We start from the raw sequence: 206,400 nt of genomic DNA, 5'->3' as shown, positions 1-206,400 counted from the left end.
AAAAATACTGCAAACAAAATATCCCATCTGAGTCGACCCTAAGAAAAAATTACTTAGACAGAATATACAATGAAACTTTAGCTTCCATTCGGGAGGATATAGGTGATTCTTACATATGGGTCTCTGTGGATGAAACCTCAGATCCTATGAATAGGTATATAGCAAATATGGTAGTAGGAAAACTTAGTCCTGATGGACCTTCGATTCCACACCTCGTATGTGTTAAGGAACTTTCGAAAGTGAATAGCCAAGCCATTGCTTATTTTGTAAATAAAGGCCTACAGTCTTTATACTCAGGTAATATAGACGATTCTAAAGTTCTGTTGTTTTGTACTGATGCTGCCTCATACATGGTTGCTGCAGCTCCACTTCTTAAAACATTTTATCCTAACCTCACGCATGTAACCTGTCTAGCACATGGCCTTCACAGGGTTTCTGAAACAATCGGGAATGAATTTCCTCTTGTCAATTCGTTTATTTCTAACACAAAAAAAAAATGTTTTTGTAAAGCCCCATCCAGGATTTCAATATTCAGAGAGAACTTTCCAGATATCCCACTCCCACCTCAGCCGGTTGTTACACGATGGGGAACCTGGATTCAGTCAGTGGTGTATTATTCTAAGTATTTTAAGGAAGTGGTCACAGTTATTGATAAATTACCTGAAACTGATAGTGCAGCGTGTGTGAAAGCAGTGAAAGATTGTCTGAATGACTCACGAGTGAAAAACGATATTGCCTACATAACATCAAACTTTTCTTTCATACCTGCAAGCATTGAACAATTAGAACGTGAAAAACAATCTCTTTGTAGCCAAATAGCAATAGTAAAGGGAGCTCAAGTGAACATACATTCTGCTTTGGGCGAAACTGGGAAAAAAGTTAAAAATAAGTGGGACAACGTATTAAATAAGAATGTAGGATTTTCATTGTTGGAAAAAGTATCAAGAGTGATATCGGGGGAAAGTGTAAATGTTCCAATAAGTATTGATGTTTCTATTGTACCTAATTTAAAATTTGCGCCTCTCACATCAGTTTCGGTTGAAAGAAGTTTTTCTGCTTTCAAAATGATTCTCAGTGACAAAAGGAGAATTTAGAAAAAATTCTGGTGGTGTACTGTGCAGATAATTATAATAAAGTCTGAGCATGGAACTGAATTTCAATAACTTAAAATGAGTAATCTTGATATCAATAATCATTATTTCATTAGTTTCAATATGTTAAATTTGTGCAGCTCTGTTTATAAATATAATATAGTATTCTTTTTTAATGTTTAAACATACTTTTTTGTGCGTATTTTAGTGTATAACTAAAAATGTCAGTGAAAGAAATAAGTATGATACCTTGATGTGCCTAAAATGCCTATTTTCATTAAAATAGAGCCTAATTTTACAAATTTTGAGCTTATTTTAGGCGCCTAAAACTGCAATTTTTAGTGCCTAAAAATCCGATGTCTACTGATCGCTAACCTACATCATACCTGGACAGACGTTTGAACCTCAGCTATGAACACAAGGTCGGGCTGTTTGAAGTTTTTTATGACCTGGAAGATATTGAAAAGCGAGGGAGTTGCTTGATGGGGCTGATGCAAGTATCACATGTTAAAAGAAGACGTCATGGTACCTACGATGACCCTTCACAGAGCAGGAGACAAGCAACTATTCATTATTCTTTTCCAGATGGGCAAGGTGATTTAGTGCAAGTTTGCAGAGGAACATTTTCTGAAATATTTTCGTTAACTTAGAAGAAAATCCAGGTATTAACCGAAAAGAAGAACAATTTGACTGAAATGATACAATACCTGACAAAAATGATGACCACAAACAGTTTTCCAGAAGCATTACAGAATAAACGTTTACTTTATGAAAAAAAACATTTTTGTTTCATTCGTTTGTCCTCTTCACTATCTTTTTGCTGATTCTGAACTATGGAACTTAGAGCCTTTCATTAAATTTCCACTTTCAGTACGTTTTTCATACTATTGCAATATTACGTTTGTAGGGGAGAGTCGGGTAGTATCGGACATCGGGTAATATCGGACAGTGAGTTTCTTTCATCTACCACACGATGATAGTACCTGATTGACATGGTTACGTTTCTGTGATGTCGCATAGAGAAACGTAACCATGTCATTCAGGTACTACCATATGGTGGTAGATGAAAGAAACGCACTGTCCGATATTACCCGATGTCCGATACTACCAGACTCTCCCCTAAGTTCCTTTGGACACTAGCTCCATACTATGCTTATCTTTCAATTATAACACATTAATATTGAAATTATGTCCAATAATTACCTAGTACACTTAAAACTCATTTTCCTGAAATTCATGATTATGGCCTTTTTTTTCAAGTCTTCAATTGTGCAACCTTGAAATATCCAGTAAAATCAATACCTTGCTCTAATTGGCTGGACTTAAATTCGAATTCAAACTGTTTAATGTTCAGGACAAAATTCAAAATGCAACGTGTACGAACGTTGAGACAGACGGGAGGTTTATCTACTACTGTTTAATATTGTTATTAATGTTCTCCAAGGCAGGAGCAACTCCCACCCTGAAAGGGAACCGTCTGACCTCAAAACATGGAGACCTATCAAAACTTTTATTTCTATATTCTGAAATGGAAAGAGAAACAAGGATTTAATACCGATGTTACATTTGTTTATGGCTATAATTTCCATGTACAACCTTGTACTGACATTGTTTTCTTATTATATCTTTTAGTGCATAAATATTCTATTACTGTTTGGAATGTTGGAGTGTAACAATAACTTGCAATGGGAACTTACTATAGAAGGATTGTATCAAATCAATTGTGTAGTTCGACAAAACTTGTAACATTCTAAGTACCGGTACGGTTTACTTACATTTAAAAATAATTACGTTGTTAGATAGAAAAGAGCATTATATCTGTGTCCTGGATTGAATCCTATATAAAATTAGAATAATTGAATCGTGTTCCAATATCAAATACTCAACCATGTAGAGTTCACTTAATTCTTTCCCACTATATCATTTAAACTCATCTTATCTCCACCATAATTTTTATTTTGATTAGGACTTACATCATATTATGGTATTGAGAATGCATTGTTTATTGTTACAGTTTTACATTTATGTTTTGACTGTTATGATGTTAATTTCAGTGGTAAAAAGGAATATTAAAATTTAAGTACTTTATTGTAATATCGATATATTTTATGCAATATATATCGATTATCGAAATTAGGTTTGCAATATATTGCAATATCAATATATCGGTATTTAAATTATTTCCTCCATCAATAATGTGTACGCTTGCATTTTAGCACAAAGCCATTCTTACGCTACAGCTGACATATAAGGAAAAATACACAGATTATGCACTAATCATTAACAAAGCGCGTCTCTCGCGAGACTTCTAATTGGTGATAATTTTGAATTCTGATTTTCTATTGGTTTAATAAAAAAAACAGAGGTTCAATCGTGAGAGTTCCTTAAATCTGTATTGTTCCAAGTGACAACAGGAAATTCCGATCCGAAATAATGGTTAAGAATCGGAAGCGTTGTATTCAGTGAGTGCAATGCCGTCTTTTAGAAGATTCGCGGGCAAAATAGCGTCACTCTGTTACGTCACAAAGGGCGTGGTTCGAGAACTTATAAAATGGATATGAAACGTCCAAATCGCGTTCATTAGTCATTGGTTCATTAGTCTTTGGTCAAGACAGCGGTCATGCGGTAGCGGACGTAACTCCCCGACGTCCAGAAAGAAGGCAGAAAATGGCATCATCTAAGAATAGCACCAGGGTACGCCCTACAGTCAACTGTAAGTAAAATTACCTATTCAATTCTCATACTTTACAATTAACAGCCATTATGATACTTCAGGAGTAATCCTTCAATATCAATGAAGTTACAGGAGAATGGAGAAAGTTACACAACGCAGAGCTGCACGCATTGTATTCTTCACCTGACATAATTAGGAACATTAAATCCAGACGTTTGAGATGGGCAGGACATGTAGCACGTATGGGCGAATCCAGAAATGCATATAGAGTGTTAATTGGGAGACCAGAGGGAAAAACACCTTTGGAGAGGCCGAGACGTAAATGGGAGGATACCATTAAAATGGATTTGAGGGAGGTGGGATATGATGATAGAGAGTGGATTAATCTTGCACAGGATACGGACCTATGGCGGTCTTATGTGAGGGCGTCAATGAACCTGCGGGTTCCTTAAAAGCCATTTGTAAGTAAGGAACATATTTTATAAAATGGGTCCCCAGATTCCCCCGAGAATAACATTTTAAACTTGTTAAACTGGCCATAGAAGTAGGCGTAGCTCAGTCGACTAAGACCTGCCGATCTAGAGTTGCGCTCGGGCGCGGGTTCGATTCCCGCTTGGGCTGATTACCTGGTTGGAATTTTTTCCGATATCCCCAACCGCAAGGCAAATGTTAGGTAATTATGGTGAATCCTTGGCCTCATCTCGCGAAATACCATCTCGCTACCATCAATATCATCAATTCTAAATAATCTAGTAGTTGATACAGCGTCGTTAAATAATCAAATAAAAGGAAGTACTACATAAAAAGCAGATGTCACCACACAGCTTAAATTTACTGGTACAACACGACTTTACATAAAATAAGTTGTAAGACAACATTTCACGAAGTCAATAATAATAATAATAATAATAATAATAATAATAATAATAATAATAATGAATCAATAGGCAAGATGTTCTGTAAACTAGGCCTGAGTTCTATATGACTAATTCATGCATGTGACGTTTATTTTATACTACAGCTGTGATAGTAAGCTACTGCATTAGGTACGGTAAGTGCTTTTATTTTACAGGTGTCTATTATGTGAAATGGAAGCAGATAAATAATAATTGTTCGTTTAATAATAATAATAATAATAATAATAATAATAATAATAATAATAATAATAATAATTTATTTAATCTGACAGGATTAAGGCCATAAGGCCTTCTCTTCCATCCTACCAGATAGCACATATAAATACAAAAAAGAAATACAAACACTGATGAAAATAATACAAATTAAGTTAAAGCCCTATAGAGGGTCAACAGAGTCAAAAGTACATTTTAGAGCTCTCATCGAGCTAATACAACAAAAAGAAAGAAAACAGAGATAACAATGATATTGATAACTGACAATAATAATAATAATAATAATAATAATAATAATAATAATAATAATAATAATAAATACATTACATATTAATTGTCAATTTTACAACAGCATAGTTACAATATTTACTATATGTCATGGGTTAAGGTGAAGTTGCGCAACCTAACATGTGTTCAACAAACAATTCCACGAACTAGAATGTGATTTTTTAATTTAAATTTGAATTTTGATATTGTCCGACAGTCTCTGACGTGGTCAGGGAGCGAATTCCAGAGGCGTGGAATAGATATGCAAACCTGTGTTTACAATATATTATGCCTAATACAATGCCTTGCACAGCTAGCAGTGTTTTGTTAATAATGGTTAATACTAATAATTTTCTTTTTATCTTAACTACCAGTACAATACGCATTTGTATTTCTGTTCGCTCTATACGGAGAGTCCCATTTATCTTGTGCACCTATTGTAACTTTTTTGTTTGGATAGTTATTGGAATTTTTGTTTTTGAGAGTTATGTTATAACGAGGGGCTAACATGAGTGTAGAGATTTGGTGCATGTAACTACATTATGGTACAAGATACACGTGACGTCATCAATTTTTCAAATAGCACTACATACTTTAATCATATTACATTGATTACACACATTAAGACGAGTTAAAAAATGTCACCTACCTAATCAATAACAACAAGGCCACCGGCGTGGCTCAGTCGGTTAAGGCGCTTGCCTGCCGGTCTGAAGTTGCGTTCGGGCGCGGGTTCGGTCCCCGTTGGGTTTTTTCGAGGTTGTCCCCAACCGTAATGTGAATGTAAGGTAATATATGGCGAATCTTCGGCCTCATCTCGTTATCACCAATTTCATCAACCTAGTTGTTGATATAGCGTAGTTAAATAACCAACAAAAATAAAAAATAAATCAATAACAACAACAATATGCAAAATGAATGCCATCAGAATGTCTTCTTTGTTATGGTGCCCCATTCATCTTGTGCATTAACTTACACAAAACAAAAGACGACTGACGTCCGTACACGTCGCGTATTGTGTGTTTGCTGTCTTAACATGTAAACAAACCACAACAACTGTCAACGCCACAACCCATGTACAGTGGCCTGCACGTTCTCCGGACCTGTCGCCACTGTATTTCTTCTTGTGGGGAACTGTAAAGGACAGTGTGTACCAGAACATTCCTGACAACACCAGACGACATGCAGCAACACATTCGACAGGCTTTTGTGTCCTTTCAGCTAGCAACATTCCGGGCAGTCATACGGTCTTTCGGGGAACGCCTTCGAGTGTGCATTAATGTGAATGGTCACCATTTCGAACATCTTCTGTGACTCTCAAAGCATAACATTATCACATTGGAAGTACTATTTGTTTCGTTTTGTTGATGTTATTGATTAGGAAGGTGACTTTGTGATACATGTTTGAACTCGTCTTAATGTCTGTAATCAATGTAACGTGATTAAAGTCCAGTATGTAGTGCACGTGTATCTTGTACCATAATGTAGTTACATACACCAAATCTCCACATTCATGGTAGGCCCTCGTTCTAACATAACGCTCAAAAACAAAAATACCAATACCTTTCTAAACAAAAAAGTTATAATAGGTGCACAAGATAAATGGGACACTCTGTATGTTGTCAAAAACTATACAACGTCTTTGGTTACGGTATCAAATTGTTCCAGTCTTCTTTTGTTTCATGTCAAACTAACGGCAACTACTGTAAGCTTGGTTATGTCCATAACGTGGTTGCTTTAAATGTTAATAGGATTTTTTTTTCATTTATCCATTCAGATTGATTTATAAGATACACCAAACATATGAATTAAACATTCAACATTGCATAGTATAGCCTTCTGCTAGCCGGCTCATCCCCCAAAACATGGCGACGGACCCAAGCTTCGATTTGTCCCTACTCTAAACTTCTGCGCAACCTCGGCAGTAGGGGGTTGTATCCACTCAGCTCGAGTGGTCTGACGAGAAGCCAGAGACCCACATCGAGTGCACACAAACTCTGTGTGACTTGGAATTGTGGATTTCTGTTAACGTACCTACAGTAACGTTTATATTATGCGAGTCTAGTTTTCAGGTAATCTAATTTAGTTAAGTTATTAAAAAAATCGACCACAGTTAATTACCACAAAAAGAATTGAAGGCTTTTTGAAAAACAACATAAGTCCAAAAACATACATTTTCAGGAGAAACAAATAACTACGTATGTAGCGTTGGTGTTGTTGACACTTCAAGTGTGAAATACATCATTGTCTCATAGAAATACAATATAAATGTAGGTAAATTTGGACGACGGTTGTTTTAAGAAACAGTACTCTCTTGTGGCTGAAGTGTCTCTCTCCTTTAATCTTCTTTTTCTTTATTATATCCTGCTTCTTCTCCTTTCGTTGCTTACGTTTCTTCCGCACCTAAAGATAAGTCCATAACTAACACAACAATATTCGCGCGTCAATTTTTTTTTTCTCTGAGGTGACTTTTATCGCGTACATAAGAAACAGTACTGCAAATCTACTACTGTTTAAAATTGTATGCTTAAATGTTTCAAGATCATTCATTCATTCTTAGTGTTCTGCCCAAATGCAGATCTTTCACTGCAAACCCAGCATTTTCCAGTTATTCCTATTTTCTGACTTCCTCTTTGTCTCCGCATATGATCCATATATCTTAATATCGTCTATCATCTGATGTCTCCTTCTGCCCCGAACTCTTCTCCCGTTCACCATTCCTTTCAGTGCATCCTTCAGAAGTCAGTTTCTTCTCAACCAGTGACCACAAGGTGATTTGAATGAGATATTTGTAAATGTTACCATTGTCCTGACTGGACAACGACTGTTTTCACAAAAAAAAGTATTTGGACTATGGTTGTTTTACGAAAATCACTGAAAAATTTCCACTCCTAAAACATAGGCAGGTTTTTCACTGCAAACCCAGAATTTTTCAGTTTTTCCTATTTTCTGCCTTCCTCTTTGTCTCCGCATATGATCCATATATCTTAATATCGTCTATCATCTGATGTCTCCTTCTGCCCCGAACTCTTCTCCCGTTCACCATTCCTTCCAGTGCATCCTTCAGAAGTCAGTTTCTTCTCAACCAGTGGCCACAAGGTGATATGAATTAGATATTTGTGAATGTTACCATTGTCCTGACTGGACAACGACTGTTTTCACAAAAAAAAAGTATTTGGACTATGGTTGTTTTATGAAAATCACTGAAAAATTTCCACTCCTACAACATAGGCAGGTTTTTCACTGCAAACCCAGAATTTTTCAGTTTTTCCTATTTTCTGCCTTCCTCTTTGTCTCCGCATATGATCCATATATCTTAATATCGTCTATCATCTGATGTCTCCTTCTGCCCCGAACTCTTCTCCCGTTCACCATTCCTTTCAGTGCATCCTTCAGAAGTCAGTTTCTTCTCAACCAGTGACCACAAGGTGATATGAATGAGATATTTGTAAATGTTACCATTGTCCTGACTGGACAACGACTGTTTTCACAAAAAAAAAAAAGTATTTGGACTATGGTGGTTTTATGAAAACCACTGAAAAATTTCCACTCCTACAACATAGGCAGGTTTTTCACTGCAAACCCAGAATTTTTCAGTTTTTCCTATTTTCTGACTTCCTCTTTGTCCCCTCATATGATCCATATATCTTAATGTCATCTATCATCTGATACCTTCTTCTGCCCCGAACTCTTCTCCCGTTCACCATTCCTTCCAGTACATACTTCAGAAGTCAGTTTCTTCTCAACCAGTGACCACAAGGTGATATGAATGAGATATTTGTGAATGTTACCATTGTCCTGACTGGACAACGACTGTTTTCACAAAAAAAAGTATTTGGACTATGGTTGTTTTATGAAAACCACTGAAAATTTCCACTCCTATAACATAAGCTTATTTTGTTCTTTTACCCTAACAAATAATTCAGTAAATGGCCGCTATAATACGCTCATAATGTGCTTAATATCTCAAATTTGCATTTTTTTGGACTATGGTTTTTCTCTTTTTCAAAAAACCTTTCAATTGCAACCCACGTCTGAGAGTGGCCTCCGAGTTCTATCCAGCTAGTTACGCAGTTATTTTTGGCTGGTGTAATAGTCAGCAGCTGCTGACATAATTTCGCGTAGCAAATACAAGAAAGATTTATTAACATGGAGAGAACTGCATGTAATTATCTAAGTGTACCTATACCATTCGTTTTCCTGTAAAGTACACAGCCTGAAGGTTATTTTCAGTGGTTTACCAGTTTTGGTTGCACAGCTGTTTCTCTGACGCAATACTTTGTTTCAGCTATTTAGGTATAAAAGTATGAAGAAGTGGTTTCAGAACACATCCAGCATTGGACTCCTTGATTGAAGAGCGCCTTCACGATGAACTCCAAGACTCTACTCAGCGTCGTTTTCGCGGTCTGCGCTGTGCAGGTAACATCAATATACACACTGCTGAAATCGCTTTGTTACTCTTTCTGCCATTAAGTTTTTCGTAATACACTTTACCGCAGTCATACTTTGCTTCCCACAATTTTCATCCAAAGTTTGTAAAATTTAAACTACATAAACAGTTTCTGTCGGATGCTTTTCCAATTCACTGCGGGCTAAAGCACTATCACCTTTACTTTTTAAGTTTGCTCTAGAATATGCCATTAGGAAAGTTCAGGGTAACAGAGAGGGTTTGGAATTGAACGGGTTACATCAGCTGCTTGTCTGTGCGGATGACGTGAATATGTTAGGAGAAAATCCACAAACCATTAGGGAAAACACGAGAATTTTACTGGAAGCAAGTAAAGAGATAGGTTTGGAAGTAAATCTCGAAAAGATTAAGTATATGATTATGTCTCATGACCAGAATATTGTACGAAATAAAAATATAAAAATTGGAGATTTATCCTTTAAAGAATTGGAAAAATTCAAATATCTTGGAGCAGCAGTAACAAATATAAATAACACTCGAGAGGAAATTAAACGCAGAATAAATATGGGAAATGCCTGTTATTATTCGGTTGAGAAGCTTTTGTCATCTAGTCTGTTGTCAAAAAATCTGAAAGTTAGAATTTATAAAACAGTTATATTACCGGTTGTTCTTTATGGTTGTGAAACTTGGACTCTCACTTTGAGAGAGGAAAATAGGTTTTTTTTAGTTGGTTATTTAACGACGCTGTATCAACTACTAGGTTATTTAGCGTCGATGAGATTGGTGATAGCGAGATGATATTTGGCGAGATGATATTTGGCGAGATGAGGCCGAGGATTCGCCAGAGATTACCTCGTATTCACATTACGGTGGGCGAAAACCTCGGAAAAAACCCAACCACGTAATCAGCCCAAGCGGGGATCGAATCCGCGCCCGAACGCAACTTCAGACCGGCAGGCAAGCGCCTTAACCGACTGAGCCACGCCGGTGGCTAGGAAAATAGGTTAACGATGTTTAAGAATAAGGTGCTTAGGAAAATATTTGGGGCTAAGAGGGATGAAGTTACAGGAGAATGGAGAAAGTTACACAACGCAGAACTGCACGCATTGTATTCTTTACCTGACATAATTAGGAACATTAAATCCAGAAGTTTGAGATGGGCAGGGAATGTAGCACGTATGGACGAATCCAGAAACGTATATAGAGTGATAGTTTGGAATTCAGAGGGAAAAATACCTTTGGGTTGGCCGAGACGTAGATGGGAGGATAATATTAAAATGGATTTGAGGGAGGTAGGATATGATGGTAGAGACTGGATTAATCTTGCACAGGATAGTGGCCGATTGCGGGCTTATGTGAGGGCGGCACTGAACCTCCGAGCTGCTTAAAAGCCAAAAGTAAGTAAACTACATAATAAACTTGCCAACGATATCATCGTCTGTACAAAATATGGTGTCAAGAAGACTAATAGTTTTCAAATTATATTTTTAAATAATATTTTTATACTGATGTCACTAAAAGGCTCCTTGCGTCGAAAGTTTTCAAAATGTTTGGGGCATATTTGCACAAAAACTTGAAAGTAGTCATGGGAATAAAAATTAATTCGATTTTGAGTTCAGTCGAAATACAGGCTCACAGTATTTTTTTTTTCCTGTATATACAGTTATTGTTGTCAGTTCTTGAAAATTAGAATTCCTACACAGAAACTTGTTGCTATGGAAACCATTCTTCATTACATAAAACTGTATTGAAATAGACGCATTACACTTCACTTATTGTTACTTAGTTACAGCGAGCTCAGAATATGTGCATCAGATACGTGTGCAACATCCGACGATATGATCACATATCACCGTCCTTCGCAAGTCTCTCGTGGCTCCGACTTAAAGAACGCAGAACTTTACACTCTTTGTCTTTACTCTTTCGAATTCTGCACACCTCAACACCAAATTACCTTTCGTCTCGTTTCTCTTATCTAAACTCTAACCACGACGTAAATACCAGATCACTTATCAGTGGCACGCTAAATATACCTCTTCATAGAACATCTTGTTATTCCTCATCTTTTACAATATCCACCTCGCGTCAATGGAATTCCTTGTCACAAAGTATTAGGGGCTGCAAGACAACAAACACCTTTAAGAACAGCTTAAAAGATAACCTTATTAGCATTTCACTCGAATCATACTGATTTAAAATATTACTGACTACACTGTTGCTTTTTTTCTTTAGACATCATCCTGATTGTGCTGCATTTTCAAAATTGTCTCATAATAATCTCTTTCTATTATCTAATATAATTTGAAATATATTAACATTCTATGTATTTTAGTTTAATTCTGCTACCCAGTTTATTTCAGTGTTTAATTAATAGTTCATAGTATTTTGTTGTTTAATTCGTAAATAACTCTTGTATACATGTAACTCTCATCTAAATCAAATTGTTGAATTCTTTGTAAGTTCATGCATATGTATATACACTTTTTGCTGGTTGTGTGGAAGAGAAGGCCTTACGCCCTTAACTCTGCCAGCTAAAATAAATCATTATTATTATTATTATTATTATTATTATTATTATTATTATTATTACAGTGCAGTTTTGAGAAGGTTTTGGAACAATATTGCTCTAAATTTTCAAAGGAAAAATATATTGCATTTGCAATTTTAAAAATATGATCGAGCGATAATGCTGTACAATACACGTTTGTGAAGTGAATTACAAAATCTAGGAAATTGAAAAACCTGCTCTGATCGTTTCTCAGACTTTTTTCTCGATTTTGTAAAAAGCACTTCTGAACTTTGTACCGTTAATATACTATTAAATTTTATGAATTTACCATTACAGCATATTTTAATCTAAGTGCAATATGAATATTCTCCGGAGGAACTTAATATTAATATTTCATAATTATGCTAACTAAATTATATTTATCAATATTTAATCGACATATGTGAAGTTTCAGACCAATCTGACAATAACTGTTGTGCAAGAGGCTTCTTTAAATAAACTGCTTAAAATTTTAAAGTCGAGAAAACAACATTTAAAAAAAAAACTTTCTGTCAACTCACTTACGCACAATATGTTTGGCCACATATCATTTTGAACGGTTTCAAATATAATTATGACGAGTTGCCAAACTAACTTACTATTATGACAAGTGTTGTATTGCATGTTTCCACGTATTCACATATTTTTATGTTCTAGTGATATTTAACTAATTTTATATTTTTGTTTTCATATTTTCCGATAATGGTATATCTATAATGTGATAAGTTGAGCTATATATAAACATAATTTTCCTTACTGTGTATACTTAAAAATATTGTATTCATTGTATGCTTTGTACTGCACTATTGTATTACTACTATTAGTATTATTATTACTATTAGGCTTGTTATTATTATTTTATTTATTATTATTATTAATATTATTATTATCATTACTATTCTTATTTATTATTATTATTATTATTATTATTATTATTATTATCAATAATTGTCTTATTTTTTTATACTTTGTAGGCCTCATTTACTTTTGACCTGCTGTTCACATTTTATTATGCTTTTTTCTTTCTTTCTGTATGTCATATGTTATGTCTGATTTCTTCTTACATGTTGTTTACATTTTATTATTATTATCTTATTCAGTTTTGTGTGTACTTTGTAAATTTGTAGTGTTTCTATAACGCAGTTTTTACTCCTGGTTGAGTGTTAGAGAAGGCCGTATGGCCTTAACTCTGCCAGGCTAAATAAATCATTATTATTATTATTATTATAAAAACAAAAAAATGTTGATTTTCTTAATGTTTTCAGCAATATTTCACCATAGTGTCCACTTAAGGGGTTAGGTACAGCTTACAGCTGGAAATATTCAACATATTTTCCTCCATTACTGTATCTTGTACAATAATGAAAATTGGTATGTGTAAAACACTATCCTTCTCTTATATGAAAAAAATATTCTTACGATTTTTTTTTTCAAAATTTAAAATGGTTGAAGTTTACTGTGCAGTGATGAAGCGTTTCCCTCATAACTCATAAACTTGTGAACTTGTGAACTTTTTCATGTTCTCTCACTTTTATTTTATTGCTGAAACTCATGTTTACAATATCATGCTCTTTCAACTGCTGTACATTCCTTAATAAATAATAATTTTTTTTATTTCGTGTTAGAAGAAAATACTGATATTTGACCATTTTTTAAAGAATTTGTTTTTTATCCAGCAATCTATCAAAGTTAGAGAAGTGATCTTGCATCATATTGTAGATATGACATGCATAAATACACACAAAAATTTCATCACAGAATGTTGGATAGTTTTTTTAGTTATGTGGGAAACGCTTCATCACTGCACAGTGAACTGAATTTTGGAGAAAAAAATGTGTTTTACACATACTAATTTTCATTATTGTACAAGATACAGTAATGGAGAAAACAAATGTTGAACATTTCAAAATTTTTACTGCTGTAAACTGTACCTAACCCTTTAAGGAGAGATTAAATATCCTATACATGGTCCATTATATCAGAAACGTCTGAAAATATCGTACTGACATTTTTACAGGGTGAAGATACGTGATATCTAAGCAAATTGACTCAGAATTGTCAAGAAATGCAAATTGTAAAAAAAAGATTTTATTTTTTTAAATAATGTTGATTTTTTTTGTTATTTTCACATAAAATACTTTTTCTGATCAAACTAATGTACATACATCAGTTAATTGTATTGCTGTTAACATGTATTTAAAATTTCATCGTTTTATTATTTATAGTTCCTGGAAAAAGGCTTAACTCTACCAGAATAAATAAATAAAGTTACAGCAACTGAAAAAAAAATAAATGGAACATTTGCATAAAAATAAAATAAAATCAACTTACTTCCTTACTGGCTTTTAAAGAACCCGGAGGTTCATTGCCGTCCTCACATAAGCCCGCCATTGGTCCCTATCCTGAGCAAGATTAATCCATTCTCTATCATCATATCCCACCTCCCTCAAATCCATTTTAATATTACGTCTCCTACGTCTCCCCCTCCCTAAAGGTCTTTTTCCCTCTGGCCTCCCAACTAATACTCTATATGCATTTCTGGATTCGCCCATATGTGCTACATGCCCTGCCCGTCTCAAACGTCTGGATTTCATGTTCCTAATTATGTCAGGTGAAGAATATAATGCGTGCAGTTATGTGTTGTGTAACTTTCTCCATTCTCCTGTAACTTCATCCTTCTTAGCCCCAAATATTTTCCTAAACACCTTATTCTCAAACACCCTTAACCTATGTTCCTCTCTCAAAGTGAGAGTCCAAGTTTCACAACCATAAAGAACAACCGGTAATATAACTGTTTTATAAATTCTAACTTTTAGATTTTTTGACAGCAGACTGGATGATAAAAGCTTCTCAACCGAATAATAACACGCATTTCCCATATTTATTTTGTGTTTAGTTTCCTCCCGAGTATCATTTATATTTGTTACTGCTGCTCCAAGATATTTGAACTTCTCCACCTCTTCAAAAGATAAATTTCCTATTTTTATATTTCTATTTCGTACAATATTCTGGTCACGAGACATAATCATATACTTTGTCTTTTCGGGATTTACTTCCAAACCTATCTCTTTACTTGCTTCCAGTAAAATTCCCATGTTTTCCCTAATCGTTTGTGGATTTTCTCCTAACATATTCACGTCATCCGCATAGACAAGCAATCGTTTTTATAACCTGTAGTTCTTCATAAGTCAGAGTCGGTTTGATTAGAAACTTTTTATTTTCGTCCTGTATAAATTTTAGTGTCAAATCCTCAGTAGTTTCCGAGATAATGGGTCATGAAATAACCAAATTTAGCATTGAAGTATCTGCAGTACAGTGTAGTGTTAATCTCCCCGGGCAAGAAATAATATCGGGATGTACAAGACGTTTGGAAACCGGAAAAGCGAATTACTGCTTACCGAAAATTATTAATCAGGATCTTGTGTGTTGGAGCCCTTTTACACACATTATATTATTCCACTCTTCTTTCAGATTTCCGCGGCTGACGATCTCTTAACACAAATTGGAAACGATATCGCTGACTTAGAGACAAAGTTGCAAGACATATCAAGTCAAATCGACCAAGCTGTGCAGAATGCTATAACAGAGGGTGAGGCAGAGGTGGATGAAATAAAGTCGGAGATAGAAGCTGCTATCGACCAGCAAGTCCAAGACATTCAGGACGCCAGCGAAGGAGTGAAAGCGTGCGCTCAGGCGGCCAAAGACAGCCTTGATAAAGTCGTCGAGAGCGTGAGTAAGTAGAAATATAAAATAATATTTTATTTGTGATCTTCAACCCTTAAATTGGCAATGTATTCTATATGATATAACAGGTTAATATGCTATAATTTTAATAGAACAATTCAAAAAAAATTGGTAGGAAAATTAAAATTTCATTGATTATACTGGGTGTTCAGTTCAAAGTGTGTCATGGCTCGCTTTATGTCGTCATGTGGCTAGCCGATGAACCTAGAGAATTCAATCTTCCTACATCTCCGCAAAGGCGTATTACCTGTATGCAAGAGAAGTTGCCTACCAAGTACGGCGTTCATTCTGAAGAGTACTTACCGATACGTACTGTAACACCTGCAGTGGCAGGAATGTGAACTGTTTGGAAACACGTACTGAGGTGAATTTTTTTTTTTACTGTCGGGATATGGGGAGAGTGTTAAGACGATTACTTACGTACAGTATTTGTTGACATTAACTTCGACGGTCAACATGGACACGGAGCATTTGATTTGTGTTGTGGAATGTTGCCGTACGCAACCGATGATAACAAATACCCTGGGTACGACTTGCCCGCGCAAAACACAGTTCGAAAGAGGTTATGGTAGCACACAGACCGTACAGACCGCCATCTGTTGCTACGACGTTCAAGTTATACCGTACACGTTCTTAAGTTCAGATTGAACGCCTTGATTAATAGGCAACTTCTCTGACATAAAAGCTGAAACTCGCTTCAAATCGCTGACTCACCAACAGTGACGTCATGACACATTTTGAAATGAACACCCAGTATATATAATATAAAACAAAAGCCGCCCTAAATAAGGGTTCGATATATCGGCCTACTAATCAATTTACAATGAACAATGATTAAAAACAATTATTTACTTATTTATTTATTTATTTATTTATTTATTTATTTATTTATTTATTTATTTATTTATCTATTTACTTATTTACTTACTTACTTATTTATTTATTTAACCTGGTATAGATAAGGCCATCAGGCCTTCTCTTCCCCTCTACTAGGGGATTACAACTACAATATTAGGAATATGTGACCATTTGAAAAAAACATTAAGATAAATGATAAGAAGACATAGGAAATCATTTACAATAAAAGTTTCTTGGGTACAAATGATTACTAATTATAGCTAAGAATGATTTTAACACACGAGATCCTATGGCATCAATCGTTGCATCAGAAATGTTAAATCGTTTAAGTTGATTTAAAGTTGCTGGTACCACGGGTACCGAACATGGGCCCAAAAACTGTCCGATGTGTGATGTGATATTGTGCTCCGAGATGCTGACTGACTGACTGACTGACTGACTGACTGACTGACTGACTGACTGACTGACTGATTTGCTGCTGTTTTGTTTACAGAGAGTCAGATTCAAGGTTTTGCTTTGAGAGGACTGAAAGCTTTGTCTTGGATTGGAAAAGTCAACGGCTCCATCAATTCTCTCGAGCGTCTGGACTGATTGATTGATTTGCTGCTGTTTTGTTTACAGAGAGTCAGATCAAAGGTTTTGCTTTGACAACATCATCAATTCTCTCGAGAGTCTGGATTGATTGATTGATTCATTGATTGATTGATTGATTGATTTGCTGCTGTTTTGTTTGCACGAGTCAGATCAAAGGTTTTGCTTTGAGAGAAGGACTGAAAGCTCTGCCTTGAATTGGAAAAGTCAACGGCACCATCAATTTTCTCGAGAGTCTGGATTGATTGATTGATTGATTGATTTGCTGCTGTTTTGTTTACAGAGAGTCAGATCCAAGGTTTTGCTTTGAGAGGACTGAACTGAAAGCTCTGCCTTGGATTGGAAAAGTCAACGACACCATCAATTCTCTCGAGCGTCTGGATTGATTGATTGATAGATCGATTGATTGGATTGATTGGCGGCTGTTTGTTTAGAGAGTCAGATCAAAGGTTTTGCTTTGACAGAAGGACTGAAAGCTCTGCCTTGGATTGGAAAAGTCAACGACACCATCAATTCTCTCGAGCGTCTGGACTGATTGATTGATTGATTGATTGATTGATTGATTGATTGATTGATTGATTGATTGATTGATTGATTGATTGACTGATTGATTTGCTGCTGTTTTGCTTACAGAGAGTCAGATCAAAGGTTTTGCTTTGAGAGAAGGACTGAAAGCTCTGCCTTGGATTGGAAAAGTCAACGGCACCATCAATTCTCTCAAGAGTCTGCAAGCCGACTTGTCGAGTGGATTGCAGGCCTGCCAAGCCCAAGGTGGATTGGGACAGATAAGCTGCACGGCCGCTCTCATCGCCTCCTCGACCGCAAAGTTCACAGAAATAATGTCAGCAGTTCCAGGTGAAGTGCAGCAAGGATTAGACCTCTTGAACACAATTGTCAACGACCTCAAAACTACTGTCCCACAGATAGTCCAGTCAGTTAAAACTCAAGGCCAGGCAATTCTTCAGACCGAGGCGGAATGCATTAAGAACGCCATCGGGGCTTAAGATTCCTCTTCCTGCCTGATGAAATCCAAGACGTCTTGCGTTCATGAAGTGGAGCTCGAAATGAAGGATAATTTGAATCTCTGTAACTGTAGCTATTATGTTGTTCTAACATTGTAATGGTATAGAAATAAAGCTTCATAAATCTAAACTATTTGTATGCTTAATTTTTGTTTGTAATGTCCCCAGAAGTACTTGATCAAATCTATGAATTACCGATTGATGAATAATGTTTTGTACTTGATCATATGTTATCACTAGGCTTCGAGACTTTGGACCCGATACAATAAGTTTACTGTACATGCACTATAGATTGTTGACTCGCTGCAGGTAGATAGAGATGTGTTGAGGTAACAACGTTGCTTACTTACTTACTTACTTACTTACTTACTTACTTACTTACTTACTTACTTACTTACTTACTTACTTACTTACTTACTTACTTACTGGCTTTTAAGGAACCCGGAGGTTCATTGCCGCCCTCACATAAGACCGCCATTGGTCCCTATCCTGAGCAAGATTAATCCAGTCTCTACCATCATATCCCACCTCCCTCAAATCCATTTTAATATTATCTTCCCACCTACGTCTCGGCCTCCCCAAAGGTCTTTTTCCCTCCGCCCTCCCAACTAACACACTATATGCAGTTCTGGATTCGCCCATACGTGTTACATGTCCTGCCCATCTCAAACGTCTGGATTTTATGTTCTTAATTATGTCAGGTGAAGAATACAATGCGTGCAGTTCCAGTCTCTACCATCATATCCCACCTCCCTCAAATCCATTTTAATATTAACTTCCCACCTACGTCTCGGCCTCCCCAAAGGTCTTTTTCCCTCCGCCCTCCCAACTAACACACTATATGCATTTCTGGATTCGCCCATACGTGCTACATGTCCTGCCCATCTCAAACGTCTGGATTTTATGTTCTTAATTATGTCAGGTGAAGAATACAATGCGTGCAGTTCTGTGTTGTGTAACTTTCTCCATTCTCCTGTAACTTCATCCCTCTTAGCCCCAAATATTCTCCTAAGAAACTTATTCTCAAACACTCTTAATCTCTGTTCCTCTCTCAAAGTGAGAATCCAAGTTTCACAACCATACAGAACAACCTGTAATATAACTGTTTTATAAATTCTAACTTTCAGATTTTTTGACAGAAGAGTAGATGACAAAAGCTTCTCAACCGAATAATAACACGCATTTCCCATATTTCTTCTGAGTTTAATTTCCTCCCGAGTGTCACTTATATTTGTTACTGTTGCTCCAAGATATTTGAATTTTTCCACCTCTTCGAAGGATAAATCTCCAATTTTTATAGTTCCGAGGCTTACTGTTAGATTTCGTAACAAGCTGTTTTTTACTATTTAGAGTAAAGTACGGTAGTGTGGGGAAACACACACATATGTACATTCTGAAAGTAAATATGCATTACACAATGACAATGTCAAAAGAATGTGAAAAGCATTTATTCTCGTCTCTTTTATAAGCATTTGTGTTTAATTATACACACTGTTAATAGTGGAAATAAGCATGTAGCAATTTTAATTTTTTCACTTATCCTATTAGTCGTCTTTAGGATGTGCAGTTACAGTACCGAATTGCAATGTATTACAAGATACATTTTCAGTGTCTCAAACGTAAATCTTTTTCGGTTATTTGCCAAACACAGTTTGTACTGTGGAAAGCTGCGCTCTTCGTCGCATGACGTGATAGGAGCAAAACGAAAAAACCTAACATCATTGCAGTCTCTAAGAGACAGTCCTTTATTCTCGGGTGACTCTATGTCCACTAATTTGCTGTTTATGTTACACAATGTTCCATATCCGTTATTTTTACATAAAATTGATTTCCACTTCTGTTTTACACGTTCAGTAACCGGTGTACTTGATGTCTCATTAATTCTCTGCATCATTTTCTAAATTAATTTGAGGGCTTCCGGCATCTCTTGCTCTGAAAACCAAATTATTCGCCAGAACCTTCAAATCCAGAGCGTTTTTCTTTTCTTATTTGTTGGTATTCATTCTACAGTACCCCCACCCACTGTACGCTTTACCACTCTACTCAGTACGCCGTTATGCGGATTTCCCACTGAACTGGTCTATTGGGTCCGAAGTCTCGAAGCCTGGTTATCACTCGCGCACACATAAGAATGAACTTGTCCAGCTTTCGGCGTAGAACTACTTCCTAATTCTAACTAGAAATCCTCGTTCTGCATGTATTCCCATTATTCTCCTTGTCTTTCCTTTTCTCTACATCCATTCCTCTTGTTCTCCTTATTGACACTACGTCCTCCATCTATTCCCTATATTTAACTTGTATTCCCCTTGTTCTCCTTGTATTCTCAATGTTCTCGTATTATGATTCTTCTCCTTGTCTTCCCCCTGTTCTCCTTGCATTTCTATTGTTCTCCTTATTGACACTATGTCCTCCATCTATTCCCTATATTTAACTTGTATTCCCCTTGTTCTCCTTGTATTCTCAATTTTCTCGTATTATGATTCTTCTCCTTGTCTTCCCCCTGTTCTCCTTGCATTTCTATTGTTCTCCTTATTGACACTATGTCCTCCATCTATTCCCTATATATAACTTGTATTCCCCTTGTTCTCCTTGTATTCCCAATGTTCTCGTATTATGATTCTTCTCCTTGTCTTCCCCTTGTTCTCCTTGTATTCCCAATGTTCTCGTATTATGATTCTTCTCCTTGTCTTCCCCTTGTTCTCCTTGTATTCCCAATGTTCTCGTATTATGATTCTTCTCCTTGTCTTCCCCTTGTTCTCCTTGTATTTCTATTTTTCTCCTTATTGACACTATGTCCTCCATCTATTCTCTATATTCACCTTGTATTCCCCTTCTTCTCCTTGTATTCCCAATGTTCTCGTATTATAATTCTTCTCCTCGTCTTCCCCTTGTTCTCCTTGTATTTCTCTTGTAACCTTTATTCTCGCTATGTCCTCCATCTATTCCCCATATTCGCCTTGTATTCCCCTTGTTCTCCTTGTATTCCCAGTGTTCTCGTATTCCCCATATTCACCTTGCATTCCCCTTGTTCTCCTTGTATTCCCAGTGTTCTCGTATTCCCCATATTCACCTTGTATTCCCCTTGTTCTCCTTGTATTCTCAATGTTCTCGTATTATGATTCTTCTCCTCGTCTTCCCCTTGTTCTCCTTGCATTTCTATTGTTCTCCTTATTGACACTATGTCCTCCATCTATTCCCTATATTTAACTTGTATTCCCCTTGTTCTCCTTGTATTCTCAATGTTCTCGTATTATGATTCTTCACCTTGTCTTCCCCTTGTTCTCCTTGCATTTCTATTGTTCTCCTTATTGACACTATGTCCTCCATCTATTCCCTATATTTAACTTGTATTCCCCTTGTTCTCCTTGTATTCTCAATGTTCTCGTATTATGATTCTTCACCTTGTCTTCCCCTTGTTCTCCTTGCATTTCTATTGTTCTCCTTATTGACACTATGTCCTCCATCTATTCCCTATATTTAACTTGTATTCCGTTTGTTCTCCTTGTATTCCCAATGTTCTTCTGTTATTATTCTTCTCCTTGTCTTCCCCTTGTTCTCCTTGTATTTCTCTTGTTCTCCTTGTATTCCCCTTCTCTTTGTACTCTCTTTTTTTTCGTTGTATTCCCTTTGTTTTCCTTGTTTAATGTCTCGCACTTTCCACACGTAGTTTTACGTAAAGATATGCAGCAAAGTAAAGCTGTAGGCCTACACCTGTCGATAGGCGATCGCATCCATACGTAGCTTAGCCTAACAGTATTCTGCATAGTCAAGCTGTGAACCTGTCGATATGTTTACTTGAATTACATCTTTATGCGCGAAATTCTTTGCAGTTTCATTTGCACTTTCCATGTAATTTTTAATCAACAGTGAATGTTTGAAATAAAAAGGGAACAGGGGAATTCAAGGAGAACAAGGGTGAATATAAGGAGAACAAGAGGAATACAAGGGGACCAAGGAAATACAAAGAGAAGAAGAGAAATACAAAGAGAAAAATGTGAAGACAAACAGAGCAATGGGTATACGATGATAACAAGGAGGGTCCAAAAACAAGGAGAACAACGAATATTCAGGGAGAAGACATTGAGAATAAAGGGAATAAAAGGAGAGCAAGGGAAATACAAGGAGAACATGGAGAAGATTAATAAAATACAAGGAGAATAAAGGAATGCAAGTAGACCAAGGGGAATAAAAGGGAACCAGAGAAATACAAATAGAATACAATGAGAATAAAGGGAGTACAAGGAGAACAAGGGGAATAGAAGGAAAACGAGGAGAACATTGAGAAGACGAATAAAATACAAGGAGAACATGGTGAATACAAGGAGAACAAGAGGAATACAAGGAGAACAAGAGGAATGCAAGAAGAACATGGAGAAGACAAATGGAATACAAGGAGAAAAAAGGGAATACAAGGAGAACAACGATAATACTAGGAGAACAAGGGGACTAAATAGAGAGTAAAGGTAATATAAGGAAAACAAGGGAACTACAAGGAGAATATAGAGAAGACAAATGGAATACAAGGAGAACAATGTGAATACAAGGAAAACAAGGAGAATATAAGGAGAACATGGAGAAGACAAATAGAATACAAGGAGAATAAAGTGAATACAAGAAAAACAAGGAGAATATATGGAAAACATGAAGGAGACAAATAGAATACAAGGAGAATAAAGTGAATACAAGAAAAACAAGGAGAATATATGGAAAACATGAAGGAGACAAATAGAATACAAGGAGAATAAAGTGAATACAAGAAAAACAAGGAGAATATAAGGAGAACATGGAGGAGACAAATAGAATACAAGGAGAATAAAGTGAATACAAGAAAAACAAGGAGAATATATGGAAAACATGAAGGAGACAAATAGAATACAAGGAGAATAAAGTGAATACAAGAAAAACAAGGAGAATATAAGGAGAACATGGAGGAGACAAATAGAATACAAGGAGAATAAAGTGAATACAAGGAGAAGAAGAAGAATATAAGGAGAACATGGAGGAGACAAATAGAATACAAGGAGAATAAAGTGAATACAAGAAAAACAAGGAGAATATAAGGAGAACATGGAGGAGACAAATAGAATACAAGGAGAATAGAGTGAATACAAGGAAAACAAGGAGAATATAAGGAGAACATGGAGGAGACAAATAGAATACAAGGATAATAAAGTGAATACAAGGAAAACAAGGAGAATATAAGGAGAACATGGAGGAGACAAATAGAATACAAGGATAATAAAGTGAATACAAGGAAAACAAGGAGAATATAAGGAGAACATGGAGGAGACAAATAGAATACAAGGATAATAAAGTGAATACAAGGAAAACAAGGAGAATATAAGGAGAACATGGAGGAGACAAATAGAATACAAGGAGAATGGAGTGAATACAAGGAAAAGAAGGAGAATATGAGGAGAACATGGAGGAGACAAATAGAATACAAGGAGAATAAAGTGAATACAAGAAAAACAAGGAGAATATAAGGAGAACATGGAGGAGACAAATAGAATACAAGGAGAATAGAGTGAATACAAGGAAAACAAGGAGAATATAAGGAGAACATGGAGGAGACAAATAGAATACAAGGATAATAAAGTGAATACAAGGAAAACAAGGAGAATATAAGGAGAACATGGAGGAGACAAATAGAATACAAGGATAATAAAGTGAATACAAGGAAAACAAGGAGAATATAAGGAGAACATGGAGGAGACAAATAGAATACAAGGAGAATAAAGTGAATACAAGGAAAACAAGGAGAATATAAGGAGAACATGGAGGAGACAAATAGAATACAAGGATAATAAAGTGAATACAAGGAAAACAAGGAGAATATAAGGAGAACATGGAGGAGACAAATAGAATACAAGGAGAATAAAGTGAATACAAGGAAAACAAGGAGAATATAAGGAGAACATGGAGGAGACAAATAGAATACAAGGAGAATGGAGTGAATACAAGGAAAACAAGGAGAATATAAGGAGAACATGGAGGAGACAAATAGAATACAAGGAGAATGGAATGAATACAAGGAAAACAAGGAGAATATAAGGAGAACATGGAGGAGACAAATAGAATACAAGGAGAATGGAATGAATACAAGGAAAACAAGGAGAATATAAGGAGAACATGGAGGAGACAAATAGAATACAAGGAGAATGGAGTGAATACAAGGAGAAGAAGAAGAATATAAGGAGAACATGGAGGAGACAAATAGAATACAAGGAGAATGGAGTGAATACAAGGAAAAGAAGGAGAATATGAGGAGAACATGGAGGAGACAAATAGAATACAAGGAGAATAAAGTGAATACAAGGAAAACAAGAGGTATGGAGAAGGAAAATAAAATACAAGGAGAAGAAAAAGAATACAAGGAGAATACAAAAAGAACAAGTCTATAGAAAAAGAATGGAGGAAGATAACGAGAACAACGGGAATGAAAGGAGACCAAGGGAATACGAGAAAAAGGAAATACGAGGAGAATAAGGGGAAACCTAGAGAACAACTGGAATACAACAAGAATAAGGAACAAAAAACAAGGGTAAGACAAGAATAACAATGAAAATATATAGAAGATACAAGGGGAGTTAGGTGAATACAAGGAGAACAAAGAGAATACAAAAGTAACGGCGTTATAGAAGAAGAATAAGAGGAAGATGAGGAGAACCTCATACCTAGTGATGGAAAAGCGTGGTTCTGCGTCAAATCTCGCTTAAAAATCAGCAAATGCAGAAAAAATACTTGAAACAACAGAAAGATCGGTTAGTAGTTCTTATACCAATTTGAGTCATTGACGTAACAATACGACGAAAATTACGCTCTTCTTAATAGACAATGATAGTTGAAGTATTTGGTGAAACTTGCTCGTTTGTCCAAAATAAATCTCAGACTTTGTACTTAGGAAGGATGGCCGGTCTGTGATAAGGAGGGGCGATGAAGTTGATATGAAGTGATTGTGCTGGATGTGAACAGCGTCCCTTAGTCGACCGGGAGGGCGACGCCACCCCAGAAGCTGACGCTTGGCAACGCAATCTTATCCAACCCCTTAATGACAGCACAGATGTAATATGCAGGGGATATGTGCTGATGAGAAGGGATGCTCGAGCAAAGGGGTAGCTTGCCCTCTAGGGATAAGAGAAGTCCATAAACTTCACAAATGAGGGATTTGAGGATTCATTATTTGGCCGCAGATTGAATAGAATCAGAAAAGTGCCGTAAAAACGAAAATTATGCGTACCACTATGGAACAACAAGTATTTCTCGAACAGTTTATGCATGTACTTACTTACTTATTGGCTTTTAAGGAACCCGGAGGTTCATAGCCGCCCTCACATAACTTCGAAATTTCAACTGATAAAACAGAATCTATGGCATTCCAAGGACCAACGCAAATTCGTTGCAAGTTTGTTATTAACAATAAATTGATTAACCAAGTCAACCAGTTCAAATTCCTTGGTTACACACTATCGCCTTTTGAAGAAGCGGATGTCAAACAAAAAACGGAAATATTCAACCGAATGTGTGGTACAATATCTAGAACTTTAAAAAACAAGGCAAGGAAGGAAACAATGTTGAAATTTTATAAGACGATGGCAGTACCAGCGGGTTTATATGGAGCAGAATCGTGGGTCCTCACTAGTAGAGATAAAAGTAGAATTCAAGCTTCAGAAATGCTATTCCTTCGCTCAGTGATGGGTGTAACAAGGAGGGACAGAATACGAAACGAAGAAATCAGGCAATCACTGAATATCTACAACTTAAACAACAAAATTGTGGAATATAGACAGAACTGGAGATCCCATGTGGAACGAATGAGTGATGAAAGACTGCCTAAATTAATCTTCGGGTATCAACCTAAGGGCTTCCGTAGTATTGGTAGACCAAGAAAACGATGGCAAGACCAAGAATAAGGAATATGTATGAAGTTCGCAACAGGTCGAGAGGCCTAAAGCGTGATGGTGATGATTATTATGATGATGATGATGATTATGATGATTGAATAGAATCAGAAAAGTGCCTTAAAAACGAAAATTATGCGTACCACTATGGAACAAGTATTTCTCCAACAGTTTATACACGCACACCGAAGGTAATTTTAGTTTCTTGGATTTCGTCTTCATATTCTTTACTTCTTTTCATCCATGCATCGAGGAAAGAAAAAGACAGAAAACCATTGCAAGATGATGTCGTTTAAAGATGGTTTTCAAATTAGAATTTCCGGTACAGGTAAGGAGCAAGTTGAAGACCGCTGCGCTGGTGCGTTTTGGACGCTATTCACTATAATCACTAGAGCATTCATTTTTAGCCCCACAACACGACAGACAGCGAATGTCAAGTTATCTGTGCGGAGTATGGATGACGTCACTTGACCTTGCGTACGTGCGGATCACGTACAAAATAGTTGCGGAGTTGTAAGACAGACCGTCCACGTAGAGAACACAGCGAACGTACCGTGTTAATTATCTTTAGTTGTACAAGATCAGTGCATTTACAATGCCGAAAGCAAAACGTCCTTTACAGGATCGTTTGAATAAGATTGTGGAGAACTTTGGAAATGAACATATAAAGTCACATGCCGACTCTATAATATCTATTCTGTTTAAGACGTCAATAAGGGGAAGTAAAAGTTGTTGTTGTTGCTTTCTAATGCCAGGCGTTTGACAATAAAGTCATTTGACCTCTTGCACTCCAATATTTTTCAAAGATATTATCATGACCAGCCACTGAAGCACAGATTTTGAGGTGTTCCGAAACCATTTCTTGGTTTGAGTTGCACAATGGGCAGTTAGGGGATTGATATATTCCAATTCTATGCAGGTGTTTGGCCAAACAATCATGGCCTGTAATTGGGGGACTATTTTACCTCCGGATAATTTTACCTTAATGGTACTCATTTCATATTGGAGTTGAATGGCAAGTTGTAGCCGATTTAAGTGAACACCATATTTTAACGTTTTGGTGGCTACTTCATTCACACACAACCCCCAGAATGTCTGGAGGACCACACCTGCTGTTGGTCGACGGGTCCATTGGACCTAGCTGGGAGATCTTGTTGATCACCAGCTTTCCCTCCTTAAGCCACTGGAGGACGATTTTAGTGCCATAGCAGGTCAGCACTAGGTACAGAAAAGTAGAAAGAGGAGGAAGGAAAGCGAAATGAACCCCTAGGCCTCGAATGCTCTAATGCCGTTGGGGTCGAAGAAAGTAAGAGTTCAGTCAGAGGACTGGATAGGAAAGGGTAAAGAGGGAATTAGGTATTGGATAGAGGAAAATTATACCAAATTCAGTCATTAACTCATCAAGCTGACCAGTGCTAATGGATGAGTAGCCCCACCCTTTAGTTCAACTCGTAAAATTGTGCTTATAACAGCTGCACCACGGGAAGGTAGGGATGGGACATTGGGTATTTGTCCAGGTTGGTTCCTTAAAGCCTTCAATGGGAAGGATTAATGGCTCTCCCCCCTGTATTCGACAGATACCCTTTTGCAGCTGGGGAAGTAAAAGTAAATACATGGAACAACATTGTAATTCGAAGAAACATATTCACCACTAAATTTTTTTCACCAGGGTAGGCAATGAACAATCGTCCATCTCTACTGAATATCAGGTTAAGGACTCTGAATTTTACAGAGATTTATGTGAAATGATGGTTAAATGTAATATACCATTTCACAAGCTCGAAAATAGTTATTTTAAGGACTTTCTGGAAAAATATACACAATAAAAACTACCACGACCTGCAACACTTAGCGAACGATGTTGACTTAACAATCTGTTGTACAGCCGCAATAATTTTTCAGGGTTCTCGAAAACAATTACACATATAGAAGCTCGCGATCTGAAAATGTCAGACGCCCTTAATTTAATAGAAGAACTTGAAAGAAAAGTGAATGTTCTAGATGTACAGGGGCATAATTTTATTTTTACTTCAATTTTTATTGTACCTGAGTTTTTGAATGTACTTCAGTCCCACCCCTTCTACTAATGAAGTTCCAACTGTCCTCCACACAGAACCGAGACCGCATATGCAGTACTGAGTTAGTGAGTATAGTGCGTTCCAGAAAAATGTTCACGTTTTCCAGTGACGAAAGAGCTTTCAATATTGAATCATATTTTCGCACCGGTACTGTCGTCCGTTTGCCTACGTCGCACCCCGATTTCCCCCACCTGCTTCTGTTCACCCCTCTGTAAAGTCTAGTAGCTGGGCTGTCTTAGCTCTTTTCTGAAAACATTAATTTCTGTTAGGAATTGGACGTCTACGTGATATTATACAAGTATTTAAAATAACTTAAATCAAAGGACCTCGTTAAGTAATTAACTGTCACGTGATTTCCCCCCCTTCTACGAACCTGCGACAAAACCACTTGGGCGGACAGCAGACAGCATGTCTGAGTAATTTTATATTTCCGGATCGGGCAGAAGTGAAGATTGAATTTACAGTACGTAAGGTATTTTTTTATAGAGTAGGTACAGAATTATTTCAACATGAGTTACTCGTACGAAGGACGAAGCTGGTAATTGGAATTAGGTACAATAGTCTATAGTGCGATAATATGCACAAAAGAACTGAAGCCTGTATCGAAATGAACGGCCATCATTTTCAAAAATGTGTTTAAATATCCATATTATGATTATTTTTCAATTTAACTTTATTCTCTATATTGTACGCTAATGTGCTGTAACAGTACAATATACTTACTTACTTATTGGTTTTTAAGGAACCCGGAGGTTCATTGCCGCCCTCACATAAGCCCGTCATTGATCCCTATCCTGAGCAACATTAATCCAGTCTCTATCATCATATCCCACCTCCCTCAAATCCATTTTAATATTATCTTCCCATCTACGTCTCGGCCTCCCCAAAGGTCTTTTTCCCTCCGGCCTCCCAACTAACACTCTATATGCATTTCTGGATTTGCCCATACGTGCTACATGCCCTGCCCATAAACAGTACAATATACACTGCATAATTAATACGTCCGAATGGATAGCTCAATTAGTGAAAACACTAAGTGTTAATACAGTACTGTATTTTTATTAAACAAAAACCTAATGAAAATTATCAAACTCCTCAAAATTGCGATATTTCCTAGTTTACATATATGGATGAACTACTTTCTTCCCTCCTATACCTAGTAAAGTGATTTGTATTTTACGCCAGTATCATCGAACTCCAGTCTTGGAAGGGGGAACAAGCGGTATTTCCGGTTCTAGACCTTTAGTCCAAAGATATAACCAGGTTAATATTAAAAACGTTAGTAAAAATAAAATGATGTCCCTGTACAAGGTAAAACCGCTGGCGAAAAAGTTAAGAATAAACTTAAAGGAGTCCTACACAAGAACCCTGGTTATTCGGCATTGTGTTCTGCCAGAGAAGCTTTATGTGGCAAAAAACTGGCACAAGGTGGAGTGAAAGACAGTAACGTTCCTTATTTCCTGATTGCTCCAGTAACGTCTTGTGATGTTACGAGAAACTTCTCTAAATACAAACTGTTGTTCAGTGATCGCAGGAGAAGCTTCAATTTCGATACTTTACGCATGCACTTCGTTATAAATTGCAACAGTGTGTCGCTCAAGAATGATTAACAGAAGTGACTCATGACTCACCTTTATATTTATATAAACATACATTACTAACTTATTTTCACAAAAATCGAATGAATTTTATAACTGAAAAACATATACATAACACCAGAAAAAATATCCCAACTCTTTTGGCAGAACCTAAATGCCACACTACAGCTGGATTAAGACAGTAGGAATTATGGACCAAGACTATACAATTCAGTATTGAAAAATAATCCAGACCTAAGCAATTTACACATTCTTAAGTTTAAAAATAAAGTGAAAATGTTTGTATGATATTTGATAAATTGTATTATTTTTTTTAAGTGTTACTAGCATTATATGGTACTAATTTTTATTCTATTTATCTGATGCATGTACCCTATAAGATAAAACATTGTAATAAATATAAATTAGATCATTTTTTTAATTAATAACAGTGTATATCTCCAATAAATGATTCCTTAGCATCACCACAGATACACTTGATTGTACTTGTCACTATATCTTGTCACTAGAAAGTTCTTGAAATTTATATTTTCCCCGCCATTCATAAAATATTTTGATATGATACCTCTTGCACAAAAGGAGAGATCTATAACTGAAACGTGATTAATATATTTCAGTATTATTTGTATTTATCCTGGTAATAATGAACAGTTTGACTCGTAGACATTTTGTTTTTGCAGCATTAACTTCCCATGATTGTACGAGAAGATTCGAAGAGAACGACAGTTACGTAGACTTTCGGCTCCCCCCTACTACCATTAATGCATAACACAATGTCAATACGGCGGTTGCTGTCGTCTGCGATACAACGAACTTTTCTGTTGATTTTCGAGTTCGTCACTTTTTCCGGTTATTATATGCTTATTTAAGTTGTGTTAACTCTCGCTAGTGGTTTTATATTTTATTTTATCCGTCTTAGTATTTATTTTATTACTAGCCGTACCCGTGCGCTCCGCTGCACCCGTTAGAAATAAATATAAAGTAATTACATAATTAAAATAGGACGTTTGATCCAGGGAACATTCGTGTTTGATAGAAGGATAAATCGTTTAATATGTTACTTAATTTAAATTGCATCCAAATAATTAAAATGCGATCATTTTGGTCCAGAGACACTCATTTGGTGTAATGACACTTCAACGTGTTTCTTAACTTTTATTACATGCAACCATAGCTTAATGAAGATTGACATCATTCAGATTTAATGTGTATATTTTACTTTACTTGTTATAGGTTTCCATTGAATTATGGTAATAACTTTTTTTTTAGATGCAAATACTTTTATTTAATTTTAAATAAACTCTAGCAGAACAATATTTCAATATAAAGCGAAAGGAACACCAGACATAGCAAGACCGGTATAGAACTTATTATGATTTTCGGGTCTTGCTAAAGTGAATTGCTCTAACTTAACCTAATTTGGTTAATAAGTGATAAGTATAACATTGTAAACTAATTTCATAATAATGGTCCATGGGCGTGAATTTGAATAATATATTATGTTATATTATATTATATTATATTATATTATATTATATTATATTATATTATATTATATTATATTATATTATATTATATTATATTATATTATATCAGAAGTTACTGTAATAACATCATAGCATTATGTCCATCTAGAGAAACTACACTTTCCAATAGTGAAATAATAATTAATTATACAAATCGGTTAATTTAGCTTCCGATATTACTTCATACAAACACAAGAAACATTTTCTGTAGGCTATCTTTCATAGCTTTCGATTGTTGCTGTCCAAGGCCCCTTATAGACGAAGTCATTTGTTTTTTAATTCATTACACGGCCTTAGATGGCAGTTATTTTAATTTTAAAACTCACTTATCTCATTAAATATCAGTACTATCAAAATTTTTCAAGGAATAAAACTTATCGCAAATTATGTTTAAAGAAACGTTTGTTATGTAACATTTTTCACAAAAATAAATAATAAGCGAGATATTTCGATTTATTTAATTCAGGCCCCCTTATAACCCCCCTTTTAAATAATGTATTTTGAATGCCATATAGTCTAAAATCTAAGTTACAATGAACTTAATTTACATTCCAATTTTCATATAAATCGGTTCAGCCATTATCGCGTGAAAAGGTAACAAACATACAGACAGACAGACATACAAACAAAAATTTCAAAAAAGCGATTTTCGGTTTCAGGGTCGTTAATTATATACGTATGTTAGGACCAATTATTTTTGGAAAATCGAAAATTACCAGAAAAATTTCGGCTATAGATTTATTGTTAGTATAGATTGTAAATATTTTTGTTTTATCACTGTTATTATTATTATTATTATTATTATTATTATTATTATTATTATTATTATTATTATTATTATTAATGTATTATTTTGTATTACAGTCTTTGTATCATTTCTGTCACGATTATTCTATTATTATTATTATTATTATTATTATTATTATTATTATTATTATTATTGTTGTTGTTACTATTATTTATATCATCAGCATTTTTATTTGATCCCTGTAAAATTTATGTAGACTACTGGACTGTACCCGAGCACGAGCATATGCTCATTTCGGGTATCTATTCATATGTATTCATTTCATAAGTAAATTGTAAATAAATTTGAAATTGAATTTGAACGCGACTGTACGTGTCCAGTGTGTCCCAGCGGGTACTCCACGCCTTCGATCTGATGTCAACAAACAACGACGTGAACTCCATGTGCGCACAACTAAAAGGTAAGCGGCTAAAAATGAATGCTCTAATAATCACAATCTTGGAATGCAGTATTTATCCGCCGCCCCAGTTTGTAACGGCAATGCTCAAGAAACACCTAGCCTACCTGCTACAGACTTCGTACAGTAATAAGAAAATAATAAATGACAATCCTTCTTCGATAATTTGATCGCGTTGTGTGTATTTTAATAACGCTGGAAATTGTGCAGTGCAGAAAAATCAGCACTTGTGCGTGAGAATTTATTCGCAGGGTTAGCGCGCACAGGTGCCCTCAGTGTGCGAATGTTGTTACATCTACTCGGGTGTAATTCTCTCCCTCACCCCGACGGTCAGGGGTGCGACGACCTGCTGAGTGGGACATATTCAGCACGGAGACCAAAACTTATTAGCTTATTCAGAACAGATTTGGACTAGACCTCCTTCATTGTTACGTAAAACTTCCTAAAATTAAACATTAATGGCGAAGTGTATCAACATCGGTTAAAAACGCAGTAATCATAGGTTACGAAACGACGGTTAAAGAATAACCGTGGTTAAAATGTAATTTCTGTGCACCATTTATGATCACCGATTACTTAAATATGGTTAGCTGACACCTCATTTAACCAGCGTAAAGGCTATGATGACACTCATTTAACCAGCGTAAAGGCTATGATGACACTCATTTAACCAGCGTAAAGGCTATGATGACACTCATTTAACCAGCGTAAAGGCTATGATGACACTCATTTAACCAGCGTAAAGGCTATGATGACACACTGTTTCTACAAAATAATAAAGGGAAAGCATCCGCTCCTCTGCAAAGATAATAATCAACGTCTAAAAACGATTGCGCTTACTCCGTTCTACATGGAAACGAACGTGTCCATTATTTTCGCGTTGCATTTGTTTGCCTTTGGGCGCTGTTATGTTTTGCGAGTTGCATTTCTTTGTTTTTCAGTGCTGTTAGGTTAAGGGGAGAGGATGGTATTTTTTGGTGAAAAATGAGTAAATTTTCAAAAAAAAAATCTTTAAAATACTCTGTGATATGTGTGGAATGCATAGCATAACATTTTGTGGGTATTTGTGCCCTTATCGGATGTTGAGTCGCTATTTTTAAACTTCCTGCGTTATTGATGTTTAAATCACTCTCCCACTTTTATTGTTGTTTCCGGTAAATTAAATTTTCAAAAATTTGTTTTTCTTTAAAACACCCTTTGATATGTGTGGAATGCATTGCATAACATTTTGTGGGTATTTGTGCCCTTATTGGATGTTGAGACGTCATTTTAAACTTCCTGCGTGCTATGGATTTTTAAATCACACGCCCCCTTTTATTGGTTTCCAGTAACTTCATTTTTTTTTTGCTACATTGCCAACAAAAATGGATATAATTTCTGAACTATTAAAGGTACATGCATGAAATTTGGAACACACATTCTTTAGACTATTAGAAAATTTTTCTCTGTAACAGAATTTTGTTAATTGATTTCGTTTTAAAAATATGTCCGTTTGTTTCCAAGAAAGGAAATCAGAAAATTGTTATTAAATTTTAATTGTTTATTTTGCAAACGTAGGGACTAATATCAAAATTCTGTTACAGACAGTTTGTAGAACATGCTTTTGCAAATACATTGCAAAAAACTGTTTGAATCTATCTTTAAAAACGGTTTAGATATATCGGTTTTAGTACAATTCTGCATTGGGTATATTTTTTTCAAATTTGGGCCCCCAAAAATTTTTTTTCAATATATTTTTATTTCGTTGAATTGCCACAGCTATGAGCTCTCTACATACAAAAAAATTAATATTTTACACGAAATAGGAAAAAAGTTTAAAAAAATACCATCCTCTCCCCTTAAAATCGTACAGAATTGAAAATGAAATGCAAAAATGATTATATTCAAAGTGAGTTTGAAGTATTGATAGACTTAATTACTATATAAGATGGAATCTTAATAAAGGGAAAGGATGAAAGTACGAACCCCATTCATACTAGGGAACTGTGCATTATTCTAAGATCCATCCGTAACGTCTCTTCGTTCAACCAGTGACGTAGAAAAAGAGATACTCGAGTGCTCCCTCTTAAAATACAGAAAATATCAGTTGCATATAATCGTAATATAAGCAGCCGATCCGTAGGAGAAATACGACTATTTCTGTGTTATTTTAAGGGAACCATTTGTTGCAGCAGAAATGACACTGTAGATTTTGATAAACGAAATCCCTCCTGAAATTTTCTGTCACTCAATTCCTCATAAGAATTCTCTCTTTCCACTAAAGAAACTTCACGCTCACCATAACCTCTATCCAAGTAATTCAAGTACTGCACAATAATAATCGTCTTAGAAATAATCAGCTGTGGATCTGGTCGCCATTTTGTTCTACTTGACCTACTAATCACTGGTTATTTCCTTTAACCACTCGAATATGGCCGGTTAGAGATTACCGTGGTTAACCTCCTATTTAAGTCCTAACCGAGGTCGATACACCGTAAAAATGCTTAACCAGGGGTTAGTGGCAATTTTAATCGGTGGTTACACTAACCGATGTTGATGCACGTAGGTATAAAAGTGTTTTAAAAAATTTTAAGAAAAGGTAATATACCAAGGTGAGAAGGTACTGCGTATCTCGACAATGTTAATTTCATGAATTTTGGGTGCACGTTATAAAAAAAACTGTTATAGATATCTAAGCAAGATTTTGAGGCAATGTTTTTACAATTTTTATCTTTAATAATACCTGCTACAAATTGAAGAATATTAGCAGATACTGAAGTATAATTTTTTTTTTAATTCCACAATTTTTTGGGCTAAAATTTAATATCAATATTAAAAAAAATACTGCTATGAATGTTACAGCAAACCCCACAGTTAGTTTTAGTCTTTGTGGTCTGGTTAATGCACAAAAAAAAATAATAATTTATTTTCGAACAACAATTTTTGAACAAAAAAATGCCCCGGAACAATTATTTCTTCGTTTAACTTTTTTTTTATATTCTGGTGCATTTTTTTAATGTTTATCCAAAGTAAGTAAAAATGTTTGTGTGCATTTACCAGACCCAAAAGACTCGCACAATACTAAAATAACTATGGATTTTGCTATGACATTTATGGAAATATTTTTTTTTTAATATTGACGTTAAATTTTAGCCCGAAAAATTGTGGAATTAAAAAAAAATATATATATCTCAACTCCCGTTAACATTCTTCAATTTGTAGTAGGTATTATTAAAGATAAAGAATGTAAAAACATTTCCTGAAAATCTTGTTCAGATATCTGAAACAGTTTTTTTAAGTAACGTGCACCCAAAATTCATGAAATTAACATTGTCGAGATAGGCAGTACCTTCTCATCTTTGACAGACGTGCCCGTTTCAACACCGGTGTGGTGTCATGAGCAGTGTCTTTCGAAATACTACGGCTCCAGCTGATTTCCGGTGATTGTTGTCAGTGGTGGGGGTATGCTGCTCTTATGGTGGTGGAGGAGGCTGGCTGGCTGGCTGACTGACTGACTGACTGACTGACTGACTGACTGACTGACTGACTGACTGACTGACTGACTGACTGACTGACTGACTGACTGACTGACTGACTGACTGACTGACTGACTGACTGACTGACTGACTGCTGACTGACTGACTGACTGACTGACTGACTGACTGACGAATAGATTCATGTATGGATGAATGGATAAATGGAATGGATAGATGGCTAAATAGATGAATGGATGAATAGATGGATGGATTGATGAATAAATGGATGGATAAACGGATTGACAGATGAATAAATGGATGGATAAACGGATTGACAGATGAATAAATGGATGGATAAACGGATTGATAGATGAATAAATGGATGGATAAATGGAAAAATACATGCATGGATGAATGGATGGATAAATGGATGGATGGATGGATGGATGGATGGATGGATGGATGGATGGATGGATGGATGGATGGATGGACAAATTGATGGATGGATGGCTGGATGGATGGATGGATGGATAGATGGATGGATGGATGAATGGATGGACAAATTGATGGATGGATGGATGGATGCATGCATTGATGAATAAATGGATGGATAAATGGAAGAATACATGCATGGATGAATGGATGGATAAATTGATGGATGGATGGATGGATGGACAAATTGATCGTTGGATGGATGGATGGATGGATGGATGGACAAATTGATGGTTGGATGGATGGATGAATGGATAAATTGATAGATGGATTGATGGGCGAATAGATGCATAGATGAAAGGATGGATGAATAAATAGATATATAGGTGCATAGATGGATGGATGGATGGATGGATGGGCGAATGGATTCATAGATGAAAGGATGGATGAATAAATAGATATGTAGTGCATTGATGGATGGATGGATGGATGGATGGGCGAATGGATTCATAGATGAAAGGATGGATGAATAAATAGATATATAGGTGCATAGATGGATGGATGGATGGATGGGCGAATGGATTCATAGATGAAAGGATGGATGAATAAATATATATATATATATATATATATATATATATATATAGGTGCATAGATGGATGGATGGATGGATGGGCGAATGGATTCATAGATGAAAGGATGGATGAATAAATAGATATATAGTGCATAGATGGATGGATGGATGGATGGATGGATGGATGGAAAAATTGATGGTTGGATAGATGGATGAATGGATAAATTGATAGATGGATGGATGGGCGAATAGATGCATAGATGAAAGGATGGATGAATAAATAGATATATAGCTGCATAGATGGATGGATGGATGGATGGATGGATGGATGGGCGAATGGATTCATAGATGAAAGGATGGATGAATAAATAGATATATAGTGCATTGATGGATGGATGGATGGATGGATGGATGGATGGATGGATGGATGGATGGATGGATGGATGGATGGGCGAATGGATTCATAGATGAAAGAATGGATGAATAAATAGATATATAGGTGCATAGATGGATGGATGGATGGGCGAATGGATTCATAGATGAAAGGATGGATGAATAAATAGATATATAGGTGTATAGATGGATGGATGGATGGATGGATGGGCGGGCGAATGGATTCATAGATGAAAGGATGGATGAATAAATAGATATATATGTGCATAGATGGATGGATGGATGGATGGGCGAATGGATTCATAGATGAAAGGCTGGATGAATAAATAGATATATAGGTGCATAGATGGATGGATGGATGGATGGATGGATGGATGGATGGATGGGCGAATGGATTCATACATAAAAGGATGGATGAATAAATAGATATATAGGTGCATAGATGGATGGATGGATGGGCGAATGGATTCATAGATGAAAGGATGGATGAATAAATAGATATATAGTGCATTGATGGATGGATGGATGGATGGATGGATGGATGGATGGATGGATGGATGGATGGATGGATGGATGGATGGATTCATAGATGAAAGGATGGATGAGTAAATAGATATATAGGTGCATAGATGGATGGCCACCGCTGTGGATTAACGGTTAGTACGACTGACAGTGAAAGGAGCGGACCCGAGTTCAAATTCTAGTTGGGGAAATTTATCTGGTTGAGGTTTTTTCCACGGTTTTCCCCTCAACCAATTGAAGCAGAATTGCTCGGCAACTTTCGGTGTTAGACCTTGGATTCATTTCGCCATCGTGGACGAACGGACGAATAAAAATAAAAAGAAAGCTAAGAAGACAAACTATGGATGCAGTAGACTTGGATCTTCGTCATAAACAAAAGGTACCACGGAGAAGAGCGCGTATGTTTTTTGATAAATGTTGCGCTCAAAAATCTGCAGAAAAGGATCCCACATCAGTTGTTTGGGGACAAGGACGGAATAATGTGATAGACTATGTTAGAACAAGAAAAAACTGTGGCGGGGGTTAACTAAGAGTCGGGAGAAATTATAAATTATTATTAATTCTGGCTACTGGCATAAAAAGTGAAATGCACGTTGGTGTAGCGTGTACACCCCTGAATTCTCGGGCTCTGAACAGATAATATATGAGACTACACGGATAGCTGCTCCGGTGTAAAAGTTGACACGGTTTAAAGCGACTGGGATGATGAGATACCTACCCCAGCTCGGTTTAATTACTTACTAGCCCTCCCTTCCCCGGCCCCCGCCGCCGCTCAGTGCTAAGGATCGTATATATTGGAGCATTAGCGAACTCGAGAAATGAAATTGTGATTCTGAACGCTCGTCTTTGTGCCCACGAGCCTGCGACGCGCCCGGGCGGATTCTGCGACTTCATCAATTAAAATTTCCCCCCAAATCCACATATGTTAAAACACTCCATTAATTATACAGCCGATAATTCTGTCGTTCCAAGGCGATAGTCTATATTAATTTTTTATGAAAATAAGATTTTTCGATATGTTCTGCATCCTGATGACCAGGCTTCGAGACTTCGGATCCAATAGAGCAGTTCAGTGGGAAATCCGCATAACGGCGTATTGAGTATAGTGGTAAAGCGTACAGTGGGTGGGGGTACTGTAGAATGGATGCCAACAAATACGCAAAGGAAAACGCTCTGGATTTGAAGGTTCTGACGAATAATTTGGTTTTCATACAAACTTATTTTCAAACGGTGTCTGAAACTATTACACTGTTAGAAAAGTCAGAGCAAGAGATGCCGGAAGCCCTAAAATTAGTTGAGGAAATGACACAGAGAATTAATGAGACACCAAGTACACCGGTTACTGAACGTGTAAAACAGAAGTGGAAATCAATTTTATGTAAAAATAACGGATATGGAACATTGTGTAACATAAACAGCAAATTAGTGGACATAGAGTCACCCGAGAATAAAGGACTGTCTCTTAGAGACTGCAATGATGTTAGGTTTCTTCGTTTTGCTCCTATCACGTCATGCGACGTAGAGCTCAGCTTTTCACAGTACAAACTTTGGCAGATAACCAGAAAAGATTTACGTTTGAGACAGTGAAAATGTATCTTATAGTACATTGCAATTCGGTACTGTAACTGCACTTCCTAAAGACGACCAATAGGATAAATGAAGAAATTAAAATTGCTACATGTTTATTTCCACCATTAACACTGTGTACAATTAAACATAAATGCTTATAAAAGACAGGAGAATAAATCCTTTTCATATTCTCTTGACATTGTCATTGTGTAATGTATATTTACTTTCAGAATGCACATAATATGTGTATGTTTCCCCATACTACCGTACTCTACTCTAAATAGCAACGTTGTTACCTCAACACATCTCTACCTATCACTACCTGCAGCGAGTCAACAACCTATAGTTCATACACAGTAAACTTATTTTATCGGGTCCAAAGTCTCGAAGCCTGCTAATGACATGCATATTTGTATTATTTTCCTCTCTAACCCGCCATTATGTAACATGCTACCACAGTTTAGCACAGCGTTTCTCAAACTTTTTTGAAGTGCGGACCACTTTTTTTAAGTCAGAGCATTCTGCGGACCACCTTACTTTCCCTTCGAAAGCAAATTTATAATTTTTGTAGCATATTTTAATACCAGTATACTTATATTTAAATAATAATTAATTAATTAAAATTAATTTAATTCAATTAATTTTATATTAGTATTAACTAATTAAGTTAATGTTTATAGAAGAAAATTCATTTTGTTTTTTAATAATTCAAGATATTAGAGTTTGGATAATTTTTAACTTATTAACTAAAAAATTACTAAATATTGGTACTCGCATTAATGAGATGGATGAGCCTGCCGATTCTTGCACAGTTGTTCTATGTTTGGATGTATGCTGGTAAGCTTAAGTCGGAGATCGTCACATACATCGAGTCGATTTCGGTACTTTGTTTTTATTAGAGTTAGTGATGAAAACCCTTTCTCACACAGATACGTAGAAGCAAACTGAATTATAATCTCGATGGGGCGTATTCATAGACATTCTTAGAGCGGGCTTCCGGTGGATGATCAGCGAACTAACGTTTTTCGTATTCACAAACCAGAGTTAGCGATATGATATGATATGAATCCTGTACAAGTAATCAGTCGATAGCCGGGGCTAGTTTAGCACGCTCGTAGCGCGGGCTAGCGAAATGTTCATGCATAGCACCCTAAAGCACCATTGTACAGTTCACTATATTCTCTTTTCATTTATGATGAGGTCCAGAAATTAACCATACCTTCCGCTTCGAATTTCATTTTATGTCCGGTATCGAGAGTTCAATTAACTGTTCTTTTTCACTCACTGAAGGTTTGTTATTTTCAATATCGCAATGAAAGTGATCAGGAACCCATGAACATTCGTCATATTACCTTCGAAAATAAGTTTCAAATTGTGACTTCAGAGTTGTATTATTGGTGTACGATGTATAGTACGGTACATGACCATTTCAATGTGCAGACTGGGTGTCGGAAAAACTATTAAGAAAGTCATAAATAGGCTACATGAAAAGATTCGGTACTTTGGTCCTCTGTTATGAATTCGGGTGGTCCCTGGCTGGTTACAGGCGCCAGATAAGCTATAGTGTGATGCGCAATTCGTTTGAATTTCATTTTTTCTTCTGTCTTTTTTGAAGGACCACAAGGGCAGACTTCGAGGACCATAGTTTGAGAAACGCTGGTCTAGTATATACAGTAATGAAGCTCAATACGTAGTAAATATGTATCCATAGATATTTGCTAACCACTAGGATCGCTACTATCGCCTCATTACAGACAATGCGAAATAGTACCTGCACAGTCTATTGTTCCTAGCAATCTCAACAACTCAAGCTTCCTGACTATATAATATACTAGACTGTGATGCTACTATGATTTTATACCGTCATTCAAACTTTAAATTCTCGCTCCTAAAAAAGTAAAAAAAAAAAAAATGACATCACATTTTGCCTTGTAGCCGTAGCACTTATGAACAGCTGTTTCCATGGAAATATTAATGATAATGACAAAAGAAGAAACTGAGGGGAATAGAAATCAATTTTCCCGCCTCTCTAGCTAAAAAGTGGAGGTAAACTATATGATAAATACGAAACTGCTATTTTGTTAAAATTAATTCCATGGTTACTCGAGAAATGTGTTGTACGAACTTGGAATAATGCATTATTGGGAGAATATCTTCCCAATAAGCTATTTCATGCTTTTAGTCGCGGCAGCAAGATGAGACATGAATCTCTTATACAGATTGTGAATTATTATATAAATATTTTTGAGACGCGGAAACAAAAGAAAGTAAAGGTTGATTCACAATTAACCGGGAATGGAACCGACAAAGAGAACGAAAAGGGAAATACATTTATTTTAACATTATTTTCGTTCACGATCTCGTTGTCGTTTCCATTCCCGGTTTATTGTGAACCAGCCTTAAGGCATAACAAACGTGATGTATGAAATGAGTATGACGATGAACAATTTCTGGCAAGATTTAGACTAAAAATGGACACTGTTTTAAGCGAACTGGAATTAATCAATGATGATTTGGAACACATGACGGGTAAAAACAGTTTACATTATAACATTGTAAAGAAATGCTTTTTTTCTTCAAATAATTGAAATTCAAATTTTAACAGATTTATAAGGCAATATTGAACACGTTCTGCATTCCTGTAGGTATTAGTTTGAGCATTAAATACCCTAGTTACAGACTTCCATACTCTTGTCTTTTGATAGAAGTTATCACTTATGACATCAGTTTTCCTTTCTAGCACTTTATTACATTCATTCACTACCTCAACTAGCTTAAATATATATATATATATATATATATATATATATATATATATCTTGTCTTACAGTTTTGATTTCTAATTTACTAACTATTTATTTATTTATTTACTTAGTTACTTACTTACTTAGTTACTTATTTATTTATTTATTTATTTATTTATTTATTTTTATTTATTTTTTATTTATATATTTATTTATTTATTTACTCATTTATTTATTTACTTATTTACATATTTACTTATTCATTTATTTATTTACCTATTTGTTCTTTTATTTGTTCATTTATTTATTTACTTATTCAGTTATTTATTTACTTGCTCATTTATTTATTCATTCATTCAATTATTAATTATTTATTTATTTATTCATTCATTTACTTATTCATTTATTTATTTACTTACCTGTCCATTTATTTATTTATTTAATTATTCACTTATTTATTTACTCATTTATTTATGTATTTATTTATTTACTTGTTCATTCACTCACTCGTTTATTAATTAATTTAATTTAATTTGATTTAAATTTTGATTTAAATAAAATGAAATAAATGAAATAGTTTAGTTTAGTTTAGTTTAGTTTAGATTTATTCATTTATTTATTCATTTATTCATTTATTCATTCATTCATTCATTCATTCATTCATTCATTCATTCATTCATTCATTCATTTATTTATTTATTTATTTATTTATTTATTTATTTATTTATTTAATTATTTATTTATTTATTTATTTATTAGTCATTTCCTCATTTACTCATTCATTCATTTATTTATTTATAATCTCCGCAGACAAAATAGTAATATGTTAAGAAATATTTAAAAAAAAATACTGGTATTGTGAATGCACTTTACAAACAAAACACCATCTAAAGTATTGCCAACCTCCGTTCCAATTCTGCTACCTATGGCATAAATCAGTGGTTCTCAACCTTTCATAAACCGCGGCCCGGTAAATTCTTTTTCTATAAGACGAGGTTCCGGTCCCAACAAATTTACTCGTAAATACCTCTCCAATATTTTTGAAGTTCATACGTTTAATTAACAGAAATAATAAGAATTGAGTGTGGCATAACCTTAAGACTTAAAGAGTATTAGTAACTATGAAAACGGTGTGACGTGTTAACAAATAATTTTATTAATGACCTATCACTGCGTTAATGAAGTTGTATAGCATGTTCTAGTTCTTCACGCCAACATCATTATTAACTTATGCTAATTTTCGTTGACGTATCCCCTTCTGACCATCAAAAACATACAATTTATAACACTGATCTTTGTATTATGAAAAAGAAAAGGTAATTGTAAGAATAATTATGCAGTATAACTCACCACAGAAGTCAGCTGAGCAAGATGAAAACAGAACGATGTCAACATGTCGGCGAAACACGTATCACACACACTACAGCAAATGTTTTATACGAAATGTATGTAATTTTATGTATAAAATGTACGAATCTCTGATTCTAAACACTAGTTCCATCACTAACTGATATGATGAATAAAAACACAGCACATTAACAGGCAATAAAATTATTAGTTATTGAAAAACTTAACCTTACAAGGGAAACAGTGAACATCTGAAGGTCTCGTTTGCGTAGGACCTTCAAATTTTGCACACTGATATGCCTATTAATATAAGATTTTCTGCCAAAAAGTTGCGAAAATAATATGTAAGGGGTTAAACTGATGTTTCGAGTACCGCTGTGAATCTATGTCACTCTACTATCTGCGGACCGTTTCGAGTGCAGCGTCTGGCAGAGACGAGGAAAAAACAAGGCTGCAACTGAACGTCTGTAAACAGCAGAGTTAAATAGGGTCCAGCATTACCAACAAAATATGAATTCATTTAATGGAATTATACAAACTCATAGTACAGGGACATCATTTTATTTTTACTAACATTTCTAATATTAACCTGGCTATACCCGAGAACCGGAAACACCGTTTGCTACGCCCTTCCACGACTGGAGTTCGATGATACTGGCGTAAAATACAAACAAATCACTTTACTAGGTATAGGAGAGAAGAAACGTAGTTCATCCATTTACGTTAATTAGGAAATATCGCGATTTTTAGTTTGATAATTTTCATTAGGTTTTTGTTTAATCAAAATACAGTACAGTATTAACAATGAGTGTTTTTATTCACGAACTGAGTTATCCATTCGGACGTATTCATTATGCAGTGTATATTATACTGTCTACAGCACATTATCGTACAATAAGGAGAATGAAGTTAAATTGAAAAATAATCATAATATGAATATTTAAACACATTTTTGAAAATGATGACCTTCATTTCGATACAGGCTTCAGTTCTAATGTGCATATTATCGCACTATAGACTATTGTACCTAATCCCAATTACCAGTTTCGTCCTTCGTACCAGTAACTCATGTTGAAATAATTCTGTACCTACTCTATAAAAGAGTACCTTACATACTGTAAATTCAATCTTCACTTCTCCCGATCCGAAAAGATAAAATTACTCAGACATGCTATCTGCTGTCCGTCCAAGTGATTATGTAGCAGGGTCGTAGAAAGGAGGGAAATCACGTGACAGTTAATTACTTAACGAGGCCCTTTTATTTAAGTTATTTTAAACAGTTGTATAATATTACGTAGACGTCCAATTCCTAACAGAAATTAATGTTTTCAGAAAAGAGCTAAGACAGCCCAGCCACTAGCATTTACAGAGGGGTGAACAGAAACGAGTGGGGGAAACCGGGATGCGACGTAGGCAAACGGACGACAGTACTTGTGCGAAAATATGATTCAATATTGAAAGCTATTTCTTCACTGGAAAATGCGAACCTATTTCTGGAACGTAAGAGATCTAATAAAAACCTTCAGAAATCTAAGAGATGCAGCTGGGAATATGGGATTAAAAATTAATGGAAACAAAACAAAATACATGGTAGTCAATAACAAAAATAATAATAAAACTTCTAAGTACACTGAGATTAATGATACCAAATTTGAGACAGTTCAGAGCTTTGTATATCTTGGATCACTAGTTAATAGTAACAATGATATCTCAGAGGAAATAAGTAGAACAATACAAAGCACCAATAGGTGTTATTATGGGCTGCAAAAACAAGTTAAATCAAGATTGCTATCTCGTGGCACAAAATGTAGACTATATAAGACCCTAATAAAACCAGTGTTGACCTAGGCATCAGAGACATGACCTCTTAGTGAAAGGGATAAATTTAAATTGGCCGCATTTGAAAGGAAGATATTGCGAAGGATTTTTGGACCTGTAAGGGATGGTGAAACTTGGAGAATAAGATATAATAACGAATTATACCAGCTTTATGAGTCTCCCGATATAATAACATCTATTAAGATTACTCGTCTGAGATGGGCAGGGCATGTTAAGAGAATGGATGAATGTGAAATACAGGGTGCGTCAGAAAGAACGGATGGATTTCAAACTATCGATACGCAACGAGGGGAGGGATAGAGTGAGGGGGACCACGACTGTTGGGTGAGCCAGAGAATGCAGTTTCAGTTGAGAACATGGTGTTGGTCTGGCGTACAACGTGCTTTCATCGCAGAGACATTTTTGAAAAATGAAGAGTCTGTGATCGCCACTCAGGACTCATTTCGACATCGGACGTCACGCTAGGATTCCAACTCGGAATACAATTTTGCGGTGGGTGGCTTCATTTCGTACCACAGGTTCAACATTAAAGAATAAATCACCAGGACGAACAAGGAACGCGTGTACTCCTGCAAATGTGGAGACAGACAGTAGGTTGTCCGGCCACCTCAACGATCAGCCCGCAAACATGCTATTGCACTGAGATTGTCCGAGGTTACGGTAAGATCTCGCGCCCTGCGAGTTCTTTCTTTGGGACCATTTGAAGGCGTAAGTAACCACATACACTGGATGAACTGAAGACGGCGATTCGTGAAGAAATTGCGGCAATCCCACCAACTATGACTGTGAAAGTTACAGCGAACTTCAGAAAACGCCTCGATGCCTCTATCGAAAGCCAAGGACATCATATGGATGATGTTGTATACCATAAATAAACTGCATGTATTGGTGAATCTGTTGATAACAATAAATTTTTGATTTGATGAATCCTTACAATTTTCTTGCCCTGTGAAATCCATCCGTTCTTTCTGACGCACCCTTTACCTAGGAAGGTGATGGAATATGGGATTGCCGGAGGAAGAAGAGTTGGAAGGCCAAAGCTACGATGGATGGACTGTGTTATGGACGACATTAAGAGGCTTGGAGTGAAGAACTGGTGGACGGTGGCTAAAGATAGAGACCGACGGAGAAGAATTCTTAAGGAAGCCGAGGCCCGATCCGGGCTGTAGCGCTATGGATGATGATTTCTGGAACGTACTATACTCACTAACTCAATACTGCTTACTATGACCGCATACGCCGCCTTGGTTGTGTGTGTGGAACGGTTAGAGTTTACTAGTAGAGCGGGTGGGAGTGAAGTACAGTAAAGAATTCAAGTACATTAAAAATTCAAGTAAAAATAAAATGATGTCCCTGTATATTAAATTGGTAAGGTATGTTTAATGGTCACACAAATTAAACCTATAACAGTGTATTTAACAATAAGTACACAAATACAATATAAAGCCCACGGACACAGGTTCGTCTTTCTTACAACCCTTCACTACCCCTTCTTTATTTCTATAATTCTGTCCTTCCACCCCTTCTACACACAATACAGTATCACGAACATAAACAGAACAAATTGTGAATTGTTAATGCAGTGATGAAAGCACAAATTCTTATTTTACCACGTACAGCGAATAAAACTGTTATCGCCGCATAATACATAGTGTCTTTTTAACCCGTATTATGTTTAACAGCTAGAGTATGCCATTAGGAAAGTCCAGGATAACATAGAGGGTTTGGAATTGAACGGGTTACATCAGCTGCTTGTCTATGCGGATGACGTGATGATGTTAGGAGAAAATCCACAAACGATTAGGGAAAACACGGGAATTTTACTGGAAGCAAGTAAAGAGAGAGCTTTGGAAGTAAATACCGAAAAGACAAAGTATATGATTATGTCTTATGACCAGAATATTGTACGAAATGGAAATATAAAAATTGGAGATTTATCCTTTGAAGAGGTAGAAAAATTCAAATACCTGGGAGCAACAGTAACAAATATAAATGATACTCGGGAGGAAATTAAACACAGAATAAATATGGGAAATGCCTGTTATTATTCGGTTGAGAAGCTTTTATCCTCCAGTCTGCTGTCAAAAAATCTGAAAGTTAGAATTTATAAAACAATTACACTACCGGTTGTTCTATATGATTGTGAAACTTGGACTCTCACTTTGAGAGAGGAACACAGGTTAAGGGTGTTTGAGAATAAGGTGCTTAGGAAAATATTTGGGGCTAAGAGGGATGACGTTACAGGAGAATGGACAAAGTTACACAACACAGAACTGCACGCATTGTATTCTTCACCTGACATAATTAGGAACGTTAAATCCAGACCGTTGAGATGGGCAGGGCATGTAGTACGTATGGGCGAATCCAGAAATGCATATAGAGTGTTAGTTGGGAGGCCGGAGGGAAAAAGACCTTTGGGGAGGCCGAGACGTAGATGGGATGATAATATTAAAATGGATTTGAGGGAGGTGGGATATGATAATAGAGACTGGATTAATCTTGCTCAGGATAGGGACCAATGGCGGGCTTACGTGAGGGCGGCAATGAACCTCCGGATTCCTTAAAAGCCAGTAAGTAAGTAAGTAACTCTTATGATAATGATAATGATGATGATGATGATGACGACGACTATTAAGGAGAAAGAGAAGAAGAAGAAGAAGAAGAAGAAGAAGAAGAAGAAAAATATGACATTAAGAAACAATTTTATTTACTGCAAAATATGTAAAAGCCCAAGTACATAAGATATTATGTCATGTATTTCCGTATTCACATCAGATTCGGACGATTCTGTAAACATCCAAGAGGCAAAGAGATGAATCAAGACCGTATCAGGTCTGAAAAACTAGTAGTAGTAGTAGTAATAGTAGTAGTAGTAGTAGTAGTAGTAGTAGTAGTAGTAGTAGTAGTAGTAGTAGTAGTAGTAGTAGTAGTAGTAGTATCATCATCATCATCATCATTTGGAGTCAAAGCGAAAATAAATCGGGCAGCCCTGTCTCCGTTCAAGTACGAAGAAGGGCTTATCTAATCTTGCAAGTCGCATGGCGTACGCCAGACGGAATTTTACAGAGGACACAAGCACAGGTTGCGTGACAGACGAATATTAAATTCCAGGCAGGAAGAATGAGCATCCCGCTGCAGTGAAATGCGCACTGCTCGTCAACCCCCCCACCCCCCACAGTCTTAGCAAGTAGCTTCTCCTGCTTTGTCTGCCGGCATTAATTAGTAAGCAAATTTCCGCCTGAATTCCGAAGCAGCTACACCCCTCGAGTACCGTAGCCTACTACAGCTATTATTTATGGAGATTCTGTGTCTCATTTCTCCTGCCCCTATTTTAATTTTCATTCATTGTTGCACAGTATTTTATTCTCTGTCTGTTTTCATAAAAATAAAGTTACCTCTATACCTCTATGTATGTACGTATATATGTATGTATGTATGTATGTATGTATGTATGTATGTATGTATGTCATTTCATCTTTTTTTTTCATTTCATTTACTATATTCCATAGATCTTACATGAGCAATGAAGCTTTAAGATGTGAAACAAGTCAAAATTTTACAATATTACAAATACAATTTTTACAAATTTTTACAATTGAAGAGTCCACTGCAAGAATGATGGATGTCATTTGGAATACATTTTGCAGGAGAATCAATTGAAAGTTTGAAATGCTTAGCGCTCAAAGCTTAACTGTGATTTCCCGATCATTACTGGACAATGACTATCAGTATTAATGCCATATAACTCTCTATGCACAGTCCATAATATGTCTTAAGCTATGCATTGACAGTCTTGGTTCATTTTCGACAAGAAAGTGACATCCATCATTCTTGCAGTGGACTCTTCAATTGTTTTACAATTTTCACAGTTTTACAATTTTGTAATTTCCTACAATTTTTTACAATTTTCTACAATTTTTTACAATACCTTGGCGAGATGTAGTGAGATGAGGTGAGGTTCGAGGATTCGCCAAAAGATTGCCCGACATTTGCCTCTTGGTTGGGGAAAACCTCGGAAAAAACCCAACCAGGTCATCAGACCAAAAGGGTGAAATGGTGTATGTATGTATGCATGTATGTATGTATGTATGTAAGTATGTATGTATGTATGTATGTATGTATGTATGTATGTATGTATGTCATTTCATTTTTTTTCATTTCATTTATTATATTCCATAGATCTTACATGAGCCATTAAGCTTTAAGATATGGAACAAGTCAAAATTTGAGAATATTACAAATACAATTTTTACAATTGTTTACAATTTTCACAATTATTTTACAATTTTTACAGTTTTACAATTTTGTAATTTTTTACAATTTTTTACAATTTCTACAATTTTTTACAATAATTTGGCGAGATGTAGTGAGATGAGGTGAGGTCCGAGGATTCGCCAAAAGATTACCCGACATTTGCCTTTTGGTTGGGGAAAACCTCGGAAAAACCCAACCAGGTAATCAGACCAAAGGGGTGAAATGAAGTATTTATGTATGTATGTAAAAATGTTGTTTTATTTAACGACGCTCGCAACTGTAGAGGTTACATCAGCGTCGCCGGATGTGCCGGAATTTTGTCCCGCAGGAGTTCTTTTACATGCCAGTAAATCTACTGACATGAGCCTGTCGCATTTAAGCACACTTAAATGCCATCGACCTGGCCCGGGATCTAACCAGCAACCTTGGGCATAGAAGGCCAGTGCTATACCAACTCGCCAACCAGGTCGACGTATGTATGTATGTATGCATGCATGTGTGTATGTATGTACGTAAGTATGTATGCACAAGGACCTATCGTTAAGTATCCGGACTGCCCTGAATGTAAGCAACACACAAGGTACAGGAAACGGAGAAGTTATCTAGAACCAGGGTAACGCCTAGAAGCCTTGCTAAATGCATCACTTGGAAGGCAGAGAAGAAGACCTGTTATAAGGTGTATATGGAGAGATTCCAGAAAAAATCGCAATAGGTCCTTGACATGTTTGCACAAAATCACGTGTAGAAGCTCAGTTCTTAAAGACAATCTGACGCTGTTTCATAGACTGACTCAACAGGCATGGAAGCAACGATCTTCAGTGACACGCACATGTATGTTTAACGGTACAATAAATACAGGTGATTTTTTTTTCAAATTGTAGGTTGGTATATAGTTGCATATCTCCATCCATTTAGGCCTCTGACTGAGAAGAAACTGTCTACCGAAGGATGCGCTGGCAGAAACGATGGACGGAAGAAAAGTTCGTAGCAGAAGAAATCAGATGATAGACGCCATTAAGATAATAATAGATCATATGCGGAGACTAAGAGGAAGGAAAAAAATAAGAAAGATTGGAGAATGCTGGGCTTGCAGTAAAAGATCTGTCCTTGGGAAAAATACTATGAATGGATGAATGTTACCTAACTTTAAAAATTTTATTTGCTTACTGCTTTTTATGTATGCGGATATAAGACCCCCATACTTTCTTGCATTGAAGAAAGAGGGCGAAAGGGGAATCTAATATGCGAGTTGATACGGTAATTAAAAAGCAAACATTCCCATGGAGACAGATAAAAAAGGTAATTTTTTTCTTCCACCATGGTAATGAAGTCAAAAAAAGTGCTTATACAAATTTTGGCCACTCGAGCGCAATTCGAAGACCGATTGAAAGTAAGTTTCCCTGGAACCGTTTACAGAAGGAAAACACAATTTCATAGAAAGATTTATTTAGAACAGGTACAGCAATTATTGAGCTATTTTTCCAACATATTCTCCAACAGAATTGAGATATTTTTCATACCATGGCATCAACTTTTGTATCGCTGTGTCATAGAAGTCTGCCACCTGGAATCGGAACCAGTGTGTGACAGCAACTCTCTGTTATCCCATGGTATGACAAATGTCTCAATTCCAGTGGAGAATGTGTTTAAAAATAGCTCAACAATTGCTGTATCTGTTCCAATAAATTTTTCCAATAGATTGTGTTTTCTTTCTGTAAACGCCCCCAGGGAAATTTATTTATTTACGGCCCTCTTTAGAAATTATTATAATGGCAAACAAGAACAAGAAACAGAAGAAGGAGAAGAAGAAGAAGGAGGAGGAGAAGAAGAAGAAGAATAAGAATACAAACTGTAGAGAAGGCGGAGGGGGAATTCCAAAGAGTGGCAGAATAAAAGGAAGACTGAATGATATGAGGAAGGAAGGCTAGACAAGGACTGGATAAGAAGAAGAAACTGTGGCCAAAAGAGTTCGTCCGTCTGCAGCAATCTGAACCTGCGGGTGCGAGACGTTGGGGAAGGTCGAGGTAGAGGTTCAATATCAGACCTGCCGCTGATGGCGCAATACATCACTGCCCGTCCCTTGAATCCCTGGCTCTTGTTCTCTTTCACGAAATTAGTCCCGGCAAGCTCGGAACGCCCGCCCTCGCTCCAGTTACAGATCGGCTTCGCTTCTTATAATTAACTCGTCCAGACGATGAAAAATTTACAACCATATTCGTCAAGTTTCAATCCTTAAGCTGCACGTAAACTGGGCTGCAAAATAAACGCCGATACGAAATTATATCGTTTTCCGAGGACTTTAGCAAACATGACGAGGTGAAAAGCTGTTAAGAACAAAGAATATGATTATTCCATTTTAAATGATTATGATGTATAATTTAAAATAAATTCATGTTAAACAATAAAGTTAAACCATGTTATAAAAATCGTATTTACATTACTTTTTTAAAAAACATATTCATTATATTTGTAATAAATTACGTAAAACATTATATTACTTTGTTATTCTAAGAAATATTTTGTCAATTAACTGTTTACGTGTAATTTATTCAGCATTAATTCAATCTATATTTATGTATGGTATTATAGGTTCGGGTAGAACTTACAAATCCAATCTTTATCCACACATGGTTTCTTGTAAATAGTTCTCTAAATCTACCGCAAAATATTTCAATATCCGGTAATTTCATCACTATAGAATTTTGTTATTCTTGGTTCAATTTGTAATTCAGTAAATACAAAAATATTCTTTGTTCTTAACTTCTATGATAAATTGTCTAGCTTTCATTAATCAGATAATCTTGTCGTACTTTAATTTTTATTGTATTTGTAATTGTAAATGTAATATTAATTGCAATTGTATTGTTCATATTATAGTTGTAATCTCCTGGTAGAGGAGCAGAGAAGGCCTGACGGCCTTATCTCTACCAGGTTAAATAAATAAATACTAATAATACTAATATTTTATCCCTTAATTTTACTACAGAAAAAAAGTATTAAAAATTTGTTTAAAAAAGTAGAAAGATTACTCAACTGAACTGTTGTTTAAACATTTCAAAGTTTACGACATTAAACAAATTTATTATTTTATTTTATTAAAATATTTTCACAAAAATCTGAATAACTTCGAGAGATATATTAGTACATTATGTAACGAGCCTATAATGATAGTAATTAAGAATCGAGTATGGATATTTATGAAACGACCATATTTCTAACTTGAAATTACCGGTATTCAGATGTATACATTTTATTTGTATCTGACAAGATCGGAAGTGACCTTGTTCTAGGTCGTGAATTGTGAGATGTGCGCAGACGCGATAGTATTGATTTTTTCCGAGGAACAATAATGATGCCATTGACCTTGATGTAGTCCCGTTAAACGTGATAATATTATAACCTTGATTATTGAATTCGACACTGAAAAACGAGATGACAAATTGAATTTATTTGAATATTATTTACAATTAACGCTAATTATTATAGTAACAGAACATAACCTTCTGTGACAGTATTGAATTTCCGTGACTTTTCGCTAATTCTCTTTCGATTGCATATCCGAGAATAATCGATACTTGCGGTTTTATAACGGTACAAAGCTGACTTGTCATTGGCTGAACACATGTAAGCTGAGTTATCATTGGCTGAAGACCTGTACTTTAATGAGTAGGTGTACTTTAATGACATGCATTAAAGGTCTGCTACCAGGTGTATAATTACTACATTTCGGCATTGTCGAGCATAAACATAAATATAGAACTAAAAATATGAATTCTCTGCGTTTCTCTGAACCCAAATGTAAAACCAATGCAGCTTTTTATCATAGCATGAGTCAAAGTCCCAGATTATCAAACAAATTTTATTCTAATACTAGCCGTACCCGTGCGCTCCGCTGCACCCGTTAGAAATAAATATAGAGTAATTACATAATTAAAATAGGACATTTGATCCAGGGAACATTCGTGTTTGATAGAAGGATAAATCGTTTAATATGTTACTTAATTTAAATTGCATCCAAATAATTAAAATGCGATCATTTTGGTCCAGAGACACTCATTTGGTGCAATGACAATTCCTTTAACATGTTTCTTAATTTTTATTACATGCAACCATAGCTTAATGAACATTGACATCATTTAGATTTAATGTGTATATTTTATTTTACTTGTTATAGGTTTCCATTGAATTATGGTAATAACTTAATTTTAACCTTTGTTTTCTACTTATTCAGTAAATGGCGCTTGGCCCACTATGGTTCTGAACCCTTTAAATAACTTAAATTATATTATATTATATTATATTATATTATATTATATTATATTATATTATATTATATTATATTATATTATATTATATTATATTATATTATATTATATTATATTATATTATATTATATCAGAAGTTACTGTAATAACATTATAGCATTATGTCCATCTAGAGAAACTACACTTTCCAATGGTGAAATAATAATTAATTATACAAATAATAGCTTCCGATATTACTTCATACAAACACAGAAACATTCTCTGTAGGCTATCTTTCATAGCTTTCGATTGTTGCTGTCCAAGGCCCCTTATACACGAAGTCATTTGTTTTTTAATTCATTACACGGCCTTAGATGGCAGTTATTTTAATTTTAAAACTCATTTATCTCATTAAATATCAGTCCTATCAAAATTTTTGAAGTAATAAAACTTATCGAAAATTATTTTTAAAGAAACTTTTGTTATGTAACATTTTTCACAAAAATCAATAATAAGCGAGATATTTCGATTTATTTAATTCAGGCCTCCTTATAACCCCCCTTTTAAATAATGTATTTTGAATGCCATATAGCCTAAAATCTAAGTTACAACGAACTTAATTTATATTCCAATTTTCATCGAAATCCGTTCATCCATTATCGCGTGAAAAGGTAATAAACATACAGACAGACAGACAGACATACAAACAAAAATTTAAAAAAAGCGATTTTCGGTTTCAGGGTGGTTAATTATATATGTTAGGACCAATTATTTTTGGAAAATCGAAAATTACCAGAAAAATTTTGGCTACAGATTTATTATTAGTATAGATAATTCTAACCACGAATCCTGCCGAAATTAATAAAAAAAATATATAAATTTGTATTGGATTTATAGTTTGTGTTTAAACATATTAAACACTTTTTAATATGTATTCACTCTCAATTTTTATTTTATTTTTCTCTGTATTGGAATCCCCTCCTGAGCACGAGTCTTACTCATTCAGGAGTGGGCTAGTTTATCTCACATTGTATTAACTTGTATTCATTTCAAACCTACTAGGAATAAAATAAATAAATAATACTTTTATTACAACATTAATAATAATACTACACGAAAATAGTGAAACTGCAGTTTATATGGTATTCCACAGCCTTCCTAATTATCCATGGATGCTGTTATTGTTACAATCGATATATACGGCTAGTTACGTTTCATATCATATTAACAAAATAATGTATCGATTTTATTATAAATATAAATATAAAATTTTATTGATTATAAATACAGATACAGAACTGAAAACTGAATCTAATTGAAGCATTTAGCTACACACTTCTGATATCTAAGGCTATATAGTGATGTCATACACTATGAATGATTAGTTTTGTTTTTCACACAATATTCATGGCCTTCTCCAATCCCTAAAACAATTGAATTTAGAATTTAGAAATCTTCTCACTATTCGTGAGTTGCCACAAGGGACAAAGAGTACTTAACCATAGAAATGTTTGCAAGATCAGAGAACCATTAATTTAGTTTTGACAATGAAACTCTAAGTACATAGCTGCGAATACATTTTGTGATTGGTGGAAATATACCTAGTTTTAGAGAGGCAAGTGTTACAAAAAAAGTAAAGAATGCTAATGAACTTGGTTTCATTTCGAATATAGGTGATGCTTCAGGAGAGCAATTGATCCTTTCAATGCAGCTAAAGTTACAGTCGGAATAATAGTTGTAGGTATTCCAAGCCTCTTAAACACATCTTTCATGAAGAGAGTAGCGGTACCTCTTGCTCCAACCAGAAGTCCGATTACTTCAATCTCTTCTAGCTGATACTTTTGGAGGTAATATGGAATGGTAGGATTGTAGATATTCTTTTTTTCCTTATCCACTTCTGCTGGCTGTTCCTCATTCGTTTCGAAACGCACAATGGGATCAATTATGAATCCAGGTCTTGTAGATTCATTGAAGGCTATTATATCTATGAGTCGTGTACTGCCAGTGACGGAGAAACCATGTAATTCTTCAAAGGTGTTGTACTCGGCATCTTTAAGGGCAGTGGCTATAATTGATCGTACTTGGTGGTCTCTAACGTTTCTCAGACCCTCGCCGTGCGGACAGGACCCCAGGACGTGTACAAGAATGATGGATGTCACTTTCTTGTCGAAAATGAACCAAGACTGTCAATGCATAGCTTAAGACATATAGAATGTACGTACAGAGTTATATGGCATTAACACTGATAGTCATTGTCCAGTAATGATCGGGAAATCACAGTTAAGCTTTGAGCGCTAAGCATTTCAAACTTTCAATTGCTGCTCCTGCAAAATGTATTCCAAATGACATCCATCATTCTTGCAGTGGACTCTTCAATTTAATACTATGTATATTTGAATTAATTTACCTTCTCTGCATAAGGTTAAAATTAGAAGAATATAAACAATACAATAACGAATAAATTAACCTCTCCACACATTGAGAGTACAGTTTAAAAATGTAAAAATAATTATATGCTGTCATTTAAGAAAAATGTATTTTTTACACATCCTGTATACACGAGAATATAAATTTTCTAAATTATGTGCAAAATATTTAGCGATATGTATCTAATAAATATAGCATTTAAAATTTTTAAGAAACGTTCACATTATAAAGTTATTAGCAATATTCCATACTTATTCTTCACTCCGTATACACGTGAATGTTTTCACCTTACGGCAGCCGTGGCGAAAATGTGATCGTGCGCCGAGCCACTGTGTAATCTGCAACGTGCATAGCACCTATGGAGAGAGGCGGACACCCGAAGGGGAAGTGAAGCAACTGTCTGACTTATTAACGGATTTTCATTCTCCTTACGTCAAGCACTTAAATATAATTTTATACAGTACAAGGCTACAAACTAATGTTTAGTACATACGACGAAGAAAGAAATGATTAAGAAAAAATATCTCTGCGGCAGAGTTTCAAACTCAGGAATTATGTCACTTACTGCCAGTCGTAGTTGATCACGAAGGTATTTGTCTGTAAGCGTGATCTAAATTTGGTTTTTACTATTTTCATTGTTGAAAATAATTTTTCACAAACGTAAGTTGTGGCGAACATGGCTTCAACAGAGGAAGCGAAAGAAGGTAGTTTCGGCGGATATTTATTTTTGGGCAAAGATTTGAAAAGTTCAACATTTGTCAAGTCCTTACATCTAGCTTTCTTTTAACATCACATAGTAAATCTGTGAGTTTAAATTGAAGATCTCACCCCATTATTCGTACATATGCTGAAAAAGGATCGACGTACAGAGATAATAATAATAATAATAATAATAATAATAATAATAATAATAATAATACAACCTTTCAATGTTTCATGAGTGACATGTAGTATAATGCCGTTTTATGTTATACAACCGTTTTCCTGATAATACTTGTGAATAAATCATACATTTAATATTCTCATCATTTTTTATCTATATTAAGTATATTAAGTACTAAATTACATAATTCTGATTGTTGTCTTATACAGTGTAAATGTCCGATTATTAAAGAGTCCTCTGAAGTTAAGTATTTAGGCATAATTTTCGATAATCATTTAAAATGGAACCAACGCATTAATTACCTTTGTAATAAATTACGTAAAATAGTATATTATTTTGTTTTATTGAGGAATTACTTGTTAATAAATTTATTACGTACAATATATTTAACTTTATTTCAATCGGTAATTATGTATGGAATTACAGGATGGGGTAGCTCATTTAAATCCAATTTTAATCCACTTTATTTATTACAGAAGAAAATAATTAAAATATGTCTTCATAAACCTATTGATTTTCCATCTCAAAATTTGTTTCTAAACTTTAATGTTCTTAACGTAAGACAAATTTATTATATTATATTAATAAAATTCATACATAAAAATCGAAATAATTTTGATTTGTATTCTCATAGTTATGAAACAAAAGGTATGAATTCTTTAAAATTGTTTGAACCAAAATGCAACACTGTTACAGTATTTAATCATAGTAGTAATTTAGGTCCAATAATATATAACAAATTTATATTTAAATATCCTAATCTTGTCAATTCTAATAGTTCTAGTATTAAATTTAAAAAGTTATGTATGGATTTTATAAAAATTTAAAAATTGTAAATTTAAATTTACATACTATAATTGCAAATTGTATTGTATAATTATTAATTATAATTGTATTGTATAATTATTAATTTCAATTCAGGAATCCGCCCCTGAGCACGAGTTCTACTCTTTCAGGGGCGAGCTAAAGTTTCTCTGTATATTTTATATTTTATGTTACAATTATTAGCAAAATAATAAATAAATAAATATTGGCAGCAAAAAAATGCGTGCCCCCATCCTACTTGAAACTTTCGTTTTTGTAGAGGTACATGGTTTCGAGAGAGACATTGCGACGATACGCCACTCGCAGGTCAGAGACAAATACAAATGGAACGGAGTTCGACTCCAGTGAGTGAGAGCACAGTCTACTATATACAGTTACGAAGCTTAATACTTACTAAATATGCAAACGTAAACAGTTGAAATATGCATCCATAGATAGTTGCTCACCACCAGGATCGCTACTATCGCCTCATCACAGACTCTTTCCCTAGCAGACGATAAAATGTATTGTACTTTCGATATCGTTTTCTTTTGAAAAAGTTAGCACCTTCCTTTCACTATTGAAATATGAAATACATAAGGTTTATATATTATTTTCATAAAATATATATATTATATTCTATAAACTCAACTTCCTGGACCTTTCGGAAGAAGGTAGCTCAAACCTATTTTTCTTACAATTTACAATACTACAAAGGTCTCCTTGTCCCATATTATTATTCAAATTATTGTATTATACCACTCCTATGAAATTAGTGTACGTACGATTGTGTTACTTCGTCTCTTAGGTAGTAGATAAATAGAGTACTCAATTGTAGTATTAAAATACAGACAAATAGAATGTGACGGGTGTCATACATGACATTATGTTTAATTATAATGTATAATTGCGAATATAGGAATATAAGTTAAATATAGTAAACACAACCTATAACATACATATGTAGTGGCAGGGCATTGGAGACCACTAAAATTAGACAGAAAGGGGCAACTGGTACAGTAAACATAACCTATAATTTCAACATATCTAAATATTCGTGCGGTGTAACTGAAAATTGTTGAATCGTGCATAAATGAATGTACAAGAATTTCGCAATATTTAATCGAAATAAAGGCAAGTATTACACATACGAACAACGTAATTTTCACACCATAAATAATATTACACCTTAACTCGCAAGGAATTATGTCTGAAGTGTCCCCTAATCATTGTTTTAAATTTTATTAATGCAATTACACTACATTTTAGAGAAATATATGTTACCTTTCATGCATTCCAATTAATTTATATGGTCCTAACGCCGCCCTTCGTGATCGGGTTAAGGGAGTCACATGGCCTGCCTTACGGCCTGTATAAGATCACGATGCCAGTGACACAGTCTATTGTTCCTAGTACTCACAGCGCTCCAAGCGGCTAGCAACTATCGCGAGAAATGCAACTCGTTGACAAAAAATCACCCCAAGCTTCGTGACTGTATATAGTAGACTGTGGTGAGAGGGTGTGGGTTGGGGGAGGTAGGAAGTAAGAGAAATGCATAGCTATCATTGTGAGCCACAATGTGCTCGCGAGTCACATTTTCGCCACGGCTGCCTTATGGCGTCATCAGACGTGTGATTACAACATCCAAGTAACCAGGATCTAATACTGAAAATAAAGAAGTTAAAGATAAAGAAGGCATGAAATAGTACATTTAATTTTCAGATCATAAATTGAGGCAATCGAGAATAAATGTGATTAAGGGTGTGTTTTGCGATGCGGGCTGCAGTACCGCAGGCGCCATTAACTCGTCGATCACTCGATGCAAATCACATCGACAGTTCCTCTCTGCTTCCCAATATAATAACCCTTCAATCAAGGCGAGCATGTCTCGAGAAAAGATCCGAATTGAATTAGGGACGTTAATATGCATGCGTCGCGGCTGGGGATCAAACACTGCTTTAAATTCAGATGGGAACGTGGGAGGGGGGCGAGAGACTCGCATCCTTGCTTGTAGCAAGTTAAGATGGAGCTGATACTACTAAAGAATAGGCCTATATGCATGCATAAGGAAGCGGGACCAATCAAAAAGTATGTGTACATTATACGCCCTCTCTCGAGTTTCGCTAGAAAGATGCATGAATAAATCTGCAGACACTCATATGGGATTAGGTAACGCGGAGATGAAACAGCTGGTCTCAGACAGTACATAGCGATCCCTGAACTAGAGTCCCTGTATAACTATCTAAATGACCCCATACACTCAAATACAGGGACATCATTTTATTTTTACTTCAACTTTTATTGTACCTGAGTTTTTGAATGTACTTCACTCCCACCCCTTCTACTAACTGTCCTCCACACAGAACTAAGGCCGCAGTACTGAGTTAGTGATTACAGTACGTTTCAGAAATATGTTCGCGTTTTCCAGTGACGAAAATTTCCAATATTGAATCATATTTTCGCACAGGTTCTGTCGTCCGTTTGCCTACGTCGCATCCCGATTTCTCTCACCTGCTTCTGCTCGCTCCACTGTAAAGACTAGTGGCTGGGCTTTCTTAGCTCTTTTCTGAAAATATTAATTTCTGTTAGGAATTAATTGGACGTCTACGTAATATTATGCAACTGTTTAAAATAACTTAAATAAAAGGGTCTCGTTAAGTAATTAACTATCACGTGTTCCCCCCCCCCTTTCTACGATCCTGCGACTTAACCACTTGGACGGACAGTAGATAGTATGTCTGAGTAATTTTATCTGTGCGGCTCGGTCAGAAGTGAAGATTGAATTTACAGTACGTAAGGTACTCTTTTATAGAGTAGGTACAGAATTATTTCAACATGAGTTACTAAGTATGAAGGACGAAACTGGTAATTGGAATTAGATGCAATAGTCTATAGTGCGATAATAGGCACAAAAGATCTGTATCGAAAAGAACGGCCACCATTTTAAAAAATGTGTTTAAATATCCATATTATGATTATTTTTAATTTTAACTTCATTCTCTATATCGTACGCTAATGTGCTGTAGACAGTATAACATACACTGCATAATGAATACGTTCGCATGGATAACTCAGTTCGTGAGTAAAAACACTTACTGTTAATACTGTACTGTATTTTGATTAAAAAAAACCTAATGAAAATTATTACACTAAAATCGCGATATTTCCTACTTTACGTAAATGGATGAACTACTTTTCTTCCCTCCTGTACCTAGTAAAGTATCTGTTTGTATTTGACGCCAGTATCATCGAACTCCAGTCGTGGAAGGGGGTAGCAAACGGTGTTTCCGGGTCTCAATCATTAATCCAAAGGTATAGCCAGGTTAATATTAAAAATGTTAGTAAAAATAAAATGATGCCCCTGTATTTATAGTGAGGATCACATAAGAACAGTTCCTAAACAGAAAATATTGCCGTCTTGTCAGTGTTGCCAACTCTTACCAGATATCACACGATTCTTCGTACTAAATGACATATTTACTTATCGTACATTATGTTGGAATGTTATTCTAAACGATTCAATAATTTGTAACATATTTTCTTAGACAAACTGTATGAGAAAGGGATGAACACGTCAAGCTTTTGTCTGGCAATACGAAATTCATTGGTTTGACTAAACAACTGACTCACGAGACCTAACCTAAAAATGTATTTTGTTTGACCACATGAAATTATTAGTACTAACTCCGAAAACTTACCTGACTACAGTCTTGAATTATAACGCAACACAACACATAAAATAACTATTATGTATTAATATTAATACTGATATTAATTAACCCGTAAGCACACGCGCTGGGGTAAAAAATATCCAGGCGTTTGTTGGCAACAATGTCCATAAATTTTAAATTCATCCCGCGTTTTCAGTATCTTTCTTTCAGATCTTTGTGCATTGTTGTACGTATTATTGAGTTAGTTTTCTTGTGGCTGCACAAGTTTACACATGTTTATATCAAGACCGGGTAAGAAATACCCCGCGCGTGTGTTTAAGAAGCAGTAGTAGCGAATAATTTTGCTAGTGTTCCATTTGTATTTTACATTTCAAAATGGACTTAGAGTCTAGACAAAGTCGTCAAATAGTAGGCTGGCTATATAAAGAGGACGAACAAGGTGAATCGGAAGATGAAGATGATCATATTTCGGAAAGTGAACATAATATTGATACAGAACAGGAACAGGAAGCAGAGAGTAGTGATGACGACTGTGACGACAACGTTCCACTATCTCAGTTTACTACTTACAAAGGTAAAGACGGGACTTCTTGGAGGAAGAGTGTACCACCTCGAAATGTTAAGACCAGAGCGTGCAATATAGTTACTCACCTTCCCGGCTGTAAGGGACAAGCTTGCCAAGCAAAGTTACCACTAGAAACCTGGTCTAATAGATGATAACATCATAGATGATATTGTCAATACACAAATATTTACATCAGATCTATCCAGAACAACTTCGTTCGCGAATGACATGCTTCGGTAACTGATCAGACTGAGATAAAAGCACTTTTTGGTCTGTTATATTTTGCTTTTGCACTGAGGTCAGCTAAAGTCAACGCTAAAGATTTGTGGACAACTGATGGAACAGGAATTCCTTTGTTTCCAGCAACAATGGGAATAAACAGATTCTTCTTTCTTTTGCGGACCAATCATCCGCCGATCATTTCTGAAGGAACTGGCTCATGGATTGGTGAAAAATCATTTGGCTCATCAGTTGACATTGAAGAATTTGCCTTTGGAAATCAGATCCACTATTCGAAGAATGAATGGTGTGTAGGAACTAACCCAACCAACACAGAAACGAATGAAGATGTCCTCAAGTCTATGTGAGATATGTCCTAGGAAGAAGGATCGTAATACTACTACTTCAAGCCATAGGTGCAACAAGATGATTTGTAAGGTACATTCGGTGCCTTTTTGTGAGGAGTGTGCTGATACTAGAAGTGGTGATAGGGAGTGAGTGGATGAGTGACGCCTATAAATACTTTTTCGTTTATTTTTACATTTGTGTTAGCACTGAGATAAAAATTATAATATTGTGGTGTTTTTCTGTGGAAGACTTTCACTCAAAGTTAGTATTCATATAATTAATTGTTAAATTAAAAAAAGTATTCAAATTACTTTAAAATATTCCTAACAATTATAAAATTATAGCATTTCAGTATTAATTATGTTTTGTTCTTAATAACACTTTATTTATTTTGGGGTAAAAAATACCCAACGCGTGTGCTACCGCTATAAAATAATGTGCGTGTGCTGGCGGGTTAATTATTAGTATGTTCAAATTTCACTAGCTTCCAGTAACAGGCTCAGAAATCTAGAACAGTTTCAATTTTGTGGAACTCCAGTACCGACAAATATTGTCGATATTTGTCTCAGCTGCCAACATAACAGTTACAAAATCACTACCATTTGTAATATTTGTCAGTTTCGAAATTCGAATCGAAGTTGGCAAAAGAAAATTCAACCTGCAAACTAGAAAATCACCATAAAACAGTAGCATATGTAGTAATGGGGGAAAATGGTTAGGTTTCACCTTAGGGTATGAAGTAAGCTGACCTGGACTATACCTGAAAATAAGTCTCCACAAACCTAAATCTACAGGAAACTCTCCTGGTTTATGGAAGGAAAAAATATTAAGACTTTCGGTCATGAGATAAGTCTCCAGATTTCAGCGGCTGCTTGATTTTTTCCGACTGTAGCGCTCTCTAAAATTAAACGGGAGAAAAAGTAAACATATAAACAAACGTTATCGCTAGCATGTGATAAAAATTTTTCCACTGTTTTGTTTTAAACAATTATCTGTAGAGAAAAGGTGGCAAGATATAAAAGTATATATTTCATATATATATATATATATATATATATATATATATATATATATATAGGATAACATAAGGGGTTAGTATCGATACTTAATACAAGACAGAAATATTCATGCAGAAATATTCACAGTGCCATAATTTCGCCTACAAAATAGAAGTCGTGAGAAATTAGGCATTTCTTTAATTTGGCTCTAAATAATCTTGTTTTGAGTTTTATTTTTTATATCCATAGAGAGATTATTAAAAAATGTTACTGCCATAGAATGCACTACTTTCTGATAGCACGATAGACTTGCCGATGGAGTATGAAAGTCATTTTTTGACTAGTATTATACTATGAACTGTTGAATTAGTTACAAAGTTTTCATTTTTACTTAGGAGGAAGTAATTATCTAAGGTTTTACTTCTCACAAGTGATTTTTTTCCACTTCCTAGTCATTCAATGCTATCAAATCATTGCATATTTTAATTGGTAATGCGATCAGATAAAGATTTCATTTATTTTATGCAGAGCAGACATAATTTTTATATGAAAAAAGGAGCTAATATTTTATCAACAAAGTTGTTGTTATTGTTGTTGTCGTTGCTGCTTTTTCGTTGTTTTGGTGTTGTAGTTGTCGTCTTTGTAGTCGTTGTTGCTGCTGTTTTTGCTATTTTGTTATTGTTGTAGTCGTTTTTATTGTTGTGGTCGTCGTTGCTGCTACTGTTTTTGATGTTTTGTTGTGAGCTTATCGTTTTTGTTGTCGTCGTTTTTGGTGCCACTGCTATTTTTGTTGTTTTGTTGTTTTTGTTGTAGCAGTTGTTGTAGTTGTCGTTTTTGTTGTCGCCGTTGTTGCTGCCGTTTTTGTTGTTTTCTTATTGTAGTTGTCGTTTTTGTCGTCGTTGTTGTTGCTGCTATTTTTGCTATTTTGTTGTAGTCGTTTTTGTTGTTGTCGTCGTTGCTGCTACTGTTTTTGTTGTTTTGTTGTGTGAGCTTGTCGTTTTTGGTGCCACTGGTGTTTTTTTTTTGTTTTGTTGTTTTTGTTGTAGTAGTTGTTGTAGTTGTCGTTTTTGTTGTCGCCGTTGTTGCTGCCGTTTTTGTTGTGTTGTTACTGTAGTTGTCGTTTTTGTCGTCGTAGTTGCTTCTGTTTTTGCTATTTTGTTGTTGTAGTTGTCGTTTTTTGTTGTTGTCGTCGTCGTTGCTGCTACTGTTCTTGTTGTTTTGTTTTTGTGAGCTTGTCGTTTTTGTTGTCATCGTTTTTGCTGCCCCTGATGTTTTTGTTGTAGGTGTCGTTTTTCTTGTCGTTGTCGTCGTTGTTGCTACTGTTTTTGTTGTTTTGTTGTGTGAGCTTGTCGTTTTTGTTGTCGTCGTCGTTTTTGGTGCCCCTGATGTTTTTGTTGTAGCAGTTGTTGTAGTTGTAGTTTTCTTATCTTTGTCGTCGTCGTTGTTGCTGCTGTTTTTGTTATTTTGTTGTAGTCGTTTTTGTTGTCGTCGTTGTTGTTGCTACTGTTTTTGTTGCTATTTTGTTGTTTTTGTTGTCGTTGTCATCGTTGTTGCTGCTGTTTTTGTTGTTTTGTTGTAGTCGTTTTTGTTGTCGTTGTTGCTACTGTTTTTGTTGCTATTTTGTTGTCGTTGTCATCGTTGTTGCTGCTGTTTTTGTTGTTTTGTTGTAGTCGTTTTTGTTGTCGTCGTTGTTGTTGCTACTGTTTTTGTTGCTATTTTGTTGTTTTTTGTTGTCGTTGTCATCGTTGTTGCTGCGGTTTTTGTTGTTTTGTTGTAGTCGTTTTTGTTGTCGTCGTTGTTGTTGCTACTGTTATTGTTGCCATTTTGTTGTCGTTGTCGTCGTTGTTGCTACTGTTTTTGTTGTTTTGTTGTAGTCGTTTTTGTTGTCGTCGTTGTTGCTACTGTTTTTGTTGCAATTTTGTTGTTTTTTGTTGTCGTTGTCGTCGTCGTTGTTGCTGCTGTTTTTGTTGTTTTGTTGTAGTCGTTTTTGTTGTCGTCTTTGTTGTTGATGGAATATGGATGGGTGGATGAATACACAGGTAAGTAATAGACAGATGTGTAGGTAAACAGCTAAACGGATATTACAAATATGTATAGTACATAGATGAATGCATAGATATAATAGCTTATCCTATGCAGGTAGGCAGACAGACAGATGTGTGTACGTAGAATAGGACTCTGTTCGAATGGCAGAGTACACAAAGATGACAACTGTAAATAAAGTCATGCACAGAGGGTTTTGTGGATACAGTCTGAGGACTATAGTTAGTGCAACAGACTGAATTTACACACACAGCCATCATCAGGCCATTGAATCTTCGTAGATAGTGTTGAGTTTGATTCCCATACCGGGTCGGTTGTAATTCTTTGTTAGCAAGGGTGTGCGTTACCCAGTGCGGTGCAAAAACACAATCGCTCACAGGGGCCACCTATTCTATTTCTAATTTCGGTTCTCTCCCTAGTGCCTTCCACCCCTAATTATTTCCCCCTCCCCCAACAGTTCAATTGCATTTGGTTGATGAGTTTCATCATTTCCTGCATGTTCTATGGGTTCCCCCTCCCCCACCCCCAGCTGCCGCCACTGTTGCCCACGTAGCACCTGATCGTGCTCATGCAGCTAACAGGGTTGGGGAGGGATGGGGTGGGGGGTTGGTCTTCCCTCTACAAGCGCGAATTAACCACGTGAAATAATTGCAATATGGAGGGAGTGAATTCAGAATAAATCATCCACGAATTCGATTAGTACAGTTCCCGTGGCTACCACTGAGCGGCGCCACAGACAAGAGAACTTTCCATCCTTTTTTATTATTATTTCATGTCTACAGAGGGAACAAAGGGAGGGATAATTGGGTCGCCCACAATCAAATTTACCCGTTTCCAATAATTTGTCGTCTATGGAGGATTAAATGGATGCATTTTATGAAATTCTGCGGCCTGCAGGAATAGCAATGAATTTGTATATTTATTTAAAATATAGTGTATCATAGCAACCGCTTGGAAGTGATGAAGCAAGAGTTGCGTAATTGTTGTACAATATTTACAAATTTTAAACAGAGGGCTTTGATTTATTATTAATGAAGCTTTAGTTTTATTTGATACCTCTGCAATAAATTACCTCACTTTCTTTTTTCCTTTCTTTGTTTCACTCAGTGGCGTACGCAGAATTTTGTCAATGTGGTAGTACTAGTAGTAGTAGTAGTAGTAGTAGTAGTAGTAGTAGTAGTAGTAGTAGTAGTAGTAGTAGGTTTGTTTTGCCTGGCAGAGTTAAGGCCATGAGGCCTTCTCTTCCACTCAATCAGGTTTCAATAATAGGCTATACATGAAATACAAAAATTTGATTACAAAACAACACAAAAGAAAATACCTTAGAAATTACATAAAATATAGTAGAAAATTACAGTAGAAAAGATCAGTTACATAATATAAAATTACAAATAGTCAAGATCGGTTACATAATATAATATAATATATAACATAAGGGGAATATACACACTCACACTCACACACACACACACACACAAACACACAATTTATAATGCCCGAGATAAATACGGCGATTAATTCACTTGAGATATATTATACAGTTAATATACTAATAGGAGAATACATGTGAGTTACAAGACATAAAATGTTGATTAGCAAATTCGTACTAAATGGCATACAAACACAAATGATTAAGAAATATCAAGATAAAAAAAGAAAAGAGAAAAAAATAAGAAGAAGAGAGAGGAGAAAAAACTAATAACTTGGTCATTTAAGACTATTTAGAAACATCCGCAAGAGTCTAGTTCTGTTCATTAAAGACATTTCTAAGTAGAGTGTGCTTAAAAGATTTTAGACTCCTACTGCTCCTGATTTCCTGTGACAAGGAATTCCAGGAACGAGCTGTGTGTATTGTGAAGGAAGCAGAGTAGAGAGATGTTTGATGGAATGGAATTGATAGAACAAGGTTATGCTGTGAACGTGTATCACGGTTGTGGTGGGATGCTAAAAGTGTGAAGCGAGGAACTAGGTAAATAGGTGTGGAATTATTTAAAATCTGATACAGCAAACAGAGTGAATGAACTGAACGTCTCTCCCGTAAACGAAGCCAAGATAATTGAAAGAAATACTCGGAGACATGATCATAGCGACGGCTGTTAAAATTGAAACGAACACAAGCATTATGAACACGCTGAAGCCTCAATGACAATTCAACACTAAGATCACTATACAAAACGTCGCAATAGTCAAAGTAAGGCATCACCGGGATCTGTATCAAGATCTGTTTCAGTTTAGAAGGAAAGAAATTTTTCAGTCTTTTCAGAGAATGCAAGATTGAGAAAGTTTTCTTACACACATATTTTATCTGTACATTCCAGCTGAGATTCGAGTCGAAATGGAAACTTAAGTTTTTAACCGTAGTACTGAATGGTATTATAGTATTATTTAAAGTCACTGGCAATGTGGAGGATGGTCATCATTAAAATTGTTTACAATTTACGTTATTGTTGTTGTTATTATTATTATTATTATTATTATTATTATTATTATTATTATCAGCTGAGTTTTCACAGGGATACGAAACTAGTTAATGCCAATGTGCAATTTTCACTAACCTTGCGAGAATCACTAGAGTGAGTGAGTGAGTGAGTGAGTGAGTGAGTGAGTGAGTGAGTGAGTGAGTGAGTGAGTGAGTGAGTGAGTGAGTGAGTGAGTGAGTTAATTAATGTGAAAATTACAAAAGAAAAACAAGAAATAACTCATGCAGGGCTGGGCAGCAAGAGCGGATTCTACTCTCTCACGGGGAGCCATATGATTTCTCTTCATCCCCTTTCTTCCCCGCCGAACACCGCGCAGCGTTGATTCATTGACGGATGAATATTAAGCGTCCCCGTTTAGAGACTGGATCCGCTCCCGATGCCCAGCCCTGAACTAATGGAACATCACTCAATGTTAAGAAAACTTCCAAACAATTTATACACCATTCGAAAGAGCATCTTGAAAAATAGTGAAATCTCTAATATCACATCCTGCGATTCACATATGAACCAGCTAGAGAGGGTTAAAGAGGCGGGAGTGGGGTGTCACCGCCTTTCAATTGGAGTCTATGAAGTTTGACCTGGTGGGCGCTCGCGAAGATTGAATTTATCTGACAAAGCAGCGTAGGAAGGGAGCGGTGAAGGCAAGCACTGCACTTCCTAAACGTAGCTAGGAGAGATTAGTCTACATACATAAAACATAATACGGAAACACAACTCTCTATGTTAAGCAAAGTTCTAAACCAGTGATGTCAAAGCAAACGCATTTTTCTGACCCTGACATCGTGCGCGGGCATCAAGCGCTAGGTATGGAAGGAGGAAGAGTTATTTAAGATGAATAAGCAGCCTGTTGGATTAAGAAAACATTTGTGTACAAACTGCGAACGGAACGTGAAATTTTATGTCGTTTTTGGCGTCTTTCTGTTTGATACAGAGTGGGGCAGAGCAACTTGCTTATTTAGAAATTCAATTACAACAAAAATAATGCAGATATATATTTAATTCTTTGAACAACATCAAGTACGAGTACAACATGTAAATTTTATGATGAGAGAGAGATGGAACGGAGAAAAATTCTCTCCGGCGCCGGGATTTGAACCCGGGTTTTCAGCTCTCCGTGCTGATGCTTTAACCACTAAGCCACGCCGGATACAATCCCGACACCGTTGAGAATCGTCTCAGATTAAGCTCCATCTCTTGGGTTCCCTCTAGTGGCCGCCCTCTGCACTATGTCATAGATGTCTATGCACGCAGGACCGAAGTCCATACATGTGTAGAGGTGCACTCAGATGAGTGACTGGTTGGCCGGGGTCCGACGGTATGGGCGCCGTCTTTAAATCACAAAGTGATTTATTACGCATATCATATTTATTTTGATGTACCGAAGTACATATGATATTTCCATGCAGATATTCTGCTTTCTCAGATGATGAGAGAGAGATGGAACGGAGAAAAATTCTCTCCGGCGCCGGGATTTGAACCCGGGTTTTCAGCTCTCCGTGCTGATGCTTTAACCACTAAGCCACGCCGGAGAGCACGGAGAGCTGAAAACCCGGGTTCAAATCCCGGCGCCGGAGAGAATTTTTCTCCGTTCCATCTCTCTCTCATCATCTGAGAAAGCAGAATATCTGCATGGAAATATCATATGTACTTCGGTACATCAAAATAAATATGTAAATTTTATGTTTACACAGTTTTAAAGATGATATCACGCAGATGGCGTCCATTATTTTCAATACATTGCTTTAATCGAACTCGGAAGTTTCGTTCAACTCTTTCCCGCATATCGACGGTTATGTTGGCAACAGCTTGACGAATGTTGTTCTTCAGATGAGCCAGGGTCCTAGGACGATCGTTGTAAGTAAGTGATTTTAGATAGCCCCATAAAAATAGTCGCAGGGGGCTAAATCAGGCGACTGTGCAGGCCAGTGCAGATTGCCCCTCAAGGCGTCCTGGGAAGTGTTGCCGCCAATTTGTAGGGATGAAATTTCAGTTCTTCATGAAGGATTCGCCTCACAGAACGAGCAGACAACCCAAAAGCAGCTGCATGTTTGCGAGGAGAGCGCTCAGGGGATCGCACAACAGAAAGTCTTACCATGTCAATGTTTTGTGGTGACCTTGCTGTTCGTGGAAGCCCAGGTTTTCTTTTCTTCACATCACCAGTTTCCCTCATGTTGTTTACCCATGAAACAATCGACTGCCGGCCAGGAACACGACCACGGGGCGCAATATTGAAATGGGTACGGAATGCACGTTGCGTGGTGATGATTGAGCGACCGTTAGAAAAGTATGTCTCGACAGCGAATGCGCGCTCCACCTTCGTCCACTCCATGATGCTAACCAAACTGAGCGGAGCTACAACTTTACGCCCCGCCCCCTCGAATGTGCTTACCCCCACCCTCCTCGGAGCAACCGTCGCTTCAGGGCACCAAATTGAAATAAGCAAGTTGCTCTGCCCCACCCTGTATTATCATTGTCCGTAAAACAAAAGTACTAACACCAATTTCTTAATATTGCAGTTGTGTTTTAAACGTTAATAACATAATAAAAAGTTAAGAAGGAATATTCACTTAAATTTCATAATAGTACGAGTATACTGTATTAAATGAATGAAACACATCATTCATAAAAAAAATTATATCCCCCCCCCAAAAAAAGAGATTGAGTATGACATGATAAGTTGGAACTGATATTGATATATTGATGGCCTCTTTAGCCTTACAAAAGTAATCAATAAACTAATCAAAACAATATTATAGTAGAAAGCAAAGTTACCTAGGTACTGTATCTGTTTTAAGTGTAACTAATGTTACATAACAAAACTCTTATCGCATTATGCTTTTAAGGTGATATTTGTGAGCAACTTCCTATCATCAGAATATTAAATTATTTTCTCGAAATGTGCTGAAGCTATAGAGCTGACATTTTTACAACACATGGGCACGTATCTTTTGCTTATGATGTAACAGTAGTTGCTTTGTTAATTCATTTCCTTACAAACATTTCCCATGAGGCTATTTTTTAAATTTTCAATACACTATCTTCAGTAATACGTATATACGGTATATTAGATTTACGAAAACATTCTGTAAGGCTACTAAATAAACATATCTGAAAATTTCACTTTTCTGTAAAAAAAGTTTAGAAAATATTCCTTTTGAATAAAGAAGCAATCTTGTGAAAAATCAGCATTAAAATTAAAACTTACATTCTTATAATACACTTACACTCATCAGACAAATCTAAAAATTAATAAGGATACAGTTTTGATAAGTTCTCTTCCCTTTATCCATTGAATCAGTGCTGGACATCCCTGTATATAGCTCGACCAAGCGGCATATACTACCTATTTCGTCTGTCTCTAAAGCGCTCAGGCTCTTCTGAACTCTAAAGCGCGCGCTTGCGCCTATGAGCATCAGATGACATGACAGATCTAAACCATTTATACATCATTTTTGGAAATGTAATTATGGGACGTATTAAAACTGCTAATTTTACATAGCCTACTCTATTATGTTGTGAGCATGTGGGTGTTGATCGGGAATTTTAAACACATTACAATAAATGCGTATGGAATTCTCGAAACAAATATAAGATCAAACACGTACTCACCAAAAATGTGACTGTTTCCGCTTATTCCTCTTCAACAAATCCATTCTCCTGTGAATGATGACGATAGTTGAACAAAAAAAAATGTTCCAAACACAAAGATTTCTCGCACTAATTACTTTTTACCATAGACAGTTGATGACACTCACTTTCTTCCATATGAAATTCACTCGTGCTAATTTAAACCTACCGATTTCTAACCGTATCTAGGAGACAAACGAAACTACGACTACCTCCTTCAGACAACACAACGTACGTATTCAATCCTCGTGGCTATCAAGTCAAACGTAATAGACTGCCATTGGACAGCGGAGACCCCCACCCCCGCCTCTTTAACTCTCTCTAGCTCGTTCATATGTGCATCGCAGGATGTAATATTAGAGATTTCACAATTTTTCAGAATGCTTTTTTGAATGGTGTATAAATTGTTTGAAAGTTTTCTTAACATCGAGTGATGTTTTATTGCGAGTAGTCAATATGAATAGAATGCCCGACAAACAGTAACTCAGTCAGAATATGCTATAAACACAAAAGAAGAGAGAGATAGGTCGGCCGAGTTGAAATGGGCCGAACAAATCTGACAAACTCACGGCTGGAAATGGAACGGAGCGGTGCAGAGTGGCATTCCATTTCGATAATTTCAGGAACCTTTCCGTTCCGTCTCGTAAGAAATGGCTATTGTCCGTTTCCGATCCTTTTAACTTGTTATTAATTAAGGCACATAATTATGATATTTCAATACATTTCTCAAATAAGTGTGAATTAAATTGTTAAAAATACTAGAAACAGCACTGTCGGTACTGCTTCATTATTATTATCATTATTATTATTATTATTATTATTATTATTATTATTATTATTATTATTATTATTAATAAATCGTGGCGCTACAGCCCATGAAAGATCAAGACCGACCAGCCGGCTGCTGGCCTCACGGCCACTTGCCGAAGCAGAGGTGGACGATCATCCAACCAGAATGGAGGTATCGTGTGGTTAGCACGATGATCCCCCCAGCCGTTATAGCTGGTTTGTGCAACCGGATTTCGCTACCTATCGTAGCTCCCCAAGCGCATCACGATGCTGGGTTGGCACCGGTCCCATACACTGACCGAAATTTCATGAGAAAATTTCTTCTCCCATGAGTAATCGAACCAGCGCGCATTCCGTAACGCGAGTCCTAAGCAGGATGCCTTAGACCACGACGCCACGGCGCGGGACTATTATTATTATTATTATTATTATTATTATTATTATTATTATTATTATTCTATTTTTAGATTGAAAAACAAAATTTCCATTTTTAATGTGTGTGTTTTTTTTTTTTTTTTTTTTTTTTTTTTTTTTTTTTTTTTTTTTTCACTTTACGAGATAATGTGCCTCAACTTCAAAATCTAGTAATGATTAGACCTCGGATTTTTAGGCACTTAAAATAGGCCCTGAGTTTATGAAAATAGGCACTAATAATATAGATTTAGGCACCTAAAAATACAATTTCAAGCACCTAAAATACTACAGACATGGACAAATTATTAGCAAAATTGAAGATTTTTATTATATATTTTCACAAAATATGATTCTTCAATTTAGACTACAGTTGACATTTTTGTATATTTCCAAATTATTAGCAAAATTGAAGATTTGTATTGTATATTTTTACAAAATATGATTCTTCAATTTAGACTACAGTTGACATTTTTGTGCATTCCAAATTATTAGCAAAATTGAAGATTTGCATTGTATATTTTTCAAAATTTAACTCCTCAATTTGGACTACAGTTGATATTTTTGCATATTTACAAATTATTAGCAAAACTGAAGGTTTTTGTTGTATATTTTTACAAAATTCGATTCTTCAATTTGTACTACAGTTGACATTTTGGATATTTCGAAATTATTAGCAAAACTGAAGATTTTTGTTTTATATTTTTACAAAATTTGACTCTTCAATGCAGTTGACAATTTTGCTAATTTACAAATTATTAGCAAAATTGAATACTTTTATTATATATTTTTACAAAACTTGACTCTTCAATTTAAACTACAGTTGACATTTTTGTATATTTCTGTCTACTGTAATGATGGAAATATCCAAAATTGTCAAATGTAGTCTAAATTGAAAAGTCAAATTTAGTAAACAGAATTATCATAAAAATCGTCCATTTTGTTAATAATTTGTCCACGTCTGTACTGTATAATGGTGATTGAAATCCAAACTAGGAAGAAGTGTGAAAATTTCAGTCAAAAGATACCTCAAACATGCTCGTTTCTGGAAGTAAAATGTAGACACATGGGCCTACACGAGTTATAACGTAGGCCTACGTACGTGGAATGTAAGCCAGGAACGTCTTCCTCGGCCTCCCTATCACACACGACAAATTAAACAGGAGAATCCTCCTTGAATGTCCAAGCAATGCAGAGGCATTTTTACGGTTTAGAAAATCCTCCTCCGATAGGCGCAGAGTGCGTAGATTTCGATAAAGAAGGCGGTGGACATAGATGTGGGCAACAGAAAGAACAGGGCCGCGCAGCGAGATAAACTGCGCCCGTGTATACCCTGTCACATAACTCACGGCGCGACGGACTCGCCCCGGGGGATACGCGAGAGTGGTCATCACCGTTACAAAGTACGTCTCGGCATTTCTTGCTGTAACCCTTCCGAATGGGACTTAGTTTTAACACAGTCTAGTATATACAGTCACGAAGCTCTATACTTAATAAATATGCATCCATAGATAGTTGCTAACCACCAGGATCGCTACTATCGCCTCATCACTGACCCTTTCCCTAGCAGACGATAAAATGTATTGTACTTTCGATATCGTGTTCTTTTGAAAAAAATTAACACCTTCCTTCCACTATTGAAATATGAAATAAATAAGGTTTATATATTATTTTCATAAAGTACTGTACACATTACAGTAAATCCCGAAAAGACAAAGTATATGATTATGTCTCGTGATCAGAATATTGTACGAAATGGAACTATAAAAGTTGGAGATTTATCCTTCGAAGAGGTGGAAAAATTAATATATCTTGGAGCAACAGTAACAAATATAAATGACACTCGGGAGGAAATTAAACGCAGAATAAATATGGGAAATGCCTGTTATTATTCAGTTGAGAAGCTTTTGTCATCTAGTCTGCTGTCAAAAAATCTGAAAGTTAGAATTTATAAAACAGTTATATTACCGGTTGTTCTGTATGGTTGTGAAACTTGGACTCTCACTTTGAGAGAGGAACAGAGTTTAGGGGTTTTGAAAATAAGGTTCTTAGGAAAATATTTGGGACTAAGAGGGATGAAGTTACAGGAGAATGGAGAAAGTTACACAACGCAGAACTGAATTAATCTTGCTCAGGATAGGGACCAATGGCGGGCTTATGTGAGGGCGGCAATGAACCTCCGGGTTCCTTAAAAGCCAGTAAGTAAGTAAGTACACATTATATTTCATAAACTCACCTTCCTGGAACTTTCGGAAGAAGGATAACTCTGACCTCTTTTTCTTACAATTTACAGTACTACAAACGTCTCCTTGTTCCATATTATTATTTAAATTATTGTATTTTAGCCATTTACAGTTATTACAACCGATAATGAACATTTCACAGTTTACACAATTTTTCACAACAATACGGCACAGTCAACCTAGACCAGGCCGTAATGTATGTTCGGGTTTTCTATTTCAGTGTATAGAGCTCAGTGATATATTATATTATAACTTTATTGCTTATCATTACTAAGTTTTATTTAGTGTAATGTGTCCATAAGTTCCCTTTACTTCTTGTTGCATAATATGTTGCAGAAATAATTACAAAACTGTGTTATTTTAATGCGAAGAGAATTTTACATGTTAACATAATCTGTTCGCATCAACATTTTAAATTTATAATGGAAGCTATTTTGAGGTTTAATAAAAAAGAATATAAGTTAAATATGGTAAACATAACCTATGATTTCCATATGAATGGCAGGGCATTGGAGACCACTAAAATTAGACAGAAAGGGCAACTGGTACAATACATATAACCTATAATTTCAACATATCTAAATATCCGTGCGGTGCAACTGAAAATTATTGAATTGTGCATAAATGAATGTACAAGAATTTCGCAATATTTAATCGAAATAAAGGCAGGTATTACACATACTAACAACGTAATTTTCACACAAAAATATTATTACACCTTAACTCGCAAGTAAAGTATGTCTGAAGTGCCCCATTTTAGAGAAATATATGTTACTGTTTATGCATTCCAATTAATTTATATGGTTGAAACGCCGCCCTTCGTGATCGGGTTAAGCGAGTTACATGGTCTGCCTTACGGCCTGTATTAGATCACGATGGCTGTGGCACAATCTATTGTTCCTAGTACTCACAGAGCTCCAATCGGCTAGCAACTATCGCGAGAAATGCAAAAAATCATCCTAAGCTTCGTGGCTGTATACAGTAGACTGTGGTTTTAATGCACAATATCCAGTGGCTAACACTGTGCTATGTTAAAATATCTGGATTAGGCCGAATGTCATTGGCGTAAAGCTACAAAGTCGAAAGATCGCGGGTTCGATTTCCGATGGGATCATGGTCGTGTGAAAATGCAAAAGAAATACAATTCGACCTCACTTTGTCCGAAATGTCTTCGCTTAAACATGCATCTGTCACTTCTTATGGCGTCGAAGGAGTTTAAGTGAAGGAAATTTGGAGAAATTAGTTGTAGCACATTGTTTCAAAATAAAATAAAAATGTAACAATGTAGAAGTTAATTTTGGTAGTGCATATTTCTACTACATTTTAATAGTGCATGGAAATCCGGGCTTTATTCATAATATATTTTATGCTCGACCATGCAGAAATGTAGTAATTATACACCTGGTAACAGCCCTTTAACGGACATCATTAAAGTACACCTATTCATTAAAGTTGAGGTGTTCCACCGATCAGAAAATACCATTGTAGCAATATGAAAGCGCAAGTATCGATTATTCTTGGATATGCAATCGAAAGACAACTAACGCGAGATTAGATTAATAATCAGCGCGAGATTAGATTAATAATTAGAGTTAATTGTAAATAATATTAAAAGAAATTCAATTTGTCATCTCGTTTTTCAATGTCTAATTCAATTTCAAGGTTATATCAAGATTAATGTTTATTTTACTCTCTAGATTATATCAAGGTCAATGTCGACATTTGTTTCTCGGAAAAAAAATCAATACTTCCGCGTCTGCGCACATCTCACAATTTACGAGGTATTGCACAAGGTCAGTTCCGCTCCTCAGTCAGATAAGAATAACATGAATACTTACGAATAATTTCAAGTTAGAAATATGGTCGAGCATAAAAAGTCGTATGAAACTTGACTATAATGGTAATTAAGAAGCTCGTATGAAAAGTATAAACGTACTCGCGTCTTAATTACTGCTATTATAGGCTCGTTGCATAATGTACTAATCTACTCTAAGTTTTGTTCATATGCACAGTACATTTCTCAAAGTATCACTACTGATACTGAAAGTTGGGACGGATAAATAGTGTTTTGGGATGTTTCCAAAAGTGCAATATGCATCCTCATTATTGTAACTGTTGTTATAGACTCTAGTTATAGTATCGAAATTACTTTGAACGCATTGTGGATATATGAAACAGGGACAATACGTCTTAACTCATCAACTTAATAAGACATTAACACCTTTGCTTATGAGTAGAGACCGAAATTTTAGCCACTACTCTTTGAAGTTAAGTGAGTACGGAGTTGGTGCAAAGAGTCAAATGACTTGAAGAAGAGTAGTGGAGCGTGGTGCTGTACGATTAAAACAGACTACTCCCGCACCAAGGACGGGGCTGTGTTGTGTATTACAAAAGAATAAACATAGTCTTTGACGTAAACTTTTAACTTAAACTGTTACTGTTTCACAGGCACTACACTTAATGAAATGTTTGAATCTATATTACAACAACCTGAAATGGCGGTCTTAACTCAATTTGTAAAAAAAAAAGTATAACTTAGGCACATATTGACCTGGACTATTCAATTATTTTCAATGACTTATATGAAAATTGACCATAACTGTGTTATTTGTATTGACACAATTCAGTTTTCATTTATAGTTAAAGTATTGTACAGAACAATAACATTTCATAGGCAAAACAAAAGAACTCATGGAAGAAGAGAAACTGGCACACATTTCCATAGAGTTGCCAGTGTGAGCCATCCTCCACGGCCGAGCTCCTGCTTGGCACATCCCTGATTTATGCACGTGGCAACAGCTGGGATTGGGAGAGGTGAGAGAGAGGACGACTCCTCTTCCTCCCGATAACAGTAGCAGATACAGAAATTGCAGGGGTGGGAGCAGAGAGATACAGCCCTGCTGGGATTAACAGCGCAGGCACTGACAGGAACCGAACCCGGCGAAACCCGCACAAATTCCAAGTAAACAAGAGAAGACGAAGGTATAGGCCTACAAAACATTTGGCACACGCAAAGAAAAAAGTACAGCAATAATAAATATCTATGTTAATGACTACAAAAAGTCATTGATTACATTATATCTAATAGAAGACGACGAGGTCCTTATATCAGAATACTTGTTAACAGTGATTCAAAAACTGTTGTTGAAATGGCCATAAAATCATTAAAATATACCCTCCTGCATATATTATGACTTATACTCGTATACTTACTTACTTACTTACAAATGGCTTTTAAGGAACCCGAAGGTTCATTGCCGCCCTCACATAAGCCCGCCATCGGTCCCTATCCTGAGCAAGATTAATCCAATCCCTGTCATCATATCCCACCTCCCTCAAATCCATTTTAATATTATCCTCCCATCTACGTCTCGGCCTCCCCAAAGGTCTTTTTCCCTCCGGTCTCCCAACTAACACTCTATATGCATTTCTTGGTTCGCCCATACGTGCTACATGCCCTGACCATCTCAAACGTCTGGATTTAATGTTCCTAATTATGTCGGGTGAAGAATACAATGCGTGTAGTTCTGCGTAATGTAACTTTCTCCATTCTCCTGTAACTTCATCCCGCTTAGCCCCAAATATTTTCCTAAGAACCTTATTCTCAAACACTCTTAATCTCTGTTCCTCTCTCAAAGTGAGAGTCCTAGTTTCACAACCATACAGAACAACCGGTAATATAACTGTTTTATAAATTCTAGCTTTCAGATTTTTTGACAGAAGACTAGATGACAAAAGCTTCTCAACCGAATAATAACACGCATTTCCCATATTTATTCTCCGTTTAATTTCCTCCCGAGTGTCATTTATATTTGTTACTGTTGCTCCAAGATATTTTAATTTTTCCACCTCTTCGAAGGATAAATCTTCAATTTTTATATTTCCATTTCGTACAATATTCCCGTCACGAGACATAATCATATACTTTGTCTTTTCGGGATTTACTTCCAAACCTATCTCTTTACTTGCTTCAAGTAAAATTCCCGTGCTTTCCCTAATCGTTTGTGGATTTTCTCCTAATATATTCACGTCATCCGCATAGACAAGAAGCTGATGTAATCCATTCAATTCCAAACTCTCTGTGTTATCCTGAACTTTCCTAATGGCATACTCTAGAGCGAAGTTAAAAAGTAAAGGTGATAGTGCATCTCCCTGCTTTAGCCCGCAGTGAATTGGAAAAGCATCAGATAGAAACTGACCTATACGGACTCTGCTGTATGTTTCACTGAGACACATTTTAATTAATCGAACTAGTTTCTTGGGAATACCAAATTCAATAAGAATATCATATAATACTTCCCTCTTAACCGAGTCATATGCCTTTTTGAATTCTATGAATAACTGATGTACTGTACCCTTATACTCCCATTTTTTTCTCCATTATCTGTCGAATACAAAAAATCTTATCAATAGTCGATCTATTACGCCGAAAACCGCACTGATGATCCCCAATAATTTCATCTACGTACGGAGCTAATCTTCTCAAAAGAATATTGGACAAAATTTTGTACGACGTCAACAAAATTGATATTCCTCGAAAGTTATCACACTTGGTTTTGCCCCCCTTCTTAAAAATAGGTACAATTATGGACTCCTTCCATTGTTCTGGTACAATTTACTTTTCCCAAATAGCAAGTACAAGTTTATAAATTTCGCTATATAATGCACTTCCATCCTCTTGTATTAATTCTGCTGGAATTTGATCGATACCTGGAGACTTGTACTTTTTTCAGATCTTCTATCGCAATTTCGACTTCTGAAAGCGTGGGTTCGGGTATAAATGGCTCAGCAGTTTGTATTTCAATTTCGTCCCGATCATTTCTATTTGGCCTATGTACATTTAGTAGTTGCGCAAAATAGTTTTTCCATCTGTTTAGGACTGATGGAGAGTCTGCAAGCAAGTCACCATTCTCATCCTTGATCACGTTTACCCTTGGCTGATATCCGTTCTTAAATTCCTTTATACCCTATATAAATCTCTAATGTTTTTATATACAAATTGAAAATAATATTGGGAATCAGTTCAATAGCTTTCCCAATAGCTCAATAGTTCAATAACTTAAATGTTTCATATAAATTTTTTCCTCTCGAAAGGGAAGCAAAAACAAGCAAAATTGTATTAATTTCTTTTGTTTGAAATATCTCAAAGTAGATAACCCCTGAAACTAGTGAAATTATTTACGGTTCACCCTATATATATATATATATATATATATATATATATATATATATATATATATATATATATATATATATAAACGAGCAAACTATGGTAGTTTAAAACAGTAATGAAAGCAGTAATGACATTTCTTTCAGTCCAGTAATAAACCTTTCGCAGTTTTGTTTCGACAGCGCCAAGTTTCTAGTTGGCGGAATGCTACAGATGAATGCGACCCTGTGTCGTGGATTGTGCAGCGGCAGGAGCAGATTAAAATGTGCAAATATTTGTCGTGCGCCGCTGCTTAGCACAGGAGCGAGTGCACGCTTCCAAATTAAACTCCAAGTATTTGTAATATTCCATGAAGAAGAAAGATGGGCCGCGGTGTGACACCCGCGGGTTATCTTCCGGGGCGAGGTGACTTACTTCACAGTCCTTTTTCATCCTCCGGTTAATTAACAAAGGCTTGAAAACTTCTCTTGGAATTCGAACCACGTACACGTCATATAAGATCACATGCTGCACCCAGGCGTAATTCTCCAACTCCGCATTGTTTCATTTTATTGCTACTCTACTAAGTAGCTTATGAGATCAACAGCTTGTCTGTTTTACGTACCACGTAAGTACTTAACATTCACACTGATATTTCGAGATATCTCGAAGCAAAGTCGAATGCTTTTTATAAAGAGTATGAACGTACGGGTATGCAAGTTCATATCAATAATAAGATGTACAGTTCTTCAGTTACAAGCCGGAGCCATACGTCGGCAACACTGTAATTAACTGTCAACCGGAGGCCTACCACACAGGACACGTGTTTGTGCTAATGCCGATTTTCAATGTAAATTAATGTTACAATATAAGTGTGTGTCGATGGAATTATGTTCGCGGTCGTAACAAACGTTCATTGTTGATGTATTATAAACTATGTGCGTGTTGGCAATAAAATCAAGACAATAAATGAAAAAAAAATGGTTGCAGTCTTTGGAAATTTTTACGGTTAGCGATGACAAAGTAAATATTAAATATTGTATAAACTACACTTTTATAGTCTTACTTGTGGTTTGTGGTGTATCAGATTTCTAGCCAAATTGTTGGGTCTCGCCTGCTATATCAATAAATTTACGCCGTTGATTTTCAAGTTCATTGTAAACAGCTGTTTTGTGATCCCATAAAATAAGTTGCAGTTTTGAAGATTCGGAATGCCTGCTATACGTCAGAACTACCTATAATTTGTAGATGCACATACTCACTTTGTTGGTTTTCAAGGTTCGTTTATTAATATTATTCCTTTTGTAATAAATTAGTTATAAACATGTTTCTTTTCACTTCGTATTTACAGGATTTAAAGTTCACCAAGTTTACGCTAATTGGCACATACTTAATAGATAATGATGTGTTTTGTTACGTATTATGTTGAAGGCATTTTTTTTCATTTTTTCATAGATCATTATACTTGGCCTTGGCCTATTTAAAATTATATTTTTTTAAATGTATAACAAATAATTTAGGACAACAGTATTGTTATGATGACTGGCGAGGTTCAGACTAAAACTGGCTTCCTGGGTATCTGAAATATTTATTGAAAAGCACGACAGATCACATGGAATTAAAATGTAGGCCTGTATGATATTCTAGACCTTTCACGTCAGAGGTGAAACAACATAAAGCGACAAAACATTGTTATTTTATTTATTTTTGGTAGAAGTAACATTTCTTTAAGTATTTATTTATTTATTTTCCCTAGTACTATCAATTGAAAACACGTATGCTTTTAATTTTTTTGAAGTTATAAGTGGCTGTGTGCAAGTACTTACGCGGTATTCTGAAATAAAAAAAAAATACCATTTCGGATTCCGTAATAAATTACGTACATCAATACGCTGAATCTTGATAATATGCACTTAGTTTCGTATCAATTAAATTCGAAAATGTACATGTGACAACGAAATCAAAGCACTAAAGCGTCAAACGTCATGCCTTTATTTCACCTCCGCCAGCCTCCGCTCAGCGTTGCCAAACCTACCCATGCTCCGGCTTGTAACTGAAAAAGGCTCTGGCACATCCATAGCAATAATAAGATGTATCCGTACTTATACGCATGTTGTCCATAAACTCGCTTAAAGAACGAATTGATTGAAATAACATTAATAGCAGTGAATGGGATACTTGAGAACGAAAAAATACTAATTTATGTATCAAGGTCGAAATGAAGACGTTTACAGCGAGGGCTACGGTGCAAGTGGCCCGAGGTATAACATGAAATTTCCCCAGAGGTTCATACATTATTTTGTGGCACACTAATCCGTAATTGAATAAATGAATATTTTTTATAAGGATTTTAAGTTAGAAATTCGCTTTCTGTTTGTATGTCTTGTTTAGCGTGTTTCGTTTTGGTATCTAGGGACTGTGTATACTAGAAAAAAAAGAATACGTAGAATAAAAATTATTCGTTGAGGAAGGCCATGCATTATGCTATTATTTCTTTGTTGTTAAGTTACCAGTCTCTGAATTTAATAAACAATGCTTTGTTATGTTGGAAATGATGTACATAAATAAGATATAACTAGCCGTACCCGTGCGCTCCGCTGCACCCGTTAGAAAAATGAATATAAAGTATTTACATAATGAAAATAGGACGTTTGATCCAGCGAACATTCGTGTTTGATAGAAGGATAAATCGTTTAATATGTTACTTAATTTAAATTGTATTTAAAATATTAAAATGCGATCATTTTGATCCAGACACCACTCACTTGGTGCAATGACAATTCCTTTAACATGTTATTAATTGTTATTACGGTACCAATTATTTTTGGAAAAGCGAATATTAACAGAAAAATTTTGGCTACAGATTTATTATTATGTTTATATTATATTATATTATATTATATTATATTATATTATATTATATTATATTATATTATATTATATTATATTATATTATATTATATTATGTAAAAAGTGTGTTCATAATGGATGTACTCGAATTAGAAAGTTTTTAATTTGTTGTGGGAGCTCTTGAATCTCAGGAGGAACAGCTTTTACAACAGCGCAACATAATCTACTTGGCTCATTACCCAATTTTTTGCATTGCATTTATTGCATATATATATTTTATGTTTTTTAACACGATTCAATTGAGCATAGTTAAAATTTGAATTATAAAATAATGGATTGCTAAGCTAACGTACTATTACTGGATACTAAAACAATACACTCTCGTTGTTCGTTAATTCTCTGAGATAAAAATGAATATGTTCATAAACATTATTTTAAGAAATACAGGAAATGAATATACAGAATAACCTATCAAGTTTTCTGTGCATAAGAAGCTATTTTAATCTTACCTGTCCTCAATTCACTCACAAGTTACTGTAATAACATTATAGCATTATATCCATCCAGAGAAACTACACTTTCCAATGATGAAATAATAATTAATTATACAAATCGGTTAATTTAGCTTCCGATATTACTTCATACAAACACAGAAACATTGTCTGTATGTTTCATAGCTTTCGATTGTTGTGTCCAAGGCCCCTTACAGACGAAGTCATTTGTTTTTTATTTCAATACACCGCCTTAGATGGCAGTTATTTTAATTTTAAAACTCATTTATCTCATTAAATATCAGTCCTATCAAAATTTATCAAAGAATAAACCTTATCAGAAATCATTTTTAAAGAAACTTTCGTTATGTAACATTTTTCACAAAAATCAATAATAAGCGAGATATTTTGAATTATGTAATTCAGGCCCCCTTATAACCCCACTTTTAAATAACGTATTTTGAATGCCATATAGCCTAAAATCTAAGTTACAACGAACTTAATTTATATTCCAATTTTCATCGAAATCCGTTCAGCCATTATCGCGTGAAAAGGTAACAAACATACAAACAGACAGACAGACATACAAACAAAAATTAAAAAAAAAAGCGATTTTCGGTTTCAGGATGGTTAATTATACATGTTAACACCAATTATTTTTAGAAAATCGAAAATTACCAGAAAAATTTTGGCTACAGATTTATTATTAGTATAGATATATAACTAAAAATATGAATTCTCTGCGTTTGTGTGAACCAAAATGTAAAACCAGTGCAGCTTTTTATCATAGCATGAGTCAAGGTCCCAGATTATTAAACAAATTTCATTCCAATATTATTTTAATCACGAATCCTCTCCAAATTAATAAAAAAAATAAAAAAACTGTATTGGATTTATAGTTTGGGTTTAAACATAATAAACACTACTGGATGTGCAGTTCAAAGTGTGTCATGGCTCGCTGTATGCCGTCATGTGGCTAGTCGATGAGCCTAGAGAATTCAATCTTCCTACACTTCCGCAGATATGTATTACTTATCTGCCAGAGAAGTTACCTAGCAAGTACGGCGTTCATTCAGAAGAGTACATACCGATATGTACGGTAACGCCGGTAGTGGCAGGAATGTGAACTCTTTCGAAACATGTACTGAGGTGAGTTTTTTCTTACTGTCGAGATATGGGGAGAGGGTTAAGACGATTACTTACGTATTTGTTGACATTAACTTCGACGGTCAACATGGACACGGAGCATTTGATTTGTGTTGTGGAAAGTTGCCGTACGCAACCGATAATAACAAATACCCTGCGTACGACTTGGCCGCGCAAAACACAGTTCGAAAGAGGTTATGGTAGCACACAGACCGTACAGACCGCCATCTGTTGCTATGACGTTCAAGTTATACCATACACGTTCTCAAGTTGAGATTGAATGCCTTGATTAATAGGCAACTTCTCTGACACAAAAGCTGAAACTCGCTTCAAATCGCTGACTCATCAACAGTGACGTCATGACACACTTTGAAATGAACACCCAGTATTTAATCTGTATTCACTCTCAATTTTAATTTTATTTTTGTCTGTATTGGAATCCCCTCCTGAGCACGAGTGTTACTCATTCAGGAGTGGGCTAGTTTATCTTTCATTGTATTTATTAACTTGTATTCATTTCAAACTTACTAGCAATAAAATAAATAAATGTCGGGAACTGTTGAAATCGAAATTCCTTCTGGAATTATTATTAAAGTCAAATTTGATTCAGCGCGATTTTATCTATGACTCCATAAAGAGACGCAATCAAAATTACACTTTTTTAAACGGTTTATGGCAGGAAATGAAAAGTGGATTGTGCACGACAATGTCCGAAAGAGAGAATAATGGCGCAAGAAAGAGGAGCCACAATTATCAGTTCCTAAACTAGGGCTTCGTCCAAGAAAGGTTATGCTATGCATTTGGTGGGATTGGAAAGGAATTCTGCATTAGGATTTTTCTTCCTACTGGTGAGACCATCAATTGAGAGAAATACTGTTCTAAATTGAGTCATCCGAAGAAAGCCATTGAAGAGAAAAGACCGGAAATAGCAAACAGTGGTGGAGTCGTCTTTCAGCTCAACGCCAGACTACATACTTATATGGTGACCAGTCAAAAGTTGCGGAACTTCAACTGGGATGTGTTACCCCATCCGTCCTATTCTCCAGACATTACCCTTTCCAACTTTTATCTATTCAGATCCCTGCAGAATTTCTTTAATGGCAAACGCCTCACTTCCTTAGAGGACAGCAGACTTAGAATGGAACAGTTCCCCAAACAAAAAACCGCCAGATTTTTTAAGAATGGAATTTATAAACTTTCAGAGAAATGGCAATAAAATAATGGTTCATACTGCACAAAATAAAGTCTATTTACAAAACCTCACTGCCCTCTTTGCTTTGAATGACCTTGTGTTTAATGTTTTGTAAATAAATGCCATATAGTACCCGCGATTGTTCGGCATCTTCTCTGCCCTAGCTGTGCGGCGGGTGTGCAGTGTTCTCAGGCGTTGCTAGTGGTTGAAACGTACGTACCTAGCGAAGAAGCGAATGAATTCGTGAAACAATCCTCGAACTGTAGAACTTTTATGAGGAAATAAGGCATAACTTACACAGAACTAATAACATTTCTGAGGCATTTCAGAACCGTTTCCAAACTGTGGTAGGTAAGCACCATCCTAACTTACATACAGCAAATGTTAAAACCAATTTTTCATTTCCGATAAGCTATAACCGTGATATACAAATTTATTTTTAAAAAGGCCGTCTATGTTTGTACTGTCCCGCACCGTGGCGTCGTGCTCTAAGGCATCCTGCCTAGGACTCGCGTTACGGAATGCACGCTGATTCGAGTCCTCATGGGGGAAGAAATGTTCTCATGAAATTTCGGCTAGTGTACGGGATCGGTGCCCACCCAGCATCGTGATGCACTTGGGTAATTACGATAGGTAGCGAACTCCGGCTGTGGGGATCATCGTGCTAACCACAAGATACCTCCATTCTGGTTGGATGATCGTCCACCTCTGCTTCGGCATGTGAACGTGAGGCCAGCAGCCGGCTGGTCGGTCTGGGCCCTTCAAGGGCTGTGGCGCCACGGATTATTATCATTATTATTATTATTATTATTATTATTATTATTATTTGCTATAAGCTTTTGTAAATTGTTTTGGGTCATATATTTTTGCTCTAAAATACCTAGCCATCAATCAGGTTTAAACAGACAAACCTCAGACACAACAGCTAGCAATACAAACACTAGAGCAACGACGACGTCATTTGGTTCAGAAAACTGACACAAATATGTTCATATAATCATATCCTTTATTTTATAATTTCGTACTGAATACATGCAAATTTTATTCAAATAATTGTATGTCTGTTACAACAATATTTCCTTGGTCATTCAGCATTTTCTTTCCAGTGTTTATGAAAATAATGATTCAATATAACTTAAAACTTTCACTGCATTCAATTTGAAGCGAGAATTTTGAGTTTTTACATTTTATCACTGCTGCAAATAAAGGCATACATCTCCTATCTATACTGGATTTACGTTTAAAACCGAATCTAATATAAACAAAATCACGTGACGCATGCCTCACAACTTACAACAGTCAGGCGTAGTGTTAAATATAGTTCGCAATCAAAATTGAACTTTTAAACTCTTCTCATAATTATATGTTGTTTCTTAATGATATTTGGCACTTTCCTGTGTTTTATTTTACATTTTCTATTGCTACATTTAGAACTAATACATAATAACTAAGCCATGAAAAGTCACCATATGATTGTGACATGTATATACTGGGTGTTCATTTCAAAGTATGTCATAACGTCACTGTTGTTGGGTCACCGATTTGAAGCGAGTTTCAGCTTATATGTTTTAGAGAAGTTTCCTATCATTTAAGGCGTTCTTCAATCTGAACTTGAGAACGTGTACGGTATAACTTGAACGTCGTAGCAACAGATGGCGGTCTGTACGGTCTGTGTGCTACCATAACCTCTTTCGAACTGTGTTTTGCGCAGGCAAGTCGTACGCAGGGTATTTGTTATCATCGGTTGCGTACGGTAACATTCCACAACACGAATCAAATGCTCCGTGTCCATGTTGACCGTTGAAGTTAATGTCAACAAACACGTAAGTAATCGTCTTAACCCTCTCCCCATATCCCGACAGTACGAATTTCCAAACTGTTCACATTCCTGCCACTACCGGCGTTACCGTACGTATCGGTACGTACTCTTCAGAATGAACGCCGTACTTGCTAGGCAACTTCTCTGCCTCATAGGTTATACACCTCTGCGGAAGTGTAGGAAGATTGAATTCTCTAGGCTATCGGCTAGCCACATGGCGGCATACAGCGAGCCATGACACACTTTGAACTGAACACCCAATATAGAGCCAGTAACGGGCGGTGGCGTAGTAATACATTTGTTTGTGTATTACTACGCCATCTGTTGACTCTTTTCATTGTTCACTTATTATTAAGTGTAAACAACACAAAATGTAATATAAAACACAAGAAAGTATCCAATACCATTAAGAAACAACATGTAAGTTTATAAGAGGAGTTAAGAACTTCAATTTTGATTGCGACCTATATTTTACACATGGCCTCCACTATCAAGAAAGACAGAAAGGATGGGAACATATCAATGGTGTTTTGTAAAAACGGTGTTACCAACAATTTTGTAGTTTTATATTAATAGTTATAAAACGTTCCTTCGTCTACTTATTTTCTTTATGTATGAAAAATTAAGACCTATAAAATTATTGTAGATATTGAGATAAAGAAAGTAGGTAACATATCTTATACAACGGATTTTTAAACAGTTTTTTAGGTCTTCTGGTTTTGTTGATAGCGCCCTTTTTACAAAATATCATCAATATATGTGCTGTCCTAGAGGACAGCTCTCGGTAACAGACCCTGAAGATAGTCACATAAATCCGAAACAATGGATGTTTTATATAGTGCAAAAACCCAAAAATCTCTAACTGCAGTGTTCCAATATACTCATCAATATGAAAAAAAAAACAGTGCTCACAATGGTATGTGGGCAGTTTAAACCCTTATATTCAAAAGAATGTATAAGGTACTTTCAAATGAAATGTAGACAGGAGTTCTGACACTGCCAATGAACCCCATATCAATGTTAGTTCTAAGTGTGGTACACGAAAGTTTGGGTTATTACAAAGTGTGAGCTCAATGGGTACCATGACATCTGATCGACAAACAGAAAACCATACATATGGGCTTGGCACTGCAGCATCTGATATGCCTCTACCTAAAGGGACTCTTCCTGGCCATAATCATTGCTGGTGATGATACATGGTGCATGTGTTTTGATCCAGCAATGAAGAAAATGACTATGAAATGGTGACATCTGTCATCACCCAGATAAAAAAGCTCATCCCACTGCCACATCTGGGAAGATCTGAGCTAGCTGGAACCAGGTGGCGTCATCAGTGCTGTGTGACATTGCAAGTCTTTGGTTGTCCTTCGCACAAGCAATCAAGAACAGTTCTCTCAAAGTATAGTTCTTTTGCATGACAATGTCACGAATGCCAGTTACAATACTGCAACATTTTCGACAATAAATACTTGATCATCTCCTCCATACAGTCCCGATCTGTCACTCAGTGATTTTTCACGTCTTTGGACCAATGAAGAAGCCTCTGAATGATGGACATCAGTAGAACAGTGCTTTTCACAGCAAATGCCATTTTTTCTTGTCGAAGTTATCAGGAAACTGGTACACGACTGGGATTGCTGCCTCAATGCTGGAAGGCTATTTCTATGTCTATTTCTTCCTCAATCCTTCCACTGCAACTGACGTAATTTTCATTGGTGTTGCGTCATCCTCTTCATAGTTCTATCAACCTGTGAATTAGTCATGAAATGACTTTTGTGTATGAAATTTCGTTGACTTCTTAGTTTTCCATACATTCTTATGGCAAAATATCTAGTGTTAAGTGTTAATATAATTATAATCACATGTATGACAATAAAAATTGTTGTTCATTAGAAGATTGAGTCTACATTCCCTCTGAAAGTACCTCATAATATTTCTGTAAAACAAGAAAAAAAATATTTTGAAAGGAGTCAATATAGCAGAACAAGAAAAAAATACTTTGAAAGGAGTCAATATAACATGTACATTTATATACTTAATATGAGTTATGCCACAAAATTCAGAGTGAAAGTACAAAATAGAGATGGAAACACACAGACATAATTATAGGAGTGGAGTTTCAGAAGAAGTTAGATTGTGCAGCCCTTATACAAAGAAACAAGGATGGAGCCAGCGTGAACTGTAATGGCAAATAGAGTAGGCATAGTTATCTCATGCCTCTATGTTAATTGCAAAATCAGTGCACTTATTAGAACCACTTCCTCAGCTGCTGAAGTCATTAAAATCATAATGATGTTTCAAAAGGCAAAATTTACCTTCTTCTGAAGCTTCGCACCTACAATCTGTTCACGTGTTTTTCGCTCCTTTCTGCTCTCCAAATTTCATGGCGCAACTCAACTTGCATTAAATGTACTCTCACAGCAATAAATTCGTGTTTAAACTTTACAAAAACTTAACGATGTAATAATAACTGAGATTAAACACTTTACACGTTGTAGTAGAAAACTGAAGACAAAATTCTGATGTAATAGCTTTTAGTAAAAGTTATAATTGACATAATATTCTATTTCTATTTCTAAAAAAAGACTTCCAGTCGATTTCTATTATCATTCATAATGGAACTGAATAGTGATAATTACTGCTATCATAACAAAACAACTGACTTCTGAGGTCTCTTGGTGAAGCATGTGGGAGGTACAAGGCCAGAATGTGGTGGTGTTTTCACGAATTTCTGCTAATTGAATCAGAGAGTTAAAATGTTTATAGCTACGAACGAGATTCTTTCTGTATACCCGTTTTACGATCGCGATTTGTCGCGAATTATGCTAGTTGTTCCCGCTTTTTTGTGAATTTGGCCATTTTTGCATTAAACGTGATTTTATTTATGAATATCGCTGTATCACATATTCATCAGTCACGAAATTCAATTATTTTATTTTCGACAATGAAACGTTCAAATAAATATCAAAATGAGTTTCTCTTTCATGTTTTATCATGTGGAAAGAATGACTGCTTAGTTGTGGAAAACGAAAATCTGTGTGTCAGTCATGCACAATGCTTATTTTTATTTTTTTTTAATTGGGTTATTTTACGACGCTGTATCAACATCTAGGTTATTTAGCGTCTGAATGAAATGAAGGTGATAATGCCGGTGAAATGAGTCCGGGGTTCAGCACCGAAAGTTACCCAGCATTTGCTCGTATTGGGTTGAGGGGAAAACCCTGGAAAAAAACATCAACCAGGTAACTTGCCCCGACCGGGATTCGAACCCGGGTCACCTGGTTTCGCGGCCAGACGCGCTGACCGTTACTCCACAGGTGTGGACCCTGTCATAGTGTGAAAATAAACATAGGCCTTATGTTTTTGATATTCACATGACAATTTTCTCTGGTTTTATTTAATACCAGTTTACTCGTCAGGTTCGGTATTTCCCCCCCCAGCAGATGTTTTCTTTCTGGGTTAAATTTGAATGGTACCGTCCCATGTTTTATTACCAATTTTTTAAGTGATTTCCATGTTTAATATTTATTAAACTTTTTATCTTCGTGATTTTCAAGTTTCATACTAGTCCTGAGCATAAGAGGGGAAGTGAAAGGGATGGAGAAAATCCCTGCCCATGTCCTTTTCGCTTACACCGCTTTATAAACAAAAGCACAGTAAGGCTCTGTGCCATCAGTGGTGGATTTTAAGTGACCAGCGAGAACCGAAAGTTCGTAAAAGCTATGCTCGTCTGATACAACCCATCACTGACCTCCCTGTCTGCTCGTACCGCACCAAAACATAACTGTCTCAGCCAAGGAAGGTGGAGTGGAGGGTTAAGGGGTGATCTGCAGTGACTCAATTGAGTTATTAGCGCCCAGGTCTGTTTTATAACAATTTCTTCATAATTTACACATTTAAATAACGACTTTTTTCACGAATTACAATAGTTTTATTTACCGACTTTGATATATTATTTTATTCGCTGTTTTCTGGTGTCTCTATTCATTACTGATCAATATGAAAACTGAGCTAAGGATCTATGTGGCAACACTGTTTTCATTCATCTTGCGTCACCAGTAAGGTGAGTGACGAATCCAGTTCCCATGATGCAGTATCAGGTAGAAGTGAATTATGAAACAGAAGTTATAGAGTTCTCAGAAGTCGTTTCTTTCTTTGCAATAGCAGTAGTGCTAAAGGCAATTAAAACAGTACTTCATGTACATAGACCATATACATCAAATAAACATAAAATTATAATTTTCACTAACTCCAAAGCAACAATACTTAGTATTATTAATTATAACAACAGTTAATACATAATTCATTAAATAAGACATTTTATTACAGCAGTAAAAACATACTATAAATAATTGCGCACACAGGAATATAGGGGAATGGGTAGGCCTATTGTAAAGAAGAGAGGTACAGTAAACCGAACGTCCACTGAAACAGAAGTACAGAAGCAAGTTAATATGTGAAATAAAATAATATTTTAGAAGCCGATCAAAGGTAATTGAGAAGAACTTCTCAAAAGATAAAGAATATAGAAAGTTTACAGATGAAGCACGATAAAATAAAACATACTGGTTGTTTTATTCACGAAAGAAACCGAAGAGTTTCCAGGTGAGTACTTATGCAAGATAAATTGCTCACACACAAGAAAGTGTATATGGAGAATAGAAGATAAAAAATCTGAACTAAATAATAACTGTAAAAATACAAATACCTAAAAGTAACAGGAGTCAGAGCAAAATGATATAAATAATTTATGTCTAATCCCATTCAACAATCAACCAACTATATGTGATTATACAGTACATACATTTTATCTTTCCACATTAGTGGAAGTAGAGTGGAGTGGCAGCACACAGTGCAGCTGTCCACATATTGTCCGCTGAAAAATCGGTTACGAGTCTAGGACATGCAAGAAAAACTGTATAATAAAACAGTTTTTTACAATATTTTATGCTCGACCATGCCGAAATGTAGTAATTATACACCTGGTAGTAGCCCTTTAATGCACCTCATTAAAGTACACCTATTCATTACAATTCAGTTGTTCAGCCAATGAAAAATCACCTTTGTACCGTTATAAACCTGCCAGTATCGATTATTCTTGGATATGCAATCGAAAGACAATTAGCGAAAAGTCACGGAGGCTGGAAATCCAATACTGTCGCAGAAGGTTATCTTCTGTTACTATAATAATTAGCGTTAATTGTAAATAATATTCAAATAAATTAAATTTGTCATCTCGTTTTTCAATTCTAAATCAATTTCCAGGTTATATCAAGACTAATGTTCTCTAGATTATATCAAGGTCAATGATATTCGTGCCTCGGAAAAAATCAATACTTTCGCGTCTGCGCACATCTCACAATTCAGGTCAGTTCCGTTCGTCACTACATAATCATAACATAAAAACTTATGAATAATTTCTAGTTAGAAATATGGTCGAGCATTAAAAGTCGTATGAAACTTGCCTATAATGGTAATTAAGATGCTTGTATGAAAATTATGAAACTCGCTTGCACTCGTTTCATAAACAAACATACTCGCGTCTTAATTACTGCCATTATAGGCTCGTTGCATAATGTACTAAGTACTAAAAAGTGCTTACAATTACAAAGACGATGTTAAAAGTGTTCTCCATTTGCTACAAGGCAGGAACTGTAGCATCTGAACACATTTAGATTCACATATTGTGGCTTTGTTTCCGAAATGTTGGTATTTCTTTCCGTTTTTGGTAATTTTATAGCATTATGTGCTGATGTACAGCTGAGTCCCTCTTGTTGTCTAACTTCGTGAGAGATTTCCGACGCAAATTGCTCTAATCGGACATGGAATCACCCAACTTTTCGTCTGTTAAATCATGACACTTATGTCTTCTTTTCTTTTCCAATACTGATACCACAGTTTTAAATTTATTCATTACTAGCCATACCTGTGCACTCCGCTGCACCCGTTAGAAATAAATATCAAGTAATTACATAATTAAAATAGGACGTTTGATCCAGGGAACATTCGTGTTTGATAGAAGGATAAATCGTTTAATATGTTACTTAATTTAAATTGTATTTAAATAATTAAAATGCCATCATTTTTGTCCAGAGATCACTCATTTGGTGCAATGACAATTCCTTTAACATGTTTCTTAATTGTTATTACATGCAACCAAAGCTTAATGAAGATTGACATCATTTAAATTTAATGTGTACATAAATATTATTTTAAGAAATACAGGAAACGAATATTCAGAATGGCCTACCAAGTTTTCTGAGCATAAGAAGCTATTTTAATCTTACCTGTCCTCGATTCACTCAGAAGTTACTGTAATAACATTATCGCATTATGTCCATCTAGAAAAACTACACTTTCCAATGGTGAATTAATAAATAATTATACAAATCGGTTAATTTAGCTTCCGATATTACTTCATACAAACATAGAAACATTCTCTGTAGGCTACGTTTCGTAGCTTTCGATTGTTGTTGTCCAAGGCCCCTTATACTGGGTGTTCATTTCAAAGTGTGTCATGACGTCACTGTTGAGGAGTCAGCGATTTGAAGCGAGTTTCAGCTTTTATGTCTGAGAAGTTGCCTATTAATCAAGGCGTTCAATCTGAACTTGAGAACGTGTACGGTATAACTTGAACGTCGTAGCAACAGATGGCGGTCTGTACAGTCTGTGTGCTACCATAAGCTCTTTCGAACTTTCTTGTGAGGCCAATTCGAACGCAGGGTATTTGTTATCATCGGTTGCGTACGGCAACATTCCACAACACAAATCAAATGCTCCGTGTCCATGTTGACCGTCGAAATTAATGTCAACAAATACGTAAGTAATCGTCTTAACCCTCTCCCCATATCTCGACAGTAAGAAAAAAACTCACCTCAGTACAGGTTTCGAAACAGTTCATACTCCTGCCACTACCGGCGTCACCGTACGTATCGGTAAGTACTCTTCAGAATGAACACCGTACTTGCTAGGCAACTTCTCTGTCAGATAGATACTACACATCTGCGCAAGTGTAGGAAGATTGAATTCTCTAGGCTCATCGACTAGCCATATGACGGCATACAGCGAGCCATGACACACTTTGAACTGAACACCCAGTAGACGAAGTCATTTGTTTATTTCATTACACCGCCTTAGATGGCAGTTATTTTAATTTTAAAACTCATTTATCTCATTAAATATCAGTCCTATCAAACTTTTTCAAAGAATAAAACTTATCAGAAATTATTTTTAAAGAAACTTTTGTTATGTAACATTTTTCACAGAAGTCAATAATAAGAGAGATATTTCGATTTATTTAATTGAGGCCTCCTTATAACTCCCCCTTTTAAATAATGTATTTTGAATACCATATAGCCTAAAATCTAAGTTACAACGAACTTAATTTATATTCCAATTTTCATCGAAATCCATTCAGCCATTATCGCGTGAAAAGGTAACAAACATCCAGACAGACAGACAGACATACAAACAAAAATTTCAAAAAAGCGATTTTCGGTTTCAGGATGGTTAATTATACATGTTAACACCAATTATTTTTGGAAAATCGAAAATTACCAGAAAAATTTTGGCTACAGATTTATTATTAGTATAGATTTTATCAACTGTAGTCCTTTCAGGTGCACCAATCCCAGGTAAATATTCTTGAAATTCCCTATGACACTGAGCAGATGATTGGTTTTTTTTTTTATTATTTATTTTTTTTTTTAGTTAAGAAAAATGTAAATTCTTTGTTCTGTATTAAATCTCTGAACAATGACTCAAACAACATACACAAACGGAGAATTGAAACTTTAGCTCAATTCAATATTGCACATAATAACAGACAACTGTCTTATCAACAACTATGCATGTCTTTAAATATCAGTGCATGCAGCTACTTACTGTACACGAGCGTGGAAAGATAAAGTGTATGTATTTTCTTACTCCACTTTTTAAATTGAAGGAATCCTGCATGATTGAGATATCACTAGAATCCCATGAAAGTGATTTTATTTTTAAGGAAGATTCGTTTTAAAATTTAAAATTTCAGTGTTATTACCAATTTGGTATCGTTATTTTAAAATTGTATACACCACAAATGTTTTATAATTTATTCTGGCTTAAGATATTAAACACGATAAGAATGGTATATGTAGCATAAAGTTTTAGCTTTTACATTTTTATATAGATTTTAATACTGGCTGCATTCATTTGTCGACAAAATGGCGAAACAAAAATGGGCCATTGAAAAAAAAGAAGACGGAGATTATAAAATAGGTTAATACTAGGCCTACTTAAAAATATTTTTATTGTTAAAATTTCACGGAGAAAACAATGAGTATTATTGGGATTAATTAAAAAACTTTAATTATTTTCTTCCTTTTTTTTTTCATTATTATTAGCATTATTTCACAATTCAAAACAGCGTTTTTTGGGGTTATGGGAAGAAGCATAAAGAAATGAAGACGGATGACTTGAAGCAAGTTCATTTGTCGACAAAATGGTGAAACAAAAATGGGCCATTGAAAAAAAAAAGAAGAAGACGGAGATTATATAATAGGTTAATACTAGGCCTACTTAAAAATATTTTTATTGTTAAAATTTCACAGAGAAAACAATGAGTATTACTGGGATTAATTAAAAAACTTGAATTATTATTATTTTTTTTGCATTATTATTAGCATTATTTCGCGATTCAAAAGTGCGTTTTTTGGGGTTATGGGAAGAAGCATAAAGAAATGAAGACGGATGACTTGAAGCAAGTTCATTTGTCGACAAAATGGCGAAACAAAAATGGGCCATTGAAAAAAAAGAAGATGATAGAGATTATAAAATAGGTTAATACTAGGCCTACTTAAAAATATTTTTATTGTTAAAATTTAACGAAGAAAACAATGAGTATTACTGGAATTAATTAAAAAACTTGAATTATTATTATTTTTTTGCATTATTATTAGCATTATTTCGCGATTCAAAAGTGCGTTTTTTGGGGTTATGGGAAGAAGCATAAAGAAATCAAGATGGATGACTTGAAGCAAGACAAACTTTTCTGCACAAATGTGCGCATTTTTCTCTTTATTATAAAAAATTATGCAAAAAATTAGTAAAATGAAAACAATTTGCATTATTACGTCTCGCGAATTTCACTGCCCTCTAGATATCACTCATCAACAGAAACAGAATATAAAAAAAGGCCTGTTTTATCAACCTTCAGCACTCCAATACCAACAGACTCGTTATGCCTACGTTTTTTACAGCAAAGGGAAGGAGTTAATTGAACAGTCCTTGACAATGACAGGTTTCAAAAGCTGACTCACTATCTCCTTAGGCAGTATCCGTAACTCTGAATTTATGATATCAAACAATCGATATCTTCTGAGACATAAAAAAATCACACATCATTCATAAATACTAGAAACGTACGATATGTGATCAAAATCGTCTCACTCATTAAAAAAAAATAATAATTAAGAAATACTGAAACGGAAAGAGGAAAACAGCACGAATAAATACTGCAACCTTACAAATCCACTCATCCTTGTGATATCACATTACAGACATTCAATACAATACTTCTCACTGAAGAGCTCCAAGCTGCTGTTACCTCACTGCGTCGTACACCAGAACTTTGTTCCTTCCACGTTCTTCGAAGCACACTTCGACAGTAGCAAACACAGACAAAAGACGTCGATCCAGTGCCTTCAGGTGCAATGAGGTAAGCACTGGAGAGATGTGACTATGCTGGAGCAGTGCTTCTAATGCAATGCTCAACGCATTACCTGAGAATAACTGTAATCTGTCCCACGTTGACTTTCTCAACCTATAATCAAAATTAAATGTATTCACTGTGCTTTTAAATTCCATTGATAGAGTGTAGTTGCAAAAAATTCATTTAGAGATTTTCGACAAAACACAGATTTTCAACAACAGTGTAAAAAAAGTGGTTTTTAGCATACCATCTGTCTGTCTATCTTGTACAGACCCAGACACAAAATTTTGGCCATCTGAATTTTCCAGGGCTGGGCAAAATACTGACATTCAAGTATTTGAAATACAGATACAAAATACTTCAAAGAATAGTATTTGAACTTCATCTTACGATGTTGGATGACGTATATACGTCCATTGATGTGACATATTAATGAATTTTTAAATACTTATATAGTCACAATCATACCATGGTATGAAAGAAAAATTGTTTACAATGTTTCTTTCCAGCCATAAGCAGTGCTGACTAGATCAGACGCTATGGACAGTACTCTATAACAGAGTCGCCAGTATGAGAGGAGAATTTCAAGCCTTTGGCGTGAAACGAACTCGATAGCTCAGTTGGTAGAGCGCCTGACCGGAGAACTGGAAGTCGCAGGTTCGAATCCCGCTTGAGGTTGTGAAATTTTTCTTTCATACCATGGCATGATTGTGACTATATAAGTATTTAAAAATTCATTAATAGTATTTGAAATACAAATATAAACTACTTTTAAAAAATTAACCAAAATACATTTGTATTTCAAATACTCGAAAAAATACATTTGTATTTCAAATACTCGATACAATATACAGGCCTAAAGAAATAAGAATATTACTAAAAATCTAAAATATCATATTAACATTAAAAGTATTTTTACCTCGAAGTTTTATATAAACACTGTAACTGAACATTCTTCCTTTTCCCAGTCAGCAATGAAATTATGCTACATATGAATAATTACTAGAATAAATATGGGAAATGCGTGTTATTATTCGGTTGAGAAACTTTTATCATCCAGTGTGTTGTCAAAAAATCTGAAAGTTAGAATTTATAAAACAGTTATATTACCGGTTGTTCTGTATGGTTGTGAAACTTGGACTCTCGCTTTGAGAGACGAACAGATTAAGGGTGTTTGAGAATAAGGTTCTTAGGAAAATATTTGGGGCTAAGAGGGATGAAGTTACAGGAGAATGGAGAAAGTTACACAACACAGAACTGCACGCATTGTATTCTTCACTTGACATAATTAGGAACATTAAATCCAGACGTTTGAGATGGGCAGGACATGTAGCACGTATGGGCGACTCCAGAAATGCATATAGAGTGTTAGTTGGGAGGCCGGAGGGAAAAAGACCTTTAGGGAGGCCGAGACGTAGGTGGGAAGATATTAAAATGGATTTGAGGGAGGTGGGATATGATGATAGAGAATGGATTAATCTTGCTCAGGATAGGGACCAATGGCGGGCTTATGTGAGGGCGGCAATGAACCTGCGGGTTCCTTAAAAGCCAGTAAGTAAGTGAGTATGAATAATTGCTGCTCCCTTAAAAAAACAGTTTCTTAAGAAGTTTATCAGATAAGGATCCCCTTGCTTGTGAATGGATAAATCCTGCAAAACAGAACAATCTTTCTGCAGGCGCAGAGGAACAGAAACTTGTATTGTACTTTATAAAAGCTTGTTTCACTGTCGGGTAATTCTCTAGAGTGCACAGGGTTGTCCCTTTGCCATTGAAGAATTGTATGAGCTCATACTCCACAGTAGACAAGTTCTTTTCTTTTTGTTTTTCAAAGTCTGTTGCACTTGAGTTGAAAACATAAAAATTCTTTTAATCATCTTCATCATCTGAACTGACCAAAGGTGTAGTAGAAAACTGCTCAGCTGATTTCACACACATATTCTGTGTCCCTTTCTTAACATTTGGTGAGGCAATGCCAGGTAGTCATCTCATCTTAAATGATGGGTGGAAGCAACCTGCCAAAATAGCTTAATTTGCTTCTGGGGTCAGATCAAACATCGCTTTAAATCTTGATGAAAGCGAACTTATTAGGATTGGAGTTACTTGGAATAGATGACGTAGATTACTAGGTAACAGAATATGTAATCTGTTTTTCAGGGAAATTAATATGGACAAAAGTTGGCCTTAATAGCAAGTCTTCTCATTTTGCATTAAATCAAGGGCTACGGCAATGGGTTTCATGACAAGAAGAAGAAGGAGGAGGAGGAGGAGGAAGAAGAAGAAGGAAGAAGAAGAAGGAGAAGGAGGAGGATAAGGAGGAGGAAGAAGAAGAAGGAGGAGGAGAAGGAGAAGAAGGAGGAGGAGAAGGAGGAGGAAGAAGAAGAAGGAGGAGGAGGAGGACGAGGAAGGAGGAGGAGAAGAAGAAAAAGGATGAAGAAGGAGGAGGAGGAGAAGGAGAAGGAGGAGGAGGAGGAGAAGGAAGAGGAAGAAGAAGGAGGAGGACGAGGAAGAAGGAGGAGGAGAAGGAGGAAGAAGGAGGAGGAGAAGAAGAAAAAGGACGAAGAAGGAGGAGAAGAAGAAGGAGGAGGAAGATGAAGAACGAGGAGGAGGAGGAGAAGGAGGAGGAAGAAGAAGGAAGAAGAAGGAGGAGGAGGAGGAGGAGGAGAAGAAGAAGAAGGAGGAGGAGAAGGAGAAGAAGGAGGAGGAAGAAGGAGGAGGAGGAAGAAGGAGGAGGAGGAAGGAGGAGGAGGAGAAGGAGGAGGAGAAGGAGAAGGAGGAGGAGGAGGAGGAGAAGGAGAAGGAGGAGGAAGAAGGAGGAAGAAGGAAGAGGAGGAGGAGGAAGGAGGAGGAGGAGAAGGAGGAGGAAGAAGGACGAAGAAGGAGGATGAGGAGAAGGAGAAGGAGAAGGAGGAGGAGGAGGAGGAGGAGGAGGAGAAGGAGGAGGAAGGACGAAGAAGGAGGATGAGGAGAAGGAGAAGGAGGAGGAGAAGGAGGAGGAGGAGAAGGAGGAGGACGAAGAAGGAGGAGGAGGAGAAGGAGAAGGAGGAGGAGGAGGAGGAGGACGAGAAGGAGAAGGAGGAGAAGGAGAAGAAGAAGAAGAAGAAGAAGAAGAAGGAGAAGAAGGAGGAGGAAGAAGAAGAAGGAGGAGGAGGAGGAAGGAGGGGAGGAGGAAGAAGGACGAAGGAGGAGGAGGAGAAGGAGAAGGAGGAGGAGAAGAAGAAGGAGGAGGAGGAAGAAGGAGGAGGAGGAGAATAAGAAGAAAAAGGAGGAGGAGGAAGAAGAAGAAGAAGAAGAAGGAGGAGGAGGAGGAGGAGGAAGGAGGAGAAGGAGGAGGGAGAAGAAGGAAGGAGGAGGAGGAGGAGAAGGAGGAGGAGGAAGAAGAAGAAGGTATTTTGAGTATTTGAAATACAAAATACATCAATTTTATGTATTTAAATACAAAATACTTTCGAAAATCCTTACAATTACAAAATACAAATGTATTTCAAATACTGCGCATGCTCAGTCTTACTCAGTTGGCCCAAATTTTGTTCCTGGGTCTGTTTCGATCCCTTCAATTTTCATATGTTCATAATTTTATATAAACCTTGCATTTGCGTAATTTCAAATTTCCCGCAATTTACACCACTGTGAGCGAACACAAAATGGCGTCTCAAATGCTAGCACGTTAAATGGCGAGTTTGTTATCTAGCAGATACGCTTGGATCATGAATTTCGGTGTCAGTGTTGTACTTTTACAGCCAATGATTAGTGCCCTGTCCATCCTCAAACCTTGCAACTAAGGAATATTCAGCACAATAATGAAAATTGGTATGTGTAAAATACTATCCTTCTCCTATATGAAAAAATGTTTTTTACGATTTAAAAAAATTATATATATATATATATATATATATATATATATATATATATATATATATATATATTATTTTTTCAAAATTCAAAATGTTAACAGTTCACTGTGCAGTGATGAAGCATTTCCCTCATAACTCATAAACTTGTTAACTTTTTCATGTTCTCTCTCTTTTATTTTATTGCTGAAACTCATGTTTACAAATCATGCTCTTTCAACTACATTCCTTAATCAATAATATTTTTTTTATTTTGTGTTAGAAGAAAATACTAATATTTGACCATTTTTATATTGAATTTATTTTTTATCAGACAATCTATCAAAGATAGAGAAATGATCTTGCATCATATTGTAGATATGGCATGCATAAATACACACAAAAAAATTTCATCACAGAATGTTGGATAGTTTTTTTATTTATGTGGGAAACGCTTCATCACTTCACAGTGAACTGAATTTAAAAAAAAAAATGTAAACGATTTTTTTAAATAGTAAAAATATTTTTTCATATAGCAGAAGGACAGTGTTTTACACATACTAATTTTCATTATTGTACAAGATACAGTAGGTAATGGAGGAAAAAAATGTTGAATATTTCCAAAATTTTACAGCTGTAAGCTGTACGTAACCCCTTAAATTGACAAAGGTTAACACAAACTGCATAATCCTGAAATATTTTACATTCCTCCTGGTATGCTTCCAATTGAAATCTTCATTTGTCATACTCAAGTACGTAATTGAAAAGACCTTCATGTATTGTTGAACTTACATGCAACACTGGTACAGAGGAGCTAAAATATCCAAGTGATCTCGGTGTGGATTTCCAAAACTGTAAGTTAGAAATTCATCCATTAATATAAAGCAACTTCTTTTTTTTACTGCGTAATAGGAACTTGTACCATTCACAATACATATCTCACCCCTTTCCATTGTCCAGCAACAACACCATGGAGTTCGTCACATTCTCAAACACATCATAGTGATGGCGGTCACCATTATCAATAAGAAAGTCAAAAATAGCTGCGTCTATGAGGTCCAACAGTCTGGGCCCACTGCTGGGGTGGTACAGCTTCACGGATTTTATTTTTTTACAATAATCCTTATCCAATTCCCATCTGGAAGAAAGAAATTAATAATGGAGAATCACAGAATTACCATATTTACTCAAATATAAACCGGGAAACAGCTGGATAATACCCACGGCAGAGCAATGTCGATAGTCGATGTTACTCGCTGGCCACTAGTCACCGGGCCGTACCGAGCCGTGTCAAACAGAAGACAATCGAAATGGTGGTAGTAAAATTCGCGACTATATTCTTAAATAAATCACTCCATTAGTCAAATGCAAGATTTATGCAGTACAACGACGATGTTTTGAATGCACTAAAAGAAAATGCTTATGTAGTAAGATCTTAAAGTAGGTTATGACAACGAAATAAAGAGGAAAAAGGTGTGGTTGACGGAATATCATTTAAATTACGGAAAGTAAATTTCTGGTCAATGTTCACCAAAGCATTAAGTAGATAATTATGACCGCGGTGTAGTTTTATTTGTGGCCTAGAGAAAAATACCTAGCCTTTTACGAAAAAAAAAACTTTTAGGGGCCATGAAATTATTCACCGCTTTAATTATATTACCATCTATCAATATTACGAAACAAAAACTGTCATAAAGGCCATGACCGACTAGAAACATCGATACCGAAGAGATAAATCCATTTGGCCTTGATAAATCAAAAGAAAATGCGAGAGAATATTATAGATATTTTTCTCCTAAAATATTAAATGCGAGAGAGATTTTAGTTCGAGATAAAATCGACACACAATTTTGATTCATACTGTTAGTAACTGGAGATCACTTGTAAGATATCTTAATCTTCTATGTAGAAATGTCGTCCAAGCAAATTGGTGGTCCAGGGAAAAATCATTGCAATAGATGAGAGTAACAGTGGTGCTATCTCTCAGTAATGTTCAGAACGAAGGAGGTAGAGAGAAAAAGAAACAGATTTCTCCTTCTAACAACACCACAGACCAAAATCATGTTCTTATGTTGGCAACTTTGTGTATGTAGTTAAATTTGGTAGTAAACGTAACGGCATGGTTCAAAGCTACCGTGGTAATTCTCCAGTATAGCGTAAACTGGAAATTACCCTAACTTTCTTATTTCAAATGAAACACTCTTTATATTAGTACATATTTTTGTTTCTCTCTAAAGTCTGAATCCAAAGATGAATAACGTGTACAGATTTGAAGTATTAGTCTCTTGTTTAATTCAACAACCTGCAATACTCGTTGCTATGGAATAACATTAAAACAAAACTTATACAGATTTTGAATATTAATTTATTGATACTTGAGTTCTTTACAAACAACAAAACATTTCAACACAATAATCCTGATACTCAAAACCTCATGTATGTTGCTCCAAATGTCCCACCAGCAGAATCTTGACATAACTCCAGAAACCGCAGCATTTTCTCTTTTTGATGCAATAGGATTTCCTCCGTATATGTCAAAATACATATCGACTTGTTCAGAAGGAGCATAATAATAACATTCTATTTTCACCACTGATTATAATAGTTAAATAATTGAATAACAATTTGTCAACAACGTCAAACATGTAAACAAACTTTCTTTTGTTTCCAACCACAATCTTCCATAGCAATGAGTACGGTATTGCAGTTTGTTGAATTAAACAAAAGACTATCACTTCAAATCTGAACATGTTGTACATTTTTGGATTCAGAATTTAGAGAGGAGCAAAAATATGTACTCCATTTGAAATAAGAAACTTAGGGTAATTTCCAGTTAAATCGGATAAGGTATTTAAATAACATTTGCAAATGTTATGTATTTTATATCACTTAAACACTTTCCCAAGTGCCACGTAAATGGTAGCATAACCACAGTTTAGTATATACGAGAACAGTTGCGAAGCTCAATACTTACTAAATATGCAAACATAGACAGTTGAAATATGCATCCGTAGATAGTTGCTAGCCACCAGGATCGCTACTATCGCCTCATCACAGACTCTTTCCCTAGCAGACGATAAAATGTATTGTACTTTTGATATAGTGTTCTTTTGAAAATTAACACCTCCTTCCACTACTGAAATACGAAATACATAAGGTTTACTGTATATATTATTTTCGTAAAGTATATTATATTTTATAAACTCACTTTCCTGGACCTTCGGAAGGATAATTCTGACCTCTCGCAAGGAATTATGTCTGAAGTGTCTCCTAACCAATGTTTTAAATTTTATTAATGCAATTACACTACATTTTAGAGAAATATATGTTACTTTTTATGCATTCCAATTAATTTATATATATGGTGATCGGATTAAGCGAGTCTCACATGGTCTGCCTTACGGCCTGTATTAGATCACGATGGCAGTGACACAGTCTATTGTTCCTAGTACACACAGCGCTCCAAGCGGCCAGCAACTATCGCGAGAAATGCTAAAAATCACCCTAAGCTTCGCGACTGTATATACTAGACTGTGGCATAACTGTAACATATATTTGCGATCTACAAGAATCCAGTTACACCCGGTATATTGTTTCGACTATATGAGGTACAACAGCGTACTGTTGGCATTGCAGAGCTCCATGGATTTTATTTTTTTACAGAAGTCTATATCCAGTTTCCATCTGGAAAAAACAAACTGAAAGTTAAGAATCACAGAATTAAATTACCATCAGAATTTTCCTCAATCTGGACCACAAGAATACAAGTATAGAATAATTATTATTTATTATTATTATTATTATTATTATTATTATTATTTATTTATTTATTTATTCTGGTGTAGTTAAGGCCATCAGGCCTTCTCTTCCACAACACCAGGAATACAAATACAATAATAGAAATAAGCAGAAAAAAAACACTATAAACAAAATAAAACCACACGAAAATATACACAGGTTGCAGTCACACAAACTTTAAATGAGTGATTAAGTATCATAACTAATTGTATCCTAACTAATTAACTAACATAAACAAGAAACTTGCAATTTTAATCTAGATTAAAAAAGAAAAAGAAAAAAAAAACACAAATCAATACTTCTAGCAATACCTAAAAAACATTAACTAAGACAAAATTTTCCAATTTAATTTTGAACCGTGATAAAGTCCGGCAGTCCCTGACGTCATTAGGTAACGAATTCCAGAGGCGAGGTATTTCTACAGTGTAGGAGGATGAGTATAAAGACGTTCTATGATGAGGGATAGAAAGAAGTGCTTGATGTCGGTTTCGAAGAGTTGTAAGAAATTGAAAGCGCGATAACAGATAATTCGGAGTAGAAGTATGCATGATTCTAAACAGAAGAGACAGTGAATGTATTGTTCTTCGTTCCTTCAGGCGCACCCATGAAAGTAACTATCATAAATAAGAGGAAACAATCCAAACAAAGCCATTTATCCACACAGTACAAGAACTGAACAAAGAATGACACTCGTTGGACGAGACATTTTACATCATTTCCTTTGCCACAGAATATCTGTAGGGCAGAAGGAACTTGCTTTCTTACAACATCATAATAACATCAAGTGAAAGAGCTAACATAAATAACTGCTAATACATAACACATGACCAGGAAAGCCAACCAGAGGAAGAACAACATAGTTTCTATCTGAGTTCTCCTTTATGGTCAATTTTTTAACAATGAAATTGCATGAAAAATATATAAAATTAAATTATATTGGTAGGGACACTGTAAAACAGTGAATAAAATACATCAAAGTCTTTAAATAAAACTACTGTAATTTGTGACAAAAAGTCTTTATTTCAATATGTAAATCATGAAAAAACATTGTATTTAAACATGTAAATCGTGAAGAAAAAGTTTGAATTTAACATGGAAAGGTCCACACCTGTGGAGTAACTGTCAGCGCGTCTGGCCACGAAACAGGTGGCCCGGGTTCGATTCCCGGTCGGGGCAAGTTAACTGGTTGAGGTTTTTTTCAGGGGTTTTCCCTCAACCCAATATGAGCAAATGCTGGGTAATTTTGGGTGCTGGACCCCGGACTCATTTCACCGGCATTATCACCTTCATCTCATTCAGACGCTAAATAACCTGAGATGTTGATAAAGCATCGTAAAACAACCTACTAAAAACATGGAAATCACTTTAAAAAATGGTATATGTCAGGAGAATAGACCTGGCATTGAGCTGTGTGATAGGGAAAAAATGAGGTATCAGAAAGAGATTTTGTTTCAGGATGGTTAATATTGTACGAACCTACCAACACGGAAGATCATCTAAGACTAAAACTTATCTTCTCTCTCCAAACCCATTGGTGATATAGCCACAGCACATAAAGTCACAGTCAGTCTCAAGGTGTAAGATTCGTCTGACACTCCGATCAAATATTTTCAATACCAGAGCATGTTTAATGGCTGAACGTCATGGAGATGTGGTAGAGTCCACGTCACCATTTTTGGTGTGTGAAATAAGTAATGGGAATGTTAAGTGCGAGTGTTTTACATTTGTCGCAGTCAGTCTGACAACTGTGTTGGCAAATGGCTGATGTGACGTGTATAGAAAGTGGTACCATTCTCAGTTACACTAGCAACGTGCACACAATCTGGGCACTATATATCTAGGACATACGCCAAAAACGCTGGCGCCAGCAATAACAGCATGTCTCACTGCTGCGATATTCTCGGAAGCTCAAACATTGTGACATCTACCAGACGATTTCTGTTTGAAAGTTGAAGCATTTGTCTGACATTTTTTACCCATATCAGTAGGGTTTTCTTAACAGAAATTCTTTCATGTCGACCTACAAAATGGGTACGAAATTGCCACAGCATTGCAATCACAGTCACCATTTTTTAAAAAAGCTCAACAACAAAATCCACGATGTTCACCTGTCCACACCATGATGGTAACTGAAATGGCATGGCTTGTGGTGCTCAAAGGTATATGCCACTCAAGCGCAACTATCAAGAAACCTGTATAGAATAGAATAGAATAGAATAGAATAGAATAGAATAGAATAGAATAGAATAGAATAGAATAGAATGTTTTATTTTTCCTGGCAGAGTTAAGGCCATAAGGCCTTCTCTTCCACTCAACCAGCTTCAATCAATACAATACATATTTAAATTACGAATATTTACACTACACTTAAAAGATTCTCCAGCAATATTCTTCAGTTAAATTTTTAACGACTAGTATATGTTTATTTAAATTTAGATAAACCTGTAAGATAAAGTAGTAACTTAATTTATAAGCTAATTTAATTCAATCAATTATAATTAAGTTGAGGTAGCTAGTAAAATGATGAGAACTGATCTAATATAAGTTTACTAGAATTATGTTACAGGAAGAAAAAATATAAATCTAAAATAGGCTATATTTATATAATGAGAATATTAATGTAATGAGATTTTGCCATTAGAAGTTTTGTATTCTATTTAGAGGAATTAATGGTAATAATAAGAATGGACAGATGTTAGTTTCATTATAAGTAACAAATATTAATCAGTAGTTAATCTGTTAAGTAAGTATTTATGTAATTTTGACGTAAATGAAGTTATTGTCCAACAACCCCTTATATCACTCGGAAGCGAGTTCCAATTTCTAGCAACTGAAACTGTATAGGATGAAGAATATAAAGATGTCTTGTGGTAGGGTATAATGAGTAAATTGTTATAATGAGATCTGGTACTTAGCTGATGATATGCGGATAATTTTGAAAACGAGAAGCCAAATAGGTTGGCCAATTCAAATCAAGATCATTCTGCCAGGCCCTGTACTTGAAAATTTTAAGTTTACATCTGGAATTTTATTTACGAAACAACCTCTCTAAAATAATAACCCAATCAATTAGTATCTGAATAGAAATATTCGACAAATTATATGGAAAATGTAATTTTATTTTAATGTATAACCTCAGTTTGTATTTTCACTCACAAAGCGACATCAAAAAAGGCAGCTTATAACAAGTAAACTAGTATTCATGCTGCAATAAAATAAAAGAATGCCAACCTTGCGGCAGCTTCTGGCTTGTAAGTTCTTTGCCAGGGGCTGCGATGTTTCTTGAGCTTGTACTCTGATGGCAACCACAGAATGAGAGCTCCTTCCATTAAATCCTTCTGTGCACAGACTGGCTGGTTAGGACCACAGAAATAACATACTCCATAAAAACAGGTGTTGTTCCCTACAAGAAAACAATGAAGAGAGATAAACCATTGTAAATATCGTATTAATATACTACAGTAACAAACTGTAACTTTTTAAATTACTGTAATATAATATGCATATCTTTGACTTCTGATAAATATTAAAAATAATGAAGATATAGCAAATATTTCCAGCTTATTACCATTTTAGGACATTCTCTGTAGTTGATGAGTCATTACAATCTGAGATTTGCATTTCAAATCCAGTCTAAGGCTCCACTCGCAGATTTATCGATAAAAGCAAAACCTCTAGTGAGATTACTGTAGAATATTACACTTTTACTAAGTCATCTGTCGGATACAGGGGGGAGAGCCATTAATCCTTCCCATTGAAGGCTTTAAGGAACCAACCTGGACAAATTCCCAATGTCCCATCCCTACCTTCTCGTGGTGCAGCTGTTAGTAAGCATAATTTTAAGATATATTATTTCAATGTACCGAAGTACATATGATATTTCCATGCAGATATTCTGCGTCATCATACAATGAAAGAGTAATGGAACTGAGAAAAATTCTCTCCGTCGGATCCCGGCCAACTAGTCACTCATAACGAGTGCACCTCAGCACATGTGTGGACTTCGGTCCTATGTTTATAGACATCTATGACGTAGTGCAGAGGGCGGCCACTAGAGGGAACCCAAGAGTTGGAACTCAATCAGAGACAATTCTGTCCGACGCCGGAGTTGTATCCGGTGTGGCTTAGTGGATAAAGCATCAGCACGTAGAGCTGAAAACCCAGGTTCAAATCCCGGTGTCGGAGAGAATTTTTCTCCGTTCCATTACTCTTTCATCGTATGATGATGCAGAATATCTGCATGGAAATATCACATGTACTTTGGTACATTGAAATAATATATGATATGCGTAAATCACGAAGTGATTTAAGACGGCGCTTATTCTGTCGGATCCCGGCCAACTAGTCACTCATAACGAGTGCACCTCAGCACATGTGTGTACTTCGATCCTATGTTCATAGACATCTATGACGTAGTGCAGAGGGCGGCCACTAGAGGGAACCCAAGAGTTGAAACTCAATCAGAGACAATTCTGTCCGACGCCGGAGTTGTATCCGGTGTGGCTTAGTGGATAAAGCATCAGCACGTAGAGCTGAAAACCCGGGTTCAAATCCCGGCGCCGGAGAGAATTTTTCTCCGTTCCATTACTCTTTCATCGTATAATTTTACGAGCTGAACTAAAGGTAGGGGCTACTCATCAATTAGCACTGGTCAGCTTGATGAGTTAATGACCGAATGTGGTATAATTTTCCTCTATTCAATACCTAATTCCCTCTTTACCCTTTCCTATCCAGTCCTCTGACTGAACTCTTACTTTCTTCGACCCCGACAGCATTAGAGCATTCGAGGCCTAGGGGTTCATTTCACTTTCCTTCCTACCCTTTCTACTTTTCTGTTGCAGTAGTAGTAGGGTTTAAGAAGGACGTGTCAGCTACTATGGCTATTTGCGCCCTTATCTAAAATTTCTGTTGCTAGTACTGACCTGCTATGGTACTAAAATCGTCCTCCAGTGGCTTAAGGAGGGAAAGCTGGTGATCAACAAGATCTCCCAGCTAGGTCCAGTGGACCCGTCGACCAACAGCAGGTGTGGTCCTCCAGACATTCTGGAGGTTGTGTGTGAATGAAGTAGCCACCAAGACGTTAAAATATGGTGTTCACTTAAATCGGCTACAACTTGCCATTTTGATAATATCTTTGAAAAATATTGGATTGCATGAGGTCAAATGACTTTATTGTCAAACACCTGGCATTAGAAAACAACAACAACTATTTTTGACCAATGAAACAGTATGCAACGATGTGTTTCAACCAATCTTGGCTGTTTATAATACAATTTTTATCATCTCCCTAGAATTTGTTTTTTATAACCTATCTAGCATTTATTTCTTTATTTGTCAACAATGTACTTTCAATAATTGTACCTTTTAAAATGATTCATGTTTATTTCATCATCCTTAATGTAATATGCAGGATGTAATATTAGAGATTTCACCATTTTTCAGGATGCTCTTTTGAATGGTGTATAAATTGTTTGGAAGTTTTCTTAACATTGAGTGATATTGTTACCTTGTAAGATTTCCTACAAATAATCTTATATTCTTGAAAAACATCTGTTATAAATTTGAGTGTTGTATTACAAGCTCAAAGATGCTTTAATTGTGAAGTTATAGATTTCTCTTGTGAAAATGTTACTAAATTGACTTAACTTGTTCTCTCAATACAGTTTTCAAATAGCTATTTTAGATGTTATTAAATGTCATTTCAGTTATACATTTTTCTCACTTACGCGGCTTTTTCCTTCATACTCTATAAAAAACATAAGAACGAAGTTTTACCACAGTCTAGTATATACAGTCACGAAGCTTGAGTTTATGAGGGTGCTAGGAACAATAGACTGTGCATTGTCTGTGTTGAGGCAATAGTAGCGATCCTAGTAGTTAGCAACTATCTATGGATGCATATTTACTACATATTGAGCTTCGTGACTGTATATACTGGACTGTGGTTTTACTGTATTAAGTATCAAAAGTGTACAAGCATAAAAAAGGTGATGTACCTTTCACACCAAATTCTTTTAACCAAGAGTGGATGGATACATTTGGTTCTCAATTAACCGTACTAAGAGGAGAGCGACGAAAATGTTACTTTTTTTTCTTTCCCTCCCTCTCTGACACTGAATATGGTACAGCATGGGACTTGGGTCTATGTTTCATCAAGATGATGATGGTGATGGTGGTGATGATGCTGAAGATGATGATGATGATGATTAGAGCCCGGATGTTTAGGCATTTATTTTGGTTAAAATAGGCAGGCATATAAGCACTAAAAATACAAAAAATACTAAAAATAGGCAGTAAATAGGCATTTATTATTCATGGAAACGGACCAAAAAATAGACAAATGCATAATAAACTATCCCATACAGTACTCACTTTTCTTGGTTACATGTCACAACAAGATGCTTTTTTAAGTTGTCAACTGTCATAGTGAGCCGCCTGTCAGAGAGAACGTTTTTCATGGTGGAAAAAGATCTTTCTACTTCTACTGAAGTGATTGGAGCAAACTTAAAACAACTTATTTCAGAAGGACTGTCTCTACTTTCTTTCAAAGATCGGGAAAAACCGACTGTGTATTGTCTCAAAAACAGGGGTGTGAGAAGGGATTAGACACTTCAAAGTATGCGTGACTTGTGCGTGCAAGGGACAACAGTAACGGGACCTGGAGACTTGCTTTTAATACTTCCCTCATCCCATTTCTTTCGCTGGTAAACCCCGAAGTGACCTGAGCACTGAGGGTTATACTATTCAAATATCTTTAAGTGACATAAAAGATGGAATCGGTAGAGGAGAAAAGTTTATGTATTGCTGGAGAATAAGATTCTCAGCAAATATTTGTGTGAAGTGAATATATATTATTTTTTACAACCGTTCTTTTTGGTTTTTTTGATAAAATTTATGTGCGGTTTATTTTAAATGCATTAAAAATATAGAAAATGTACAATAACAACATAAGAAGCTAAGAAGGTATTTAACCTTAAAATAGGCAACGGAAGCTAAAATAGGCAAAAAAGGCAAAATAAAAATTAGACCTATCGTCCCCAAATGTGTGCAAACGTGTTTATCTCTAATAGCTCTTTCATACATACACTGAGTTTAGAAAAGGCATTTTGCCTAACATCCGGGCTCTAATGATGATGATGATTATGATGGTGTGATGAAAATGGTGATGATGATGATGATGATATTGATGATGAAAAGAAGGAGGAGGAAGGCGACAATGATGACAATGACAATGCTCACAACAATAAGAATTACCACCATCATCATCAATAACAACATAGACATTCAGGGGCTCTGTAACTCCACACAAAAACACAACGCACCTTCTTGGTAGAACGTGTCAAGGAGGTCACTTGTGGCAACAGGCATAACTTCTCGTCGGAGGTTCACTTTGCGACCCACAGTGAGTGGGCTTCTTCTCAACCCCAGAAGAACTGACAAATGAAATGCAGCCACCTCAGCATTGTGCCTGTCTTTACCAGCGTATACAGGGCCTCCGATTGCTTTGCTGCGAGAATACCTACAACAGACAATACATCGTGCTGAACCCAGGTAATAATATGTTGTATTGTACTGTAGTGTATTTATTTACATTCCATGGTATTTATACATCGCTTCACAGCTAGAATACGGAACATGTAAAAAAAAATATTAATAGTACTACAAAGTCTTAATTTATAGTCACAGTCTAGTTGAAATATATACAGAAGAGTTTTACAATATAGTCTACTAGTACAACACAAATTTTAGTATGAATATTTAAAACAAGAAATATTCATTCAGACTGCATATCAAAAAAGGCCTTAGAAGAAGGGTTTAAGTAGAAAATAAGTAATTGCCGCAAAAATGCACAAATAAAAATTTATATTTGTGCAAATTGTAGAAAGCTTGTGCAACATTCTAAATAATTTTACTGTACCGAAAGATAAAATTACTAAGGTTTACAGAAGCAAAAAAAAAAAAAAATATATATATATATATATATATATATATATGTAATTTGCTTCTTGTAGTTTATTACTTTCAACCCATCTTACAACTCACAGTCTAGGTAGGCTATATGTAAGCAAGTCGCTGCATCTATACTTGTTTTTTTTTAAAGATGGGACACGACACTTAAGCGGCCGAGCTTGGAACTACAGTGCTGTGTTGTCAATATAGACTACCACGCTGCCAAGTGATGGAAGCTAGCAATTGACATTAAGATGGCTCACGTTAAAACATTCACTGACAATTATTTATTTATTTATTATTTATTTATTTATTCTGGTGTAGTTAAGGCCACCAGGCCTTCTCTTCCACAACAACAGTGGACCTGAAGGTAAGAAAACAATACAAAAATCGACAGAGAATCAAAGACGAAACGTACCAATGCTAACATTGTGTGCACAATAAATGTTGTCAAGAGAGCTATTAAGCACTCGCCACGTGAGAACGGTAAGTTTGGCAACTCAACCGTTGTTACCATAGCAACAGGCCTACCACGCTATGTGACATTCAGTTGTTTTTCCGATTGCAACGCTCCTGTCATGTCCCATCTTTCAAAAAAACAAGTATATGTTTAAAATCAATTGGTACTGAATTTACACCCCATTGAAATACTGTACCTCTATTTTCACGAATATTCCAAACATTGAGAGCACTTGGGAAATCAAATTCTTTATGAGTAGGACCTTCAATATTTTCACTTTTTACAAGACTACTAAATCCTTGGTCACATTTACAGTACGGTATGCAATGAAATTATTGCAGCATACTGCATAACTAAATCAATTGGAGTAAATGTTCACTTCACTTGTTAACATGCATGAATTGTACCAACTTCTTGAAATCTCTTCACGAAGAGAAGGTCTCATGGCGTAACTTTGCCAGTAAAAATAAGACTATTAAATAAATAGTAAATAAATAAGTGGTCAGTTGGTTAATTATTAAATAAATATATGTTGTTGTTGTTTTCTAATGCCAGGCGTTTGACAATAAAGTCATTTGACCTCTTGCACTCCAATATTTTTCAAAGATATTGTCATGGTCAGCCAATGAAGAACAGATTTTCAGGTGTTCCGAATCCATTTCTTGGTTTTAGATGCATAATGGGCAGTTAGGGGACTGATATATTCCAATTCTATGCAGGTGTTTGGCCAAACAATCATGGCCTGTTGCCAATCTAAATGCAGCTACAGGCGATTTTCGTGGTAAATCGGTAAATAAATAAATAATACACAAGATCTATTGCTCAATACCTTCTTGAAGATTACCTGTTCCATTAACATTTAATTTAAATCTACAGATTTTCCATAACTAATAATTAGTTGATACACGTCTCTGATTTCATTTTCTCCATAACCATCTTCGTATCTGAAGTTTTCTCAAGTCCAGTGGTGGTTGCATTTTACACATTTACATTGAAAGTTTATTGCATATTTAGAAGTCGAACAGCAAAATGCGACAAATGTGACTGTGGCTTAAACTCTGCTTAGAAGTCAATTGCATAGGGAATCGACGTGTTGGAAGACTCAGGAAAAGATGGGAAGATGGTATTAAGGAAGATGATGCAGTGTCGCATGCAGCACAAGATAGAATCAGTTGGAGGCAAAAGATATGGGAGGGCAAGGCTCGAAATTGAGCTGTAGCACCTAAGGATGGATGGATGGATGGATGGATGGATTACAGGAAGGTATTTCACAACTAATGAAAAAAGTACGAAATTAACCTCAAAATAAGATCAAATTAATGCCTAAGAGGCATTATTAACAAACATGATACATATGGCAACCCTGATCACTAGGGCTAGGATTTTGATGACCTATAAATCATGAAAAAATGTCCTAAAAACAATGCATTTATGACCTAAAAATCTTTCAAAAATGCCCTTAAAAATGCCCTAAAAATTGATCTTACATTCTAAAATTGGCTTAGTAGGAAAAGGAGTTTTGTGCTATTTAATATTTAGATTAGCAATTAAATTACATTCTGGTACCAACATTTAAGTTTATTTAATTTTACATAATTTTTTCTAAGTGGTACACTTTAATTAATTATTTTACCTGATGTAGTTTCCATGTAGCCCATCACAAGGCCACCCTTATACGGAATTAGCAAGTGTAGAGGAGTCTATATTGAAGGGATGGTTGGACTGATCCATTACATGGGGTGTACTACGTTAAAAGGGCAATATTTGTGTAGGAAAACGATTAAAATATGATATAAAATAATGGGTATTAGCCACCGACGTAGCTCGGTCGGTTAAAGTGCTTGCCTGCCTATCCGAAGTTGCACTCGGGCGCGGGTTCGATTCTCGATTGGGCTGATTATCTGGTTGGGTTTTTTCTGAGGTTTTTCCCAACGGTAAGGCAAAGGCCAGGTAATCTATGGCGAATCCTCGGCCTCATCTTGCCTAATATCATCTTGCTATCACCAATCTCGACGCTAAATAACCTAGTAGTTGATACAGCATCGTTAAACAACCAAGTAAAAATAATGGGTATTAATGAACAAAATATGTAGACAAAATATCAAAGGAAATAGACATTATTTTATATTAATAATGGGGATTTGTGGCCAAAATTAAATGAAAATGCCTAAAAAATGTCCGAATAACACAAATGATGCTCTTATGAGTTGAAACAGGCAAAAAATGCAAAAAAAAAAAATGTCCTAACAAATATGTTTTAAAACACTCAGTTTATCACATAACATATAAATACTAAAGCGGCTATGTTTCTGGCTTACTGAAAAAAGATGCAATTTCATCACAAGCATTAGCTCTGTGCTAGCGTGCTTGCTCACGGACTTTAAAGTCCATGACTTAAAATAACTCTATGTTAAGAGAGTAGGCATAATGGACTCATGGGGTAACTTAGCCTCTAATTATTATTTTCTACTACCAAGAGTAAATTTCACATAAAAACTAACCATTGTGGCTTAAACACAGCTCTCTGGTTCCCAAGCAACGTAAGCATGAGTTTCAGTTGCGTGCCATGGTGCTGGGCATTTTCAGCTTTGATGATCTTGGTGGAACAAAGTGTACGTAGAACACTGCCCAGATGAGGAGCACGTTCTGGAACTATTTCCCTTGCCCCCACCCACTGAGGAAAAACGAGACATAAAAATCATTAAAACACAACAGAATCAACATACAGTAGAACCCATTTTAAACGAATCTCTGAGGGATTACTTTTTTTTAAAATAGGGATTTTCCTTAAAAGGAGGTTCACATAAAATGGGTAGGAAAGACTAAAATAAACATTCATTCATTCATTTATTGAGTCATTTATTTATTTATCCATTTATTTATTTATTTATTCACTCATTTATTTATTTATTTATTCACTCGTTTGTTCATTCATTCATTCACTCACTCACTCACTCACTCACTTATTTATTTATTTATTTATTTATTTATTTATTTATTTATTTATTTATTTATTTATTTATTTATTTATTTATTTATTTATTTGCTGTTATTTATACTCATTTCAACAAATCTGGTCATATAGAGAGTTAATCTTTTGGTTGAAATCCGAAGGCCTATGTACTATTGTTGAGACTGGTTCTATTGTTGTGAACTAGATAGTGTCTGTAGATGTATTACTGATTTGTTATGAATATGATTTGGTGCTGAATGAAGCCGATTTGTTGAAACTCTAATAATTTTTATCTCTCTTTTTTTAATGTCCAGGTTTCAAAGTATTATTTTATGTAATCTTAATTGCACAATCTTAGACATGAGATTTCCTAAATATCTTCTAATTGTTCCATTTATTTTCTGTTTTTGTTATATCTGGTATTATATTTCCTAAATAATGAAATTACTGACTCATTCTATCATATTTCCACCAATAACTATTTTAGTACCGGTAACCTCTGGGTGAGGTTCTGGCTGATATGTATATCTATTATCAGGCGGTACATCTCACTTGACGATATGTGTCAGAGGAAGGATAATTGTTAGTGAGTCTGATTAGTGTAATATGTAGCTAGTCGACGATGTATGCAATGGAGGGGAAAAGGAACTGTTCACCCACCTCTCCTGGCCTAGTTGCCTCATAAGTGGTGCTTTGTTGGTATCACTTGTGAGGTTCAGACCTGTCTTTGGACAGTTGACTAAACAACGACTATTTTAGAATGTATTATTTATTTTCCTTTCATTGCCATTGTTTTTGTTTTTTTCCAACTTGGAGGAGACTTTGAACAGATTGTGGGCTGCTTTCTGTAAATCATCTTTGGTTTTATTTAATAGAACTTTATCAGCATATAGTAGAGTGGATACTGCAATATTTCGCGATAATTTAATTCCTGGATTGCTTATTCCTTCCCATTCTTCTAATACCTTGTTTATATAGAACAGTAAAGGTAGAAGGTAACATCCCTGTCTTATTCCTCGAATTGTTCTAATTCTTTCTCAAAACTTATTGTAATCAAGATGTATAACTTATTGTTGTTTAACAACGATTATTAGAGGAGAAGAATTCGCTCTGGCATCAGCGATCGAACCTGGGTCCTTCTACGTACCAAGTGCTCTAACCACTGAGCTACGCCGAAGTTCAATCCACCAGCACCGGATCGAATCCCTCTTGTCTAGTGTTTTTCCCTTTGTGGCCTGACTCCAAGTTCTACGTTCTACATATATGTTGATATATATTAAGTCAACTGCCAACTGGTTAGAGCACTTGGTACGTAGAACCAGGTTCGATCCTGGTGCCGGAGCGAATTTTTCTCCTCTAATAATCATTGTTACCATAACACATATATTCTGTAGGACCAAAAATTAATCTTTACTTACTTACTGGCTTTTAAGGAACCCGGAGGTTCATTGCCGCCCTCACATAAGCCCGCCATTGGTCCCTATCCTGAGCAAGATTAATCCATTCTCTATCATCATATCCCACCTCCCTCAAATCCATTTTAATATTATCTTCCCATCTACGTCTCGGCCTCCCCAAAGGTCTTTTTCCCTCCAGATTCTCAACTAACACTCTATATGCATTTCTAGATTCACTCATATGTGCTACATGCCCTGCCCATCTCAAATGTTTGGATTTAATGTTCCTAATTATGTCAGGTGAAGAATACAATGCGTGCAGTTCTGTGTTGTGTAACTCTCCATTCTCCTGTAACTTCATCCCTTTTAGCTCCAAATATTTTCCTAAGCATCTTATTCTCGAACACCCTTTACCTATGTTCCTCTCTCAAAGCGAGAGTCCAAGTTTCACAACCATAAAGAACAACCGGTAATATAACTGTTTTATAAAGTTTAACTTTCAGGTTTTTTGACAGCAGACTGGATGATAAAAGCTTCTCAACTGAATAATAACAGGAATTCCCATATTTATTCTGTGTTTAATTTTCTCCCGAGTGTCATTTATATTTGTTACTGTTGCTCCAAGATATTTGAACTTTTCCACCTCTTCAAAAGATAAATTTCCAATTTTTATATTTCCATTTTGTACAATATTCTCGTCACGAGACATAATCATATACTTTGTCTTTTCGGGATTTACTTCCAAACCTATCTCTTTACTCGCTTCCAGTAAAATTCCCGTATTTTCCCTAATTGTTTGTGGATTTTCTCCTAACATATTCACGTCATCCGCATAGACAAGCAGCTGATGTAACCTGTTCAACTCCAAACCCTCTCTGTTATCCTGGACTTTCCTAATGGCATACTCTAGAGCAAAGTTAAAAATTAAAGGTGATAGTGCATTAATCTTCACGTAAACTTATTGTTGTTTAGTTTAATAACTACTTCTACAGTCGAGCCGTTCTTATTTCCGGCAGCAAATCACACGACAGCTTCTGGTCAGCTGACACGCTGCTTCACTGGCAGTGGTTATCGTCAAGGTTATGCAGACGACATACGCTTCCCGCTCACGGTGGATGTTACTGCGTTGTCAAGTCTACCCTTGTACTCTTAACGAGGTTTTAGCACATGTCTAGTCTTAAACATCGAACGAAAAATTATTTCCTACGATAAATAATTAGTAATATATGAATACATAATATTATATATTACTGTTATTGTTGATCCTAGCATCCCAGGACACAGAAGACTTACCATGTTGTGCTATAATTGGTTTTTCCGACCATTTGAAGTAACGATTTTCGTAAATACAGAAACAGCATTAGAAATTACTAAAATGGGAGAAAGCTGTAAAATATAATAAATAAACATTTTTTATGTGAATGAATAACTAAAACCACACAACCTGTAATTAAGTAAAATATGTTAGTATTAAAAATTTTGTCATGATAAGTCATTGCTACATAAAAAAATACACGAAGAACCTTGCCTAACGGTATTGTTCAATTTAGAGGTGCTACGCCTAGATTGCTACAATCATTGTTAGTACCTGCCGCCGTCATAGTTCTCAGTTTATTTTCTTCTTTGCCGGATTGTCCGTACTTCTCTGTCGTTATTTGAGAAACCGTGAACTTGTTCACATCAGACGCATCAGCTGTTCATTGCACCACTTGCATCAAAGGCAATAAACTACTCTTATTTTACGTTCATTTTCGAAATAATCTCTAACACTAAGAATCATTTCTCTGCTTTGCGAATTGCTGGTCTGCCGACTCCTCCGCGGCATTGTGATGCTGAAAACTCAGCGATAACATAGCACTAACAACAATACCGACTGATTGTTCGACAACCACCTATTAGAACTGCGTCCGTTCACTATTGGCTTGACAGAGATTTAGCAACACCGCTATTGCCTACCTTCTTCGTGCCAAAAGTCGAGAAGGCGTGGCCACGCCGGAAATAAGAACGGCTCGACTGTATGTCATTATATAAAACTTTAACTGCACAGATTAAAACATTTGGTAATCTATAAAATTGTTAAATATACCAAAGTGTAGACCAGTAAATTGTATCATATACTTGTTTATAGTCTATAAATAAAAGGTAGGTGGGAAAATTGAATTATTTTCTTTTTTCCTAGAATCTATTTTAAAACAAATACGGAGTCAGTACAACCTTTCCCTTTGCAAAATCCATAAATAAGTACTAATACAATATTATTTTTATTAGTTATGCATAAGAAGATGTGATATGCAAGATAAATTATGTAACATACTTTATGAGCAGTTCTCCACAGCTCTGTCGACATCTCTACTGAAGGTCTCAAGTCTTCAAGGAGCTGGCCAAGAACTTTCTTGTACGACAGTGACATCTTGTGGTAATTAGAAGACAGTTCCAGAACTTTCTGTTTGATTTTCTGAATTGCAGCAACTGTAGCATTTCTGTACACAGGCTTCTGTTTCGGTTTTGCATATCTTTTCTTCTCTGTTGGAGTAATGATATTTCTGTCTTCATGATTTACCTGACGTGAAAACAAATAAGAAATATAAGAGTAAGAAAGTAGAGGAATTCACGTTACATCTACTCTTTTTATTTTAAGGTATAAAATAAACATTCTTGTAAAAGCTGTCTCATGGATTAGTTGAACTTGCTTCTCCCCCTCGTGTGTTTTTTATAGTCTTTTCCTTTTAAATGCGTCCTTCACATTCTAAATTTTCCAAATCTATAAGGTAGATAGCCCACAAGCTTTAAGTCCATGTAACAGCTCCTCCAAGATCATTCAAGGATGCTAGACTCTCATGTACGAGTATCTTCTATATTTTTCTGTCTCCACTTATTCCACTCTTGTCAGTGCCATTCAAAACGTTCTTTGGTTTCAATCATTTTTGGGAACAACTGTACAGTATATTATATATGCAATAAATGGAGTACTTAGGAAGTATAAATGGGATTATGCTACCTCCAGAGTTTAATTTCCGCATGTGCGAGAAATTAATTATCTCACTTTTGCCTGAATTATTCTTATTTGGGGATAGGAATCTGCCATGAATCTAAAATATACAGTGGCTCTCATAATTGATCGTACACTATCATTTAAGTGTACAATTTTATGAGATCAAACCAAATCATTCTCTCCATTTATAATTTATATCAACAAAATGAAATTGCCATAAGAACTGAACGCGGAACTACTAGCTGGACTTCCATAAACCAAGGTGTTAGACAAGGGTGCGGTCTTTCTCCTCTGTTGTTTATTATATATATGAACCATATTTTATACATTTGGAGGCAAAGTCATCATGCTGGAATTCAAATTAATCGAAACACAGTTCTCGATACACTAATGTTTGCCGACGATCAGGTTATTATCGCTAAAACAGAGGATGCTTTACAAAGAGCCATTTATAATTTGCAAATAATCGCCTCTGATTTCAATATGGAAATCTCAAAAGAGAAAACAAAAGTCATGGCATTTTCGGGAGAGAACCTAATTCCAAGTAAGATCATGATAAATAATACTTTAATTGAACGTGTTAATTCATTTAACTATTTAGGTTATAACCTCTCTTATATCACTGATGAAGATATATCAAACAAAATATCTGAATTTATAAAAATCACTGGCGTCATTAACGCCGTCTTCAAATCCTCCCATGTTCAGAAACATACAAGGCTAAAGGTATATAAAACACTAGCTCGACCGGTCCTCACTTACGGTAGCGAGGCATGGACAATCAGAAAAGCTGATGGGCAAAGGCTGACGACAGCTGAAATGAGGTTCATGAGACGAACAGCGGGATGCTCTTTGCTGGAACACCGTAAAAATTTGGACATATTGCAGGAACTCAAAATGGATCCTATAGTTAATTTTGTTCAACAATATCGACTTCAGTGGAAAAAACATGTCGACAGGATGGATCGCACTAGATGGCCTAAACAGATTCTTACTTATGTACCAAGAGGAAAGAGGAAATTGGGAAGACCACGAAAGCGCTGGCATGAGACCGTAACAGATCCTGTAGGGTCTAATACGTGAGGGATATGATGATGATGATGATGATGATGATGATTTTATGAGATAAATCATTCAGAGACGATTTTACTTCAATAACGTTAATTATTCCAAGAAGAGTATGTGTTTACACATTACAATTACGATTTTTTCCTTCCACCTCTGTTTGAAGATACTGTAAGCACTGCATAATAATTTTATTAGCTTAAATACACGATCAACTACATCACAAAATTGAATGTACATCTGTTAACATGCCTCGAACTCAGCTCTATTACTATCCGGACGAGAGGTTCAGCAGTTGCATCTTGACCGTCAGTAGGTGTGCTACACAGAGTGGACTGTTTATTTCCGTGCGCTAGTTGATATGGGCAAGAGGAAAGAAACTTCCTTGGAGGAGCGCAAATCAATTATTAGTTTGGCTTTAAAAGGGAAATCACGTAGAGAAATAGGTTCAATTTTTGGAAGAACACATTCTACAATTCAAGGGATAGTAAACAGATACATATATAACGGAAAAATACAAAATGAGAGAGGCAGAGTTAGAAAAAAAATACTTAACGAACGAGTTGAACGCCAGATAGTTTCCACAGTTCGACTTGCTCCGAAACTGACCTCTGACGTTACTGCAACACTTAGCCAACCTGTACCTACTGAAACGATTCGTCGCACTTTAAGAAGAGCGCGTTATCACAGCAGAGTAGCAAGGAAAAAGCCATGGATCACGGAAGTAAATCGACGTAAGAGATTGGATTTTTCAAAAAGGTATGTAAATTGTAGTGAAGAGTTCTGGAAATCAGTCTTCTTTAGTGATGAAAGTAAATTCAACATTTTTGGTTCAGATGGACGAAAATTCGTGTGGTGCAGAGTTAATACACAGTTTAAAAACGAAAATCTCTGCCCAACTGTAAAACATGGTGATGGTTCTTCTATGGTTTGGGGCTGTATATTTTGAAGCAAAATCTCCAACAAAGTGCGGAGAAAATGGGCTTGGGGTCGTACTATCAATTCCAGCATGATAACAACCCAAAACATACGGCCCTCAATGTTAAGTTGTGGCTGCTATATAATACTTGAATACACCACCTCAATCCCCAGATCCCAATCCGATTGAGAATTTGTGGTGGGAATTGGAAAAAAAAGGCACAAAAACACCATGTGACAAGTAAAAGTCAGCTTAAGGCTGCATTAATTTAAGAATAGTCAAATATTTCTAGTTCCATAACAAATAAATTAGTTGAGTCCATGCCAAAACGACTGAGAGAAGTTATTAAAGCCAAGGGACTATCCACAAAGTATTGAGTTTATTATTCTTGTAAATAATGTTATGTTTTTTGCCTGTGTACCATCAATTATGTGATGTTGAATTAAGATGTATTTTGTTAAATTTTATTTTATTTCTTAACATTGTAGACAAATTACGTAAAAATTATGTTTCGTTGGAGAAATGATAGTAGACGTTATAATTATATTTCTTTTGTATGTAAATTATAATGCTAAATACAATATATAATTTGATTTATATAAAAAATGTAAGTGTACGATCAATTATGAGAGCCACTGTAGGTCTCTCCTAACTTTACTTCGCTTCTGGAGAAAGCTATATTAAGATTTTAATATAGCTTTCAAATTCAATTGCTCTTGACCAGATTCGAATCCAAGAACCTCGAATACAATGACAAGAATGATCACCAAGGGCGAATGCAATAATGCAAATGTGTAATGCAGTATACCATACTTTCATTCACTTCATACTAACCACAACTTCGTTACTTGTCTGAACACTGGGTGACCTGTCTTCTACTATGACATACACAAAGTAGACGTTGGCAGTAAGGACTAGTACAAAGAGAGCTGTGAGAGACAAGATTGTACGACGAATAATCTGAAACAGAACAATCCATTATAATAAACTATCCTTCATCGGACGAAAATAAATACTCATTCACTCAGCCTCACGCAAATATCAAGGCTCTAACAAATAACTATTTCAAAATTAACCTAAAACATTATATGATATAGGTTATGGTGCATTATTAGGAATTTATGGTGTGCTTTGTTTCCTATCACTAACTAATCAGCATGTTTTCTTACTTTACATGAGGCACAGTACTGTATAAGTCTTGACACATAAAACAATCCTTATAAATACAATTTTCAAGCATATGGTGACAATGCATTGTGATATGGTGCTCGGTTTTTTTCTGTTCAGAATTAAATTTACAGCCAACAAAATTGGCCCTTCATGCAATGTCAGTTTCATTCAGAATAGCATGTAATAAAATTAACAAGTCTCCTGTCAGAGATCGGTCCTGATTCTCAATCTACATTACTTTACCATTATTATACAAAATATCTCACAGACTGTCGCCGTTGAGCATAAAACTCAAAACAGTCATTTTAATATTGTTGATGTTATTGAACACAACCACAGAAAAGCATGAACTCTAGTTGTACTTGGTAGAATAACTATAGACACGTCTATTAACGCGGACATTTTTTCGAGCTTTGATGCTTTGACATTTATTTTCTTGTTGTATTTCCAGTTTTCCACTAGAGCCATCTATAGTTCAGAGCCGTGGCTCTGTTTACTACAGGTGGCTCTTACTTGCACTGTTTCACATCGAATGATAGAGTTGGCCATGATGATTATGGTGGCAAATTTGAACGTTATAGTGATAAAATGACTGCCTCCGTGGTCTTTTGGTCAGCATGCTGGCTTGCAGATCCGGAGGTCCCGGGTTCGATTCCCGGGCTTGGCTCCTGGTGAATTTTTCTTGAGGAAGAAAAATTACCTGGGTGTCTAGAGTCTGGAAATTTGTATGAATGTGAGTGTGCCGGGTTAATATTAATTAACCAATCATCAAAATATAAAATACATCAGGACTGTCGCTGGGCAGTAACCTGAACACAATTTTCAGGGTCACATTGGTGACAAGTAACTCACCACAACCATAAAAGCATCTAATAGATGCTATAGAGTTACCAACAACGGAAAAAAAAAAATAGTGACAAAATCTGTTTATGTTGTATAAATATAAATTAATTTAGTGTTCTAGTGTTGTTTTTCTGACATACCCGCCAACTACACGGGGGCAAGAAGGTGTGTGCTCCTTAAGAAGTCATTGCTAAGAGCATTACCCCAACAAACTCACGGCTGAGGGATTTCCCCAAGCATTGTAAAATAAAACATAGACCTAAATATGTAAAACTACTCTATGTGAAAAGAATGCAGACAAAGTTTCTTCTCTAACATTCACCATTTTAGAGGTAATCGTTATGTTTCTATGAAGCAGTTGGCAACATCACGACTGCTGCAATAACTATAGGCAAGCGCGGCCTACACTCCTTACCTTCCCCTCTCCCTCTGCTGTAGTACTCAGTCGGTAACATGCGACACGCACTTCGTTGCAAGATTTATTTCAACGTTTTTCGCTATTATTCAATTTAAATTCATAGTTAAACGGTTTAATTTGCAAAAAAATATTCAAGACATTAACTGTTCAAATTATTTTTACCTATCTATATAGCAATCAGCCATTTCTCTCAGGCTATTACCGCAATAGAGCACTGCAAACACTGGGCAAAGATTATTTTTTTCCTGCTTAACAGTGCTTCATTGAAGGTGAAGTGTAATAAAAGTTTTGTCCATTTTGAATCTTGCGTACATTACTTTTAACACTTGAATATAAGTAATTGATGAACTAGCGGACTTACTCGTGCTAATTATGTAAGTCTGTGCGGCTTACAACTGTTTCGGTGCTTCATCACACCATCCTCAGAGCCTACTAGATCTCGGCGTCATCTCGAACTTCTCTGCCTGTTGTGTGGGTGCGTTTGATTGTTGAAAAGTGTTGAAAAGTGGAGTCAAATAGTGTGTGTGTACTGAAATTGATCTGTGTGTTGAGATCACCCCAATCAAATTCTCAACACACAGATCAATTTCAGTACACACACACACTATTTGACTCCACTTTTCAACAATCAAACGCACCCACACAACAGGCAGAGAAGTTCGAGATGACGCCGAGATCTAGTAGGCTCTGAGGATGGTGTGATGAAGCACCGAAACAGCTGTAAGCCGCACAGAATTACATAATTAACACGACTAAGTCCGCTAGTTAATCAATTACTTAAAAGAGTTTTGTTATATTTAGCATGTAGAATCATCTCTTAAATTTTGGTGCAGAGGTTACCATCCACTCTGTATACAGCAAGTGCTTCGCTTGCTCTAGAATATCTTCATTGTAGAAATTGCTTGATGGAAACACTTGCCATGCTCGTCACTCACTGTATTGCAATTGTCTGGGAAGAAGTTTAAATGCGAGTGCAGTATATATATTTTGAGTGACATATTGCACTCCATTATTTCGTAGAATGATACTAGGTGTTTCAAAATTTTTGTATTACTTTCAACTCTCAGATTTCTTAGTAATAGTGCCACTATATTTCAGATGGCATCCCATGCTTGTGCGATGACCTCATTCACAGGCAATGGCACTCGCAAGCTTGAGGTAAGGCCAGGGAAGAGGGGATATCAATTCACTATGACTCAGTAGCAGGAGGTGTGGCTAGCCTCAGCATAGCGATATAATACATGCTGCATTGTTGAGCATTAGTTTAATCAAAAGTGCATGTGTGTGTTACATTCTTATTTTGTGTAAAATGGCTCATACTGAGAGAACACTGAGGTCATTATTTGTAGAATTAAAAGAGAAACCATTTTGAAGTTGGAAGTACGAAACAAAATGAGCTTACAAAGATAGGAGATCGACACTACATTTACATATTAAAATAACGGATGGAGGAAGACAAAAGACAAAATTTCTATTTTCATCATCATCATCATCATCATCATCATCATCATCATCGTCCTTGCAGGTATTAGGCCTAGTGACCTGTTACGGTCTCCATCCATCTTTTCAGGGGGCGTCCCAAAGAGCATCTTCCATGTGGTATATAGCGGAGAATTTGTCTTGGGAGTCTGGAATGGTCCATTCTATTGACATGGTTAAGCCATTTTTGTCTATAGTGGTTGAGATGTTCGTAAATAGGTGTAATTTTCAATTCTTTTGTAATTAGTTCATTCGTTTTGTGGTCAAGCAAGCTGTAGCCGGCAGTCCTCCTTATAAATCTCATTTCCGCAGTTGTTAGGCGTTGAACATCTGAGTTTCGGACAGTCCAAGCCTCACTACCATACATGAGAACAGGTCTTGCTAGAACTTTGTATGGTTTTAACCTGGTATGTTTTTGGGTTTTTGTGGTTGTGAAAACCTGGTTGATGGTTCTTAAGGCTCCATTAAAATGTTGAATATTTTCAGATATATCAGTAACAGGTAAATATATCAAATTATAACCTAATATTTAAATGAGTTTACCTGTTCTAACGTATGGGTTCCAATGCAAAATTTTACTCCTAACTGGCTGTTTACCTTGGAATACCATAATTTTTGTTTTGTTTGGGGAAATTTTCATATTGAAATTTTGTGCTATTATATTCAGGTGATGTATTGAGTATTGCAGCTCGTCTTCATTTGTAGTAAAAAGAACCTGATCGTCTGCATGTAATAATGTACCTAGAGTACAATATCGGAAGAGCGGAATGTTTCCATGAATTGTTAGTCGCCAATGTCTGATGATGGAGTTGATGTATATACTATTTTCATAGTATAATAAATATCCTTGGCTAACAATGTGCTCTGAGACAATTACCGGTAAATTATATTGTTATACTTGTATTGTTTGGGGGGTAAAAATGAGTGGTCATCTTCTTGTAGAGTCTGTGTAACAAAACATTTCGATAGAAAAGCCGAGAAACATCTGCTGTATAAAGAAGATATAAGGTAAGCAGATTTTTCCAACCTACCCAGTAATTACACCTTAGCTTTGCCACTGCACACTATCTGCAAGTTATAAAACCAACACCTCATCAGTCATATTCTTGCTGCATAAATGTTTAAATTGACTATTACACTTTTACTACGTCATACTACTTTTGACCAATAAAACAGTACGAAAGGATGCATTTCAACCAATCATGGCTGTTTATCGCTACAATTTTATCACTTCTCTAGCATTTGTTTGTTTTTATCACTTCCCTAACATTTGTTTCGTTTGACAACATTTCAAACTGCAAATTCTTTACGGTACTACTATAAAACACAGAGAGCTCACTGATAAAACATGCTTTGTGATCGTCATTTGTTTCCCACATAGTCGACTGAAAATGGCGGCTCTGTTCAGCTCACTGATAAAACATGGTTTGTGATCATCTTTTGTTTCCCACACAGTCGACTGAAAATGGCGGCTCCATTCAAATGTTTTGGTGAAATAGAATTTTAGTAAGTCAATTAATATTTTATTGTATTAGAGTACTTTATTTCTTCTAATCCTCATATACTTTCTTCTAATCGTGTAATAGTCAATTAAATCCCACTCGATTTTGATTTTCTCTAAAATCAAAACCTCTAATTACTGTTGATAAACTAATCTTTTCTTATAAATATTTATGGTACATTTATAGCAGAGAAACTTTATAAAATTGCTTTTCATGTCTGCACTGAAGGTTAATGATTTCCATTTGAGGATTCTTTGAAGTCTCTATTACAAGGAAAGTTCAAGTCTTCACGTTCAGGGTTCTCACTCAAGAACGGAAATCTTGAAATCTGGTCTGAAGCTAAGATATTGCAGCTACCATGATGATGAGCATATTTTACAAAACGTAATTTCAACATTATTTTGAAACAAGTCAAATTCTGATCTTGAAAATTGGCATTTGTTGTTGTTTAGTAAACTGTCTGAAGACAGGTTAAAACCTCGTGACACCAATAAGGCATCACTTATGAAGTAACTAAGCCAGGAGATAATGGAGTAGGTTGGCCAGTACCTTTCCTCCTTCACTGCGTACATCACTGACTAGTAACACAGTTCACTAATCAGACTTGAGGTGTATACAAACAATTGTTCTTCCTCTGACACATACTGAAAGTAAGAATCTAAAAAGCTTTGACGTGATTAAACAAAATATGCACCAGTTGATTTTTGATTGAAGCTCCAACATTAAATCGTTGAAACAAGAAGAAATGTCTGTTAGGAAGGAAAAGTTGACCATCCACTTTGAATCACCGAATTCTGGTATTGACTTGTTGTTTAACATTTTTCAACTCAAAAATCCTCATGCAAGGCTCAACAAATGCACATCAGAGAAGTAGATAATATTGCCATAATCAGCATTCCATTCTGTCCATAACGAATTATGGATTTGTCAATGTTGTTGTTGTTGTTTTCTAATGCCAGGCATTTGACAATAAAGTCATTTGACCTCTTGCACTCCAATATTTTTCAAAGATATTATCATGGTCAGCCACTGAAGCACAGATTTTGAGGTGTTCCGAATCCATTTCTTGGTTTGAGTTGCACAATGGGCAGTTAGGGGACTGATATATTCCAATTCTATGCAGGTGTTTGGCCAAACAATCATGGCCTGTTGCCAATCTAAATGCAGCTACAGACGATTTTCGTGGTAAATCGGGAATTAACTGTGGATTATGATGCAGAGAGTTCCATTTTTTCCCTTGGGATTGTGTTATCAAATTTTGTTTGTTGAAGTCTAAGTATGTAGATTTAATCAATCTTTTCACAGAGTAATACGTAGATTTAGTAACAGGTCTGTAAGTAGCAGTGCTGCCCTTCTTTGCTAATGCATCCACATTCTCGTTTCCCAGGATTCCACAATGGGATGGTATCCATTGGAATACAATTCTTTTATTGAGTGATATTAATTGAGAGAGCATTTTAGTTATGTCTGCTATTTGAGATGAAGGTGTGTGTTTAGAGACTATTGATAGAATAGCTGCTTTGGAGTCTGACAATATAACTGCATTCTTAAATTTATTGATATTATAGCTCTACTGATAAATTGTTTGTGTTTGTAATTTGAAGTAGTTTGCATGATATGTATTATCAATTTCTGTATATCACAACTGGTTGAATTGTTTATACCTTAAATTTAATTAAATTGTTTTGTATTATAATATAGCTCAACTTATGAATGATCGTTTGCGTTTATAAATTTAATAATCTGATTGGCTATGTATTGTATACTTTTAGTAGAGCCATCGATGTAGCTCAGTCGGCAGACTCGCTGGGCTGCTGTTCCGGAGCTGCGTTCGTGCTTGGGTTGGATCCCCCTTTGGACTTTGGTTTCTTCCGAGGTTTTCCACAGCCGTGGGACTGAAGCCGGATGGTCTATGGCGAGTCCTTGGCATCAACACCTTTGATTGATTACCCCCTTTGATTTGATTACCTGGTTGGGTTTTTCCGAGGTTTCCCCCACCGAAAAGGCAAATGCCGGGTAATATTTTGGCGAATCCTCGGACCTCATTTCATCTCACTACATCTCGCCAAAATGTAAAAAAAAAAAAATTGTACAACATTGTAAAAATTTTAGAAAATTACTAAATTGTAAAACTATAAAACTTTGTAAAAATTGTAATTGTAATATTGTAAAATGTTGACATGTTCCACATCTTAAAGCTTCATTGCTCATGTAAGATCTATGGAATAAAATAAATGAATGAATGAATGAATGAATGGATGTGGCATAGAAGATTCCTCAGACTTTCACTTATTGCAACAATTTCACCATCAAAACTTGTTGTTCCATATCCAAGAGATCTATAAAGTGAGAAGAGACTGCACGTAACACCTGCACCGGCACCTTGTTCTCTGGAGATCAAGGATCCGTCGGTGTATAAATGAAGCCAGTTTTGTGGAGGGTACCTAATATTAATTGTCTGGATTTGTCAATGTATGAAATACTTTCCTTGGATGAAATTCGTAACATCTAAGGTAATTTTCACATCACTAAAAGTGAGAGATTTAACAAACAAATTTTCTTGATGAATGATGCAATGGTAGCTGGTAAATCTGCTATTACCGGTATCTGTTTCTAGGTATGATGCTCATTTCACTGTTATATGTTGCAATTACGTCAACAGATATCACCAATCAACATAGCTATCAGACACTAAGAAAGATCGAACTAAAAACAACAATATCATATGCAGCCTCTTTATTTATTTTCAGAACAGTCTCATAGACAGTTGCTAGATGAAAGATATTAAACCATTACTAGTAAAGGTCTTCCTCTGTACAACTGGTGTATTAATACAAAAGATAAAAAAGATCATACTGCTGAAATGAAACTGCAGAACTATCAAATGATAATTTTTGTAATCAATAAAGTACTATCATGAAATTCATCAAATTAAAGACTAATTTAAGTTTCATTACTTGTACAATAAAATGGTAAATTTATGACTGGGAAGGAACAGTGATGGAAAGCATGTGAGACTTACTTTTGTTTATTGGAATCTTCACATTATTTGTGATGAGAAGTTTCGTGACCAAAGTAACAGTAAAGGTACGGTCACACGTCGCTACTTTTGCAGTGATGCAGTACAAAAAACTGCACAACTCTCGTACTGCGACATGTGAACAACGGTGCAACCCGAAAAGTAGCGGCTGCCGAACCTGCTGCTCGCTACTTTTCCAGGCTGCGAGCAGATTAAAAGTAGCGACGTGTGAACAGGGTTCTCAGGGTTGCAGCCGCAGCATTTTTGATATCAGTTTTGTTGAAACTTTTGCTGTGGTTACGACCAGTGTTGCCACCCAAATGTGTCAATGATACTTTTATTGTTTGAATGTATTTTAATGTTACATGTGATGAAAATAAATTATTTGTAACAATTATTAAATGCACAACACAGTCTGAGCATATTTGCTGACGATATAATTCACTTTTTTAATTTTCTGTAGCGTAGTTTCAAACAGGAGGGTTGCCAACATTGATTACATGAATATGTTGTTGGTTATCATTTAAGTATATAGGCGTTTTTAAAAGCTTTATAGTAAAAATAATGCCAATATCTGGATACTAGTTAGGACAGAAAAGCAAATAATTGATAAGTAAGCTTTCGTGTGAGTTTATTAATAATGTGAACATAACCACAAAATGTATATTGAGAAGTCAACACGGAGATGGAAACCTGCAGCATGAATGCGGCTACAAAAGTAGCGCCTTGCGTGTGAACAGACTCGCAACCTCCAGTTGCAACTTTTGCTGCACTCGGGTTGCGCAGCACGAAAAGTAGCATGCAGCGCGCTACTTTTGGCTTACGTGTGAACACGACACGCAACTTTTGCAGCCGCAGTACAAAAGTTGCACAGCAAAAGTAGCGATGTGTGACCGTACCTTAACACATTTGCTCAGCCATAAATTTACCAGAAACAGAAAAGAAAAAAAAATACATAAATCATTGCCACACAAATAATAACAAATGTGTAAACGCAAATTCAGTGTATCTGCACTTAAAAATAAATAACAACACAATGAACAAATATTTTGTTTATTTTCATATCAAAATGGGATTACTTTCAGGAAATGCAATGACATATCCTCTTTTGTCTACTGAGCAGTAAGTGAAAACACAGCACATAAAAAGAAATTGTTCCTATCTAAAATACTTATAAACATGGTGTTTAAAATATACACTTTGTTTTGCTATTATACAATGTTCAAATTGCTGATAGGCCCTTATGCCAAACATGTCACTCTGACTCAATTCATTCAAATGCACTCAAGATATTTTTATTGAAGAGAAAGGGACAATACTTGACGATTTAGAAGTCAAAGTTAAGTTTTTTAATAGTTAAATTTGAAGTGCGGTACAGTGTTACACTTGCTTCAATGCGTCAAAAAGTCTGGTGCATTCTGACAGTACCTCGATACCACGAAAATAAAATCATAATCACAATCAAATTTGTCAGATATGTATTTAAAGACAAATTACGATGATTTTTTTTAGCATTTTGATTAAACGTACATGATATATATACACTACTTTCGAGGTTGTTCTTATGGTAATAAATTCAGTTACCTGCACAAAAGTGACCAGGCATACACACTGAATGAGTCTTCTTTGAACATCTGATCGAAAAAATTAAAAAGACATGGGAAATTAATCCTGAGAATTTGAAACCATTATAAACACTTCATTAACCACAAGATTCCCATTAAAAGATCGCTTTATAATTTTTCCGATCAAATATATTACCTAATTTACCAATACCCTGTAAGGATACTAAAATGGTTTTGTTGTTTAATATAACATCAGACATGTAACATAATGTAAAACTGTAAACAATTGTGCTTTAGAATGAATACATGAAAACAACAGTTCATAGTCCCTGGGTGCAATATATATATGTATATAATATATAAGGATGCCTGAGAATCTACCCATACTAATTGCTGATCAAACGCAACAATCACACGGTTAACATTAAGTTTTAAGAAAACCTACATCACATTCTGATCCATCCCAACATCCTTCAACTATGGATTTGAATCTCATATTGTAAAATTATGACGTTCTCATAATAATAATGACAATGACAGTGAAAGACATATGAAGATTAGAAATTCCTCACTGATCTCTTCACAAAAGGTAGCAAAACTGGAGTCTTTTAAGTTCGTTGTTGTTGTTGTTTTCTAATGCCAGGCGTTTGACAATAAAGTCATTTGACCTCTTGCACTCCAATATTTTTCAAAGATATTATCATGGTCAGCCACTGAAGCACAGATTTTGAGGTGTTCCGAATCCATTTCTTGGTTTGAGTTGCACAATGGGCAGTTAAGGGACTGATATATTCCAATTTTACGCAGGTGTTTGGCCAAACAATCATGGCCTGTTGCCAATCTAAATGCAGCTACAGACGATTTTCGTGGTAAATCGGGAATTAACTGTGGATTATGATGCAGAGAGTTCCATTTTTTCCCCTGCGATTGTGTTATCAAATTTTGTTTGTTGAAGTCTAAGTATGTAGATTTAATAAATCTCTTCACAGAGTAATACGTAGATTTAGTAACAGGTCTGTAAGTAGCAGTGCTGCCCTTCTTTGCTAAAGCATCCGCATTCTCGTTTCCCAGGATTCCACAATGGGATGGTATCCATTGGAATACAATTCTTTTATTGAGTGATATTAATTGAGAGAGCATTTTAGTTATTTCTGCTGGTGTAAAAATGTAGGAGTTAGAAATTTCATAGATCCATAGCCTTAATATGACCCATCCAGTTTTATTTATCATCAGTCACGAAAATCTTCCAAGTGTTTGTGAAACTTTTCCCACCGTTAAGAGGGGAGATAAGTGAAATTTTGGTAGTTTTCAATAAAAAATCGCATTTTCGTATTTTCTTATTTATATGTCTCAGTGCTCTGCTGTGCTTGGAGGCATGAAAATTACGCCATATTTAAATGGCTGTATTCTCACATTTTTTCTTTCTTTCAACATATTTCATCATGTTCAAAGTGTAAAGGCTCTTACAATTTTGATGCTAGCGAACATGAAATCTTTCATGTATTCTGGTTAACGAAACACAGTAGCATTTTTTATAATCTACTTTAGAAATTAAAAATAAAACATATTTAGTACACACTAAAAATTTAAATTTTGAAGCTGCATTTTTTAATATTCTCTCTCCATTTATAGATGTAAATTTAAAATTCTAAGTACTTAGTTATTTTCTAACCAGAGATAAAAAAAAAGAAAGAAAAAAAAAGTCCAACTTATTCTCAGAGCATTTTTTTCATTACTCTAATTATGTATTGCAACTCAACAAAACTAAATGCAGCAAGGGAAAATCACTGTACTAGGAAGAATATATATTTCAACATAAAATAACACAAAGATCAAACTGATAATTTTTAACAGCAGAGAAATAATAATGAATGCTGACTCAATTTCTCAGAGTTTTAAATATACAATATATTAGAAGTTAAACTTGCTACCTTGATGTACCAAGCAATCAGAGAAGATGGTTAATGGGTGAATATTCTGAAATGGGCAAATATGAATAACAAAACTGGAAAAAATATATTATATTAAATTATGTACTTTTTTCTCACATTGGTTACATTTGCTCCTATTATTGAAGATTCTGGTGTAAGTTGAGCTTAAAAAAAATTTTTATGTGAGCTTTCTAATTTAAAAAAAGAAAGCCAAGGGATTTTTGTTATCTTTCCCTTACAGCCCATTGTTTAAGGTATCTTCTGAACTTCTGTACTTCAGATTTCACTTGTCTTCGAACATTTCTTTTTTCACGATCAGTCATATCTGCTATTTTCTTTCTTTTTTTTTATATTCTTTGCCATAGTCCCTTTTTTTCTGCAACTCCTCTTCAGTCATATTTGCCCTCTGCCTACGTATCTTCTCCCCTTCATATTTCCTACTTCCATCATCAGACTTTTTTTTCTTTCCTATAAACAATCACATGAAATAATATTCGAAGTTACTTTATACACCAGTATTTAATAATTGTATGTTAAATGAAACCTCATCCCACAATAAAGGGACCGACATTAAGGACTGTTGTTACAAATTAGTATAATTTCCGCAATAGTTCTGACAAAATAAATCGTTAAAAATATCATGGAGGTTAGATTTTTTAGTCGACAAACATTGTAATGTTTTGCATATACTACGAAAGTTTTGTATATACAAACTATATTTAATGCCACCTGGGACCAGTGTTACCAATAGAAAACATAACATTCAGTCATCAGTGATGATTTTTGTATTTTCCAATAAAATAAATTACGATAATGGACGAAAAGTTTTTCAACTGGCGCCATGTTGACCTCTCATCACTACCAACCGTTAAAATTTACCACATGAAGCAAAATTGTCTTTTGTGTAGCTCTTTTATTTCGAGGGACCGGCGTTACGAAATTTTTGGGGACAAACTTTACGTTAAAGTTGTGTCCTTTCAGAATTAAACAAACAACAATTCCTGTTTTTCATAAGTATTTTAACTATTTGTTTTTATAACCTTGGCCGAGGAAACAAAATCAAATCGAAACATTCCGAGTAAAACAGAGTAAAATGTAGTTGGGGACATAGGGACAGTAGTTACATTTTGACGTTTGGACGTTATTTTTTAATTATACATTTTAAAATTAATCGTTTTATACTTTGTTTCCAACTAAAACATGTGAGAGTTAGTTAATTAAACGCAAAAGTAATCAGTTAACATTTTCAAGAAACTCCTTAAATCAGCCGGGACATACATTTACCCATTTCAGAATATTCACCCTAATATCATCAATAAGCCAATCACCACCACACTGCCATTGTTATACCGAGAACACAGAATTGAAAATGATTATAATTTGGTTATCACATGTGGCTAATATACAATACAATGCCACTGTCAATAGCACGAAACTCAGTTTATGATTTCACACTTACCAACTAAATGCGCTCTCTTAGTTGGTCTCACATTTTTAGACGGAATATGATATACACAGTAACCATCTTATTTGTGGTCAATAAGAAACAGATTGGCAAAAACTTAACCTCGAACTATTCTAGTCTCTGACACTTTTTAAACGTAAGTAACAGCCACAAAGCATTCACACTTTTATTTGTACACAAAAGTTCGTTTAAATATGCGATGAAAGATGCCCACAAGAATGGAAGAGCTTCATGGACACAATGCGTTACTTCTCCTCTGTAGTCAATTATTATGCAATGGACTTATTACATAAAACATTCGCTCTCACAGACATACAAACACACTGTCAAGCATTCATAAATACAATTCATTGTTCCTTGGAGCATTGTTTTCAAATATTATGCTGCCTTGCAGTTAGGCAAAAAATCAAACGAACAATTCATAAAAAGGTGTTTTACACTGCCCAAGCTAACAAAACAGAAAATGTGTGTCACATTGGGCATTGTCTTTCATTTGATGCCAGTAGCAGAGCACAATATCATGTAATACAAATAGTAGATAAGGTTAAATAAGAGAAAGATGCTCTTAATATAAAAAATTAACCAATTTAACCCGAAACATTACTTGATTAATGTTTTCGTTTATACTAATTTCATAAGCAAATGTCAAATTTTGTGAAAGTCTTCACTGCAACTCAACATTATTCATGCTGTTACATCTAATAATCTAAATTGAATTTAAGTAGCATTACAATTTTCAATGCCAGCTATTTTAAAAGACAACATTTATCATTTTTTAGTAGAAACCGAAGCTGACTTATCAATCATTTTGTCGAAAACTATTTTTATAGTCTATGAATGAAAAACAACCAACATCACTGAACATTAGGATTCAACATTATACAGTGTTACTATAAATAATCTTTCCGATTACAAACTTGAATAACTATCGTTAGGAGACACTTAGAAACATGATATTGGTATCAATGGAAAGAGAAACTCAAATATTTTTTGTTATCCATTCGGTGCTACTCATAAATCAGCAAAAATTAGAAAACATGAAATTGGTATCAACAGAAACTCCAACAATTTTCACTGCAAAACATGAAACATGAAACAGAAAGAGAAACATTTGGTTCACAACCGTAAGTAAGTCACATGTGCTCAATGTGAGCTCCTTGTGTCACACGACACACGATCCTTGTGTCACACGACACACATCAAGTCTGTAGTCAATTTCCTGCCATACACGTTGTAGTATTGGACCTTCCACCAGTGCAAATGCCTCCATGTTTTGCGGACACGAAGATCTTCAATGGTAGGTGGTAATGGTGGCTGATACACTTGTTGTTTTATAAAACCCCACAGAAAAAAATCACAAGGAGTGAGGTCGGGGGAACGTGGAGGCCAATGCAAACATTCTAAATCTTCACGACCAGCACGTCCAATCCATCTCCTTGGAAGTCGTGTATTCAGTTCGTTTCTGACATCTAAGTGGTAATGGGGTGGTGCCCCATCTTGCTGAAAAATGAGATCTTTGATGTCCTGTTCCAGTTGTGGAAGAAGCCATAACTGTAACATGTCTAGGTACGAATTACCTGTGACTGTCGCCTCGACAAAGAAGAAAGGGCCATACACCTTTTCACGGCTTATAGCGCAAAACACAGTGACAACAGACTGGGATATGTGAAAATCTAGCACACAAAATGCCCACCTGTCTTCGTTTGGAGCCATTTTTCTGTTATATCGTCTCCTAGCAACGAAATTAATAAATATGCGACAGGTTCACCAACATAACAAAAAATATTTAAGTTTCTCTTTCCATTGATACCAATATCATGTTTCTAAGTGTCTCCTAATGATGGTTATTCAAGTTTGTAATCGGAAAGATCATTTATAGTAACACTGTATTATATTGTATGATACAGAAGTCAGTTGACAAATTGAAAACATTACTCATTGTAAAACTGAAATAATTATTGTACAAAGTAACATAATGATGTGTTCCCTTCAAGATGTCTGTAATCTGAATGACCTTTTTCATTTGTACTGTTAGATTGGCAGTACATACTCCCCTTCTGTACTGTTAGAATTATTCTCCTGAATTAGTTTCTGTTAGAGATGAACAACGAGCGAGAATGCAAAACTAACAGCACCCGCAAAGCCGAAAACCCGCACCACAGTATTGCCTATCATATCATTGACTGCTTGTAAGCAAACATTCAAAACATCGAGACTTCGGGAGTGATCAACTCTCGAACGTCAAACAGCCTTGAATCATCACAGTTGTTTATACCAGACTGAACTTTTATCTGTTTTGGCAACAGTTATATTATATATATAGACAATCAAGTAGCCTATTTGAAACATCATCTCCATCTTTCAGTGTAATAATCCATTCCCCAATCTTTATTTAATTATTAGGCCCTTATTAAAAGACTAGGAAATTTTTTTCGTATGTTTGAGATCAAGTATATAATCTCAGTACAAAAAAAAAAAGTTTTATTTAATGGTATTTTTTATGTTTCTTAGAAATGCAAATTTATTTGAGATTTTTGTTTTGTTTATATAATCATAGTCCCGCGCCGTGGCGTTGTGGTCTAAGGCATCCCGCCTAGGACTCGCATTACGGAATGCGCGCTGGTTCGAGTCCTCATGGGGAAAGAAATTTTCTCATGGTTCGAGTCCTCATGGGGAAAGAAATTTTCTCATGGTTCGAGTCCTCATGGGGAAAGAAATTTTCTCATGGTTCGAGTCCTCATGGGGAAAGAAATTTTCTCATGGACCGGTGCCCACCCAGCATCATGATGCACTTGGGGAGCTACGATAGGTAGCAAAATCCGGTTGCAAATACCAGCTATAACGACTGGGGGGATCATCGTGCTAACCACACAATATCTCCATTCTGGTTGGATGATCGTCCACCTCTGCTTCGACATGTGGGGGTGAGGCCAGCAGCTGGCTGGTCAGTCTAGACCCTTCACGGGCTGTAGCGCCACAGATTATTATTATTATTATTATTATTATTATTATTATTATTATTATTATTATTATATAATCATAGGTAATATCTGATAGCAGAACCAGAACATTTTTGAGAACAGTGATACTGTTTTCTTTTGTCTTTTTGTATCAATGAAACATCTCTAATGTTATTTATTTCAATGATGTATGTTATTCAAAGTTATGAAGTCTTTCTATGTCGACCAAATGCTATTTCGAGAATGACGAGACGAGACTCGAAGAGCACGAGAGTTACGAGACGAGACTCGAAAGACAAATACAACGAACACAGCGAGCGAGAGCGGCAGTTAGTTTTGTTCATCTCTAGTTTCTGTGGAATACATAAAATGAATACAGTATATAAATTGAAGTAGGCCATGGTATGGTAAACAACAATGCTACAGTTAGTTTGTGTTTTGTTTCGTTTATTGTTTGAAGTTATTGAGTTATTATTTTGGGTTGAGTAAGAGTTGCATAAATTTAAAACAACTTTCAGTGTACTCGACAAGAAACTAATTGGTCATTCCAAATCTGCTACTGACAGGCAGTATTCAACAGACGTGATTGCGAAGATGATGGCCAGCCCTAAAAGGTCAGTGTGCTATATGGCTCGATAAAGTGGAGAATGTTTGTAGAATATTGAAATCTGCACGTTTTCAGCCCTATAAATGACAGCATTTAAACACAATGCAAGAAGATAATCCACTCATGAGGCGAACATATTGCAACTGGATCACATAGCGTTTGTGTACTGATCGATCCTCCCTTCAGGATGTTTTGTTCAGTGACGAATGCTTATTGTTTCTGGATGGGCACGCTCATACAAAATTCACAATACTGGTCCAAAGAAAAACCAAAATGGATGCGTGAAGCTAACAACCTGGTGCTCCAAAAGATATGGTGTGGTGTGAAATACTAGGTGATATGGTTGTGGGGCCATATTTCTTTTATGCAAATGTAAACCAACACACATATTATGGGGAATTGCTGGACAGCACTGTAATGAATTTCCTGTACGATTTGCCACTCAACAAACAGATGAGAATGTGGTTTCAACAAGATGAGGACCGGCACATTATGCTCTAACAGTTCTCCAGAAACTAAATGAGATGTTCGATGTACACTGGATTGGACGAGGTGGACTTCAGTCACGGCCTCCACGGTCACCAGACTTCACACCCCTTGATTTATTTCTATGGGGATTTGTGGAACCAAGTTTTTCAGACATCTATAGAACCTACATCTATAAATGACTTGAAACAGAAGGTTTGTTCCAGCAGAATCGATTCTGAACTGCCTGCTCATGTGCAGTTGCTCAATATGAGTTCCAACTAGACTAGAACTGATTCCAAACCACTTCTGAACTCCCAGTTATCTGTTCCAACGTGCTTTAGATCTCATACGGAACGAGTGAAATTGCTTCTCGATTAATAGCAGGAACTGGGAATTCTGACCTGTTGACGCATGCACAAATGGTTTAATCTGAAGTTATGGTTAAAATGCTTGGAGACTAAGCAGGTTAAAATAAGAAAAAAATAGTCCATTATAGTTGATTTGGAAGATGATAGCGATATATTTTACGAAGAATTAAGTTCGGGAGATGAATATAATTTTAATATGAGAAGAAATTCCGAAAGCCGTGAAAGAAGAGTTCAAGAAACGATCCAACAACGTAAAATCCCAAACTAGTTCTGACACCATACACGACTGGCACATGTGTCAAAAGAAGTTCAGAAAGCGTTCTGAATTGCTAGCTGGAACAATTTACTGATGATGTGATTAATTAGTCCAACAGAATAATATCTGTTATAGTGACATTTAATATTTGAGGAGAAAAATTCGCTCTGGCGCTGGGGATTGAACCCAGGTCCTTGGAAAATAACACTGCAGGAGGAGAGTTCGATCTGGTGCTGTGGATTGAATTCGGCGTAGTTCAGTGGTCAGAGTGCTTGGTACATAGAACCAAGGACCCGGGTTCGATCCCTGGCGCCGGAGCGAATTTTTCTCCTCAAATATTAATAGCTGGAACAAATTAAAGAATCACTCATGTTATCCAGCACATTTCACCTGCAACACTTTTAAATGTGACAGAATGTCAGGATCGAGTGAGGCACTGTCTTCAAGTAAATGGAGCACATTTTGAATGTTTCCTATTTGTCAACTGGCTTCTGTGTCGCACGGTATCATAATGAAATTACATTTGGTAAGAAATAATTAATGCTTAGCCATGTAAGACTGACAAAGTCTGTCTTCCGTATACAGCCACACAAAAAAACAAATTTAATCTTAAATATGATTGCTAGTGTTTGCATATATGCAATGTCATCAACCTTACAATAATTTGTGTTAAAACTTCAAAATTTGAATTGACTTTTACAGTTCTCGAACAAAAGTAAATTTGGATGAATAAAAATATAAACTACATGGAGCAAGATTGTGACTATACTATATACTGTTCTCTGGCTTGGCAACTGATGACAGTAGCAGATGCATCAAAATCATCGTGTTCAAACATACTGAATACTACTGTCCACTTTGAATCTCATGAAAAACAGCCAGAGGAGATGGACTCCGAGAAAAAGAGCACAGATGAATCTACTGTTACATACTATAAAAACAAATACAAGTTAGACAGTATAAACATTGTTGGCTTAATGGTTGGGACACGAGAAACTATACCCAAACTTTTGGTGCAGTTTTGAATTTCACAAAACTATAGAAGTTGTATCTTTTAGATATTGCAATTTCTGCACTTAAGGAGTCATTTCCATATTAAGAAACCATTTCTTTGGCAGTAATTATACATTTTTAATATTTTTCTGTAAAGGAAAATCATACTCTTTAATTTCTGCTACTTTTTGTAGATTTTTTTAAGTATATATTAGAGTATTGTTATATTTTTATATTAGATCTTAATCATGTTATAAATTTTGCACTTGTCTGTATCACTTCGTCCATATGTCAGCCCTCTAATGGAGGAACTTTCTGTAAATAAACCGAAAATTATATTTAACATAGCCCCAAACATTTTTTTCTGGCATCAAATGAACACAAATCATTTTTTAACTAAAAACTTGTGCTACATGGCTTTGTCTCAGCTCCTGTTGTGTTTGTGTCTGAAAAGAAAGATAAGAATTATAATGGTATTTTACTTTTTAACAACGATTTTCATTAACAATAATAATTTTCTGTGAAGTAACCAACAATTTACACAAGGTTTTGACATTTCTGTCAGAAAACTTATGAACTATGATTAAGTATACTGTAACCGAAGTGAAAACTAACAAAGCTGTTAAAGCAGATGACATAGTGCTGTGAGATGAAAATACAATACTTTTGGAAAAGAAAGTAAATGCTATAAAGATATGAATTGGAAATGAACATAAATCAGAGCACTATTAAGTAAAATAGGTAGAAATGGGGAAAATAATATATGCTTTATTTCATTCCATCATTAAATTGTGTTCTTTGTGGAAGGGATGAAGCCATGGATTGAAACCATCTGGTTAACTGCAAGTCTCTCCCACACACTCCTAATACCTACGAAAAATACTGGATTGCAAGACAGCTCATGGTTTCATTGCTAAGATAGCTGAGCACTGGATAACAACATGTATGCTTTATTGTAACAGAAAAGAGTTAAAAATTCCAAACCAAACTGATTTAGTATGCAAAATATCAGCAAATGTCAAGTCAGCAAGTGAAATTTCGAACAGGATAAGAAAACTAGGAAACGTTTTATACACTCAAAAATATGTTAAATTCAAGTTCTTTTAACATACGAGGGGGATCCAGGAAATAACGACCGTTTTGTTGTAATAATTTAAAAAAATATATTTATTTGAAAAAACAAAGTCTGTTACATAACTGAAGCTTCCTTTACTTCTCTACATAATCACCACCTACATTTAAACATTTGTCGTATCTGTTCACTAGCTTTAGAATTCCCGTGTTATACTCCTCTGCCGCCAGTTCATTAAGCCAGGTGTTCACTGTCTTCTTCAACTCTTCATCACTTCCAAAACGCGTACCACCCAGAAAGTCTTTCAGCTTAGTGAAAAGGTGAAAATCGCTAGGAGCAAGGTCTGGACTATAGGGCGGATGATCAAAGATTTCCCAACCTAACTGATCCAGCAATTCTCGAGTTGAAGCAGCAGTGTGCGGGCGGGCGGGCATTGGCGTGAAGAAGCACAACTCCTCTCGAAAGCATTCCTCGCCTCTTGTTTTGGATGGCTCGCCATAGTTTTCGTAAAGTTTCACAATAACGATTTGCATTGATCGTAGTGCCTTTTGGCATGAAATCCAGCAAAAGAACACCTTTGCGATCCCAAAAGACAGTAGCCATGACTTTTTGTGTTGAGAGAGTCTGTTTGAATTTTCTCGGTTTCTTGGGTGATGAGGGATGATGCCACTCGCGTGATTGGCGCTTGGTCTCTGGGGTGTTGTGAGACACCCAGGTCTCATCACCAGTCACAATTTGATCAAGAAAGGCGTCTCCATCTGTGTGATATCGCATCAAGAATGTCAACGCTGAGGCCATTCTCTGAGTTTTGTGTTGGTCACTCAGTTGCCGTGGAACCCATCGTGCACAGATTTTGTGGTAGCCAAGATGTTGCGACACAATTTCACCAAGCAAAGAACGAGAAATGTCAGGAAAGGCAATATGCAATTCGTCGAGTGATGTGCGCCTGTCTTGCAAGATTCTGTCGTTCACTTTAGTCTTCAGGTCTTCTGTGATGAGTGATGGGCGTCCGGGTCGATTTTTATCGTGGACATTTGTTCGCCCATTGTTGAACATTTCGCACCATTTTCTCACATTTCTTTCATTCATTACAGTATCACCATACACTTCTTTCAATTGCCGGTAAATTTCTGCAGGTTTCAAATGTCGGGCATTCAAAAATCGAATCACACTCCTCACCTCACAGTCGGCGGGATTATCAATCACGTCGTTCATTTTGAAGTAACACAAAATGCACAATGGCGACTTGTTGCAACCAGTACTCACAACATTATGAGAACACATGTTAAGGAAGCCAGTTGACCTTCAAATAAGGAAGGGTCCACACCTGTGGAGTAACGGCTAGCGCGTCTGACCGCGAAACCAAGTGGCCCGGGTTCGATTCCCGGTTGGGGCAAGTTACCTGGTTGAGGTTTTTTTCCGAGGTTTTCCCTCAACCCAATATGAGCAAATGCTGGGTAACTTTCGGTGTTGGACCCCGGACTCATTTCACAGGCATTATCACCTTCATCTCATTCAGACGCTAAATAACCTAGATGTTGATAAAGCGTCGTAAAATAACCTACTAAAAAAAAAATAAATAAGGAAGGGGAGTCAGCTGCGCGGCGGGTATGTGCGAACGGTCGTTATTTCCTGGATCCCCCTCGTAGTAAAAAATGTAAAAATAAAACATACAGGTTTGACTTATACACTTACTCGCCAACCTACCTGGTCTTTCCTCTGTCCTTTTCTCTATCTTTATCCCTATCCTTTTCCCTCTTCTGGCGCTCCTTCTCTCTCCTCAGCTCATCCGCAAAGTCGTCAGGAGTTCTGTGCCTGTGTCCTGAGCTGTGGAAAGTTAAGATATCACATAATTACAACGAGAATTATTGGGAGATCTCATTACAACAAAGTTAAACTGTAATTGCTGGAAAGTACTGTACACAATTTTTTCTCATATACTGAGGAGGGATCGAAGATTTGCACCACAGCCTAAGAACTTCAGATTTTCACTTTTGTTGAGAAGGAGAAGTGGACAAAGACCACACTTGTCCTGTTCTTACTCTCAGCATGACACACAACATGCTTGAGTCTGATTCTTTTGTTTCTATGAAGAAAGGAGTGCATGCAGATGAAATTAATTTTGATTTAGCTGGAAATCTGTATGAATTGCCATTGCCAATAAGTCAGAAAAAATTGGGTGATATTTTGAAGCTTGAGAAGTTCAGTCATCCAGTGCATAAGCAGCGATATGATCATATTCGTGAAGTAGGTGTGGATAGTAACTTGTATGTTCAAACTATAGAGGTATAACACTTCTGAATACAACGTATAAAGTCTTTTCTAAAATTCTGTATAATAGACTACTGCCATACGCTGAGAAAGTAGTTGGGAAATATCAAACTGGTTTTTGTAGAGGAAAGTCAACTATTGACCAAATATACACTCTAAGACAAATTCTGGAGGAAACAAGAGAGAGTAGGATAGAAACACACCATTTATTTATAGACTTTAGTACTGCTTATGACAGTGTGAATAGAGCTGGACTCTATAATGCTATGGAAGAACTTGGATTTCCCCATAAGCTCATAAGATTAGTGAAGGCCACCATGGAAAATAGTCAATGTTATGTGAAAATACAAATGGACCTCTCTAATAAGTTTACTACCAAGGATGGACTCAGACAAGGTGATTCTCTTGCATGCCTATTGTTTAATATATCATTAGAAAAGATAGTGCGGGAAGCAAAAATACAAACAAGAGGTACCATCTTTTATAAATCTGTACAAATATTAGCCTTTGCGGATGATATTGATATAATAGCGAGGTCAGAAAGAGATCTAATGAAAACCTTCAGAAATCTAAGAGATGCAGCTGGAAATATGGGATTAAAAATTAATGGAAACAAAACAAAATACATGGTAGTCAATAACAAAAATAATAATAAAACTTCTAAGTACATTGAGATTGATGATGCCAAATTTGAGACAATCCAGAGCTTTGTATATCTTGGATCACTAGTTAATAGTAACAATGATATCTCAGAGGAAGTAAGTAGAAGAATACAAAGCGCCAATAGGTGTTATTATGGGCTGCAAAAACAAGTTAAATCAAGATTGCTATCTCGTGGCACAAAATGTAGACTATATAAGACCCTAATAAAACCAGTGTTGACCTATGCATCAGAGACATGGCCTCTTAGCGAAAGGGATAAATTTAGATTGGCCGTATTCGAAAGGAAGATATTGCGAAGGATTTTTGGATCTGTAAGGGATGATGAAACTTGGAGAATAAGATATAACAACGAATTATACCAGCTTTATGAGTCTCCCGATATAATAACATCCATTAAGATTGCTCGTCTGAGATGGGCAGGGCATGTTAAGAGAATGGATGAATGTGAAATACCTAGGAAGGTGATGGAACATGGGATTGCTGGAGGAAGAAGAGTTGGAAGGCCAAAGCTACGATGGATAGACTGTGTTATGGATGACATTAAGAGGCTTGGAGTGAAGAACTGGCGGACGGTGGCTAGAGATCGAGACCGATGGAGAAGAATTCTTAAGGAAGCCGAGGCCCGATCCGGGCTGTAGCGCTATGGATGATGATGAGGTGTGGATAGTGGGACTCAGAGTAAGAATACTAGCATATGAATATGATATGTTTCCTGACAGCAGACATTAATATTTTGGTAAATAGTATTTATATTTATATACACAATATATTGTCTTGAAATAATCTGAGTTCTTTCAGTGTGAGAACTGGATATATTTATTGCTTATATTTGAAGAGTCCACTGCAAGAATGATGGATGTCATTTGGAATACATTTTGCAGGAGAAGCAATTGAAAGTTTGAAATGCTTAGCGCTCAAAGCTTAACTGAGATTTTCCGAACATTACTGGACAATGACTATCAGTGAATAATTTCGAGGGAAAAATTGTTCCGGAGCCGGGTATCGAACCCGGGACCTTTGGTTTAACGTACCAACGCTCTACCACTGAGCTACTTGGGAACTCTAACCGACACCGATCCAATTTTTCCCTCTATATCCACAGACCTCAAAGTGGGCTGACAACCGTCAAGCAACCAACTTCGAGTGCACACTAACTCCGTGTGACTTAAATTGTGGCTTTCTGTTAACGAACAGTGACGTGTATTATGCAAATCAAGATTTTCAGGTATAACTCCCTATAAAGTTGATTTGAATAATTTCGAGGGAAAAATTGTTCCGGAGCTGGGTATCGAACCCGGGACCTTTGGTTTAACGTACCAACGCTCTACCACTGAGCTACTCGGGAACTCTAACCGACACCGATCCAATTTTTCCCTCTATATCCACAGACCTCAAAGTGGGCTGACAACCGTCAAGCAACCAACTTCGAGTGCACACTAACTCCGTGTGACTTAAATTGTGGTTTTCTGTTAACGAACAGTGACGTGTATTATGCAAATCAAGATTTTCAGGTATAACTCCCTGTAAAGTTTATTTGAATAATTTCGAGGGAAAAATTGTTCCGGAGCCGGGTATCGAACCCGGGACCTTTGGTTTAACGTAGCAACGCTCTACCACTGAGCTACTCGGGAACTCTAACCGACACCGATCCAATACGTTAAACCAAAGGTCCCGGGTTCGATACCCGGCTCCGGAACAATTTTTCCCTCGAAATTATTCAAATCAACTTTACAGGGAGTTATACCTGAAAATCTTGATTTGCAATGACTATCAGTGTTAATGCCATGTAACTCTCTATGTACATTCTATATGCCTTAAGCTATGCATTGACAGTCTTGGTTCATTTTCGACAAGAAAGTGACATCCATCATTCTTGCAGTGGACTCTTCATTTGTTAAAAATAATATAAAGGCAATTATAGTTAATTTTTACTACAATGATTGTTTTCTTTCTGCTAAAACACATTTTAAGTAAAGTTATTAAGGTAAATAGTGTTTGAAGTTCACATTTGTCATTTTGTGTTGAAAGAAATCCAGAATTTTGATTCAGAGTGAGAACTGGATAACTCCATTGTCAGTTTTTATTAATAATTCATTGGAAATTCAATTGATATTTACTTAAATGGTATAAAATGTTAAAAAAAAAAAAATATCCTACATTTTTCAATGACTATTAAGAAATTTACTGAATGATGAAATCAATCAATCTTCTTAATGTATCCAGCTGTTTGCTGACAATATATAGTCCACTGTAGTCTATTCAGTTGTTGTTTTTCACGAGAAATGAGGGGTATTTTGATCGGTGTTCATTATAGATGCCTGGTGCTAGTAGCCAGAGTTGGGGTGTAGTCAATATATACTGCAGGGCTGTGTCTTCTGCAACTGGTACTGATGATTTTAATTTACTTCTTTTGTGGTTTATGGATGGACAGTATAGAAGAATGTGTTCCAGATCATCATGATTATTACAACACAGACAAGTAGGATTATCAGAAATGTGAAATCGGTGTAGGTACAATTGAGTGACAATGTGACCTGTTCTGGCTCTTGTTAAAAATGTTTGAACATGTCTGGGCAAGTTTTTGTACATTTCCAGGTCATTTGGTTTCTTTTGTACAGACTTTAAAAATTTTCCTTTGTCAGAAGAGAGCCAATTGTTGATCCATAGGTTTGTAAAATGAGACTTTACTGAAGCAAAAGCATTGGATAGAGATATTACTTGAAGAGGTCTTGGTTGCAAATATGTTGCCTGTTTTGCAATATTATCGACTTTCTCGTTTTCAGGTATACCACAATGACTAGGTATCCATTGAAATGTTATTTCCTTTTGGAGTTATTTTACCTCCGGAGAATTTTACAATGAGGGACTCCATGAATATACGAGGCCTGTCTAAAATGTATCTGACCTTAAATTTTCCCGCGCAAAGTAGTGATTCTAAGGCGACGCCACTGTGCACGGTGGAAGGAGGAACCGTAATGCACATGCTTGAATTTTTTCATCGCATTCGCTTGTGCCAGTCACTGGCTGGTGGTCGCCAAGTAAGGTGCTGTTCTAAGTGTTTGTCGGATTTAGTTTTCTCGCAAGATGACTGAATGAACTGAGCAAAGATACTGCATCAAATTTTGTCAAAAGCTTGGTGATTCTTAAAGTCAAACAATTCATAAGATTCAGCAGGTGTTTGGGGACACAAATGGTGTAACACAAATTAAGGAGTGGTTCAACCGATTCAAAGATGGCCGCACATCAGCGGAGAGTGAGCAGCGTTGTGGCAGGCCCCAAACTGCTCGGAGTGCAGCTGTTGTTGAGAGGGTGCAAAATTTGGTGATGGCAGATCGTCGTTTGACCGTGCGGGAGATTGCCGAAGAGGTTGGAGTGAGTAAAGATTCTGCACATGCACTTTTGCGTGATGATTTGAACATGAACCGAGTGGCTGCGAAATTCGTGCCCAAGTTGTTGTCCCCGGAACAAAAAGACCTCCGTTGTGATGTTGCACAGGACCTTCTGGACACCGCCAACACTGATCCTGGGTTTCTGAACACCGTGATAACTGGAGATGAGTCATGGGTGTACGGGTATGACCCAGAAACAAAAAGACAGTCGTCGCAATGGAAGCATCCCGAGTCTCCAAGGCCGAAGAAAGCGCGGCAGGTGCGAAGCAAAATCAAGGTGATGCTGACTGTTTTCTTTGATGTCCATGGAATTGTGCATCACGAATACGCACCGGAAGGACAAACGGTGACAAAGGAGTACTATCACGATGTTCTCCGGCGACTCCGTGATGCAGTTCAGCGCAAAAGACCAGACATGTGGACGGCGAACAACTGGCACTTGCATCACGACAACGCCCCCGCACATTCATCCCAATTGATCCACACTTTCTTGGCCAAACATGGAATTACAACCGTTCGCCAACCTCCCTACTCTCCAGACCTGGCTCCTTGCGACTTCTGGTTGTTTCCAAAATTGAAGACACCACTGAAAGGATCCCGTTTTGAGAGTAGAGAAGAGATAATGCGAAACGCGACGACAGAGCTGAACACCATTCCAAAAGAAGACTTCCAGAGGTGTTTCCGGCAGTGGAAGGATCGGTGGGCTAAGTGTGTGCAAGCACAAGGGGCCTACTTTGAAGGGGATTAGGGTCCCAACCCCGTCAGGTATTTGAAATATTTTTTCTGGCTAAAGGTCGAATACTTTTTAGACAGGCCTCGTAAACAGTGAAAAATATAGTGGGACTGTGTTGGTGGTAATGCAGCTTATATGGGTACCTCTCTGTTACTTGTTAGCTTAAACAACAAGTTTAAGCCCTCTCACCACGACATGGTGAGTATCCACAAGAGGGACTTTAATGGTATAAAATGTTAAAAAAAAATTCCTACATTTTTCAATGACTATTAAGAAATTTACTGAATGATGAAAGAAAATGATAAAAATAGATAGTTTTTCTCGATTATCTCAAACTACTGGTCTTTATCTACTTATCATTCTCGGGTCTTCAATTGAGGACTGTTTTTGCAAAACTTGCTAACCGAAAAAACTAAATTTTACAGGAGACACAAAAAACTGAATGGCAACAAGTAGGTTATAGGTGCAACGATCACACTTTGACACACTACAATGAAGAGAAATAATTCAATGTTACTAAGATGCCTTATGTTAACAAATCCACCAAAATCTCAATTTTGCTAATTTTGCAGTTAGCAAGGTTTGCAAAAACGGTCCTCAATTCTGCTTCATTTGGTGAGGGAGGAAACCTCAGAAAAAACTCCAACCAGGATTTGAACCTGGGCCCACTCATTTCACGGTCAGACATGCCAACTGTTATGCCACACAGGATATAATTATTACAATATGAATTATTGGGAGATGTCATTCCAACAAAGTATTATAATATTGTTGAAAAGTACTGTAGACAAACACAGTATGAATTAATATTTGGGATACTTTACCTACCTGTCCTTGTGGTCCCTGGATTTGTGCCGATATTCTCTGTCCTTATGGCGTGGGCTTCTGTCCCTGCGTGGTGGACTAGCCCTGAATCGCGCAGGACTGCGTTCTCGGCTCCTGTCCCTGAAGCGGACTGGACTCCTCTCTCGACTCCTGTGCCTCACAGGACTCCTGTAATGAGCTGGACTCTTGTCCCTGCTGTAGCCCCTCTTCTCTCTGCTGTAGCCTCGACTCCGTGACACTTCCGAACTGTGGCCTCTCCTGTGATCCTTGTCCGGGGTCCGTCGACGATCTCTCTCCGCTCCCCGACCTGGCAACGCTGCAGTTGTTCCGCCAACACCGTCTGCTCTGCGTAGGCGCGAAAAGCGTTCGGCCTCACCAAACGAAACTTCTTCGTCTGGAATATGACGAGCCTCCTTAGCAGGTTGCGGCTGCTGTAATACGGGTTTCGGCTGGCGTACTGGAGCGACTACCGGCGGGAACCGCTCATTCAATTTCTTCTCTAGCTTCTGCTGGATGGGAACCGGTATCCGGGGGAACAGAGAAGAGAACCACTCCAACTTCGTGAGAAATGCACGAAGCATTTCACCTATTGTCATCACCTGGCCACCTCCTGCTTTCACGTCCATCTCCTGCAATGATACAAATCAAACCACCCCTGTAAACCACGTTTATGTACTTTATATTTTGAAAATATAGTAACATACAGCAGTGTGCGTTTGTGTGTGTAACTCATCATACCAAAGAAAGAATTTTTTTTTTATCTTCTAAAGCTTCTTTCCTAAAATTTTTGCAGCTGAGTCATATTATTCCTTGAAATTAACCAATACCAATATCCTAATTCGAATTTTAGATGATGATGATGACAATTAATGACTGTCATCATCATCATCCTTATGGCAGAGGTATCCCCGTAACATGCCATGAAGGCACTTGGGGGGCATGGAGGTAGAGCCCCATGCTTTCCATGACCTCGGCACTAGAATGAGGTGGTGTGGTCGGCACCACGCTCTGGCCGCCTTTTCCCCCGGGAAAGACCCAGTACTCAATTTTATACGAAAGGTAAAGGTATCCCCGTAACATGCCATGAAGGCACTTGGGGGGCATGGAGGTAGAGCCCCATGCTTTCCATGACCTCGGCACTAGAATGAGGTGGTGTGGTCGGCACCACGCTCTGGCCGCCTTTTACCCCCGGGAAAGACCCGGTACTCAATTTTATAGGAGGCTGAGTGAACCTCGGGGCCGTTCTGAAAGTTTGGCAACGAGAAAAAATCCTGTCACCACCTGGGATCGAACCCCGGACCTTTCAGTCCGTAGCCAGCTGCTCTACCAACTGAGCTACCTGGCTGCCCATCATCATCCTTATCCTTGCATATATTAGACTTGATGGTGTGTTACTCTCTTACTTCCAAAATGTTCTCGGGCTTCCAGACTAATAAGTTGGTGATCCACTGATGTTTCGAGGTTGTTCATCTTCAGGGTTAACTGGTAATTAGGGGGGATATCTTGTTCCTTATTTATAGTGCCGTGGGGAGTAGTCAGTCGAGGAGCTGGGCACTGATTGGCTGTCCATGTTCCATGCATTGCAGATTGCAGAGTCAACATGGCCGATGTTTTGCCTTGTGTTGTGCAGTGCAACTGATTGACCGCAGAGCTCTCGGTAGGCCCAGCAGACGTGTTCTCATATGTCCTCCATTGATGACAGGCCGTCGTCTAGGTGTTGAAAAATTTAATAGCCGGTGTCCACGCAGTGCTGAGTTGGAGACCCGATTCAGGTTACCGCTTTCTACTGCTATGGCCAGGGTTTCCTTAACTCTCCTATCCCAGTAGCCCGACACTTCACCTCGGTATTATTGAAATGAGCCATATGGCCTTTTTCAATACAGTTTTCAACCAATCCAGATTCTTCTGGCTGCATTAACCCGATGCTTATATTTAGTATTACCTTTTTGAAAAATGACAATTATACAAAGACAACAGTATTAAAATAAAATTGATTATATATCTGGGGCATATAGGTTAAGTTGTAAATAGCATGCAGAAAACAATGGCAAAACTATCTTACTGTGCATGCATCAACTATGATTAGAGATTGGTTTGCACTTGATTCGCAAACCAATTGTGACTGTCAGGAATCGATTTGTGACAGTTTGACATGCTGTAAGAACACGTGACTATTAGTCAGAAACAGTCAGAATTTGAAGTTTTCGCTATACAAACAGTAAAATCTATATTTGCATAACAAGTTTGAAACTGCTCTACAAACAAATCTATTATGGATGACATCGAGATTTGTGATCATTGTTGAATATTTTCAGTGCCATGGAGATGTGTAAACAAGCCATTTATAACGAGATATGTCATTTATGCACAGTCTACTATATACAGTCACGAAGCTTGAGTTTTGAGAGTGCTAGAAACAATAGACTGTGACGGTACTATTTTGCATTGCCTGTAATGAGGCGATATTAGCGATCCTAGTGGTGAGCAACTATCTAATGTTTGTATATAACAAACAAAATTTGATAACACAATCTCAAGGGAAAAAATGGAACTCTCTGCATCAAAATCCACAGTTAATTCCCGATTTACCACGAAAATCGTCTGTAGCTGCATTTAGATTGGCAACAGGCCATGATTGTTTGGCCAAACACCTGCATAGAAATGGAATATATCAGTCCCCTAACTGCCCATTGTGCAACTCAAACCAAGAAATGGATTCGGAATACCTCAAAATCTGTGCTTCATTGGCTGACCATGATAATATCTTTGAAAAATACTGGAGTGCAAGAAGTCAAATGACTTTATTGTCAAACACCTGGCATTAGAAAACAACAACAACAACAATGTTTGCATATTTACTACATATTGAGCTTCGTGACTGTATATACTAGACTATGATTTATGTGTACAAAGTCTCAGTTATTACAGAATTTGTCTCTATCATTTTGTTCTTTATTATCGCTATTTCTTTCATTTTTACATGTTGTGAGTGTTTTGATTGTAAGAGGGTAGTCACACTTCAGCAGATTTTGACAATTTGTAAAACAAGAGAACATCATTTATGGTTGCTAAGTCAAAGCCTGATGTTCTCTTGTTTTATAAATTGTCAAAGTCTGCTAATTTCTGAACATGACCTACTGGTTTAAGTTATTTCTTCTAAGTTTTCACACATAGGTTTCTTATGTTAAATTCCTATGTCCTATATCCAGAAAAACAATATGGTATTTACATTATCACACAATAACCAAGTAAATATTCTCTCTATGGTTGTTTTGGACACTGCTGTATGTTAAAAACAATGATTTCAACTAAAACCCCAGCTACCTAGACGTTTATATTCATCTGGATTCAATAATATTTTTTAAATATTATATAAGATACAATATATTCTCAACATTACCCTAATATTAATATTATGCTCATGTAAAAGTTAAAAATCTCTACTTCATGGTATGAATAACAATTAGCCCTATCAGGTAGTACGTTAGATAGCTGAGGTGTAGTTTTGGGAGAATTCTTATAATCAAAATCCATTTAAAATTTACAACTTTTTTTTTTTTTTGCCAATTGTTTCTAAAGAAATTTAAAGTCTCCCAAATATATAAGAAAATTAATAATTATATAAATGATGTATAAAAGAAATGTTACATGGAAAGAAACTGCAAGTCTGTATAAGGAAAAGTCTCAGAGCATGAAAACAATAGGAGTTATGAGATGTAACAGTTGACATATTTGAATAAAGTAAGATATTTTGGACTGTTATCTTCTACATTTTAGCTCTACTACTGAATTACTGATTATGTTAATTCAATTTATTTTAATTTTATAAATGCGCAAAAAACATTAGTAAAAACTGGTTTTTGAAGATTGACGTGAAACTTGCTACACATTAGAATCTAAACAAGAGATATTAAATATTAAATCAAGATTTAAAGCTACATTTTAAATTGTAAATCTAAAACATAACAATCAATAGAACGGAGTTTCGAGAATGTGAAATCATAACACAAAAGCTGGATTTCTGCATAAGTGGAATATATTTTAAAACAATAATTGAATGCAGAATTCTTGAGTCAAATCTCCAAATTCTGAACATAGTAGCAGTAAAGATTCACAGAATAATTTGTCTAAATGTTTTGGAAGTTTGTGGATTTCTGCCAATATCTGAAATGTTAATATGCTGTGTCTACTAGCGCATAAAGCAAGCAGTTCTATTTATTTTCTTTAATAAATTAATTTTCTTTCTTCTTTTGAATTTTAAATCATGATTCTAATTCAACATTCCTCTCAGTACACTGCAAACACATTCAATAACATTTTTACTTTAATGATTGATAATATGTGTTTTGATTCATGAAATTACGTAGGCTAAATATCCAATTTTATGCGATGTATCAAAATACTGAAATGTATTCTGGATCTTAGTACTCACTCTCAATGGAGGGCAGAAGATTAGATAAATCTTTCTCTCAACTATCTTATTTGATTACAACATTACTAAATATTTTGCTTTTAAATGTAGTATTAGTTTAGAACTTCACAAAGAGATTAATTCTTAATAAAAAATTAAGTATGAAAAAGAGGCCAAATGTGAACTATAAAAACCTACAAACTACAGCAAGATATTTCAGGCAGTGAGACCAAAAATTAATAAAGGTTTTTTTTTTTTTTCAAACGAAATACTCAAGTTTTCTTATGATCTATTTGTTGGTGTTTAAATGAAGTGACTACCACCAACGTTTGTATCAAATTGATCAATAATGACCAATGAATGAATCATTACATTACAGAAAGCAAATAGGATGTTTTTGGTAAACAGTGAAAACCTAATTTGTGATTTAGAAAAGAAAGAAAAATGAAAAAGAAACTATTGGATTAAAGTGAAAGTATATTACAAACAGATTGAAATCAATGAAGAGGATAAAGTTACAGAGAATATTTCAAATATAATTTAGCACAGAACACTTTTTATCTTCAGTTTACCAGGCTCTTGCTATCCTTCGAAAAATACGAAGTAAAACTTTAGTTGGATATATGAAATTGTAATAAAAGTTGCAATTCAAATTGTAAGAGCCCAATGAACCAAAGTTTCTTCCAAACTTAGTCTCTAAGAGATGCATCAAGAACAAAATACGTCTTAGTACTTGCAGTCAAACAAGCTTCGAAGCACAAAAGTTGCACTCCGCAAGTCTTAGGACGTAGCAGGCCTTGGATCCTGTTGGAACACGGAATGGCTATTACATTCACAAACATATAATTCTGGCATAGCTACTCAGGAAACATCCATGAGAAATCTTCGCGTCCTCTAGAGGACGAATTCTTACCAATCATTAATTACATATGGAAGTAGTGAAAGTCAAGACAGTAAGTAGCTCCAGTGTAAAACATTAGTAGATACCAATTATGTACAAACAAGAGGTATACGTTCTATGATCGCAGATGCACTTCGATCCAAAAATCTAGACGTTCACGAGGAAGTTCAATGTATTGCTGATGGTGGAAGCAATCATAGGATCAATATCATAGCTATAAATAGAAATAAACAGACAGCCGAAATAATTGATCCTACAATCAGATTTGAAATCTCAGCCACTCAACCATCTGAAGTGAACGAAGAGAAAAAGAAAATCTATGAGCCCACGATTCAGTACCTATCAGCGAAATACAACATTGAAAAAATCATAGTTACCGGTCTCTTCTTCGGAGCGAGAGGCACCATTCCGAAAGCCTTTGTAAAAATACAAGCTGACGAGAGATCTTCAAGATGCCATCGTCACCACCATTATAAAATTTTCTGTAGCGATATTTCGTCAGCATCTTTATGGTGTACATTCAATTTAAATTATATTTGGTTCCATTTTCTTTTTCTTATGTCTTAATCAATTTTGTCTGAAACCTGTTTATATAATTTTCCATTTTAAATTTTATTGTGAGCTATTCTGTGTCGCAGGGCAAACCCAAAATATTGGGTCAGACCAATAAATTAAATTAAAATTAATGTAGAAACACATTTCACAACATTCTGAATATAACACAGATCAAAACTTTTTACAAAAAGAAGTGTATTTTGTATATCCTTAGGTTCTTTCGGAAAAGATACATTAAGCTAGGCTCACACTTACCGGAAAAAATTTGTTCACCGCATTCGGATTTTTATTTTTTGCATTATTTTAAATGGAGCATCGCCCACTTGGCCGCATCGCCTCTGTCCGCATGATCGAATTCCGTTCTAAACAGATTTCCGTATGGTCCAAGATCGAAATATAGAATGTCATGGCAAATATATCGATTGCAAGGCCTCCAATCATGGTAATATTGAAGGTATAATGAAATGGATGACGCAAAGGTTATTTTATTAAGTTCAACAATATGAAGAGCTTTATAATTTATGAAATTAGAATTAAAGCAATGTAATGTGGAGAAAGAACTTACGGGATGAGATTGGGAAAACACTCAATTAACCAGGTATGCCCTTCATAGTTTATTTAAGTTACAGAGCTATTTATTTTATTTCCAGGATCAGTTCAGAACACTACAATGTAATCCATTGATCTGGTTCACATTAACACTTTGTTTAAAAAACTTAAAATTGTTTAACGACATGTTAAAAGAGTTAAAATTTTTAAAAAAGGTTATGTACCTTAGACAGACGGCCCGTTTCGACGCCTGTTCTGCGTCATCTTCAGTGTTCTACGAACTACTGATGTTCCTGTTGATCTTGCATACTGGTATTTGCATTCGTCAGTTTTGGGGGTGGGTGTGTGTTGCTCCTGTGGTGGGGGGTGGTTGTTTGTGTGCTATGTATCATGATGTCGAATAATGTATGGGTACTGAATTGTAATTGTGTATTAAGAATATGTTGTGGATATGTTATTGTATGTTTGTATATTTCGTATTGTTCTAAGATGTTTAACTGTGGACTTTTTGGTGTGATGTGTAGAATTTCCATATCTGTTTCTATATTATTGTAGTCATGATTATTGTTGATAATATGTTCTGCGTAATTTGATGTGCTGTAGGGTTTGGTTATAGCTTTAATGTGTTCTTTATATCTTGTTAGAAAGGTTCTTCCTGTCTGTCCTATGTAAAAATGTGGGCAACTATTGCATTTTAGTTTGTAAACCCCAGTTGAATTATATTTATTTGAATGTTTGATGTGATTATTTAGGTATTTCTGTGTTGTGTTATTTGTTTTGTATGCTATCTTGTATTTTAGTTTTCTACAATGTAATAATGTGCTCCAGCGGTAAATTACAGCACTATTTAATGATTTATTCGGAAATGCGGGATATATTACTATAACATATTATAAAATACACATTTTACTCCATTTATACTGCATTTTTGGTATTTCAACTATGGTCTCTGTGTAAAAACATAACACTAGCTGTTCAATAGTATGCCAAATTAACTTACACTTACAGGAAAAAAAAAAACAGGCTTCTTTCACATACTTGCCCACATGCATCAACGTCGGTTAGTGTAACCATTGGTTAAAATTGTCACCTAATCCCTGATTAAGCATTTTTACGGTGGATCGACCTCGGTTACGACTTAAATAGAAGGTCAACCACAGTAATCTCTAACCGGCCAAATATGAGGGTTAAAGGAGATAACCAGCGATTAGTAGAGCAAGTAAAGCAAAATGGCGGCCAGAACCACAGGTGATTATTTCTAAGACGATTATTATTGTGCAGTACTTGAATTACTTGGATAGAGCGTGAGCGTGAAGGTTCTTTAATGGAAAGAGAGAATTCCTACGAGGAATTAGGTGACAGAAAATTTCAGGAGGGATTTCGTTTATCAAAATCTACAAATGGATTACTTGAAATAACACAAGAACAATCATATTTCTCCTACGGATCGGCTGCTTATATTATGATTCTATGTAACTGTTATTTTCTGTATTTTAAGAGGGAATACTCGAATACCGATATCTCTTTCTCTATGTCACTGGCTGAACAAAGAGAGGTTATGGATGGATCTTAGGAAAATGCACAATTCCCTGGTGTAAATGGAGTCCAAGATCGTACACACATTCCTACCAATCTTCTGCATCCTTTTCCTTTATGGATATTCCATCTTTTTTATATAATACATTTAAATCTAGTAATTAAGTCTATCGATACTTCAACCTAACATTGGGATATAATCATTTTTGGATTCAATTTTCCATTTTGTACGATTTTAACCTAACAGTACTGAAAAACAAAGAAATGGAACTCACAAATATAACAGCGCCCAAAGGCAAACAAATGCAACGCGAAAATGTAGGATACGTTCATTTTGATGTAGAACATAGTGAGCGCAGTCATTTTTAGACGTTGACTATTATCTTTGCAGCGGTATGGATGCTTTCCTTTAGTCATTTTGTAGAAACAATGTACCGTCATAGACTTTACTCTGGTTAAATGAGGTGTCAGCTAGCCATGTTTTAGTAATCGGTGATTATGAATGGTGCACATAAATTACATTTTAACCATGGCTACTGTTTAACCGTCGTTTCGTAATCTATGATTACTGCGTTTTTAATCAATGTTGATGCACTTCGCCAACTGTGTTCTTTAAGAAACAAAATTCTAGAAATTTGGACAAGAGACTTATTTTTAGCCTTTCCTGTAATTGAAAAGTCTAATTCTTTCCCTAGGAGCAGATGTTATCAATTTAACTACTCCATGTTACCAAAGACGAGGAGCTAAACTGTGACTCTGCCTTTCTTGACATTCCACCTAATAAATTAATATATTTTCTTTTCAAAAAATTTGCAGGAATCTATTTATAACCTTATTTCCTTTGTTTAATAACATAATTGAGTATCAGTAAAAGTAACTTACACTGGATCCGTTCACATAATAAATCAAAAATAGTTTTTAAACCAAGGATGTTTTCAGAGCAGCCATAACAAAATGCCAGCAATATGCATTACACTTTACACTGTGAAGCAAAGTAACAAGAAAATAATTTTACGGTGGGGGAAAAAGTCTCTAGACAGAGATATCTATGATGAATCTTTGAACATTTAACTTCCTAGCAAAGAATATGTTGCTCCAAATTCACAATTACAGAATAGCCCCACAGTAATGAGATTCAAAGTATGACTTGCAATTGACATGCATGCTTATGCTGAAGCAAGAAACAAATCAGCTTTCTCTCACTGGAATTAATTACTAAACTCCCAAAACTACAAAAATAAATTTGTAAAATAATGTAAAGTTTCTTTTACTTACCAGGTATGTCTGAGCCTTGCCTTCAGTTATAGGTTTAGGATGGAGAGACGGGAGAGGAAAATTTTGACTGCTAACATATTACATAATATCAGAAAGCACGAAAATTTTAATCTTTTGATGCATTTCAAAAAAAGCTTCACACAGATTTTTGTAATTGATGTAATTATTAAGAAATTACATACCGTACTTCTTCTGTATGAAATATAAAAATGTTTTTGATAAACTCAATTATTCATGTACATCATTTTCCTGGATTGCACACTTTAGCAAGTGTTTGAAACAAGTAAAATTTTAATGAACTCTAGTTTCCAATACTCCTGAGATACAGCTAGCTAAGAACTTATTAAATCGTACTAGTCTTATGGCTTAGCAAAATCTATTTCTGAAGTGAGGGCACCTAAAGGCAGCAGAATTTTACTACCAATAATAAGATATGGGCTATTCCATATGAAATCGATCAGTAAAAAACCTCGCATTTTTTTTATACTCTAATTTTTTCCCTATTTATACAAGGTGCTGAGGAGAGTGCATTTGCAAAAATATACTATCGAAAGTCAAACGATTTTCGTATTGTTGAGCGACAAATTTAGCGTATTTTATAAAAACAAGCCTCTTTCAGCGCTCAGAACTCTGGAACCAATTTACTGCAGAACATTGAACGAGAGCTAATTTTGAAGCTGACATTTGGTAAGTTATGATAAGAAGTAATCCTTATTTTTATTGTATACAGAGAGACAGATAATCTGATTTTACTTATATACTTTTAGGCTTTTTGCCCATTTGTAAAAATGTAAAAAAAAATAGAGAAAAAATCTTGCATTATTACGAGGGATTCGGCATTGTTCGCTTAGTGTCACGGCAATAAGTTTCGGGGGTATTAAATAAATTATTTTCACACACCTGGACTTGAATGGCGCAGTACCGCACGCACTGGCCGAGAGATGAAGATAAGCGAGCGTTGGGCGTCATTTTACTCCTGTGTTCATGAAAACCTGTGATAAAGCTAGCCCAGCTATGCGCTACTAGACGACACATCACGTGGTTATGTCTCCTGGCCTTGCTTGTCTCGGCTAGCTTTCGCCTCACAGTCAGCTGGTTAGCTCACGCGCATACTATTTATTTTCTTTATTTGATTTTTCAATACTTTCTTATCAACATTGCACCAGTAAAAAATATGTGTTTATTTGTACTTTCAATGCAGAATCTAACCATATATTTTTTAAATATTTTTTCGTGGGCAAAGGCGTCTTAATGAAGAAAAATCTAAATTTCTCCATTTCCATAAAAAGTAAGAAAAACTGTTTACATGTCAATATAAACTTTAACTTTTCAGCATCAAAATAAACCATGATTTTGATCATTGGGTGAAAGGGTTTCGGAGCCACAACAGTTTAAAGTTGCTAATTTTATGAAAATACGATAAATTAAAATATTTTTAATTTAAACACTATGAAGTTCTGATGCCTCAAACTTTGCACAAAGCATTGTATCACAGTTGTCAACGGACAGAAAAAATTTCATTGTATTTAAAAATTGCAAAGTCAATTTTCTCTATATTTTGATCGATTTGAGACGGAATAGCCCATATGTAACAATGATAAGTAGTTAGAATAATTGTATTTTGAAGTGCACAGGAAATAGTGAGTAAATTTTTGATTGGACCCTCTTATTCATTGACTGAGTTCTTTTATGTGACAAAATCTATGATAAGGAACATATGAAATCATGTTAAGAAATCGTCCTTAAAAATTCATCACACTCACCCTAGTTTGAACTTGCAAGCCTCTGATACAATAGTGATAACAGTAATCACTGAGTGAGGAAGACTTTAATTTTAAAAAAAGGAATACTTCTTCTCTCTACATACAAGAAACATTATTAAGAAATTAATTGTTATTACTAATATTACTGTAATCTTAATGACTGATTAAAAAGTAAAATAATACAGCTTCAATTATTCAAAGATTATCTTCAAATGCTTACAGGCATATATTTGTTAGCAAATTTACAAAAGCGTTTTTCTTCAATTACGGCACAATGACCAGGTAACAATCTAATAAACGCTATATTTAACAGAATTTCAACATGTCGTATACTGTTAGATGGAACCCGCTGTGAAATGGATGGAATGGAAACGGGGCAGGCTTCATTACGTACCTCTGGATCTTCTAAGTAGGCATCATACCAATCCCAGAGGTCAGCTGGAGGTTGTGTATACCTGTCAACAAATCGACACACGTTTATTAACGTCACAGCGATAAAACTTTGGAATGCTAAGCACAATCTTTATTTTAGAAAAATATTTGAATATTACTTTAGTATAAACATACATGATTAATAAGGAGCGGATTCCTATGTAATTAAATATTCTTTTTGCGTGTGATAAAACACAATTAACAAACGATGAAAGAGTAATGGAACGGAGAAAAATTCTCTCCGGCACCGGGATTTGAACCCGGGTTTTCAGCTCTACGTGCTGACGCTTTATCCACTAAGCCACACCGGATTCTACCCCGGCGTCGGAAGAATCGTCTCAGTTTTAAGTTCCAACTCTTGGGATCCCTCTAGTGGCTGCCCTCTGCACTACGTCATAGATATCTATGAACCTAGTTGGAACTTAAAACTGAGACGATTCTTCCAACGCCGGGGTAGAATCCGGTGTGGCTCAGTGGATAAAGCGTCAGCACGTAGAGCTGAAAACCCGGGTTCAAATCCCAGCGCCGGAGAGAATTTTTCTCCGTTCCATTACTCTTTCATCGTATGATGACGCAGAATATCTGCATGGAAATATCATATGTACTTCGGTACATTATAATAATAATAATAATATATATGATATGCGTGATTTAAGACGGCGCTTATTCCGTCGGATCCTGGCCAACTAGTCACTCATTACGAGTGCACCTCAGCACATGTGTGGACATCAGTCCTAGGTTCATAGATATCTATGACGTAGTGCAGAGGGCGGCCACTAGAGGGAACCCAAGAGTTGGAACTTAAAACTGAGATGATTCTTCCGACGCCGGGGTAGAATCCGGTGTGGCTTAGTGGATACAGCGTCAGCACGTAGAGCTGAAAACCTGGGTTCAAATCCTGGCGCCGGAGAGAATTTTTCTCCATTCCATTACTCTTTCATCGTATGATGACGCAGAATATCTGCATGGAAATATCATATGTACTTCGGTACATTATAATAATAATAATAATAATTATATATATATATATATATATATATACACAATTAACAAAGTTAAAAATTCCGAACATGAAGTTTCAAGTTTAAAACCCGAATTTTATATCACATAAAAACACATATTTTCACAAAAAAATTAAGTAAATACATATTTTCAGGAAATCTATTATGAACACATAAACCTTGGAGTTTTTTTACTTAAATAATTTTTTTACAAGAAATTTTAAATATTTTAAAACTAAATCAATTATATCACTCAGAAGCATGTTATCTTTTTTAAGAATGCTTGGTTGCTTCGTGTTTCTAAGCGCTGTGTGGTGTATCCATGATCCATTTTCGTAATAGTATCGCCACAAGTTCTGAGAACTGCTAGGAAGCATATCAATGTTATTATTGGAGAGTAAATTAACATGGATAAGGGTGGAGAGATCCTGCAACACATAATTAGGAATGTTTATTGTTGCTGAAGATGATTTCATTCCACGCTTTGTTTGTGAAACACAACAGATAAGAGCTCGGGTATTTAATTTAAACAAATCTCTCGCCTCTCGCTCATGTCCATGAAGTAAGGCAATATCTTGTTGTGATTCCCTATTATCGGGCTTCGTCAATCGATATCCTTCAAGATATACTGAAAGATGGTTATTTAAAAAAAGATTTGGCTTCCCTATTAGCTAATTTTAGCTTTTTGTGTGACACCATAAAAAACTCGAAACATTCAAAAACCTGTTGTCTGAAACAGGAAGGTGTGTGCCGTGGAAATTAAACTAGACTTGCTACCAGGTTCAGAAGCACAATTACTAAGGGAATAAATTCCAGAATGTGTTTGGGGAAAAACAGTGGATATAAAAAAATGTGTAAAGTTGCGCAAGTATTGGAGGGTGTGCCTGTAGGTGAAATTGACGGTGTATGTGTTTGTGACATTCCTCTCTTTAAATATGCACATCTGACGTCCTGTGATGTGGAAAGATCGTTTTCACAGTATAAGTCGTCGTTCATAGATAATCGGCATGCATTTGTGATGGAGAATTTGGAGATGGCCTTTGTCGTTCACTGCAATTCTCGGCCAACTACTAGCACTCAAGTGTGGTGGGTGAGTACCTAATAACATTTTTTTCCAAGCTAAGTAAGGTATTTTTGTCATATTAAAAAATATATAAATTTTTTATTTTTAGCAAATATTTTCGTACTTTTTAGCACATAAAAAATAAATATATTTAATTTTTTTAGCACATAAAAATCCGCTCCCTAATGATTAAACCTTGCAGGATAAAATCACAATTCTTCAATAATACACTGCCAAAGGGAAATAGTTAAAGTTATCTTAACTGTAATGCAGGGGGACATTCTTGAGCACGCTATTAACTCCACATTACATTAAAAACATTCCATTGTGTCCCATATACAGGTGGCAGGAGGAGAGGGAAGAGGAAGAAAATGTTACAAAAACTCTTTTAACTTTTCAAGTTAGTAGCCAACAATATGGACAAGACAGATTTTCAATATAAGTAAGCAAATTACTGCATTTAAACACAAAATGTCATCATCACTTAGCATTAGAGCCCAGATTTATATGCATTTATAAAGCCTGAAATATGCAAGTAAATGTGCTATATAAAATCTTAAAATATCCTATATATAAATATTTAAAGAAAATAATCTGCCCTCAATGAGGGTGACCATGAAGATCCAGAATAAAAGCACTACAGAATAATTTAGACAGACAGGAATTGTTTAGTAAAAAATTCAGAGAAATGCAAACCCAACACAATCATCAATGGCCAAAATATAAATGGTAATGTAATATTTGGATTGAAGCCTTAAGAATATCTAACAAAATTTTTTGAATTTCAAAAAATCGGAGTCCGAGTGCTTTTAAAATATCACATGTGAATTTAGGCAGTGTGCAACGTGCACCAAACAAAAGACCAGAAACACTCCACTGACTAGTGGGAATATTATATTTCTCACTTAGATAAGGAATGCAGGACTCATAAATGGATTTCTTCTCCTCATATAAATTTCTAAAAATAACACTTCGTAAATGTTTTACTTTTGAATGGAGAAACAACTTGGCTAGAATGTTCATTCGTTGTACTTTCTTGCAGTTAACATTAAATACATATTGTCGCTGTACCTCCAAAATCTGCTATGTGCATTTAAATAGATTTTTCAGGAGAAAGAAAAAAGCGCAGTCACTTTTACTTCCCTTTATTTTCAAAGCTACTTTCGGTATAATTTCTATCATTAGAAGAAAAATGATGAAATTACACCGAAAGTAGCTTTGAAAATCAAGGGAATTAAAAGTGATGTTTTTTTATCTTTCGCATGAAAAATCTGCTTAAATGCACATAGATTTTGGAGGTGTAGCAAGGAAATATTATATAAACTGAACATGGTATGCTAACAGAATTATTACACTCTGAACTGAATTAATTTGTAGAAATTATACTGAGTTCCAGCAAACATTTCCAGTGTTTCTGTCGGCAGAACAGCGGCATATGTGAACTCAAGGCTCTTTGCCAGATTAAAACTTACGTATTATATTATACTAATAACATCTGTACTCACTCTCCTCACAGTAGCTGCTGGAAGTGTCGCCCATTTTGTATGATACAATTCACATCATTCACAGAATCTGTTTCATTAAGGGCCGATTATATAAACCATTTAATCTTAGATCAGAAGTTAAATTGATCCTCGTTCTAGCTGAACTTGGAATTTTGTGTTGTATAAAGTCTAATCTGAGATTAATTTGTCTCAAACTAAAGTCAACTTTGACTGAAGAAATTTCTCCGATTAAGTTAGATGATCGAAGTTCAGTTATTTCTTTTCTGTCTGAAATATATGAGTGACAGATTGTGCAAATAAAATATGCATTATTATTATTAATATTAATAGATATGGTAGGTACATTTATATATATTTTTTTTCAATTTCTTGCTTTAATATACAAACATTCTTATATTTTATAAGGCTCTATCGTGTTCAGCAGTATGAAATAACATAACCTATAATTATGTTATGTTTATAACAACCATTAATTATTAATGGATATGATAGGTACATTCATAAATTTTCAATTAACTGTATTACTAAAAGAAAATTGTCGTTTTATAAAGCTTTATTATGTTTAGCAGTATCAAACACCATAACATAACAATTTGGAGAACAGTCAATCTTCTTCTTATTGTCCGCCATTATTTACAATGCACAAAACAAACCAGTGTCGCCAACAGAGTGTACGGAAAGTCGCCAAAAAGTAGTTGGAAAGTAGCTAAATTTCTCATTATTAACAAAGAAAGATTAAATTTTGTCACTATGGTGTGCTAAAAAGGTGGCTAAATCCCTATTTAAGCAATATAAGAGTTAAAAGAAATTGTCGTTGAAAAAGAGTTAAAGTCGCTAGATTGGCAACACTGAACAAACCTGTACAACATGGTCCGCGCATCACATACTTCACCTGTTTATGCGATGTTGAGAAATCCTTTTCACGTGAACTTTGATTGCATTTGAACCAAGGTAATTTGATCGCAGAAACGTTTTATACAATAGAAGAAGTGTCTGAACTCGGTTCACTTTCCGATCTTCGATCAAAGTTGATCTTTAGTAAGGGAGTTTTATACAATTGGGCCTAAATCTATTCTCTAAATTTAAAATTGTTTTTCTACAAGGAACTGGGTGTCCAGGAAATTTACGTCTAAAGTTTTCTGCAGGGGTTTGCTGCAGGTTGGAAGGCTGATAGCAGTGCCAGTCTGTCCTTGTTAGCCAGTAAAAAAAGCATGCAGTACAGTTCATTCTCTTATGTTGTCTTTTGCAGCAATTACATATTCAATGAATGAACATGTACAAATTTTGAAAACATACGTACAGAAAAAGAAATTGTGTGGTAGAAGAAGGGAAAAGCTTAGATTTAAATTTCCTGGTCAACCAGTTCTGTGTAGAAAAAAATACTGAATTTAGTGACTAGGTTTAATGTAACAGGTTCTGTGAATGATGTGATGTAAATTAAGTATCACGTAAGATGGACAACATTCCCAGCAGCTACTGTGAAGAAGGTGAGTACCAAATGTAACATAGTCTGTAAGTTTTAATCTAGTAAAGAGCCATGAATTCGTGGATAAAAGCAGCAGCAGTAGCATGGGGACATGCTGCTGGTAGACCAACAGAAACAATGGGAACGTTTACTGGAAAACCCTGTATAATTTACTGAAAGAGTGATCACAGTTGCTAATAACTTAACATGTCAATTTTAAGAAGATGCAAAGGTAAAATATCATGCAAGATCTTAACAAACCAAATATCATACGACACCAGAAGAATCAAACATGCTCAAACAGACTGTCTACAAGTACAAAACCCTTGTAAGTACCAAATTCGTATTTACACCACTAACAGAACATGTAAGCAGAAGTTAGAACCCTCTTTCAATGTTCGGATAATTAGTTGTCTTTATTAAACACAAATGCGTATAACTTTCAGCCACTGTATTTATTTGTTCTGGAGACCTGGCTCGGGATGTAGTAGAGTGAGGGTCATGGTAGAGTATTGGTGGAATGATGATAATGGTGAGGAGAAATGGGAGAATCCAAGAAAAAAACCCCTCAAACTCGCTCTGTCCACCACAAATTCCTTCATGACTCACAAGGGGATAGAACTCGGACCACCATTGTGGAAAGCAGAGGCTAACCACTCAGATAATTAAAAAAATAATGAAATAACTGTTGGTAAATAGAAGTTTAACAATTTTAGTTTTTGTGAATAAATCAACGAGATAGAATGGGAATGGTTTACAATGCAAAATCAAGAAACATCTACAGTTCTTCCTCTTAACCGGCGTGAAAAGGACCAGGCTAGTTCCAGATACGAGATTTTGCCAGATAATTGAATAAATATTGGTATATACAAATTTTGGTGAAAATAGATGCTAAAAATTCGGGTCCCTACCCGTAATTTGTTCAGATACATCCTAATATTACAAAATATTTCATTGTTTCTAAAGTAGTAACAGTGTCATTAAAGGTTAGAAGATTGTTGGAGGCAAGCATGGACAGTTTCGAATTTCCACGAATTTCAAAGTGGACCATAACTTAACAATGTACTGTATTTTCACATCATTACATTTTCACAGCAAACCTAATTTCGAGCAAAATTGGTTCAGAATGTATAAATAACATTTATGCGAGTTCGTGCATATTTGCTTGTTTTCCGCACAGAACCAATACGCGGTAAATGTGAAATACCACATTCAGTATTCCCAACGTAACACACATAACAATTTCCCTCTTCTTACCGCTTAAGCACGACATTCATTTTACTGCTTTAGGCTTTTAACATATTATTTTTAGAGAAGTTTAACATAGTAATAATTATAAATTGGAAACTTACCACTGCAATTTCACCTAAATTGCAATGTTAATTATTGTTTTTAAATATTTGCAAAAATTAAGTAAAGTCTACTACTCCACGAAACTTATTGCATTCCTGATACAAGTAACATTAAGGAAGTCGTGAAAAAATCAAAAGATTCCAGATGCGGATGTTATTACTGCAATATGTTATATAAATAATGTTAAAATATTAAAATGAAAAATAAATCATTACATAACCTTACCGTTTGTTTTAAGTTCGCATTTATAGACTGGGGGAAAAAAAAGACAGACGTATATTACGGCCTGCTGGAGTATAGTAAACACAGAAAACATTTTATAGCAACAAGATATTTTGGTTTTCCGAAGTTGCAGTCATTAAACAGAAACCAACATGGAGATTTCATTGCAACTAATTAGAAATTCGTCTTTCAGGTATGTAATAAACGATCTTCGCACAAAATAATGTACGATACACGAGCGGTATGTTTGTTTTCATGTTCTCGGAAATTAGAAAAGCTCAACTACGTTTCGCTTTTTCAATCTTTTCCTCGACCATGAAAACGTCAACATACCGCTCTTGTTACGTATATTACTATTCTTATCTCCTGGGGTTTAAAATATGATCATATAAGTGTAAAAAACGAATAACCAAAACAAATTAACATGTAAAGTATAGGAATTTTGCTGGGGCTTAAAAAAAAATGTATGTGTGAAAAATGTGTAAGTGCGAAACGAATAAAAGCAGTTTTACTGTACTAAATATATCGTAATTTTCGTTACAAGAATTTATAAATATGAGAAAGTTTGACAATGAAGTTTTTATATCTGAGACAAATTACACTTGATATCACAGACACAACACACATCTAAATAATGCAAAATTTAAGCTTATTCTACAAGTCTGAAGATGCACAAGTTCACACAAAAAGAAGTTTTGAAAAAAATAGAACAGCTGCTTATTTCAAATACACCAACTTGTACTGACTCAAGATGCACACCAGAGATTATATTTAAGCTTGCACTAGAAGACAACACTTCGAAAAAAAAAAATGTATTTCCTTTTATATTGTCTACCCATTGCTACCCTTGACAATATCAGAACAAATATATTCAAACTGCTTTATAGCAATGCAACAATGTAAAGCTACATTCCATATTTGATCTGATCCATCAATAATGGAGGCTAGAAAAGTCTCCCCATCCAAATGAGCTCGACCTAACTTTCATCCGCAACTTACCTGATGTACATAAAACCCAGACCTCGAATATAAGGCGAATCTGGATGGGTGAGTAGCCCATTTACCTGCTTTCTTGTTAACTTGAGGGTAAACAGTTTATACAGCAGGCAAAAGGCAGTGGAAACGATACCACCGGCACCTACTCCTCGAACCTGCCAGATAAATCAATACAATGAAGATGATACGTGTACTTTCTAATTTACACCATACTACTCACTTCTCCATTTGCAAGGAATGGACACACCAAAACTGAACAGAAAAAGTGATTTAGACTTTTTTATTCATTCTGTATATTCAGAATATGAACTTTTCTGTTACTATATCATTTACATTCACACTTATACTTACAAGAAATCAATTAATTCTTTATTACAAATATCGTAGCAAAATAAAATGTTTGTGTGAAAGTTTACATTTAATCATGAAGGTATGATTGACACTTACACCTCCGCACATGCCTGTCTGTCCAGCTGTCTTCCGACTTCCTTTCTCCCATGGTTCCAGATGTGTAACTTTGTAGTAGATCTCATCTATTACTTCGTGGTAGGTTTTCAGTTCATATAAGTTCACTAAAACAAATATATTACCCATATTACCACACTCTTATACAGGGACATCATTTTATTTTTACTAACATTTTTAATATTAACTTGGCTATACCTCTGTATCAACACCGTTTGCTACCCCCTTCCACGACTGGAGTTCGATGATACTGGCGTAATATACAAACAAATCACTTTACTATGTATAGGAGAGAAGAAAAGTAGTTCATCCGTTTACATAAACTAGGAAATATCGCAATTTTGAGTTTGATCATTTTCATTAGGTTTTTGTTTCATCAAAATACAGTACTGTATTAACAATAAGTGTTTTTACTCACGAACTGAGCTATCCATTCGGACGTATTCTTTATGCAGTGTATATTATACTGTCTACAGCACATTAGTGTACAATATATATAGAAGGAAGTTAAATTGAAAAATAATCATAATATGGATATTTAAACACATTTTTTAAAATGGTGGCCGTTCATTTCGATACAGGCTTTAGTTCTTTTGTGCATATTACAGCACTATAGACTATTGTACCTAATTCCAATTACCAATTTCGTCCATTGTACTAGTAACTCATGTTGAAATAATTCTGTACCTACTCTATAAAAGAGTACCTTACGTACTGTAAATTCAATCTTCACTTCTGCCCGATCCGAAAAGATAAAATTACTCAGACATGCTATCTACTGTCCGCCCAAGTGGTTATGTCGTAGGGTCGTAGAAAGGGAGGAAATCACGTGACAGTTAATTACTTAAGGAGCCCCTTTTATTTAAGTTATTTTAAACTGTTGTATAATATTACGTAAACGTCCAATTCCTAACAGAAATTAATGTTTTCAGAAAATAGCAAAGACAGTCCAGCCACTAGCCTTTACAGAGGGATGAGCAGAAGCAGGTGAGAGAAACCGGGCTGCACCATAAGCAAACGGACGACAGTACCTGTGCGAAAATATGATTCAATATTGAAAGCTTTTTCGTCACTGGAAAACGCGAACATATTTTTGAAACGTACTGTTTACTATGACTGTATATGCGTTCTTGGATCTGTGTGGAGGACGGTTGAACTTCATTAGTAGAAGGGGTGGGAGTGAAGTACATTAAAAAACTCAGGTACAATAAAAATTGAAGTAAAAATAAAATGATGTCCCTGTATACAGGGTGATTCATAAGGAATTACCGCCACTTACGGAGCATACATTTTGAGCAAAAATGTCATATAAACATGTATCCTATTCTCAATATTTTCAGAGTTATACTAATTTGAAGTTGTTATAAAAAAATATTTTTTTCTTTAGTTTCAAGGGTAAAACAACGTTACAAATAGAGAATGAACTATTCAGAAGTATCATTTCCTTAATGGGCTAGTATTCTGAAGCTAAAAATATGTTGTTAATTCCTTAGTTGCTTCGTAGAGATTTTTTTTCCCAAGTTTTAACTAAAAATTACAATAGTCTTACGCACTTATCGCAACAATTGTTACAGATCACATTACTTCTAGCGACTCGATTCTTTACACTTCAATTATGCATCCTAATGCACAGTCTTAAATAGCTTACAAGAGAGTTGTGAATTGTAATAATTGTTTGATAAATGCGTAAGAATATGTAATTATGTAGTTAGAAATCGAAAAAAAAAAATTCTGTATGAAGCAACTATGGAACAAACAACTACAAATTAGTATAACTCAGAAAATATTGAGAATAGGACCCATGTTTATATGGCATTACAGGCATAAACAATAAGAAGATTGTAATGCAGAAAATATTCTGTACAGGAAGTTCTATTATCAACACCTACTGTACATCATGATACGTTTCTAAGTCAAGATATTATTTACTAACAAAATTTCTTCTTCACACAGGTACAAATTATATTCAAAATGCAGAATTATTTTTACAAGATCTTCAAACCTTAATACAGAAATATATGACTTACTTCAAATTACTTAACACATTTTTCTATGGAAAATGGCCAGAAATGATACAGTGTACAAGACTTCATCAACATGTAACTAAAAAGCCAACATTAGAACAGCAAGAGATTAATTTAAATAATGTGCTATGAATTGCAGAGGGGAACAAAAATATTCACAAAATATTTCATAAGCTAACACATGTTAGATAGTCCTTGTAAAGCAATATTATTCAGTAAAAAATTACGGAATAGGAACAATGTTGGAAACACACATCTCCACGTGTCCAAAGACCAGAATCAAACCACAGCAAGTTCTAGTGAAATGTGACGTGGAAAAATACTGAAGTAGATATTCTCAGGGTACCACTGTAATCAGTCATCATTTCATTATTTGTTCATGCACTGTTGCTATATCACCATAACTAACATGGTCAATACTGGTAGGCTATACAGTTTTTGTGCATGACCTCAAGGAGATGAAGCATGAGCCAATGAGGGTTACAGCAATGTACACCCTTTGACACTGAAAACGGTCGCTCTCTTGTAGCATCAATTTGTCTAAGAGTTGTTCGGATTAACACGCGATTCACCATCAAAATGACAAAAATTAAGCACTGAGGATGAAATCAAGTCGTAGCAGCAATGTATACCATGTCCTGCTTAGAGGGATCGAGAAATAAGTGCTAATTTAAAGTATAAATAATGGTTTTATAACATAACTTTTTGTATAGCTTGATTTAAAAACTCAAGTTTCAGAGAATGGTCAGTGCAACTCGATGTGTGCTCCTCGAGCTACCCTGAAGACATCCAAAAGGTACTCAACCTTCTGCCCAGTATTCCATAACATTTGTGGACTGATTAGCGCAGCTGCATTTATAATGCGTTGTCTCAATTTTTCCAAAGTGTCAATTGTACCACGTTGGTACGCAACACTTGTCACAAGTTCCGGGGGAAGGTCAATGGGTGTCAAGTCGGTTGACCTAGGTGGCCAGGCAAGGGTTCTCCTCTTCCGATCAACCTATTGGGAAAGTTTGCATTCAAGAAGCCAACACTGCTCCAAAGTAATGGGATGGAGCCCCATGTTGCTGAAAAACCGATCCTGTGGGAAGCTGATCAACAACAAAAGTTCTGCACACATTCCCTTGGATTGTCGCCTCGATGAAGAAGAATGGTCCAATGACGGAATGTTCTACTAAATGCCGCCAGCTTGTTTTCACGATGAACGTTAGTGCACATGTGCATGAACATGCAGCTGTTTTTAAACCATTGGTGCATGAACTTGGACAGTTTCTGCATCTTGTCAGATGTAAATCAAAACAATAACTTCATCTGATTTTAAATGGTGAGCATTTATTTCTCGATCCCTTTAAGCGGGACACAGTGTATTTGTGTGTTATAAAACAACATATTCTCTATGAAGCCTTTATGGCTCTTTCTTCTCGTTTCAAAGAATGGAGTTCGAATCTCTCCATATAAAACTCACGCGTGTAAATATAGCATACACAATGACTTCCAAGCAATTCCGAGGTGAGATTTAGTCTCAGAACAACGATTTCTTTTCATGTCAAAGGGTATACTTGTCATTTGAAAAAAAAAAAAGGAAAAGTTTCATGACGTTGGTTTACTGACATTATTTATACCTTTAAAGTAATGGGAAGACTGAATATTTGTTAGAATCATAGGATTCAAGTTCATAGTCCTTTCGTTGCCCCATAAAGGTAAGACATTATTCTTCTTCTCAACCTTCTGATGTACTGCCTTCCTTTCTTCTTCTCCACCTGGACTTGAATTACCCCATGGACTGCCTGTAAGAGATATTCCTGTTAGACAACTGAACAACGTCAAAAAACCTTCATCACGATAAATAAAAATGGCAGGGAATTCATAAGATCCGTGTAATTGCGTGAAACGTTTCTGCTCTTGGTTGGTTGTTATTTGATGTAACTCCCTAGTATATCTAAGCAAATGACGTCAATGTTGAAACTTCCGTAACATTTTATTCATTTAAAGTCGACGGCAATTGGGAAGGCGGTCATCTGCTAGAGTTTGCATCAGAGAGATAGATAAGAAAGAACAAGGCAGAATGCAACATTGCCACATCGTACTTCACACACGTGCAATACAAATAGCGCAGTTGGGAATTTAAATTAAAAAAAAAAAACACACACACACACACGCACACACTCTCTCTCTCTCGCTCCCCCTCCCTCACTCTCTCTCTCTGTCTATATATATATATATATATATATATATATATATATTTTATTTTATTGTGCTTCCTCAAATTAGAGGCTGCCATTAGATAAAGCATACAAAACAATATAAATGATGAAAGATAACAGAGTAAGAAAAAAAGTAAACAAGTACACAAACAAACAATGGCAATTTACAGAATAAAAAAAAAGTTACAAGTAAAGAAGCAATGAAAACTAATAAGAGAAAGAAAAAAGATAATGTTGCGTTAGTTTTTTCAGTACACTGAATTAGAGTCCATATAGGTGGTTTCGTAAAAGTCTGACTCTCTAATTATGAGGAGTGCCAGTTCATTCAGAAACGATTTGTGCAGTCCTAGGGTCTTACAGAATTGAGAAGAGAAGTTAGGTATCGTTCCTCTTGCTCCAAACATCAATCCCGTAACACTGATATCGTGAAGTTTGTATTTATCTTTATAATATGGGATGATTGGAACACAGATTGCTCGTTTCTCCTCATGTACATCTTCAGGCTGACCTTCATACGTTTCAAACCTGATGGTGGGGTCGATTATCATACCCTGAGACAGGGATTCGCTAATGGCAATTATGTCAATTTGTCTGTTACTGCCATTGTCGGCAGTTCTGTGGACTTCTTCATAGACGGTGCATTTTAGTTTTCTAAGGGCATCGGCCAGTATATGTCAGTTTTTTTAAGCACAACTTTAATTAGACCAGGAAAAAAAATCATGTACAATCTTAGAAAAAAGTTTTGTCACACAGATACTCCATGTCTCAGAAAGGAGACAGTGTGCATGATCGGAGGACGTGTGACCTGGGTCACAAGAGAAGGACTAGTTTTGTTTCGTTGTATGTCTGATATAATACGCACTGCCTCCTTTGGAGTAGCAGCAGTATTAGTGAAGTCATATCTGTTGTCGATTTGCAAAAGGGGACACGTCCAAAATGACAAAGTGTTGGGATATCGTAAAAAAAAAAAAAAAAGCCATAACAGACTTAAAAAATTAAAATGTTCATGGATCCTGAATTTGTGTGTCCATAGTGATCTAGGCCTAATTAGAAAAAAATATATGAACATTTTAATTTGTTAACTTAGTTAACAGTTTTTGCGATTTTGCAACACTTTGTTACTTTGGACATGTCCCCTTTTGCAAATCGACGACAGATATATAAGAATAATGGACTGCAGTATTTAGAGAGAAGCATGTGTTTAAAGGGCTACTTAGAGAGTGCAATCTTCTTAAGATGCGGCCCAAAACAGCTGATTGAAGGGACCTATTGTGGCGAACCATATACAATTTAATGTTAAAAATGAAAAATAGACTTTTTTTCACCAAAATTGACAAAATTTCACATTAGTAAAAGAAAGAAAAAATTAAGAAAACTGGAGGAAATTGAGACTCGCAGAAGAAACGAAGAAAGATAGAAATTAAGGTAAAAAGAACAAAAAAAAATAATAAAAGGCCTGTAAGGAAAATAGGAAAAATGAATAAGAAAATGACTTGTCAGTCTACAAGTAAAACAAAGTCTGTTAACAGAATATGGCATCTCAAAAAACTGCAACTGCTCCTCCAAATTTTGGCAATTTTTGTTCATAACTTGTTACAACCCTACCATCCTGAAATTGTCCTCGTCATCATTCACTGTAATCATATGTACCAATTATTTAGTTTCACATTCATAAGTTTTCAAATCTTTAAGTTTAAGAAGAGACAGACCTACATGAAATGTTGTAAAATAATTAGGTAATCGGAAAAAACAACTTTATGTAGCATGAAACACTTCGTAGCAAGTGAAACTGAAAATTCATTCTTGTTTCCACGGCCTTCTTAAGGGGAAGGGATGGTTTTAATATAGTGGAAAACCAGTGAATTAAAAAAAATTGCGTTAAAGTACACTTTGATAATATATTACATATTATTTAATGCGCATTTATGTCCTCGTAAGCATTTGCGACGCTATTTTTAAAGCTCTGATGCACAGGGTTTTCAAGAGGAAAGGATGGTTAAAATATGGTTGAAAATCAGTAAATTTCCAAAAAAATGACTTTAAATTTTAATATTTGATATGTGAAAAATATATAGGCCTATTACATAAAATGTAATACGCATTTAGGCTTTTTAGCTGCGGAATGCTACATAAATGCAGTGGTGTATTTCTAAATAAAGAAATGCCCTGGAATTTCGGTAGTAGTTGTCTTAGTCACCATCACCACCTCCACTACCATAATTTTCGCAGAAATAGTTATGGAATGTCAGACGAAAATACATGGGTTCGAATCTAGATGTGGTGATTGTTACGTCTGTGGAGTAGACCTCATTATGAAATAGTTTAAATATGACTTCTTATAAATGCAAAATTTAACGATAATATGAAAATAAAAAAAGTGCCCTGACGCCATCTAGCCCCGAAAAATAGTACCCTGGGTCTGCCAGGCTTGAAATACACCCATGCATAAATGTTATTTGGAACACACATTCTTTAGTCTGTTAGGAAACTTTTCTTTGTAATAGAAATTTATTATTTTGTTGCATTTGAAAAATATTCCTCCATAGGCATTTCTATAAAAGTACCTCTAAAATTCCTAATTCTTAAAATGTAATCGTTTAGCTATCTTAAAATGTTGAAAGTCAATATGAAAGTTATGCTAGAGACATTTTCATGTGTTTTTAGGAGTAAAATGGCAGGAAGATTTTGAATTTATCTTGAAAAATAGCATTTTTTTTTTTTAATTTGGGCTCCAAAATTTCTCTTTCAAAAACCAATCTCGAATTTAAATTGTTGCAGCAATGATATTTCTACATACATAAAATGAAAAATGTGCATCAATTAGGAAGAAAATTTCCTTTAACAACTGAACAAACATAATCCAACAAAATAACAAAAGGGTGAGGTGGAAGGGAGAATTTTCATTAAATGAGATAAAGATGGTAGCTTATTGTGGTAACTTTTGAGGATTCAGTATAGCTGAATAACATGGCTAAAGCCAGGTGCTTGCTTGTTATCAAACTCTCAGAATAATGGCAAGGTTTATATGTGTTTTAGCAGGTAATAGGGCTCTTTTAATCCCTAGTACCGATAAATACAGATGAGATATTTCTACTGATGAATAGTCCTATGCTTGATACTGTCTTTTAACAAGTGTATAGTACTATCACTATTTATACTACAAACTTTTGGATGCACTACCGATAATTTAGGCTACAGTTGCTAATGACAAAATGTATTAAGTTGTCATATCCAAATACTTATCGACTTACTAAAGCATCATACAAATCTGGCTTTCAGGTAATAGCTCCCTGTAAAGCAGGTTTGAATAATTTCAAGGAAAAATTGTTCCGGAGCCGGGTATCGATCCCGGGACCCTTCGCTTAGCGCGCAAACGCTCTTCCGACTGAGCTACCCCAGGAACTATACACGACACCATTCTGGGATAGCTCAGTCGGAAGAGCGTTCACGCACTAAGCGAAAGGTCCCGGGACCGATACCCGGCTCCGGAACAATTTTTCCTTGAAATTATTCGAAATTATTCTTACTAAAGCATCATCCGATACTTAATACAAAAGAGGAACAAATTTATTAACTGCTAGGACTTATGATGACTGTGGATTTCAAATCTTCGTAACAGTTTTACTAAATAATGGAGTTATAAATAAAGGTATCTGTAACATGATGTAATGTAAGAATTCATTATGCTTTTGAGTGAATTTTTAAAACAATTTTGATTATTTCTATTCCTAAACAAAGATGACTCTCAATTACATAGTCTAAATTAACCTAATGATTACAATCTAGTTTGACTGTCAAATGTTTCAGAGGTAGGCTATCTTAGTTAGGTATTTTTTAATAAAAATTTAATAAATAACAATAATATAACATTCGTTCTCAAAGCACTTGGTACAATGTCAAACTCCTCTGTACAGCAGACGATATACGATTAAAAAAATTATCTAGGTCCTACCTGTAGCTCTTTTACTTAAAGCTAAGTATAGGTAGGCTACATTAAGTTTTTACCAATCATTTGGTCTTGCTGCAATGAGATTTTACAAATGCAAATTACTTATCCGATATTAACATAAAAACATTTACAAGGAGCATCTTCTGCGGACCTCTGGAAAAAGAACTAAGGAAGAGACTAGTGAAGTACCTTGTGTGCAGTGTGGCATTGTATGGAGCAGAAATATGGACCTTACGACGAAATGAAGAAAAACGAATAGAAGCATTTGAAATGTGGATATGGAGAAGAATGAACCATGTGAAGTGGACAGACAGAATAAGAAATGAAGCTGTGTTGGAAAGAGTGGGTGAAGAAAGAATGATGCTGAAACTGATCAGAAAGAGAAAAAGGAATTGGTTGGGCCACTGGCTGAGAAGAAACTGCCTACTGAAGGATGCCCTAGAAGGAATGGTGAACGGGAGAAGAGTTCGGGGCAGAAGAGGATATCAGACGATAGACGACATTAAGATATGTGAATCATATGCAGAGACTAAGAGGAAGGCAGAAAATAGGAAAGACTGGAAAAAGTGGGTTTGCAGTGAAAGACCTGCCCCTGGGCACGACACGTATGTATGTAACTTTAACTTCATACGTTTTAGCGCAATATCACAATTAGGCTTAACCTCAATATTAACTGAAAAAACTATAGACTACCCGTATGTTAAACTGTCTTGTCTCTTACATGTAAACCGGGGATATACAATCTATAAAGCCTTGATACACGCGCATTAAACTATAAATTTAACAAGGAATGCATAAGGCAATACTATACTTTCCAAACGTCTGACTCCAAACTCAAATGTGATAATTAATTTATCATAAACTTGCGAAGTTTCGATGGTGGTTTTTACGTAACTGTGGAAGGTCATTTCCACCAACTTCCAAAGTAAAATTGGATGCATATACTTTATATAAGTTCATAAAACTCTTCGTAATATTACAACATATATAATTTATATACCAAGAAATACACCATACTACTCCTAGTCAGCCTTAAAACATCCACATTCTCCGATATTTTTCACACACATAATTGGAAATTTTGATTTACCTTCATTTTCACATCCTTCAGCGGAATCCATTATATTTTTGGGGAGGGAATCTTGACTTAAAATAAAACTGTTTTTGGTTTTCGAATTAAGTAATACTTAAAAGATTTCTAGTTCACATAACAAATTAATACACGTTATACGATTTTTGTTTGGATGTATGTCAATGGCTTCTAACCTTGAATGTGACGTCAAAAACCAAAGAATATTAATTGAAAGAAAGGGCTTTTTATTTGGCGAAACTCTTTGAAATTAACTCATTAGAAATTATGTTTATATTTTATTACGGCAAAATATTTTAACTCATTTGGTCATTTTGAACATCCCGTAAGTTTTAAATGTGGCCGGAACGATATCCCTGAATTGTATTGCATTTTACCCAAAATTGCGAAAACATTGGACAGTACAAAACTACCCATCTTTATCGACGATTCTATGAAAGTCTGTATCACAGCCTTGTGAAATTCTGGTTTCCTGCCATCAACACACTGCGATACTGTGAATGGACACAAGCACAGTGAGATTCGTAGCGCATCATACTCAATTACAAAGATGGCAGCACATTGTCAGCACTTGAAATATTTAGATATCTTTTTAAAAACATCCATGACACCTTCATTTTATATGAATAGTGGCATAACTATGTTAAATTATAAATATCTTAATTTGTAATGTAATAACAATATATAAATATATCGAATAAGTAAAACCACTGCTGTCATTATAGTAGGGTTATCAAAGATAATCGAAAGTTTTAGATGTCTGAATAAAATGGTCAACTTCTGTATGCGACACAAATTACTGTTCCTGTGTTCTTTGACTAAACGGTTTATATAGCCAACCCTTTAAAAAACTATGGTACGGTACGTGCTGATAATTAAATAACGTTAAATACCAAAGTAACAAATAAACTTACAACAGGCAATAAATAAAAGCGTCATTGCTAATGTAAATATGTTAAATTTACTTCTTTCCCATGCATAACGCGTTATGAGTTATTTACTTATTTGCAATCGCTTAAATATACATCAGAAATCTGGATTTTTCTTCTCTTATTGCAATTCATTTGTAACCCTAATGGGTCACTTAGTTGAAGTCGGGTCAACAACTGTATAATAAATTATATTCCTAAGAATCTAGTGAACCATTATGTCCAATCACCAATGTTACATAAAATCAATGAACACAGAAACTTAAGACTCCAAGTACGACATATTAGACAATGAAGTTTATAAATGTCTAATGATAATATAATGAACACAGCATACCGGTACATATATATTGGGCCATCTAAACGTATAAATAATATTAATAACAATATTGGGACATGGCACCCAGTTGCTCTTGGTAATATGTTGTATGATTGAAATTCTCAAACATAAATGAAATAAAAAAAAATAATAGCGAAAGATAAAGTCGAAATAGGCCATCATTATTATGAAGCTAACAAATTTCTGAATATTCAGTTTTCTCTCAACATAAATGATTTGCCTATATCTAACTGCACACCAAGAACAGTCGATAGGCTATTTCTTTACTCTTAAAAAAAAAAAAAATTGCTATTGTGGGTTTCTTTTCAAGAAAAATATTACCAACAAAAAGAACAAAACATGAATTTATTCAACTCGTCAAGCTCAATACTTACTAGTAGCCTACCTCCTTTTCTTAAATTTTTTTTTTTTTTAACTATATGTTACTAGTTGCAATTTATAACCTTCCTACAATTTAGTGCATAGTCTTTTAACACTATTATTTATATTGGGAATTACCTTCCTTTTTTCTGTAACATCTCATACAAGCAGCAGCGGAGCAAGTGGGGCAGTTATCCCAGGCTTCGCAGCTGGGAAAAAATTTCAATCTGTCAACTACTAATTAAAATAATGTCACTCCTATTTTTTTGTTACAATTTTTACTGTGAGAAATTTCCAAACAATATATACTGCAATCTAAATTATTGGCACAGAAAATTTACTTTACTTTGTATTATTTATAAACAGAGGGGTCCATGATAAACTGGTCCACATCTGTGGAGTAACGGTCAGCACGTCTGGCCGCGAAACCCAGTCGGGGCAAGTTACCTGGTTGAGGTTTTTCCGGGGTTTTCCCTCAACCCAATATAAGCAAATGCTGGGTAACTTTCGGTGCTGGACCCAGACTCATTTGACCGGCATTATCACCTTCATCTCATTCAGACGCTAAATAACCAAATATGTTGATAAAGCGTCGTAAAATAACCTACTAAAAAAAAATAAACAACCCGATTGTTGCAGGCAAGTTTTAGCATTATACCACAATCTCGTATATACAGTCACGAAGATCAATACATAGGGAATATGCATCCATAGATAGTTGCTAACCACTAGGATCGCTACTATCGCCTCATTACAGACAATGCAAAATAGTACCTGCACAGTATATTGTTCCTAGTACTCTCATCACCTCAAGCTTCGTGACTATATATTAGACTGTGATTATACCCTGCCCGACATTACGGCAGCACTAGCAAAAAAATAACTGAACAGAAGAAATAATTCGCAGCACCAATTTCATTCAACTTATCCTTTGTCAGTACTCGCTTTCATTTCTTCGGCTTCAAATCGAAGAATGACCCAGAAGAAAGAACTAACCTATAGATAATAAATTTATTAGGAGTGGGAAGATCAGGATATTTTCAAAGGAATCCACACTTAACAAAGATATTATAAATAAAAATACGCTGTTCTAAATTATGCTTCACACTTTATACAAAACCTATAAGCATAAGGCTATTCAGAAGATTGTGAACACACAATACTGCCCATTCACCGCTGCTAAAAGTGACAGAAACCAGCAGCTCGCATGTGGAGAGTCAAAACTTCTCAGCGCCTGTCACACTTCTAATAGAAGACTCTCTATATTCTGCACAAATGCTTCTGGTGACATGTTTATCTATGCATGACGTTACGTGCTTGCAGTTGTTAAGGATATTGCATCATGTTATCAGCATAGCAGTTGCATAAGACAAACAAAAATGGTCGCAACTCTTAAACTGTCAGACATGGACCAAAATGGGTTGATTTTTTGAAAAGGTCGCATTTATTAACGTATTTCGCTTGCAATATTTTCAGATCCATCTTTTGTAGTTTATTGTTTATTGTTAATAAAATAACATTGACAGAAATACAATCTTAGTTCTTCCCTGAAGGAGTAAAAACTCGTGCTCAGAGAGATATCTAAACACAAAGATAAACACAAAGATAATTTTTTGACACAAACTGGGTCAAGAAAAAAAAAATTACAGGAATAAATTAAATTTAAAAATACAATTTCAATTTTAACAATTTAAGTCATACAAGTACATATACATATTAAATCAATATATATTCTTTAAAAATTAAATTCCTAACGCTATTTTTGAAATTCCTGATACTAAAATTTTCCAAATTTGGGTATTTATCAATTATTTTATTGTATAACCTTGGACCAAAGTAGGTACCAGTAGCTCAGTTTAGCTATAGCAAGTGGTTAAATGTCTGTAAAATTAGGAAAAAGATGACATGTTTTTGTGTTTGAACAGATATAATTTATTTTGGGAATAAAATAAACTTCATTTTTGAATAGATCAGTCTTTACTCTTTTGTTTACAAGCAACATGTTCTTATAAACATGTCGTAGACATTAAGTTATCAGCATCCAAAAATGGAGCTGCATCAATGTTACGAGAAAATATTAAGATTTCGGTTTTATTGCCCAATTCGCGGTGTTATTTTAAAATTATATGATATATTATATGCAAGTATTGTAATTCTGCCTAAGATCATAAACAAGTGTGGTAGATAGAGCATTTTTCAGCATCAATTTTAAGTTTTTTTACATTTTTTTTTATAGATTTTAATACATGGCTGCATTCATTTGTTGACAAAATGGCAGAACGAAATATGTTATCTAGGAAAAAAAAAAGGAAGAGGAGACATTATGAAAAAATTACTAAAAACATTATTATTATTATTATTATTATTATTATTTGCAAATAAAAACAAGTATTACACTAATCATTTAAAAACTTGAACTGTGATTTTTTTTTCACGTTATTTTATGATTCAAAAGTGCATTTTTTTTTGGGGGTGGAGGAGGGGGTTATGGTAAGAATATGAAAACCTAGAGAAAAAAACTGATAAAATATTATTGCATCTTGCAAAATTTCATGGACTCTAAATGTAGACCATTTTTATTTGAAACTGTACCACAAAGAAACAATTTGACACACAAAATGTAGCATTAAAAATTATTTGTGGAATGAATGGTAAACCTTAAAATGTAGGTTGAAATGGGTGTTTCAACCTTTAAGTACAGACAAACAATTCTGACAACAACCAACTTTCTTAACAAATCAGTAAAGTTATAATTTAATCCTATTCTTCCAAAATTAAAACGACTTATTACCAGACGAAGCCAAATTAATTAATATAAACTTAAAGTGACTAACAAAACACAAAAAAATATTATCACATAATTGCCTTCCTGAATATACTTAAAACCACTAACCATTCTTGCTAATGATGCGTCACTCCTTAACACCTGGAAAATGAAAATAGTGAGGAAATTATGTGGATCTATAAGTGATCATGATAACTACAGTAGCAAATTAGAACAAATATGGAACTTCAAAATTTATATAAAGATATCTAAAAATGTGAGGTCTACCATTACAGGCAAGAAATGCTGTGACGAAATATATATATATATATATATATATATATATATATATATATATATATCATATTACTGTATAAAGATATCAATATTGTTACTAACATATGGAGCCCAGATGTTTGGCAAAATGCCTTTTATTACTGGTTTGATACACGCCAATTTTATGTAGATTTAAATGTGTTTCTAGGTATTACGAGTTACAAGGCCAATTTTTATTTTGCCTACCTAAGCTCTTACTTTATTTGAAGAATAAGTGCTTATTTCTGATAACAAACACACATTCAAAGTATACAGAAAACCCACAACAACAACAACACACATAAACAACACATCCAACCACCCCACACAACACAAACAAGCTGCATTCCGAACAATGGTACACAAGACTACTCAACATACCAATGAACCAACAGGATTACAACGAAGAACTAAACACAATCAAATACATAGCACAAGAAAACGGATATAACCCTAACATAATAGACAACATAATACGTAAGACAAAACAAAACCACAAAAAATAGAAGAATACAAACACAAAAAATACATCACACTAACATACGAAAACAAAAACACATATAAAATTGCAACCTCATTCAAGAAATTAAACTACAACATCGTATACAGAACAAATAACACTCTGCAAAAACATCTCAACACACAAACAAACAAACAAACAAATACAACCACACAGGCGTATACAAACTCAAATCTAACACCTGCAATAACTTCTACATAGGACAGACAGGCAGATCATTTCAAACACGTTACAAAGAACACATCACAGCCATAACAAAATTACAAAACACCTCCACATATGCAGAACACATCATAAATGCCAACCACACCTACAGAGACATCAACACAGACATGGAAATACTGCACATCCAACCAAAAAGCCAGAAACTCAACACACTAGAACAATATGAACACACGAAAACACACCCCAATGATATTCTCAACACACAACTCAATTTCAAAACACACACACTCTTTGACTCTACACTACGAATGCACCCACACTGGAAACAAGAGGCGCCAAGACCAACAACGACCAGTTCCGAAGATGACCGAAAATAGGTCGAAACATGTTAACAAGGTACGTTAAAATTTAATACAAGAAAGTTCCTATCATATATATTCCGAAAGAATTACATACAAGCGCAATGAAACATGCTAAATTGCACTTAAAGTGTTGCTCAAAATCGGAAGTGTTTCTGCGTTAATTTTTTAAATACAAATTTTGCTGCTTCAATGGGAAGTGTTAAATGAATTAACATCTACAGTTGTGGTAGACAGAAACACATTTGCTTCAAATATACTCTAGTTACGTCAGTTGATGTAAAACTATCTTTTCCTGTGACGAAAACTGTACTATCCTATGGAAGACGGAATTTAACATAAAAAAATCTAAAAATGTACATTGTAATGTGCAACCAACAATTTATGTTGCAAGAATATAATATAAATTAGGAGATAAAATACTGAGTGTTCAGTTCAAAGTGTGTCATGGCTCGCTGTATGCCATCATGTGTCTAGCCGATGAGCCTAGAGAATTCAATCTTCCTACATTTCCGCAGAGGCATATTACCAATGTGCCAGAGAAGTTGCCGCTGTATGCCATCATGTGTCTAGCCGATGAGCCTAGAGAATTCAATCTTCCTACATTTCCGCAGAGGCATATTACCTATGTGCCAGAGAAGTTGCCGCTGTATGCCATCATGTGTCTAGCCGATGAGCCTAGAGAATTCAATCTTCCTACATTTCTGCAGAGGCATATTACCTATGTGCCAGAGAAGTTGCCACTGTATGCCATCATGTGGCTAGCCGATGAGCCTAGAGAATTCAATCTTCCTACATTTCCGCAGAGGCATATTACCTATGTGCCAGAGAAGTTGCCACTGTATGCCATCATGTGGCTAGCCGATGAGCCTAGAGAATTCAATCTTCCTACATTTCCGCAGAGGCATATTACCTATGTGCCAGAAAAGTTGCCGCTGTATGCCATCATGTGGCTAGCCGATGAGCCTAGAGAATTCAATCTTCCTACATTTCCGCAGAGGCATATTACCTATGTGCCAGAGAAGTTGCCGCTGTATGCCATCATGTGGCTAGCCGATGAGCCTAGAGAATTCAATCTTCCTACATTTCCGCAGAGGCATATTACCTATGTGCCAGAAAAGTTGCCGCTGTATGCCATCATGTGGCTAGCCGATGAGCCTAGAGAATTCAATCTTCCTACATTTCCGCAGAGGCATATTACCTATGTGCCAGAGAAGTTGCCGCTGTATGCCATCATGTGTCTAGCCGATGAGCCTAGAGAATTCAATCTTCCTACATTTCCGCAGAGGCATATTACCTATGTGCCAGAGAAGTTGCCGCTGTATGCCATCATGTGGCTAGCCGATGAGCCTAGAGAATTCAATCTTCCTACATTTCCGCAGAGGCATATTACCTATGTGCCAGAGAAGTTGCCGCTGTATGCCATCATGTGTCTAGCCGATGAGCCTAGAGAATTCAATCTTCCTACATTTCCGCAGAGGCATATTACCTATGTGCCAGAAAAGTTGCCGCTGTATGCCATCATGTGGCTAGCCGATGAGCCTAGAGAATTCAATCTTCCTACATTTCCGCAGAGGCATATTACCTATGTGCCAGAGAAGTTGCCGCTGTATGCCATCATGTGGCTAGCCGATGAGCCTAGAGAATTCAATCTTCCTACATTTCCGCAGAGGCATATTACCTATGTGCCAGAAAAGTTGCCGCTGTATGCCATCATGTGGCTAGCCGATGAGCCTAGAGAATTCAATCTTCCTACATTTCCGCAGAGGCATATTACCTATGTGCCAGAAAAGTTGCCGCTGTATGCCATCATGTGGCTAGCCGATGAGCCTAGAGAATTCAATCTTCCTACATTTCCGCAGAGGCATATTACCTATGTGCCAGAAAAGTTGCCGCTGTATGCCATCATGTGGCTAGCCGATGAGCCTAGAGAATTCAATCTTCCTACATTTCCGCAGAGGCATATTACGTATGTGCCAGAGAAGTTGCCGCTGTATGCCATCATGTGTCTAGCCGATGAGCCTAGAGAATTCAATCTTCCTACATTTCCGCAGAGGCATATTACCTATGTGCCAGAGAAGTTGCCGCTGTATGCCATCATGTGTCTAGCCGATGAGCCTAGAGAATTCAATCTTCCTACATTTCCGCAGAGGCATATTACCTATGTGCCAGAGAAGTTGCCGCTGTATGCCATCATGTGTCTAGCCGATGAGCATAGAGAATTCAATCTTCCTACATTTCCGCAGAGGCATATTACCTATGTGCCAGAGAAGTTGCCGCTGTATGCCATCATGTGTCTAGCCGATGAGCCTAGAGAATTCAATCTTCCTACATTTCCGCAGAGGCATATTACCTATGTGCCAGAGAAGTTGCCGCTGTATGCCATCATGTGGCTAGCCGATGAGCCTAGAGAATTCAATCTTCCTACATTTCCGCAGAGGCATATTACCTATGTGCCAGAGAAGTTGCCGCTGTATGCCATCATGTGGCTAGCCGATGAGCCTAGAGAATTCAATCTTCCTACATTTCCGCAGAGGCATATTACCTATGTGCCAGAAAAGTTGCCGCTGTATGCCATCATGTGGCTAGCCGATGAGCCTAGAGAATTCAATCTTCCTACATTTCCGCAGAGGCATATTACCTATGTGCCAGAGAAGTTGCCGCTGTATGCCATCATGTGGCTAGCCGATGAGCCTAGAGAATTCAATCTTCCTACATTTCCGCAGAGGCATATTACCTATGTGCCAGAGAAGTTGCCGCTGTATGCCATCATGTGTCTAGCCGATGAGCCTAGAGAATTCAATCTTCCTACATTTCCGCAGAGGCATATTACCTATGTGCCAGAGAAGTTGCCGCTGTATGCCATCATGTGTCTAGCCGATGAGCCTAGAGAATTCAATCTTCCTACATTTCCGCAGAGGCATATTACCTATGTGCCAGAGAAGTTGCCGCTGTATGCCATCATGTGTCTAGCCGATGAGCCTAGAGAATTCAATCTTCCTACATTTCCGCAGAGGCATATTACCTATGTGCCAGAGAAGTTGCCGCTGTATGCCATCATGTGTCTAGCCGATGAGCCTAGAGAATTCAATCTTCCTACATTTCCGCAGAGGCATATTACCTATGTGCCAGAGAAGTTGCCGCTGTATGCCATCATGTGGCTAGCCGATGAGCCTAGAGAATTCAATCTTCCTACATTTCCGCAGAGGCATATTACCTATGTGCCAGAGAAGTTGCCGCTGTATGCCATCATGTGGCTAGCCGATGAGCCTAGAGAATTCAATCTTCCTACATTTCCGCAGAGGCATATTACCTATGTGCCAGAAAAGTTGCCGCTGTATGCCATCATGTGGCTAGCCGATGAGCCTAGAGAATTCAATCTTCCTACATTTCCGCAGAGGCATATTACCTATGTGCCAGAGAAGTTGCCGCTGTATGCCATCATGTGGCTAGCCGATGAGCCTAGAGAATTCAATCTTCCTACATTTCCGCAGAGGCATATTACCTATGTGCCAGAAAAGTTGCCGCTGTATGCCATCATGTGGCTAGCCGATGAGCCTAGAGAATTCAATCTTCCTACATTTCCGCAGAGGCATATTACCTATGTGCCAGAGAAGTTGCCGCTGTATGCCATCATGTGGCTAGCCGATGAGCCTAGAGAATTCAATCTTCCTACATTTCCGCAGAGGCATATTACCTATGTGCCAGAAAAGTTGCCGCTGTATGCCATCATGTGGCTAGCCGATGAGCCTAGAGAATTCAATCTTCCTACATTTCCGCAGAGGCATATTACCTATGTGCCAGAGAAGTTGCCGCTGTATGCCATCATGTGGCTAGCCGATGAGCCTAGAGAATTCAATCTTCCTACATTTCCGCAGAGGCATATTACCTATGTGCCAGAGAAGTTGCCTGGCAAGTACGGCGTTCATTCTGAAGAGTACTTAGCGGTACGTACAGTAACGCCAGAAGTGGCAGGAATGTGAGGTGAGTTTTTTTCTTTATGGGGAGAGGGTCAAGACGATTATTTACTTATTTGTTGACATTAACTTGGACGGTCAACATGGACACGGAGCATTTGATTTGTGTTGTGGAATGTTGCCGTACGCAACCGATGATAACAAATACCCTGCGTACGACTTGGCCGCGCAAAACACAGTTCGAAAGAGGTTATGGTAGCACACAGACCGTACAGACCGCCATCTGTTGCTACGACGTTCAAGTTATACAGTACACGTTCTCAAGTTCAGATCGAACGCCTTGAATAATAGGCAACTTCTCTGACATAAAAGCTGAAACTCGCTTCAAATCGCTGACTCACAACAGTGACATCATGACACACTTTGAAATGAACACCCAGTATATTAGCTTTTTTTAAATTTACAGTGAAGAATGGGTAGAATGGAGCACAGGAATTCGAACCTGGGTTTTCAGCTCTATGTTCTGACGCTTTATCCACTAAGCCACACCGGATTCAAATCCCGATGCCGGATTCAATCCTTCTCAGTTTAAAGTTCTAACTCTCTGTTCCCCTTTGGTGACCTACCATCATGTACTTTGTCACAGAATATGTGACAATGGCACAATGTCCAGTGGCCACTTAGTCACTCGTAATGAGTGCACCTCTGTACATAGTGTGTTGGACATTGTGCCACTGTCACATATTCTGTGACACAGTACATGAGGGTAGACCACCAAAAAGGAACAGAGAGGTAGAACTTAAACTGAGAAGGATTCAATATGATGTCGGGATTTGAATCTGGTGTGGCTTAGTGGATGAAGTGTCAGCATGTATACCTGAAAACCCGGGTTTGAATCCCAGTGCCGGAGAGAATTTTTCTCCATTTTACCCATTCTTCACCATATGGTAATGCAGAATTGCTGCACGGAAACATCATATGTACTTCGGTAATATAAATTTACAGTGCTTTTTTGCTTCTATTTTACGTATCACAAATGCCTACACATCTAGGCTCTCTTCATATGAAACCCATTTAAAAAGAATAATAGAATTCTAAGAACTTTCTGGATGAAAATCCAGGTGGTAAAAGAAAAATTGTCAAGCCGACAGTAAGACAAATAGATGATATGCAAGAGGAGCTTACGTGGGAATGAAGATGTGGCAACTGAGAGATTTAAATAGGAATGATTGGAAAGCTGTCATCTGAAAGACAAAAGCTATCTATAAGGGCCGTTATGAAGAAGATTATGATGATGATTAAATCTTGAAATAAATCTAATCTTATAACATAAATAATATAAAAGTAATCTATTAACATTGTCCCACAATACAAGCGATAATTCACTTACAAATTTATCATTTTCATAATTCACATAACATCAGAAAACTGAATTTACTTCTGCATTCCAAAGTTTGGAATTTCACTGAGAGTTGATTCATCGATCTTGGTGATGGAGAGAGATTCTAATCCTGCCATTATTCGTTTAGCATCTTCACAGAGCTGAAATAAATTATTGTAAGTAAAAAATTCAGCAAGCATTGTTGCAGAAACTTTCTATCTCCATACAATTTTAATGTAAATAAAAATGTAACACATTTTTTCATTGTATAGAATAAAAGATTCCGTTACACTTCACATATTCCACACAGTCATTATCTAAGATAAATTTACAATAAATATACTGAAACTTTATAATGAAATATAATTTACAAATTACCCCTTATCAAAATGTCTTAAAAGTTCAAGTTAAGTCCAGTGATATACAATTTGTAAACAATAAATTCAATTCAATACAGAGACCTAGATCATATATGTAACATATGTCGGGCTTATAGGCTTTGAGGTTAACAACTTTTGTCAGGTTTACTACGCTGCCATCTAGTTGTTACATAAGGAGTCACGTCATAATTCTCATTTGAATTGCATTAGCGACTGTGCTGCCATCTCGTGTTCATTTATGGTGGACGGGTGGTGATCCTGGCGGTTGTTCTCTTCAAAGTGCTGCCGATTTTAACGTAGCAAGGAGTTATCTGTTACATATATGATCTAGGGCGGAGATCAGACCACATAAGATTCTGCACTTTTGTCTAAAGAAGTTTTCAATTTGAGGTACATATAATTCTTTAGATAACAAATGAAGAACAAAAATGGAAATATCCATCCATTCTCAGCAATAATAACGTGAATGTAAAGAGTAATGTTATATTATCATCTCACTACAGCTGCCCAAAATATTGTAAAAAAAAAAAAAAAAAAGTAAAAAATTGTAGCAAATTACAAAATTGTAAAAATATGTAAAATTTGTAATTGTAATATTGTAAAATTTTGACTTGTTCCACATCTTAAAGCTTCATTGCTCATGTAAGATCTATGGAATATAATAAATGAAATGAAATATTCAAGTCACAAAAGATTTGGAAGTCCTCTTAACTTTGTAAACAAATATCAAATGTCAAGATAGGGAACGCCATTTATTTTATTACAAGATGTTGCATAAATAATATAGTCTATAATATTGTTTATGAAATTAAGATATCTTACCGTTATAATCTTTTGCACACTACAAAGTAAATCAGATATCCCTTCACTGGACTCATCCAAACGAGTAATTTGGGATGTGTTTAGAATCAAGGAATTGAACATGAGTTTGAAACTATTGATCTTCTGTCCGAGCTTTTCTACTTCTTCGAAACTGACACTCTCACTACTGCTATCTCCATCCTATAAAATAAAAACGATGAATGTATGACTTGAGGCTTTCCCGGCGTTTGATGTAGAATAACTCTTCTCGGTTTCTCAGCCAGGTGAGTTGGAGATTAGCTTCCAAGCTTTCGACGGCTAGCTCTGCCATCTTCTTCAGGGACGAAGTGATGTGGGACCACGTGTAGCCGGTATATATGCAAAAGTAGGGCTTCCCGCTGCGGGCCAATCAGGAGCTAGTTCCTAGTCCCGACCGCCAGGCGCATTCTGGTTGGTGGACACGTCAGCCAATCAGGAGCCACTTGCTGGTCCCGACTGTCTGCCGTGTGCTGGTGGTCTAAGCGTATTGATGGCAGGTTTCCATGCCGTACTCAGCTGTAGACCCCCGTCTCTGTTGAAACGGCATGGAAACCTGCCATCAATACGCTTAGACCACCAGCACACGGCAGACAGTCGGGACCAGCAAGTGGCTCCTGATTGGCTGACGTGTCCACCAACCAGAATGCGCCTGGCGGTCGGGACTAGGAACTAGCTCCTGATTGGCCCACAGCGGGAAGCCCTACTTTTGCATATATACCGGCTAGACGTGGTCCCACATCATTTCGTCCCTGAAGAAGATGGCAGAGCTAGCCATCGAAAGCTTGGAAGCTAATCTCCAACTCACCTGGCTGAGAACCCGAGAAGAGTTATTCTAAAAACGATGAAATTAGTATTAAAATCATAAGCACAGGAATTCAATATGTAACACAGAAAATACACAACAGGACATTTCACTGCTAAATATTGAAAAGTGAACATGCAGTGAATACGAAGTTTTGCATATTTTTCTATTCCTCTTCCCACACAAATCAGCATGCCATTTTCCAGACAGGTCAATGCACATACTCTTCCCTAGAATACCATACAGAATGATGAATTATGTTCCCAAAGGATGACGAACTCGGATGATGTAAAGCAAGTTGAGTAATTCTCACCTCATCTTCTGTTGATTCTTGTGTATCCCTTTCTTTCTCCAGCTTCCTTATAAGAGAAACTTGTGCCATTTGCTTTCTTTTTAAATCATCCACTTCTATGCCTTTCATTTCAGGGCATGGAATCTTTGGTGACAAAACATTTTTCTTCTTTTTTGATTGAAACATATTCTGTTAAATGAGATAAATTGAAAATATAAGAAACACACATAATGTTAACAATTACTAAAAATGTGAAGTGTCCAAAGATATCCGAGAAAAAGTATTAACAGGTTTTATGACATGACCAAAGCCCCCGACAGTATATCTCACCATGAAAATTTAAGAAAATTACAGATAGATCTCATTGCGGATGTAGTGTAGACCAGCCTCATATGGCACACCCTGAGCAATGACTTGTTTGTAAATTGGTCTACAGAACTGGCTTCATATATATGGGTCAATGACGAGCAGTCAAGAACCCATCATTAGTAAATATATATATATATATATATATATATATATATATATATATAAAATTATATAGTTCCTTCAATGCAAGCAATCTAAAACAGCTAGGTAAATTAAATTCTTATTTATAGTGAAGATGAAATGGGAAGAAGAGGAAGTTCTACTGTGATTTGTAAATAAAATAATAATAATAATAATAATAATAATAATAATAATAATAATAATAATAATAATAATAATGATGATGATAAATATTATGTGGCAGTGAATTTTAAATTGTCAAATAATACCCCTGAGAAGTTACAAATACATGGGAACAATTGTTTATTGTTTGTTAGTAAAATAACATGTACAAAAATAGTCTTAATTAACCTTATGATATCTGTGTTGTGTAAACATTAGTGGGTATGTTGAGGTCTAATGTAGTCAAAACTCCCATCCTCCCACAGACCACTGAAAGACAAATACGAGGGGGATCCAGGAAATAACGACCGTTTTGTTGTAATAATTAAAAAAAAAAAAATATTTATTTGAAAAAAACAAAGTCTGTTATATAACTGAAGCTTCCTTTACTTCTCTACATAATCACCACCTACATTTAAACATTTGTCGTATCTGTTCATTAGCTTTAGAATTCCCGTGTTATACTCCTCTGCCGCCAGTTCATTAAGCCAGGTGTTCACTGTCTTCTTCAACTCTTCATCACTTCCAAAACGCGTACCACCCAGAAAGTCTTTCAGCTTAGTGAAAAGGTGAAAATCGCTAGGAGCAAGGTCTGGACTATAGGGCGGATGATCAAAGATTTCCCAACCGAATTGATCCAGCAATTCTCGAGTTGAAGCAGCAGTGTGCGGGCGGGCGGGCGGGCGTTGTCGTGAAGAAGCACAACTCCTCTCGAAAGCATTCCTCGCCTCTTGTTTTGGATGGCTCGCCGTAGTTTTTGTAAAGTCTCACAATAACGATTTGCATTGATTGTAGTGCCTTTTGGCATGAAATCCAGCAAAAGAACACCTTTGCGATCCCAAAAGACAGTAGCCATGACTTTTTGTGTTGAGAGAGTCTGTTTGAATTTTCTCGGTTTCTTGGGTGATGAGGGATGATGCCACTCACGTGATTGGCGCTTGGTCTCTGGGGTGTTGTGAGACACCCAGGTCTCATCACCAGTCACAATTTGATCAAGAAAGGCGTCTCCATCTGTGTGATATCGCATCAAGAATGTCAATGCTGAGGCCATTCTCTGAGTTTTGTGTTGGTCACTCAGTTGCCGTGGAACCCATCGTGCACAGATTTTGTGGTAGCCAAGATGTTGCGACACAATTTCACCAAGCAAAGAACGAGAAATGTCAGGAAAGGCAATATGCAATTCGTCGAGTGATGTGCGCCTGTCTTGCAAGATTCTGTCGTTCACTTTAGTCTTCAGGTCTTCTGTGATGAGTGATGGGCGTCCGGGTCGATTTTCATCGTGGACATTTGTTCGCCCATTGTTGAACATTTCGCACCATTTTCTCACATTTCTTTCATTCATTACAGTATCACCATACACTTCTTTCAATTGCCGGTAAATTTCTGCAGGTTTTAAATGTCGGGCATTCAAAAATCGAATCACACTCCTCACCTCACAGTCGGCGGGATTATCAATCACGTCGTTCATTTTGAAGTAACACAAAATGCACAATGGCGACTTGTTGCAACCAGTACTCACAACATTATGAGAACACATGTTAAGGAAGCCAGTTGACCTTCAAACAAGGAAGGGGAGTCAGCTGCGCGCGGTGGGTATGCGCGAACGGTCATTATTTCTTGGATCCCCCTCGTAGCAACAGTTCTCATGTCACAGAGTTTTTATTTTATGTCTTTGTTTTTAGGGAAAACGCGGAAATTCTAGTTGAAGCAAGTAAAGCGATAGGGTTGGAAGTAAATCCCGAAAACACTAAGTATATGATTATGTCTCGTGACCAGAATATTGTACGAAATGGAACTATAAAAATTGGAGATTTATCCTTCGAAGAGGTGGAAAAATTCAAATATCTTGGAGCAACAGTAACAAATATAAATGACACTCGGGAGGAAATTAAACGCAGAATAAATATGGGAAATGCGTGTTATTATTTGGTTGAGAAGCTTTTGCCATCCAGTATGCTGTCAAAAAATCTGAAAGTTAGAATTTATAAAACAGTTATATTACCAGTTGTTCTGTATAGTTGTGAAACTTGGACTCTCACTTTGAGAGAGGAACAGAGATTAAGGGTGTTTGAGAATAAGGTTCTTAGGAAAATATTTGGGGCTAAGAGGGATGACGTTACAGGAGAATGGAGAAAGTTACACAATGCAGAGCTGCACGCATTGTATTCTTCACCTGACATAATTAGGAAAATAAAATCCAGACGTTTGAGATGGGCAGGACATGTAGCACGTATGGGCGAATCCAGAAATGCATATAGAGTGTTAGTTGGCAGGCCGGAGGGAAAAAGACCTTTGGGGAGGCCGAGACGTAGGTGGGAAAATGGATTTGAGGGAGGTAGGATATGATGGTAGAGACTGGATTAATCTTGATCAGGATAGGGATCAATGGCGGACTTATGTGAGGGTGGCAATGAACCTCCAGGTTCCTTAAAAGCCAGTAAGTAAGTCTTCCCAATTGGATCATCCTGTATATTTGCTCATCAAAATATGTTTTGTTTCCTCAATATGTTCTAAATGGTGTTACAGTTTAAGATCAGCACAATGCTTTTGTGCGATATTATATGAGCATGCCCCACACTAGATGCTACAATAATGTTTCATCAGAGACATTTTCTGCAAGATGCCAAGAGGATGGATCCAGCGTAAGCAGACCATGTTAAGGTATTGCGAGGTGTTGTGAGACACTATAAAACAAAACGTCGCGTCACCAAGAGCCACTGTCCTAGAAACTGACTCAGTTTTGAAAAGTATATTGTAAAGAAACACTCCTTGCAAAGAATATTTCATATGCAACATTTTGATGTCCTCGTCATAAAAGCTCTAGGTCATACACTACTGATTTCTTCACAGTGTAAAGAAACATTACTTATTATCTCATAAAGACAAAATAATATGGTCACCTCAGTTCCAGTCCCATCAGATGCAAATAGAAAGGATACAGAAAAGATTTTTACGTTATTTATATTTTAAAAAATATCACGTATCGTCTCATGACAAGCAAATTTCATATAATGAGTTACTTTTTGAATTTAATTATAAAACTTTAAAATCTCGACGATTAATAAATAGCCAAATTTTACTCTATAAGACTGTTAATGGTATATTGAATAACTGTGATTTTCTTAAATTCCTTCAGTTCAATGTAAAAAGAACAGAATTACGTCATAGGTAACCTTTTATCATTCCTATTCCTAGAACTGTTTTCTTCAAGAACTCTCTATTGTTTGTTATGTGTAATACTTACAACTCTGTCTTTAAACTGTGATTCTCAATTGGATTTCAGTTTAACAATTGAAAAATTTCATACAATATTAAAAAGCATTGTATTTCCTTAGATATTTAAATTATGAAGAAGTGTATTGTAATGTTTTTACTCAAGTTTTTAAATAATTTTGCATCATTATATTGACATTTGGCACTATATTAACTGTAATATTATAATATTCTAGCATCTATTACCATTATATATTTTCTTTCTTTTGTTTGTGTTGTTTGTTTTATTGTTTTTTTTTTCTCTCTTATTATGTATTTTGTTTATACATCTGTGTAAGCCACCTGTAATTGGAAGCCTGCTTCTGTTGGTGGTGGATTTAAAATAAAATAAAATAAAATAAAAATAAAAATAAAAACACTAAAATCAAGCAACTGTAATCTTATTCACTTAGCAAGGCACTCGAAAGACACCTGACTAGCAATACATCACACCCAATAATAGCGAGGAAATGTGACTCGCAAATAATTAATCATAATGTATTTGAGAACTCATTTCTACTTATATAGTGACAAAACAATAGCCATTTGTTTATTAAGTAACCACAAAAAAGTTTGAATAATATAAACACAGATCTGGATGCTTACTTTCAACTCATCACTGGCTGACCACTCCATCCAAAACTTACACATATTTAGATATTCATTATCATTCGATGCATCACCACCAGATGTCTGCTTTGTCCCCTTACACATTGTAACAAAATGAACAAGTCTTTTCCAAAACTCTATATTATCTGATGCTGAGCAATTACCCTGGAACATTATAAAAAGAAAAAATAAATTTATTTTCTTTTTTTCATTATAAAACCTGTGGGGTAACACCAGACAGTTTTTAAATTATTGTATTATGCTCATTTCTGAATGCCAGCACATCATTTGTACATTGTCACATTCTAAATATACATAAAAATGGATAATCACAAAAACCGCAAATTATCAATCATTACACAAGTGGTATCTGAAAGTCTCAGGAATCTTCTATGCCACATCAATAAATTTAGGAATGCAGTTATATTGTCAGACTCCAAAGCAGCTATTCTATCAACAGTCTCTAAACACATACCTTCATCTCAAACAGCAGAAATAACTCAAATGCTCTCTCAATTAATATCACTCAATAAAAGAATTGTATTCCAATGGATACCATCCCATTGTGGAATCCTGGGAAGCGAGAATGCGGGTGCTTTAGCAAAGAAGGGCAGCACTGCTACTTACAGACCTGTTACTAAATCTACATATTACTCTGTGAAGAGATTTATTAAATCTACATACTTAGACTTCAACAAACAAAATTTGATAACACAATCACAAGGGAAAAAATGGAACTCTCTGCATCAAAATCCACAGTTAATTCCCGATTTACCACGAAAATCGTCTGTGGCTGCGTTTAGATTGGCAACAGGCCATGACTGTTTGGCCAAACACCTGCATAGAATTTGAATATATCAGTCCCCTAACTCTCCATTGTGCAAATCAAACCAAGAAATGGATTCGGAACACCTCAAAATCTGTGCTTCAGTGGCTGGTCATGACAATATCTTTGAAAAATATTGGAGTGCAAGAGGTCAAATGACTTTATTGTCAAATATATATTATTATAATGTACCGAAGTACATATGATATTTCCATGCAGATATTCTGCGTCATCATACGATGAAAGAGTAATGGAACGGAGAAAAATTCTCTCCGGCGCCGGGATTTGAACCCGGGTTTTCAGCTCTACGTGCTGACGCTTTATAAACTAAGCCACACCGGATTCCACCTCGGCGTCGGAAGAATCGTCTCACTTTTAAGTTCCAACTCTTGGGTTCCCTCTAGTGGCCGCCCTCTGCACTACGTCATAGATATCTATGAACTGTCGGATCCCGGCCAACTAGTAACTCATTACGAGTGCACCTCAGCAGGTCCTAGGTTCATAGATATCTATGACGTAGTGCAGAGGGCGGCCACTAGAGGGAACCCAAGAGTTGGAACTTAAAAGTGAGACGATTCTTCCGACGCCGAGGTGGAATCTGGTTTGGCTTAGTTTATAAAGCGTCAGCACATAGAGCTGAAAACCCGCGTTCAAATCCCGGCGCCGGAGAGAATTTTTCTCCGTTCCATTACTCTTTCATCGTATTATTGTCAAATGCCTGGCATTAGAAAACAACAACAACAAGTGGTATCTTAAAAAGAATACAAAAAAAAAACTGTCTGATATCACCCCATTTGACGGTAATATAATTCATGCAAGAAAGTAAGTTCATCCCTACAGCAAACATAATATCAATGCAAGAGTCTGATCTGTTGCTAAGCAACACATATGTAAGACATTGAAATGTTCGTAACATTTTAATCATTTAAGATTCGAGCATAAACATTTTACGTTAAAATTAACATATTACAGACAATAAAATAGAAATGGTGACATGTGATAACAGAAGTGAAGTAGAAAATTCATCTCCTGACCTCATGTCAAGAGGAAATATATACATATAGTGCTTTATAATTATGTACAATTTCCATATTTTAAGGGGGCTGAAAGACAATATCACGAAAGAAAATTTCTATCATAAACATCTAAGAACTGCTTCATGTAAATGAGTCATTTCCAAAAATTGTAAACAAATGGACGATTGAGAACGTCAAAATTAAAGTACTATTTAGTACATATTCTGCATGTATTAATATAGTGCAATGTCTCTGCCACAGTAATCCGTCACTGTACACTCACCTTGCTTTACAGCACTGTTTTGAATGATGTAACAGACATGACATGGAGTAACAGATCTGACAGGTAACAGACATGACAAAGCAAACAAGCATGTGTGAACCTAAAATGTTTTTGCTTAAAAATCTTCAAAATAGCAACTTAACTACTGGACACGTGTATTATTATGTCCTCTTGATCTTGACTTTATATGTTGTTATTTGTGGAAAACACAACACAAACAGATCTGACAGAGTAAAAATGCACGCTTAGACTAAAACACAAAGCAAGAGTTTGACACACAAACTCGCCAAATCAAAATGAGTGAACATAGCAGTACAATCAAAATGGGTCTTTGTGCATCATTTTGGCTTGTGCTGACATCTGTGGGATTTCTTTTTCAACTGTATATCCATAGGAACAGAATAGTGTAACAGACCTGGCTGACTTACTGGACTAGAGTAATTATGTAATCATATTTAAGGAAATATAAACTCAGACATAAATGAAGAAGTTTTGATAATACGAAATGTTTCTTTAGTTTTTTTCTCAATTACATTATCAAACAAACCTTTATCTGGACATAATCATGCTCCATTTTAAAAACTTAACTAGTATGGACACTGCATTTTAACGGTCAGTATGAAAATTTTATTTTATTCTCGTGAAATATTTCACATGAAGGAAATAATTCTTGTGACGTTTACTACATTAGTATTGAAACTACTCACTGTTAGGAATTTATAACTCTATCGTTATAAATGCAATAATGGGAAGGGTAAGAATTGATGGACATCATTTGTTATACAAATTCTGCAAATGACCCAAATACGAACTTTTAAGGAAGTGCCAGTTATGCTTAAAGAGGTAAAAAACATTTCCAGCAAATGAAAGACTACTCTTGTTATATTGTTAATAATGGTCATTCTACTCTTTCTTTTCTAGCAATAGTTAAGGTGCATGTTTTACAGATATAGTGATGAATGTAATTGGTACACAAACTACCAGTACTTACAAGATGTTGTGTAGCTTAAAAACGGCACTTCGTTTACATATTACAAATCAAATTTCTATAATTTTAGTCCCATTTCTGAAACTTAATACTTACCAAAACTATATTTGGTTTAGATGGCGGACACAAACCACATTCAAGCACAACCTTTGTAACATCTGTAAAATAACATTTACGTTGAAACACAGTTAAGACAAATTTTCACAACACATGAGGTCTAACAGAAAAGTATCCAGTTATTTAATAGTAAATAAAAAAATGACCAGGAATTCACAGGATACTTGTAATTGCATTAAACATTTATGCTCTCAGCTGGGTGTTATTGTAATACTTAGAGATTTTTAAGGAATTGGTTTTCATACTTAGGGGCCTATAAGGATTGTGAATATGACTAAAAGTGAAATAAATTTAATGTAATTTATGTGTTATTATTAATAATTATTTTTCCTTTATTTCTCTATTTAACTTAATACATATACTGTACAAACACTGTATTTACTATGAGGGTCATTTCATAAATAATGCACAGGTTGGCAGAACTGTGAAACAGATGATGAAACACCAATGAAAATTACGTCAGTTGCAGTTGAAGGATTGAGGAAGAAGCACGTGTGTCTGTTTCGTTCATAGCATACTCTGTGTTTAGATAACGAGAGCTGGAAATGGAGCCTACACGTATCTCGGGTACTGTGATGATTGAAATCAAAGATCGAATCTTTACATGGCAGGGCTGTAGGGGGCTACAGAAATCCACACTTCCATAGTGCTTTTAAAATATGGATAATGTACATTGTAAACAATTTTAATAAAGACACCCTCTTGACAAAATTCTGCATAAGCCACTGCATTGCTGAAATTATGCCACACTTTCTTCGAATGTGAATTATGTGACTTTTGTTTCAAGGTCACAGCCAGGGCGAAGTTTTCTTGAACATTTTTTTTTTTTTATTTTTTCGTGAAAAATACATAAAATATCATATTTATGGTTAAATATGTGAAAATTTCGTAACTTTTTTTTTTCTCCATGTAATGTCATACACAATCTTAATTAGAAATCATTTTATAGACAGCAGAATATTTACATCATTCATGGCGAAATAAAGCTGTTTAATAATAATAATAATAATAATAATAATAATAATAATAATAATAATAATAATAATAATAATAATAACACATACATACAATAGTTAGTTTCATGTTACAACTTGTCTCACCTTGATTTCCAACAGTTATGTCCATTTTCTGCAACATCCATTTGATGAGCTCCAATCTTTTCTTCCCGGGCTCAAGAAGACTACTTTTAAGAGTTTCTTTATTTATTTCCATGCCAGAACTTGACAGTCCATTTTGAATCTGTGTAAGAAATTCTTCAGATGTCTCCATTCTATAAAATATAAAATGCAATGAAATGAAATTGTGTTTATAGAATATACACAGTAAAACAAAATATAACGTATAATACAATTTGAAGAATCAAGAACGCCACTGATATAGCTCAGTTGCCAGACATGTATAAGTGAGTGCCTGCTGAACCAGAGCTGTGCTCGGACATGGGTTCAATTCTCGCTTGGGCTGATTTCCTGATTTGGTTCTTTCCAAGGTTTTTCCCAACCGTAAGATGAATGCCAGGTAATCTATGGCGAATCCTCGGCCTCAACTCGCCAAATACTGTCTCTCACCAATTCCATCAATACTAAATAATCTGGTAGTTTATACAGCAAAATCCGTCACTTATACATAAAGAAATGCTCAAAGAAAAGAAAATACTCAGACATGAGACACTGCAAAATAGCAGAAGCAGCTCAGGCAGACCCATGTCACGTTATGAATGGTTACATGTCCTATGGGAATTAATAGGGGTCAAGCGTAGGCCTGAAGGAAGAAAAAGCTGATTTAGATATTGATACCTCAGACTAAATCCTTGACACCATACACATAGAATTTCTCTCTTCCACATAATTTCACAGATTAAGTAACTACTCTTACCTTATTTACTCGTAAGTGATAAATTCTTAAATTAAAAATATAATTAACCTGTCTTATTTTCCCGCCTTTTCGTCCTTGAAGTACAAGAATAGTAATTTCAGGTGACAAGGCCTAAATTGTCATATCGCACAATTTCCCGCCAGTTCCCATCGTTCTCTTCATAATACATAATTGCCAATACTGCAAAATTTAATTATTTAATTACAATATACAGAAAAATGTTCTTATATACGCTGGAGTTCATAGTATTTTATTGCTACAGCTATATGGAGAGAAAAAATATTTGATTCTCAAAAGACGTTGCTTGCGCTATAGGAATCAGTTAGAATATACAAGGAGCGTGTGAAAGCTTGACGTATGTGACGTTGGTATTGCAGCTCGCCATATTGACGAGAAAAAACTACTCGTGCTCTCTTCCACTCCGTAACTAATATAATAGTACGTTTCATTGAGTCTTCCTTGAGATTCACGTTCTACATACTCAATAAAAACTGTGAAAAACTGCGTGATATTAGATTATGAAGAACCGAAAAGTTCTTTAGATTTAGAATATTTACTATTTGCCACTGACTAGCTTTATGCCGTTTATGCACAAATATGAAGGAAGATCAATGTTGCCAAAAGACAAATATTTTCCCTAGACAAAAAATGGCACTAATAAATCGGTGAATAAAAGAATAATATTTTCCCTGAACTAAATGTACAATACAAATGGAGTAAAAATTTATATTTTTGCCGTTTCTTTTACTTTATTTCTTTACTGAATATTTATATTGTTTCATCTGAATTGGTTTGTTAGACAACTGTTAGTATAAGAGGGTATAGGTCTATGATAAGAAAAATGAAAAATATAATTCATGCAAAGGCCATAATAATGTTGGAGTACTATCCATTGCTAAGCAAGTGATGTCAGATGTTGAAACTCGTGTAGTTCATGTGGAGAGTCCGCATGAAGTCAGTTGAACTCTCATTCAGGAGGTTCCTAGTTCAAACCCCATGTCTGAGCAATCTGACTGAGGTTTTTCATGGTTTCCCTCGGTCACAGAGGCAAATGCTGGATTTCAAATTTACATACCATGATTTATCATCGCCTTAATCACCAATATCATAAACATTAAAACAAAATCTGTATCATGTTACATGAACACAAGCCATCTATAACTCACAACAATAGAAACATAAACTCAACAATAGTCAATGGTTTACTGTATATGGTATACCCAAAGATCCTACACACGTCATATGACTACAGATGTTAAAGTGTGTATAAATAAAAAAAAAAAAAAAAATAAATGAAAAAAGCCATTTGGACAAGTTAAAAGAATCCTTAGGTGGAGAGTTACCTGATACTCTTGAGTGAAAAATAGACCAAACTGATTCAAAAGACAGGACAAAAGCTGGACACAAAAACATTTGAAGATGTCCTATTCCTTAGGACTTTTTTAGATTCAGAAGTCAAATTTAAGCTTCAAAATTGATATTGCTTGTTAATTTGCATAGACATATATTAAGTAATTATCAGGGAACGGATTTATATGGACTAAAAATATATGAAATATGTAGATATATATGTAGTTATTTTTACCAAAATATGGAATTAAATATGGATTTTTACCAAAATATGGAATTAAATATGGACTTAAAATTATAAAAAAATGACTATGTACGTTAAATATTGGTACATTTTAATCAAACTAAACAAAAAATATAATGGACGTACCTTATCTTCCAATGTAGTTTCAACAAAACACAATTTTTATTGTCTGTTACCATAACAATAGGTTACAAACATTTCTTTCAAGTGCTGAAAAGTGAATCTTCTTCTATTGTCTCTGAGGATAGATTTATACTGACTAAAAGAGCGTTCGACGTCACAAGAAGTAACTGGTACATAATTCAATTTCACAATGTCTGCTGGGGATAAGTCCAAGTTAATCTTCACTGTTGATTCACCACTCATCACAGCAACAACCTTTTGTAGTTCTTCATATCCAGGGTTTTTTGAAAGTACAGTGTCCACCTTAGCTCTTACTGCATCTGCAACTTTACCTCTACCACGATTCAGTTGTTCCACAGTACTATTTATAATTTCAAAACTTTCAGATAGTGAAAGGTGCCTATTTTGGAGACTTTTGAGCGTTTTTATGATGCATGAAAATGTATGCTGAATGTGAGCTAAGTCATTCTTCACACTTATGTCACAGGTAACTGTTTTCGCAGTATCAATTGAGACTGCATCTTCAGAGTCCAATGCAAGGAGAACATTGTTAATAGAGTCTATATGTTCGGCATAATATTCAACTGCTTCTAGCCATGTACCCCATCTAGTTAAAATTGGCTTTGGTGGCAATGGAATTTCAGGGTACATTTCTTTCAACACGTTAACTCTACTGGGAGCTTTGAGAAATACTTTTTTCACTGATGAAATCAACAAATCTACTTTAGGGAAATTGTCTCTGACCACTTCTGCCACACGATGAAATGCATGCGCCACACAAGTAAAATGAGTCAATTTAGGATATACAACAGATAATGCTTGTCCAGCTTTGACCATATAAGGGGCAGCATCGCTAATAAAGAATAACACATTATCGTACATAATACCCTTTGGCCACAGGATACCCATAGCTTCGTTGAACAGTTTAACTATAGTTTTGTTATTGCACTTTTCTAGAACATCACAATGTAAAAGAATTCGTTCAGAATATTGTTCACTTAACAAACCGATAACTACATTACCAACAAGTCTACCTTCTTTGTCGGGAGTCTCATCAATGGAAACCCAAATTGAACTATCTTTAATTTCATCTCTTATCTTCTGTATTGTCTCATCGTAGATGGATGGAGCATACGTCTTCCTAAGTGTTGACTCATCCGGGATTGTATGTTGAGTATATTTTTCAAGGAATTCCCTGAAGACCTTATTCTTTAGTTTGTAGAGAGGAATATCAGCAGAGATGAGAGAACGGCACAGGTCGATGTTAAACTCAGATCTTACATTCGATGTTGTTGGTTGTGTTAAAAACAATTGTCTCTGCTTGGAATTTAGTTGTTTGTTGGCCTGATGTTTACTAGTTGTAATGTGTTGTTGCACCAGGAACTTTTGTGTAGATGATACTGCACACTGACACAAATTACAAAATAATATTTTATTGTCAGTTGATAAACCATCTTCTTTAAATTCTGAAATGTAACTTGTTAGTTTTGATTTTAAATTGACTGAATGACGTACTTTTGGCATATTTACCGTCTTTATAGTATGATTTACAAAACTGAACCTATGTGTACTCTGACTGGCATTTAACTGTTGAGCTGCACAACTGAAGTCTGTTAAAAATTTTAAATTAAATTAATACAGTTTTGTAACTTACTTTCCCATTGTTGATAGGACTGCTAATTTTCAAATAACTCTGATGTTAAAGGGATTACTGAACATGTGTTTAAA

General features: G+C 35.8%; 4 protein-coding genes and 2 non-coding genes across 8 annotated transcripts; 1 reads left to right on the top strand and 5 right to left on the bottom strand.

The window, feature by feature from the left end:
* Positions 1 to 9,447: 9,447 nt before the first annotated feature.
* On the top strand, positions 9,448 to 18,463 carry LOC138713792 (uncharacterized). Its single transcript, XM_069846217.1, has 3 exons — positions 9,448 to 9,581; positions 15,590 to 15,851; positions 17,945 to 18,463. Exons 1-3 carry the CDS (start codon positions 9,531 to 9,533, stop codon positions 18,313 to 18,315), a joined length of 684 nt encoding a protein of 227 aa, XP_069702318.1. The 5' UTR covers positions 9,448 to 9,530; the 3' UTR covers positions 18,316 to 18,463.
* Positions 18,464 to 69,527: 51,064 nt separating this feature from the next.
* Positions 69,528 to 69,599, bottom strand: TRNAS-GGA (transfer RNA serine (anticodon GGA)). The gene has a single exon. It is a non-coding gene; the product is annotated as a tRNA-Ser (tRNA).
* Positions 69,600 to 69,909: 310 nt separating this feature from the next.
* TRNAS-GGA (transfer RNA serine (anticodon GGA)) lies at positions 69,910 to 69,981 on the bottom strand. The gene has a single exon. It is a non-coding gene; the product is annotated as a tRNA-Ser (tRNA).
* A 17,353-nt stretch (positions 69,982 to 87,334) lies between these two features.
* LOC138713790 (glycosaminoglycan xylosylkinase) lies at positions 87,335 to 124,860 on the bottom strand. Its single transcript, XM_069846213.1, has 9 exons — positions 124,635 to 124,860; positions 124,056 to 124,181; positions 120,560 to 120,805; positions 116,397 to 116,569; positions 112,808 to 113,004; positions 108,717 to 108,888; positions 102,631 to 102,825; positions 102,480 to 102,539; positions 87,335 to 97,971 (listed from the first exon to the last, which is right to left on the bottom strand). The coding sequence occupies exons 1-9, from the start codon at positions 124,635 to 124,637 to the stop codon at positions 97,752 to 97,754; spliced, it is 1,392 nt and encodes a 463-aa protein (XP_069702314.1). The 5' UTR covers positions 124,638 to 124,860; the 3' UTR covers positions 87,335 to 97,751.
* A 6,494-nt stretch (positions 124,861 to 131,354) lies between these two features.
* On the bottom strand, positions 131,355 to 180,409 carry LOC138713789 (pre-mRNA-splicing factor 38B). Of its 2 annotated transcripts, XM_069846211.1 has the most exons (8): positions 179,978 to 180,404; positions 174,357 to 174,521; positions 170,693 to 170,817; positions 170,249 to 170,400; positions 162,603 to 162,663; positions 151,222 to 151,847; positions 145,045 to 145,164; positions 131,355 to 142,711 (listed from the first exon to the last, which is right to left on the bottom strand). In XM_069846211.1, the coding sequence occupies exons 1-8, from the start codon at positions 180,006 to 180,008 to the stop codon at positions 142,690 to 142,692; spliced, it is 1,302 nt and encodes a 433-aa protein (XP_069702312.1). In that variant the 5' UTR covers positions 180,009 to 180,404; the 3' UTR covers positions 131,355 to 142,689. The 2 variants fall into 2 exon arrangements, with proteins under 2 accessions (XP_069702312.1, XP_069702313.1); XM_069846212.1 differs by lacking the exon at positions 131,355 to 142,711 and having other exon boundaries at positions 151,218 to 151,847; positions 179,978 to 180,409.
* A 3,745-nt stretch (positions 180,410 to 184,154) lies between these two features.
* On the bottom strand, positions 184,155 to 203,292 carry LOC138713791 (uncharacterized). Of its 2 annotated transcripts, none has more exons than XM_069846215.1 (8): positions 202,956 to 203,292; positions 202,184 to 202,353; positions 201,063 to 201,124; positions 197,851 to 198,018; positions 193,363 to 193,530; positions 192,230 to 192,409; positions 191,037 to 191,188; positions 184,155 to 184,532 (listed from the first exon to the last, which is right to left on the bottom strand). In XM_069846215.1, exons 2-7 carry the CDS (start codon positions 202,350 to 202,352, stop codon positions 191,081 to 191,083), a joined length of 855 nt encoding a protein of 284 aa, XP_069702316.1. In that variant the 5' UTR covers position 202,353; positions 202,956 to 203,292; the 3' UTR covers positions 184,155 to 184,532; positions 191,037 to 191,080. The 2 variants fall into 2 exon arrangements, with proteins under 2 accessions (XP_069702316.1, XP_069702315.1); XM_069846214.1 differs by having other exon boundaries at positions 203,004 to 203,292.
* Between the last annotated feature and the right edge of the window lie 3,108 nt (positions 203,293 to 206,400).

This window comes from Periplaneta americana, chromosome 14 (assembly GCF_040183065.1).
Source record: "Periplaneta americana isolate PAMFEO1 chromosome 14, P.americana_PAMFEO1_priV1, whole genome shotgun sequence".
Lineage (NCBI taxonomy): Eukaryota > Metazoa > Arthropoda > Insecta > Blattodea > Blattidae > Periplaneta > Periplaneta americana.
Note: the sequence above shows the minus strand (reverse complement) of the source record. Positions and strands in the feature narration are given on the sequence as shown.

What these genes read in the sequence shown, in the direction of transcription:
- LOC138713792 (XM_069846217.1), top strand. Translation starts at nt 9,531, where the DNA reads ATGAACTCCAAGACTCTACTCAGCGTCGTTTTCGCGGTCTGCGCTGTG. An exon ending in TCGCGGTCTGCGCTGTGCAG is followed by an intron (nt 9,582 to 15,589) that starts GTAACATCAATA and finishes CTCTTCTTTCAG; the next exon opens with ATTTCCGCGGCTGACGATCT. An exon ending in TAAAGTCGTCGAGAGCGTGA is followed by an intron (nt 15,852 to 17,944) that starts GTAAGTAGAAAT and finishes TTTTGCTTACAG; the next exon opens with AGAGTCAGATCAAAGGTTTT.
- LOC138713790 (XM_069846213.1), bottom strand. An exon ending in GCTGTGTTTAAGCCACAATG is followed by an intron (nt 113,005 to 116,396) that starts GTTAGTTTTTAT and finishes TGTCTGTTGTAG; the next exon opens with GTATTCTCGCAGCAAAGCAA. An exon ending in CCTCTGTACCAGTGTTGCAT is followed by an intron (nt 97,972 to 102,479) that starts GTAAGTTCAACA and finishes TTTTGATTATAG; the next exon opens with GTTGAGAAAGTCAACGTGGG.
- LOC138713789 (XM_069846211.1), bottom strand. Translation starts at nt 180,008, where the DNA reads ATGGATTCCGCTGAAGGATGTGAAAATGAAG. An exon ending in GTCTTCCCATTACTTTAAAG is followed by an intron (nt 170,818 to 174,356) that starts GTATAAATAATG and finishes TATTTGTTTTAG; the next exon opens with TGAACTTATATGAACTGAAA. An exon ending in AGACAGGCATGTGCGGAGGT is followed by an intron (nt 170,401 to 170,692) that starts GTAAGTGTCAAT and finishes TTTATCTGGCAG; the next exon opens with GTTCGAGGAGTAGGTGCCGG.
- LOC138713791 (XM_069846215.1), bottom strand. Translation starts at nt 202,352, where the DNA reads ATGGAGACATCTGAAGAATTTCTTACACAGATTCAAAATGGACTGTCA. An exon ending in CATAACTGTTGGAAATCAAG is followed by an intron (nt 201,125 to 202,183) that starts GTGAGACAAGTT and finishes GTTATTTTACAG; the next exon opens with ATGTTACAAAGGTTGTGCTT. An exon ending in GTGTGCAAAAGATTATAACG is followed by an intron (nt 191,189 to 192,229) that starts GTAAGATATCTT and finishes AATTTATTTCAG; the next exon opens with CTCTGTGAAGATGCTAAACG.